A 216,882-nucleotide genomic window follows, 5' to 3' on the forward strand; every position below is an offset into this window, starting at 1 on the left:
AGTAGAGAGCAGTGGCTAGAGGTGGGAAATGTACTAGGCAGAGAAAACAGCATGTGCAAAGGCCCTGAGGTGGAAAACAGAGGGGCCAGTAAAGTTGGAATACATTGAGAAAGGAACCATGAACGAAGGGCCATGTCATGCAGGCTTCACATGCCAAGTTGGCATTTTTAATTTCATTTGAAAAGCAATTGGAACCAAGAAAGGGGCTCCCAATCCAACAGGAAAAATGCAGACACATTCAGCTAATTAATTATATGGCTTTTTATAAGATATTTCATTGGTGTAGCACTTTATGCTTTACAAAATACTTTCATGTCATTATCTTATGTCTTCCTTGGAGCAGCCCTCTGAAGGAGATAGTCCAACTATTAGTATAGATGGGAAATGTGAGGCTCAGAGAAGTAAGTAGCTTACCTAAGGACACAGTGACTTAGCCAGGGAACAGGCATCTACTTCTGATCATTTCATTTCTTAGGCCAGTTATGCAGAGAAAGCACTGGTCTGTATGAGCCAGTCCTGGACTGACTTTACTGGCAGGGGTGGAGGGGCTTGATATGAGGACTGTATGGAATAGTGGTTAAGTGCTCAGGCCAAGAGTCTGCCAAACTGAAGTTCAAATCCCAGCTCACCAAGCACTTACTAGCTAGGTGACCTCTTGCAAGTTACTTAACCTCTCTAACTCTTACACTCATTTATAAAATGGGGATAATCATACTAACCTCATAGGGTTGATGTAAAGAGTAAATGAGATGATGCATGTAAAAGTGTTTGACACATAATAGGAGCTCAAAAAATGCCAGTCTGATTTTTAGAAATAACTGGCTCTTTCTTTTAATTGGGAACCTTGGAATGTGCTGAATGTGCAGTTAAGTGAGGCTCAAATCCCTTCATGCCAGGGATCATTGTATATGAGATGGGTTGAATTCTTGTGTGATTTGCAGATATTCAAGATGGTACAGAGAAGGAACAAGTGCTGGGGCCTTTCTCAATAATGCTGATGCTCCAAACAAAGTCTTTACATCTGATACTTCTACCTTCTAGACTGCAGGGGAGTTCTCCAGATGATAATCTCCCTGGGAGTTGAGTGCAGGGGAGTAATTGCCCAGTTGTCCTTCCAGGTGGATATTATATGGCGGCCTTGAGAACTACATTCAAGGAGCTGTCTAGGGTCATGACCCCAGAATAACTGCATGTAAGGGTCTCAAAGGCCAGCTAAACATCAGCTGAAAGGCCTGTCCAGGCTTTTGATAGGAGTAGTGGAGTAAAGTACAGGGACCTGGAACCCAGAGAATATCTGTGATTCATTCACTGGTCACACTGGGTATTCTTGACCACTTGTGGGGCTTCCAGTCCAGGGCAGTGTGGGCCTTTGTGAAACCTGCCCTCTTCGCTGGGGCAGAAGAACTTCATTTGGAAAAGATAGGTCTTGAATTGCCTGGCTTTGCAATTAATTTTTGCTCTTGAAGATAGGCCTGCTAGAAATGGGTGGTAGGTTGAGTGGAGGCTCAGAAAAGTCTAGTCAATGACCCTCAAACATTTTCATCCTGACTTACAGATTAAAATACATTGTGCATGGTGACCCAGTGTGTGTCTATGCATGTGTGCATGTGTGCACACACACATACAAAAGTGAAATAAAGTTTCTATAATCAGTACCTACACTTACATGTGAGGCACCTTGGTAATTTTTTTTCCTATTTTATTGTATTTCATTAAATTGGTTTCTTGACCTACTAATGGATTGCAACCTGCACTTTGAGAAACACTGGTCTAATAGATGATGAATTGTCCTTGAAGGTGATTGAGAAAGATGTTGTTCATGAATAATGAAATTCAAATGAGCAATGCCAAAGGCTGAACAGACTAACTGTATGGTTTGAATGCTCATAGCATATCCAGAACCTGATTTTCCATCACTCCTGAACAGTGAGGTTGGAGATAGTAAAAATAATAAGAAAAATTACAACATTTTCTGAGGACCTAGTCAGTTAAGAGAATTGGGCTATGTACTTGAATAGTATAAAAATATAAATAGTAAATACTCTGACCTTAAAAGAGCCTATAACCTAGTAGAAAAGATGGACTGGATCATAAGCACAAGAATGTAAGGGGATTTCATGTTAATGTCACAGACTGAACTGATATATGAAAATATCTCCTACTAGAAACATAAACTTTATAATTGTATAAATGGTAAACTTTAAAAATATAAAGTAAAATAATTGAAAAGTATATAATCACATTCTAAATCGACAAATGGAAGAGCCTAAATGCCAGGAATGAAAAAGAAAACTCAGAGCCAAAGTGTCCAGGGGGATTTCACAGAGTTCTTAGAGCCAGTAATATGTCATAAGAGCTAGAGTTTAATAGTGATGAGGATAGAATAGCAAGCCCCAAACCTCTGCATTTGGGGGGCTGAAACTGAACTCCCGTCATAAAGTTAAGAACCATGAAGAGCTACTTATCTATGCAGTAGGAACCAGAAAACACCACTCATTGATAAGGATTCAGTAGAGAAGCTTGTCATCTTTGGGGGGCTCAGGGTAGAATAAGAGTCATCTGTGAAAAATTAGAACTCCAAGTCTGTGCCAAACATGGTTCTACACTGCAAACTTTGTACTGCTCACAAGATGTGGGAAACTCAATTCAAAACAATAACAAACTGGTCCATAAATGATAAAACCCATAGAATTCCAATAGAGGCAAAACTTTGACATGACATGATTCCTCCTCCATGGCCAAGGGCAGGTAAGCCTTCTCCAGAAACCAAGTTTTGCTAGAGATGGGTTCATAATCAAAAACTACAAACCGCAAGAATAAATGAACCACTATGAGAATCAGCAAACACAGTACACTGAAGAATTTTAATAACTGTATAGGCAATAAAAACAATACGGAATCTCCACTCTGTTCTCCATAGTGGCTGTTTGCATTACCACCAACAGTGTAAGAGGGTTCCCTTTTCTCCACACCATCTCCAGCATTTATTGCTTGTAAACTTTTGGATAGCAGCCATTCTGACTGGCGTGAAATGGTACCTCATTGTGGTTTTGATTTGCATTTCTCTGATAATGAGTGATGTTGAGCATCTTTTCATGTGTTTGTTAGCCATCTGTATGTCTTCTTTGGAAAAATGTCTGTTTAGTTCTTTGGCCCATTTTTTGATTGGGTCGTTTATTTTTCTGGAATTGAGCTGCAGGAGTTGCTTGTATATTTTTGAGATTAGTTGTTTGTCAGTTGCTTCATTTGCTATTATTTTCTCCCATTCTGAAGGCTGTTTTTCACCATGCTTATAGTTTCCTTTGTTGTGCAGAAGCTTTTAATTTTAATTAGGTCCCATTTGTTTATTTTTGCTTTTATTTCCAATATTCTGGGAGGTGGGTCATAGAGGATCCTGCTGTGATTTATGTCGGAGAGTGTTTTGCCTATGTCCTCCTCTGGGAGTTTTATAGATTCTGGTCTTACATTTAGATCTTTAATACATTTTGAGTTTCTTTTTGTGTATGGTGTTAGAAAGTGTTCTAGTTTCATTCTTTTACAAGTGGTTGACCAGTTTTCCCAGCACCACTTGTTAAAGAGATTGTCTTTTCTCCATTGTATATTCTTGCCTCCTTTGTCAAAGAGAAGGTGTCCATAGGTGCATGAATTTATCTCTGGGCTTTCTATTTTGTTCCATTGATCTATATTTCTGTCTTTGTGCCAGTACCATACTGTCTTGATGACTGTAGCTTTGTAGTAGAGCCTGAAGTCAGGCAGGTTGATTCCTCCAGTTCCATTCTTCTTTCTCAAGATTGCTTTGGCTATTCAAGGTTTTTTGTATTTCCATACAAATTGTGAAATCACACTGTTGGTGGGAATGCAAACTAGTACAGCCACTATGGAGAACAGTGTGGAGATTCCTTAAAAAACTGGAAATAGAACGGCCATACGACCCAGCAATCCCACTGCTGGGCTTACACATGGAGGAAACCAGAATTGAAAGAGACACGTGTACCCCAATGTTCATCGCAGCACTGTTTATAATAGCCAGGACATGGAAACAACCTAGATGTCCATCAGCAGATGAATGGATAAGAAAGCTGTGGTACATATACACAATGGAGTACTACTCAGCCATTAAAAAGAATACATTTGAATCAGTTCTAATGAGGTAGATGAAACTGGAGCCTATTATACAGAGTGAAGCCAGAAAGAAAAACACCAATACAGTATAATAATGCATATATGTGGAATTTAGAAAGATGGTAACGATAACCCTGTATGCGAGACAGCAAAAGAGACACAGATGTATAGAACAGTCTTTTGGACTCTGTGGGAGAGGGCGAGGGTGGGATGATTTGGGAGAATGGCACTGAAACATGTATATTATCATATGTGAAACGAATCACCAGTCCAGGTTCAATGCATGATACAGGGTGCTCAGGGCTGGTGCACTGGGATGACCCAGAGGGATGGGATGGGGAGGGAAGTGGGGGGTTCAGGATGGGGAACACATGTACACCTGTGGCGGATTCATGTCAATGTATGGCAAAACCAACACAATATTGTAAAGTAATTAGCCTCCAATTAAAAGAAATAGATTTATATTTTTAAAAAAAGAAGAAAAAAACCAATATGGAAAATACTTTAAAATATTCCCTCAAAAAAGGAAAGAACAGAATCCAAAAGGCAAGAATAAGACATGCTGGAAAAGAAGAGTCAGAAAAGAACCAAACAGAATTTCTAGAAATAAAATAATATTTACATAAAACCAATTCAATGGAAGGTTTAAACAGTTGATAACGGTGCTCAAAAGAGAGTTAGTGAATTGGAAGACAAATTCAAAAGTACCCAAAATGTGGCTCTTAGAGCTGCATTTGAAGTCAGGGAAAACATGAAGAAGTTGAGACATGAGGAATAGAAGGTACAATAGAAATTTTAGAAATCCCAAAAGAAGAGAGAAGAGAGAGAGAAGCAGTATATGAAGAAGATACAATGGTGGTGAATTGACCAGTCTCGAATGCAAAAATTCCTAGTAAATAGGAATACAACTGAGTTTCTGAGGAGAATAAATAAAAACAAGTTTACACCTAAGCACATTGTTGTGATATTGTAGAATCTTAAAAGCTCAAAAGTCTTAAAAGCTAACAAAATAATGACAAACAGGCTTCTCATTAGGAGCAACAGAAATCAGAAGATAAGTAATTACAGCTGAAGGAAAGTCACCGTCAACATAGAGTACTATAACTCAAATAATTATCATTCAACACAGAAAGGGTGGAAAAAAGACAATTTTAGATACAACTGAAAAAAAAGTTTAGCAATTTACAGACCTTACTGATGAAATTTTTTTAAAGACTTCATTGAGAAGGAAATTGAACCTAAAAGGAAGAACTGGGCTATTAGAAGCAGTAGTGAGCAAAGAAATTGGCAAATATGTAGGTAAATCTAAATAACAGTAACTATTTTGAAATATATTTTTAAAATATAATAAAACTAAAATACTACTTAATCAATTTATAACATGAAAGTATAGAAGAGATTGGTTTGCAGTCTAAGATCCTTCTATCGTTTAAAAGAACAAAAAAATAGATTAGCTTTTGTTAAGTAAAAATGTTAAAATGTAAAAAGGTTTAAAAATTAAGAGTAACTCTGTTTATTTAGAAATAGAATGTTTTTAACTTCCAAACCAGTAGAAAAGAAAAGAAAAAACAGAATGAAGAAAACTTTATCAATGCAATTGGAGGCATGAAAGAGGGAAAAGAGGAAAAGCAAATAAAAAGCAGGGAGAATAGAAACACAAAATGAGACAATAGAAGTAAGTCCAAATGCATTAATCACAATAAAAGTAGACATATCAACTTTGCCCATTAAAAGAGACTTTCCATGTGGATTTTTTAAACATTCAGGAATAGGCTGTTCACAAAAAAACTTGCCTAAAAAAAAGTTACAGAAAGATTGAAAATGGAGATATACAAAGATACGCTAGGCAAATACTATCCAAAAGGAAGCTGGGCTAGCAATATTGACAACAGATCAGAATTTAAAAGCAAAAACATTAATGGAGATAAAACGGGACATTACTTATTGAGAGAAGGAACAACAAGGAAGGAGATTTACTTATCAGCAGCTTGGGCAGCTTGAGTCCAGCCTAGGCCGGCTTCTCCATTGTGGGTGGAGGGCTTCCAGCTCCGACTGCATTGCCTTAGCTTGCACTGGCCTGGGTGGGGAAGGTACACCAAGACAGGGCGCTGCTGGGAAAAAACATGCTGTTTCCTGGGTACAGCGTATACTTGTTGCATGGTCTAGATATATGTTTATCGTAACTTTTAATATTTGGATTTTGCAAAGTCTAGGGGTAAGAGGAAAAGCACTAACCAGAATTCCCCAAAAGTGGGCAGGGGTAACAACCCAGGCTGGGAAAGAACTGAATCCTCCCTGGACAAGGAAATGGCCACCCACTCATATTCCTGCCTGGGAAATCCCACGGACAGAGCAACCTGGTGGACTACGGTTTACAAGTCACAGAGAGTCAGACACAGCTTAGTGACTAAACAGCAATGTGACATCTATTCATCGGTAAACCATTACCTTGAGTTTTCCAGTGCATTTTATTTTCCCTGGAATGAAATTATTTTCTGGTGTTTTTATATTGGCTTAATTTTCTGTGTTCTTAACAGTAATTCAAATCCAAACACGTCCTTAATTATGTAAATCTCTTTTCAACATCTTTAAGTACATTGGGTGCTTTGTTTAAAAAAAAAAAGAACTGAATCTTCCGTGGGGCTCAAAAATATCAAATACCACTGATGTGCCCTTGATGTTTCTCTTAAACTCACTTCTGTGAGTGGAAAGGACCTAAGGGGCTCTAGGATTTGAGCCCAAAGTGGAAGGTTTGATATTTGTCCTTTTGTGGAGCTGGCAACAGCAAAGCAAGGTGTCAGCAAAGTGAGTAAGACTGCCCATCTGGAAGACCCAGAATCCTGAAGCCGGATCGGTATCTGGTATTTCAGCCTCACCCTGACCAGACATTTAGACTCACAGAACTACACCTGCTGGACATACTTCCCTTGTGTACCATGTCCCTCCAGACCTATTACAGTGTGATTGGTCCATGGGACTTGGCAATGTGCTTTTTGGCCCCATCTTTCAATTCTGATCAATATACCCTAGGGCCAAGGCCTTGACCTTTATGATGGAGTTATTCTTCTCCAGAGTTTTTAATCTTTGGAGAGATTTTTTTTTTTTTTAATGACATGCGGCTCTTGGAGTGTCTGCCTAGCATCTTTGGGAACCACTTTTCCCACCCATGGGGTGGATTCCTAGGAGCCACATTTGGTCACAGTTGACTGAGGCAGAGTCAGATACCTTACTCACAGTGAACCAATCAGATTTCTGCTCTTGGGAGTTGGTCATTTGGATCGATGGGGCCAGAGACTGGGATGCTTACAAACAAAGTCATGTTGATGGCAGCATGAAGGAGAAGGCTGATGAGCCTAAGGACTCCAAGATGGTGGCAGATCAGCCCGCTCCAGAACAAGAACTGAGTCTGCCTGTCATCCCTTGAGTAGAACTGCCTTGTCTCATTCCAGGAGCAGTAGCTGGAAGTCTCTGACCTAGGTAAATGCTGAAATCTTTAGGGGTGAAGTGCCATTTATGTCAGCAAGGAACAAACAAGTATTTCAGAAAGAGAAAGGGAGAGATAAACCAAATCTGGACAATAGGCACAAATTTTTCATTTATGTCAGGGTATATATGAGTGTTCATTGCAATGGTTAACTTCTCTGTAGGTTTTAATTTTGTTCAAAATAAAAAGCTGAAGCAAAGAAACAATTTTAAAACAAATATAGCCCCTAATGAAATCATGGATCTAGTCAATGATAGTAAGTGACTGTTAAAATCATTAAGTGAAAAACTGATAGAGGGGGGAAAAAAGCTGAAGGGGAACTTTATAATGGATAGATCCAGCTGACAGCTCTGGAACCCACTGATTAATCTTAATGTCATAAAAAGAAACATGATGAGAAAGTTTGTGGTCCTGATATGATGTGAGAGGAAGTTCACACCACATGTAAAATAGTCTTGCCAAAAAATCAGACCTGAAATCAGGCAGCTCTAGAATCTACCAATTTAAGGGACAGAGAAACAGGTTAAATGATACCACAGGGGTGTTATCAGCAAAATTCAGAGTGGAGGAAATTTCATAGGATAAATGGCCCACAATTTCTTCAATTAATAAATTTCTGGGGGGAAAAAAGGAAAGAAAGTACAACTTTTGGAAGAGCCATATCAACCACACACATCGCATGGACCGTGATTAAAACTTGATTCAGGTGAATTTGAACACTGCATGTGTATTTGATGAGAGTAAGGATTATAGTTAATTTTTATTGAGGTGAGATAATGGTTTTGTGGCTATATTAAAATAGTCCTTAAATGCATTCCATTTATGCATTTTAGAAATGCATATTGAAATATTTATGAGTGAACTGATTTGATGTCTGGTTTGCTTTCAAATAATCCTGGAGAAAAGGGAAATGTGTATAGAAGAAATAAGACCAGCTACGTGCTGGTAGTTGTTGAAACTAGGCACTAAGTTCGTGGATTTTAAAAATATATATATATATATACTTGACATCCTCCAGAATAAAATTTTAACAAATAAGAAGACCCAAGCCACTTCAATATTTTCCTAATATATTCTCCCGAAGGAGGGTCTTCGGTGTGAGAAAGAATGAGCGTCCCCTCATAGTCAGGGCACAAGTGAGGTCAGAGAGAGCTTAGAGGGGAGGGTGAAACCCAGGGTCATCAGGAGAACCTGAGTCCTCTTTCAAGTGGAGTGCTGCTTACTGCAAAAGCCTCTGTCTTGTGTCTTTAAGCCAGACTGTTCCCTGTTGGGTGGGAGAAGAAAATAATATATTTCGGCAGCTTCCTTAGTCAACCCAGGTTAAGGAATAGGGTTTGAAAAGGCTAGTGGGTTGGACCCAGTGCAGAAGGAGGTGGAATTAGATATCTCTTTTTGTGAGGCTTTGTTGAGGTTCAGGTTCGAGATCAAAGAACAGGGATGGGGCTAGAAGGATGGGTGCTTCACTAAGCTGGGTGCGCTCTGCTGAGACCTAACAGGCTTTGAGGTTAAAGTCTCCTGGCCTTCAGAGCTTCATCCTCAGTGCTCCAGTTCTCCTCCAGGATGGAGCCAGAGGTCTCAACCCTTCTCTCCCCACTGTCTTCCTCATGTTGATCCACCCCAAGGCCCATCCCTTCCCCCCATCTGATTCTCTGGCACATCCCCATTCCCTCCCTACTTGAGCCTCCTCCTCATCTCCATTCTCCATTCCCTGTCCTCCACCTACCAGACACCCCAGTTCAGGGTCCAGGAGAAGGACAGCTTTTATGTGGCTTGTAAAATTCTATTATATCTGTATTCAAAACCTAGCAGCTGAGAAACACTGGTAATAAGCGTGTTATTAAGCGTGTTAATACACTTCCACTCCAGGGCCTCCAAGGGGCGGGGGCCAGATTCTCAGCCTGGGTGTCTCCCCTGCATGTGAGTCCTTCCCCACCTGGCCTCCACCCCAGAATTGGACCTTGAGCCAAGGCCCAGGCCTCCTCCTGTCTCCAACCACCATCGTCCTGCAGATCTCAGACTCTTGGAGAAAGGGGGCGGGGGAGAGGGCCGAAGAAAAAAAACATTAGGAAAAAAACTCCCACCCAGAGAGCATTCTTTCTGCAGCACTCAGGAAAAAGGATGTCTCACAGGGGACGGGAAGGCGAAATTTTTTCACATCCAAATGGATTGCAATTTCCCTCCATTTAGCACCTGAAGGTAATTAGCTCGAAGAGACTGCCGAGTGCGAAACACGTTCACGGAACATTAACTCTCACACATTCTCCAGTTGCAGGGAATTAATAGGAAAGATTAAAGTTTAAAGAGAGCAAAATGCCATTACCTCGCCAGCCACCTCTCTCCGCGGCAGTATCCAGCCCCCGAAAACCTTCGGCCAGTGCTCAGGCCGGGGCTCAGGTCTCTGCCTGCAGCCTGGCTGGCTAGGGCATCTGGGTGTGCCCTGTGAAGAGCACTCACATGTGCTGACGTGCACACGTGAGTGCAAACAGGTCAGCTCTGACCCTTCCCGAGGCCGGGCCAACCCCTCCTCCCTTCACAGTGAAGCTTGGGGTGGACCGGGACAGGTGTGTTTTCTTACAGGCTGACATCTGGCGTTGGGGTGCATCGAGTTCCTGGGTTGGGTCGGGGGTCCTTGGAAGGGTCACTGGCATGGGTGTGCCCTGTGATTTTGGCTAAGAGGTGCGATGTGCCAGCTTGGCCATGAGTAGAGAGATGGAAGGTGTCCCTCCTGCCTTGGGTGTGTACAGAAGCACTTGGGTGAGGTGAGGGAGGGAGTTGCCTCCATTCTTGTGAGGCAGCCAAGACCCACACACACACGTGTGCACACACGCAGCCCCCCACTGTCACACACAGGTGTCCTCCGTCACTGATTTTTTCAAAGTTTACATAGGCTTCAAATTCTAAAGCTTTCTATGTGGCTTCAGTGTTTTAGGAAAAGATGAGAGAGAGAGGGAGACAGAGAGAGTGGGAGAGAGTGAGGGAGAGAGTGAGGGAGAGAGAGGGGCAGAGGCAGGCAGGAGAGAGAGAGCGCGCGAGATGAAATTGAGACATGGAAGAATTTATTGCCCAGAAAATTCCATTCTGCTATCTGATTCAAAAAGTCCAGTCCCCCCAGCTTCGGAAAATCTATTTTCCACATTTTAATACCCTGCAGAACAGTCCTCATAACTCATCCGAGTGTGTTAAGCACAGTTTTATTAGATCTGAAACAAATTTTGGTGGGGAGATACTATAGGTCATTAACCATGGAGTAATTTTATCCTTGTTTCCCTAATGATGCCATAATGGCGAGCGAATTTCTTAACTAAAGACCAAAGAACATTTTGAAGGTCAGTTTCATCTGTGAGCTCCTTCAAGCGCTTCTCAGAGAAGATTGGAAAACTCGCCGATTTTTTGAAGAGTCATTAATAATGTGAAAGCTGAAAGCACCCTCCATTTGCGTTCCTGCTTTTTACCTTTTAATTTTATATCGTCCCCGCTCAGAGCCCTGCTCCCACTCCTTCACCCTCCTCTGGACCTCCCGCCCGCCTACCCACCCCGTGCAGGGAGCAAGGCTTCCTGGTCCCAGGTACCCAGCTGGCTGTGAGGGGCAGATGGGGGCATTGCAGCGGGGAGGGAGAAGAGCCAGAGAAGCCTGAGAGCCCCCTCTGGCCAGGGCATCCCGCTGAGATGAGGGTCTTTCCTGTATTCCCAGGGTGTGGTGCACTGTGCAAGGGTATTGCCATAGGCATGGTGTGTGTGCACACGTGTGTGTGCATGTGTGCAAATGTGCGGTGTAGGGGACTGAGGTCTCTGGATTGCACACTGGCTGGGCACGCACATGTTGGGGACCATGGGGTCTGAGTAATCCCTGTACGGGAGTGTCCCCTGTTGGAAGTAGGCTGGGAAGGGGAACTGAAAGACAACACTGGGTTCCGTGGCCCAAGTGGTAGGTCAGCCGGGGACGCTGTGGTCTGTTGACATGGGACGCCATCTCCCAACAGTGATGGACACACGAGAAGTGTTTGCACGTGGGCCTGGAAGTCCTGAGGGTGGTGAGGTCATCAAGGCAAGAGCCTCAAGGCCCCTCCCACTAATAAATCTCTAGATACTAAAGACAGTGACCATTGTGTGAGCCAACCATCCTCAGTCCTCGTCCACTCACCTCCTTGTTCCCTCATTCACTCACTTTACTTGTCTCCTGACTCCCAGTCCCTGGCCCTTTGGACCCCGCTAGTTCCACCATCCCCCCGGAGCCATCCCCTCACCTCCTCACCCAGTGGATGGCTGTTATTGCAGGGTGCCCAGCCAGGAGCTGAGGTGGGACAGCACTTCTGTGTGTGAGAAGGTTTGGGGAGGAGGGGGCGGTGTGGTGACACTCCGTGCTCCCAGATGTGGTGGCAGCGATAATTCCAATTTTATGCCTTTGTTATGGCTTTAATCACTTTCTTTATGCGTTTTGTTCCAGCGATCAGGGAGAGACACCTGATAGGCAAAGAGGATACCAGGGGAACCATTTTTATTTGGAATGTGGTGAGAAGTCTAATTAGAATCTGAATTCTGCTGAGCCTTGAAATGGCCAGCACTTTATCCTGATCGCCTTAGATATTGTTTCGAGTCAATCATCTGTCATGGTGCGGCGGGAGGGCCTCTCCCTGCACACCACGCGCCCTTCTACTGCAGGCCCGGCTGGGGCACGCTGTGGGGAGGGAGGCTGGGGCCCCCACTCTCACAGGGGCAAGTGTCTCCTCCTGGGGGTGCATGGGAGGCTGTTTCCTATGGTTCATTGTCCCCTGGTGAGGTCTGTCTTTGCTGGGATGCTGAGTGCGAGCTGTAGGGAGAAGGGCGGCTGCAGGACAAGGGTGCCGAGCAGCCTGTATCAGAATTCGTAACTACTAGAGTTTCTCTGGTGGCTCAGTGGTAAAGAATCTGCCTGCAATGCAGAAGGCCTGGGTCCGACCCCTGGGTCAGGAAGATCCCCTGGAGAAGGGAATGGCTACCCCCACTCTAGTACTCTGGCCTGGAGAATTCCATGGACAGAAGAGCCTGGTGGGCTACAGTCCATGGAGTCGAAAAGAGTAGGACACAGCTGAGTGACTAACACTTGCAGCAGGTGAGGCCAAGTTGTCTGGGGATACCTCCTAAGTGGTCCCACGTCGCCACCAATGGCTCATGGGAACATCTCCTCACTGTCCCCGGGACATCCAGCATCTCTCCCACCTAGCATTTGCCAGACTCTCAGCTCCATTTCTCTGATTTTCCTCATTCTGGTCCTGCAGCTAGAACGCTGCTCCTGTTTTTTCTTCTTGCTTAGAACATGTGCCACCTGTCACATCCCCAAACTGTTTTCGCCTCCTCCAGAAAGCCTTCCCCAGTCCACAGTGAGTGAGCTTCCTGAGAGGTGGACAGTAACAGCTTGAGCCCCTATCTTGTGATGGCCACACAAACTGTGGACACTCAGTCTGACCAGATCTCTAGTCCACTTATCTTTCTCCTGCCTTTAAATGGCTCCCTATCTCTTTTTCTGTAACTGTTTTTCTGCTTGTGTATGTGTGTCCTAAATCTACTCAAGCCCTCTTTGAACATGGCAAAATGTAAAGAAGAAATAAATATTATTCTTAATGGCACTTTTATCTCTTGAACCACACTATGAGCTCCCCAGACTCTGACCATTTCTTCCTTGTCTCCTGCCTTTTCTACTAACTATGAGCACACAGGACTAGGCACATAGTGGGGAGCTGTATATCAATCACCTCCCAAAGTCCCAGATTCACTGAGGCTTTTTGCCTCCTGCTTCCCCTGGCCCTTCTCCCCCTAGTACCTACCTGCCTACATCCCTACAGTGTGGTAGATGCAGGCATTGCTGTGGTGTGATTAATATCTAAAGTAAGTGCTATTTCTGGCTAGAAGGAGGAGAAGCTGCCCTATGAGTAATGTTTCCGTGGGATACAATCTGGATGGCTGGTGATTCCTTGGAGGGTCAGGAATCCACATATGGTCCCTGTGAGTCCTTTTTAGATGTTTGGGGTACTCAGTGCCCCTCTGGCCAGTTGGTGTGTCCCAAGTGGCAGAGGGTCCTCACTGCTGGGCAGCATCACCATGAGCCTCCTGGATGGTCACTGCCCTCTAGAGACTGTCCTTGCAGTGACGGTGCCTTAGGGGTGGTCCAAGGGGCAGTGTGGCCAGATCCCCTATGGAGAGATACAGACTCAGGGTCCCTGAATACCCTTCTCAACCTGCTTACCCCTGGACCCAACTTTGCATGCAAGCCTGACTCGTTTTGATCCTGATGGTCTCTGCCTGCTTGTACCTCAGTTCTCCCTGATCCCACCTCTGTCCTCCCTGGTCCCTGAGCTCTTTGTGGGGAGTAGAGATGGCACCAGCCATGGTCTAGCAAATCATGGACTCTGGAGTGCGTCACGTGCGTGCTCAGCCACTTCAGTCGTGTCCGATTCTTTGTGACTCTATGGACTGTAACTCTGGACCCGCCAGACTTCTGAATCCATGGCATTCCGCAGGCAAGAGTACTGGAGTTGGGTTGCCATTTCTTTACCAACTGAGCCACAAGGGAAGCCCTTGGAGTGCGTTGTCGGGACTCTAATCCGAGCAGCACTCATTTAGAAGGCATGTCTGTTGGTACCAACTGATGAATGACAGTGGGTAATGCAAGGAAATGCAAGGAGACTGCGGGGAGCCAGTGGGGAGATCCAGAATTGGGAGGTTCTCATTTACAGGAGAAGGCAGGACAGTGGCTGGAGGGACTTAGGAGCAAGTTTCCTAGCGGGAAACTGCACACTACTATTGACATCTAGGTATATATTAATAGATCAGATGGCGTGTGTGTGCGTGTTTGCACGCACGAGCGTGCGTGTATGATGGACGGTTGGTAGGTGAGGGACTGCCGGGGGACCCCGTAGGGAAGAAGCAGGACCCTGGTGCACTCAGTCCGCCCGTGCAGAAGGGTGAGGGTGTGAGGGTGACTCATTCTCCAGCTGCCATTTCCCCATCCACACGTGGGAGGGAGACGGAGCTCCCTGCCCAGGAGCACATGTACTGGGTGGGGGTGGAGGGTGGAAGGACAGAGGTACCCAAGCTGGCAAAGGCCTGGCCTCTTCCTATCTCAGACCCCCTCGAGGCACTGTCTTCTCTCTATCCAGAGCTGGGCTGCAGCGGGGGTAGATGAAAAGCAGGAGAAACTGTTGGATAAAAAGAAATTCGAAAAAAAAAAAAAGTAAGTGAAATATTCAAACTGGAAAGTGATATTATAGAAACTGCAGCCCACGGCTCAGTGCATTCAAATTTATTCAAACTCGGCGCCTGACAGTGATGGATGCGGCAGCTTTTCCCACAATATGGAGAAGGCGCGGGGGCATTTAGGACTGCGGGTCCCCTCCGGGAGGGTGGGAGCCCACACCACCTCCCATGCCTGGCTCTTCCTAAATGGAAAGCAAGGTTTGGGGTCCTGCCCTCTCTACTCTCCTGAACCTCAGCCACCTCCAGTACCCCACAGCCTTGGGGGATCTAGGCATCACCAGCTCAAGTGCTTGGGGTATGGCCCAGGACAGAGGTAGCTCACTGTGGAGCAGGGAAATCTCCAGTGCCAAGCCTGTCGACGGGGTGACTGGACAAGGGGGTCACAGTAGTGTGGATTCACAACTAAATAGATAGCATTAACTCAGCAATCTCTGAGTGTGCTGAGACCGCAGGGTCTCAGGGCTCCTAAGTCAGGGAGCACTTTCCTCTCCAGGCCAATTTGGCAGCTGCTCTGCCCAGGACAAAAGACAGCCTCTGGGGAAACCTCAAGTCTAGAGGCTTGGTCTGCACAGTGGGTAGATGGTAGTGTCCTGGAATGCCATGCCCTGGAATATCCCCTGCTCCCAGGAGCATCCTCCAGCCTCCACTCCACCAACGCTTCTCCCCAGAAGGTTGCTCATGGCCTCCTTCCTATCCAAGGTCCCAACCAACAGACCCCATTGCTAATCCCCAGGCCCCACCCCAGGGAACCCTTGAAATAATGCTCACTCCTGAAAACTCAGTCATCTCTCCACACCTTTGCCCATCTCATTCTCCTGCTTCACCCACGTCTCTAACACACCTTCCCTGTCTCTTTTGCTTTCTACAACCTTCCCCCAATAAGGCTACCATGCAAAACAAACCCTAGCCCTCCACTCTCTCCTACAGTGCCTCAGCAGATCTCAGCCACTCCCTGCAGGTGATGGAAACATTGACCTCTAATTCCAAGCTTCTCTTGAGATCCAAGCCCACAGTCCAACCAATGCAAGGCTAATATGTTGAAAAGCAAATGCCTCTTCTAAAACTCATATGTCTCTCCCAAAGTCAGTGACAACTTGTAACCCCCTTATTTGCTACTAGCCTGTCACACACCCCCACTGACACTCCAGGTACCCTAGAACCTCTAGTTCTTCCCAGACTCATCTCTACCTTCAGTCAGCTTACAAATTCAGAGATACTTCCTGATGTCTTTTGCACCCACATTGCCTCAACATCACAACTGGCCCCAGGAAGGCCCTTATCACAGCTCTTCTGGGTCTCCTCAATTCAACCAATAAACTGCTCTGGAGCACCTTCCCTGCACAGGTGATGCATTTTCTTCTGAACAGGACTGTCTGCCTCTAAGTTCTGCATCTTCAGCGGTTCTACCCACCACTGCCAGATTAACTTTCCTAAAGCACGGCTCTGATCGTGTCACTCCCCTGCTCAAAAACCCTCAATGGCTCCCCACTGCCTACTAAATAAAGTACAAACTCCTTGCTCTGATGTTCACGGCCCTTGTGATCTGGCCCCAACCTACTCCCTCTCCAAACCTTCCCATTACTCTCCTTCACGCTCATATTAGCCAGCCAGATTGGACTCTGAGCAATTCCCCCCGATGCACCCCACCTAGCGAATTCCACCCTTGCGCACTGGTTCATGCTCTTTGCCTGTAATGCTCTCCTTCTAGAACCACATCACCATCCAACACCCCAACTCATCTCTGCCCATCAATATTCTGATCTTCTGTAAAACTGGATTCAAATAAAGCTATTTTGAATATTCCCTGTAAAATACTTAGCAAGGTGCCTACTAGCTGTTATCATTATTATTCCTCATGATGACCAGAGGTGGTTTATCTTTCCTATGAACCTTCTAGTTCTCTCTACAGCTTTCCTAGCTCCTATCATAGCTTTCCTGTTACTGTTATTGCTAGTATGTCTGCCCAACAGCTCTCCTGGACTATAAATTTCTTGAGAGCCAGGACTAAGTAACATTCATTTGTGTCCTCCTCACCTGTAGCCCAGGGGACTCAGTCGACACTTGTTGGAGAAATGAATGAATGAGTGAACAAATGAACCACATACAGCAAGATGTGGCTGTGTGACACAGACTTGGCTCTTCCTAGCCTTCTGTTCTGGACAGTGACCACCTAAGAGTTCCCTGTCATTACTCCCAGCCTTCCTGACATGTGTCCAGGTGAGCTGGGACACGCGTGTGCAGGCTGTATGACAGGTGTGTCATTGCTCCTGAGCGAGAGGGGAGTGTGGCAGAGTTCAACCTTCCCAACTCATCAATCAAAGGGCACTTACTGACAGCTCCTGAGAGCCAGCTCTGGGCTCTGCTGGGTTACAGGGAACAAGTGGGGGATGAGGGCTACCCTCTGGGGGTTCACAGTCCACTTGCCTCTTAGCTCGTCCTGTGACTCTCAGGCTACAGGAGCTTAAAGGACTCTTATCGGTAGCTGCAGGCAGGGGTGGGAACACTGCTGAGTGGGCGAGACTTTTTCTTCAAGTGGCCCAGAAATGCTATGAAATGACCTTTTTCTCTTTTGGTTTAGGTCTTACTACCCTATCTAGATTGGAACTCCCCTGGGAAGTCTGTTGCTTTCTGTAGAATTCTCCAGGACAGAGCCCAGAACCCCACAGATTAAAATACAGAATAGAGGGGTGGACGGATGTTGTGAATAGACAAAATAAATGAGAAAATGAGCAACTCACTAGACATGTGGATGAACAAAGCACTGGGCAGATGGGCACACTCTTGGCATTCACTGAGCACCTACTAAGTACCAGCATGGTGTGCAGTGTGCTCAGTCGTGCCTGACTCTGTGACCCCATGGACTACAGCCCACCAGACTCCTCTGTCCATGGGATTCTCCAGACAAAAAATATTGGAATGGGTTGCCATTTCCTCCTCCAGGGGAACCCCAGAGGAAACCCCAGGTTCAAGGCTTGAAATAACTTGTGTGAGATCACCCACCCAGTTCATCAGTGACAGAGTGACAGAACCGTGGTTCCCTGCCAGAAACTCTACACCTTCCTTGAGTGACCTTCCAGCCAGGGTCATTGACTCCCCCCTCTTCATCCCTCCAGCCCCTTGGGGTGTGGGGGTCAGGGGTCGATTAAGCAGACTCGGGGGCAGGAGGCTCACAGATGAGTGGAGGGTATTGTAAAGTTCCTGTCCTGTCTCTTGCACTGGTGGGAGACCTCTGGGCTTTGGGTTTTCCCTTTTCTTGGGTCCCCGCCCCACCCCACCCCCACCCAGACAAGGCGAAATGAAGACGAGGCACAGCTGAGAAGCCTCTGTTTCCCAAAAGGGGGTCTTTCCAGCCCTCCCTCCACACCGCCTCCGTTTGAGAAGGGAGTGACACCCTCTCCAGAAGGGTCCCTGCGCTGGGGGTGCCTTCCCCGCCCGTCCCCGCCCCTCCCGATCAGATACAAACAAGCGCGCTAAACTCCGGGAGATTTACAGCGGGGCGGCTGGGCGGCGCGGGCCCCCGGCCGCCGGTGAGATATCTCCAAACAGCGCACTAACCACTTTCCATTTTATACCTCACCAGCTTTATAGCATCTTAAGGATTTCTGTGCACGGCTGGCTTCCTGCCCAGGGAAAAAACCCAGCCTTGTAAATAAATACTAAATATATATGAACAGAGACGACAGCGAGAGAAGCGGAGGAGGGGGAAGGGGTGGGGGGCCTATGGGGCGCGGGTGGGGGTAGCCGCCCAGGGCCAGCCATCGAGGAGGAGGAGGGGGCAGGGATATACTGGGGTGTCCGAGACAAAGGCGACTGGGGAAAAAGCAGTTGACAGGAAGAGTGAGGGAAACTGAGACAGCACACCAGGGATGGAGGCAGAGAGAACGGGAGATGGGGGCTGGATGGAACCTGCCTCCTGGGTATGTGGGGGGGTGGGGGGCACTCAGGGAGAACTCCCTTCAAGCTTGGGGAGAAAGTGAAGCCTCTTCCAACCCTGTGTCCCCTTCTCCCCATAATTTCTGAAGGGACTGAGACCCGGAGGGGCTGCCCCTGCTGTGTGTGCGTCAATGCGTATGTTGTGTATGTGTGACAGGAATCTGTCACAACGTGCTTCAAGGAAAGAATTTATGTTTGTGTGTGTGCGCGCATATGTGTGTGCAGGTGTGTTTTGGGGGTATGTGGAGTGGGTGGGACTGTGCCTCGGTGGGCGTGTGGGCAGAGCATCTGGTGTGGTCAGGGTCGGGGGTTAGGATACATTTGGGGGAATGAGGAGGCTGGTGAGTTTTGAGAACGGAGGCCATCATGAAGGGCTGATGGAGGCATAGGTAATGGTAATCGGATGGGTTTGGGTGTCTTGGGGAGGGTGGAGGTCTCGGGAGAAAAGTCATGGGCTCAGGTAAGGCGGGATGGCCCTTGAGTCAGTGTTGGAACGGAAAGCCAGTGTCCAGGCTCGGGTGAATTTTGAGGTGCTACCAGGGGATCACACCACCACCTCCTCCCTAGCCCCATGCCCTGAGTCTTTCTAGAGGCCCTGGGACCTTCTCCACAACGGCCACTTGGGAGAAGGCCCCCTATGCTGATTGAAGCCCCCATGTTACCCCAGCCCCCTGCTCTCAGAACTCGGGACAGGAGCCAGAGTGGAACTCGGGGCCCGGAAGAACCCTCCTCTCCCCTCTCAGGGGACCCAGCCATCCCTTCTCCTTCCCCCCTTGTCTTCGATATTAAGTATTCAAACCTCATTTACATCCTTATTTTTCAATTTGCTGCCACAGTAGTTTAATTTATTCGATATAATTTCTTTTTCTGAGGGGACATTAATCATTGCCCTGTGCTTTTGGGCGCCTGTGGGATCTCTGCGTGTGTATGTGTGTGCGTGTACGCATCTGTATGTGAGTGGGGGGGCGGGCACCGCATGTATCTATGAGTGTGCATCTGTGTCTGTGTGTGTTTGTGCCCATGCATACTTGTGACTGTGTGTAAGTGAGGTGAGAGTTTGATATGTGAGTTCAAGTGTGTGTGTGTGTGAGAGAGAGAGAGAGAGAGACAGTGTGGGTCTTTGTAAGAGGGCTTTGTGAGAGAGTTGGAGTGGGTGAATACGTGTGGGAGGGATTGGGTCCTCTTCTTCAGATCCCTGCTGGCCCTTTCCAGGATTCAACAAGGAGGGGAAGCGGGCAGAGTAATTGGGAGACAGGACGTGCGGCTCGCACCAGCTTTTTGGAGCTGAACAACTTCAGAGACATTCCCCATCCTGGGGCACCATCAAGGTGGGGTCATTCCAGTCTCCTCTGCCAGTTTGCCTTTCTTGAGAGTGTGTGCCAGACAGCGGTAGCTGTAATGTTCTAGAATCCATGGTCTCTCAAGAAAGAGAGAGGCCGGGGGCGAGGAGAGGAGGCAAGACCGACACAGAGCAGAGCGAGGCAGGCCATGGCCGGGGAGGCAAGAAAGAGGGAAGAGACATGGAGGGTGATGGAGAGAGGAGCAGGAGAGGGAGCAGTGAGCAAGCCGGCAGCGTCTCAGCCCATAAAGTCCCCGGAATGGGAGGAAGGGGCGAGAGAGACCGCATCAGCTCAGGCCCAGTCATGGCTCAGTGCAGAGTTGAGGGGGGTGCACAGGATGAGGGCTGGTTTTCTTCCAGGAGCTGAGATGAGTGAAGTCACTTGGGGGAGGCTTGTTTGGAGAGAAGAGACAAGGGGAAGGAGAAGGGGGAGGGAGGGAGAGAAAACCCCCTTCCTGGGGATATAATTCAGGGAATGACTGAGGAAAATTTCTGAGGATGTTCAGGGGACTCGAGGGAAGAGGCTCTCCAGTGCTAGCCTCCCTCCCACCTCACAGCGCATCTGGGCAAATCCAAGGCTTCCTGAGACGCTTTTTTGGTCTGCAGCCCCCAAAGCCCTCAGTTTTCCTTCTCTGGCACGTTCTTGGAGTCTCCTTTCTCCCCACTGGTGGGGCCTGGGGGAAAACGAGCCAGGAATTGAGGGGTGGCCCCCCGCCCCGTACCCCAGGCACTATGATAGGAATGCACCTGTGACGTCACTTCAGAGAGGAGGGAGGGAGAGGTCGGGGCTTGTCCAGAGTCAAACGAACATGCAGAGGATTTAGGTCAATCTGCCTGAGTCTAGGTACTGAGATTGCCTCCCTCCTCTCTGTTGCCTTCTCAGGTTGTGTCTACCTTACCCCTCCTGCCTTTGTACACACTCAAGCAGACACAATGCACATTCACGCAGGCATGATACATGCTCACGCAGGCATGGTACACGCTCATGCACGTATAATACACGCACAAAACAAGATCTGGGACCCAGGGCTCAAGTCAGGAGGCTTTGGAGCAGGAGTCAAGAGGTTGGGGAGACCACTGCAGCTGTTCTCCCAGCTACCCCCCACTGTGAGGGTGCCAAGGCCCAGGACCTGAGCACCCCCAGGGCTCTTTTGGACCCTGTCTTCCTTCTCACCCACGGCTCGGAGGCTGCTTAAAAACCTCAGGCTCAAGGACTGTCTGGCTCTGCCCTAGGGCTTGGTTTCTGCTCCCAGGACCCAGATGAGCCTCAAGCCCCGTATCAAACAGTTATAACTTGCCCATGTTGACCTCATTCATCCCAATAGTGGCATGAGGTCTATGGTTTGGGAGGCGGAACTTCTTTCTCTAAAATTTTGAAAATGAAATTCTGAGAAATGGTCTAAAATTGGAACTCATGGAACCTCAATATCTCAGCCTGCAAATACCTGACTCTCTTGAGGTGAACAGGTTTAAATATTCCAATACCAAATACCTGTGTATGTGAAGGTCCCCCAACATCCAAGCATTTGAGTGCACAGGTCCCTGAGCTCCTGGAGGTGATGATGGAGCAGGTAGGGTCGAAGATCTGAAATGGAGGGGAAGGCCTCACCGTGCCAGCATCAGCTCTTCAGGGTCGCCTCTGCCTGTCTTGCTCCCTCCTGAGTGTCTTCAGTTCTTGTGACCTGGAGAGGCCACTCTTCCTTCTCACCCTCCAGAACTTTGCTTCAGTCCTCACACCCAGACTCCCGGCATGGACATGTGACACAGATACCATCGCCCACTCAGGCCAGGAATAACAGGGGGATGGCAACGGGGGTCTTTGGGCATGCGGAGATGGGGCGAGGGGACAGGCCTGGGGCCGAGGAGAAGGTAGTGTGTTCATTTGAATAATGGACAAAATCAAATTAATTCTACATTAAATAGTTGTGAATAAAGGGTTGAAGTCAGCAGTTTCAAACTTGTTTTCCTTAATTACTTTCCGTGTTTAATGTCATTAAGAAGATTAAAAATTCATTAACAAGAGTACTAAAGTGGCAAATCAGGAAAGCGATCACTCCAGGTTGGAAACTCTGCTGAGGCCGCACAGTCTTGTTGGGGGGGGGGGGGGTGGGTCATGGCTGGGGGGTTGGGGCCTGTGAGGGCTGGGGGGCAGATGCACACTCAGACACTGGTACACAGCAACCACATCAACACCCATCCACAATAACAGTCGGCACACACACACACATGTGCTCAGACACTTTCCACTCATCCACACCCAGGACATCTGTGATCATGGAGAGGCCATGTTTTAGGGTCTGTAGCTAATCAGACCCCTAACTTCATAAGAGGGAAGATTAAAGCTCAAACTTCTGTGACAGGCAGAATATGGCCACAGGAATCATTGTCAGGCCAACAGCCTCTGAGTTCACTTTCTGGTCTCTCTGGGTCCTCCCTGTCTCCTTTCTTCTCCCCTCCCACACTAAAGGGCTCTCTCAGGGCCAACCCGATCAGTTTCCTGGGAGGAGTTGCTGTCTTTGAGGCTTAATTATCCTGGAAAAGGATCCCTTTTGTCTCCTTAGTTTGTGTGTGTGTGGTGGGGGGGCGGGGGGGTGGCTGGAGGGTGGGGAGGGGTCAGGTTTCCTCTAAGATGAGGGAGCAAGGGAGCCGGGAGACAAAGGGTAACCCAGTCCATGGGGTAAGACAGAAACAGCTGGGGAAATGGGAACCAAGTGTCCTGATGTTCAGACCAGATCCTAACCCCAAGCGCCCCTCCCTACCACTTCAGCCTCTCCTTCTGCCTTTTTTCTCCATCTTGTCGGCTGGCCTCCTTCCTCCCAAATTTCAGACTTTCTCTCCCTTCACCATGAAAGACCCTCCCTGTGGCTCTCACAGTCTCTCTGATTGCATTTCTATCTTATCCTCTAGGTCCCAAACTCAGGGACAGGTCCCTATGGGGCTGGGTCACCTTGTATGCACCTACCTGTGCCTTTGTGACTGTGTGTCTGGGTGGCCGTGTTGGTGACTCTGTGTGTGTGTGTGTGTATCTGAGTGGCTGTGTGAGAAAACCGTGATCTCGGCTGGGAAATGGCATGTTAGTCATAAACAAATGCAACTAGATTAGCCTTCGTGATTTCATTAGAACGAAACCTCTCATTTTATAGATGGGAAAACCAAACTCTAAGATGATGAAGTTCCACTCCTAGAAATAAACTCAACAGAGGTGAGAACATCGGTCCACAGCAAACCAAGAATGTTCATAGTAGTATTATTCATAACAGCCGAAAAGTAGAAAGAATGCAAATTTCCAACTGATGAATGCATAAATAAATGGGGTACTACAGCCATTCACTGGAATATTTGTCCTTAAAAAGAAATGAAGTTCGGATTCATGTGACAACATGAGTGACTAACGAAAACATGTTACGTGAAAGAAGCGAGTCACAAAAAGCTGGGCACCGTATGATTCTTTTTATAGAAAATGTCCAGAATAAGCAAATATACTGAGAAAGGAAAAAGACGAGGGGTTGTTTAGAGCTGGGGGGAGGGGTATTGGGGGAGAAGTGGGTGTGGGAGGAAAGAGGAGTGACTGACTGCTAGTGGGTATAGGATCTGGGGGGATTATTCAAATGTTCTAAAACATCTTACGGTGATAGTTGCACAACCTTGTGAATATACTAAAAATAGCGACTTGCATACTTTAAATAGATGAATTATATCTTGATAATGCTCTTATTTTTTTCTTTTCACAAAGATATTGTATCTTGTTCAAGGTCTCCCAGCAAGTGAGTGGTGGTACTGGTACAAGAGCTCGACCCCTTGACTCTAAGCTCAGTGCTCTTCCCACGAGCCTTCCAAAGCCTCAGAAGTCTATGGAGACCTGAAGGCCAAGTCCCACTTGCACGGCCGAGGTGGGAAGGGGGTGGTGCACACAGCATCCTGGCTTCTCTGTAGGGTCGTGCAGTTTCTGTCTGTAATGGTGTGTCCTGTTCTACAACAAGACAGAAACTGTCTCCCAGCTCTGTGTGGGCAAGCGTGGCTCTGCACAGCTGTGTCGAGGCTCAGAAACCTCTCTGTGGTGCTTGCTATCTGTGCCCATGCACCCCTTCTCGCAGGCTGTGTTTCCACGTTCATCAGCATGTGTGGGCGTATCTGGGTGTGCCCATGTCTCCACATGTCAGCTTACTTGTCCGGGTCCAAGAGGCCTTGGGACTTCACGGGAGTCAGAGTTCACATGTTTCTGCCTGTTCAGTGTGCCTCAGTGGATTCCCATGGTTTTCTTAATGTGTCAGCTTGTAGGTCTAGGTTCATGCACCTTCACCTCTGAGTCTCCGCCTGGGATTTGTGTTGGAGGGTCTCTGCACGTGCCAATCTGTGTGTTGGTATTCTGGTGTCCACACTGGTCCATCTTGGGAGCCGGCACCCATGTAGCAGGGCCCGTAGGCCTGTCCATCTGAGTCTGTATGTCTGAACTGCCTCCTCCAGGCACCGGCCACAGAAGGCGCCTGCCTCCCCACCCCCGCCTCTGACAGCCGTGGAGAGAGCGTCACAATAAATTCATGGCCGCCCGGCTGGGAAACAGGCGGCTGCAATGGAAAGGAAGCGTGGATTTGCATATTGAATTAAAATTAAGAGCTAATTATGCAAATAAATTATGACATTTGGCAGGAGAATTTGCTTCAAGATCATTTATTACGTTCTTTTTATAACAGTGTGAGCATTTAACGGTCAAAGACAATATTTTAAGGGGAAATTAACGCAAGATTATTAACCTAAAAACAATTCCACGTTAATGAGATGGTGAGCTGGTCCCCCCCACACACCTGGGCAGGTCTATGCCTAGGCTGGAAAGGCCTTATTCTCCTCCTCTCCTTCCTTCATCCGGTCTGCAATGGGGCAGACCAGGAGGGCACCTGGGATGGGAGAGGGAACCTTGTGGTTGGCCTTCCTTAGGGTCTGCTGAGCTGATGATGCTCTCATCTGAGATCAGGGCCCTGGGCTGAATTTAGGAGGCCACTGAGGATGAGCTAAACTCCACTCCCGGAGACCCATACTCTGATGATGAAACACATAGTTCTAGCCTTGGGCAGCCCCATTTTAAGGAGGAAGACAGATCCTCCCCCACATACACACAACCTTAGAAATGACTCTGTAAATACCAGTGGGGATGGGTCCTGGAAAATAGAGTTTAAATAGCCTAGTCTGACAACTTCTGTCTTCTCCTTCTTCCATGCTGTAGAACCTCAGATTCCTTGGTATCCCCCACATCCTGGATCCTCCAGAACTTGACAGAGCTCTTTTTTGTTTTGTTTTGTTTTTAAAGATACTGTCTCTTGTTCAAAGTCTCCCAGCAAGTGAGAGGTAGAGCTGATACAAGAACTTGATCCCTTGACTCCAAGCCCTGTGCTCTGCCCACAAGCCCTGGGAGGCCTTAAAAGTCTAAGCTCTACATCCTTCTGGATGCCACTCTCTCTAGTTTCTCTAGGACCTTAACCTGTCAGCCTAGCTTTTCTTCTGGGAGGATGGCAAAGAAAGGGGGTCTCTACTGTGGGTTTCACTGAGATACTCCAACCCATCCTATATCAAGTGGGGAGTGAACCCCAGAGGAGTGGTGAATGGTGTCCTCTATGAGCCCCACTTTTCTCTGTGTATGTGGGATTGGGGGCGGGCAGGAGGCCATCTGTTCAATTTGATCCCTGTGCCAGCTCTGTATTGTGCAGACTTGTAGGGCTAAACTTTGTTGGCAAGTGGGCCTCTGAAAGGAGCCCAGGGACTCCACACAATTTACTTGGCTGGGTGAATGCCATGGGTTCCCAGAAAGTCCCTGCTCTGATACATACCTGCTCCCTGGGAAGCGAGACACTGTCACCTGTCACTGCTCCATGCCAGCGTTTGGTCCCTCCTGGAGTGACTATAGGGAGGGACAGCCTTTCCCCATGCTAAGCTACACCTCCAGACCCAAGACTGCATTCGAGTTGTGCAGAACTCCGGGAGCCAGGGTCAGATGGCGTGGGGACAGACAGGATGACAGAAAAGACTATGGGTCTGGACTTAGGAGACCCTGTAGGCTCAGGAGTCCTGAGGGCACATTCCCGCTCTGCCATTTACTGGCAGGTTGCTGTCCTGCACGTCTGCCCTCCAGATCCTTTGCCACCCTCCTCCTCCCCGCTGTGTGCCTGGGAGCCTGGCCTGCACAGTCTGCGTGCACGGGCCACCTTGGGTTCCACTAGAAGGAGAGGAGAGGGGAGTCGGGGTATTTCCTTCCTTGGCTCCCTCGCACCCGGGTTGGCTGCACCTCCCTACCAGAGGCCACAGTTCTCCCCACCTCTCCACTCAGCTCTCTCTCTCTCTTGATTCTGGTCACATTTCTCCATCTTTGTCCCTTTTAGACCTGGGTTGGTCATGGCTTTCCAGCATTACCAGCCCCAGGGTACTGCACCATCGCTGGCACCTTTCCCAATCCCTGTCTATACCTTTGTAAGTAGTTGTTTTATTAAGCTCTCTTCAGATGACCCAATAGAATATGCCATACATTTCCTGTCAAAACTCTGGCTGGCACATTTCCAGAGCATCTCATTTCCCTCACTGTAAACAAGGATAATAATACACGGCTGCCAAGTTATTAGTACACATCCAGTGAGATCATACATATCAAGGTGCTTTGTAGTTTATAGATCACAAGTCCAAATGCTTGTTTCCAGGTATAAATTAGACCAGAAATTAGGTAGATATCAAAACCATCTCTGCTATGAAGATTCTGTATGACCTTAGATAAGTCACTTCCCTTCTCTGAGCCTGGTTTCTCACTGACAATGTGCAAGGGCTAAACTCCAATCTTTAAGGTCCAGTTGTAGAAACTGGTGAGGCTATGTTCATTTTGCTATTGAGGAAAGAGAGGTCAAGAGACTTGCCCAAGGTCACACCAGCAGGTTCATGGCCACCTGCCTGGGGCCCTGCTGTTGGACCTCAGATACCTGGTGAGCAGACAAGCCTGGGGCCAGGGGTACCTGGGGCTGGGCATCTGCTCCCAAATCCAAGTAGCTCACTGTGCCTCCTGGGACAGAGTGAACCACCCCCTGGAGAGAAAGGGTGAGATTATTAATAACAATGCTAATAAGAGAGAGAAAACAAGGCCAGCAGGGCCTGAGCATTTTTTAAATAAAGAAATTCCCCTCATCTCTTGGTTAATTTAAAAGGTTTATTTCTTGAAATGAATCCTCTTCATCAAACCCCCGATCCTTGAAGATCGGAGGCGACTGCGAGTGCCGGTAATGAATTGATTTGTAACATGAGCGACACGGCGCCCTCCCGCCCGTGCCCACCACGGGCCCTTCATCTGTGGTGTTTAAGGGGAAATGAGCTTCTCCATCTCTCAGCCCAAAGCCCAGCACCAGGCACTGGAGTCAGAAGCGAGGCCCAGGCCCAGCAGATGTACCCAGCCGGGAGGGTCTGTCCGGCAGGTCACCCCCTCGGGGCTCCCAGCACCCCTCTCCCTTCCTTTAAGGGAAGAATCAAAGAGTCACTCAATCCAACACAACCCAGCGGCCAACCTGAGCCCACAACAGCCACTCAGATGGACAAGCATCTGAGCAGACACCCCCACACCCCCGCACACACAGTCACACTGACCCTTTACCAGAGCACGGCCGCACTTAGCCACCTCACCACACAAAGTCACATGAAACAGTCTCCCTTCAGGCATAAGATGCAGAAATATAGTTACACACATCTTCTATGCTACTAGTATAAGGTACCCAGTCACAGAGATGCATCCAGGTCCGGTTGTCCAAACACACAGGAGCACACATCCTGGACATGAGACCCATGCTTCTATAGGCATGGCAATTAATCTGCCAGTATTTGGCAATGTAGGCATGGTGTGGTAGAAATAGCACGGGCTTTAGCTACAGAGCCAGGTTTGAATCTAAACCCCATTATCTCCAATCTGCTTGACCTTCCTCAGTCTCGATTTCCTTCTCTGTAGAGATGGAGCTGCATTTGTCACCTGGGTTTCATCGGTATATAATGTATTCATTTATTTATGGCCGGACTTCGTTAGTCATATGTCTTTGTTGCTGACACGGGCTTTCTCTAGTTGTGGAGCAGGGGCTACTCTTCAAGGTGGTGCCTGGGCTTCTCATTGCAATGGCTTCCCTTGTGGATCATGGCCTCCAGGCTCATGAGCTTCAGCAGTTGCTGCGTAAGGGCTCAGTAGTTACAGAACACGGCCTTAGCTGCTCCAGGGCATGTGGAATCTTCTGGGACCAGGGATTGAACCCATGTCCCCTGCACTGGCAGGCAGATTCTTATCATCTGTGCCATCAGGGAAGTCCTGCCTCACAAAATAAAATAAAATAAAAAACTTTTAAACTGTTAGCTCCGTGAAGGCAAGGACCTTTGTGAATGAGGTCATGTATGTTGAGTAGAGTTTGGCATAAGCAGATGATTAATAAATGCTGCATAATATCACAATAGGCACCCACTGCTTTATCCTCAATGCTTTGTATAGGGCTTGATGTGCATTTTAAAGTACCTGTATGTTAAATTATGCCTAGTACATAGTCAATAGTGAAAGTTGCTCAGTCATGTCTGACTCTTTTCAACCCCATGGACTATACTGTCCATGGAATTCTCCAGGCCAGAATACTGGAGAATACTGGGTAGCCATTCCCTTCTCCAGTTAGAAAGAGGGAAGAAGAGAAATGATGATAACTTAGTGCTTGCAATGTGCCGAGCACTGTGCTAAACAGATACAGGTTATTTCATAGACTCTTCTCAGCAAGCTTCTGAGAATGGGCTAATCATGTCCATTTGTAAATGAAGTAGTCACAGAGAGAAGTGGCTTGTCCAAGGTCACATAGCCAGTAAGTGGACAGGAGGCACTGAACCCAGGTTGTCTGACTCCAGAGCCTGTTCAGTTTGTGGGTGATGCTGAAAAAAGTGCGGGAACGGCCTTACTCTTCAGGAGAAGCCATGTGTCTTTGGGGCTGAGCCACTTGTGCCTTGAGGCTGCCTCCTTGAAGTCAGCTCCTTAAAGGTCCCACTAATTCTACCCAAGTCATAGGCTAGAGTCTTGATGGCATGTCTGGTGGCAGGTCTGTGCCAGGTAAGTGGGCAGTGCTGGCTCGGGGACTCTCAGAACTGTCACCCACTGTGGGCAAAACCTCCAGACTTGGCTGAGACCACTCTGTGCTTCCAGCTTCACCATCTCATCAGCCTCAAACTGATCTTTGGTGCCAACTAGACTCCTAGTTTTAAGGGGGATGAACCCAAACCCAAATACCCCAGGCACATGCACACGGCAAGACACTGCCTCCTACCTTCCACCTTCCTGCTTTGGCTGCTGTGGTTTTTACTGCCACCTCGTGAAGGCCAGGACACCGCAGCCCTTCTCCGCATGGTCCTCTCCTTGCTGGGAAGCAGGTCAGCTGAGACAGTGGCTTGGTCATAGGCTGGATCCAGGTGGAAGAGCCGCATGAACCCCAATCCTCTGCACAACCTCGAGGCCAGTCTTAGTCTGGGCCTGACTCTCCTGGGTTTCTCATGGGCTTATCCCCTCTTCCTCATGTCCATGGTCCCCTCCCCATCCCAGTCCTAGGGTCAGTGAGAGCTCATGAACCTTCCTGAATGGCCCTCCAGGCCTCAGTTCAGCCAGTGTCCCAAGGCAACCTTTGAGAAGTGAGACGCTCCATCTCCAAACCAGGAAGAAAGGGGCACCCACAGGCCTCTTCCCACTCCTCAGGGTGCTCTGAACACCCCATCTTCCCTCGCTTAGAAGTACAGTGCTGAGTGGGCACAGGGCGGGGGCGAGGGGTACACGTTTCCCTCCTGCAACTTCCAAGAAGAAAATCATTTTTTATAACTGTTGGAATCCTGATTGAGCTGTCAAAAGTACATGAAACCAGCTCCATGAATGGTAAACTATCCATCAGTCACAGGCCTATTTGTCCTGAGACAGTATAAACATCACACATTTTTCTTCAAGATAGAAAATAATACTTACCCCATTACATCCAGGTGATTTGGCCCCCAAGCCCCAAAGTAACATATTAGTCATACTGGTCAGTTTCCTTCTGGTCTCCCAAATCTTTTTATTCTTTTGCCCACCAGACTCACTTTCCTTCGGTTCTGCCTATCAGCATTACTTCGGTTCTGCCTATCAGCTTTCTATCTGTTTAAAGCCAGATTTAGCACCCGTGCCAGAAGTTAATAAGGGCTAAGAAGAAACATGAAGGAAATCACTCTTGAAGATATGAACTAATTTGGATTCCAGTGGTAGCTCGGTGGTAAAGACTCTGCCTGCCAGTGCAGAAGACACAGGAGACATGGGTTTGATCCCTGGGTTGAGAAGATCCCCTAGAGGAGGAAATGGCAACGTGCTACAGTATTCTAGCCTGGAAAATTTCACGGACAGAGGAGCCTGGTGGGCTACAGTCCATAGGGTCGTAAATAGTTAAACATGACTTAGTGACCCAGCACGCATGCTCTAGTTGTATGACCTCGGATAAGTTAGCACTCAGCATTTTTCAAAGGAAAATGAGAGTAATAATAGGATATACCTTGTGGGACTGTGAGGATTCAGTGATAGCCACAATGCAGTTCCTGGCACACAGTAATTACTATTACTAATACCATCATATTATATACACTTTATGTAAGCACTTAAGCAAATCAGAACTTCTAAGGTTGAATAATGTACACACTGGTACAGACATGCACAGACTGACGGAAATCTAAGCTGACATGTGGAGGTGGCGTGGAGCAGTGGCTAGGAGTACACTCAGGAGCCAGACAGTTCAAATCCAAGCTCTACCTTTTAAAGGCTGTGTGATTTGGAGCAAGTTACTTCATTTCCGCTTTCTCACCTATAAGATGGGAATAATAATAATAGTTCCTCTTTTATAGGATTATTGTGAAGATTAAATTAGTTACTATTTATGAAACACTGTGTGTTTGATAAACAGAAATAAATCTGACAATCTTCTAAAAGTTAATAACTGTCTAGCTCCGAGAATTTGCAGAGCGCTGTCACATGTATACTCTTGTAGATCTTCTCAATACACTTTAAGGCAGGATTGTTATCACCCCGTTTCCAGATGAGGAAACTTAGGCTAAAAGAGATTAATGGTTTGTACTAGCCCAGCAGCAAGTGAGCAAGTGAGCGGGAGATAAGTGAAGTCTCTTTGCTTTAAGTTCCATATTCTTTTCACTAAGCAACATACACCTGGACAGAGTGTGTGTGTAGGTAAGCTAAGGAGGCTTCCTCTACCTTTGGATTGGACTCTCCAACCCTCCTTCATCTCTCTCATCTCCCCTTAAAGTGTCCCTGTCCCTAGGGATTGGTCAAAGCAGTTCTCAAAGTGTGGTGCCCACCTGCAGCATCAGCATCATCTGGGAACTGGTTAAAAATGCCTTTTCTTAGCCCCCCTTCAGCTGATGAATTGAAAACTGTGGGTATGGACTCAGCACTAAGTGCTATGGCAGTTCAGGGGAACAGGGTGGGTTGAGGGAAGCGTCTTGAAGAGGAGAGGCTGGACCTGGGTCTTGAACGAGAGGCAGAATAGAGAGCTATGACGAGATCGAGATGAATACCATCTGGTGAGAGTAGCTGAGGAGTCTGGCCCGTTGCAGTGAAAGTGCTGAGACTAAAGCCATTCGGTATGTGGCTTTTGGCCTCTCCCGGACACCGTATCCTATTATATGATCGGTCCTTGACTATCTAGAGAGAGGCTTTGTGGGAGTTTGTCTTCTTGGTCAGCCTCGGTCAGCCCCAGTCAGCCCCAGGTCAGAACATCACCAGAATGGGGGATGCCCTCCTACCACTACGCTCCCTAGATTTGTCCTGAAAGTGGCAGCCCTCAGCCTTGAATGACTGTAGGGGTTGGTGGGGGGTAGGGGGGGGAGGGCCCAGCCTCATTCCCATCAGGCTCATATTAACAATGTGAGGGGATATTTTGCATCAAGGATGGGGGGCAACTGTGGCCTTCTCCTCCCCACTTCCCTGGGGCCTGAGCCAGGGCCAGCAGAGTCATCCAAGCCAGGGCCAGCAGCGTGCAGCCAGCGGCCCTGCCCAGCACGGCACTTCCTCCATGTCCACCCCACGTGTGCACCCTGAGGCTGAGACACTGGGCTGGGAAGAGTCCAGGGTGAGCGGGCCAAGGTCTCCAGGGCTGGGGAAGAGCAAGCCCAGTCCCAGCTCCCTTCCCCACCACCCAGCCCCTCTCCCCCCACCCATCCCCCCTCCCCATGTCCTGCCCGGGGCTGCCACTAGGAGGCTAATGGAAAGGGAAGAGCAGGCCAGGCTCGGGCCAGCAGGAGGCAGCAGGGGCCAATGTGCGGCAGGAGGGGGTGACCCTCAGGCGGGGACAGACAACGTCCCCATATGGGAAGCAGACGGAGCTGCCCCTCCTCACTCGGTCCTGGGGCCTCTGCGGCGGCAGCACCGTCAGCTAAATGTTGGAGCCAGAGCCGGAGCCAGAGCCCTCCGAGCTGCTGCGGCAGGAAAGGAGCAGAATGAGGAGAGCTCTCAACTCAGCAAGTATCCCGCTGAGGACTCCATGGGGGGCGTGAACCAGCAGCACACCCACAGCCCTCACATGTTCACAGGCATCATCAAGTCACTATCTGGGTTTTCCAAATATTTTTCAGTTTCACCATAGTACATGCCAAAAGTAAAGGAGTAAACCACACAGAAGTATGCAGAGCAAAATATGAAAATTCCCCTGTAGCCCGCAGCACCCCCCAACTTCCTTTTTCAGAAGCATTTATTTTTAACACTGGCCTGGAGCAAAGACCAGTTTCTATTGTAAATCCAAGGTGGACCAGCTGTCGGTCTTGGTCTTGTCAAGCTGGTCTCAAGCCCGGCTTTCCCTGGAGCCCAGCGAGACTCACACACAGTTCTCCTCCGCCCATGGGCCCAGGCTGTGAATCCTCTGGAAAGGTCCCCTTTCTACCCACCTTTACCATTTCTCAAGTATCAAGAAAAAAACCTTCTGTCTTTATTAAAACTAAGCCCCATTTTTAGTTTTATAAGTTTTTGTCTTTAAACTTTAGTTCAGCTTGTTTTTTCTCACTCACATTATTTTTGCTAGGAATTGAAAGGTATGAATAAACTTTTAGGAATTTCATAGTGACATGAGGCCTGGAACGTTTTCAGCATCCAGTCCATTAGAAGTAAACACCTGGAAATCAAGTGGAGCTTCTACTTACCTCTGGGACATCCCCAAGAGACACCTCTCTGGGACTTAGGATTATACTAGTCTCTTCTCTAGGGGAGGGAATTAGCAATTATTAGGCCCCTACTATGGGTCAGAGCCCTTGTATGTTGTGTCGGTCAGGGCTCACTTAGTCACAAGTGATAAGAACCGATCTGAACCAGTTTAGCAAAGAGGAAAATCTACTGGGATGGACACGGTCATCTGTGTAGTCAAAGCATGGTTCAACTAATCAGAGAGCTAGGAGAGAGTTGGTGCAGAGCTTCAGGAACATTCAGAACCTGACCCGGATGGACACAGGATGCTCTGACTCTAGTGTCACCTGCAGTTCCTACTAAAAAGGAAGGACCAACTCTCCTCTCAGTTCCAGTGTGAAGGAACCCAGAGAAGGACCCAGATTGGTCCCCACAGGTCTAGGACCAGGTGACTCTGGTCAGAGGTGGGATAGGGTCAGGAGACTCTCTCTGAGACCTTATGTTAGTTTCCTAAAGAAGAGACTGCCACTCCCAGAGGGGCTTAACCAACAATACAATACCAGCTGTCTACTATAATACATCTTTAAATTTTCACAAGTCTGTGAGGTAAGAATTGTAATTATCCCCGTTTACAAGTGGGTAAACTGAGACTCGGGACGTAGACTAATCAGCCTAGAGCCAAGATTCAAAGCCAAGTCTGTTTAACTCCAAAGCCAATGCTCTTGATATGTGTAACACTGATTTTCTTGCGAGATGGAAAAAACTGGTGGCTTAAAACAACAGAAATTTATTATCTTACAGATCTGGGGGCTCAAAGACGAAAATCAAGGTGAGAGCAGGGCTAGTCTTGCTCCAAAGCCTTTAGAGGAAGAGCCTTCCTTGCCTTTTCCAGCTCCTGGAAGCCCCAGTTATTTCTTGACTTGTAGCAGCATCACTCACATCTTTGCTTCAATATTCACATGGCCGTCTTCCCTCTGTGTCGGTATCTTCACCCGGCAGATCAATCTATGCTTATAAGGCCATCAATCCTTCTGAATTAGGGGCCTGGTCTACTCTAGTGTGACCTGATCTTTTTTGTTTTTTCTTTTTTTAGCTGTGCCATGCAGCTTGCAACTTCCCTCATAGCTCAGTTGGTAAAGAATCTGCCTGTAATGCAGGAGACCCCAGTTCGATTCCTGGGTCAGGAAGATCTGCTGGAGAAGGGAAAGGCTACCCACTCCAGTATTCTGGCCTGGAGAATTCCATGGACTATACAGTCCACAGGGTTGCAAAGAGTCGCACACAACTGAGCGACTATCACTTTCATGTAGCTTGCAGTATTGAACCTGGGCCTCAGCAATGAAAGCAGCAAGTCCTAACCACTGGACTACCAGGAAATTTCACAGCATGACCTGATCTTAATTTACATCTTAATTACATCCACAAAGATCCTACTTCCAAATAAGTTCACATTCACAGGTTTCAGGGGTTAGGACCTACTTGGACAACCATCAGTCGAGAAGATCTCCTGGAAAAGGGAATGGCAACCCACTCCAGCCAGTATTCAGGTTCAGTTCAGTTCAGTTGCTCAGTTGTGTCGGCTCTTTGTGACCCCATGGACTGCAGCACGCCAGGCCTCCCTGTCCATCACCAACTCCCAGAGTTTACTCAAGCTCATGTCCACTGAGTCAGTGATGTCATCCAACCATCTCATCTCCTGTCATCCCCTTCTCCTCCCACCTTCAGTCTTTCCCAGCATCAGGGTCTTTTCAAATGAATCAGCTCTTCACAGCAGGTGGCCAAAATATTGGAGCTTCAGCTTCAACATCAGTCCTTCCAATGAATATTCAGGACTGATTTCCTTTAGGATTGACTGGTTGGATCTCCTTGTAGTCCAAGGGACTCTCAAGAGTCTTCTCCAACATCACAGTTCAAAAGCAACAATTCTTTGGCACTCAGCTTTTTTTATAGTCCAACTCTCAATTCCATACATGACTATTGTATGCTTGCCTGAAAATTCCAAAAATGGACAGAGGAGCCTGGCGGGCTACAGTCCATGGGGTTGCAAAGAGTCGGACATGACAGGGTAGCTGAACACATACACACACACACACACAACTCAACCCAAAACAGACATGGTCAGAGTTGTGCTTTGATAGATTAATTTAGTAGGGGTGAGTGGGACAAAATACATCCTTGAGGGACAAGTGGCAAGGAGACTGCTCAGGAAGTAAGAAATGAAAGGATCTACTTTGGACCAGTGGCAATGGGGATAAAGACTTTATAGAAATCTTTATAGTTGACAGTTAGGAAGAGGAAGTGGGGAGAAGGGAGTGTCCAGAGGTTTTATAAAGGAAAGAATGAAGGGATGAGGAGAGGGAGCAGAAGGAGGAGAGCACAGTAGACTCTAAGCTCTTGGAGGGCAAGGACTCTGTCCTTCACGGGGTGTCCTCCCTTGGTGCCTGGCACAGCAGCTGCATATCATAAGCCCTTGAGAAATGTTTGCCAAAGAAACAAATGCTTTCAGTTTTGCACATGGAGAATTTGACATACCAGTGGAAACAAGCAAGTAACAATTCAAACGTGGCTTTTGGTAGAAAGCGTTTGGGATTAGAAATCTCAGTTGGGTGCTCATTTCTAGAGGGATTACAGGTCAAGCTAGAATTGATAGGGCTTATGAAAATGAAGAGAGGGGAGTGAAGAGATTTGAGGGCAGAATCCCAGGGCACCCTTACATTACATTTAAGGGATGGGAGATGGCAGAGTGGCTGGTAGGAGACCAGGTAAGGACCTTCAGAGATGGAGGAGGGGAAGGAGGGAGGTGCAATGTCAAGGAAATCAAGAAAGGAGACCGTTTCAAGGAGGAGGGGCGGAGCTGCTGCCAAATGCTGCAGAGGTCGAAGAGAAGAGATACTGAGAGGCCTGTGGATTTGCTAATTAGGAAACCAGTGGCGGAGTCCCCTCCTGGTCAGGGCAGGAGGAGGCGAGGGGAGCCTACTCTGGGCAAAGAATTTAAGAGGCTGTGCGCCTACACACATGCGCCTGTGCACACACTTGCCCACTTCACCTCTGCGTGGGTCAGTATATGAGAAATAGAGCAAAACAAAACAAAAGCATGCTGGGGCAGGGGTTGGTGCATGGGTCGGGACTCAGGGTCTGCAAGTGGGCTAGACACGGGGCTGGAAAAAAGCTGGCTCAGGAAAAGGGAGAGTAATTTTTAGTCTCAGATGAACCGTCTCTGGTGGATGGTTGTGAGCAGTGATGCCCCAAGCAGATGAGACGCTCTGGGATCCCAGAGGCCCCTTGTCTGTGGAGGTTTCTGTCATGCCTGCCCCTCAGTGGGGGAAGGAGATCTGGCCCTGGTCCTCAATCCTTTAGTCCATGTGGAGCCCCCACTACTGTCAGTCTTGTTTATCACTGTATCCCCAAGGCCTGAATCAGTGTCTGGTACATAGGAGGTGCTCAGTCAATACTTACAATGGAAATAACAATGAGTACATCACCACCAAAAGCTAAGATCAGCTAAGCACTTACTATATGCTGGGCATTTCATGTTTATTGGGCTTCCCAGGTGGCTCAGATGGTGAAGAATCCGCCTGCAAAGAAGGAGACCCGGGTTCAATCCCTAGGTTGAGATGGTCCCCTGGAGAAGGGCATTACAACCCACTCCAGTATTCTTGCCTGGAGAATTCCATGGACAGAGGAGCCTGGAGGGCTACAGTCTACCAAGTCTCTAAGAGTCAGACACACTGAATGACTATCACTTTCATTTTTCATGTTTATTATCTTATGTAATACAGTAGCTCCATAGGTAGATAGTATTATTATCCCCACTTAACAGATGAGAAAGTAAGAGTTCCAAGTCCTTTAGTGAGTTTCCAAAGGTGGTTCAATCAGGAAATGGTAGAAGCAAGATTTGAACTGAGATCTGTGAGCCTCTAGGATTCTTATCCTTGACCATTAGGATCATTAAACTCCAAGAAGGTAGGAGTTGAGGGTGGAGGGAACCTGTGTCTGTGTACTGTACTATTCTGCATGTATTTGCGAGTGTCCACAGCTGCATGCATTTGCAGTTGTGTGTGTGTGCATGCACACATGTATGAAGAGTGCACCTGTGTTCAACTGTGCAGTCTTGTGGGTTTCAGCCTAAGATGGTGTTCCACGCGCGGTCCCCAGGTTTGAGCGCCCAGTTTCTCTCTGCTGGCGCTCAGGTGTGTTCAGAGCTCAGTCCTGAGCCCCCTCCCCTTCAGAAGGCCCACGAGGGGTCCCTGCCCCCCACAGTTCTGCCCATAATTCTCCTTCCTTGTTTAAAGGGGCCAGTGGGTTTAATGATTAGTTACCGCCTTGTCGATATTCTCACCCGGGGAGAGGATGAATGGCCAGGCGCTGCCCCCGCCCCTGACACACACACACATTCTGTGGCAGATTAAGGATGAGGGAAGGGACCCTTCAGCAAGAGAGTTTAGGGGCGGGTGGCTCCGGAGAGGCTCAGCATGGATCTTGGAAGGTCCTTCTCCTGTGATTCTCCAGCTACCCTCACATAGGTGGCGGCAGAACAAGTCCCTCCTCCCCCTCGCCCTAGTCCTCTCTCCTCCAACTCCCCCAGGTTCTAGGAGGCAGTGGGAAGACGTCCTGGTGAGGGGAGGCCTTCCCTTAGGTAGGAAAGCAGGCCTGTCTCAGTTCTCATTGTCGTGTGTTTCAGTGTGCATAGATCCATAAAGTTTTGTGTCTTTGTGAGTTTCCATTTTCATGCACTTTGGTGGCCAACCATCCATGTATCTGCATGTGTAACCCAGTCCATAAATATTATTTGGGCCTTCTGTCCCTCCACGTTCAAATGTAGCTGCATGTCCATGACCATGTGTGTACACACACATGTATCCCTGGGGGAACATCAGTGTCTGTATGTACGGGCGTGCATACATAGATATGTGTATGTGTGTGGGGTGTCTGTGTATGTGTGTGTACTTCTGTGTCCTTGCCCTTTACAATTGTCAAGGGCAGCTCTCTTCCCACCCTGTTCTGGGTCCTGAACACACTTCTTGATATTGAGGAGGTGCTGAATGAAGCTTCCTCCCCTCCCCTTCCCTCTGAGCCTTGAAGACTGGTCATGGTATTCAGGCACCAAGCTCTGGATCCTTGACCCCATCTCCAGACTTGGCTCACTCAGGCCCTCCCAACTAGGCTTCTGGATCCTCATGGTCTTGAACCTGGGTCTCCTCATTGCCCAGGGATGCCCTCAAGCCCGGAGCTTTGGAAATGAGGTCCATTCGTGTTCTGCCCACTCAGACCAGAAGCCACCCACGTCCATGTAGTGACTCACTCTGTGACATGGATGTCTTTGGGGGCAAATTCCAAAGTGCCCTCACACTTTGTAGCTTTTGACCCCTAACTACTTACCCATTAACCCCACAGCTTTTGACACTCTCTCCTTTGACTTATAGCATCTGCCCCTCACTTCACTGAATTCAGCCCTGGAAGAAAGGGAAAGAAAAGGGGAACTACGTGGCCAGTTGTTCCCCTTATGCTGGGACTCAGAACCTGGCGAAGGGAGATTAGGGGCACTGAGGGCAGCTGAGGGGAGGGAAAGGAAGGAGCAGGCAGAGAGAGGCTGAGCTTGGCAGAAAAGAAACACTAGGGCTCAGGTCCATCCTCCCGCAATCCCCCTGCCCCTGCCGTACACACACTCACACACACACTCACCCACACTCACCCTGTTGGAAGGTGACATTTGCTATTAACCTTATATTGGGCCATTTTGTAAATCAATGTCACTTACATTTAATAACAAGTGTAATCAAAGGAATTATGCAAATTTAATTTGATGCTTCTTGAATTATGCAAATCCACGGTGCACATAATGTTCTCTGACATGTGCCCGTTGGAGAGAGAGCAAGGGAGAAAGTGGGGAGGGGCAGGGAGAGGGGGGCTAGGACTGGGACTCAGGGGAGGGGAGAACGGGAGTGGGCTGGGACTTGGGACAGGGCGAGGGGAAGGCAGGGTGGTGGAGGGCAGCGGAGCAGCTGTGGCCCAGGTGCTCACCGCCATGGGTGGGAAGGGTGGTCCGGTCTGCACCTCCGCCTTCTCCCTGTGCCTCTCTCTGGCTCAGATTTCACTCCCTCTCCACTGCCCACACAGCATGACCTTGCTGGCCACACGTCCTCAATGTCTCCTTAGGTGAAACAGGAGTGACCCAAAGGTGCTGACCACTTTGGGGACCAAGACTCCTGGTACAGCACAGTCCTCTGAGAGGACCACAACCCCCATGGCAAGGTGACCTGTTGTGGCACCTGTTTTATCCTTAATGGTCTCTAGGACCTGGCAGAAGAAATTTCACCACCCACCAGGTGACAATAAAAACCTGCTGACCCAATCCCAGGCACAATGCTACCATGATAAGGATGGATATTGACACGTGCGTTTATATCAGAGATGACGCAGTCACACACACACTGTTAGAACAGTCTAAACTGTGACGTCTAAACAGCCTACCTAGTGACGATTAAACATGGACCCAGTTACTCTCAGGGGCCCATAAAGGCTACATAAATACAAACACTAGGTGTGCACATGAACATGAGAACATTTAAAGTGTAATCTGGACACACCTGGGCTCAAGGGACATTGATTCCTAGTGGTATACACCTCCCAACCCGTGCTACGCTTCAAGTCGAACACACCCTAACACTGACATGTGAACACACAAGTTACATTTCCTGACGCACACCCTCACTGACTCTTGAAGCAAACTTGGTGATCCAAGAAGCTCCTAGCCGAAATGGTGCCCCTGTTTACTGGCCACATCCTGGCTGATGTTAATTTGGCCTTGCCCTCAACATTGTCTGGAGCAGGACAAAGATCCTGGTGCTTGGAGTAAAAGTGATTCTACAGCTTGAAAAGATGGGCCAGTGTGAGGGGGAAAGACCACCTTTGCCATGAAACTGTTCCCCAAACTCTCAGGAGGTATATAGACCGGCTCCCCCCAAACCCTCCCCTCCTCCACAGCCCCCACCTACCACTAAGGCCACCGCAGAGTGGCCCCGGGGCTCTATCTGTGTGAATGGAACAGAGCAATAGGGTGGGCCCCTCTTCCATGGTAGTCAGGGCAGAGAAGAGGTCTGTGCTTCTCTTGAGATGTCAACGTGAATCCTCAAGGGTGCTTGTGAAGAGTACAGGAGAAGCATCCTTATCATTTTCCTTCTGTGTAAGTCTTGTCTGGACTTTACACTCTGTTTCAGCATCCCCCTCATACTTGGAGTCCAGAGGTCTATTCCTCTGTATTGTTGACTAGATAGTGACCAGGAGTTTAGTAGGGCTTGGGCGGGGGCGGGGGTGTCAGGAGTCATAGTCAGTGAGGGTGTGGCAGTGTACTTGTGCATAAATGCTACTATGCATTTATTATGAGTGTCATTATGGCTCAAAGTGTTTCTCTTTGTCATTCACGTGTTGTTGGCTCATTTGTCTGTCCATGGATTAGGGTATGTTTGTGTCTGCTGTTTCAGTTTATCATTTCTGTATCAATACGCCATATATTTTTCTTTTTTTTTCAGCTATTTTATTTCAATGTTGCCTTCATGTGAGTGGTATTCTGGGAATGTGACATTCTGTATGACATGCTCTGTGTCCCTATGCTCTATTTCATATATGTGAATAAGTGAACACCTGATATCATCATGTTGGAATTTTTAAATATATTCTGTGTGTTACTATGTCTGAGTTGTCAAAATGTGTGTGCTATCACACTGGAGCCATCATGATGTCTGAGTTGACATAATCTGTGCCTAAATCTATCTCACCGTTTGAATAGCCCAATGTGTGTCTCTATGCTTGAGTTGTCATTGTGTGTTCTCATGAGCAAGCCTGTTTCAGCAGGCCAAGTGTCAGTCATTATGCTTAAATTGTCACCATGACTATACCATTGTATTTATAAAGTATGTGTTGCTAGTTTGGATTATCAGGGATATTACTGTATCTCCTGTATTGTTGTATGCAATCAGTTTTGAGTTGATACAGTGTGTGTAATTCTGTCACTTTTCTTTCAGTTGTCCCCAAGTTGTGAGGGTCTCACCAAGTTTGAATGTTCACAGTGTATCTCTGAGTATGACTCTAAGTTTGAGGTGTCATGGGTTATTTGTATGTGACAATGTATGTGCATTTTAACAACACAGTACGTATCTCTCTGAGTTGGCACAATCTATATGCCATCATGTTTGAGCATGTGTTACCAAATGTTAATGTTGTTACAATGTGTGTCTGTGTGAATTATTGTTTCAGTTGTCACAGTGTATGGTTGTATGTCGCCAGGTATGAATTATGCATCTGTATTTATATGGCAGTGTTACAATAGGTGTCTGTGAATATCATGTTTACATTGTCACGATGTGTATTGCCATGCTTAAGGTGTTACAAAGCCCGTTTGTCACAAAGCCTATTTGTCACAATTGAGTGTATTAACACATTTGAGTTGTCAAAATGTTTGTGTGTTGCCATGCCTGAGGCACCAGCGTGTTTCACCCTGTGGGTGTGCACATTTGTGCCCATGTGTATCTGAGCATGTTCAAGGTATTTCAATACCTGTGTGTCACCACGTTTGAGGTGTCCCTTAAAATGTGTGTGACAACCGACTTCTCAGCATGGGTTCAAAAGGAAAACTCTAGGAATGAGAGGGAAAGAGGGGGAGCTGGAGGAGCGAGGAGGCTGAGCCATAATCTAGATGGGTGGGATGGGGGCTGGTGGGGGTTAGGGTCAGAGTGAGCTCTAATTGGCCCGCGGTGAATTATTCACATGTATAATCCGCACAGAATTTCAGCGCGGGCAGTGCCAGTAAATGCTGTGCATGTTTAAAAGTCATTTCCATAAGTAAGTGCAATTTCTCTACTGTTTGCCCCTGTTTAATGAAGTGAAATCTTGTTTGCATTCCTCCCAATTTCCCAACGAAAGGCGCCCAACCGTTCGCACCAAAATTACACCGCCCAAATTAAAACTCGGGCTCCAAGGGAGGTGAGGGGACGGCAGCATTGGGCCCTTCTGCGAGGGCCTCTGGAGAGGTGGGGGGCAGGAGGAGCCAGGCCTGGGTTTTTCAGCTCATTGCTCCCCTGTAGTTCTTGCAGTTTCAAGTCCTGCCCCCGCCATGTTCCCCACCCCCACTTGCCCCATCATGTTCTTGCTCCCCTTTGCCTCCCCCTTCTTTAGCTGAATCCCTGGGGCATGGGAACTGGGCATGATGCATTTGTTCATGCGTATGTATACGCGCCCCTATATGACTTATATGCACAGTCATGTGTGTACTGTGAAACTGCGGGCATACAGTCATACACTGTGACAGCTGAAACCCAGAGATTCACACAAACACATAGTGTAACCACATACACACAAATGGGAATGTGTGCGTGATTAGGTTTGCACCCCTGCCTTTGTATGTATGTGGATTTGTGTATTACATATCTAGCTTTATGTGTTGGGTGTATTGTATGTGTCTAAGATAGATAGTTACATAGACTATAGATAAAGAGAGACCGTAGCGGGGAGATTATGGGTATTTGTGTAGTTTCTCCATCGTCCAGAGTGGTGCACTTGGCTCTATTGCTAGGATCTACTCCTTTCTGAGAGGTGCGTGGCTGACCCTTTACCCCCTCAAAAGCTGATGGAACTGGGGCCTCAGGATTAAAGGAATCACCTCCTACTGCTCCATACCCAACAGTGCCCTCTGGCCCTGTAAGGACCGGTCACAGGACTGACCTTTCAGCTCCAGCTCTATGTCTGGCCCTTGAACAAAGGCACTCCTGATGACAGGGGACTCTCAAGCCTCCAATCCCTCAAAGCTCCACCCCCTTCTACTGCCAAATGGCACCTGCCTGAGGGTCACTTTGCGGTGGAGCCTAAAACTGAATTGCACATTACCCTCACTGGGCTCGAGTTTCCCAGGTGGCGTTAGTGGTAAAGAATTCGCCTGCCAATGTAGGAGACATAGAAGACACAGATTGGATCCCTGGGTCAGGAAGATCCCCTGGAGGAGGGCATGGCAACCAATTCCAGTATTCTTGCCTGGAGAATTCCATGGACAGAGGAGCCTGGTGGGCCACAGTCCACTGGGTTGCAAAGAGACCAACACAACTGAAGCAACTTAGCACCCACACATGTGCTCACTTGGATTAGCTGGGAAAGTTGGGAATGGGGTGAAGTAGGGTTGAGGAGCGGAGAAGGCAATGGCAACCCACTCCAGTACTCTTGCCTGGAAAATCCCATGGATGGAGGAGCCTGGTAGGCTACAGTCCATAGGGCCGCGAAGTCGGGCACGACTGAGCGACTTCACTTTCACTTTTCACTTTCATGCATTGGAGAAGGAAATGGCAACCCACTCCAGTGTTCTTGCCTGGAGAATCCCAGGGACGGGGGAGCCTGGTGGGCTACAGTCTATGGTGTCTCACAGAGTCGGACACGACTGAAGCAACTTAGCAGCAGCAGCAGCAGGGTTGAGGAGAGGAACAAATGCATCATGCCCAGTTCCCTTGATGGCCCCGCCAAGGCCTCCCAGCGACTCCTCGGATCTGGGATTTCCACTAAGCGTTCTTGAAGCTTTAGAATTCTGAAAACCTGGGCTCTGGAGGCAAAAGACTGAGTGGCATCATGTCCTGGTAGGAGGTTGTATGGTAGGAGGTCTTTGTGGATATAACACCTTCACAATCTAATCATCTGCTGCTCACCTTGTTCTAGTTCACCTCCAGCCTGGATGGGACAAAACCAACCTATCATGTAACTACCATGATACCATCCTCTTATCCACAGACTTAAGACCACCACCCTTTCCTCAACACATTGCTCGCTGCAGGACATTGGTGGAAGAGCTGGAAGAGATTCAGAATGTTTGCTGAAGGTCTGGTAGAGAACATTATTCATTATTATTCTGGTAGGTGAACTCCAGAAAGAAAGGAATTTAGGAGGGGTGAGAGATGAATCAATCAATTAAGAGTGAAGGCTCTCCTCGGGAGGGCTGATTTTCTCACACCTCTGATATCTTGGGGGAAGTGAGACATACAGGCACGGGGCAAAGTACCATCCTGGTCACAACTTCCCCATCTTGTCTCTTTCCCATATCTGTCCTCCTATCCATGGAATCAGCCCCAAAGCACAGCTCTGACTTCTGCTTCTACAGCTCAGAAAGGATCTATGGCTCCCTCCTGCCCAAAGAAAAAGGCCATATTCCTTTTGTTATCAGACAAAGAAGCCCTTTGCAACAGGACACTCCTTTCCCCTTCAATTTGCTTTTCTAGCCTTGCCTCCTAGGGATGCTCCCTGATCCCATCGATATACCTCCTAAGCCCGATCCAAGCAAATAGGGAAACTAGATATTTCTGCAACCTCCTCCAGTTTCCCCTCTTCCCCACCTCTGTTCGTTCTACTTCAAATGCCACCGTTAGCCTCACCCCCATTCCAATTTCTGCCTGGTGGGGCCCTAAGGATCCTCCAGTGGATGCCACTTTCTCTGAGATTTTTATGCTGGTCCTCGTTGTGCCTACCATCCACAGCACCACTGACTCCTGCAGAATGGTTTATCTGTCTCTCTGATATGAAGTTCTTGTCCCTTCTCTTTCCCTGCTGGGGACCAGACCTACAGGGCCCCAGTCTCTTTGGGCACCAGGCTTTGAACACCCCTGAGTGAGGGTAGGGAGCATATCACAAAGGTTTTGTGGATAAGATACCAATTGACTGCAGAAGAGATGTGGAGAGTTAGGGTGGGTTTAGGCACATGTTTCAAGGGGGCGGGCAGGGTGGGAAGCTCATGTCTGGAGCGCTTCTCCCTGTTCCAATCCAGCAGATTTAAGCCCCAGCCCCAGTTCTCCAGGGCATCCATCTTTATCCTGTTTCTTTCTCAGTGGCACCAGGAAATGTCTACTCCAAGCCCTTGGCAGGAGGGGCTAGAGGCTTTCTACCAGCTGAGAGGTCCCTATCCTCCGGGGAAGACTCTGGATAGAACTGATTCTCCTCCATGCTGCCCTGGTTGGGGTGGCAGTGATGGGGGGGTGGGTCTCATCTTGCCTCCTGGGAACTCTGTCAGTGTTATCCAGGCTGCTACTTTCACTAGTGAGGTCCTTCCCTCTCAATAGGGGGAGACTCTGTAGTTAATGTGTGACAGTCCCACTTCTCGTCCCGGGCCTGCCTTGCATAGTAGCTACACCACTCATCCCACCAGAATCTAAGAGCCCATTTGCAGACCCTCCACTATATTCCCTTGGCCTTAAGATCCTCCCAATGATTTCCCCCATAAACCACCCCTGATCTTTCTGTAACTGCCCCCCATATCCATCCCATCCTTCCCCTCGCTGACTCTCATGGAAGAGGAACCATCAATCTCCACTAACCCTTCTTGCCTGTTGTTTTCCTCTAATTCTCTCACGGAACCCCCTACCCTCCCGCCTTTTCTCCCATCACCACAGCCATCCACTGGCCAGTCTGAGGCACCTTGTGGTCAAGATCCTCAGGAAGAGGACTCCAGCTACATTTCTAGGTACGCCCGCAGGTCCCACATCTTCCCAACCAGAGCCGACATCCCTGCCAGATGCCTGGGGCGGGGGCTGTGGGGTCTGGTGGGTTCCAGACAGGAAGGAGGCGTGGACCTCAATCTGGAAGGTCTCTGTGGGCCCTTCCCCCTCCCCTTGGCAAGTCTGGGAACTCGGCCCGAGCTTGGTCCTCGCTCCCCCGCCCTCGCCTCTCAGCGCTTTCATCAGAATTCAATTTCCGCCCGTAAGTGACTCCGCGGGCCCCTGATCCTTCTCTTGATGAATGAGCCGCCCGGCCCGGCCCCGTCCGTCACCGTCACCCTCGCCTCGGCCCGGGCCGCTGCCGCCCACTCTCCCCCCCTCCCACCAGCCTCGGCCCCTCCATCAGGCGCCGGCCCCTACCCCCCACAGCTCCCACCCGGGGACCCCCGCGGCCTTCATCCCATCGGGTACCTCCCCCACATCCTGCAGCCCGCCCCACCCCCATACCCGCGTGTCTTTCTCAGCCCAGGTCTCTGCCTCTCTCGGTGTGACTCTATCTCTCTGTCTCTGCACGCTCTCTCTCGCTCTCCCTCCCTCCCCTCCCTCCCTCCCTCCTTCCTCCTTCTCTCCCTCTCTCCCTCTAACACCTCTATTCATCTCTGGGAGCAACATCATTTATTTTGCACTTCCCAGATAATTTACTTTTTTTCCCTTCTACAGGAATTCTCCATTTCCCTATAAAATGAAAATTCATCTAGAATTACATCTTATGTCATCATTATGTTTATTAAGCGTGGATGATGTATATGAACAGGACGGGCTTGCTGCTGAGTGCTTAATGGTGCATAAGATTAAGCCGAGGCTCTCAGCTGCGCAGCGACTCCCCTCCGGTTCCCATGTTGTCGAGGCATGCTGGGAGTACAAGTTCCGAGCGCACGGCCAGGTGAACGCGCCGCCGCCGCGCGCCCCCGCCCCCTCTCCCCCTCCCCCGGGACCCGCCAGGCCCATCCCCGCCCGACTGGGGGCGCCCGCGCCTCCGGATTCCCAAACACATCCGCGGGATGGGGGCAGCCCAGCCCCGGGGTCACTATCATCCCCCACCCCCGCCCCTCCCAAGGCTGGGCGCCTGGACCGCACGCCCCCAGGGACCGCGTCCTCCCCGCTGAGTCGCTCCTCTCAGTCCCGGGAGCGGGCAGCACCCCTCCCTCCCTCTCTCCTTCTTTTCTCCGGGTTTCTGCCCCTGCTCTTCCTCTCCATCCTGCCTCGCCTTCCCTCTGCCGTATTTCCTGGGGCTCTCGTCTTTCTGTCACTCTGCGTCTCCTTCTCTCTCGACTCCGTCCCTGACTCGCCCTGCTTCCCCGTGTCTCTGTGTGTCCCTCCGTAATTCCCTCGCTTTCCCAGGTTTGTCCGTCTGTCTGTCTGCCTCTCGCGGTCTCCCCGGCTCCCCCTCTCCCCCTCTCTTCCCCTCTCCCGGCGCTGGCGGCCACCGCACTGCAGCGCGGCACCAGCAGTCTATGACAAAAACATTATCCTTCTGCTGCTAAACAATCCAATAAACCTCTCCACAGGGAGAAAGTTAACCTCTTGTCTCTTCGGCTGATGCCTTCCCGCCCACGTGACTGCTGCCACAGTAAATTCAAATCATTAGTCTCCTCACCCCATCAAAAAACTTCTATTAGTAATGGAGACCTCGCCGGAGACCTTCCGCGGAGAGCGCTGCCTTCCCAATTCCCAGTGGAAAAATTCTGCGCGAAAAACTAATTCTACTTTTAATAATCTGTCATCAGGACCAGAGGCAGTCATAAATTATATGGGAGCGCGTGCGAGAGCGCGCCACAAGAGGGAAATCAGGGCGAAAAATCAAAGCCCAAGTTTGACAAACTTTCCTGAAGATAAATAATAACTTACAAACAGGATTAGTTGTAAAGTCACGCTCCGGCGCGCAGCCACGGCGGCAATCACGTCTGCCGAGGGCCGCCACCGCCGAGGCACCTGTCACCGGCCGCCGCCGCAGCCAGCAGCCTTCCTCCCCATTGTCCTCCTCCTCGCATTGCTCCCTTCACCCTCCTCCCCCCGCTCCTCTTCCTCACCCTCCAACCTTCCTCTTCCCTCCTTTTCATCATCCCCCTGTTCTTCTTCCTCCTCCTCTCCCTCCTTCTCAGCCTTCTCTCCCCTCCTCCCCGGGCCTGGGGTAGGGCCCAGGATCTGATCCCCATCCTCCCCCATCCCACCGTCGAGGGTCCCCAGCTGCCAGGACCGAGGTCAGAAGAGGGTGAGAGAGGATTCGCGGAAGCACTGTCCGTCCGTGCGATGACCTCGAGTAGGAGCTCAGCGTGTAAAGGGGAGTTTGTGTGCGGCCTGAGGCCCTCGGTCCCCGTTTCGACGGCCTCCCCTTCCTCCTTCCCCCAACCCAAATCTTCCTGCTCCCCGCCCCTGCTAACCCAGGGGAGCCGGGCGCGGGCAGTGTGTGGTTGGGGGCGCAGTCAGACCCCTAAGTTGGTTTGTCTGTGTTAGTGTAGGGGGGCCGCGGGTCTGCTGCGCCAGCCTAAGGGCCGCCCCTGCACCCGACCCAGCGCGACCCTCCCCCACCCACCCCGCCCTCGCCCCGCACAATCTCGGCTCTGACAGCCGAGCGGGTGATAAATGCCGGCGACGCGGGGAAGGAATTGCGCAAAATAAAGAAGCATGTTCCAACAAGTCCTGTCAGGATTGTATTGATTTAATCATCTGCAGAAATACACATTCTGGATTACTGTAGCGTGCCGGGGCCGGGGAAGGGGCGGGCCGGACAGCGAGGGCCGGGAAGGGGAGGGGCGGAGCCGTGGAGGGAGGGGCTGGCAGAGCCGGGATTGGCTCCGCCCCTCGCCCAGGCCCCGCCCCTTAGGCCCCTAGGCTGGGTCTGAAACTTGCCGGGGACCCGGGGGTCGTTTTGCACCACTGGGCACTTCTTCCTCACCAGCCTGGGGAGGTGGGCTCGCCGACCTCCGATCCTTGGAACCCTTGCATCCAGCAGTCGAGGACCCTCTGAAGCTGGACGCGCTCCCCGGACAGGGAGTTGGGGGAAAGGGGGTTGGAAGACCGGAAAAAGAGTCAAGGTCCCGGATTGGGGCTCTCTGGCCTTGAGAATGTTTTAGAATGGTTCCCTGCCTAGGCAAGTTCTTGGCTACCAGGTTTAGGGGTACGTGGAGGGACGCAGGGCACTCCAAAACTACCACTTCATGGAGCTAACCTATACTCAGCAGCTATCTCCGCGACAGGGATAAACAAGAGCCGCCTCAGTCAGCCCTCAGGAAGTGGAGCTGGGATCTTCATAGTAGGTCCTCAATAAAGGTTAAATAAACCAACAAACATTACAGCTTCTGACTTCTATCCGGTCATCCGGGTTCAGAGGCCACGTGAGTACTTGGAACAGGACTGGATTTTCTTTCCATTGAAAACCTGGCCCTTTGGAAGAAACATTCCTCCTAATAGGGGTTGAAGCAGCAAAGGAATGGGGAGATGAAGGAGCTCTCAGAGTGGGTGGTGGTGGCCCAAAGGTAAAGAGGAGGAAAGAAAGTCAATTATTTACTTATTGGTTGATTTTAACATGTTTATTTCAGAAGATCCATCCAATAACCTAAGGAGGTTATTACTATTAATATCCCCCACTTTACAGATGGGAAAATTGAGGTTCCAGGGGTTAAGTGATAAACTCAAGGTCACTGTATTGTTAGGCTGGGAAGCCCAACTTTGAGGCTGTGTCTGTCATACTTCAAACCTCTCTCATTGGTCTTGGCGAGACACTGCAGTGGTTTCAGAAACTGCACAGTGGTGGTGGGGAGACATTGTGAGGAATGCAAGGGAATCAGACCTAGTAAGCAGCAAACCTTGTCTGTTCCAAAGGGTGGGCCTGGTGCTTAAGCCTTCCCCAGGGGTCCAGTGTGTGTGTTGGGTGCAGGCACCAGAGAATAAACTTATCACAGTGATTTTGATAGGTGCCATCAGGACATTTGTCCTGGCTTGGAGGAGAGGAAGGGACTTTAGGAAAAGGACAAATGGCGGTGAAACATGTAGACCAGAGTAGTTTTATCTCAAATCAGAGACTAGGCATTAAGTTACCAAAGGTGTGGGAGTGAGGTCATTTGTGGTGGGAGAGAAAGACTTCAATAGAGTAGCTTCATCAGTGACAAGCACAGCTCCTCCCTAAGTGACCCCTCACCCAATTGAAAGCTCAAAGGAATGAGCACATCTGAAGGCACGAGTATGAAAGGAGATCCTACAAGAAAGACCCTGAAGACCCAATGGATGACAAGCAGAAAATGATATGTGAACAGAACTAGGCTTGAGAAATGAAGATGTACTTTATTTGTGTGCATGAAGGGAGAAGGAAGACCAGGGAAATGGGGTGATAGAGGAGATGAAGAGATGAGAGAAGGGAGCAGAGGACTGCCCTTTGAGAGGGATGAGGTATCCATCCCAACTCCACTGTAAGAGGAGTCCTAGCTCACTCATTTCTCCCCATCTGCACCCATGCTGCCTCAACAGGAGCTTCCCTCTGTGCTTCCCTCTTCCATCTCTCATCAGCCCAGGAAGGAGAGAAACACACATTTATCAATACTTAATCAACAAATGATTTTATAGAGTTTACTCCTTGAAAGGCGCTGTTCCAAACACTTTATGCATATTAACTCAGTCCTCCATCACAAAGCTATGGGGTAGATAATAGCATATCTCCATTGTACAGAACAGGAAACTGAGGCACATAGAGCTTTATTAATTTGCTCAAGGCTATCCAGTTAGCAGTGGTGAAACGGGCTGAACCCAGGCATACTCTCACTCACTATGCTCAGAACCCTCAGCGTTAACACCGGACTGGGAATCAAGGCACCGGGTCCCAGCTGTATGACCTTGGCCAAGCCCCTTCCCGTCCTGGGCCTCAGTTTCCGCATCTGTAAAGTGAAAGGATTGGGCCGAGGCTCCCCTAAATCCCTTCCAGACCCCAAGCGCTACCATCTATGATTCCTTCCCCACGGACCCCCGCTCCCTGACCCCTCTCATATCCTCTTCTGTGGTCAACCCTCAGCCCCAGCCACCCCCCACCCCCCGGCCCCCTGTCTCCTGCCCCGCCCGTTCCCCGCGGGCTCTCGCGTGACTTTAGCGCGCGAGGCTCGGCCCAGAAGGTCACCTCCTTCATCACGGATTCTATTTGCATCCGGAATCGCATGTACATGAAAAATGTGTCCGCGTGCGGCCCCGACTGCAGACGCAGATGAAATTCTGTGCCGAGCCTGATGCGCGGTAACCTTTGCAGATGGCGCCGCTATTGCTGAGAAATGGATTGCTTAATAAAGCGTATCATCCGGCATATTTGCTGCTTGGCTAGCCAAATAGAAGTTGTTTTTTGCACAAATTTCCTTGTCAAATTTGTCAATGTTCATGTCATTTTTGCTTTAGGTCACAGAGCAAGGTGCAAATTCCTGGCATCTTTACTAGTTGCAGCCAATTTCGGCGATTTCGGCGGTGACGGGGATTCTCTGAGGAGTCGCGTGCCTGCGCGCGCGCGCCCGCCGGTTGCCCCAGCCGAGCGCGGCTCTGACACCTCTTCCCGGAAGCCAGCGGGCAGAAGGATTGAGAAGAGAGGCTCAGGGGGGCCGGGGGTGGGGTCGGGTGCGGAGGGTATCTTCCTCTGCTAAGCACCCACAGCTAACCGCAGCGCCCGCCCCCCACCAAGGAAGCTGGCGGGGAGGGGTGGGAAGGGGTTGGGGGGTGGCGCTCCAGATCCGCCTCTCCCGGTACCACCTCCACTCCCCAAAGCAGTGGCTCTTTTCCCTTCTTCTTTTGCCTCCTCTGGCCTTACAGAGAAACTGAGAAATGAATGGGAAGGAGAATCCTCTTCTCCTTTCATAGGGAACTTTGCCTCCCAGGGTCCCACAAAAGTCCACCCCCACCCTCAGACTGACCTCTCCTGCCCTACCAGAGATTGACTGAAAGGGGAGAGTGAGAAGAGTAGTGCCCTGTGCCCTCCTCCCACAAGCCCCATTATCCACTTTGGGGGATGCTAGGCCTCTCCATTCCCCCCCGGGGAACTACGGATAAACAGGTTCGTGTGGAACAGGTAAGGATGCAAAGGAGCACCCCTTCCTGGGGAGGTGTGAAAAGCTGGTCGCTGCCTAGGTTGTCACCACTTGTGCTTCAGCCATTGGATTAGGTCAGGCCCACTCCGGGCTAATCTGGTAAAAGCAGATTATCCTAAAAGGTCACTTGGGAGCTGGGGCAGTCCAAGCTCATTGTGGGGCAGTTTATCAGATTATCTCCTCCCTGCAAGAGTCACTAACCACCACTGGAGAGTGCTCCCAGGTGCCCTCTGCCTGGGTTATCTCATGAAATAGTCACTTCAACAATCCCATGAGGGACTGACTAATACTATCCCCATTTTACTGATGCAGAAACGGCTCTAGGAGATGGGACCCCTTGGAAAGTTCTGGTTGAGGTTTGTGGGCCTGGGAGGAAGGGAGGAATGGCGGGAGGGTGCGGAAGAGATAAGTGGCAAGGAGAGGGTACCAGTGAAGCAGTCACGCCAGAGTTACTGGTGTGAGAGGAGAGGAGCAGATGTGTGGGAGAGGGTGTGTGTGGACAGAGTTCTTGAGTATGAAGATAATCGGGAGATTTGGGGACATATATGGGGGAATAGATGCTGGGGACTGGACTATAGTAAAGGCTGTATTGTAGATATGTGTCTGAATAAGACATAAAAGGGATAGGTATGGGAAAAGGGCACGAGGACAGGTGTAAGGGGCAGGCAAGTGGGGAAGGTGTGTGAGGGCTAGAGTCAAGCATGGGGGTGGGGGTGTGGGCTCTGGTATGAGGGTCAGGCTCATGTAAAGGGTGTGAGAAGACAAGTGAACGATGACTCTAAGCTCCAAGAGGTTGATTTTGGTCTGCAGTAGCTGCTGTGTTCCCAGTGCCTGGCACATGATAGGAGTTCAGGATATATTGATCTAATGACTGAATTGGGGAAAGGGATTGATGGGAGACAGGTGCCAACCAAGGTATGCAGGAGAGGTGGACAGGATGATGACGAGATAGTTTAGGGGAAAGTGGGTTCTCCCTTCAGCCTCTCTAGCGCCGGAGCAGGCTGGGGATGGTCAGATCTGCTTCCCCCTGAACAGGAGGCCAGCCTGGGACGGGAGCCCAGTGTGCCCAGTGGGGGCTGCAGGGCATTGGATGATGGCGGGTGGGGGTGGGGTGAGGGTGGGGGAGGACTGCCGTCAGATTATTAATAGCCATGCGTTGACTCAATTAAATCCAGCCTGCTTTTGTTGGCAGGCCTCCGCAATTATGCATCTCATTACGGGCGGCCGCCCAAATGCATCCTGGGAAGAGACCAGAACTCCAAATTAACTTTTCTTGGCGCTGCGGGGGCTGGTTGGCCGGCACTGCTTTCATGGCAGCCAATCAGTGTTGGCTCCAAGGGGGCGGGGTCAAAAGAAGGGCGAAAGTAGGGGGAGGGTAGGCGGTCTGGTCTGGGGTGGGTCCGGACGATAGGCTGAGGACCTGTGCGTCCATCTAGAATTTAACTCCCAAGCGCACCTCACCCTCATCTTTAACATGGTGCCTGCCTGGGTGTTTGAATTCAGTCTTGGAGGGAGTCTCAGCCTTGTCTGTACTCCCTATGTGGTGAGGTCACCTCAACGCTGAGCAGAAAGAACTAGGGATTCCAGATCGTGATAGTTCCCTCACCTCTCTATCCATGCATGACCTGGACTAAATCAATGTAACTGCAGGACTGCACCAAACCCACAAGAAAGTCAGGGGTGAAGGTGCAGAGAGGGTATCCTTCTGGATTCCGGAAGATCACTCTGGAGATTGTCCAGTCTGGCTTCTGCCCTGCTGGGTGTTGCTCACGTATCAGGGTGTGTATGTTTGTGTGTGTGTGTGTGTGTGTGTGTGTGCCCGCTCACAGCCTGCCTCTGCAGTTATACCACCAGTATAAAGCGCTTCATTAACCTGTCAATCAAAGCTCTCTCTCCAGCTCTTGTGTTCTGCCCTCCAATAACCCGTATGTACGTGTGCTCCTGCACATTTTGCCATCCTCGGACCACTTGGCATTGCCCAGTCTCTCCCTACACAAACATGGCTCCTGTTGCCTCCCTCAGAACCCCTAAACACATACCCCTTACCCGGAAGAGTCCCAGTGTTACCTATGTGTGATATGTGTGTGTGTAGAACATTATCTTATTGTTTGAGTGGCCTTGCTCCAAGCCATGCATTCATGAGCGATGGATGCTTTAAAATCTAGAGCACCCTGGACTAGTATGAGATCTAGCTCTGAGCTGTGTGACTTTGGAATTGTCACCTTCCTTCTCTGGGCCTCAAGGGGCATCATCTGTGTTAGGGCAGCTGGTTTGGGTCAGATGATCTCTGATGTCCTTCCTCCTTCTGGCCTTCTGAGTTCAGATGGGTGTGGTTGACTCTCGACCTTCAGAGTTGTACACATGTGTACGTGGTGCCTGTCCTTTCTCATCTGTTTTCCCTCCCTGGGAGCCAAAAGGTGGGGGTGGGGCAGGAGGCTGGCTTCAGGAGGACCACCAAAGCCCACAGGCTGCTCTTGACCTCATGTCCCTTTCTGAGATTTCACCTTCCACCATCCACCAGAGTCCACTCGTAGGAAAGACACTTACTTTGATTAAATGCCTACAGGGCTGCAGACATGCCTTTCTAAGGCAGGCACTCACGTGTACCCAAGCAGGTGTGGGCCCAGACAGTGCCCACCCTTGTAGACAGGTGCCCTCAACAATGAGGGTCACCTGATGGTCCCAAGTTTTTCAGTTATGGGATCCTGGTCTTGGTCCCACCTGCCAGCCCCATCCATGGGGGAAGGGAAAGAGGGGTTGTCTTCCATGAAGGGGGGGGCCTCTGTTCACCCCACTTGTGGTTTCTTTATTGTGTGTTAATGAAACCCTGTTTCTTCTGGGTGTTTAATTCTTTCCATCTATTATGTTTAGACAACTCATTAACAATCATTCGTTATAATTAGACTTCAATTTTAGGCTCCTTTCTCAGGGGAGACAATGCAAAGCTTTTACACATATTTGCATCATAAACAGCCTCCAAATCTCTGGGTGCCACCCCTGCCCTGTCCCACTCCAGCACCTGACCCTCCTTTTCTTTCCTTCCTTCCCTCCCTTCTGCCCGCCCCCTGCTCCAAATATCTGCTTGAGGGTGGAGAAAGGAGAATGAAGTTTGCTGGGAAGGCCCTCAGATCCTGCCTGGCCTTTGTTGAATGACACTAATGTGCCAATATGAGGGATGAGTTTCCCTGGACCCAGATCCCTCCCTCAGACTGGCAAAGCATGGCACTGGGCTTTCGTGCCCTCCAGTTATCCCCAAGACCCCTGTGGCTGCTGGTTCTTTGTGTGTTCCCAGGTGGTTTCATATACACAGATATGCCTGCCCACACCAGACACATACAGCCACTTAGGGGATGGCGGAGGGAATCTCTGTCGAGGATTTTTCTTTTTCTGTTTCTAAACTGAGGCATTGGTTCCCACCAACCCCAAATTCCTTTAAGTTTGGTCCCTTTAAAACTCTGATCCCTTTCAATCTTTATTTGCTAAATCAGAGGTTCTCTATTTGATGAATGAATGTTTGTTGAGAGAATGAATGAAAGAGTTTTAGTGGAAATTGTATGAGTATGAAGATAAGACACACTTGATTCAAATCCTTGCTCTGTAACTGACTGGCCATGTGGCCCTGGCTCCTCCTGCTTTGACCTCTCTGAGCCTCAGTTTATTCATCTGCAAAATGAGGATAACAATGTCTACTTTACAGGTAGATGTTTGTAAGGATGAATGGAGATGGATAAAATGTAAAGTACCTGCGTTTTATAGGCACTTGACCTATGGTGGCTATAATAATTAGTACTGGTGAATAATTGTATTAATAATTTATAAGTAATTATAATAATAATCCCAGGAAGAGGTCTCATGGGTCCTTCTGTGCAACTTCCCTTCCCATGGATCGTATTCTCTACAGCATCCTCAGTGAGTGCTATTGAATACTTCAGCAATGGGGAGCTCAGCAGGGTCCTCTTCCATTATTGGGCAGATCTCATTACCAGAAAGGTTTTCCTCAGGTCCAGTTACAATGAGCATCCTTGCAACCTTTCCCTAGAGCTGACCTTTGGAGCCTTTGGAACTCTGTCTCCTATTCAGTGGATACCTTGGGAGGACCCCATCAGGGAGGAGAGAGAAGAAAGCAGGAGAGAGGGCAAATGCTGTGATAGGGTAGGACCTTCAGGAGGAAGCAGAGAGGCTAATGGGAGAATCAGGGTTGGGGTGTGGCTGGACCTCTTGGAGGCTGTAGGGACCAGAGGGAGCCACAGGAGGGGAGACAGAGACAGAGAGGGGACACTGGGGGAGAAGGATTTTCTATCAACAAAACAGCAGGACAGCTTCTGGCTGGTCTCTGGAAACATCTTCATCCGGTGCCTGAGGCCAGCTCTGAGCTCCTTTCAGCTCATTACTAGCAATTAGTCCTTTGGGCCCAGCCTGAGGGAGGGGGACACTATTAGCTCTCACTCCCCTGGACACACACACACACCATGAATCAAGCTGACAACTCTGCCCGAGCCTGGCCTCCTGGCCCTGCTATGTGTGTGAAGTGGGATGCACACATCTACAAGGATGCGGTGTGTGAATGCATGTGTGTCCATGTGAAGCTGTCACATGGCAGAAAGTGTAAGAACATGTGCACAGCAGTGCGAATGTGAGTGTGCAGATGAGCAAGGAATGTGTGTGTACTTGTGAGAGAGATGGACATATGCATGCCCTGTGGGAGAACGAGTTAATGCCCCAATGAGCGCGTGAACACAGAACGTATGCATGTGCGGAACATACGTGTGTACATGTCGAGGACGGGCATTGAGAAGGGATGAAATGGACGTGGGAACTGGTGACTACATGGGTTTCTGTTTCCTTGGGAATCCTGAACCAAATGGCTGATTTAGGGGGTTAGGTTTCAGAAAGGAAAAGGAAAAGATTCCTGCCTTGATCCATCTCAGAAGTTCTGTTCCATAGGAGGCCCTGTCCTCTAGGGAAAAAGGGGCCCTTTTGAAGTGAATACCAGGGAGGGTCCCCCAGAATTGCTCCCCTCCAAAACCCCTTTCCTTCCCAGGAACTTTAGCTTAACACCGTCCAACAGAAATATCAATAAAATGTGTGTGGGCCACATACACAATTTAAATTTTTCTAGTGGCTATATTTTTAAAAAACATTAAAGGAAACAGATGAAATTAATTCATTTCTTTTTATCATTTTAAATTAATATTTAGTTACAATTTAAATATTTAAAATATAGCTCAAATAAGACCATCTTAGCATGCAGCCAATATTTTTAAAGTGAAAATGAGACATTTTACCTTTTTTTAAATCAATATTAACTCTTTAAAAATCAGTGTGCATTTTTTGCTTGCTGCACATCTCCATCGGGATTAGCCACGTTTCAAGCACTCAGTGGCCACATGTGGCGCATGGCTGCCATACTGGGCAGGACTGGCTTGGCTGGTTCCCCCTGTCAGTGAAGGGTGCTGTGTGTGCCAGTGAGGAGATAAAGGAGAATTCAGGGCTGCACTCTTCATTCTAACTCTATCTCAGAGCCTGCCCTTGCAGGGTCTTCCGGCTCCTTTCTCCACTGACTGATTCCCAGGTCACAGAGGAGACACATGGATTCAGTCTCAGAGTCTTACTCTAGGAGGTTCTTCCATTAATCTCACTTCTGTGCTTCCTACTGCAGGGGACTAAGACTCATGACTTTCAGTTTTGAATGTCTTGTACAACTCATTCTCAAGAGGCCCCCTACACCCACCTCCCATTCTACTCTATCTAAGAGATTTGGTGTGGGAGGAAAGAACCAGTAGAAACTGCAGTGGGCAGGGAAGGGCAGATGGGAGAAGGGAAAGCCTAGAAAAGCCCTAAGTCTAAGAGAGGTGGATGGACTAGAAAGTGACCACAGAATAAAAGCAAAATTTCTAGAAGGTGACTCTTCAGCATCTTAGTCCCCTTACCCTTTCAGATTTTCAATCTCAGCCTCTTAGATTTCTTGGGCCTATTTAGGCCACCCCCATCCCTTTATTTCCCTCACTTCTCAGCCTCTTATCAGCTGCACCTCTTGGCCTCTGTAGCTCTCCATCAGCTTCTCAGTCCTTCACCCTTCAGCTCACTACCTGCTCCCACTCAGTATTTTCCATTCGACCCCCAGCCTAGAGTGCTGGGACTGGGGAAAATTTGAGGAGTAGAGACCTGGAATGGGGTGTGAGGGCCTAAGCCAGCAGCATCTCCAAGAGAGAGATGCTCCCAGTCCCTCCCAGTCCCCTCCCATCCTCTTACCCCTCCTCCCAACCCCTCCCCCACGGGGCTGCAGTGATTCCACAGTCTCAGGGCTTGAGGGTCTCGGGGCCCCTCGCTAATGTAAGGTTATTGTAATTGATATGAAGGTAATTGATAATGTGTTACGGTGAATAATGTCTTCAATTTTCTGCTAAATCCCATTTTTGTAGCCATCTGGGCTCCTCCAACTGCCCCCCTGGGACGCTGGGTAATAGAGAGTAATTATTCTCAAGTCATTTACTTTTTCAAAGTGTTTAGTGCTTATCTGTTTTACAATTAAAATGGAAACGACCCTGATTCACTTCCTTTCTTTTTTATTTAAATAGCACTCACCCCCCCACATACCCCCCACCACACACTTTCAGTCACACACAACCACAGGGGCACACAACACTCCAAGAGACACATAAACATAGTCACAATATCCTTGTACGAAGCAAACATGTCCACGTTCAAAGCAAAGAAATATATGTAAATTTTCTTTGCCATTCACACATAGGCACACATACACAACCTTACATTCAGACAAAGAACACAGGCTCTGTGACCCGGACATACTACCCTTTTGCCATTTTCCTTTGGAGTAAGAAGACTGGAGATGGGCGTTGTCAGGGTAAAGGGCAGGGAGATGGAGCCACCTTGAATGTATGTCTGAGTGTGCAAGGTTACGTTTGAACATGAAAGGTGATCATCTGTGTACCCACATGAATGTGCTCTGCGTGTGTATCTCAAAGTTGGGTTCATATGAGGCTAAAAATGTCCACGTTTAAAGCAGTAGTGGGAGAGCAAATTCATAGCCCCACTTCTGTGTGTATGGAGCTAGTGTTCACACCCAGTTACACACTAACCAAGAGCCCTGGCGTGCAGTCTCAGCTTGGACACATGTCCCCAGGAGAGCAGGGAAACCAGAATCCAGAGGCGTCTGGCCATGCTGAGCCGGCCCAGGGTGAGAGCCCTCACCTGGCACTGAAATGAAACTTGACCCATTTGCTGCAACTGAAAATGTCACAAGAACACAGTCCATGGGGGGCCAGGAGATGTAAGAGTAGGGGGGAGCTGGGAGGTGAAAAGACACCCCCTCAGACACCCCCACCTCCCTCGCCCCCCTCAACCCCACTAACACTTCCAACTGTTGGAGAACCTCCCACTGGCCTTCCTGCTGCCTGGCCCTTCACCCTCTTACTAGCCTCTCACTGAGCCCTGATTCTGGGTGGAGGTGTGGGGAAACGAGTGGTCCTCAATGACTGGAGCTTCTTGGCCCTCCCTTGGGCTCCTCCCCACAGTGGGTGCTCTGTGAACACATCACCCGTGGTGAGGCACTGACCTTGGGGAACCAAAAAACAAGATCATACATACCCCAGATCCTTCCACGGTACCAGGTATGACATCTTTCAGATGTCACAGGCCCAGGGGAGGGCAACGGAGACACTGTACTCAGGACAATCCGGCCCTCAGGTGACTGTGGAGTGGAGGTCCAGAGGTCTGCTTCTCATTATACAGAGTGGGACACTGAGTCACAGGGGCAGCCAGGATGGCCATTGGCCCCAGGCCATGGACCCTGACGCTTGCCTATCTGCTTCATCCCACACCTGCTGTCCCCTGAGTCTCCAGCTGCAGGCACTCCAGACCTCTCACACACACACCCCCACCCGCCCGCCGCTGGACACATGAGGGGCATGGAGGGCAGAGCCGTCCCCCACTTCAATGCAAGCCCAGGCCAGCGCCTGCAAGGCCCAAAGGACACCAGGTTGCAGGGTAAGGCCTAAGAGAGTACTATTCCCAGAATATGCCCCAGCTCACTCCAGCACTCCCCTGGGAAATTCAGCCACCCCCACCCCCCACCCTGCCCCCCTCCCCCCTCCCCGTTCTGTTTTTCATTTCGTTGTTTAAACTGGGAGGGTGGCAGCATTATGAGCGGGAAACGTTTCTTTTTGCTTTTTCTCATGTTTCATTTTGTGGGCCTCCTTCTTGGCCCTCCTTGCTCCTCTCTTGGGAGTCTGTCTGTCTCTCTCTCTTTTTTTTTTTTTTTTTTGGTCTCAAATCTCTGTTCTGTCTCTCTCTGCGTTTTTGGCCCTTCCTCCCCACGTCGCTCCCCCCCGCCATTCCCTGGGTCCCCGGCTGTCTGTCTGTCTTTCAGTCTGTCCTGCTCCAGCTTCCTCGGCTCCTGGCACTCCCGGGTTTCTCGGCTCCTCGGTCTGTCTCGGGTTTCCGTCCCTGTCTCTGCCTCGGCCCCTCCCTGACTCCGGCCCCTCACACCTTCGCGGAAAAGTAAACATTTAATTTTTTTTGCTGTTAATAGATTTAATGTTCATTTGTTGGTAGCCCAGGGGCAGAAACGCGTGACATTTCAAATAATTGTTGTTTCGGGGGTATCCTCTGGAGGGGAATGCGGCAAAAGTGTGGAGAAGATTTAAGCAAATGACTGTGTCAGCTTCTATTTACTCCTGACAGGATCGCCGGGGGCACGGCTGCGAGATAACCATTAGCGCGGCCGCCGATAAAGCGGGGAGGCTGCACTTCTAAAGGCTCCGTGGCCATTACGGGAAAGTTAGTGTGAAACATGTTAAATTATCCCCAAAGTGGAGGGAGCGGGGGAGGCGGCGGGGGCAGCGGGCGCCACGAGAGCCGACGCGCCTCCGCCGGGCCGGAAGCGAGGACGCGCCACGGTCGGGCCAGGCCCCGCTGTCCGCCCGCCCGGCCGCCACCAGGGGGCGGCCGCCCGCCGCCAGAGCCTCAGTCTTCCCGCCCAGAAAGTGGGCGGGTGGCCCCGCTAGCGCCTTCCTCGCGCTCGCGGGCGCCAGTCAGGTCCGCGTGGCTCTTCTCCCCGGCTCCCCGGCCCTCACTCAGCCGTCCCGCAGCCAAACCAGCCCAGGGCGCGAGGTCCTCCAAGAAAGGGACTAATTGTAAGACTCGAGACAGTTGGGTCTCCATCCTTTTAGGGCTGCTGCCAGGTCCTAAAGAGCTCCTCCAGGTATACGCCTGCAACAAACCTACAGTTGCAGAAGCCCAAATGTCAATATGACCACAAATTTGCAGGGCCCCGACTTCGCCTCTCAGATCTACTTCTAAGCAGTGGGGTGGCTCTCTGCAAGTCCTCTTGGCCTCAGTTTCCCAATCTGTGAAATGGGAATATCTGTCCCACATACCTCACTCTCTAGACTAGTGGGAACAGTGAGGGCATGTAAACGTGACCTGAGAGGTTATTAAATGCAGTACAGGTGGGGAGTATTGTTATTATCGTGCATTAGTTATTATGAATATCCTGCTGTGTCCACAGGAAATACCTGTGTGCAAGGCCACAAACCCGATGCACCAGTGTGTGGAAAATAAGACCTCAATCACAGCTCTCTCTGAGTTTGGGATGCATTTCTCCCAGCCCTCCTCATTCTGCCACTGTTAAGCTCACTTGGCGTAAATAAACACTTATGGGCTAGTGGAGGGAGTGCATCAGGACAGCCTCTTCAAAAGCGTAGTTACAGCATACCTGCACCAGAGCAGGAACAAAACTGAGAGCCCTGTGCTATGAGGGGAGAAGAAAGCAAAGAGGAACAGCTTCCTCCTTTGTGGTAATGTTATCTCTCAGACTATGTTTCTTCCCTTCCTTCTTAAAAAAAATTCTATAAATATATTGAGATTGTACCATCATCTGCATTAAATATTTTAGGCCTTGGAACTCAAATCTATGGAGCAGTGGCAACTCAGTGCCTTGAGTCATCATTAATACTGCATATTCACTGGTTTCCAGTACGCGTTCGCGTTTTCAGGAACTTGGAAGTTCCCCCAGCTCACCCAGCACTTTTGAATTCTCCCACGTGTCAGAGCTGCTGAGGGCAAAGGAAAGCCAAGACTACCTTAGCTTTCCTGGGGTTCACCATCAAGCAGGGGGACAGATTTCTACAAACATCACAATGCCCTATGAACACTGAAATGGAAGCACACAGGAAGTGCTGCACTTTCAAGGGGGCAGGACTTCCTGAGGGCATCTGGGAAGGTTTCTTAAAGGAGGTGGCATTTGATCTGGGGCCTTGAGGGAAGGGGCAGAGTTTTCCAGGGGAGAGAAATAGGCTGTTACATAGTAACAATAATAATCCCTGTGATCACTGCAAATAATGACAATTACAAGGATGATAATAGCACTTCTGTGGCAGGTGCTATATTAGGCACTTCACACTACAGTGCTACTTTCGACTTGTCATAACAACTCTTGGGGGAAAATACTATTATGTACCCCCTCCACCTGACTGATAAGGAAGCTAAGGCGCAAAGAAATCCAGTAATTTGCCCATGGCCACACAACCATCCTAGTATTGACACTAGATGAAGTAGAATGCCTTGCCCTCTCTCCCTGTCATTCCAAGAGCAATTTTGAAAAGAGGCTGAATTTGCCTCCGATAAAGGTCATGATCCCCTTCTCAACATCTCTTCATTCATTCAACTGTTTTCTGCTTGTTTACTAGGTGTTAGGCATTGGGTTGGCAGTGGGGGTACAAAAAATGAGATGTAGACCCTGCCCTCGGAGAAATCACAGTTCTAATGAGGGAGGAAGACTTACAAGTCAATCAACCACAAAGCAATGAGCATGATGCAGGTTGGAGCAGCCCAAGATGCCCTGGGCCAACAGGAAGGGGTCAAATGCAGGGATAGCAGGGTTCAGCAGGAATTGAGTTTGGGCAAAAGGAGTTTACAAACCAAGGCAGAGGGCACAATAAATGCAGAAGAGCAGAGATGAGGAAGAATGTGACCCTCTGGTATGTGGTGTTTGAGGAAGGCAGGGGGGTGGAGAAGGGAGGAGGTTGCATCATGTCCATCATATCCAGGAAAGGGGCTTGAACTTGATCCTTGGCGTATTATTTTCATGGAGTAAAATCAGGTCAAATAAAGGACTCCTCCTTCCTTCATATAGGATCTCAAATTTAAAAGGGATTTTTCAAACCTTATAAATATTAGAAAGTTCTGTGTTTTTTTAATATGGGCCACCAGCCCAAGAGGTGACCAGCCCAAAGAGGGACCAGCCCAATGTCATCTTACTTTAATAAGTGATCATTGGAATTTGGCACCATTTGCTTTCCCTGTCATAATGTCTGTCTCCCCAACAATGCTAGGATGTGGTTAGCTTTTTTCCCACAATGGAAATCCCTGAGCCCGCATGTTGATCCACATGTTGGCATGATGACAACTGGGGGTACAATGGCAGTGACTGAGTTGGTTCCCACTCGTTTCCTTGCACTGTCCTGGCTCACATCTCCCTTTGACCTCAGGACTCTCAGCAGACACTACTTTACCTTCTACCATCTTTGAAGAATATCTCCTTACTGGGAATGGAGGATAAACACCTTCCAGGAGGTAGATATGGGTTACTGCATTTCTTTAAGAAAGAATTTTCTAATCATCAGAGCTGCCTGAAACCAAAAAGCCTATCTCAGGCAGAAGCAAGTCTCCTACCCTGAAGGAGTTCAAGCAGAAGATCCTCAAAATGAGACTACTATGGGAGCAGTGAAATCCTTGGCCTCTAGTATGATTTGCAGGCCCAAGGCCCTAAGAAGTTTCTCCCCAGAGGAGGATGATTTCAGGCACTTTCAAGAGGGTTATCTTGACTGAGGAAGTTAAAAAATGATTGAGGTTGGACTCAGTGATCTCTTATTATGGGAAGGGGCATTGAGGACAGAGACTTCCCTCCCCAAAGGGTGTCTCCACAGCGATTCCAGCCTTATCCAAGGATCTCCTTTCCCCTACTGCCAAGGCCAAGGACTCTCCAGGGGATACACATCTTCTCACTGTCTTCTCAAAGATGAACATGGATCCAGCAAGGAGCAGGCAAAGGGAGGAAGATGACACAGTTTGTAGGTATAGAACATTTGATGATATTCAAGCTATATCAAGTTATACCACATTTGATGATATATTGTCAGCCCCAACACCTTTGATGTGGAGGTTTAATCCTGGGTGGTCCCTAAGGGGATTGGCACCTCACTCATTTCTATGCCCCCTGTGTTGAGTGCAGAGACTGGTGAACAGAAGGCACATAGGAAGCATCTTTTTCTTTTTCTTCTTTCACCTTTCCTTCCTACACAGGAAATACAGAGAAGAAAGACAAAAATAATGCCCACATAAGTTAGACAACCCCAGTTGCTATTTTAATGACCATTTACCAGACAACTCTTTCTGCCTGTAAATAAACATAGACACAGGTACATAATATGACACAAACAGGATCAAATTCTATGTTCTGGTCTGTAATCTTCTCTTACATAAAAATATATGATAGATGTCATACTGTTCCAATGACTATAGAGCTATGTGATTGTTGTAATAACTGAAGCATATTCTACTGTGTGATGTATTGAGTCAGTCTTCTGTTGATACACACTTAGGATATTTCTAGTTTTGCACTGTTTTAAACACACTGAGATGAATATATTTGTGGACAGATCTTTTCACATTTGTACGATTATCCCCTTAGGGCAAGTTCTTAGAAATGAAAGTATTGGATCGAAAAAATACACATTTTACATTTGGGTATATATTATCAAACCACCTTCTCAAAAGGTTGTACCACTCCATATTCTTACCATAAGAGGGTATCATCAGTCCTTTACCGTTTGCTTAAATAAAAGGGCTCTTTCTTCAAAGGCAAAACAACAAAACCCCTAATTCTTCAGACCACTTTGTATGTGTGTGTGTGTGATTCAGAAGGTTTAAGTAAACCTTCTATACAAATGTGGTTGTGTATCTGTATGTGTTCTGTATACAGTCACTACCTCATAAGCTGAAGTCCTACATGAAAAGTTCTCTGCCAAATCTTTCTCTGCCCCCTCAGTGCAGGGGACTCAATACATCATACAGGACTTCCCTGGTGGCTCAGACGGTAAAGCATCTGTCTACAATGCAGGAGACCCAGGTTCAGTCCCTGAATTGGGAAGATCCCCTGGAGAAGGAAATGGCAATCCACTCCAGTACTATTGCCTGGAAAATCCCATGGACAGAGGAGCCTGGTAGGCTACAGTCCTTGGGGTCGCAGAGTCGGACACAACTGAGCAACTTCACTTTACCTACTTCAGTGCAAGGATGAGGTCTGTTGCAGCCTTCCTGGCCCCAAGAATGTGCATCCACTGTCAGTCTTGCTGCTGTTCTTGTAGTCCCCTGGCCAAGGTTGTTAGGGAGAGAGTAGAAGGGATGCTCGACTGGGTTTGCTCATGGTGGGACTTCAAGTGTTAATTCAGACTCTCCTTAGAAGGTGTCTGACACCACAGCTGTGAAGCATAAAACTGGGTCTCCAGCTCTGTGTGGGGGAAACAGTGAACAGATTATCCCAAATCAATACATCTGAGTCAGTTGTGGATCATTCCACAGGTTAGGAAAAGGGGAGGATGACGCGGTTCAGGGTCTTCCTCCTTGTGGTGCCTACTTTACAGATCTCTCCACCATCCCTCTCTCCATATCAGCCCATGGTCAGTCTCCATCTCATATATATCACCCCTACACTCGCATATTCACATATAGTCCACAACCCATATACTTCCCTTAGAATTGTGCTCACATTCTCACAAAATTTGACTATAATAATTTTCACACCATTACACCCACATCCTTGCATACAATACATTCATAAAACTTGATGCTTATACACACCCACTTACATAAACACACCCAGTCACCCAATATTCATTCCCCCACAGTCTCACACTGTCATGCTTTGTCCTAAGGAAACCTAGTCACATGTCCCTCCTAGTTATTGTCATTTATATTATTGCAACCACAACTCTATACCCTACATCTCCACCCAACACTCCCCTTTCACACTCAGAGTCCCACAAAATTCACAGTCATACTCTCAGATCTTACTCAAAGTCTCTTGAACACATCCAGTTACCAGTCTTAGAATGTCTTAGCTCATCCAGTCTACCCATCTTATTTTACAGATGGGTTAACTGAAACCCTGAGAAAAAAAACTTGACTAAGGTCACACAATTAGTTAATGGAAAATCTGGGTGTGTCAATTCCGATCTCATGACCCCCACCCTAGTGCTCTTTCTCCAATGCCAGTGCCCCTCCCAGGTAGTCTCCCTTCCAATCCCCATGTCAGTCCCCAACACTGACTCTCAGCTCAGTTCAGTTCAGTCGCTCATTTGTCTCCAACTATTTGTGACCCCATGGACTGCAGCACGCCAGGCCTCCCTGTCCATCACCAACCCCTGGAGTTTACTCAAACTCATGTCCATTGAGTTGGTGATGCCATCCAACCATGTCATCCTCTGTCATCCCCTTCTCCTGCCTTCAATCTTTCCCAGCATCAGGGTATTTTCAAATGAGTCAGTTCTTCACATCAGGTGGCCAAAGTATTGGAGTTTCAGCTTCAGCATCAGTCCTTCCAATGAGTATTCAGGACTGATTTCCTTTAGGATGGACTGGTTGGATCTCCTTGCAGTCCAAGGGACTCTCAAGGGTCTTTGCCAAAACCACAGTTCAAAAGCATCAATTCTTAGGCACTCAGCTTTCTTTATAGTCCAACTCTCACATCCATACATGACTACTGGAAAAACCATAGCTTTGACTAGACGGGCCAACATTCAAATAAAACAGACAGCTCTTAAAGAGGCAGGCAGCCAGGTGAATGGAACAAGTATGAATCTGGAATACAAAGAAGCCTGAATTGGAATATCAAATACCTTATGGGGTGATGACAGGGTTCAGAGAGAATGTATATAAAGCACCTAGCACAGAGTAATAACTACTAACATTTATTGGACACTTACTATGTGCTAGGCACTATGCCAAGCACTTTATGCATTATCTCATTTAATTTTTACAGTCTCTTTAAGTGTGATTATCTCTTTATCACAGAAAAGGGAAGTGAGGCCTGGAGAGGTTAAATTGCTTGCCCAAGGTCACCCAACTAGTGGGTTTTGAGATTATCCCTCTCTGACTCCAAGTCTGGCTTCCATGAATGATATTGTGCTTTTTTCTTTGATAACAAAGGTCTTTTTTAAAAAAAAAACTGAATTCTTATTCTGTCCCAGATGCTGTGCTATATATACATAGTTTCTAGGTATCTTTATAGGTGAGAGAGACTGGGGCCTGGCAGATGCTCAATATGACTTTATCATTATAGAGAGAAAGATTCCAGCTTCCAAATAAAATTTAGATCTGTTTTGTCACCAGATAAATTCTTCAGATCATATCATCTTTAGTGGATTTGATCATCTCCATTGATTAGTTCATTTCAAACCAACTCTCTTTTCTTGCTAATCTGTAATTCCTTGCATCTTCCACCCCAGGGCATCAAAGGAAGAGGGGTGCTGCTGTGACTACACACACAGTTCCTTACTTCCACCCACTAGATGAAGTCATACTCAGGTCTTGCATACACTATTAAGGCCACTGTGGTTTAAGCAATTACCAAGAACATTAGGGAGTAGAGTGAAAATACCTGGGTTCCAGTTCCATCCCTTAGTATAAGACCACAAGAAAATTACTTTCTCTGCCTCAGTTCCTTGCATCTGCGATACTGGAATAGCAAGTCTTCCCTCCCAGGATTGTTCTGAGTTTAAAGTGCTGTAATATATTATTATAGAAAATCTGGCATACAGTTGGCACTTAAAATTTGCCACACAGAGATCTCACACACAAAGAAACAACACCACCACTTATGTCAACCCAAGCAGAGATGGCCACACAAACTTGTAGACAGACTTGTATAACACACCAAGCTGTAGATCTGCTCAGATCTGCTAATGGTGAGCTGCCAGAGTGGTTGAGAGAAGGGACTCTTAAGTAATCTTGGGCAGGTCACTTAACAGCTCTTTTTAACCAAAAATTTAACAGTTAAAGAGGTTTTCTTGCCTTTCCTTCCCAGAAAGAGTTAACACACACACACATACACACACAATGTCATTATCATATCTAAGAAAATTGTCAATAATTCCATAAATTATCAAATACTCAGTCTATATTCAAATATTTTTTTTTACATTTTGCTTGTTCAGTAAGGAACTAAACAAGGTCCACCCACAATGTATTTTATTATTATCTCTCTCTTTCCCTTCTCTTTGAAGAACCTCAGTCATTTGCCCAGAAGAACATCTTAAGGAAAATTTTTCAAAATTTTCAAGCTTATTTTTAATGCACAAGTATTACATGAACATATTTTGAGTTATTAAAAGAAAAAATAATGGAAGAAATCAGACATGACAGATGGAGTGAAATTCTCCCCTAACCATCCCCAACTCCAGCTCTTTAACCTGTAGAAGTCTCAGTTTTCTCATCTTTAAAATGGGAAAATATTTCATTTTAAAGTTGCTGTGAGTATTAAATTATACAGAGTTTGGAAGCCCTTAGCTCAGTGCCTGGCTCCTGGTAATCTTTCTGTAACAGTCGCCTATAATGATTTTTAGTCATTGTTAACATCCCGGCAAACGCAGGAGAGACACCCAGCACTGCTTGCGATCAGCACCCTGGACAGAGGTGGCGGCGGCCAGCGCCCTCCCAGCCCAGCCTCTACCACCGCCTGCTAGAGGATCTGTAAATAAAGCCGCCTGGCTTCCGGCCCGCCTGGCACGCCGCTGAAGGGGAAAGAAATCCGGGATTTTCCAAGCCGCCTGCTTCGGCAATGCGTCTGGCAGAGACAATTACCCGGATACGCTCCGGCTGGCCTCCTCGAGGCCCCGGGTCATTTCAGACTGGGCCCCTGTCCTTGATCTATGGAAGCAGGACCAGGCGGGAGTTAGAACCGATGACTCAGTCTCCAGAGTTGCAGAATAGCCACAAGGGGAGGATCACGGAAATCGCCACGGGAGGCCCTAGGAGATCTTTGCCCGCCACACGGCCCCAGCAGGCGCCCACCACAGCCCCTGTTGTCCTCGGGAGTTGTTGGGGGCGGGTACTGGGATGGGGAGAGCGACCTCCGGAAGCCGGCCCAGGGCACAATTAGCAGGGAGCGGAGACGCCCGCGAAGGCTGATTTAATTAGGTGACAGGGTGCCAGGCAGGGATGCGGGGGAAGAGGGGGCGGTAGGGGAGAGCAGGGTCAAAACATTTTGTAAAAATCTGTTTCACAAACGCTGCTGCTCCCCTCGGGGCAGAGAGAGATTACAGAGTCTTTGGTGTCGATCAAGGCTGGAAAGAGGCGGCCAGGAGCGTGGGGGGATTGCCTCCTCCTCAGACTCTCCCTTTTGTCCAGCCCCCAAAACAGTCCCAGAAGGCAACAATTCTGCTGGGTTGTGGGCCACCGAAGGTGAGGGGTGACTTGAGAAGAAGGTCCCTATAAGAAGGAATGAAGTGCTATGGGTCTAATGCACCCTCCCCTCCAATGCTCACATGAACATCAGCAGTCGTTTCAGGAAGCATCTACTATCCAAATAAAGCTATCATTCGCTGAGCAGGTACTCTGCCTTTCCTAGCTGTCTGATCTTGGTTATTTATACTCTGTGCCTCAGTTTACTCATCTCCAAAAGAGTAAGAACACTTCTAGAATTGCTGTGAGAAGTAAAGGATTACATATGTAATAGTAAGCACTTAATAACTTCTTATTATTACTACCACTGCTACTGCTACTACTGTTTTATTACTCTTGGGTGCCAGGGTAGTTGTATGACATCCTGTGTCCCTAATCCTGCAGTGACTATATGCCATAGCTATGATTATCCCCATTTTACAGATGTGGAAAGTGAGACTCAGTTTAAGTAACTTGCTATGCCACTGACCTGATCAGGGACAGATCTAGGAACTGAATTCAGGACTGTGGTATTAAAGCCTGTACCTTTCCACCATCCCATTGCGGAGCTACCCCAGTCCCCTACCTGTGACCTTTTATCTCAGTTGACCTCACTGGACCCACCAACATAACCATGCATGCCTTGCCTCACCCTCCCTGGCACAACCAAGCCCATATCCAATAACCACATCTTTGTGTGGTGATGAGTAAAAGGAAGCATACAGCACACTCACACAGACATATATGCACATGTTGCCAGAGACAGTCATACATGATCACCCTCCCAGGCGGTGATCAGAAAGATCCTCCCATACTCACATCACTCAGAAGTGAAGCAACACTCACAGAGGTACCTACCTGGCTCTGATCACATACAGAGTACCCCAGCACAAGAGAAAAGGAATTACTGCCTAGAGAAAAAGTTACATCCAGCATCACAGGAGAGATACAGTAATGTACAAAATAAACAAAGTATGTAGATTTTCACATACAAATAAACCAAAATAGAAAGACATGAACAATTACATACATCATCACCTACACAGGAAGATAGTTTTTTGCAAGACACCATTTATACAAATATACACAAAAATACATGGTTACAATATATCTACCACCACACAGTCACACCATCAATAGAGCTGTATAGCTACACACCCACTATAACATACACAATACACTCATACCTGAGAGACTTAGCCAGACAGTATGACACAGAAAGAAAATCAATCATAACCCAGTTCATATAGACACACTCCTCAAACACACCTACACAGATCAGTGATGACACTAATCTCACAGGCACATGCACACACTTGGCTCACAAGCATACACACACTGAGTCTCTTCCCAAATCCTCTGGCCAGCTGGCTTCAAGCCAAGACTTTCCTGCCTCCTAAAGTCTTCGGGGCTTGGGGGTCAGTTGATTCCCTTTCTTTCCCTTCTCCCAGCTGAGCCCAGGACAGCAGGGACAAAGTCCTCCAGCATATAAGGGGAGGGTGTTTCTGGACAGCCAGTCTTGGGGATACATTGTCCAACACCATATCCATTCCAAGCAGGGGACAATCACTGGGTCTTGGGGGCAGTTCTCCCGTCTCCAAAATTCACTCCTACCACCATCCCAGCCTCAGGCCCCCAGCATCAGCTTTAGGGAAAGGGTAAATGGATTAATCAGTGACCTCCTTCCCTGGGGAAAAAGGACTCACTCCTCAAGTCTGTCCCCCACCTGTTGTCACCTACCTGTGCCAGGTGTTCAGTCTCAGCAGCTCAGAGCTCCAGCCCGGGCAAGGTCCCGGAGGCAAGTGGGTGGAGCCTGGTTCCATCCTCTGCACGCCCCCCCACCACCCCCACCCCGGTCCGGTTCCCTCTGCAGCTGCCCCCTCCAGCTCTAGGCCCCCTGGGCAGGCCCCTCCTTCCCGCCGCCTGCTCACCCAGTGCTGCATCTCTCCTCTGAAAACCAGACTAGGGACTGGGGGGAGGGGGAAACATCCCAGGAGAGGAAGTGGCATCTGATGGCCCCAGCACCAAACCTGGGGGGCTGCAGAGGGGAGGGAGGAGCAGGGAGGCTTCTCATTGTGTGAGGGAAATTTTATTTTTAACAGATGCTAAGGCAGATGGCGCAGAATTAACAGAAAATGGGAGAGGAAAGAGAGGAAGAACATTACTGACTCCGGAGAGAGTGGACATTAAAAAAATAAAGAATAAGGGAATGAAAACAAGTTTAAGTGCTCTCTCCGGGGGGGTGGGGGGAGGGGAGGGGAGTTGAGAGGCAGAGAGGGACGGAGCAGCGTGGTGATAACCAGAGGCGTGAAATTACAAAAGTAAAATTTGTGGGACTCGGGAGGGGCTGAGAAGGCCCCAGTTTCATTGCAAAACTCACTCAGAAATTACTGATGTGATGTTTGAGCTTTTATCATTAATAATAATCGAGAGGGGAGAAGAAGACAAAAGGACTCATGGGCTTGTTGGGGGTAGTTTTGAGGCACCAGGAGAGAAGGTGCTTGAGCCATGGGGGAGGGGTGAGAGAAGAGTCATCTCTGTGACAGAAAAACTCTGGGAAATACAGCAGAGACAGACAAATGGAGAGACAGAGGCAGAATTTTAAAAAAAGGAAGGAGAGGAAGCAAGAGGGAAAGGGAGAAAGAAGGGAAGCTGTAGGGGCTGGGGAGGAAGTGATTGACAGGAGATGCAGAGATAGCGATTGAGACAAAGAGACAATAAAGAACAGAGACAGAGATGGGCAGAGGGAACCAGAAAGAAACAGTGTCAGAAACACAAACACACTCGTGGGTGAGGAAAGTAGCTTCAAAGATGAGAGAGTGGTGGTCCAAGTGCCAAAAGCAGGAGACCAAAGGAAGCAGGAGGGAGAGACAGAGGCAAAAGAGCAGAGGCCCAGACAGAGACAGGCAGGAAGAAAGAGGGAGAGGCTGGAAGAGGCAAAAGGAAGCCGAGAAAGAGCAGAAACTGAGACAGACTATGAGAGACACAAAGAAGAGTCGGAGAGACAGAAGCAGGTTCACAGCATCAGGATGAGGAAAAGGTGAGATGGAGAAAGGGAGAAAGAAAGACTGGGCGAGAGGCAGAGAGGGACAGAGACACAGAGAGGCTGTGGGGGAGATGACAGAGAGGGCAGGAAGGGAGGAAGGGATGGGAGACAAAGAGGAATGGCCGTTTATCTCTCCTCCCAAATTAATTGAGGCTACATCAGCCTGAGCCACTAAAACGGAGCGATTATGAATGGGTTAGTCACAGGTGGAGTTAAAGGCCTTCAGAGGGATATTAGCCAAAATTGAGTGGCTTTTAATTTCTTTCTAACGAGAGACTGTGGCTGGGGAACCAGGCACCGCCTCCACTCAGCTCCACTGCTAAACACGGTGTGGGGGTGGCCGGGGCCACTCACCACCTGACCTGTGTGGCACAGGCAGCCAAGTGGAAATGGCCATGCCTGAAACATGCCTGAACACGCTTGCAACATGCCTACAACATTGCTGTGATGTGGGACACAATGGTGGGTAGCCCAGTGGAGGGCTGGTAGAGAGGGGAGGAGGGGTCAGAGTCCCTGAAAGTGGCCAGGCCAGGGGGCATGGGGCAGGGTTGAGCAGTCTGGGATCAGAGGAGGGTGGGAGGGGCAGGTAGATACCACACTGAAAAGACTTGCCATTGCCACAGGATCTCCAGTGATCCCTAACCCCGCTTTAGGAAGATACATGCTCCAGGACTGCTTTTCTCCACTGTGGAGAAACCAAGGCTCCGAGATAAAAAGAACTATTGCATTAAAAACAAAAAACAAAAAACTATTGCCAGTTTACACTTGAGTGACAGTGATGACCTGAACCTTAGAAGATGAATGGTGAGGTGGAGAGAGCACTGAAACCTGAGTCCGGAGACCTGGATATGAGTCCCAACTCCCTTCCTGACTCCTGGCAGAACCCTGAGCATTGCGTCTCTTGCTGGGCCTCAGTTACCTCATCAACAAAATGAGAGAGCTAAAGTCTCATAATCGCTTCCAGCTCCAGTATACTATGACGTCTGAGGTTTTATCCCAGGTTCTCTGCTGTGTGCTTGGGGTTCAGGGGATAAGGTGTGTAACTCAGCGAGCATCTATGACCATAAGCTACGCAAACTGAATTTAGGGTCCCTGGCCCAGCAGGGTATAAATCAGTACGTATAGTGAGTTTCAGGTAGTGGGTGAGCAGATGGATGAATGTCTGGATGGTGAGGCCAGAGAAGAGGGTAAACTGGTGTGGCCTAGGGAGGTCCAGCAAGTAGGTGGATTGAGGGGGGGCTCATGAATGGTGGATAGAGTGGAAGGGTAGAGGGTGCTCCTAGGGAGGACACCAGGAACAAACGTGCCACCCTGGTTTGAGTTATATACATGAGTATATGGTGGGCAAGAGGGAGGGGGAACAGAGGGGAAATGGTGGGCCATGCTCACTCAGGGCTATGAGACTTGAGTGAGAAGTTGGACCTCAATCCTGTAGGCATAGGGTGGAGGGCATATGGGGGTTTCTGAACAAGGGCAGATGAGTGTTTGGAAATCTGGGGTATCTGGGGAAGGTCACTATGGAACAGGACTGGGAAATGAACATGGAAACAAGTGAGTAGGGAGGGGCTGATGTGATAGGGTGGGTGAACCCCAGGGAAGAGGAGAGAAAGGATCAGATAGGAAAGTGATGGCAGAATGTGACATGGTTTGGGGGCTGAGGGTAAGACAGGAGTTAAACGATGACCTTGGGGTGTTGAGGCCAGCTCTTTGTAGAACACTGGTGCCAATAACAAGGTGGGCAACGTTGGATGGGCGCTGAGACAGACACGGAGATGTTGGTTTCCATCCAACAGAGCAGAAAGAGGTGGCCGCGAGACAGTGCGGTCCAGTGGAAAGAGCATGCATCTGTGATAGCCAATGTTTTGTCTGTCTTAGCCACTAATTAATTATAAGACCTTGGGCAAGACACTCCCCATGTCGGGGCCTCAGTTTGTCCATCCCTAAAATGGATGTGGGGGTTGGTCTGGATTTTTTTAAGTTTCCCTCTGTGTGGAGAGTTCCGAACCTCAGAGACAAAGCTGGGACAGAGACTGGTAGGGAAACAGAGACAGGGATTGGAAAAGGAACTGGCCATAATCCTCCCTGCCCTCGCGTCCCCACAGCCAACAGCTGCGCCCCCTCCCCCTTGAAACTCCATTAACACTCAATTAGAGGGCCTAATGGGCTCAAGCCAGGGAGCCCCACCCCACCTCCTACACACAGTCCCCATTCCAGGGTTCCTCTGATGGGCCCCTGGGGAGAAGACTTCACTCAAATTTATGACTAACTCCAGCGGCTGCCTTGCCAGCCTCTCCTGCCTTCTCTCTCTTCTTTCTCCCAGGGTGGAGCCCAGAGGGTTGGGTGAGGCTGGGTGAGGGGGGCAGAGCCCACGATGGAGGCTCCAAGATGAAAGGGAGCAGGCCCTGGAGCAGAGGAAGTGGGAGGGGAGAAGTGAGGAAGCGCCGTGAGAGTGTATGAGAGAGAAAAATGACAGGCCCTGAATATTGGGCGCCCTCACTTTAAATCAAGATAAAAGACTGAAGTGGAAAATGAGAGTCCAGAGAAACCCCGGACGGCTCGAGGCGCTAATGGAAACACATGGCTGCCGGCTGCGGGCTTGTCAGCTTCCCCCGGCGCTGCCATTCCCGTCTGATAATCCGGCCTGCCATAAAATTAGACTAGCAAATACCTCCTGACAAAGATGCATGTTTCTCTCTATTGTGCCATCATAAAAAAAACTCCGCTGGTGACTCGGGGAGCCGCAAACTTCAATTTAAATTTACAGTGCTGCGGAAGGAAAGTGATATGCACTCAAAAATTTTAATAACCTATTAAGTTACGACTTCAATTTCATTTTATGAATATTTTCCTTGGGGAGCACGGCTATCACAGAGAAAGATAGAAATTTAAAAAAGATAAATAGTGCCATTAATCTCCAACATTTCTCTTCCATTATCCTTGAAAATTAGGAGTTATTTTTGTTCAGATCTTCATGTAATTAGCTCCCTCCACTTGATTCACTAGCCAGAAAATGACCATGTTCAGAAAATTAAAAATTTGTCATTAAGTGGAATTTAACATAATATCATTTATCTTTATCTATTCCCCAGCTGACAGCAGGAAGCCTTGGCTGCCGTACCGGCTGGTGTGTCAGAGCGGGGAGGGACTGCTCAGAGAGAGATACTGGGGGAGACAGAGATAGAGGCGGACGGAGGGAGAGAAGGCCATCCCAGAGGTGGCCAGAACTAGAGTGAGAAGGGACGGGAAGGCCTTGGGAGCTGAGTGTCAACCACCATGGGGAGGCAGAGGTGGCTGAGGGTGGGTGAGGAGGAAGGGAGGCTGAGGTGTGGGCAGGGACTTGGGTGTGGGCCCAGGACCAGGGCAGATGGAGAAGCTAGGGGTACGAGAGGAAAGCCTGAGGGGGACGCCAGTGGCAGTAGTCAAAAGTAGGAGGTGGCTGGTCGGTGGAGCTGTGGTAAGGACGTGACCTGCGAGGACAGAAGCCCAGCAGAATTTAAGGAACTTCTGGAAAAGAGGGGACTGGAGGTGGAGTGGGAAAGTCCAGGGATCACTGCCCTCCTCATGGCAGGGATAACTAGATGCCATCACCCTAACCACCATCTGGCTTCAAGAGAAGACAGAGTGACAAAAAGAGACGGTCAGAGAGGAAGTGAGAAAGTGATGAGAGCCAAGAGGTGGAGATGGAGCAAGGCCCCAAGTCAGAGAGACTGAGATGGAGAAGATGGGAAGCAGCCAACAGACTGAGAGCAGGGCCACGAAGCCTCCGGGTTAGAAGCCCCCAGACAAGCCCTTGGACTTCTCTCAAGGGCCGCTCTGTCCTCCCCCTCCCCCGAATAGCCCCCACCCTAGTCCCCTCAAGTCAGAAATCATCCAATAAACCATTCAAACCTAGTCCTGGGTGGAGAGAGCTGTGGCCGAGCCTGAGAGACTGAGAATTGGATAAAGGGATTAAACAGCAGCACATTAGTGAGAGATTTAGAGTGTAATAAACCCATTTCATAATAATATGTGCGTTGGGGCCAGCGATCCATCATCGCAGGAGCCTGTCCGTGGCGGGGGGAGCACTGACCTGCAGGGAGGGGACCCGGATGGATGGCTAAGGAATTTTCTCAGGGTCTCAGGATATGGGCAAGGGGTGCAGACTGGCCCGTGGGACCAGGAGGGAGGCACCAGGATTCTGAAGCCACCTTTGGCTCAAAAAGCCATAGAGATCATTGATGGGGGTACAGCAGGGGAAGCTGGGAAGAGGCCTGGGGCCTGACAGCCTGTCCTGTCCTCCCAGCCCAGAACCCTGGCAGTAGGGTAGAAGGATTCTCATGGAGGGCTTGGGGTGGGGCCGGGGGCGTGCATCCACAAACTGCAGAGTCCACAGCTCACAGCCAGGACTCAGCCAGCAAAAGATTCCCAAATAAGCCACTCCTTCCATTCTGGTTTTGTCACTTATTGGCTATCTGACCTTGGCAAGTGACTTCACCTCTCTGAACCTCAGTTTCCCATCTGCCCAATGCAGATAATTGGGACAGGAGTGTTATGAGAGTCACCTGAGATAATGGGTTGGCAATTGTTCTATAAAGTAGAAACTCTTGAGGAAACATTTTATTATTCCTGTGACTCCCCCACATGTGGCTGCCTACCCACATGCTTCCTTGGGATGTCTTTCAGCTTGCTTATTGTCAAGGAGAGCTTCATCTCGCAGATGGGACTCTGAGCTTATTCGAGGACCAGTAAGAAATGCTGTGCTTATTATATGATTGACTCTTTAATCTGACATATTAATAGGCAAAGGAAAACAGTTTCCTGCTGTTTATCTCCATTGAGGAAACCTGTATTGGCAACTGGAAAACGAACTTTTCCTTGGAAAAGGGATTGAGCAATAGGAATGGACCCATTAGATCTCAGTTGTCAGTCAAAATATTGCGAGGTCAGTAGGGACTAGTAGTAGGAAGACCTGGAGATGCTTAGCACAAACAAGGATGCCTTCCTAAGGAGAGAAATGCCTGGGAGCGTGCCTGCCACCTTGTCTTCCTTCCCTGACCCCTCAGCTCCCACTCACCAGGGCACTGATGATCTCCCGATTAAAGAAAGAAGTTCCAATGGCTTCTTTTTTTTTTTTTTTGACATTACATTTTTATTTTTTTATTTTTTATTTTTTTTTAATTTTAGTTTTTTATTTTTTTAAATTTTAAAATCTTTAATTCTTACATGCATTCCCAAACATGAACCCCCCTCCCACCTCCCTCCCCATAACAACTTTCTGGGTCATCCCCATGCACCCGCCCCAAGCGTGCTGCATCCTGCGTCAGACATAGACTGGCGATTCAATTCACATGATAGTATACATGTTAGAATGTCATTCTCCCAAATCATCCCACCCTCTCCCTCTCCCTCTGAGTCCAAAAGTCCGTTATACACATCTGTGTCTCTTTCCCTGTCTTGCATACAGGGTCGTCATTGCCATCTTCCTAAATTCCATATATATGTGTTAGTATACTGTATTGGTGTTTTTCTTTCTGGCTTACTTCACTCTGTATAATCGGCTCCAGTTTCATCCATCTCATCAGAACTGATTCAAATGAATTCTTTTTAACGGCTGAGTAATACTCCATTGTGTATATGTACCACAGCTTTCTTATCCATTCATCTGCTGATGGACATCTAGGTTGTTTCCATGTCCTGGCTATTATAAACAGTGCTGCAATGAACATTGGGGTACATGTGTCTCTTTCAATTCTGGTTTCCTCGGTGTGTATGCCCAGCAGTGGGATTGCTGGGTCATAAGGTAGTTCTATTTGCAATTTTTTAAGGAATCTCCACACTGTTCTCCATAGTGGCTGTACTAGTTTGCATTCCCACCAACAGTGTAGGAGGGTTCCCTTTTCTCCACACCCTCTCCAGCATTTATTGCTTGCAGATTTTTGGATCACAGCCATTCTGACTGGTGTGAAGTGGTACCTCATTGTGGTTTTGATTTGCATTTCTCTAATAATGAGTGATGTTGAGCATCTTTTCATGTGTTTGTTAGCCATCCGTATGTCTTCTTTGGAGAAATCCACCAGAAATTTACTAGAGCTAATCAATGAATATAGTAAAGTTGCAGGATATAAAATCAACACACAGAAATCCCTTGCATTCCTATACACGAATAATGAGAAAGTAGAAAAAGAAATTAAGGAAACAATTCCATTCACCATTGCAACGAAAAGAATAAAATACTTAGGAATATATCTACCTAAAGAAACTAAAGACCTGTATATAGAAAACTATAAAACACTGATGAAAGAAATCAAAGAGGACACTAATAGATGGAGAAATATACCATGTTCATGGATTGGAAGATTCAATATAGTGAAAATGAGTATACTACCCAAAGCAATTTACAAATTCAATGCAATCCCTATCAAGCTACCAGCCACATTTTTCACAGAACTAGAACAAATAATTTCAAGATTTGTATGGAAATACCAAAAACCTCGAATAGCCAAAGCAATCTTGAGAAAGAAGAATGGAACTGGAGGAATCAACTTGCCTGACTTCAGGCTCTACTACAAAGCCACAGTCATCAAGACAGTATGGTACTGGCACAAAGACAGACATATAGATCAATGGAACAAAATAGAAAGCCCAGAGATAAATCCACACACATATGGACACCTTATCTTTGACAAAGGAGGCAAGAATATACAATGGAGTAAAGACAATCTGTTTAACAAGTGGTGCTGGGAAAACTGGTCAACCACTTGTAAAAGAATGAAACTAGATCACTTTCTAACACCGCACACAAAAATAAACTCAAAATGGATTAAAGATCTAAATGTAAGATCAGAAACTATAAAACTCCTAGAGGAGAACATAGGCAAAACACTCTCAGACATAAATCACAGCAGGATCCTCTATGATCCACCTCCCAGAATTCTGGAAATAAAAGCAAAAATAAACAAATGGGATCTAATTAAAATTAAAAGCTTCTGCACAACAAAGGAAACTATAAGCAAGGTGAAAAGACAGCCTTCTGAATGGGAGAAAATAATAGCAAATGAAGCAACTGACAAACAACTAATCTCAAAAATATACAAGCAACTTATGCAGCTCAATTCCAGAAAAATAAACGACCCAATCAAAAAATGGGCCAATGGCTTCTTATAGGTTTGCAATCCAGCTCCATTATTTAATAGCTTGGTAAATTACTTATTCAGTCTGAGCTTCAGTTTCATCATCTGTCAAACAGAAACGATAAAAGGACGTGCCGCATAGCACCGTCACAAGTCAACGAGATGAAACGAGCCAAGAGTGTAGCACACGGTACACAGTAGGCCTTTGATAAATAATGGCGTGATTGTTTGCTCCTGCTTTTCTTCTTCTTGATCACAAATCCTCAAAAATCCAATAAATAATGGATTACAAGACATTAAGTGATACAATACTGCTTACAAAATGACTCGAAGCTCCTTTGTCAGGTTCTTGAGACCCCTGTTGCTAGAACCCAGATGCTCCATCTACCCTTCCTCATGTGGAAGAATGTCATCTGATGGAGGCGTTTTCAATCTGGGGTCCACGGAAACGTAAGTTCCTTTGAGGTATTTAGAGGGTCCACAGAGTTTTGATTTCAGTTTTGTTTAAGAATAAACTCTTTGAAACTTCAATTACAGATCACACGTTCACAGAAGTGTTATGAGTTGAATTTTAGCACATTAGAGAATGTGCGTGCTAACTGACATGTTTTCCCTCCAATGTCTAAAGAGCTAAAACGCGAGCCTTCATAACATGTGCTGGGAAAATACTCTCTTTCCCAGTTTTATCGATTGAGTTTGTTTGAAAAGGAGGACAGGAGGCACTCTACTAAAAAGAAATTTTTGAAATCATTAGTAAGTGATTAGTAAAGTAGAAAGAGTTACAAAAACCTAGGTTCCAGTCCCAAGTTTCTGAAGTACTTTGGGCCTGTTTCCTCATATATGTATGTGTGTGCATATATGTGTGTGTGTGTGTGTGTGTGTATACATGGACACATAGGATTGACATTAGGCTTAAGTAAAAAACATATATATATATTTTTTATATATAAATATAAGGGACTTCCCTGGTGGTCCAGTGGTTAAGACTCCACACTTTCAATGCAGGGGTCAAGGATTCAATCCCTGGTTGGGGAAGTAAGATTTCACAGGCCATGCAGTGCAGAAAAAAAAAAAAAACCTCATATTGTACTTGACAGAACTTTGGTAATATCAAGTGAATGCTTATTAACTATACACTAGGCCCTGAACTGAGAGTTTGCACTTATCACTGCATTTCCTCCTTGTACCAACACTGGAAAAGAATCTTTACCATTAATCTCATTTACAGATGAGGACCCTGAGGCTTAAGTAATTTGCCAAAGGTCACAAAACCATAAGCTGTGGAATTAGGTTTTAAACCTAGGCAGCTGAACACTAGATCCTTCCTTTTTAAAAACAGTGAGCAATTACTAAGTACCAGCCAAAGTTCTAAGTCCTTTTACATGTTTTATTCATACAATCCTCACAGTTACCATGGCAAACGGTATATCTCACAAGTCTTGTGCAATGTGACTTTCACATGAAGTGAAGTCTATTTCCCCTCCCGTTGAATCTGGGCTGGCCATGTGATTTATTTGACCAATAGGCTTTGACAGAAGTGACACTTTGTGACCACTGGGCTGAGGTCTTGAAAAATCTTGCAGTTCCATAATCACTCTTTGGAAGTCAGCTACCATGTAAAAAAAGTCTGAACTATCCTGCTGGAGAGGCCAGTGAAGGGACGGAGGCCCTGTGGGATGAGAGGCCCCCTATTGTTCAGTTGCTCAGTCGTGTCTGACTCTTTGTGACCCCATGGACTACAGCACTCCAGCCTTCCCTGTCCTTCACTATCTCCCGGAGTTTGTTCAGACTCATGTCCATTGAGTCAGTGACACTATCTAACCATCTCATCCTCTGTGCCCCTCTTCTCCTCTTGCCCTTAATCTTTCCCAGTCTTAGAGTCCTTTCCGGTGAGTCAGCTCTTGACATCAGGGAGCCAAAGTATTGGAGCTACAGCTTCAGCATCAATCCTTCCAATGAATATTCAGGGTTGATTTCCTTTAGGATTGACTGGTTTGATCTCCTTGCGGTCCAGAGGACTCTCAAGAGTCTTCTCCAGTACCACAGTTTGAAAGGCCCCTGGAGGAGAACTCAGGCCTTCCAACCAATTACCAACATCAAGCATCAGATGTGTTAGTGAGGCCAACTTAGATGCTGTGATCCCAGCAGAGTTTCCAGATAAATGAAGCTACAAGAGTGAACTCAGCAGCACCACGGAGAGCAGAACCTTCCATCATGAAAAAAAATTTTTTTAATCATTTCTGTTTACAGCCACTAAGATCTGGTGTGGTTTGTCATATGGCAGTAGATAGCTGAAACAAATAAGGTGTATACTACTGTTTCCTTATTTTACAAATGAGAAAAATGAGGCAGAGCGGGGTTAAATAAATGACATAGGATTAAGCCACTAATGAGTGACAAAGCCAAAGCTTGAACTGAGGCACTCTGAGTCCAGAGACCACAGGAATAACCACTATGGTGTGAGAAGCTGGAAAAGGGCCCCTCAGATGAGTCCTCACCCTAATCCCCAGAACCCACGAACATGGTAAAAGGGCCTTTGCAGATGTGATTATGTTAACAGTCGTGCAATCAGGAGATTATCCTGGATTATTTGAGTGGGCCCAGTGTAATCACAAGGACCCTCATAAGAGGGAAACATTGGGGTCAAAGTCAGAGAAAATGGTGAGGGGAGGCAGGCCCATGAACCAAGGAATGAGGACAGCCTTTAGAAGCTGGAAAAGACAAGGAAAGAGATTCTCCCCCAGAGCATACAGGAGGAACCGGCTCCATCAACACCTTGAATTTAGCCCAGTGAGACTTGTTTTGGACTTTTGATCTCTGGAGCTGTAAGATAATAAAAGGGTGTTATTTTAAGCCACTAAACACTAGAAAAGTAATACAGAGGGCCTCTCCCATTTTAAAGAAGCTGGATCCTTCCCATAGACAACAGCTAGACCAGTCTCCTTGTGATCTCCCATCATGCTTCATGCCTTTGTGCTTCTCTGGTTCATCAGAAAAATCTCGTTTCTCCTCATCTATTTAAGTAATTTCTACCCACTTCTTCCAGGAAGTCTTCTCTGATCATCCTGGATCACACTGCTCTGTCTTATCTCTACAGCACTTGATGTTTTGCACCTTCTCATTCAGCACTAATATCGGTGCTAATGTGTTGGCAGGCAGCCCAGTGACATTTTTATGAGTGTGAATCATCGAATCCGAGGACATAAGGCTGTAAAGGCCCTTAGAGAGTCTATCCCTTCATTTTATGGATGATGAAACTGAGACCTGAGGAAGGGAAAAAAGTCACTTATCCAAAGTCACATAGCTAGGGCTTAAAGACAGTCTTCTGACTTCAAATTCATAAGCTCATTCATTCAGTAAATACTTATCGAGCCCTCATGATGGGCCCAGCATTGAGGCAGGTGCTGGGAATCATTGACAATCATAAGGAGATAAGGTCTCTGCTCTCACAGGGGGGGTCTGATTTGGAGAAAAACAAACATTTATACAATAACCACACAGATATATCATCACTCACCATGATAAGTGCTAGGAAAGAAAGTTCCATAAAATGAGTTGTGGAAATGCAAAACACAGGGAACTATTCTAAACTGGAAAACCAGGGAAGCCTTCTCTGAAGAGGCAACCATCGAGCAGAGATGTGAATAATGGTGAGTAGAATTAACTAGATCTTTCTAGAGGTAGAGCAAAGGAGAAAAGTGTTTTAGGCTGCAGAATGGTGTGTACAAAGGCCCTGGGGCAGTGAGGAGCAGAAGAAGAGGAAAAAAGAAGGCCAGGATGCCAGGAGAGTCAGAGTGACAGGAAGAGAAAGCTGAGGTTGGAGGAGTCCACTGAGTCAGATCACCAGAGCCCAGGAGGCCATGGTGAGGTTTTGATCTTAATCTCAATGGCAGTGAGAAGCCAAAGGAAGATTTTAGGCAGGGCAGTGACATGATCATATTGGAATTTTATGGTGTTTTCCCCCGCCAGGGCCTTCCCTTCTCTCTATAGACATGTTAGAGATCATTATTACAAGGAGTTTTATGCCACCCTCCATTCCACTCCATGCCTAGCCTTGTACGAAGCAGGTGCTCCATAAATATGTGTTGATTAACCTCTCAGCAGCATGTGACACTGTGGATCATTCCCTCCTTGTTCTCAGGCTTCTGCGCGGCTGCTTGCTCAGGCTTCTCTCAATCCTCTGACCACTCCACCCTCCCACCACCCCATTTTAAATATTTCTCGTTGTTTTGTCTTCATCCTCTTTCTTCTTTGCCTGCACTCTCCCCCTTGGTCATCCTGTTGCCTCCCGCAGTACTGATCTCTCCCTTCTGAGCAGAATTTAAGTTCCACGACGGTTGGGATTTTGTCTGTCTCATCACTGTTGCATCCCCAGGGCTTGGCACAGTGCCTGGCACCCAGCAGGCACCCAGTAAATTATTTGGTGGTGGGATATACTGTAAGATTCTGTTAATATGAAGCTCAAGAGCACACAGAATGACACTACAGAGATCAATGTCACAAGAGTGGCTGCCTATGGGGAGAGAGTGACTGAATAGGAGCGCAAGGGAATGCATAGGGACTAGAAATCTTGATCTGAGGGAGGCAGCACATGGATTTGCATATGTAAAAGCTCACTGAGCTCTAAGCCTAAGCTTTATTGTATGTCTGGTATAACTCAACAAAAAGGAGAAACAACTGCAATACCACCTTCTCCTGAGAGGGAACCCCTAATTTCTAACTGCTCTGTCTGCACACCTGGATGTCTACCTCATGGTCTTTCCCAGCCTCCCACATCAGCTCTCCTCCTGTTCCCCTTCCCAGTGTTGTCACCACTGTGCTCCCAATCATTTAGTTTCCAAACCTTAGCACCATCTTGTTCCCATACCACCCCTTTGTCTATCCGGCCTCACCTAGCTTTCCAAAGCATGTAAACACAAGGGGTTCCATGGTTACACAACATTTTAAGATGGCCCCATGACTTTCACTCACTAATGTTACTCCTGTGTTGCTGTTATAGGGCAAAAGGGAGACTAAGTGTTTAGGGGATGCTAATCTAGTCATAGAACTCTTTAACGTCAAAGAACTTTCTGAGTTTAAAATTTTGCTGCTAGCTGGAGAGGAAGTCAGAGGTATTAAAAGCACAAGAACGATGCACTGTTGCTGCCTCTGAAGATGTAGTGGCTTCATGCAAGGTGAGTGCTTCAGGAACTAAGAGTGAATCTCAGCTAACAGCCAGTAAGAAAACAGGAAGTCTTACAACCACAAGGAACTGAATTCTGCCAACATGAGTGTGCATGGAAACAGATTCTTTCCCAGAGCCTACAGATAAGAACCTAGACTAGCTGACACATTGATTTCAGCTTTCTCACTCTAAAAAAGAAACCAATCCAACTCACTTGGACTTTGATCTATACGACTGTGAGATCTTAAAGTGGAGGTTGTTTTAAATCACTAAGTGTACAGTAAATTGTTTCAGCAGCAATAGGGAATAATACCTACTTAAATCCCAACTGTTCACAGCAGCCTTTGTTGCCATTCCTTCCCTTCCAGCATTTTGATCTTACTATGGCTCAGACTCTCTGACCTCAACTGAAATACTGCTACTCAACTGAAATACTAACCTCTGGGCCCCTCTCCTCAACCCATCTGTCCAACTCACTGCCACCAGATTAATTTTCCAAAGTTACAACCCTGATTACATCCTTCTTTTGCTCAAAAAGCTTCCATGACAGTAGAGCCTGTTCATTACACTCTGAAAACTAGAACGTAGGGTATAAGGCCCAGTTCCACCTCTAAGTAGCAGGTGCATGGGTGTGTGTGTGTGTGTGTGTGTGCATGCACGCTAAGTCGCTTCAGTCGTGTCCTACTCTTTCCAACCCTATGGACTGCAGCCTACCAGGCTCCTCTGTCCGTGGGATCTTCCAGGCAAGAATACTAGAGTGGGTTGCCGTGCCTTCCTTTAGGGGATCTTCCTGACCCAGGGGCTGAACTTGCATCTCCTGTGAGTCCTGCATTGCAGGTGGATTCTTTACCATTGAGCCACCAGGGAAGTCTGTCAGGCAGCAGGTAACCCAGATCAAATTGCTTAACTTCAAGGCTTCCCTGACAGCTCAGTGGTGAAGAATCTGCCAGGCAATACAGGAGACACAGATTCATACCCTGGTCTAGGAAGATCCCACAAACCTCAGAGCAACTAAGCCGGTGAGCAACAACTACTGACCCCATGTGCCTAGAGCCCATGTTCTGCAACAAGAGAAGCTATCACAATAAGAAGACCACGCACTGGAACTAGAGTAGTCCCCGCCTGCCATAACTAGAGAAAAGCTGCTGCAGCAATGAAGACTCAGCAGAGCCAAAATAAAATTTTTTTAAAAAACTTTAAAAATCGCTTAACTTTGTCCATAACTTGGGCATAAGAGCACCATCCTCATAGGGTAGCTGCAAGGATTAAATGAGACATGCATGTGAAAACTACTTCACTCTATGGATCAAAGACTACCGAAAACTCCAGGTGGCCAAGTGATTAAACTTTTCATCTTGGCCTTGCATTCACATCTCACAGGCTATGCACACACACACATATACACATGATCTCTCCAGCCTTTTCTCCCACTCCTATTCTGTTAGCCCCACCCTTTTCCTTCCATCTTCATCATCACTCCCCTCTGATACATTATCACCTTCTATTCTGAGTGGTCTCCTCATATTCACTGACCTCCATTTCTCTGCAGCCAGCAGGGACTGCTGAAAACACAAGCCTGACCCTGTCACTTGTAGGTTTAAATCCTTCCATGGCTCCTCATTGCTTTTAATATATAAATCCAAAATTCTTCCCACAACTGGGAAGGCCCTGGACAGCCTGGCATACCAACATCTCCAGCCCCCTTCCCTTGCTTTCTGCCCTTGTCTTTCATACTCACTAGGCTCCTGCTGACACTGGGTAACCCACCATGCTGTTCCCTCTTCCTGGAACACTACTCTCTTTCCTCTTTGCCTACCTGACACCTATTTGTCCTTCCAATCTGTAATTTAGTAGGCACTTCCTCTACAAAGCCTTCCCTGACCTCCCTGGTAAGGCCAAACCTCTCTATTAGAAGCTGCAAAGGCCTGCTTCTTTGTAGGTTTTCTCGTAAAAAAAAAAAAAAAAGGTAACTTGGACTTCCCTGCCAGTCCAGGGGTTAAGACTTCTCCTTCCAATGTACAAGGTACAGGTTCAATCCCTGGTCAAGGAGCTAAGATCCCACATACCTCCTGGCCAAAAACAGAAAACAGAAGCAATATTGTAACAAATTCAAAAAAGACTTTAAAAATGATCCACATCAAAAAATCTTAAAAAAAATAAAAAAAAGAGGTAAGACTTCCCTGGTGGTACAGTGGGTGAGAATCTGCCTGTCGACGCAGGGGACATGGGTTCGATCCCTGGTCCGGGAAGATCACACATACCGTAGAACAACAAAGCCCGGGCACCACAATACTAAGCCTGTGTGCTGCAACTACTGAAGCCCATGTGCCTACAACCCGAGAGAAGCCACCGCAATGAGAACTCAGCACACTGCAACAAACAGTAGCCCCTGCTGTCTGCAACTAGCAAAAGCCCACGCACAGCAACAAAGACTCAGTGGAACCAAAAATAATACTAATAAAAAGGTAACTCATACCTCTTCCTTGTGGTGTGGGACTGTTTCTGTTTCTGATCACCATCATGCCCAAAGGGCAGAGCTGTGCCTGGCCCAGAATCTGACCTCAATAAATGCATGTCAAAAGAGTGAGTGAAAGAATCAAGTATAATCTGCACAACGGGGTTGATTTTCCCACAGATGCTTTCTCGTCCACACCTTTACTCACTCATGTCCCTCCACTTGATATACTTTCTTGCCAGCTCTGCTTCCTGAGAATCCAACCCACCCCTGGAAAGTTCTCCCAAGTAATCTTGCCCAATACATGAGCCTGCAGAGGCTTCCACCCCCATCCCTTCCCCATCCCCATCATAAGCATCTAAGTTTGTATGACTCCTTTCTGATTGTGAAAATAATGTGTGCACATTGTAGACATTTTAGATAACATAGATAATGCAGAAAATATAAAAGAAAAAATAAAAACTTTTCAAATACTACTCCCCAGTGGTAGTTGCTACTTTTATTGTAGAGTATATCCACTCTTCTTCTCATATATAATCATGGAAAATATTTAAACTTCACACAAAATCTCATTTTAAAAAAAGAAATCAGATAAATTCAACAGCTTGCTCAAGATCACACAGAACCAGTTAAAAAAAAAAAAAAAGACCAAGATGGAGAGACAAGCCTCCAGCTTCCCCAGCTCAGGGCCCCTCACTCTCACCGTCCTTCCTGGCCCTTTTCCCTCTCCCTCTCCTCCTATTCCTCTTACATCAGAGCTTTCTCCCTTCACTTGTTGGGACTGACATGTACACACTGCTGTATTTAAAACAGATAACCAACAAGGACCAACTGTTTAGCACAGGGAACACTGCTCAGTATTTTGCAAAAATATAAATGAGAAAAAGAATCTGAAAAATAGAAAAAAATAATTTTTTTAATTTAAAAAATGTAAAAAAAAATGTGACAGTACATCTTCACAATGGGATGCTGCTGCTACTGCTGCTAAGTCGCTTCAGTCATGTCCGACTCTGTGCGACCCCATAGACAGCAGCCCACTAGGCTCCTCTGTCCCTGGGATTCTCCAGGCAAGAATACTGGAGTGGATTGCCATTTCCTTCTCCAATGCATGAAAGTGAAAAGTGAAAGTGAAGTCACTCAGTTGTGTCCAACTCTTAGCAACCCCATGGACTGCAGCCCACCAGGCTCCTCTGTCCATGGGATTTTCCAGGCAAGAGTACTGGAGTGGGTTGCCATTGCCTTCTCCCACAATGGGATACTATCCTGCTTTTCTAAAGAATAAGGGGGATCTTCATGTATTGTTCTGGAATAACCTCTAAAATAATGTGTTAAATTAAAAAAAACTAAGCTGTGGAACAATGTGTATAGTTTGCCATCATTTGTGACAGTAGGTAATATTTCTACAATACATGTGTACAATATTTTTGCACACAAAATAGTACCAGTAGCCTCTTCTAGAAAGGAGAATCTAGGAATTGAAAGTGAAGGGTAAAAAGGGATGTAATTTTCACTGTATATCCATGTATAATATTTAAATTTTTACCATACCCACACCTTTAACAAGTAAAAAAAAAAACAAAAACGAAATTTTCTGGACTTTCTCTGATCATCTCCCTGAGCCCATCTTCATTGTATTAAGCGAGAGTGTGTTTGTGCCTAGTAGTACACAAGTGTGTGCCCTGTTCCCCTCTTCTGATAGGGACCTCTCAAATAAGCCTAACCCATGGACCATTTTAAAAGACAGAAGACCTAGTCTCTTTCACCAGAATAGCAGATTCTGCAGTCACTTGAAGACCAAGGACTTTCATTCTAGCCCTGGCTCCACCATTTGCTGCTAGTGTATAACCCTGGACAAGTCATTGGACCTCTCTGCAGGTAAGTTCTGTCTCCTCTATCAGGTAGGTAAAGAGTTTTCCATCAGCCTCCTAACTTCCAGATCTTCAAACAGTCTGACCCTTCTGCCTATAAAATTCTGTTCCCTCCCCTGACTTGCTAACTCCCAGCCATTCTTCAAGACTCAGTTTTCATGTCACCCTTGGAGGAAAACCTCCCTAATCTCTTAGTCAAGGAGATTAAACATTGTCACAAGCCCCATCACACTTGGTTGGCATGACTTGTTCAGTGTTTCCCTTCCCAGTTAGACTACAAGCTCCCTGAGGACAGGAACCCTACAGGGCTTTTCACACCTAGCACAGTGCTTGCCACATGGTTCAAGCTCAGCAAATACTCTCTGAGAGTAAAAGGACATGCCCTTTTGCAGAAAACACACCCCTCAGCCCTCCCCACCCCATCCCATGCCACTACCCCTACGCGGGGAATCCTATGTCCTGTAACGATTTTAGCAGCCTTGTTGGCCACTCTAGGAAGAGGGATGTCACTGGGAATTAGCCGCCCCACCGCCACCCCCTTCTTATTCTTTCCCTAAACCTAAAGTCTCTCCTTTAGGTTCCAAGCTCCTGTAGGTTCCAGCCTGTTTAGGCCTCTCCTCCAGGACAGGACCCCACCCAGGCCAAGGCCAGGGCCCAGACCCATTCCCTGCCCCCAGACCAGTCAGAGAACGCGGTGGCCCGGCCCAGCCTGGCGGCCCGGCCCATCAATCGTGCTCCCAGGGGTACAAACCAATTTCTCTTGCTTTCCAGAGCCCGGCTCCCTGGCGGAGCCTGGAGGAGCCTTCAATCGCATTAATCCCAGCCTGGCGGCAGTGACGAAGACGGATTTCTCCACCAAACGATCCATTTGTATCTCTCGTGCCCTCACTTGGTTTTTTTCTGTGCGGATGTTCAAAATATCATGAAAAAGGCGTTAGCCGGCTAGCCGTGGCGCAGCGAAATAATAGAGTGATCCGGCAATGCGCTCCTGACCTTGCAGGACAGCTAATCCATCCGCACATCTATCTTAATTATTCCTGGTTACAAAAGAGAAACTCCACCATCCATTCATTCCAGGCTGGCAATTCCATTTTCCACCCCCACTCACGCCCCATCCTTTCTCCACCCTTCCCCTAGCCAGAGAGGCCCATTCACCAGTGCTCCATCAGACTCTCCACACGGCAGCCAGCCCCGTCTGGCCAGGCCTGAGCCCTCAGCCCGCTGCTCCATGAGATCACAAGAGAGGCACTCTGGCTCCCTTCCCCAGAACTCTGACACACTCCCATTGGAGGAAGGCTGGCTACCCATAGCCAGGACACACATATACACACAGACACACACACACAGATACCCTCACAAAGGCAGCCATAGACTCAATTCCGTCCAGACTCTGATATTCAGGCCAATTCTCACACAGACACTAGCAGACAGGCCCACCCTCTCCCTCCCCCAAACCAGGGCATTTTAACTCTCCTGCTGCCCTGGCACCGATGCGGGGACAGATGCTAGGAGGGGCATCTGACTAGGGGCGAGCTCCACAGGGGATGTCTTGGTCTGTCTGTCTCCCACCCTCAAAGCCAAACACCCCACTCACTGTATCCTCTCATCTAACTCACTGCAATGCATACAAAGTAGGCAGCTGAAGAAGCAACGTGGCGTTTGAGAGAGGAAAGCGAACGAGGAGTGAGGAGAGAGTTTGAGATCCTGCAGGTGGAACAGAAAGAAAGAGGGGAAGGGAGTTTGAGATGGTGTCCTGAGAAGGTCATTGAGGTAGTACATGGAAGTATGTGAGTTAATTGTACCAGATTCACTTTGGGGATGCCTGTGCCAGTCTCTAAAGCCCTTTCTAATTCTACCCCTTAACGTACAATTGTCAGATCCCTCATTCTAATGATTTTAATGCAATCAGCAAAACTAGCCATGTAATTGTCTTGGCTATGTGCTTGGCAGTGTTGGCTCCTAGGAACCCTGGCTCCCAGTTTCCAAGCCTCCCTTGATCAGTCCTTCCCTCCCTTCCCTTTTACCCCTCTCTTCAGCCTCAGTCAACAAGTCTGTACTGAGACTTCTTCAGCTCTGGGGGCTGTGACAGAAACAGAAAGAGGAGTTTCAGTCCTTAACAGCATGGAGCCCATATCTGTCTGAGGAAAGGCCACAGGGTGTCTAGGCCAGAACTGGGCGGTGGGGACCCAACTACCAGCCCAGCCAGATTAGAACGGTCGGGTTAGAGAAGGAGGAAGGCTTCCCAGAAGAGCTCTGTGGGCATTCCCTCCCCTTCCCAGGAGCAGCAGGCAGCCTGGGCTGGGCCTGAGGGGCGGTGTGCAGAGGAAAGGCCATTTGTCCCGAGACAATGGCAGAGAAGGGGTCTCTGAGCGGCTGTTGAGAGCCAATTTGTAGTGGTGACGGCCGAGGTTGCTCCAAAGGCTGGGAACAGCTGGAGCTCTGGGTGACTGATGGGTGGGCCCGGGAGAGGGGCCATTGGTCTGGCAGACACAAAGGCCCGGATGGTACGCGGGTGGGGCCCGTCAAAATCATTAAGTGCTGAAGATGGGAGCTGCAGACTTCAGATGGGACCCGTGAGTGGGGGGAAGAGGTCACGAGCCTGCCCCTCTCTCCCTGCAGCCCCTCCTCCATCCCTCCACCCGCCATCCGCCATCCCCGCTTGGGAAACTCGGCCACCCACACCCCCATTATCATCTTATTTGCATTGATGCCCCACCCCAGCCTTCCCGGTCCCTGGTCTCATTCCACAGAGTCCAGGTTCCAGTTCTATTTGAGCAGCTCTGGCTCTGGGGCCAACCTGGGATTGACTGGGCCTCCTCGCTCCTGTCGGAGGGCCTTGCTCACCCTCAGGCACTCCATTCTCTAGCCAGTGGCCTCATCCACTTCTCAGGGAACAACAGGACACCCTTAATTCTAGGAGACTAGGAGAGACCTCCCCTCCATTCCAAAAGGAAGACACGGAGACCCTGCGTGGTGACTTCTCCCGATGCTCCCTCCACGTGGGAAATGCTTCTCCCACTCGACCTTCCCCAAGGGAGAGGGAGGGGCAGTGACACTGGGAGAAACCCGCCCCCGCCCCATCCTTCAGCCCCGCCCCCACTCGGCGGCGCTCCGGGCTGGAGAGGGAAGCAGTGACCCGGCCAGGTGGTGATGATGCGGCCGGCCGCCCTGGTCACTCTTGGCCGCTCCCCGCGCGCAGCCCGACCCCCCTCGCATGGGTCACGGCGCCGGCAAAACTCCCTGACACAGAAACGCCGCGGGGCTTGCGCGTGTCGGGAACAATCCTCCGCCTGATGGGAAGCGACAGCCCCGCTCCGCCTCCCTCCGCTCCCTTCCCTCCCTCGGCTCCTCCCCTGCGCCTCGCTCACCGGCCAGCTGCAGGCCCAACACTGCCCGGCCGGGCGCCCAGCAGGTGCCCCCGACCCCCTCACCCCAGCCCGACAAGGACAAGTCGTCACCCAGCCCTCCCGTGCGTTCTGGGGTTCTGGGGTCGGGGGCAGGGGGGAGCAGCGTCGCCCTCGCTGCAGCCTCAGAGCTGGGATGAGGGGACTGGGGCCGAGAGGGGCCCCAGAGAGGCACAGAAGCAGAGCCACGATGGCAGGGGGCAAGCAGGCAACTGAACAGTTTGCGTTGCACGACCCCACTTCTGCTTTCACCTTATTCACGTAGAAAAAAGGTCAGCAAGAAATACACCAACTTGTAGAGTGGGTTTCCCTAAGTTGACAGGTGGGTTTTTCCTTCTTTTCGTTTATCTGTATCTCCTGAGTTTCGTCTTTGTCTTTGTGTGTTTGCAATAAACATATCATGTGTGACGACCCCCTCCCCCAGAGGTATAAAAGCCACAGAAGGACTGAGGGGCTGTTGGAGGGACGCTCTGGCCCAGACCCCAGGCTCTGACACTGATTCAGCCACAGGGAGGGAGGCCAGTGCACTATGGAAGGGGCCTGGGTGAGAGACCCCTCCCTGGGGGACCCTGCCCTCCTCGCACTTTACCTGCAGAGGCTGAGGGTGCATGGGGATGGGAGGTGGTGTAGGAGAAAGGCCCAGATGTACAAAAGGAGCCTCTCACATCTCTTCAAACGTGAACACTCAGGGACAGTCAGGGGCATGCTGACATGCTGGCGCACAGTCACACTCACTCACACATACATTCACACACCTGTAAACGTATCCTTGCAGCCACGGCCACACACCCAAGAACGCACTCATGCACAGGTATGCGCTCACAGGAGCACTGACACACTCAGCCTGCCCTCACAGCCCCCACCACATACCACCAGTCATGGCCTCCTGCTCACATCCTTCCTCCAGCCCTGGCCCTTCAGGGAGTGAAGGCCTTATTCTCCTCAAACACACTCATTCATCCTTCTCCAGTTCTTTAGCGGCTTACCTCAACCCCTCCCTCTCCCACCAATGGCATCTCCTTTCCCTCTCCCTTAAACTCTTATGTCATGTCATGGTGCTGAGATACAAGAGACATTTTGCTCACTTTACAACCCGATCTCAGCTCTTTATTTGGTACAGAAGGAGCAGGGCCTAAGGCGGGAAATGAGGGATCCCCCTACTGTGCTTCCCCAAATAAGAGGCCTATGTGGAATCTCTGTGGGCTCTGGGCTGGCAGGCCTTCTTCCTATGAACTGATGACCTGCCCAGCCCCACTACAGAGCCTTCCTCCTCCTCCACTCCTCCTCCTCCCACCTCCTTCCTACCTATCCTCTGTGGCCTATCTTGGAGCCCAGATTCTCCAGAAGCCTCCCCTCCTGGAGCCTGGCTGCCCCCAGGACTCCTATCTGCTGACCTTACCCCTCACTCTGGTGACATTCCTATTGTGCCTTCACTTTTGAGTCTCTCTTCATGGTTGTGAATCTTATGAGCTCCTACAAAACAGGGGCAAATCCTGGCTGCATCTTGCATCCCTTCACCCCACATACCTGCCTAGCAGTCCCTCAGCCAATATCTTAATGAACAAATAGATGAGTTAAAGGATGTGGGTGAACATGTGTTGAGAGTGTGAGCACGTGTGAATGAAGAGGAAGTGGGAGCAGAGGCAGCTACATGGAGTAAGCACCACTTCCCAATCCCTCTCTACTAACAACTACCCAAACTGGGTGGTGTCCGTTTTATAAGACTCAGAGGCTCAGGGACATTACATTATTTCCAAAAGGTCACAAGGCTGGGAGTGGCAGACTCTAAGACCAGGATGCTAGCTGCACCTGCCTCCTTCCTCATGGCCCAGGATAGTGCAGTGGTGGGGGTAGGGGGTGAGGGGATAGAGTCAATTTTTGATAACCAGGCTGCCTGGCCCAACCTAGTGGGGGGCTCTGGTCCCCTCTCCACCATGGTCTTAAGTCTGTCTCTTTCTTCCCAAGCCCTTTCTTCAGTCTTAATCTCCCTTTCTGCCCTCTGTTCTATCATCTCTACCCAAAATCACCATCTCCTCAGTGTTCCATGAACATATTTCTAAGAGCGAGAAAACAAGGACTACAGCCTTAGCTCCATCACTAACTAGCTGGTGGCCTTGAGCAAATCACTAGTCAGAAATTCACTCTGGCCTGGGTTTCCCTGAGTGTGTAGACTGGCCGAGATGCTGTCTCAGATTCCCTCCAGTGTCAGCAATCAGGGCTCCAATCCCTGGTGAGAGGAGGACAAGAACAAGCCAGTATCTTACCCACCCCAGTCCACTCCCAGACCCCCAAGAGGGGTCTGGGCTCAAAGAGGGCTGGAAAATGCTGTGAATTAATTACCATCAGACCTCTGGCCGCTGTTCATCTCTGTAAACAAACATTTTAATATGCAGTAATTAATTACATCTGCCACACCGACCCTCCTCTCGTTCATCCTTCTTCAGCATCTCTTCTGTTCACTCTGAACCAACCTCCTCCTCCCAGTTGAGTCCTGAGAACCTAGGCAGGGCTCCCTCCCACCATCTCCCCAGCCTTCTCCTCCCACCACCAGATGCACCTGCTTACATCTGCCATCCTACTCTGCAGCTTTTTGTTCCTTTTTCTGTTTCTTTAACACCTGTCTGTCTTTTTAACAGCCCTTTGCCTCTAGTTCTCTCTGCCTGGATTTACCTCCAAGACAAAGTTTAATCCAGAGACACTTTCTGGGAGAGAGAAGGAAATGAGGAAGCCAGTGGATCTGCCCCCGGTGTGGCGAACACCAGCATGCATTTCAACTCCTCTGTGGTCCAGAACCAGGCTGATTTACAGGGATTATTCTAAAATCAAAATAGACCCCGTTCTAGGAGTAGCCCTCCCGACCCTAAGAGCTCCTATGAGTCGTCCTGTCCCTGTCTATTCTATCTCCCAGCCTCCACAGCAGCTCAGTGTGAAAAACAGAGGGGACACATCCACGCTGGTGAGCCCACCTGGCCACATCGCAATCAAGTTTCACCATTTCCAAGGGCCAGGAGTACCACCATTGGATCCACTTTCCAGACACCAGCCCTCCTCGGCCTGCGTACCTCTCCCAGGGATAGGCAGCCAGGTACGGTGGCTGTGTGGGCGGTGCCCCCATGTGGAAGGGAGGCAACCTCCTTTCTGGGGAAAGTTCATTCTGCCCTGCCTGGAGTCTCCGGTGGGAGCCGGGGAACCAACACTGGATCAGAGATGAGAACTCCAAAGGAGAATGAGACGAGGGGTGCAGGCGCCTAGGGTTAGGAGCGACAGGGACGGTGGGAATAGGACCAATGGTCTGAGAGGTCCGGGCCAGGCGGGCGGCGCAGGGGTAACCGGGAGCGGAGTGGGCGGGGTGGGGCGGCCGCCACCAGGCGTGGCGCAGGGAACCGAGCAGAATGAAATGCAGATGCAAAACGTGCTCGTAAGAGTTTCCTCTCTCTCCCCATCTGCCAAAGCCGAGATTTTAATCTTTAATCCATGAGCAATCAGCGAGCAGCGGCGAATGGCACATTACAGATGTTTTACTGTCGCGGGCGCTCGCAGCTTCCACGCTCCGCACAGGCGCGCGGGGCGCCCCCACCCCGCTTCACCACGCCCGCCCCACCCCTCCCCCTCCGGTCCCTCTTCTTCTCCCCGCATCCCCCGGTCGTGGTTTAAAGATATTCCCTCACCTGCATGCTCCTGGTCCGACGTGGAGCTAGGAGTGGGGCGTTGGGCCGTTAACCCTTGCTAGGGACCTGGGGTTCCGCCAGTGACGGTACACGCGGGGACACTGGCGGGGAGGGGGAGGTCCTCAGCATTGCGTTCAGGCGCATTCCCGGCCAGGTACACATTGGAGGAGGCGAGGAGCTGGGCATCGAATGACCCACTTGCTGAGTTATCCCACCTCCCGTCCCATTCCCCAGCCCCACCTCCGGGGCCGATCGCGGCTCCTGTGATTAGCGCTCCAGATGTTCGGCGGTTGCTGGGGCTGAGATTTCCAGATGTTGGGCATCTATGTTCTCATGTGTGGGGCAGTACTCCCCTCTGCATTATGAGGAAGGAGAGTACCTTAGTGGTCAGATCTGAGAGTCTCTAGGGAAATCTGATGGGGTGACTTCTTGAAGCCCAGCTGATAAAACTCACATGAGCTGGGGGAGTAGTGCCCTCTGTAAAGTAGGAGCAGGCGTGGGAGGAGGAAGATGAGAGGCTCTGAAGCTCTTATCAAGCCCTGTGGTCAGTTTGCTCCCCCTAGCCTCTGAAGGATCTCTGAAAGCCACAGGGATGTACTCTGCCTCCAGCTCAGAAATTCTTAGCAGTGATTCTAGTTTGCAAGTTGTGTGATTAACTATCTGTCACTTCCATTAACCCATAAGTTCCAAGAGGCCAAGGACTATGTTTTTATTTACTTTTGTGTTCTCTGGGTCGAGCACTGGGCCTCAGTTGGTGCTCAAAGCAGATGCTCAATAAATATTTGTTGACTGAATGAAGAAATCTGTGTGATCTTCTACAATCTTATCGTTGAGTTGCTAAGTCGTGTCCAACTCTTTGCAACCCCATGGACTACAGCACACAAGGCTTCCCTGTCCTTATTTCCCGGAGTTTACTCAAATCCATGTCCATTGAGTCAGTGATGCTATCCAACTACCTCTATGCTATAGTCTTAGATCATATTTTCTTCTACCATTATCATTAAAGACCGGCCTTTCACTCCATGCATCTAAACACGCACACACAATCCCCCTCCATGGAGACTATTCCCAAACGGCAAGCCTTGTCTTCCTGGGAAACAGCCCATTCTCCTCCTACCTCCATGGTGGGTCTCTCCCATCACGTAGAAGAGTACCTCAGGGCAAGAGAATGTCTGACATTCAGCCAGGGCTGCTTTGGCCAGCTGCCTTCTCTCCCCAGACCCCAGCAGCTAGGACCCTCTGAGCCTTCCCCTGACTCTTGGACATCCTCTCCCCCCCGCCCCCCAACTGTCCCCAACTGCCTGCATGGCCACAAACACCATAACTCTCTCTGATACTCCTGTTGCCTGGTGTGTTCAGTGTGCTATATATGCTTAGTCCAAAGGCAGCCCTAATCCCAACCCAGCCCCAACCTAGTTCAAAACCCCATTTCACTAGGACCAGAAGCCCTTTGGGGATGTAGAGTGGGGAGTTTTGGCAATGGTCTGAAAAGAAAAAAGCAAAAGAAGTGGAGACTGGAGATGTGGAGGAAAAAGAAGTGGAAAAGAGAAAAGCCTGAAAGAAAACCGAAATGACTGGAAGAAGAGGGGAAGAGAAGAATCCACAAAGAAGAGCGCTTTAGAGGACAGAGGCAGAAAGACAGAAGAGGCAGAAACAGCGACTGGCAGAGACAGACAGCCAAAGAGGCCCAGACGGACAGACACAGGCAGAGGGATGGAAAACAGGGAGTGTGCCCCGGATCCTGGAGAGTGGAGCCTCGGATTCCGGGAGAGCGGGAGCAGCAGCGTCGGGGAGGGAGACGCCAAGGGGCGAGGGTCTGGAAATGCGGGAAGCGCCCGGGAGCCTGGGGCTGCCCTAGCCGGGCACCGGATGTCGGCTCTCTCTCGGAGCCGCCCCAGGCCTAGGCCGCAGGGCCCACAGGAGGCCCGGAGAGGCGGCCGCGGCGGCGAGGGAAGCCAGAGTGAGAGGCAGCCGAGCCGCGTGTGTGTTTTTATTATTATTATTTCTGATTAAAGAGGAATTCATCTCGTATCTGCCTCCTGCCAGGGGCCGAGGCGCCGCCATTGGGGTTAACGGTGCGGAAGAATACAAAAAAATTTCATTGAGGAGGATTATAAAAGTTACTAGCTGGAACATTAACAGAAGAGTAACTTGTAAAAAATGCAATATTACAATATTCACAAGGACGGCAGAGCGTGGTAAAGCTATAAAATTCAACATTAAAATCTTCCACAGCCTAGATAACCTAGTTAACAAACATGGTATTGGAACTACTTTCCTGTTGGGGCTGAGGGATACGAGCCGGGGGCTGATCACACCTCGGCGAAGGTGGGAGGGGGGCGGGGCCGCCCTTGGGCTAGCCCCGCCCTTTCCTAGCCTCAGCCTCCCCTCCAGGAAAATGGGGATGACAGTCCCCCTCAAGTGTTGGGAAATGCCTAAGGAAGCTCTCTGATCTGGCTGTACACTTGTGAGGTTATTTTTGTGTGTGAAGTGCTACTTAAAGCAGACAATTCACTGTGGATTCAGTCCTGATGGATAGGATGTACATTTCTGTAGCTGCAAGATGTGCATATGAAGTGTATTAAGAAAGAATTGTATGTATGCACGAATGTATGCATTCTAGGTGGGCTGTGTGTGCGTGTGCAGGATGTGTGTCCCCAGGGCCACTCTTATCTGTGTGTGTATGGTGGTCCTTGATAATATATGTATTGTATGTAAATAGATATGTAGGTAGGGTGTGCAGAGTACAGAACTTTGGGGTTCAGGGTGTGTATGTTCAAATATGTATATATGTCAGGTGAGACTCTAATAAGGTATAAATGCATGGAGTCTATGTGTAGGTTACATATGTGTCTAGACAGGATAGGTATTTGCTGAGTATCCTGCATGCGCATGGTGTATTCATGTATGGGGTATGTATGCTCTCACAGGCACATTATGTGTCTTTTTGAAAGATATGTTTTAAAGAAGATTTATGCTTGCTTGGCTCAGTGTGCATGCATGTGCAAGATGTATGTATCATAGGGCATTATGTGGTTGTGAAAGGATGTTTGTGTATGCACATAGCATAGAAAGTATAGTACATTTGCTCTATATGCAGAATATGTATTTATGCATAGTATCTGTATGGGATAGTGTGCATAATGTGTGTGTATGTATTTAGGGCATGTGTATATGCATGCAGTATGAGTACACGTGAGCAGAGGGGATGTTTTTGAAGGCATGCGTCCGGGTCTTTTGTGTATATTTCAAGTATCTATGGAGTGTGTGTATGTGAGCAGAGTGCATATATGTGAAGGGCAAATGCAAGTGTATGTTATAGGTTTGTGAATAACGCATAGACATTCTGTGAGATGTCTGAGTGTATGGAGTGTCTGTGGATGTCACACAGCATGTGCTTTTATCAAGCCCCCAAATACTTGTAGTATGGTGGTTAAGAGCACAGGCTTTACAGACAAGCTGCTTAGGATTGAATTATGGCTTTGTCATGTACTTAGTGTATGACGCTGGGCAAATGTAACCTCTGGTTGCCTTAGCTTCCCCATCTGCAAAATGGTAATAGTAATATCATGCACTTCACAGAGTTGTCATTGGGATTCGATGAGTGAATACTTGCTGTAGTAGGCAGAATAATGGTTGCCTCACAAACCTCAACCCCCCAAATCTATGATTATCTTACCTTACCTGGCAAAAGAGATTTAGAAGCTAGGATCATGTTAAGGGTCTTTACATGAGAAGATCACCCTGGATTTTTGGAGCATGCCCAATGTCATCGCAAGGGTTTTTATAAGAGGGAAGCAGGAATAGCAGTCAAAGAAAATGTGAGGACAGAAGGCAAGATGAGAGTGAGGTGGCCATGAGCCAAGGGACGTGGGTGACTTCTAGAAACTGGAAAAGGTAAGGAAACGAATTCTCCCCTAGAGTCTCCAGAAGAAACATAGCCTGCTGGCCTGTTTTAGACCTTGAACTCAAGAAAGGTAAGCTAATAAATGTGTTGTTTTAAGCTAATAAATGTGTGGTAATTTATTACAGCAACCAGAGGAAACTAACCCTTGTAAAAGTAGGTGCAAGAGTGCCAATCAAGTACACCGCATATGCATTATAAGTATTTGTCATTTGTTTTTTTTGTTTTGGCTGTATCACACACGTATGGGATCTTAGTTCCTTGACTAAGGATTGAACCCCAGCTGGCAATGAAAGCTCCAAGTCCTAACCCTGGACCATGAGGGAATTCCTTATAAGTATTTGTTAAATAAATTCTGAGGAGGCAGGACTTCCCAGGTGGTCCAGTGGCTAAGAGTCAGAGCTGCCAATGCAGGGGGCCAGGCCAGGTCAGGGAACTAGATTCTACGTGCTGCAACCAAGAGTTACATTCTGGTGTGGCACAGCTAAGACCTGGCACTGCCAAATAAATAAATATTTTTTAAAAATCCCTCACAGGAGATTACTGAGGCCCGAGGAAAGGCCTAGTTTATCAGTCGCCAGATTTGCCATCTACATGTAAGCCTGCCTCTGGCTACCCTGGACCCTCCAAGATTCTGGATGCTGCCAGAGCCTGTGTTTTGCCATCATAGACATGGACACAGCTCAGAGGGTGGAGGGGATGCTCCTTCAATGTCTGCCTGCTTCTTCTTCCTGAATCATGCACTGGGCTTGGGGCTAGCACATGCATTTAGGCCTGTGGCTGAGGGGTTTCAGGGGGCAGGTTGAGAATCTTCAGATCCTCCCATTCACTAGTTCTTTGGATCAGACTAGGCAGGAGGACAGAGTTGCCGTGGGGGAAGGAAAACTGGGAAGCAAGTGCCTTAAGAGCCAGTGGAGTGAGTATACACACATCCGTGGGCACAGAGAGCTACACCAGATTGTCAGTTGCACTTGACCACGATTTTAACCATAGAACTCAAGCCACCAATGGGGGAATTTCTTGCTCAAAGGCCGTGGCTTGTCCTTAGCTCTTTGCTTCTTTTTCTGTCTTCTTTCATCTCCAGCTTGGGCCTGCCTGGAGAATGCTCCTTGCATGTTTCCCAGATGGGGGCAGGGACTTTGGAGACTTTGCCATGAGATAATGGAGTAAGTGGATTCATTTGCACCACAATATAGTTTTCATTCTTACCAGTATGTGCAGGTATGTGTGTATCTGTGAGCCTCAGTTTCCTCATCCACACAATGGGAATAAATACTCCTTTCCTGCCTTCCTCAATGGATGTTAAGAGACTCGAAAGAAAACCTGCTCTACAATCACTTAGTATTGGCAATGCCTGGGCCCTGGAGCCAGACACGCGTTTACTTGGAGAGAAGAGGCAACTCTGGCCACTCTGAGGAAAAGGGCAGTGCAAAGGTATAGGTAGGAAGGGCAAGTCACCAGGAATCCGAAGAACCGTTGCTAACAGATATCCATTTCTTCTCACTATGAAAGATAACATTAGAAGTCTGTCCCCTGAGGACATCTGCTTCAGGACAGATGTGTTTGAGCAAATGTGTTCACAGGTCCACACTATAGGAGACAGTGTACACTCATGGCAGGCCCCAGGGAGGTGTGATAGAGTATTTTGGGGATGAGCGGCTGCCAGGATACAAAACTTTCTGCATTGAGGTGATTAAGAACCAAATTCTGGAGTTTGAATACCCAGGCAGGGAACTCAGCTCCCCCACTTCTGGCCAGTGTAACTCTGAGAGCAAAGTTAACCTCTCAGTCTTAGCTTCCCCGTCTATAAAATGGAATGATAATGATGTCTAATTCATAAGGTTGTTGTGAAAATTAAATGAGACATGAAATATTTATCACAGCACCTGGCATATAACAAGTTTCCAATAAACACTATTGTTGACAGTGATGATGTTGCTGACATCAGCATTCCTCCCCACTTCTGGGAGGAGGCCATGTGGTGCTAGTGAGCCAGAGGGACCTGGTTAGAATCGAAGTTCCACCACTAACCAGTTACATACACTTGACCAACTTTAATCCAAATGAACCTCAGCTTCCTCATCTATATAATAGGGTCAGTAACATCTGCTTCAAACAGACACACCATGAGTGGTTAAGACTTTGCCTTCCAATGCAGAGGGTGTGGGTTCGATCCCTGAGCAGGGAGCTAGGATCCCACATGTCTCACAGGCAAAACAAAAAACAGAAGCAAGATTGTAACAGATTTAACAGACTTTAACAAAGTGACCCCAAAGCCACAGCTGGCCTTTAGCTAGGTTTTCTCAGCCTACACTGTAAACACATAATCATGCAGTTAGTGCCAAAGGGTATACAGAGGAAAATAAGTCTTCCTCACACCCCTGCCCTCTTCCTTGAGGCAACCACTATTTCCAGTTTCTTGTATATCTTTCCAGAGCTAACCTGTGCAGGCACATATGTGTGTGTATATGTGTATGTGGCTTCCGTGGTGGCTCTGATGGTAAAGAATCTGCCTGGAGTGCAGAAGACCCAGGTTCAATCCCTGAGTTAAGAAGATCCCCTGGAGAAGGGAATGGCTACCCACTCCAGTATTCTTGCCTGGAGAATTCCATGGACAGAAGAGCCTGGCAGGCTAGAGTCTGCGGGGTCAAAAAGAGTTGGACATGACTGAGCAGCTAACACTTTCGTATATATATATGTATGCCTCTTCTTCTTTCAATAAATCGTCCCAGCTCCTCCCTGGTGGTCCAGTGGTTAAGACTCCATGATTCCAATGCAGGGGGCATGCTTTGATCCCTGGTTGGGGAATTAAGATTCCACACGCTGTGTGGCAATAAAAAAGCACTTATCAATAAATGGTACCTAACCACATAAAAAATAAATAAATGGTCCCTTACACATTGTTCTATGCCTTACCTTTTTCAGTTAGTTCACCTTGGAGATCTTTCCTCACCTACGTACAAAGTTCACTTGATTCTTGGTTATGGCTGCCTAGTATTCCATTGAATAAATATTTCATGTCATTCAAGCAGACTCTTAATAGTGGATATTAAGATTACTTCTAACCTTCAAGCAAAGCCACAGTGACTGTCCGTACACATCCATCATTTGGTCATCTGCCTGTTCACATTTTTAAAAAATTTTTTAAATAGTTTCTAAATGAATTTCAAAGAAAAACTAAGATTCCTCATTACTCTTAAAAAAATTAGACAGCTAGCCATCACTGGCCCCCACTTCAGCATGACAATCCCATCCTTTAGAGAGAATTTTTCCTGCTCCCTGTTGTCTTCCCAGCCATTTCTGCCCCTACAGGCATCTGTGTTTATGAACCCCCAGTAAGACTTATGAAATTGCATGTGCAAATAGTGTCTGCTAGCCAAAAAATGCTATTTTTACTCTCTCGTGGGGAATTACTCATCTACAGTTTTTCAAATGGGCCTGTCTTAGGGGCACAGGTTCTTATGTTCACACATGTGGGGCTGGGGTGCCTTCTTGTTGCATATGGGAAACTGGTGGTCCACACAGGAAGAGGAGTCATGCTCAGAGGCCCCTTGCTCACAAACCTTCCACAGCTCTGGAAGAGGAAGGAAATTCCTTTATATATACACTGCTCCATTGAAAGAAATTAAGACTAAGCTGCCTGTGAGACTTATGCTGGCAAATATAGTAGCCATTTTCCACATTTAAATTAAATAAATTCAATGAAAGTTAATTTAAATAAATAAATAGAATTTAAAATCTGTTCCTCAGATTTTCAAGTGTTCAACTGCCACATATGGTTAGTGGCCACCATCTTGAAGTGCAGATACAGAATATTTGCACTATCACAGAAAATCCCATTGGACAGCATTGTTCTAGAATGTAAGCTCCATGGAGGCAGGGGCTGTGTATCTCCTGTATCACCATGACCCCATGCCAACCACAGAGCTGGCACAGAGAAGGCATTCTGTAATGGTTGTTGAACTAATAGCTGAGGAATGAATAAATCAACCAACCAAGGGCCCAAAGGAGGTACAGCCAGAGGTTCCTCCACAGCACCCCACTGAAGCAGGTTTTTGAGGGGAAATAGGATGGGCTGGGTCATGGAGGACCTCAATATAATACTGGAGCCTCAATGTCCCCAGAGAGGCCAGCAGGGTCACCCCCCAAGACTGAGGTCTGGAAAGGAAGTAATCACCCACAGATGGTTTTTTGAGTCAGAAACCTGTGTTCTCAACCTTCCTGCTGTTACTTTTTGTGAGGTCTCCCTCCATAGAATCTGAATAAAAGCCCCTTCTGAAATGCCCCCAGTGTCTGTGGGTCTGGACTGGGGAGGCCTCATTAACCCCTGGGGGTCAGTGCAGAGCATCTTCAGTAGCTGTTTGAGGGAGCTAAGTTCTTGCTGGTTACTTCCCCACCCAAGCCAGAAGGTGTTTCCAGAGGCTGTAGTGCCTGATCTGTTCCTGCCTAAACCACGGGTAACAGAAGGTAGAGGACAGGGCCTGAGAATCTAGGTAAGAGGACAAGAGTAGATAGTGAGCACACTTAGATTTTTAGAAGGTGTGATTTTCTGCCCTTACGTTTGTAGGTATTGGTGGCCAGGTGTGTGGTAGGGAGCTGTGTATGTATTGGGGGCTGTGTGTGGTATGAGAGGGGCTTTATGTGTAGTGAGATCAGTTACATGATTACAGTTAGGAGGTGTGTGTGGAGTGCATATTGAGGGCTGTGGGTTGGAGGCTGCGTGTGTTGGTTGACAGGGGCTGTGTGTGTAAGAGGCTGTATATGTGTGGTGGGTCTGTGGTGAGGGGATGAGTGTATTGGGGGCTATGCGCGTGCATGTGTGTAGTGTGTGTATGTGTGGTGGGTTGTGTATGTGTTTGTAGTGTGTGATGGCTGTGTCTTTCCTGCGGCCTTGCTTCACTTCCTCATGCTTCCTGATGTGGGCCAGAGTAGACCCCTGGAATAAACCTGGGGGGTCCCCCTGTGGAACACCTCCTCCACCCAGGAGGGGAGGCATGAGCTGTGGTCACAAACGGCCCTTCCTGCTGCTTGGCTCTGGCAGGGCAATGGGGATGCTGGGTGGGGTGAAAGCAAAGACCCAGAGAGACAGACCGAAATGGAGACAGAGAAGAGAGATAGGAAGGGAAGAAAGACCTGACCAGGCCCTTGAGACCAGGTGGGAGCCACGGGGTGGACTGGGGGGCCAGGGGTGGGTGGTGCAAGGAAGAGAGTGTGAGTAAGTGTTCTAGGAGGTGAGGGGAAAGCAGAGAGACAATGGATCGGATCGAAGGCCAGAGGGCGAGATGAGAGGGAGAAGAGAGCGAGAGAGGGATGAGAGAAAGAGAGATTGATGGGAAGTGGGGAGAAAAGAGCGGTGGGGAACGCAGAGACAGTGGATCAAAGGCCAGAGACGAGACCCGAGAAGGGGGAGGGGGAAGAAAGGGCGAAGGGAGGGGGCTCGGCGGGGGAATTGCCGGGCGGGCGCTCCGAGCCGCGCGGCTCCCCGGGGAGACGGCAGACACTTTGCGGAGATGTTACTCCGGAGTTGGAGACGATGATAAATATGATAATTTGTATAAAATCTGAATGGGTCTTGTTTTCAGGGAGAATGCCTCGGATGATGAATGGGCCCGGCTCTCAGATAGATGGCTGATAAAAAGTGTATTGGATTGTTGAGAGCGATTTTAATTCTCATTCTCTACCTGCAGATGCCGCGGCCGCCGCGCTGGGCCTCGTTCTACCTCTCGGCCAAGCGCGGGTCGGCCAGCGGCCGGGCAGGCCTCGGCGGCTCAGGAGGCTTCTGAAATGACTCTAATTACAGAGTTATTAATTTTAAGAGGAGGGTGAGCGGGGGGTTTATGATTATTAATTGAGTGCGGGCTCTCGGCGAGCGAGGCGGAGCCGGCGGCGGGCAAGCGCGGAAGATGCGCTGGGCTCCGGGCAGCTCCAAGCCTGGAGGGCTCCGCGGCGGCGGCCGCCGAGCCGTTTTGCAGACTGGCTGAGGATGCAGAGGCTTCCGCGTGCAGTCCGCATCCCTCATCTCCATCCCGCATCCGACCTGCGGTCCATCCTCTAGCCCTGGTCCTCGCGCCTGCGCAGCCGAACGTCCAGCTTTGCGCCAGGGGAACGAGTCGCGTCCGCAGCCCCAGGTCCAGGAGGCGCGGCTTTGCGGCAGGAAGCGCACCCTCAGGGCTCCCAGCTCCCACCCGTGAACCCCAAGTCTGTGACTGATGCAGTGCGGGGCTCCTTTAGAGACAAACGAAAAGAACAATAGCATTTATGCGAGCCCCTACGTGTGCCAGGAGCTGTGCTGGGGGCTTTAATTCTTTAATTTCCCTGGGCAGAATGGATGAGCCTCCCCACTCCTCAGAGGAGGAAACTAAGAGAATAATTTGTTCTTGGGAGGGGATATGTTTACTTTAAGGATGCTGCAGGCAGCCTTTCTCTCCGCGCCCCCGCCCCGCCCCGCCCCGCGGCCCCCCAGACAGCTTCCCTTGACCAAGTGCTGTGGAGGGCAGAGGAGGGAACAACAGAGAAAACTCCTCTCTCTAATTCACATCCACGCAGTCACTGTCATTCCTAGTGTCTGTTCTGGGTGACCCAGCATATTGCCTAACACATTGTCCATCTTGAAGAAAGATTTTCAAAAGACTGGGCTGCAAACTGGGAAGGCAAACACCCAAAAGTTCATAAATGGTTTTGCTCCACAGCACTGGCACTTTGGGTATAGTATCTACCTGGCCACAGTGAGTATTTTAAAGAACTCACAAATCGTTGAGAAAAGGCCATTCGGTGTAATAGGTGGGGAACTGGTTAAATTCCAGTAAAAGAAAATGAGACCCCTCAAACCCAAAGGCCCAAACCCCTCCTCCTGCCGCACATTCATTTCTGTCTCACTCTTACTGGAAGGGTTCAAGATAGTTTCCACAGTCCTGGATTATTCCAGAACTTCTTCAATTTCTGCCTTGGGCGAAGATAAAGCCTACTCGGAAAAAGACAGACCTCTGCAGGCTTAGGGAAAAGAGCGACTATAGGGTTATTCTAGCATATAGGGAAAAGGTACCTGTCACAGTGCCTGTTCTGTGGACCCAGAAGAGCCAGTAATGAGGATGGGCTCATGAGTAGGCTCCTCCATGCTCCTCTGCAGTTCCCAGGGCGCTTTGGCCCAGCTCACGGGGATTCAAATGGGACAGCCCAGGTCAGGCTTGTAGGGGGAGGGCATCAGGTTCAATCCACTGAATTCTCGCTATGGCTGGTGTTCAGGATCAGGATCCACAAGGCCTGATCAGAGGCTGAGCCCAGCTGGAGGGAGGCATGGCAGGGAGCCCCACCCCCCCCCCACCCCATCCCATCCCATACTGAGGCTTCAGACCTGGAAGCTGGAAAAGCCTGAGGTCTCATGGGAAGGGACAAGGCCTGGCTGGAAAACTATTAGGATGGGGCTCCCAGCTTCCTGCAAGGCTGGGTGAGGGCTGCTGGCCCTGCAGCCTCACAGAATTGGCTGGCCAGGTCACAGGAGCTAACTCTGGGTTTCCAGATTCAAAGGCTCTGAGGAGAGAGAGAGAAGAGAGGAGAGAGAAGAGCATAGAGATGGTGAAAGGCATGAGGATTTGGAAGAAGAGGGGAGAAGGGTTCCTGGGTTTCACCAACTGGATGTACTGAAGGAATCCTCTCAGACCCAACCAACCTCTGAACCACAGCCTGTGCCTCTTTTCTCTCTGACTCTGCAGTGGGCCCTAGGAATACTTGGCATAGCGTGTGCTTAGGAGCATAGGTTATGGAGGCAGTATCTGGGCACAGATCCTACCTTTGCCACCTATTCGCTGCGTGATTGTGGACAAGTTACTGAAACTCTCTGTGCCTCAGTTTTGTCGTCTTTAAAATAGGAATAAACAGTAGGCAGAAGGAATGGAATTAGTGTATGCAAACCATGTCTGACATGCAGTAAGCTCTCAGACATGTTGTTTTTATTATTAACTTTGTTACAATCGGGCACCTGATCTTCCCTCTGGATCAACAGCTTCCCCAAATATCTTTATATTACTGCTCTTTATACTCCCTGACACCCTGTGCCTGTGCAGGAGACAATGCTCAATCAGTGTTTGCTGAGAGGTCTGGGCATGGGGTGGGCTTCTGTATGTCCGTGGTTACTATACCCCATGTTTAACACCACCCAATAATTCCCCAAGTCAAATATCCTTGTCCTCACTTTATAGATGTGAGCACTTAGGCACAAGGAGTTCAAGGGATGTGCCCAAGACCAGAAAACTGGTATGCTTTGGAACTGAAAGAAGGGAGGGGTCTATCCTGGCCCCATCTTTCACTCTTAGGTGCTGCTTTCTCTGTCTTAGAGTTAATGAGAATTTCTTCTTCTGTGATGCACATGGGACTGCCTGGTAAGGGTGCATGAGAAGAGGAGAAAAGAGTTGCCTCCAGATATGATACATGGGGTTTCCACTTATATAACCACTGAAAGGGAAGGGTTTGCAAGGGGATGGGTGGAGGAGGAGGGGACAAGAGGGGAGAGGGAGGCAAGAGATCAGAGTTGAGACTTAAGTTACCCAGAGACCCAGACAGACCTTAATTTATCATCTCACCCCACAATATACACACACATCCAGTCTGTGCCTGAGTCCTGACCATCCTGCCTTCATCTCTCACATCTACCCTCTCTTCTTTATCTCCCTCAGACATTTTTGTTCCAAGACCTCTTATCTTCTTCTGCTGAGACTGTTTTCCCAGTCTCTGCTGCTTTCTCTACCTCCAGCCCACCATCTACATTTGCAGTGGTCTTTCCTCTCCAGATCAGATCTTTTCTCTTCCCTGTATAAAATCCTCCAATGACACTCCATGGCCTAAATGAGAAATCAAAACTCCTTCGCAAAAGTGCTCCTTGATCTAGGCCCTGCCTATCTCCCAACCTTGTTCCCCTTGACTCAATTCTCACATCCATATTGGCCTCACAGAATCCTTTGCAATTTCCCAGCTAGGTGGGTTGCTGCCCCCTCCCCATGCTTTTGCTCCTGATCTCCTTCTGCCTGGGAATATTTCAGCTAGGTATCCCCAGCATTTGGTGTACATTTCATCATCTTGCAAGACCTCATCTATTTACAAAGCATTCTCTGACACTCCCGTGTTTTAGTCACCCTTCCAGTCCATATCGTGACACTTTCTGGAGTTTCTTGGCAAAACTTTCTTTTTGTCACCAGGTGATATCCTCCTTAAAAGCAGAGCCAGTGTCTGATCTACTTAAATATAATAGTCATATATGGATGTGAGAGTTGAACTATAAAGAAAGCTGAGCACCAAAGAATTGATGCTTTTGAACTGTGGTGTTGGGGAAGACTCTTGAGAGTCCCTTGGACAGCAAGGAGAATCCAACCAGTCAATCCAAAAGGAAATCAGTGCTGAATATTCATTGGAAGGACTGATGCTGAAGCTGTAGCTCCAATACTTTGGCCACCTGATGCAAAACACTGACTCATTGGAAAAGACCCTGATGCTGGGAAAGATTGAAGGCAGGAGGAGAAGGGGACGACAGAGGATGAGATAGTTGGATGCCATCACCAACTCGAAGGACATGAGTTTGAGCAAGCTCCAGAAGTTGGTGATGGACAGGGAAGCCTGGCATGCTGCAGGCCATGGGGTGGCAAAGAATCAGACTGAGCGACTGAACTGAACTGAATAACAGGGAAGAGAAAACTCTGACTCCACATTAGATGTTTATTTTACTTCAATCTTTGTATTCTATTGCTTTTGCTTTGAGTTAAAAATGTTGCCTGTAGCCTGAAATATACAGGATAGCCCATTCTCAAGGCTCTGGTCTTTAAAGGTACAACACTTTACCATTCATACAGAAATACAAAGTTGCAGAACAAAGAATAACATTTGCCTTGTTGAAGATTTATAGGGACCTGACCTACATGGACAGCTGCAAGAACAAAGGATTCTACCACCAGAAAGTTTGCAACAACCAACCACGCCCCTTCTTCACCTTGCCTTTAAAAATGCTTTGCTGAAACCTTTCAGAGTTCAGGGTTTTGACGGGGTCATAAGCCACCCTTTCTCCTTGTATGGCCCTGCAATAAACCTTTTTCTGCTCCGAATTCCCAACGTTTTGGTGTTGTTCGGCCTCGCTGTGCCTCAGGCATACGAACTTGGGGTACAGTACCATAAACCCAGTGTCCATCACAGAGCAACCCCATGGCGTACTGACTGACTGACCAGTGCTTTCCCGCTTAAGTCAGCTTGGTCACGGCCTCCTCCCCAGCCCAAAGTGTTCTAGTCTAGATATCAGTTTTTCCTGTCCCTGTGCAAAAGTTGGAATTGACTGAATTACCGGTTTTCTTCTTGGAAGTATTTAACCCCCGCCCCTCCCCCCCAAACTCCTCTAGTCAGCTCGGCGGCTGAGCAGGCTAGAGGAACAAGACAGGAGGGAGGGGTAGAAGCCCGCAGGAGGGGCGAAGTGGGCGGGACCACATTGACCCGGAAGTCCCAGAGGTTGGAAATGTTGGGAATGCTTGTCGTCCTAGGGTCCGCCCGGCTGGCAGGGAAGCCTCTCTCGCCTCACCCTCTGTTCACATGCGCACAGTGGCCTGTCCGGGCCTCAGTCTCCTGCCTGGAGTCCTGAGGAGGGGCCAGAGGACAGGGGCTCGAAATGACTGCGGCCTGGGAGGGAGCACTCCCTCGAGGGTCAGACCGAAGGGGAGGCGCTCCCTAACACCCTTGCTCTGCCTTTCCCTCCAGCCCGCATTTCCACTTTTCAATTCTCTCTGCTTCTCTTCTGCACGTTCCCTACCCCCCTCCCCCGCTTCTTTCTCTTCTTTCCCTTTTCTCCTCCCCAACTTCTGGCCTGGGCAGCCCAATGCCGTGCCAGGCCCCTAGAGCCAGCTGAACCTGCGCCGCGCCTCTCTAGCCGCGGGAAGGCGGGTCAGGAAATGCGCCCTCCGCTGGTGCGGGTCGCGGTTCTCGACGCGTTACTTTTTTCTCGTAGCTGTGCCCCTGCGAGCCCGCCTGGGCGCTAGGAATCTGTAAGGGGGGTTGGGGTGGGGGAGCGGGTGGGGGAGCAGGTGGACCCTGCTAAATAGTATGTGTGGTAGTGGGAGGGGGGGTTCTAGCTACGGGAAAGCTGGGCTCTGAGCTAAGCATCAGAAGCCTCTCCTCTCCCAGTCCTTGCCTCCCTTGGCGCTGGGACAGAAAGTTCCTGGTGCCCAGTGCGCGCCCAAGAAAGAGCCGTGAGCCTTTTATTTACTCATCCCCTCCCGGCCATCTATCCAGGATGACATCCCACACTCAAACTTCATTGCTTCCAAGGGCAGATACTCCTGTGCGCCCCATGCCCTGGAACTTCAAACGAGAGTCGGGTTCTACGCCGACCCGGCCTAGAGCGCCCAGGGCGCAAACTGCGCTCCCGGGTCTTCGGCCCTTGGGCAGGGAGCACTGGCCGCCGCGGGGCGCGCTTCCACTGCTAAGCCTCGCAGGGGAGTTTTTTTTTTTTTTTTCTTTTCTTTTTAAAATATAACAACAAAAGCATTTGATCTTTTGGATTTCTTTTATTTCCTTTATTCTTTTGTTTCGACTTCTTCCCTAACCTCCCCCTTTCCCTTTCTTTTCCTTCGCTTTTTCTTTCTCACTCTCTGTCTTTGCATCTCTTCTCTCCGTCCTTTTCTGTACCTCCCTCTTCTATTTTGGTCCCGACTCTGCCTCTGAGTCCCTGTCTTTCTTTGGATCTCCCCTCCCGGACCCTTCCCTTTCCCTGCGTGAGGGCTGCACCATCTCCCTAAATCGTTTTTCCTGACTTGGCCGCCTCTTTCTCACTTTTTCGTTTTCCCGGCGACCCCAGACTGGCGGGCTCGGGTCGGGCTCTCCCGCCGCCGCCGCCGCCGGCGCGTGATTTATTCGCCTCACTCGGAGGAATCAGGTGCTGAACGAGGGAACAGATTTCTCCCAGGAAGGGTTTTGTGAACTAAACGATGCTAATTACGGGGTGGGGGACGCGCCGCCCCGAGGAGGGGAGGCGCGCCGGGCGAGGGGAGAGGCCGGAGCCGGGCCGCAGCCCTCCCAGGCCGCCTCCCCTGCGCCACTCGCCCCAGCATTCGCCTTTCCCTGGGAACTTTCCCGTCTGAGTTAACTATTAACCGCTGGCGAGAGGCAATTTTCTTCGGAATTTCAGCGATTTCCTTTTCTCGGTGGAGGCAGATTAACATGCAAATGGTGAGATGCTCGGCTTGAATCTGCGTGCGGGTGAGGATGCCTCGGCCCCTCCAAATAGTGTCCCTCGCGAGGGCGGAAAACTACAGCCCGAGCCACCCCCCTTCCCCGTCCGTGCCGGGTCACCAAGCCGTGACCGAGCCAGTGCCCGGCCGGTGCCCGGGGTGAAGGTGGAAAAAGCCGAACAGCTAGTGCTTGGGGGCGGGGTTGAGAAGGGAGCTTAACTGGGCAAGGCCACCCGAGGAGCCCGCGACCGACACAGCCTGGTCTCTACTTGGGAGTCCAGCACGCGGGGATGCTCTTGGAGGGGTTGGCCAACTTGGGAGGAAAACCCTTTCCCGCCTGCAGAATCGCCAGACAGTAGCTTGCTTCCTTCCCCTTTGCCACCACCGAGCACCCCAACACACACCCACACACATCCTGCTCTGGGTTGCGATCGCAACAAACTTTGTCAGACTTAAGCCGCTGGCTCAAGGCACAGGCTCCTCGCCTTTCCCTGCTTTACTCCTTGCCGGCCCGCTCTTCCTGGAGTAGGACAGGAGGGCGTTCTGGGCTTCGGAGAGGACCGTTTGGGGAAGTCTGGGCCTCGCCTGGCTGGGACGTTACCCTCTGACCACCCTCCAGACCGCAGGACACCCAAAGCACTGCATGGCGGAAGGCTGCTGGTGGTCATGGCCCGGCTTGGCAGGGCCCCCAGCTCATGGCCCCGCCGCTCCTGGGACCGGGCATTCCGGGGGACGCTGAGCCCCTTACTATTGCCTCCCGCAATGCTGGGCCTGGGGCTCAGTTCTGGACTGCCAGCCACTTGCCAAGCAGTCATCTCTGTATTCTCCACCTTTCCAGCTTACTTCTCTCCTGCCCTCCCGGCCGGATTAGCTCTCTCCCCTGCCGCCTAGCAGCCTCCATTTCTGGCGAGGCTGCCTCTGTCTCTCTGTCTCTCCCTGTCTCTTTGTCTCTGTCTCTCTTGTTTGTTTCAACTCCCGGACACTGATTGCGCCTTATGAAGTTCTAACTGGTTTTGTGTCAGGAAGATCTTTCTCGCTGCTACCCAGCCTGGCGTGACGGATTAAACATCAACTAGTTAAATAAAAATTAATATCAACTGCCTCCTAACTTCTAATGTCATGTTGTTTATAACTAATGAACTGATTAGGGGATAAACACATCACGGAGACATTCGGCTCTCCTGCCTGGGCTCTGCAGCCGCCCTGTGCCCACACCCCAGTACAGCCTCTGGCTGCCAGTCCAGGAAGAAGGCGGGGCTGGAGGGGCTGCCAGCTCCCCGGGGCTTGCTCCTCTGCCTACCTTTCTCGCTTTCTTTCCCTTCCTCTATACATTTCCTTTTCTCAGTCCCTCTTTTTCCCCTTCTTCTTTCTTTCTTCCCCCCTTGCATTCTTCTTTATCCTCTGCTTCTCTGCAAGGAATAGTCCATCAGACTGACTCTGGGTTGGATATGTCTGTCTCTCTCTGATAGTCTTGTCCCCCAACCTCCCTTCTCTGTGGGAGTCCCTACCTCTTTCTTCCCTCTTCTCTACCCTCATTTGGATTCATTCCTCCCCCAGCACAAAGTGTAATGATTAAAAGCATCCTTGTGACTGGGCCTCTGCCCCACGACAAAGCAGAAGTCTGCAACCTCGCCCTCAGCACTTTGTGAAATACTGACACCCCCTCTCCAGTTATTTAGGGGAAAGGGCAGGGAGCTAGAATAAATGAGGTTGTGTTTTCTGTTTCTCCTGTATTCAATCTGAAAGGAGATAGAGAAAATAAAAGTGATTTCTAAAACTTTCACCTTTCCTCTTGTCCCAGAAGCAATTAATACAGGTTCAAGTGCTAAGTTTAATTTTCAAAGAAAGAAAAACTACTCTTGTGTCCTTCCTCCAGGGGCTTCAGAGCCCTCTCCACACACATCCACCCCCTCACACCCCTAGCCAGCCCTAGTCTGACAAGAGTGGCCTCCTGCAGGGCTCTTTTCCTAAAGATACTTAAAGCAAATCACAACTGTCATCATGACAACAATAAGGCAGGAAAGCAAGTAATCACAGACCTGGCCCCGGTGATTTTTTTTTTTCTCTAAGAAGCCACAACATTTTAACTTGGTTTGCCCTGGACCGCAGGGTCTGACAAGACAATAACAACAGAAGAAGCTTTTAAAACCAGTTTAGCACACGTGAAAATGTAATTCTAATGAAGAATCAATAGGCTGGCGGATCATTTTTCCTGGGACTCCTTGGAGAACCTGAGAGAGACTTTCAATCAATGGGGCGGGCAGTGAGCAGGAGGGCCCTGAGAGACTGTGGGACAGGGGTGAGGCCTGGGAGACAAAGAGAAGGCTGGAGGGAGGCTAAGGTACAGGGCCTGCCCTTTGACTGGCATCACTTTGCAGGTCTCCAGAGTTCCCAAGGCTCCAAAAGTATCAGAGCGAGAGCTAAGAAAACTCCTTCCTCCTCTTGGTCCCCCTGGTATGCGACAGGCTGCTTAACACAATGGCTTCAGCTGCCTTCCCCTGGGCCTAGGCCCCAGTCCTGGCACTGCCCCAACCTTGGGCCCTGTGTTCAGGTAACTGTGACAAGCTGGCTCAGGAGCAGGCAAGGACACTAAAGCTATGTGTGTGAGTGTCCCCAGTTCAAAACACCTGATTCCCCACTGGGTGCCTCCCTGCTTGTGTGTGTGTGTGTAATGCTGGGTCTAAATTCCTGCTTCTGAAAACGCAGGAATAAGAGCAATGAATATGTCTGTGGTCACACTTCACATTCTATCAATCACTTTCACCCAAGTTTCTCAAGAGAAATCTGGGAGAAAGGCAAGGATTATAATCACTATTTTAGAAGTGGTAACAAAGGCACAAAGAGCCTTGCAGTGGAGGTGTGACTCAGCAGGTCATGGCCCATGAGAGTGGGTGACAGAGAGTCTATGTGTGTGAACATCTCACTTGTGTGTAATGGAATAACAGCATGAGAATGCATGGTGGGGGGAAAAGGAGAGAGACTAGGGTTACATTTATACACATTGCTTTCTCATCCTTGTCCTTGGGAATGTCTTCTGTGTATAACAAAAAGCAAAAACCTTTCTTTTTTCACTTTTAAGTTTATTTCTAACATATGCTTATGTTGGGAAATCATTGTTTGATTTTTTTAAAAAAGAAGTTAAGAAAAGAAACCCCAGCAAAGTCTGATGTTTTAAATCACACATTTGTGGTAAGATGGTAACTCGGTCATGATTTGCCTGAAACAGTAGAGATTCATGGTCCTGGAGGATGATTTTTTTAAAATTTAAGTTGGGGAAGGGAATTTCCTGGTGGTGCAGTGGTTAGGACTCCAAGCTTTCATTGTCAAGGGCCCTAATTCAACCCCTGGGCAGGGAAATAAGATCTCAAACCTGTGCATGACAAAAAAAAATTTTCTTTTTAAGTTGGGGAGCCATTATATGGGTTTGGCCTCTGGGTGCCTGTGCCTCCTCAGTCCTGAGTTGCACAATCTTTTTGAAGGAACTTCAGCTGAAGTATCTGGGACTCTTGCTAAAGAGCATCCATTGCTAAGTGGTCCCAGTAGGCCTTTCGGACGTGGGCCTCAGTCCTTGCTTTGGTGCCTTCTGCCTGGAGCCTGGAGGTGTTTGTGCAGGAGACAGGACCAGCTACAGACCTCTGCCTGCACACTGGGGCTCACCCAGCACTTACCTTGCCTGCTTCTCAGTGTTACTCAGCATGTGTGTGCAAAGGCTGAATGAGAGTGGGAGGCCCAGAGCAAGTGAGTGGGAGTGTGAAATGGGGGCAGATGAGAAAAGGGGACCTGGGGAGTAGAAGTGGGAGTAGTGGTGCTTGAGAAGTGTGTGAGTGTGTAAGGAGTTTAAGAGGGTGTGTGTGGACAAAGTGGTGTAGAAGTTTGAGGGAGAACTTGTGACCAAGGTGTGAGAGGTGTAAATTCCAGGTTGGGAGGGCCTGAGGTGGGACAAAGCTCAAGTGAGCCTTTGATCAGGGATGGAAAGCTTGAGTGTGCTTGGAGGGGTGTGAATCTGAGGGTCCAAGAAACTTGGAGTGAGAAGACCAGAATAATGCGGAAGGGGGTGGTTCAGACGGGTGGGCCTCTGAGCACAGCCAGAGCCGTGGAGGGTTCTGGGCTTTCTCCCTTTCTTCTGAGCCTGCCTCATCTCCTGAAGGCAGGGAAGCCAGAACTTTCCCCTTGTATTCTGATTTTTTTTTTTTTTAATGAAGAATGGAAAGAAAATTTGGAGCAGGAGAGGCTTGTAAGGGATTTAGCGAGCAGTTTCACAATGTATTGGCGACAAGGAGTGATTATGTCGCCCAAGAAAGTTGGGGTGCGTGTGTAGGAATCTTGGAAACATGTATTAAGACTAAGCCGTGTGTGGCAGGCGGCGGAGTAAGTGCTAGTGGAGAAAGTGGCAGGGGGCGAGCGCTGAGCGTCGTGGAGAAAGGGAACGCACAAAGTTGGGGAACGCATGAGAGTGAAGACGCCCCTGCGTGTAAGGCTGGCGACTGACGGGAGCGAGTGACAGCGAAGAAGAGGGGGGTGGGGTGAGAGGGTGTGCCGGCGTCTAGGCTGGGGATTCGGTCTCTGGGTGCCTGCGGCAGCGCGGCGGCGGCTTGCCTGCGGCGGGCTCGGGGCCGGGGTGCGTGTGCGCGCGTGTGCGCGGGACGGAGAGGCTGGGGCTCCCGGGCGCGTGGCTGTGCCTCGGCGCGGCCGGCTGGGTGAGCGCGGGCGCGAGCGGAACGCATAACCGAGGCGGCGAGCAGCCCAGGTTATCTGAGCCGCTCGGTCTTGGGTGACTGCGCCCAGATTTCAGGGCGGCGGCGGCAAAGGCGAGACGCGCTGTCGGGCCGCAGAGAAGCCGAGAAGCGAGACCCAGGCCCAGACGGCAGCGGCGGGGAGCAGAGCATGGAACAGCGCGCGGGCCGGGCAGGTAAGAGCGAGGAGGACCCTGAGGCGCCACAGGCAAGGGGGTGACTGAAACGCACGGGGGCGGCCAACTGAGGGACTCCACTTCTATTTCTGGTGCTTGCCCGGCGGCATGGCTGGGGACTGGAGCCCTGGGGCCTCTTTCCCACCGCTGAGGCCTCCCGCCTTCCGTCCCAGTGTCCTCTAAACCGACGAAAAACTTTCCACCCAGAAAACGTGAGTTTTACAACTTCTCTTGGTCTCTTTGCAGAATCTGGCCTTGGCTCTCTTGCTGTGCCTTTACGACTTGATCTTTCCGCTTTGCTGTCCTTCAGTGTAGAAATATTTTACCCGACTTCCCCCAAGTTGGGAGCACTGGGAAGGCCTTAGTTTCTAGTGGGGATGGAGTGTGGGTGCATGTGTGCTAGTGGGTGAGGACAGGCTGTGTGCACAAGTCTCTGTGCACATGTGTGAGGGTCTTGTGTATTTGAGTATGAGCGAGAGTGTAAGCACTGGTGTAGATAATATGTGTGGAGAGAAGGTTGCTCCCAAAATAAAAAACTCCAGGGAGGCCTGGGACAAGAAGAGGGATGTCAGGCCCCGGGGGACCTGAGTAGGGAGGAGAATCCGAAGCTGCATACCCAACGGGCTAAGGCAGTGGAAGGCTGTTCCTCTCTCTTTTCCCTCCCCCAGGCCGGCCACCTCCACTCTGTCTGCCCACTAGTTTTCCTGATGTAGCACAGGGATGGGAAGCCAGGGACCCAAGTTTAGTTTCAGATTGTCAAGGAGGGAGAGGGTTGGATCAGGTTTCCAAGAGTTTTTCAAATAATACCACAGAGGTCAAGGACTAACTCCAGACCTTTTTGCCTCACTCCTCTCCTTCTCCAAATCACCTTCTTCCTCTCCCTCCTCCCCACATCTACCAGCTCAGGCTCTAGTTCTTTCAATTGCTTATCCACCCTCAGCACTGCCCTTCCTGTAGCTTCTTGGCCTAGTCCCTCAGCTACCTCCATTCCCTCTCGGAGGCCTTGTCCTCACTGGGGGAACTTGGGCCCCCAAGAGTGTCAACTGGGGCCTCTTGGGCTTTTAGGGATCTGGGCCACCCCTCCGCACCAGAGGTTTAAGTAGGGAGATCAATAGCAAACAGTTGTAATGATCTAATTAATTATGGCAAAATTAAAAGCGAGTACAAAATCAATCTCTGATGGTGTTGAAGATGGAATTCAATTGAGAGCCCATCTGTGCACCCCCTCGACCGTATAAATATGCAGCCCAAGGACAGACCTAATGGCTGGGCCTTCCTGGGAACCTCTCTCCCCCTTTCTTCCCCTCCTGCACAGAGCTTCTCTCTCCCTCTGTCTGAATCTATTTATTTTGCCTCCTACTGCCTCCTGCCCCCACCCCTCCTTCCTTCCCGGTCCTGTCTGCTCAGGCTCACGACACTCCCACTTTGCCATTTTCCCTCGTGGAAGGAGGCTCTCACTGCCTCGCAGGCCTGGGGTGTGTGGACCTGGCTCCCAGTCCCTGCAAGTCTCCCGGAAGACACAGCCCGACCCAATCCCCAGCGCCTCGGGAAGAAGGCAGAGCGGTGGGGGCATCCTTGGGCACCTCTCCGGGCCCTCACCTCAAGCTTCCTGGCGTTGGGGATACTTCACAAGAGGCGAGGGCGCTTACCCAGGGCCGCCTGCGCCTACCGGCATGTGCCCGACGATCCGCTCTCCCGGCGCGGTCGGCCCAGCGGCCAGGAAGACCAGCTGCGCACAGCACTCCAATTTTCCCTTCCCTCCTTTCCCCGCTTTGGCCGACGCGGGGATCACATTCCCGCCAGCCCAGCCAGGCCTTGGGGAAGGGTAGGGAGGAGCTGCGGAACAGGGCAGGAGGCAAGGCTGGGTCTGAGCAAGGAAATGTTTCCCTTCCAAGGCGCCTTCACTCTTTTTTCACTGCCTTCTTCCGGTCCCTCGGCCCTCCCCTCATTTTTGAACACCTCTGGCCGAGGCACAGAACAAACCAGGACTCTGCGTGCCCTAGAGGGCCCCGGGTCCCCTCTTAGACCCATACGGCTGGTTCAAAATGACGCGCAGGAGAGAGCGTGCCCGGCGGACGCCCTGGCGCAACCGGCGCAGACGGGTTTGCGAAGGATGCGGGTTATATTTAGTATCGCTGAGCCTGTCCGGAAACAGCGAAGACCACCAGGATAAAGCCAGAGAAGGGGTAACTGGAAAGGATCGGCTATCAGGTCAATTGCGGTTTTTGGCCATCGATGCCTCTACTCTCAGAACCATAAAAATAAGTCCTTTATTTAACGACCTTCCTTTTACTCCACTGGCCTGACCCAGCAAGTTCTCTGCCTCCCTGTCGCTGGTCCTCTCTCTCCCTCCTGTGGCTCTGGGCCCACGCTGATTTCTCAGGTGTCTTTATGCCCCCCTCCAGACCCCTCCTACTCCCTACTCCTGCAGCCGGGCCCTCGGGGCCTGGGGGAGACACAGCCTGATGCCTCCTACCCTCTTTTGCCAGGCCTCCTCACCCCGTTATTAATTGCTGTGTTGACCTGCAGGATTGATTGGCGGCCCCGCTGGAAGAGGCTGCGGAGGCCTTGGCCTCGGTGCAGCCTCGGCTGAGGGCAGAGAGGGGAGGGGGAGGTGCTGGGTATGGGCCCTGAGCGCCTATCTCAGCCCCGCCTGGGACACAGCTGTTTGCCTAGACACTTACTCCACCTGCCTCACAGATCTTTCACACCCTCACAACACTCACACACTCACAGGATCCCTTCACCGAGAGGCGTTCAGCCCTCAAGGAGACACATCAGAAATTCTCCATAGATTTAGAAATTGAAAGAGGCTTCCTCTCTCCATCAGTTTCTTCTCTACCTTCGTTATCCGCAGGTCTTAGACTTCCCGACCAGCCTGTTCGGAGATAGCCGGAGTGACCTACTGAGACCTGGGCTGTTTTTCTGTCCGATATTTACTTTGCATCTCCCCCAACCTCCCCGCCCCTCCTCCCAGGAACAGTTGCAGAAAGTTAAGAAACAATCCTGGATGCAGGTAACCCTTAAAGTCTCAGACCAAAGCACTTCTCTAGAAAGACTCCGTGCCCCTACTCCAGAGGGATTTGGTTAAGCCCTTTTGTTTCAAGTTCGGTGGATGGACCGCTCTGGATCGCACAGGATAGAGGGCAGAGGCTTGCGGCAGCTAGGGATAGGGGTCTGACCCAAAGGCGAAGGCCCTCCCCTCTCCACCCCTCCCCCTTCCCTAAACCTTGGCGCGCGCGCGCACACGCGCGCACACACACACACAAACACACGACCCCACAGACACAGCAACACCTCGCTGCCCGATTCCAGGCCACAGGCCCTCCGGCTTGGAATCCAAGCGATAGTGAACCCCGGGACGACCCACTTCCAGGCTGGGGTGGGCAGAGGCGGGAGGGGCAGACGACCCTCGGCCAGTCCCCAGAGAGACCCCTTTTCCTTGGTACTCTCCCAGTCTCATCAGCCCTTCTCTCTCCACCGAGGTACCCTCTCCCCTCCGCTCCGGTCCTTTGTCTCCGGCCACTTAGCGGCGCCGGGCAGCCTGGCCCCTGCCTGGGCGGCCCTGCCCCTGGCTTCCCTGTTTGTCTGGCGGGGCTCCCCCTGCCTTCCTTACCCGCTCTCGGCTCTGGCGCGTTCTCCGCCTGCTCCTCACGTCCGCACAGCTGCTGGGAGAGGAGGCAGGGAGGGCGGGAGCGCCGCGGACGGATCCAGGAGAGTAGATTTGGTGCTTGCTGCAACTCGGGGAAAACTCAGCCCGCCCCTCTTCAACTATTCCTCAGCGCCTCGGAGCCGCGCGCCCTCACCCGCGTTTGGCCCCTTCCTTTCCTTGTACGTTGGCGGTGGCTATTTCACTTCCCTGGTCTGCCCAGCATCTGAAGTTGCGTTCCCCCTGCCCTATACTCCGTTGCCTTTTGGCTTCCCGCATGCTACCTTCTGTCCCCTTCCTCCGCAGCCCCCTTCTTGGCGGTGGCTTGGAAGGTGTCGCTGGGGACGTCCGAGGTCCGCCGGCACAATCGCCCTTCACCAGCCGGGTCAGGCTCAGGGCTCAGGGCCTGGCTGAGAAGAGGGTTAATCATTACTCGCCACAGACCCTCAGCCTCACTGGGACTCTCTCACCCTGGGGGAGGAAGTGAGGAGGGCAGATGGCCAGGTGGGCACCCCGGCTTGACCCCAGCCAGCCTCCTCGGCCCTTCCAGAGACACGTGCCTTCTCTGGTCCCTCAGCACCTTTCACATCCCTTTCTTTTCCTCCTCTCTCCCTTCTTCCACTCCTCCCCTTGGTCAGGCCTCTCCCCGCCAGCTTATCTCCGCTCTGGCTTTGGCAGGTTGACTGCAGGTCCTGGGAGGAACAACTTTCTTTGTTTGGAACCGAACTGGATGGGATTTCCTTACCCATCTCCACCAGCAAGCCACTTCCTCCCAACCATTTTGCCCAAAGGGGACCACGCCTGAGGCCACACTTAACCTGGGCTGTTGGCCAGGGCGTGGTATTTAACTGATCCTCTAGCAGTTGCAGTGGGGAGAGGGGCGCAGGAAGAAGTGGGAATGGAAGAAAGGCAGGGAAAAAAAAGTAGAGTGATGAACATGGACAAGGGTGCATTGCGACAACAGAAAGAAAAACATCCGAAAGGGAGGAACACAGAAAGGAAAGCAGTGAGGAGTCCTCTTTACCTTTATAGGGTAGACGTTGGATGAGAAACATCACCCCCTGCCCTGAGTGCCTAGATCCCTCTCTTCCCTCTTTGTGAAAGGTTAAGTGTTCAGAAAGTCTACTGTAGGCATATTTGGTTTCTAAAATGCTTTCCTATTGGCTAGCTCCATGGAGAAGCAAGACAGGTGGAATTATCCCTATTTTACAGGCAAGAAAACTGAGGCTCAAAGAGGCAAAGGGACTGTGCACGTGGAAGCTATTGCTCCTTCCCTGGGTGAGTGGCCCTTTAGCTGTGCAGAGGTCTAGAAGCAGAGGGGGAGGGCAGGCTGTGTCCTGGAGCACTAGAGCCTCACTGGGCCTCTTGTGCCCCCCTCACCGCCTTCCAGCTTGTTCTCTGTTGGACAGAGAATTCATTACCTTACCTCCTACCCTATAGCCTTGCTGGCCCAGTTTCTCCTGGCTTGACAGTTTTTGTTTTGTTTTGTTTTGTTTTGTTTTCCCTGCTCCCCAGTCTGGTGGCCCACTGGCGGCAGCCACCTGGCAGGCCCGTGCCGCTAAGAGGCCGCTTTGGTGGCCAAGTGGCTTGCATTGTCGTTTCTCGTCAAAGGGACTGTGAAGGGCCGGCAGGTCGCTAGGACCTCTTGTGAGGAAAAGCCGGGTTAAAGGAGGAGGGGCCGGGGAGGATAAAGGCGCAGCACGTGCGCTCGGCCTCCTCAGGACCAACAGACAGAGCGGGCGGGGCCAGCCGGGAGTCAGGCCCCCCGGGCTTCACGCAGGGAGCCCAAATATTGGGAACAAAAGCGGGGAAAGAAGAGTGAGCGCAGGAGGGTGGGAGGGAGCAAGGGAGGGAGCGAGGAAGCAGAAATTAGGGGGTCTTAGATGAAAAAAAAGAAAGTAGCTTTAGGGGGAATGTGCCGTGGAGTGTGAAATTGCAGCCCATGGTGCTCCATATTGTACCAGAAGCTCTTCCAAAAAAAAAAAAAACACCATCCTCCAACGTGACCAGAGGGCTAGGAAGGGGGAGGGGCGGGGAGAGAAGCGGGAGGAGGAGGAGAAAGGGTCGGGCCGGAGCTGGTCAGGGCGAGCTGAAGTGGGGCCCCAGTGCATGAAGCGGCCGCTTGGGACCTGGTCCCAGAGAGGATGCGCCCCAGGGGCACCCCGGGACCCTGGGGGCCAGTGGGCCTTGGCTGTCCAAGACTTAGATTGTCAGTCGAACTTTTTTCTCTTTTCTTGTATTTTTTTTTTTTCTGGTGGTGGTGACTTCCAAAACTAAGAATAATTCTGAAAAGGAGCTTGGCTGTGGAGCTGATGCTCTGCTCCACCCTCCTCTCTTCCCTCCTCTGTTTTCGCTTTTCTTCCCTTTGGACTAGTTGTGTGTTTTTTTTTTTTCCCCCTTGGTACTAAACAGCTTTCCCCGCCTTGAACTTTAATGCATTTAATTTGGTCCGCACCGTGGGGAGCATTTCCTAGGGAGATACATTTAATTTCGGAATTTCTAATCCCCTCACTCAGAGCCCCAGCCCTGGCTCCCCTTGCCGCTCCCCGGGAGGTGGAAGGAGCGGAAGGAGGAAGGCTGGCCGACGTGTCCAGGAGGGGCATGACTGAGATGCTCCCTGGGCCCCCACCAAGCCCTCCCCTCAGAGGCAAGCCACCTTCCCCAACTGCTCCAGGTCAGGCATCCAGGCCCTGGGTCAGGGCCCTGCCTGCATTGGGTAGGCAGCCAAGCCTCAGCCTTTCTTCGCCAGGGCAGAAAGCACTGGGGCAGACTAGGGAATTCAGTCCAAGAAATTACATGGGAAACGTGAAAAGGAGCTGAAGGATTGTGCAGGGAGAGCATGCAATTAGGGGTTGCAGACAGGGTTTTGACCACTTGAGTTCAAGCACAGTCTGCCCAGAAATGCATCTGGGAGCTCTGGGTGCTAGTTGCTCTTGGCTTGGGGCGTCTTTGCCTGTGTATGCTGTGGGGGAGGAGAGAGAAGCTCAGTGGAGACCTTAGCCTCGGACACCTACACCCGGCAGAGCAAGCAGGAGACAGCCAGAGAGTCAGGCAGCCAGTGCTCATCAGTGAGGAAGGAGGCAGAGGCGGGGGCGCTAGGCGCCGGGTGAGCCTGGCAGGGAAGGGAGCGGAGAAGGTGAAGGAGCGGAGATCCACACGGAAGATTTATTGGGCAGATCAGATGCACAGAGGCGGCTAATGAAGCAAATCCCGAGATGGGTATCAGAGCAACTCCCCAAAAGTTTATTTGCCTTTAAATTTCCGCAGGGAGGCGGGCGCCTTGTTTGAAGTGTAAATGCCCCTAGGTTGGGGGGTGGAAGGGCCGCTTTGAAAACACCAGAGAGAAAAGGTTCATTTAGAGGCAGACGGGAAAAGCAACCAACCCTGACAGGTCGGAGCCCGGGTTGTGTTTGGGGTTGGGTTGTTTTCTTTCTCTTTCTTTTCCTCTTCTTTCCTTTTTTTCCTTTCTGGCTTTTTTTCCCCCCCTCCTCTACTGACTATAGAAGAAGAAAGGGAAGAACAGGAAAGAGAACATCAGAGGGAGAGACCAGCGCCTCTGGAGAGAAATCTGTGCCAGCCCTTCAGCCTGGAGCCCTGGGAGAAGGCCGGGGCTTGACTAAAAGGGTTTCTAATCATCATGGAATATTGCTCTTTGATTTTCTAGGTCCTTGAATGGGCTGGAGCCAAAAAGGAAGGTGCCAGGGGCTGGCTTGGTGGGAGGGTGGATGTCCAGCTGGCGTGGTACAGGGAAAAGTGTCTCAGGAGCAGGGTGGTGGGGTTCTGGAGTCCCAGGGACTACCTGGGAACTGGACTGTCAGGGAAGGGTCTTCACTTCTCAGGGGTCATGTCAAGTAGAGGTGTGTGAGCGCAACTTCCAGCACACTTTGTGTACCGTCTCCTTCTTTACAAGAGAAGAAAATCCCTCTTCGTTGGTATGTAAAAAAAGCCTGTTGTCTGCACCCAGGCTTCTTCATAGTCTGTGTAACCTAAGGATATGTCTGGCTGATTCTAGAAAAATCTGAGTCTCTGTGCAGACAGGGGTGCTGTCCACTGTCTAGTTTTTCCAAGAGTTCAGACTCCCTAAGACAACTTCCTAGACCAACATAAGGAGACCTGGGGCAAAGGGCTCCTTTAGTATTGAGCTCCTTCTCAGTAAAGAAGACCCTTCCTCCATGCAGGGGGGGCCCCCCTCATCTCAATTGTGACTTAATTACCTCCCTGAAAGAAGCCCGAGGCTGTACCAGCTAATATCACCCGAGAGCCCCTTACTCCCAGGCCCGAGAGCCATTCCCTTTAGGCTGCCGGGGACGGTTTTCCCTTCTCGCTCCCCACACCAAGTTAGTGCGTGTTCGTGGGGCTGTGAGGCCAAAGGAAACCCAGGAGCGCCATCTGCAGGTCTCGAGAGGAAGAGACTGACCTTCGGGGCTGGACCCTGCGTCTTTCATCTCCCGCCCGAGGGAGCCAGCTGGGCCGCGCAAGGGATGTGGGGCTGAGGGCTGGGAAGGAGGGGGCAGGTGGGGAGGGGACTTTTCCTTCCAGAAGTTACTCCGCAAGTGGATTAAACGAACTGGGCTCCGGAGGATCCAGGAAGGAGAGGAAATGCCAGGATCCCAGCAGATCCTACCTCCTAAAGAGTGGGGAGCTTGAAACCCTGTCGGTCTGAACCTGGCCCGAACCGGGCCGAGGATGAAGGGAGTTCTGAAAACCAACGTGCGAGAGGCCCTATAGGAGTTTCCTCCTACCTGAGTCGGAGCGGGGGGTGAGTGGGGGCCGCCGCCTTCGACCCCCAACCTAGCTGCAGCCTAGGTTCCGGACAGAGAGACAGCGGCGCGAGTCCGCGGCTCTTCTGCAGGCGCCGGGGTCAACAGGCAGGGGCCAGAGTTGCCTCGAGTACCGGCTGCAAGAGCGCATCGCGGGCTTCCCTGAGCCGCCCTTTCGCAGACCCAGGAAGCTGGGGGGGGGGGGGGGTGCGGAGCGAGCGAAGGAGGGAGAGAGTTAAAACATCAGCTGAAGTGCCAAGATGATTTATGAGAGGAGGGAAAATATTTCATAAAGATCTCCCGGATATTCTGTACTTAACCAGTTAGGAGACAAAGGGCTTCTCCTGCCTGGTGCTTGCGCGAGCTAACCTGAGCGAGCGAGCGAGCGAGGGAGCGAGTGCGGACGAGGGCTGCGGCGGCTGGGCCGGGTCGAGCGCGCAGCGCCTCCTGCGCTGGCTCTGGATCCGCCGAGCAGGCAGCGGGCGGCGCTCAGCCTCGTTCGCAGCCTCTTCTCCCCAGCCGGGGAGAGCGAGGCGAGCCTCGATCTCCCGCCTCCTCTGCCGCCAGCGACCGGTCTTTCTGCACTGTCTCCCCAAGCCCCCTCCCCGGCCACCTGAGGGTCCAGGAGCAAAGTCCCCGGGTTCTCGCACCGTCCGTTGGGTCCCACTGAGGCAGGTGGGTCCCCGCCGGAGGTCTCCAGCTCGCTTCTACACCGAGCGTTCTGGACTGTCCAGACCCTTTTAGGCAAGGGGACGAGGGAAGCCTTGCACGCAGCCGCGCGTGGGACGGGAGAGGACAAATTGCCGGACACTTTGCCCCGGAATGAGAATTGGGGGTGTGTGGGTGGGGAGGTACCTCAGGAGGGACAGGCGAAAGGGAAGGACCAGAGAGAGGAAGGAAGAACCAGGAGGAACGGAAGGGAACTCAGCTGAGAGTAGCGGGGGGAACAGGACTACGGATGCGGACCGAGCTGGGGGCTCCGTGGCTCATGCGGGCACTGGCCGGTGGATGGCAGGGCTGGGTGAGTTGGGACTTCGAGCCGGATTCGGAGCGTGGCGCGCTCTGCGGTCCTCTGTCGTTGCCTGAATATTCATTAGACTGGCCCTTCTTTATCCTTATCTAACGTTTATCTTATCGGCGAGTTTCGTTTCTCAGTGTAGTTTTAATCCCAGGCTCCCCTTCCCCCTCCCCCTGGCCCACTCCCCTCCCTCCCTCTTCCTTCGCCCGCTGCTCGCTCCCTCCCTCCCGTTTCCCCCTCCCCTGCCCTCCCCTCGCCGGCACCGGAGTGACAGGCGCGGGGCCCTCCTCGCCGAAGCTCCGGGCTCCGGCGCTGGCGAATCACAGAGTGGTGGAATCTATTGCCTTTGTCTGACAAGTCATCCATCTCCCAGCGCTGGGAGGGGGAGGGGGTCTGGAGGGGGCTTTGCAGCTTTTAGAGAGAGACACACCGGGAGCCCAGGCTCCAGTCTGCGGCCGAGTCTTCTCGCAAACGCAACCCACCTGGGGCCAGTCCAGTGCTGCCGGCGTTGTTCGGCTCCCTCCCTCCCTCCCGGCCCTTCGGCCGCGGCGGCGCGCGCCAGCCTTTTCCGGGGGCGGGGGCCCGGCTCGCGCTCTCCCCTTCCGAAGGCGCCGGCTCGGACATCCCGAGGATTGCTACTTCTTTGCCAACTTCTTCAACTCACCGGCACTTGGAGCGGCCCGGCTCCCCGCCTGGCGCCCTCGGGCCGCCCCTTCTCCTGGCCCACTCCCGACTGCCGCCTCTGGATGACCGGGTTCCAGGGGAGCTGAGCGAGCCGTCTCCCCGCCCAGCCTCAGCCCTGGCCGCAGCTGCCGCGCGCGCCATGCGCCCCCAGGTCCCCCCGGTTCGACCTGCCGCCCCGGGGCCGTTCTGCTGACCGCCCAGCCCCGCGCCCCGACGGTGGGAAGTTGCGGCCGCTGCGGTTGCGAGCTCCGATCGGCCCGGGAGGAGTCCCCGCGGGGAGCGCAGCGCCCCCCGCTCTCGAGCGCCGGGTCGCAGACGGGCGCCCACTCACCCTCCCTCCCCCACCCCGTCCCTCCCTTTTCTCCTCAAGTCCTGAAGTTGAGTTTGAGAGGCGACACGGCGGCGGCGGCCGCGCTGCTCCCGCTCCTCTGCCTCCCCATGGATATGCACTGCAAAGCAGACCCCTTCTCCGCGATGCACCGTGAGTACCGGCGCCCGGCTCCTGTCCCAGCACGGGGCTCCCCGTCCCACCCTAGCCTTTCCCGTCCTGTCCTGTCCTGTACTGTCCTGAGGCGGCTCTGGCCTCTTATGCTCAGGTCCCATCTTGGAGGCCACCCTGGCTTCTCCTGGTCCCCCCTTTTCGTTCTTCCTCTTTCTCCCATTTCTCGATCTAAAGACCCTTCTCTTCCTTCTGCCTTATGTCTCTCATATTTATCCTACTACCTGCCTTCCTACCTCCCGGGTGCCCATCCTTTCTTCCTTACTTCCACCTGCTTCTTCTTAAATAGTGGATCCACAGCCCCTGACCCTGGCTCCAGCCACCGTTCCCCTGGCCACCCTCTTGCCTGGGGCTGGGAGACTAATGGGCAGGCAGTTTTTAGGGTTTTGTGTTATGCTTACTTTGTTTTCTCTCTGTTTGGCTCCCCATCCTTCCTCCTCTCATCTGTACCTTTCTCGAACTTAGAGTGTGGCTGTCCAGGAGAAGACTCCCCGCACAGGCAGTCTCAGTGTCAGGACAATCAGGCAGAAGAGCGTGGGGGTGGGGTGCCCCCTTCTGACCCTCAGCTCCCAGCTTCTCCTGGCCCTACCAGCCCAGGCAAGGCTTCATGTGGGCTGGTTTGAAATACTTCCTTCCTCTTCTTTTCTTGGCTGCCGTCCATCCTACTTCCCCTCTGGTGTCCCTGGAGTTGGGAGTCTGAGATTGGCCAGACATGGTGGTCATCTTTCTCTGCCTTTCCTGGGGAGATGCTCTAAAAACAAAGAGGGGTTCCAAGGAGAAATCGAAGTCAGCGAGATATCACATAGAAAAGCCTTCCAAGCAGTCCCAAAGCTTTGCTCTGCTTCTAGTTCTGAAGGCTCCTTGCCAGTCTCCCACTCCCTGGTAAGGATGATCCAACCAGTAACCTGGCCAGGAGATCAGAAAAGAGGGAGAAAAGGAGGTGGGAAGAACAAAAGGAAGGCAAATACCAAAGCTGGGGAGAAAGAAAAGAGAAACCAAAACCAGGGCTAAGAAAGAGCAAGAAAACAGAAAAAAAAATGTTACAGTAAAAAAGAGAAGGGGAGAAAATAAATTTAAAATAGGAAAGGAGGACTATTTAAATTAAATTTGAATTTATCTAATTCTTGTCCTATGTCTTTAGCTTGGAAACAATTCAGAGATTTTTTTTTTTGCAGGCTTTTTTCCCCCCAAAAGGTAAATAGATTCTAAATAGAAAACTTCTCTGTAGATTAATAAACAAGGATGATTTGTAACTTTTCACAAGGAAACTTTTTAGAGCTGGCTTGGATCTGTGCTTTGGACAAGAGAGCCCAGGAGGGAGGGAGAGCTGCATTTTTCTCTAAGCATTTATTTAGCATATATATGTATATATATGCTTTTAAAAGTACTCCTGGGATAAAATATATTTCCCTAAATAATTTCCAAGCATACACAGGAAATCCGAGCCAGAGACCTCCGGCTACCGCCGGTTTGTGCCAGCCGAGCCTGAAATCCTGTCTCCTTTTCGGAGGGAGTGGAACCGGGTACCACACCGTCTTCGCCCAGCCAGCCGGCCTCCTGGCCCTGCTGCCTCTGCTCTTTCTCTCCTCTCTCGCCGATTCCGCGTGGGATCTGCCGAGTCCTGGCCGCCCACTGGGTACCACTTTGAAGCCCAAGGCGAGCCGAAGGTGGTCGAAGGAAGGGAGAGACCGCGGCGCGGGCTAGCCGGCCAGCAGCGGCAGCCGGAGTCGGCGCCGGCGGCGGCGGTGGCGCAGTCTAGGCCCGACTCAGCACCGGCCCTCGGCCCCAGCCCTGGACTCCCGCGGTACCCCCTTTCTTTCCCCACCCCTTAGATTGGGGTCGAGGGGCCGGGCCCGGAGCCCGGGGAGGCTGAATTATTCATCTTTAATCTGCCCGCAGCTGCCGCCTTTTCATACCGGTAACGCGAGTTCTCCCGGGGCCTAAATTATTGATGGTCGGCTTTGGAGGGAGGGGAGGGGTGAGGAGTGGGGCTAGACGTAGGGAACCTAGCATGGGTGAGGGGTAGGATAAGAGGCTTCGGCCTCCCCCAGCCTGGAGATCAGAGGCCTCTCCCTAGAGGTTTAGCCGGCCCCTATTCTCGGTCCCCCCAGAAGGGGACGGGAGAGCAGCAAGCTGGGTGCAGGTGTCCCCGCTTTCTCCGAAAGTCTCCAGAGGCTAGCAGGACAGGGCTGCAGGTTGTTGGTCCGGTCAGGTTGGACTCTGCCGCTAGAACTCTGTGCTTGGATTGCTCAGTAACTGCGACTGCGTGTTGATGGCTCTGGGTGCAGGATTTCTAGACTGCTGTGAGTCAGGGAGAATGGGGCACCAGGCAGCACCTTCAGGCCTGGCATCCGGCGACCACTACGGCTCCGAGGTTGGGCGCCTGCAGCAGGAGTCAGGTTGGAGACCCAGCACCCTCCTCTTGCCCAGGAGAGCAAACGCCCTTGCTGTCCCCTTTCCTGAGTGGCAGCGGAGGTCTAAAAGGTCAGAGGAACGTGATCTGGCTGAGGCTGGCTGCACAGGGTGCCCTGTGAACCTTGAGCCCACCTAGGCAACCTGTACCATGTGTCCTGGGCGAGGCGGTGGGTCCCCAGCCTGGCGCAGTGGGGCAGGCGAATGAACCCAAGCAGTCTGCATTCTGTGGTTGCTAGCGGGCACCTCACCGCTCTCCACTGCATCCCTGTCACCGAGCGCAGCAGACTCTGGGCCCCTGCCTCTTCAGCCTAGCCCCTTCCCTCCTTCAGTTGGCTTTCTTTGAACTTTAAACACTAGGCGGGGTGGGGGGGAAGTATGGCTCCCCAAATACCTAAAGATAGAAAACATAAAGGAAAGAAAAACTCCCTGTTCCCCCCCTCCCAAAAAAATCACAATAAAAACACGGGGAAAGATGTAGGAAGACTCCAATTCCAAATAAATACAAGGAAAGAGGTAGGGAGCAGAGGGGAGAATGTCAGGGACTTAGCTCCTCTCCTACCCAACACCCCAGAATCATCCACTTCCAAGCACGCTCCGACAACTCCCTCTCGCCTGCGGCTCAGGCGGGATTGCGCACCGTCCTCCGCCGGCCCTCTCTTGGCTACATTCTTTCCTGCCGGTATTAATTCCCACTTGGCTCTTTTTCTCCCCTTCTTCCCCCTTTACCCCCTCTCGCCCCGCTGCCCATCCCTTCCTCATTTTCTCCCTGGCGTCGTACAGGTTTTCGAGTCGCGCGTCCTTTCCCAGCCCTCCGCCCAGCCTCTGCACTTCCGCGTCTCTACGGCCCCGCGGCTCCCTGTCCCTAATCCCCTGCGTTGTGGTCGGCCTCCGCCGTTCGCCCGCGAGCCCAGGAACATGCCCTTCCGCCCTGCCTGCTCCCTTCTCCCATCCTGGGCCGCGCGCGGACCCTGACTAATGGCCGGTCCCTGCTGTGTGTGGGGTGTTGTGTCTTTTTCTTGTCTCTCCCCAGCAGGGCACGGGGGTGTGAACCAGCTCGGGGGGGTGTTTGTGAACGGCAGGCCCCTGCCCGACGTGGTGAGGCAGCGCATCGTGGAGCTGGCCCACCAGGGCGTGCGGCCCTGCGACATCTCCCGGCAGCTGCGGGTCAGCCACGGCTGTGTCAGCAAAATCCTGGGCAGGTGAGGGTCGCGGAGCCGCCCCTGAGAGATGCCCCCGTCTCCTTCGCGGGCTGGACGGCCCTGGGTCTCCAGCCGAGGGCTTGGCTAAAAGTGTAGGTCGCTAGCGGGCGTGGGCGATCCCTGACTGCGGCTATCTGGAGAGCGGCTCCTTTTGGCAAGGGCACGCAGGTGGTGACTGCGGCCCCAGAAGCGCCGTCCAGCGCACTTGCTAGGCTCCAGATTCCTCCCTGGGAGAGAGCCGGATTCCTGTCTTCAGAAACGGAAGGACAGCTCTTCTCTTTGGAAGGGAGGGTTGGAGGAATAGGGTGAAGGTAAAGATGGGTGCCCCGAGAAAAGAATCAGCTTGAGAGGTGCAAGGTTAGTCCTGGTTCCCATAGGGGCCCTGTGCTCAGCGGGAATGGGCGGGAGGCCTCCAAGTGCTGTTCCTCCCGCTCTTCTCAAATGAAAGGCCAGGCTTCCCTGTTCGCCTATTGCAGCTGTTGTGTGTGCAGCCTTTGGTACGACCACCTTCTGGGAGAGAGCGTCCCTGTTGTCCCTGCCCTCATCCTCCGACGTATCCCTGCCTTAGCCGAGTGGCTTTGGAAGCCCACTCAGACATGCTAGGTCTTTTCCCTCCGCACCACTGCCTCCAGCGGGAGAGTGGCTTAGCGGCTCCAGAGCCTGCAGCCTCACTCTCTGCCACCGCCTGCTTCTCACTGACCCTGCTGCCTTTCCCCGCGCAGGTACTACGAGACCGGCAGCATCAAACCCGGAGTGATCGGCGGCTCCAAGCCAAAAGTGGCAACACCCAAAGTTGTAGACAAGATTGCTGAATACAAGCGACAGAACCCAACTATGTTTGCCTGGGAGATCCGGGACCGGCTTCTGGCGGAGGGCATCTGTGACAACGACACGGTGCCCAGCGTCTCTTCCATCAACAGGTGAGTAAGCCACGCTGGGCTGCAGGGCGGGGCTCCAGCTCCCAGCTCCCGCGCACCAGAGTTTCTCCCAGCTCCAGCTCCGTTCTTTCTCCAGCCTCCGCCTGCCCTTGCTCCTAGGCTCCCAGGTCCTTTGGGCAGGGAGAGGGGACCTGGGAGGCAGAGAGACAGACAGACAGACAGGGCTGTCTCCAGCTCAGGACTGGGTATTTCCTGCCAGGCTTCTCCCGCTGGCGTCCTAGAAATGAATCCAAGTGTTTGTGGTAATTAAGACTCCAAGATTACGCGCCTCGGTATCTAGAGACAATCACAGCCCACAGCTGAAGCCTTTAAAATGACCAGTGTCCTATTCATCACCTCTAAACAGACTTTCCTTTCTAAAGGCATGCTCCCTTCCCCAGGGGCAGCCACCTGTCCTGGCTCCCCGCCTCCCCCCACCCATCATCTCTGCTGACTCCTATAAAGGTGGCCTTCCTGGGAGCCCAGGCCTTGCTAGCCAGTTCCACACAAATTTCTGGCCTATTAGCACCAGTATCCAGGCCTGTAGAGCAAACATCAACGACCAGCAAACTGCTGGCAGGGAGCAGAGAAGCTAGACAAGGAGTGGGATGCCAAGTCAGGAGGGAGAACTCTGGACCCTGAAGCTGAACCTCAGGAGATGCCTCCAACCACCTAGCGTACCTGTGTCCAGGCCTGAGGCTGCACTGATGACAGGTTCAGGCACAGGGTGACAACTCAGGCTGGAGTCAGCTCGACATATAGTAGCACAAGTTAGTCTCCCAATCTTCGAGCCACTCCAGTGTGCTCTCCAAGATACATGCACACTCCACATATGTACCACCCCACCCAGGCCAGCGTATACATGTGGCAGGTATAGCACATAACAGGAGCACTTGGAGATGGGGACCCAGGATGGCTTTCCCATCACAGAACTGCGCAACCTGACATCAGCAGAGACCCTGTGCAAATTCCAGACAGCCTTGGCCAGCTTTTCAACCCCGGCCCCTTGCATTTTAAGGCAAATCCCCAAATGAGAAGAAGACTGAGGGTTTCATACCCGTGTTTTTCTTTACACTCTTCATAGGCTCATTATCAGAGCAACTAATAATTCAGCTGGTGCCTTTTTCTGAAACTGGCATCACGTATCAAGGTTCTTTTTTTTTTTAATATTTTGCAAATGGTATGGAATTATCCCAAATCATCCTGAAAACAGCAGGTAAAATTAGCTGGTAGAATGTACCTTGGCTAAAGAAGATTCCCTCTGCCACACTCGTGCTGTAACGTACTGCGAGGCGACCCCAGAAATTATCCCACTGTGTGCCATCTGTATTAAAATGGTTATTCAGTTATGAACAGGGTAACATAATACTGATCAGCTAATTATACACCCTCCGAAAACCCTCCAGCTCCCTGGGCCTGGCTCAGCTAGGTATTGAGAGCATAGCGGTTTGACATTCAGACACTTTCCAAAGGAGCTGGAGAAAGACTGGGCCCTCCCCCCCTCCCCCACACACACAACCTGCATTGGGAGAGGAATGAGTCCCTGGGCCTGGCTCAGCTAGGTATTGAGAGCATAGCGGTTTGACATTCAGACACTTTCCAAAGGAGCTGGAGAAAGACTGGGCCCTCCCCCCACACACACACACAACCTGCATTGGGAGAGGAATGAGTCTTTTGCATTTAAAAGCCAGTGGAGGAGGCTGGGGAAGCTCTGGGGCTGGGGCAGGAGCGGGAAGGGTACAAAGCAATGTCTCCTCTCAACCTCTAGGCTGGCTACTGGTCTAGGGAGTGGGTTTGAACTGGGGTCTTGGGAAGAGAGAAGCCCTGCTGAGGAGCAGTGTTGATGGGACTGGGTGCTGGTATTCTGAAGCAATCTTGTTGCGATAGGATTTGCAAGCCTTTGAAGGAGCCCAAGATATGTTTGGTTAAAGCAATGTGCTTCGCTCTGGGGGCGTGGAAGATTGGGGCAGTCAGTGCAGGTGTGGTGGCAGCACCCCTTGCCTAGCACCCTTTCTTCCCCCCTCTCCCCACTATATACCCCTCACTGGCTAAGATGTTTTGGGAAGCTGGCTTATGCAAAAGTTTGAGAATGCTCTCATCCTGAAAAGCCACGGAGAGCAGGGGATGGATGACCCCAGGCCCAAGCTCCAGAGGCCTTGAGGTGCACTCACCAGAACTGGGAGAAAGTAGAAGAGTGAGCTGCTAGTGGGATGAGAGTGGGAGAATGACCTCGGTTTAACAGCTCTGACAGCAGCAGGATTTGCTCAACACAGAGCGTGATCCCCCGAGGGACACAGAGGCTACCTTTGGGTGTGGAACTATAGCCATCTGTGGGCAGGTGTTGCCGGAGATGGCCAGGGTGTGGGAAGAAAACGGGGAAGCTGCTGGCAGCATGGGCAGCCAGCCCTGGGTCTGCAGTGAGGCTTCCTGGCTGGCTTTGTCAACAAGGCTTGGTCAGAGTTTTCTTGACTTTGCATTGTGATTCATATGTGGGAAAGAATTCTGGGGGCTTCCTGGTATGCTGCTGAATTGGGTCTGGGGGGATGCATCTGGGCCTGATGCCCTTAGCATTATGCCTCCAGATGCTTTGGTCTGAAGGGGAAGGTTTGTCTGAGATGCATTGCTTCACCCTAAAGGCTGCTAAAAGTGGGATTTCTGCTGGTACTGCTGATGCCAGGAACTTTGTGAATTCTCACTCCTTGTAGGAAGAACCTGGAGATGTTCTTCTGTGTCGAAAGTATGGTGTGTTGGGGACTGGGTGGTTCTCGAGTTTAGACCTTTACTGTGGGTGAGGTGCCGCTTGTGTTGGGCACTTTATAATACTCACAATCAAGGATGTGTCTGTACTGGCTGTTGGCAAGAAAGGAAGTCCACACGTGCTTATCCACCTGAGCCAAATCGCAAGGGTTTTCATCTTCTCCTCCCCCAAACAGATGCTGTCGCCGCACTTGAAATATGCTATTATGGTTATAAACTGAATTGCTTTTCCTGCTTTAAAAATGGTTTTGGCTATTTCTGATCCTGTCGTGATAAAGGCTTGGACATCCAACTCCCCTTCTCCATTGGCAAATCCTCATAGCAGTACCTCTCTGAGCCAATGGAGTAGGTAAGGGAGGCCTCCCAATCTCACCCTCACTCCCAGAAACCACCATCAAAAATCCGGAGGCTGGACTGGATTGTTTAGCATGCGGAATTTATCTGAATGGCTCTCAACTTTGGGTTACTGGTCGTTGAGTGTGGAGTTGCCAGCTCTTCAGCTTGTGCTTAAACACTGCTGCTGTGTGTGTGTGGGGTAGGGGGTGTGTTTATAAACAGGTGACTTGAGACTGAAAGCTCATGTGGGAAATGGCCTAGAGTGGGGAGGAGATGGAGGGGGACCCACCCTGCTAACAGTCACCTGCCTAGTTACGTCGCTGAGCAATTGGCTAGGCAGGAAGGATTTTCCTGATTATATGCCAACGTCTTCAGGTTTGGCTGTTGCTCTGGGAAGGGAATATAGCTCCTTTGAAGGCACAGGTGCAGACTCTAGCGAGAGTCAAGTGTTCCTGAAGATCCCCTGAGGGTACTGTCTTGGACTGAGCTGACAAGGAGGCCATCCATCTTTTAGCTTTCTCAGCCGACACTATACTGTGTGGGACCAGGGCACTCCCAGCTCCTAGATCTTTCAAGTGAACCCTCCCAGAGTTAATTTCCCACCAATCACCTGCTACCCACACCCTTCCTTAGCCTATTTGGATTATAAGTGAGCATATGTACTCTCCTAGCGGTGGCAACACTGGCTTCAAGAAGGCACCAGCCCCAGGGCTGTTAAACAGTTCCATCTTGTGTTATCTGCAAGTCTTCGTCAGAATCTGGCACTGGGGTGACAGGTGGTCTAGCTGTTCATTCAGAGGTCTTTCCAAAGAAGCTGGGAGCCACTCATCCCAGCCAAGGGAATGCTGAAGACACATTCGGGGCTGGGGTCTGTGTCTCTTTCTGAGACTCAGGTTCTAGAACATAGCATATTTGACTCTTGGACAGACCTGGTTTGGCACAAAGCTGGACCAGAGAGGCTGCGTTGCCCACCACATTTCTGTACCCTTGCACTTGTTTGGTGGTCAGGTCTGTTGGTCTTGTGGCCAAGAGCCAAGGCAAAGAAGAAGGCTTCTCCCCACAGAGGAAAGGGAAAAATAAGGATAAAGGACTTGCTTTGTGTGCCCCTTGGTTTTCTGGATCAGGCCACCTCTAGTGGACAGATGTGCCAGTTTCTGTCGGAAGACCCTTGCCTACCTGTCCTTCCCTAGAGAATGTCTCCTGCTTCTAACGAGGCTTCCCCTCATTAGAATAACACGTGAAATAGTCACGACTGCTGGCACTCTTATTTCTTTAAATGAGCTGGAGTTGTCCCCCTGAAAAGCCACCTTTGTTCACTTAGTTATTTTAGATGTCTTGGCCAGCAGTTGTATTGGTCTAACTGTTTCCCTGTGGGCAGGCTTCGAGTGGGAAGTCAGGCCACAAGATGGCTTTCAGGTGAGAGTGATGGCTGGTTGCCCTGAGTTCTTACCTCCACTGGCAACTCTAGGAAAGAGGAGGACAGGAGGGGTTGTCCATAACGAAAGCTCCAGGTGCATTTTGGAGGGTGATTCGAAGAGGAAACTAGAGGGGGGAACCCTAAATAAATAAAGTGTGTCCCAACTATTCCGAGAACTCAATAAAACAATCACACCAAATATGAAGAGGCATAAATCTTGTGTCTGCACAGGTAACCTACTCAATTGCTTTTATTATCGCTCAGGCTGCCTCCATTTATTACCGTCCACAGTCTGGGCAAAGGAGCTTGCGTGGAGGGTGGTCTCCAGTGCAATTCTACACCCCGAGAGGCAACAATCAGCCCATACAGCCAGGGATTTCGATGGGAGCTCGGAAGGGCCCATCTGTCTGCATGAAAACCAATCAATAACTCTGTAACCAGAGCCCTTGTCACAGGGAAATGGACAACACAACAGTTCAATACAGGGGCCACGGGGGGAATTAGCCAAGTGGAGATGGACCAGACAGGAGGAGCCCCTGGAGAAGGGAGACAGGGTGCCTAGTGAAGGGAATATTCGGGAGGGAGTGAGATGGAGCAATGGCTTTGTGTGCATATTGGAGGGAATTATTGTGCAAAGTAGACCCAGGGGACTGGAGGCACCGTTGGAAGCTGGGGCGCTAGGGAACAGTTGGGAAGTGGGCTTGTTCCAGTATGTGAGACAGTGTGGTTGTATATGTGATGGTGTGTTTGTGGACTAGAACGTTATGCTTGCATAGAAAGAATAGCTATAGTAGTAACTGATGTGGAAGATGAACCAACCTCCCTGCTCCCCACCCTCCCCAGCCTGCACTCTCTCCCTCTGAGTCCACAAAGGAGTGCCTTAAACCAGGGGCTTCATTTTCTGTCCCCAGCTCCCTAGATCTCCAACTCCAACTGCTCTGAAACTTCATCTCTTAAAGTTCAGGTCCGTTCTTAGCCCTTCCTTATTGCTACCTGGAGTTGAAGTTCTTTAAGAGGAAACTGTACACTGGAAAGAATTTCTCTCTCACTTCCTGTTCTTTAAAAGAATGTAGTATAGGGTGTGAGCCTGGCTGCCACTTCCCTGAATCCCTGCTGTTTCACCTCACCCCCCACTCCCTCCACTGGCCCTCCCTAGGTCAGATTCTCCAAGGGAGAGTTTCTTGCATTCATGCTGGGGAAACAGGTACAGGTGCAGCCATGTCGAGTACCACTCATCCAGCCACGCGGGTGAGCCTAGAGAAGAGAGAAGGGCCTCTGATAGATCTCGGGTGTGGGACAGTGTCTCACAACCAGTGCCCAGGAACAGGTAAAATATTGAATGGGCTTAAAATTAAATCACTGTGGGTTTATCTGTCTACCACTGAACTACTGGGTTGAAATGTTTTTCTCCCATTGAGCAGGTTGTTGAAATGTTTTTCTTCCCGTTGTTTCGGTGCTCTGAAGGTGCAGCTTGAATACATTCATGATGGTTTATGGGCAACAGAGGTTGCTATCTTCAGGGTGTGTGGATGTGTGTTTGTTTGTGCCTACTTGTGTCTGTTCCTTAGTGAATGGGCTCTGAGGTCAAGAGCAGAAAACAGAGGATGGCCCATGCAGTATGGCCTGGAGTCACAGACAGACTGGACACCCTGTCCCTGGGACCATCAGGCCAGTCGTTGAGGCGGTTATCGGGCCACTGGGCAACAGTAATAGGGCTGAGTTGAGAAGTCCTCATTCCATAATTTGGAAAAACTGGGACCAAGTTTTTCTTCCATCTTTATTTGTACTGTAGCACTCTCTTTAGCCCGCAATACGAGGGGCTTTGCTACAGTGACGCTCCTTTATGATAGAGAGCTTTGTGATCCGCTGTCCATTTTCACTTTGACACTTGAGTCCCAGTCCTGTCAGCAGAACTAGTTAAGGACCAATTGCAAAAGCAGCTAAGAAGATGCCCTTCCTGGTGCACCCCCTTGCTGCAGAGTTACAGTGCAGTGGCCCATCAAGGCACACCATGCCCCCAGCAGGAAGCATGGCAGCAGCACTGAGACACAGTCATGGGCATAGCTCCTAAGAGCCAGGCCTTAGTTACAGCCTCCAAATCCTGCCCCAGGAATCCAGGTGCCAGGGAAATAAGGAAGAACCTGAGGTAGGACAGGGCAGGGCCAGGGAGGGGAGGGCAGAAACAGAGCTGGGAACCAGAGAGGGCTTGGACACCAAACCCCGTGGGGCATGATGGCAGAGGCAGATGCTTGGGGTCTGGGTGCAGGGGAGCTATGGAGGGTGTGGAAAACCAGAGGAGGATGACCTGGGACAGGGGAAGAAGAAGCAAGGCCCTGTATATACCTGGGAGCTCTCTGCTAGGAGGATAAGGCATGTAGGAGGGAGATGGGCGAGGCTGCGGAGCCAGGCTCCTCTGTGGCTCATTCTCAACAACCATAAAAAGAACTGGACTCTTGTGGGTTTTGAGTGATAATATGATAAGAAGGTATTTAAGTTTTTCATGAGAGAGAAACAGAGTTATTGGCATTCTGAAGAGGCTGGGGTCTATTGTGGGGCTGTGTGGGAAGGAAAGCAGTGCCCTGAAGTCCAGACTGGTAAGAAACACGTTAGTGGAGATGCCGTATGGCTGCAAAGGGCATGAGGACAGGTGCCTCCAGGACCTCGCAAGGAAGGTCGGTGGGAGAGCCGAGGAGGCTGGGACAGAGGTGGTGAGAGCCACAGAATCAGGAGCTGGATTGCACAGGCCCAGCCTAGAGGCACTGAGATTTCGCTTTTAAAAACTCTGTGTTGGTCAAATAAAATACATCTCCGGGCCTGATTCAGTTCATGGGCCACTGGTTTGCAGCCCCTGGTCTGCGTAACTGGACATAACTTACCTCTCAGCTTCAGACCAGAGCTGTCATCTCGGGGCGGGTATCGGGGATGTGACATTTCCAGAGCCTCTGAGTCCTGGAGCCCCTGAGGAAGGGAACGAGTTCTAAGTCCTCATAGCTAGAGGAGGAGAGGGGGTGATGCACATGGAAAGGGAAGAACAAAAGTAAGAATGAGGAGGAAGAGTGAGGAAGGAGGTGATGAGGCTGAGAGGTGAAAGGCAGAGGCCTGGGACCTGGGTTTGCTGGGCTGGGCTTGCCTGGCCTGAACGTGTCAGAAGGTTGCAGGGAGCCAGAGCTCTGAGCGGCTGGTAGAGCAGGCTGCTGGGGTGGCCTCCAGGAGAGGCTTGGAAGGTTGTTAAGGAGAAAAGGGGAGGCCAGCCTGGGAGGAGAAAGGTGGCAGAGCAAAGGATGTGGTGTGGGAGCTAAAGTCTTAAAACCTGGAGCCCACGGTTGCCTGTACCAGGGAGCATACCGCAAGGCAGGCAGGCAGCGGCTGCGGGGCTGCTGCAGTGCGGTCACTCCAGCCTGGTCCCTGGCAGAAGAGATAGTGGGAGGGAAGCCAAGAGGAAGGAAGGGAGGGCTGGCTTCCTGGGTGTTCCAGCTTAGAGCCCCCTCCACTTGGGAGCCCTGGCCACTTGGCTCTGGACTCCTCTGCCTGCTTTCAGCCCGGCATGAACTCCCCTGCAGTGAACCCCTCCCGAAGCCATCCAGGAACAGAGGCAGCCAAAGGATGAGCTGGGTGGCTCCTGGCAGCAGGAGGAGAAGGGGCTGTGAGGCAGCAGGCTGCAAGGGGAGCTGTGCCCACTGTAGGCAGAGTCAGTTGGGGAAATGGAGAGGAGGACTCAGGAGACTGGAGGAGGGCAGAAGGGAGAGCGCAGGGGCCCCCGGGCATGAACACATGGGAGTGAGCACTAGGGCAGCTGCCCCTGGGCCTCATGTGCCCTCGTGGCCCCAGGGTCTCTGCTGGGTCGGTGAAGGAAGCCTAGGGTGACCAGGAGCCTGTGGGCAGCCCCCAGCCCGACAGGCCCCAGAGATGGTTATGGAAGAGGCCCTCATTCTGCCCTGTATCCCATGACCCTTCATCCTAATTCTAGAGGACAAGATGGTGCCCGCCTAGCGTGTGGTTCTGAGAGGGGTTGGTGCGTCTGTGTTGGGGGTCTCTGTGTGGCTCTGTTTTGGAAAGAGTGGGTGGGCTCATGGCATCTGGCCAAGTCTTGCATTCATGCCCTGGGAAGCTGTCTCAAAGAGCCTGGCATTACCAGGAGCTCTTAAAAGGCTTTAGCTGCCCATCTTGTCCAGTGGACAACGGCAGACTGGTTTGCCTTTCAGAGAGTTTCCAGCTGAAGGCATTTTTGGGTTCCAGGACAAAAGTCTCCGCCTTCACCAGGATGGCCTGCCTGTTTGGGTTGTTGTCTGAAAATCATGGGGTTGATGAGATGGTCAGCGTCGCAGTGGGTGGATGAGGGGCCCCCTATCGGGTGCACAGAGGGTCCCAACACAGTTTAGTCTGTGTGCAGGCACGTGTGCATTTGCTCTGTTGGAGGTGAGGGTGTGGAGCTGTGTGCGATGCGGGACTGGTGTGTGTGTGTGTGGCACACTACTGGCAATACTAGCAGCAGCTACTTGGTTCGTGTCTGCTGAGGTCCTCACAGGGAGTGTACATTTAGATAGGGACAAAGGTCAAGCTATTTATCTCCTTTTATCATCTGTGGAGTGGGTACCTCCCCTCCCTCCCCGCATCCCTCGTCCTCTCCTTTCTCTCTCTCTTCCTCAACATTACTCAGGTTAGCTGCTTTGAGTTAGGCGGCGAATCTCAGTAGACTCTAAGGGAAGAGTGAAGAGAATTTGATAAGATCAGGAAGGCCATCCTTCCTCTAGGGACCAAAAGAGGTTTCGTGTTCCGCACGCTCTGCTCTGCCTCTCTTGAGGAGCTGACACACCAGGACAGTCGCCTTCCTGTGGACTGTGACTGGGAGAGCCGGAGAAGAGGATGTATTCCTGGGCTTGAGACTGGGGCTGCCTTTCCTGCTCACCACGAGCCTGGGGAGGAAAGTCTAAGAGAGCCCAGGATGAGGGAGAAAAAGGGTAGAAGAGAGATGGCCGAGATGGAGAGAAGCGGGAGCCAAAGCCTGGCTTTTGACTGAGTATGTGTGTTGGGAAGGGAGTCGGGGGAGTGTCTTTTTTGGGGGGTGGGGGTGGGGGTAGAGACTCTCAGATCTTTTAGCCAGTCTTCTGGGCTGATCACTGAGCTCACTGCAGAGGGTACAGCCCTCCTAGAAACTGTGTTCATGCTCACCCTCCTGCCCTCTGCCCTCCCAATCCAGCACACGTATGCCTCTTTCCCTACCCTCATCTCCCTTTAACTTGGCTTTGAAGACAGTAATTCCTGACCCCAGGGAGACAGCTTGGAGGGCAGTGCAGACTCCTTAAGAGATGGCTTCCCAGGTTGGATACAAAAAAAAGTTGAGAGAAATTCATTTCATGGCCAGTGGCTGCTTAAAAAAGGCGATTCCAGCATACGAATGTGATAAATGTTAACTGAGCATTAATCGCATTAAAGAGCGCCCTATAAACTTTTCATTTCTAATTAAATTCGTCCAGTGATGCTGCCCAAGCGAGTACTCTGGGCCTTTGTTTATGTGGAAAATTAAAATGCAAATACAATGGAATTTATTTCTAGGAGTGGAGTGACGGGCTGGCCCCTCTGGCTACTGGTCTCCCGGCCTGTCAAGCCAGGTAACTGCTCCTTTGGAGGTTCTGTCACCCTTGGGACACATTCTGGTATGAAGGGAGAGGCCAGAGTTCAAGGTCAAATAGAGTTAGAAATAGAGGGGAAGGTGTGGAAAGAATTGAAAAGGAGAAAAAGACAATAGATAGTCCAGAAATAGAGAGAGAGGCACTGTCCCCATTTCCCACCTTCCCCCTCCAACACCCACCTCTAGGAGAAGGGACCCCAGGCGTTGCTTGTGAGTAATGTCCTGACAAGCCTTCCCTGCAGTTCAGCGAAGAAGGACGGATATGGGAGGGAGAGTTTGGAGAAGCAGCCTTGCCAGCAGATGTGGGCTTGCTCCTCAAAGAACCAAGTGGTCATCAGCAGACAAGGGCCCAGGGCTTGGATTTATCTCCAGCAGTTTGAGGGCCGGCTGCTGTCCACATAATGGTTCCACTGGGCTCTTCCTGCCAGTGCCAAGCGGCATTGACACAGGGCAGTGGAGCATAGAGGCTCTAACCGAGGACGCTGTGCATGCACGCCCGCACGCACGCAGCCTTCTCGAACGTAGGGAGAGCTGATCACTCATGAGAATAAACAAATGTCCCGTGCAGGGAGTCCTTTAGTGCCCTGATCCCTCTGATAAAAGTGGTAGCTGCAAATGCTATTGAATGGAACGACCTAAAGTTCCTATTTACCAAAACACAAATTAAGTCGAATAGAGAGAAAACCCGGGCAAGAAACATCATTTGGGTTTATCAGTAGAGACACTGAAAGATTGCTGTGCTGCACTATGGCTAAGGAAGTTGTAAATAGCATTAAAAAGTAGAGAGGGAAAGAAAATGGAGGTAGGAGAGATGATAAAAGGCAGAGTGCTAAATCACAGATGGGGACATGGACAAAGGCACAAACCAGATTTACGACAAGCTTTGTGTAAGTCGATGGCTTGGACTGACAGTGCGTAGACATACTATGTACACTGGCATGAGGTGTCCAGAGAGTGGCTGAGGCTGGGTTGGTATGAAGGTGGATTGACCACAACATGAGCTTTCTGTGCCGATGCTGGTCTAGGTCCATCAGCCCTGCCACACGGCATTCTGGTGGGGTAGGGTTAGGTAGACAGTGAAGGATACAGTCTTATGAGGTTTTGGAAGGTCTTTGAGCACATGAGTCTCTGGTGAGCTGGATCCACATTCTAACGGATCTCCAGGGCAGCAACCCATTCCCGGAACAGAGTCTGCTTGACTAGTTTCATCGAATGGCTGCTACTCCGGTCCTCTTTAGTCTGTTTTATTCTGGGTTATTTTTTCCCTCTTTAGTGTTCACTTATGTCTCTTAGAAATGCATGAGCACTGGCTGACAAACAGGTTAATGACTGTGGCAACCCCCAAACATCTGGAGGAAAACTCAAACCTTCAGTCAATCATCTATAAACATTGTCAATATGATGCCAAATATCTGGGGATTTAGAGATGTTGGCATGATTGATTGAATTTCTTAGTTTTTATCCAGACACAGCACCAACACCCATTTTCATTTCACTGGTGTTTCATTGCATTGGGAAACACAAATAGTCTAAGAAACAAAATGTTAGAAAGCATCTTTGATGTATTTCGGTCTCATATCTGGTTTGAAGGGAGTCTGGATTTGGCTTGAAAGTCAAGTGGCGAGCTGGTGGTCAGGAACATTTAATATCTGAGCAAGCATGGCTGCTGGACACTTTCCCCGGAAAATTGCTTGGGAGGGCAAATTACTTTGTCCAGACAAAGCTTAAGCTATTGATAGGCCTGGCTTCATAAGGGAGCCCACTGCACCATCTTAGGGGCATGTCAAGGTTCTTAAGATATGATCCATCCTTCACTTGTTCTTTCATTCATCCATTCCGAAAGTGTTTGCTAAGCAAAGACTTATGTGCCAGACATAAACATGTGCGGTACAGAAAACACAAGAAAGGGGGCTCTGGGAAGTGATTGCCAGAGTTTGAATCTAGCTTCCCTTGTTGTGTTGTTCAGTTGCTAAGTCTTATCCAACTCTTTGCAACCCCATGGACTCTAGTGTGCCAGGCTTCTTGTCCTTCACTATCTCCCAGAGCTTGCTCAAACTCATGTCCATTGTGTTGATGATCTAGCTTCCCTATGCCTTGGCTCTGTGGTTGTGGGAATGTCCTCTCTGGACCTCAGTTTCCTTACTCTGATCTAATATGGAAAGTAATCATGTAGCTATAGCACTGTCATAGGTTGTTGTGAAGGTTGAATGCATTGTTCCACATAAACCTGCTTAGAATTGCGCCTGGCAGACACCAAGTACTCCATAAATGTTAGTTATTATTACAGCAACAGTAATCATCAAGTTACGTGTCTGTCAGTGTACATGAGTTCTGGCTTGTGCATGCATAAACACCGAAATCTTTGAAATAAAAAAGCTTGAGGAGCCAAAAGGATATTCCGTGAACAGAATTGTGTATCATGAATGCCAGCGAGAATTATGGTTCACTGCAAGCCCAGCTGGATTTAAGAAGGGGACCTGCTCTGTGTACTTCCAGAAAAATAGAAACCCTTATGACTGTTATCTGACCATTGAACAGAATTAGTCAGATAATTTCCCCCTTCATCCACTTAGTTTGAGAGCCCAGCCTGTGTGTGTGTGTGCATGTGTACTTAGTGACTGCACACTCCTCTGGAACGAGCCTACGATTGCTCGAGGAGCTGAAGGTTGGCATTTTCTGGGTTTCATGGCATTTTCATGGGTTGTGGTGCTTTGCATTTTGTAGTTTTTTTTAAAAGACAAAATGAAATGGTTATGGGGGAAAAATCCTTATTTGATGGGTTTGAAGGGTTCCTCCGATTCTTAAATGTCATAGAGGGGAGAGGACAGGGAGATAAATAGAAGGAGGAGGAGAAAAGAGGAGAGAAAATGAAGATAAGGTAAAGGATGAAGAAAGAGGAGAGGAAGAACTGAGCAAACATCTGACAAATTCAAACCAAATCTATCTCCTGTGGCCCTGCATACCTGGATATTCCAGGGAAGCATGGGAGGTTGATAATTATTGCAGTTATTCCACCACTAAGGGGTAAAATAATTCTTAAAAATCAGGAGAAAAAAAATCACTTTGGGCTTAAATTCCTCAGTGTAATGGCTCAAAGTAACTGGACTCTGTGACTTCTCCTACTTAATCTGTGCCCACGAGCAAAAATGAAAACTGACATTTCCTAAAGTCATGATATAGTCTGGCTTGCTATCTTTATGGGAAAGCCTGTGGAATAAGTCTGAGGCCCCAAGTTCTCCCTGCCCCTTGGGCCTAGTTAGGTAAACAAGTCCAGCTCAATGGACTTCTGTAAAATCCATACCAAATGCGTTAATATTCACTCATCTGATTCTTTTCTTATCTCTTCCTTAGTTCCCAATTTAGTGCCTAGATTCCATTATTCTTCACTGACACCTATTAGCTGTTAGTCCTGATTTTTAAAATTAGAAAGTAAATATTTTTAATGAGTTAATAATATTTTAACATGTAAATATTTTTAATCTTGAAAGAGCTCAATCATCCTGAAAATTTTTTTTACAATTACAAATGTATAAGGGCTACCGTCTTTCTTTCTACCTATTCATCACCTGGGTACAGCCCTCAGTATGGAGATGGGGAGTGGTGAGCTCTTATCAACCCCCAACCCCTGCCACTCTCTGCAAGGACAGAAAGCCAAGTGCCTTCACACTGCAATTTTTGCACTTCTCTGCTTAAATCACACACACACACACACACACACACACACACACACACACCTTGACTTATCTTGGATTTCATTCACATTAACATATGTGGTTATACACATGATTAGGACAATCTTATGGCCACTTTACTTGGTAAGTCCTATGTTCTCAATAATAATAGCTAACAAGTGCTTACTACAGTAGGAACTGTTATAAGCATGTTGCATATATTAACTTATTTAAACCTCATAAACAACCCCATAGGGGCTTTCCTGGTGGCTCAGGATGTAAAGAATCTGCCTGCAATGCAGGAGACCCAGGTTCAATTCCTGGGTTGGGAAGACCCCCTGGAGAAGGGAAGGGCAACCCACTGCAGTATTCTTGCCTGGAGAATCCCATGGACAGAAGAGCCTAGTGGGCTACAGTCCATGAAGTTGCAAATAGTTGGACACAGCTGAGCAACTAACGCTTTCACTTTCAAACAACCCCATAGGGCTTTATAGGATTGTCTATAGATAATGTAACTGGAGTCCAGAGAAGCTGAGTAACTAATTCAGGTTACATGCTAAATACCACAACTAGGATTTGAACTCCTACAATACTGGCTCTGAAACCTATGTGCTTTTTCACTACCCCATACTTCGTATCAGCTTTGGATCAAAGGAAGTACAGGCATTCCTTGGGCAGCTCTGTATATTTTGCAGTCTCATGCCCAGGGATGTATTTATACTTCTACTTACAAGCTCAGAACAAAGGCTCTGCACCTAATAGAAAGTCATGCCTAGTATGAGTTTCTGTATTCTTCCCTGGTGTGTGTGTGTGTCCCTGTAAATGTAAGCCACGGCTGAGCCACATCATCTGGGGATGCTGGGAAGGAAGAAGATGCTTATGGCCAGAGTCACAGAGTGGAGTGGACCGGGAGTTCTCCGAACTAGAGTTCGTGTTGTTATTCCCATCGGGATTGGGGAGTTTAGTCCCATCCATCCTCCTCTAGTTCTACCAGGGATCTAAATTTTAGACAGGCATAGGGTTTGGCCCTGAGGTTTAACTCTCCAAATTAGACAGATACAGGGAAGATGGCACCAGAACCTGTGTCACCATGGTAAGATCATATCTGTTTCACTGAGCAGAGAGAGCATGCTTCCAAGAATAATAGAAGTGTAGAAATGGTCATCAAGAAGAGACTTGTCCTGCGTCTCTAGAATCCTCCTTCTGGAAAGGAGCAGGGCAGATGACCAAGCCAGAGTGAACTAAAAAAGCTAAAGGATAGGTCTTCTCACCCACAGCTCCACCAAGAAAGTAATTACCGAATCATACACCACCACCCAGATCCAACATTGTTACTCAACCCACATCACCTAAGGTGACACCCATTAGCCTAAGCCCTGAGACATACATTATGAAAGAGAAAGATGCTGATACGATCAACAAATGCGATAACTCAAAGCAGAAATACAGACATTGCCACCAAACAATAATCAAATTCCTCCAACTCAGTGTTACACAAAGTGCAGTCACCTTAATACAATAACACAAAACATCCAGTAACAAACCTTAAGCCAACTGCCAGAATGTGTCAGCAATACATGGTAACACACACAATTCAAGCACTCCATCCCACCGGCACGCCCGCGCACAAAGGCTGCAATCCTGTGGCCACCTGAGTGATAGTAAACACTGGTCGGGCACACACAGAGATGGAGCCAGCAGTGCAACACCCAGCCCTCCTGCACACCCAGCAGAGATCATCACCACCGCCTCCCCAGACCCGGCGTGCTCAGTCCCCAGCACAGTGCAGCCTGCCAGACAGCAGCTGCGCCCTCCCATCTCTCCAGCAGGTGAATGTGTCCAGACCATCACCTCCAATAAAGCCTCTGGGCTCTCGTTGCTAGTAAGAGAGTAAACTGTCCCCTGAGCCTGCTTCCCGAGACAGGACAAATCAGCGGTCTACTGGTTGGGGTTTAATAAGACTTGGCCGTTACTGAAAATGACAGAGCTCCAGGGATGGAGGGCAAGCGAGGTGGCTTGGAAGGGGGCTCTCCAGGCTGGGTGCGGGAATTCCCCTTCCTCCACCAAGCCCTGCCTCCTGTGGCCATTCCAGAGCCGAAGCCCTCTTGCTGGGTGTTCACTGAGTATCGATTCAGTCTGCAAGCAATTTTAATATTTCTTCAGGGACTTTCCAGCAACAGCACAAGTCATTAATTCACCCTCCCAAATTGCTTATTCAATAGCAGGAACATGGCTCCTGAATAAAGTCCCAGAATTTATGTGACTTGCACGAGTCAGGAGGTCAAACAACTGTTATGGAGCGAAGTTAAAAATCCAAATAAAATATTGACACTTTTTTGGGGAGGGGGAGAGGGAAGTAAAGGTATTTAAAATAGGTTTTTGTTGTAATGCCCCCAGGATAAAGAATGGAAGGAGACTGAAGACAAGTAGGAGTTTATAAAATCAATGGAATTTATTGCACATCTACTTGGCATTTAATAATTCTCTCATTTCCACAGTCCCCCACCCCCACCCCATCCTGGCCATAGACAGAAAGATACACAGGTATACAAATGCGCATTTATGCACATCAATATCGGTGCACAGACCAATATAAAAACGCAGTTGCGATGTGAGCATCTGAAACACCTTGGGAAGAGAACAGTGATATGTGTGGAGTCATGTATGACTGTGGCTTACAGATCTGACAGAAAGGCATAACTGGTCAGAATTCATGAGGGGAGTTTTGATAAATATATCCAGTATTATAAATCTTGGATCAATGCATTAGAGCGGACATGAATATAAAGATACAGTAATCATAGAAATAGTTTCTAGAAACTGACAAAACACATTTGTATTCAGCATCGCCACAGAATTGTGTACATGATTGGGAAAGTAGACAGATAAGAGATAGACAGATACAAAGAATTTAGAAAATCTATCCCTCCAACCTACCAATGTATTCATGTATAAAATACAGTGAAACCATAACCACTTAACCTGAAATTGAGGCTAACACAGGATGCTTATCAAACACAACCATGGCGCGTGCCCAGGAGAGGGTAGGTGTGTTTAGAGTTACAGCCACCTTCAGTTTCTGTTAATTGTCTACACATGCATTTGCTCAACTGTCCAGACCATGGATTTGAAAAGACTGAAGGAAAAAAATTTGCTTATGCCCAAACAGCTAATAAAAAGAAATATTAGTAATAGAAATTTCCAGAAGAGGTGATATGGTTCAGCCTATAGACATTGGAGTCACAGACCCAAAGTCTGGCTCCAGTGCTGTGAAGCACATGACCTTGGGCTAGGTGCTTAGCCCCTCTGTTGTCTCCTCAGGAAAATAGAAAACTTCTCCATCTGATAGAGTTATAGTTAGGATTTGGATAAGAAAATGCACGTGTTATACTGCTTGTCATAGAATGAGTATGAAATAAATGATACTTATTGCTTTTACTATTTTTATATGCAACTCTTCTATCCAGGCCCAGTTTCTCATAGACTTTACCATATGTTCTTGATCTGACTGACTTATTCTACCTAGTGTTTAGCAACATGGGTTTTGGAGTCAGGGTCCCAAGTTCAAATATCCTGGCTCTGGTACTTAACAGCTGTGTGACCTTTAGCAAGTTACACAACCTCTCTGAGCCTCAGCTTCCATTTCTGCAGAACAGGATAATAGTCTTCATAAGGAGTTGCAAAAAACAAAGAATCCATTTACTTAGCAGAGTGCCTTGGCACATAGTGAACATATATTAGTTCACTATGTCCCTTAAGATTATGTTATTGTTATTTTTGATAGTAATAACATTCACTTGCTATTCAACAAGTAGTTTTTAAGTACTTATATCATGCCAAGCACTGTTGCTAAGTGCGGGAAATACAATGGTGAGAAAAATAGGCGTCACATGTGACCTTACAGAGCTCGGAGTCCAGAGGAGGACTCACTGTGGATTGAGTAAACAAAAGAACAGGTTTCAACTCCGTGCTGGACCCTACGTGGAAGAGGGGATGAGAGAGAAACAGGTTGGGAAACCAGAGCAGAGCCAGATTGGGAAACATTCTGAAGGCCAGGCTGAGGAATTTTAAATTTATCCTGTAGGTAATAGGAAGCAATAGTTGGGTTTAGCCACATTGCAGTCTTTCAGGAGCAGGCACAGAGAGACCAATGGATTGTTTTTGAATATGGGGTAAGAAGGTAAGCAGTGGGAGGGGCCAGAGGCAGGCCAGACAGCAACTAGCAGGTCCCACCCCGGCTGCTGCTGCTGAAGACCTCTCCTCTCCAGGCTCCCTTCTGCTTGCCTATGGAAGGCTAGGAAGGATGGATAGGGACGTCTTGTCCCTGCAATGAGTCTATAGGGACCCCTTTCACCATCACATTAGTCAGTCTTGTAGCCGCTGGACTGTGCGGTGGACAGCTGGTAGACCAGAACTCTAGCCCAGGGCAGCCCTGACAGATGAGGGCATGGCCGGTGGTGAGAGGAGCTAGTCTGGTCACGCTCTGAGCTTGGCATGCACTGCAGACTGGTTTCCAAATGGTTAGTTAATCACATTGCCCCTTAATTTTTAAACCTATGCATATCTTGAAGTTAAATCAATCCATATGCTTACCATTCATCATATAAACCGTCACTATTGCCCCCTTGGGCCAGCCCCATGGCCCATCTAGCCTGGTAAATTGTATCTGGCCTGGGCTCCCAGGGACACGTGGTAGAAGGGCAGTGCCAGTCTTAGGAAGCTAAACTGATGCAGAAAGTATCCCTGGCATCTAAGCAACCCACTGGGAACCCATCAGCCTAGGAAGGTACCAAAAACTATTTTGAAATTATATTTATTTGTGGCTTATTGTTTGTTTCCACAGAGGAACTGATAGCCTCTTGAGTTTTGTTTACTCTGTCGGATGGAGTCAGGATTAGCTGATGAGGGAAACGCGCATTGATAGAATATGAGTGAAAAACCTTCAACTCACTAAGATGTTCTCTCAGCTCTCTCGAGAATGGTTTCCTTACCCCTTGGCTTAAGCTAGGTTTCTCAAATATCAGAGAATTTAAGAGTAATCTGGAGAATTTCTTAAATACAGATTCCTGAGCCCACTCCCATCAGAAATTCTGAATGCATAAGGTCTGAAGGAGGTTCCAGGGATGTGCCTGTTAGCATGCACCCCAGGGGATTCTAATGCCAGTGGCTCAAGGACGGTAGTTTGGGGACAACTTTCTGTAAGCATTTAGGCAGGACTGTCATCTCTTGGAGCTCAGCTGTGACCTCTGAGAAGTAGTAAAAGAGGCAGAAACTCTTGACACATTTAGGGGAAACCTGTGTATTCTAATTATATCCTACTGCAGCCAGAATGGAAGGGCCTGCCCTTAGGTTCCACTCATCAGGGGCCATTCTCATGCACAGAACCCTGCCTGCCATATGGTCAGTTGTCCAAACTGAAACCCAAGGGGCGTGCGAGTGGGTGTGGGCAAACAACTCTAAACTCTGCACCAAAAGAGAGTTCATGTGAAGGACTTCCGGGCTACCCATGGGGAGGGCTGGGTGGCTACTGTCTGCTTTTGGTGCCTGTGGGGAGGAGGGGATGAATTTCAGTTCTTCAGTTCCTGGGATGTACAGCGTGGAGAATGTCAGTTTCTTAGAGTTCTCAGGAGTAGGGAGAAGTAGGAACTGTTCTGGGGAAGGGCAAAATTTTCCTGAATGATCTATGAGATCTCAGTTGAAGTTCTGCCATGAAAAGTGTCCAGCTGTTTTTGTAGCTCTGATTTGCCTCAGGGCAGAGCCAGGGACTCCAGCCTGCTGAAGGTAGCTCTCAAAGGCCTGAGTTAAAGCAATTACCTGCATTCGGTGTGCAAAATACCCTTTGCTGAAGCAAATATTTTGTCCTCTTGAATGATCCAGCCTGTAATACCCAGGCAGCTCAAAGTCACTGGTAGAGGCCCCTCCCACCATCATTTTCTTAATAATCAGTGGGGCCAGCTAGTCTGAAACATTCTCTACCTTGGAGTTCCTTTGATTTACTCAATCAGGAAAGACTTTCCCCATACCAGAGATGAAACGTTTTCTGCAAACCTCTAGAAGCAGGCAACTGAAACTGATTTATATATGTACACAACACATGTATGTTAATACTTGACTTGTTGCCCCAAAGACTCTTTCAGCAAATCAGCAATATGACCAGGCCCTGGGCCAACCTGTGGTTCTACTAAGAAGTACTTCCAAAGTGGAGAAAGCAGTCTGTTCTGGGTAGCTGGGCAGGATTTTGTGGGGACGCGCTTGGAGGTCCCATGTGTGTATCATGCTGTCAGCAGCTGGCTCCCGCAGGTGTTATACTCCCATTTCATAGAAAGGAATGCTGAATCCCAGGGAGTCCCTTATCCTTTGTTTCTCAAAACACAATAGAACAAGAGAACAGAACCGTAGAATCCTGGAGTTTGAATTCTGGGCTTTGGGGTATCTCTTTCCTGGAGGCAGTATGGTTTCACGGTTAAGGGTAGGGGCCTTGGGGCTAGTCTGCCTGAATTAAAACCCCAGATTTTCCATTTCTTAAATAGATAACTTTAGGCAAGTTATAATATGCCTTATATGCAAAATGTGTTCTTGTGAGGATTAAATGAACTGTTTGTTTTAAACACTTAGAACATTGTTTTCTGTTGTTTAGTTGCTCATTCATGTCCGACTCTTTGTGACCGCATGGACCGTAGCTCTCTAGCTTTCTCCATCCGTGGGATTTTCCAGGGAAGAATACTGGAGTGGGTCGCCATTTCCTTATCCAGGGGAACTTCCCGACCTAGGGAATGAACCCACATCTCCTGCATTGGCAGGCGGGTTCTTTACTCCTGAGCCACCTGGGTTTAGCTCATAGTAAATACTCAGTAAACAATATGTTTTTATTACTGGAGTCTCTGCTAAGGAAGCACTGCTCCCAGAAATCCTGAGCAGCCCAGCCCTGGAAATGCTGCCACCTGACTCACTCCAAGGTGAGCTGTCTGAGGTCACCTCAATGCTAATAGGGCCTCTTCTTGTCTCCACCTCAGGGGGAGTTTTTGCACACCATTTATTATCATATAATATAATGCAATATAATATCATACATAACATAACATAATATGATGGGTAGGTTAACTTGGAAACCCTGAGGCGGACCGTGGATGGATGGATAGATGAATAGATACATTTGTACTAAGTATACATACATTATATCATTCTATTGATTTGTAAAAAGTTCCCGGTCTGCCTGGCTGTAATGAGATTTTTGAACTTTGCGTGGCGATCAATGAGAGGAATATTATTGGCCTGGAGAATTGATATACCTGCTCTCAGTGGCTTGTTCTGCTCCCAGGCTGCCCCGGCCCCCCAGGTGTACGATTCCAGCAGACACTTAACCTTTTTTACAGTGTCATCAGGCTAAAAGGAATCTAATAGTGACACAGGACTTGTGCTCAGCACTCTGCCACTATTGCTTTCCTGTCACAAATAATTTATAGCCTTCCATTTCCATCCCCGAGCCTGCACCCCAGCCCTGCCTCCCGCTTTCCCCCAGCTCCCAGGAATCAATAAGCTCACACGGCCACAGTGGGACTTCAGGGTGCCGAGAGACAGACGGACAGGCATAGGGAAGGGAGACAGAGAAGGGGCAGAGACAGACACGAAGGGGAGAGAGAGAATGAGGTGCAGAGGAAGGAGGAGGAAGAAAATCAGAACAGGAGTGAAGAATCCCCCCCCACCCCCAGCGCTTTCTTAGAGTTGAGAGTGTCTTTCTTTCTTCATGAGTTTAACAAACTGTTAATGGGAGCCTCATTACCTGATTTCAGGCTAACTCACAGAGCAGTTGAGATTGGGTTTGTTTTTTTTTTTAATTTGGTGTGGTTTGGTTTTAAATTTGTTTATTTATTTAGGCCATAACTGCAGGGTATGCAGGACCTTAGTTCCCCAACCAGGCATTGAACCCGTGCTCCCAGCAGTGGCAGAGTCCTAATCACTGAGCCACCAGGAAACTCCCCCCTCATGAGACTCTTTGGATGTCCAGCATGGCCGGGGGTGGAGACCTCCTGGGAATTTAACCAAAGAGGGAGTGACTTCACCTGCCTTGTCCTCCGTTACTTCAAAGCTCTACCACAGCCCCCTGGCGTCTTTGGGTCCTGAGGGAACTGCTGCTCCTACTGTGTATAGACCCTTCCCAGTGCTGCCAGACAGGGCCCCCAGTCTGTCTTGCCAAGAGTCTCTGATGCGTCTCTTGTGGGTCAGGCTTGACACCTGCTGCTCCTGTTTCCTGTCTCAGTGTGCCTCCCAGGGTCCTGGAAGCAGCTGCGTTGACCAGGCAGGGGCAGGTGGGCCTGAGTGGCCTCCTCGCCTGTACCTGGTTTAGCCCCTCCATAGAGAGCAGCCTGGCCTGGGGGTCACCCACAGGAATAATAGTAGTAGTAGTTATAGTTAGCATTTATTGAGCCAAGCATCACACTAATCATTTTACATGAATCATCCTGTTTAACCCCCACAGCAGTCCTATGAGGTGGATAGTGTCATCTTGTTTTACAGATGAGAGAATGAGAAACACCTGGGATTCATTCCACGGACAATAAGTAACAGAACTGGGACTCAGGCTCAGGCAGCCTGAGCCCAGAGCCCACCCTCTACTCCCCTTTGCTCTGCTCACAGCCTCATGAGTGTGAGTTGCTGAATATCTGCAGGCCCTGTGCTGAGCCAAGGCAAAGTCCCTGGAAGGTGGACGAGAAAGAGCATCCCTGTCAAGGAAAGTGTGCCTGGAGGAGAAGTGGGGAGCACATACCCTGGCAGGGCAGGCTTTCTGTGCAAACAGGAAATGGCACCTCCCAGCCCCCAGTAAATGTGCTCAAAGCTCCTGTCTCCTCCAAGGATGCATGTGTGGGAACTTGACTTTCCAGGCCAAGTCTGCCTGGAGCTGTGGGGGCTACAGATGTATTTGGCTGTCTTATGGGGCCAAGAATGAGAAAGAATTGAAGAAGCAACAGGAGGAGAAATGGGGAAATAGTATCAGGCAGTCACGCAAAGCAACCTCTATCCATTTAACCGTTAGGGATATTCCCATGAGTCATTGGGTTGTGTATGGGACGCAGGAGGGTGATGGATGGCCATCAGGTTTCCACAGTCCTGGTTCTCAAATTCTGAGATCTAGCTTTGGGGACTGGTGAGTGTCCACCACCTGGGGGGCATGGATGGACACCAAGAGCATTAGTAAGTCACAGCAGGCATCCTGCCCAGCTCCTCTCCTGTGCACCAGCAAGCCGCTGTCAGGAAGTAGTGATTTTCCATCATTTGCTGCCTCAGCTAAATCTGCACCAGCGCCCCAGGGGTCAGAGGCTCTGGGTAACAAAGACAGCAGCTGCATGAGGCCACCCAGTTGTCTGTCTCACCCAGCCTCAGTCTGGGGGCTCCCTCTGTCCAGAGCTCATCAGCCCTCAAATCAGAGCCACTCACCTGTAGACCAGACTACACTGCCCTTAGCGACTGTCGGGTCTTTGCCATCGTGATCATGCTCCAAACCCAGGAACTCTGGGCCACGTCAGCACATGCTGTTTCTCACTGCCTGCCCCCTGTGCCCGCCATTCTGTTCTCTCCTTCTTCTACCTTGTCTCGCGGTCATCCACATTCTCTCCAGCAACTTCAGCCTCTCCTTCTTCATCAGTTCTTTCTTCTTGGCCTACAAACATGTCCAGGTCCTTCCTGCCCTGAACAGGCTTCCCTCCACTCACCTGCCTTCTTCAGCTTGCACACATCTCTCTCCTTTTCTACAAACTTCTGAAGCAATGATCTGTTTCACTGTCTCCCTCTCCTCCTGTCCACTCGCTAACCTCTTTCTGTCTGGCTTTTGCCTCAGTTGCTTTGTTGACTCTCACAAGGTCATTAGTGGTCACCCAAATCCCCAAATCTGTGCCTCTTCTTATTTCCAGTTCCCTTCAAACTTTATGTCACCATGGATGGTGTCATCATGGAGGCTGTGGGTTATGTTCTCCTTCTGGAAATGTTCTTCTCTGTTGACTTGGCTAACACCACCTGATCCTGGTTCTGCCATTTCCTGTATGACCAATTGTGAGCGCTGTGCAAGGTCAGGTTCTTTTCCTTAGCCTCTGTTAGGAGATGTCCTCCAGGGTCTCCTCCTTAGGCCTTTCATCCCAACCAACACGCCCTTCTTTGACAGTCTCCTAAATCTGTGTCTGCTATGCTGGCTGGTGAACAGTCTTCTACCTGGGCACTCATCTGCCTCCTCAAATGATGCATGTCAAGGACCAGCCAGTCACCATGCTGCATTCCTTTTCCTGAGAGTTGGACAAACCACCAGCCTTCCAGTTACCCACCACTGTGGTTTCAGAGCTGCAGACTAGTGGAGTCATGGTTGATTCCAGTTAGTTGCCAAATCCTGGCCATTCTGCCTTTACTGTGTCTTGCAAATTCTTCTTTCTCCCTCTTTTTTTTTTGGGAGCGCACCCTGAGTGGCTTGTGGGATCTTAGTTCCTCGACCAGGGATTGAACCTGGGCCCACAGCAGTGGAAGCACCGAGTCCTAACCACCAGACCGCCAGGGAGTTCCCTTTTTCCCCCCTTTCCTTCTCTTTTCTGAGACCAGCCCCTTAGGGCCTTGTGCCTGTCCGTTGCTTTTCCTGCATCGGTTTGTACCTGTCTCCTTTAGTTTAGAAATCACTCATGGCTTAAGACCCTGTAAACCTGGTTCCTATATACTGAGGGAAGTCTGACAACGTAATGAAAAGTGCACATTTTAGAGACTGAATTCCACCTCTGCCCTAGCTGACAGTGTAATCTTCAGTAAGCTCCTTAACCTCTTTGAGTTTTGACTTTAAGTCTGCAAAATGAGGATAATAGTATTGCTTTGAAGATTGTTATGAGAATTAAAAATTTTATATGTACAGTAATAAAGGCACATAGTAGACACTCAATAAGTAGAAAAATCACTAGTGTCATCATTGCTTCCAGCTTTTCAGCTCTGTTTCCTCTTAGTCCCTTACATCCCTCCAGCGTTCCTGGATAGGCATTACCCCCTCACCCCCTGCTCCCTCCCTTGCTTTTCTTTCACCCTCCTCCAGCATCTGCTTATAACGTCCTCTTTCCCACTTCTTTGTTCATGTCAAGAGCATGCTATTTTTTACTGGGGAAAGAGACCTTAGAGAGCCTGTCATCCATCCTCTTTACTTTATAATTGAAGAAACTGAGGCCTAGAAGGAGAACGATGAGGCCAAGGCTCTGTGGCCAATTAATGGCAGAATCAAGACGTTAGACATGCGGCCCAGTGACTTTTCCACTATCCTCTGTGCCTTTGGCTCGTGTGTGTGTGTGTGTGTGTGTGTGTGTGTGTATTCAGCCTTACACTGCTTGGAGGCTCTACATCAAATTCCAGATTCCACCTCCTCAATGTCTTTTTTTCCCATTCCCCTTCCTCTGCCCCATGCACAGCAGGTGACTCCTCTCTTGCATCTTCCTGGTACTTACTGCCTGCTCCCTCCCTTGGGGTGACTTAGGTTTCTCAGGGTGTGACCTCCCTACCCAATTTCATTACCAGTCCTGGGAGGCAGAGACCTTATCTTGGCCACCTGCGAGTGTTCCGGTCCATGCACAGCTTGTGACTCACCTGGCTGGTTGAGATGAACTTGGCTCACACACCTCTCTGCGGGGAGCAGGCCTTGCCTTCAGAAAAGGGCACCTGATGGACCAGTGGGTGGAGGGAAATGTTCCTCGATGCTGGCCCTAGGGTTGGTCTTTTGCGTCCCTGAGCCCTGGGCCCTTGGATCACTGACGGGCCTCAGCCCTGCAGTGCTTGATCTGGAGCCCTCCTCCCCACCCTCACCTGGAGTGCATGGGGAAGGCACCAGTCTCTTCACCCAGGGTAAAGAAGCTGAGATTCAAGTAAGGCCTCTGGGAAGGAGGCCAGTGTGCCAGCGAACTGGGTAGCAACAGGGCTTTGCGGGGTGTGAGAGCACTAAGTAGTTCAAGGAGTTGCTCAGGGCCTGACAGAGGGACTGTGTGCTGTGTTGGAACCCTGGAGACGAAAGGGTTACTGTGACCCAGCCCTTCCCTGACTCTGTCTTTAGCTCAGGAAATGGGGAGATCTCACCCCCTCCCTGACTCTGGAGGACTGTGATACAGTCCCAATAGGAAAGCCAGCTCCAAAATGATCTCCGGACGGGAAGGGTGGACAGTGAGTCACCAGGGCAGCCCCAGCTCCCAGAAAAGGGAAGGATGCCGTGGTCTGCTCGCTCCACTACCCTGATCCTTGCTGCTGCTGCTGCTGCTAAGTTGCTTCAGTCGTGTCCAACTCTGTACAATCCCATAGAGGGCAGCCCACCAGGCTCCCCCGTCCCTGGGATTCTCCAGGCAAAAACACTGAAGTGGGTTACCATTTCCTTCTCCAATACATGAAAGTGAAAAGTGAAAGTGAAGTCGCTCAGTCGTGTCCGACCCTCAGCGACTCCATGGACTGCAGCCTTCGAGGCTCCTCCACCCGTGGGATTTTCCAGGCAAGAGTACTGGAGTAGGGTGCCATTGCCTTCTCTGCTTATCGTTGCTGCTGCTGCTAAGTCACTTCAGTCGTGTCCGACTCTGTGTGACCCCATAGACGGCAGCCCACCAGGCTCCCTCATCCCTGGGATTCTCCAGGCAAGAACACTGGAGTGGGTTGCCATTACCAGACGTCAAACGACAATTTGGTCGATGCACGGCAGGACAGAATGCAGACTGCCTTGGCCCAGAGATGCATTGAACTTGGATCACAGAGCCAACAGGAGGGCAAGCTCCTGCCTTGCAGCAGTCAGGGAGGGCAGGGGTGCAGAGAGCAGCTGAGGGAGGAGGGAGCTAGGCAGCTTGGGGGAGCCACCTCCGTAGGGCTTGGCTGGGCAGGGCATCAGAGGGCATGTGACATGTAATGCTATTGGTGATGCTGTTGCAGGATCATCCGGACCAAAGTTCAGCAGCCTTTCCACCCAGCGCCGGATGGAGCTGGGACCGGAGTGACTGCCCCTGGCCACACCATTGGTAAGAGGACTTAGGGAAGGGGGGATGCTGGGCCCCCTGAGAGCTGGGCAGTGCAGCTCCAGCCCTGGGAAATACACAGTGTCTGAGGTCCAAGGCCTGCGCTCTCCCTGGGTTCCTAGAGGTGCAGGATCTGCCTGAGAGACCAGCTCACAAGGACCGCTCTGCTTCCTGCCCGCATCTCCTTGCCCTTATCAGTCTGTGCGTCTGTCGCTCTCCCTCCCTTTCCTCTAGCTTTCCTTCTCCTTCCCATCCTCCTCCTGCTCCATCTCTTGTTCTCTGTCCTCTCTTTCATATCTACTTGCTTACTCCGTTTTTGTTTTGTTAATTTTTAAGATTCTCCTCTTCTCTTCTCTCTCCCTCTGTCTTCTCTCCTCTTCCTCCCCCTTCTGCCTTTCCCTCTCCTCTCCTCTCTGTCCAGGTGGCCCCAGACCTCCTCCTCTGTCTGTCCCCCTCCTTCCTCACAGCCTCTCTCAGTTCATCTCGCTTGATGCCTTTGTCTCTCTCTCTCATCTGCCATACCTCTCTGCCCTCTCCAGCCCCCTCATTTATTGACCCTCGCTCACAGCCTTGCAGAGACATGACCCACCAGAACACCTGCCAGCACGCCCCCTCCCGCCCACTCACTGTCTCTTTGACCCAAGGGCACTCAGTGCTGCCGAAGCCATAGGTGAGATCTTAAGGGACTGGGATGTGGTTAAACTTCTCCTGCTGTTCCTCTTGGCAGCTGTGCCCTCTCTCTGGACCAGCAGAAAGTAGAAAGGGCTGGTCCCAGCCCTCCAGGAGTTGGCAGGAGCCCTGTTTGCTAGGCCCAGGTTGCAGCGTGTGCTGGGGCGGGGGGAGAGTTGGATCGAGCTGTACCTGAGTTGATCACTGCTGAGTGAATGTGTTCACTACTCTGTGCCCTGAAGGGGAAATTAGGGACTTCTCAGGTGATTTCAAGACCAGAAGCAACAGGTGGCGTGAAGAGCTTCATACCCTTGGGGAATATCAGGCCCATTCATGTGTCTCTAAGAGAATCAGAGAGATCTTAGAAAGCCACAGACTCTAAATCAGGACTGGGAAAGACTCTACCTAGGAGACTAGAAACAATGGGCTGGGACTTGTTTAAATGGATTTGCCCAGCCCCAGGGATCCAGGGATGAGCTTTGCAAGAAGGTGCTGTGCTCTCTCAGGGCCCCTGAACCACTTTCTAGGTTGAGTCCGCTTTGCCTTTTCCATCCATCCTCAAGAGTGGGTTCAACCTGTAGTGAGTGAGGGAAATCTCCAGGTCTGCAGAGAAGGCCTGGGTTGACTGGTCCCCACTAAGCCCAGGGTGGACAGCAGTGAAGAGCCTGAATTGTATGCGGCAACTCGTTCCCCCTTAAGTCTTAGAGAAAGGAGACTATGGGCTCCCCATCCCCTCTCATTCCCTCTGCCTCTCTCTGCCCCCAGCCTTGGGGCTTTGGCCTGCGATCACAACCAGTATCCTGATGGCCTTTCCTCCTTCCTCCCATCCAGTTCCCAGTACGGCCTCCCCTCCTGTTTCCAGCGCCTCCAATGATCCAGTGGGATCCTACTCCATCAACGGGATCCTGGGGATCCCTCGCTCCAATGGCGAGAAGAGGAAACGTGATGAAGGTAGGGAGGAGGGAAGAGGCTTGGCTTCCCCTGTGCATGCTTTGTCCCTGGACTCAGAGCTCCGGTTTCGGCCCAGCTTCGCAGCTGCTTTGCTGGGAGATCACTTTTAGTAGCAAAGCCCAGGTCCGTCCACTACCCTGCTGGCTCCTGGAGAGAGGGAGGCAGGCTGCTGGTGGGGCCGTCAGCTTCACCATCTGCTCAGCAGCCCCAACTGCTTTACCTTCCGGTGGGACTCACCCCAAACATCCCTGTGGGATGCCAGGAGGAAAAGCAGAAACCATGGACCATGGGAAGGTTTTGGAGGTTAGGGGACAGCTGGTTTCTGACCTGGGGATGAAAAGCTAAACTGAGTTGTCCTCCCCTGATCTCAACCCATCAGGAAATGGGGGAGTGATGTCACGTGCAGCTGACCCTACTGCCCTTTCTCTGTAACACGTTGACTCTGTGCCCATTCAAACCACTAGGGGAGCTGGGCATGGGCCTTCTCTGCTCTTTGCTATGGGAGAAGACACCCCCAAGGCTCCTCTCTGGCCCTTCCCCTCATCCCCTGTAATCCCTTGGGGGCAGCTAGCTGTTGGGCAGGGAGTTATAGAGTGAGAGGGATGAAGAGGAGGAGAAGCAGGGAAAGAAAATCAGAGGAGAAAGTGGTGGCGATGAGCTTGGGAGAAGGTGTTTTTCAAATGTTGTGACATTAAGGGTCCCTTGGTGACCATCTGGTTCTCTTGATGCATGAGGCCAGGGCACAGGGCTGGCAGGCCCAGACAAAGGAAGACCCCAGTGTCTGGAGCCTGCTTCCTGCCCTGATCTTACCGTCCCTGCTGGGGAAGCAGTAACTTCCTGGTCTAGAGAAGGTATACTTTTAAGGGTATCTCCCATGAAATAGAACCCTCTAAATATGAACATAGGTGGGGGACCATATATCGCGTTCATCCAGACAGTCCCAATTTATGCCTTTGTCTCTGCATCTTGGCCAGTCAGCATCTCCTTTTTCTCTCAAAAATGTCCTATTTGGACAGTAAATCTTGTGGTCATCCCAAGCACAGACAAGCCCTTGATTGGGACAGCTCTAGAGGGTGAGGAACAGAGAAGAGAGACAAAGCTGAGATTCCCTAGGCCCAGGCTGAGGGAAAAGAGAGTGTGAGAGCCCCGGACTCCAGCAGAAAGGGACAGCGTGTAGGCGAGGCCTGGGTCTGGCAAGACAGTGATGACCCAGGTCTGGCCTCCTTCCAGAAACCCTAATGGCCTCGTTTCACAGGAAAACAGCTTGTCTGGCTCTATTTCTCCTTCTTCCAAAATATCCAAACACATTTGGCTGCCACGGCCTTTGCCACCCACTAAATTTCATTGTGGTTGTTTTGGCAATAGCCACTGATGGGCAGGGGGCGGCTGTGTGAAAGGGCCTGCGTCTCAGTTCTCCCTGGGGGTTCCCCATACTCAGGCCTTCGCCAGGCTCCCCAGCACCCTGAGTAATCTGGAAGATTCTGCCTCAGACCCTGAGGATTTCTCCTTTGAACCTCTAGCACTTGTGAGACAACCAGGGGGCTGGGGGAGGCCACAGGACCCCCTCGGACTCTTCCCCACTGGTCTGAAGTTGGGGTCAAGCATGTCCACTGCGTCCTGGACTCCTGTGGGTCAAGGAAGGAGTCTGGAGATAGAGAAGCACTGGCCTGAGGCTGTGGCCACTGCAGGTGGGCAGAACAGAATGCTCTCCTCTTTGAGCAGTTGATCACATTCATTGTTTCAAGTCAATTCAATTCAGTGAACCTTTTCTGGGCATCACTCATAAGAAAGGCTTGGTGCTCTAGGTTCCCAGAGCAGAACAAGATGTGATTCTTGTCCTTAAGGAGCTTATAGTCTAGTGGGGCATATAAAACATGAGCCCAGAGAGCAGAAAGGCCCATCAGATATCTGGATATCTGTGTTGTGACGGAGGTCTGGGCTGCAGGCTGTGGGAACTCAGACAGAGGAAGGAGTGAACCCCCAGGAAGGGCTGCTCTCTGAGGGGCCTAAGGGATGGCGAGCGGCATGGTTCAAAGACAATGGTAGTTGAGATTCTATGGGACAGACTGAGTCTAGTGGCCAGAAGGTACTGTGCGGAGAAAACAGGGGTGCTTCAGCTCAGATGAAAGGGCCTGAGGGGAAGTTGTGGAGGTAGGGCTAAATGGAGGGGTTAGGGGTATGGGAGAGCAGGCCAGGATGGGACTTTTGCCTGAAGACATGAGAAGCCACCAAAAGTGTCTGATCAGGAAGGGCACAAGAGCAGGGCTGGGTTTGGGGAGGCCCTCCTCCAGCATGGTGGTAGCGATGGCAGTGGGGAGACACCTCAGGAAGCAGTTGAATTCTAGGTGAGAGGTAATGGCAGTCTCTAAATTTACTCTTACTGCATAAATACTTAGCCCGAGGCCTAGCTCAGTGGCAAGAAGGATCAGAGACCCTGCTTCTCTTTTGGGGAGGTGGGGAGGTTCTTTTGCCTTGACTCACCCTTCCTTCTGATCAACCCCAGCTGTCCTTTCCCTAGTGGAGGCCAGAACCTATGAGGAAAGCCAGTTCTCCCTGACCACCCTGTGCCAACACACACACACACACACACACACACCACCACCACCACCACCACCACCACCACCACCACCACCACCACCACACACACACCACACCACACATGATCCATGCACTTGATCCATCAGGCCAGGTGGGAAGGGAGAGGACAGGAAGGGCAGACCCTCCACAGCCACCCCCTCCCTCGACTCCGGGCACCTCCAAACAGCCAGGCCCAGTTTGCATTAGGGAGCAGCTCAGATGATTAAGAACAGGGGAGATAATTAAGTGTCAAGATGATGTAGCCCAACTCTGCAGTCAGGCCAAGGTAGCACAGCGGCTGGCAGGCCGGGCGCAGGAGGCAGCCTCAGGCATGGGCCGCACAGACACCCAGGTGTGTCCTTCAGCTCCCGGCACTGCGGGCAAAAGAGAGAGCTGGCCCAGGGACCTGAGGGGGGCTGGGGTGGGAACAAGGGTGCTCATCAAGGCACTAGGCCTTGAGGGAGTGAGGGGGCAGGTCTCCTTCTGGAGGGCCCTATGCCCCTGCCAGGCCAGCTTGATTTTGGCCCCACACATGGGGGGCATCTCCCTGGCAGTGTCATAGCCCAGGGGCCAGCTGTGAGCATCTCTGTCCTCAAGGAAGCCACTCCTACTCCTGCCTATGGGTACAGGGCGGCCTGTTCTTTAGCTCTAACAATGTCACGGTGGTGGGCATTAGCGAGGACAATTGCTGCTGCGTGTGCTGGCATTATTGGAGACAATCTCAGCAGTAGTTACTGGTGTTCACAGTGATAATACCCAGAGCATTATTGGCGTTGGCACTCAGAATATGGACAGTGTTATTAGTATCTGCAGCAAGCAGATCTGTGGGGACATTAGTAAAGGACCGATCAGCTGTGACTCTGGGGAGAAAGGAAACCGACAGTAACTGTGAGCCTGCTTGAGACGCCCTCTCATGCCCTGGCCTTTGGAAGGATGGAAAAATCCCCAGACTTCTCCTTTGAGAAAGGTGCTAGTCAAGAAGCTTTGACCCTCCCCCTTCTCCCCAAGAGTCCAGAAGATCCTGGAATGAGACAGGTAGACAGACCAGGGATAGATGGGGAAGTTATGTCATAAAGCACCTGGCAGACAGGCCATCCATCAGTCTGAGAAGGTAGATTCCCATTCAGTGCCCTCCTGAAATCTGTCCCTCTTCTTGGCTCTAATTGTGGGTGGGTATGTTAGAGTCCTTTTTAGGGACACTGTATCACCGAATATTGCATGAGCTGGCTGATGTGACTGCAGAATAGGGACTTTTGTATTTTTTCAGGACCAAAGTCCTTTGCCTTCACCCAGTTGCTTTTGGCCATGGTTTAAAGCATTGCCGTCCATCAGTGGTGGTGAAGCCCAAAACAATTACATAACTTGTCCAAAAATCCAAATGAAGTCATATGGTGTGAGTCTTTAGATCTGCGCAAGGGGAGGTGTGTCGGTATCATCCTTTGATGCATGGGATTGCAGGGGGCCGTGATTCTGCCTTCCATTAATTAGGTGCACAATGAATTGTGCAGTTGAGTGGTGCCAAGGCAGTGCAGTTGTGCATTTGCAGGCAGAGCCGGTTGCATGGCTGTGAACAGCCAAGCCCTGCCACTGCCTTTAATAGCTCCCTTCTGCTTTGGCCGAAGCCATAACTGTGAGAAGTGATTTCCTTAGTTCCCCTGCTTGAAGTCCGTCGTGTGTTGCTAGGGTTTGACTTGGGGCAGATGAGGGGATTATGCTGTAGGAAGGAGCGGCTCCTGCCCCATCTAGGATCCCAGGCTTCAAGCAAGAGAAGGCTGTAAAGGGCCCCACGTAGAAGGAGGATTCGATGGAGTGGCCAGCAGGCAGTCCCGGACTGGGCAATGTGACTCAGTGGGGAAGGGCTCTGGAGGGAGGCGCAGCTGGGTTTGCATCGTAGTGCCTTGGGCAAGCCTCTTAACCTTCATCAGCTCAGTCTTCCCCTCTGTAAAATGGAGATAGTGACGGCACTGACTTCACGGGGACCATGGAGAGGACTACACAAAATCACGGACATGGAGCTGAGCCAACTCCATCATCGAAGATGGCTCACTGTGTGTCTGGGGAGGAAGGCGTCATTGCCAGGTTTATGTTTCAAGGGGAAATGAAGTTGTGTCAGAAGGAAACTTTGTGGGCACCAGCACCCTCATCTTGGTGTGGTTCCTTTTAAACAGAGCAGCCTAGGGAAGCTGATGCTGGATAAACCAACCTGGATGGAACCAGGGCAGCCAAGGAAAGATGTCAGCCTCCCTGTGTAACCGGGAAGACCTCTGTCCATCTCTTTTTCACATTTGCTCTGTGGCCATCCGCTTGGGCCACGTGTCATCTCTTATTAGCCTCCAAAGGCATTTCAGATGTGTGTAAATAAACCCAGGACCTCCTCTTCTCCAACACGGAGTCTTCCCTCCCTCCATCCATTGCTGTGTATTTCTGCCCCCACATACACATTTATTTATTTACCTTGGGAAGTGTGTGCTTGATTTGTGGACACACAGGTGCTTTCTCACGTGGTTTATGCAAATACGGGTATTGTGTGTTTTCTGCCTTTCTGATACCTTTGGGTGAAAGGGGACGTGGAATGCCATGCCTTGGGCAGGCACACAGTTTTCTGGATAGTGCATACAGGCAGAGAGATGGTCAAATGTGAGCAGGTGCACAATCGTGCCCCTGTCACCAGCACCAGGGGATGGGGAGAGTCCTGAGCCAGGCCTGGGTGCGCTCAGGCTGCCTGGTCTTGAGACACAGATGTGCATGTCGAGTTTTGCCCAAAGGCCCATGTCAGCATTACCCCGTTGGCAAAACAATGATCTGTTCTGGTCCTGCCTCCAGGGGGTCCTGGGCCCTACCACAAGGGAGACTGAGGCTGGGGACCCTCACAGAGGAGCCTGGTCTTCCAGTCTCTGGATTTACCTCTGGTCTTTGACCTGCCTGCCTTTCGCGATCTCTCAGTGTCTGTCTGTCTCTTATTTGCTCTAGTCGAGGTATACACTGATCCTGCCCACATTAGAGGAGGTGGAGGTTTGCATCTGGTCTGGACTTTAAGAGGTATGGGGGCCAGAGGGAACCTGGTGCGGGGGCCAGGGGAGAGAGCTGGGGAGGTGGTTAGAGACTCTTCAGTGAGTGGGTTCCTAAGGGTCAGAGAGCAGACTAGGAGGAGGTGGCCCAGGCTTCCACTGGAAACCAAAGGCGAACGGAGTCTCAGGGCCTGGCTCACTTCCGCCTTGGGCCCTGCTGGATTGGGGGGCTGAGGCCCTGGTGGCCTGGAGGGTCAGGCCCTCAGTGGATGGGGGCACTTTTTCCAGCCCTTGGAAAAACAAAGAGCAGATCGGGTAGTAAAACAAAAGCAAAGGAGACCTGGAAGCACCTGACAGCCCTAATTCATCACGGCCCAAGTTTTTTCCTGTGTTCCCATTATATTTGTTTGTAAAAGTGGAAATCAATTTTGAAGGTAATTTTCTGGAAAGAATGGAAGGGAGGTGGGAGGGCCGGATAAGGCAGAGATGGTAAAAGGAAAAATTTAGGCCAGGCACAGCCCAGGGGCAGCTCTTGGCAAGGTGAAAGAAAATTGCATATTCAATCTCCATCCATGAATCTCCCTCTCTGCTGCCCGCCTCCTGCTTGAAAACAATGAAGGCTTTTTCCCAACGCTGGGCAGGGCCTCGGTATCAGCCTCACTTTAACTTCAGGGTCATTAATTCCCTGATTATTGAAGGAGAAGAGAGGGTTGCAGCATCGTCAATTCCAAAGGCACACCCCTCCATGTGATCAGGGCCTGGGTGGGGTGGGGTTAGGGTGGTGAGCCAGGGTGAGGTGAGGTGTTGTTTCAGAAGAGCACAGGGGTGGGAGGGAGGCAGTGGGGAGCCAACTGGACTGGGGGGGTACAAGAAGCCAGGAGGAGGGGAGAAGAAGGCAGTCATTACTGCATACCTCTGTTGTGTTGTTATTGCAAATTAAAAGTAGCATGTTCCACTCCGCAGCTATCTTTGGGGAGGGAGGGGCACCGAGGGAGGTGGGGGATCTTATCATTGCTTCTTCAGCAGACCAGCCGTGGTGTCACCGTGTGAGGTGACATTTGAATTTACAATTCCGCTGAGAAAAGCCATTAATTCACAAATTAACATTTCTCCCTCTCCCTCTCTCTTTAACACTCTCTCCCTCTCTCACATGGATGTGCAAGCAATTGAAAAGACAAAGGAAATAGCCTTAAGGAAGAGACTTTACTGCTAGTCTGTCTGTGCTGAGATTGCTCCCCCTGCTTCCAGATAGATAAACCAATTACCTGAGCCACTCTGCTCCTGGCCGCCCGCGATCACCTCCTTTTGTAGGCCGCCTCCATGGCTGGATTACCCTCGGTGTATCTCATTAATGTAAACCAGGCATGCCCTGGTCACCGGCTCCCTTCCCCGCTGTCTTTCTGGAGGGGCAGTGGGAGGAGTGCTGGTGTCAGAAAAGGCAGGCGAGGAGGACCCCAGGAGAGAGGAGAGACTGCCCCTGGCCAGATGCCAGGCTCTGGTTCTTTGGGTGTCCATGGCCTGGACCTGCAGTCCTGTTGAGGGGGTCAGCAGGTGAGTTCTCTGTGGCAGGTTTGCATGGGTGGACATTTAGAGGCAGAGGCAGGAATCAGTTCTCTGGGGCCCACAGGGCCAGTTCTCTCTGACCTTTTGGTCCAGAGGCCAGGGGCTGGCGAAAGCAGAGAGGGATCTGAGTGCTCCCTTCATGAAAAGATCTTAGGATGTTTTGCGGAGTCTGCAGAGCTGAGAGGGCCTAGACAGCAAGGTGAGGTTGCACTATGTTGGGTAAACAAAAGGAGGTTGCACTGATTCCTTAACCTAAACTCGGTACTTGGGCGCAGTTATGTCTTTTTGCCATGAAACCCTTAAAATCACAGCCAAACCCAGCCATCCAGCTCCTTCTTAGAGAAGACCCCCCAGGAGCATGGACCCACGGGTTGTGGGCTCTCACACCTCTGAAGTGAGCTTACATCGTGGGCGTGGCAGGGCCTTTTTGGCTTTTCCTCTCCTCCAGGCCCCGACAAGGCAGTGCAGGAAGACACTAGATTGGCAGAGGGAAGTCAAGCAGAGCTTGAGTTTCTGTAAGGAAAATGCTTCTGTGGATCATTGCTGGAATGATAGGATTTCACACACACTGCCTGCTACCTAGCACAGGTCACAGACTCTGAGCCCCCAGGAGCCAGGTCCTCTGAAAGTTCAGAAACCAGATCTCCATAGAGGGAATCACCCGTCCAGACAGGTACCTGACCTTACCTTGCGTGAACAAAGCTCAGCCTATGTTCATTTTCCAACAAATATTCAAAACCTGGCTGCTGTCCATCCAGCCCAAGAGCGAACTAAGGTCCAAAGGTCAGCATTCGCTAAGACACACCCCCCCCCCAAAATCCACTTCTGAACACACATTCATTGTTATGATTATATCTTGCTAGTAACCTTGGAGATTAGACCGTTCATACCTGAGGGGGGAATTTTTCTATAGTAGTTGGATCACATATTTTAGCTAAACTCTCAGGGCAATGTTGGCTACGAGCCTGTTGAACACCAACCACGTCATTATACAGGGGTAGGTTTAAAGGTTTTATTAAGACCTTTGCCTTGGGCCCTGTGTACACCTGAACATACCTTTTTCAGTAGGGAGGAACCAGGGTTTAGCCATGACTGTGTGTAGCTGACGTAGGTGCATGAATTTGTACATAAATACCTGCGATTATACCAGCGAATGCAGCTGAGTCATTAACCACCTTAGTTTCCCAGCCAGTTCATGCTGCTGTGGATGAAGAGTTACATTTCGTTGTTTGAGGAAGTATGTTAAGGTTTAGCACAAAAGCATGTATTTTTTTTCGGTAGAGTGCCAAAAAAGTCAGAATGGATGGGTTGACCCCACTCCCCAGGAGAGAATGCACAGACTCGCATTGGAGGGGCTGTGTGCAACCCTCCACCACTGGAAACTGGGGTGGCAGGAGTGCAGTACGGGCACTGGGCAGAGGCCTTGGGTCCTCCCACCCCCACGTCTGTGTATGCACACCCACCTTGTCAGAATGTCTTCACCCCCTTGTCTTCACTCGGCAACTCCCTTCAAGCCCTGCAGGTAGGCATTGTCCTCCTTCCCCCATGGGCAAGGGCACCAAGCAAGAATTCCGCTGCCTCAGCTCTGCCCTTCTCCCTCAGGCAGGGCCATGGAGGGAAGAGCTGGGCACTGAGGCTGCTCCTCAGGCCCTTCTGCAGGAAGGCTTGCCTCCTCCAGGCACCATCTCCTCTGCAGGCCCACGGGCAGATGAGAAGGGAAGGGTCCTAGAGGATCGTTCAGAAAAAGGGTCAGGGAAAAGGCATCCTGGGAGACCCAGCCCTGCCGCCTGCAAGAGGAATGGGTCCCAGTAAACTCCCAACCATGGGTGTCTGCACCAGAGGGGCGCTGGGGCCCAGGGAAGCCTCCCCCCCACCTCCACCCTGCCATCACTTGCCTTCCTCAGGGCCCTGGTGGCCAGTAGGGGTCTCCGGGACCCTCCCCATTCTGCCAGGAGGGTTGGGGGAGGGCTGAGAGACTGATCACGAGCCTCAGAGCAGAGTTGCTGCAGAGCCAGTAATTCAAACCATCCTGACCCTTCGGTGAACCCAAACCTGCTGACCTTGACAGCCCTAGACAAGGGAGGCCTCACAGACCTCAACCTGCGTGGAGGCCTCGCCTTCTCTCCCTCCCTGCCTCGGAGCCTGTGGCCCAGCCTTCAGGTGGCTCCTCATTTGGCCGTCCCAGCGAAATGTCAGCATCCCTTCCTCCCCTGGGGTGCCTGCCCGCTTGCCTCAAAGCACCCTTTGTGCTCATTTCCACTGGAGACAGGCGTGTGGGCATCTCACAGGGACTCTCTGGGGCTAGGCTGAGGCTTTCTCCTTCAGAGAGAGCTTTTACAACATGCATGCTTGTCCTCCTGCCCAGACTTCAGCTTTTTCAGGAGCATTAGCCACATTGTGTGTGTGTGTGCGCGCGCGTGTGTGTGTGGTCTGGGTGCACACAGAGGTAGAGGAAAAATGTGATCGAGACAGAACAGACAAGGGGAGGAAAGAAAAGCTGGAGGAAAGCAGCCCCAGGAACCTGCATTAAAGTAAATGCAGTTTATGAAGTTTATGCTTTCCTCCTGGGGAGAGCTGGAGTTTGTCCAACAGCCTCTCCAAGTCTGCCAGACAGCTCCCAAAGCAGAAAGTGCAGGCAGGAGTGCGAGCAAGCCAGCGACAGAGGCAAGATGCACAGACTCTATTCTCCCTCTCTCTCTCTGGCTCTCACAGATCCCTCTCAGCCCCAGCAGACGGCAGAGCCTGCGATGAGGGATGCGGATAAGTGTTTGGTAGGAGGGTCCCTGGGAGCTTCCCTGCCCTCTTACTTCCCCACCCCCATCTCCATCACTTATACAGTGTGGACCACTGGGGCAACCAGCTTATGGAAGCAGCTCTGGGAGAAGGGCAGTGTGGGTGATCTTGAGGTCCTGGGAAGAAAAGGGACCAAAAAGTGGTCTCCCAGGAACCTGCCTGTATTTTGGATACTGGCGATCCATTTTTCTTTGGCAACTTGGTCTAGACCAATGCAATACCTTGCGGCTACTGAAGACAGCTCTGAAGGAGAAACTTAAGAATCTCTTAAGGAGAAACAATCAGAGACAGTATTTTTTCTGGGAATTCAAAGGAAATAAATGGTTGACCAGGTAGGCTATAAGAGTGCTCAGAGGGACTTACAAGCAAGCTGGAATCACTTTCTAGACTCTTCATCATGTGCACAAGCACATGGGTTCATGTGTGTGTTCACTAATAATATGTAAGTAGGCCAGAATCCTTAGCTTTAGAGGAAAGGGGAGTGTGAAGAAAAATGACTGGAAAGGGAACTATATAGCAAAGGCCTTAGCTCTGGCTGGGGAGAGGTGGAGGGGACAGAGGGCAACCTCCAGTCTCTTGTCCCTGTGCTTCCTTGACATGCCTGGGCTGAGAATGGGCAGGAGGAGAAGCCTACTTCCTGGGAGCTCCATGTCCCTACTCAAGTTCTTCCAGGAGCTGGGACAGAGAAAGACAACAGAGATGGGGTCATCTGAAGGCAGGAAGTCAAGGAGGAGGGGGTACAAGGGAAGGGGAAGGGTGGCTAGAAATCGCTGATTGAGGAGGATGCTCTGGGAAGCCAGGAGACCTGCCCAGGGATGGCTTTTGCCCTTTCTCTCCTCTTTTCTCCCCTTCTCCCTCCCTTCCCATCCTCATCCCTCCCCTCTTGCCTCCGCACATCTTTATTGGTTCTGGTAATAGCGTTGATTTGCATGTCAGGCAAAGCCTTGCTACACACACAAAAAGAAAACCCCAGCCGTGGCGGTGTGGCAGTGTCAGCTCTCGTTGTTGTTCGACAGTGTAAAATTAAATTAATAAAGCCCCCAACACAGGAAAACATAACAGGAAATTAATGGCCTTTACTGTCGCTCTGATGCAGTCATTTGCAACCCTGCTTTCCGCACCAAAGACTTCATAAATGCAAGCAGTTTCTCTAAACAAGCATACTTAGAGCGGCCTGGTATGTAATTTTTCGCCTTGCTTGTGTCCTTTGAGCTAACAAAGCCCCCTTCCCTTCTGGCTCCAGAGAGGTTTCTAACTGATTCTGGCCGCAGCTGGAGCCCGGCCCCAGGCAGAAGGCCCCAGCCCTCCAGAGAGCCCAAACAGGACTGAAGGAGGCCTCAGGTCCCACCCAGACAGAACCCCAGCCAGCCCTCCTTCCCTGCCAGCGGCCAGTGAGCCCAGAGCCCCAGCCTCTGCCCACAGCCAGCAGGAAGGCACAGCACATACTCTTGGCCAGGAACGTTGATCACTCTGGGGAATTCACCCAAATCCACCCAAAACTCACCCCTCCTCTTCCTCTCTGCAGCTGTTCTCTCTTCCACTACCTGTTTGCTCCCCTTCTCCCACCTGCTCACCCTCCTGCTTCTTCACTGGAGGTCACACACACCATGCTGGCAGTGTGTTGGCAGCGGGAGCCTGTGCACTTCTTTTCTCCAAACTGGAGGCTAACTTCTTCAAAACAGGAAAAGTAACTGTACCGGTATCATTCTCTGGGGTTCTAGGTCTCCTCCATATATCCCCGTACTCCCTAAATGATCATTCAGTCCATCCCTCTGTCCACAGACATATTTCCCACAAACAGTTTCAGAGAACGGAGAGTCTGTGGGATACTGAGAAAGCTTTCACTGACCTCTTTGGGGATTTCTATGGGCAGAAGTTCCCACTGTGTTGGGATGTTTAAGAGAAGCAAATATCCAAGATGTGTACCTCATAGCACTCACAGTCTTTGGGGAGGCAAGGCTTGCCTAGATCAGACGATAAGCTGTTAATTCAATGCTGAGCCACGCGGCTGAGCTTTCAGTAGGAATCCAGGCAAGTGGCTAGAAGAGCAGGCAGGAAATGGAACTTGAAGCTGGAAATGGCTGAAATATGGAGAGGCTGTCCCTAGGGCTGTCTCCACCATGGAGGGAGGCCAGTGGCTGGGCTGAGAGTGGTGACAAGGAGGAGTCAGATTCTTAAAGGTCATCTGGTCTTATCTGCCGTGCACATAAAACTCTCCACAGCAGCAGTTCTTCCTGACAGGTCACGGCCCCTGCCTGGACCCAAGACCCAGATGGACAGTTGTCACTGGTAGCGACATGGCCTTTGTACTGAGTCAGTGTGGTGGTAAGGGGAGAGCATGGGACTTGGATCTTGATGTCTGGATGTGGGCTTCATCTCTGCTTCTTGCTTGCTCTGGGACCTTTGGCTGGTTACATAATCTCTCTGCATCTGTTTCTTCATTTTTAGAACAGATAATAGAATGGAGGACAAGATCTCCATGCGACAGTCCTTCTCTCTCCCCCTCCTCTCTCCCTTCCATTCATTCCATCTGGTTTAATGAGCATCTGAAAAGACACTGGGCTGAGCCCTGGGTGGATTTCAATTTCTCACGTGGTGTGGTCCCTGCGCTTAAGGGAGGTCCTTCACCATCCTGGTTACCCATCTCTGAATTCATTCTTGACCGTTAAAGTCCCTCTTAAATGAACACTGAACTCTAGAGACAGTCTAGCCAAAGCCAAGTACAGTAGAACCCTTGCCATTGTCCATCTGGAGAGTCTACATCCATAATGTAGCCTAAGATTACATTCGATTTTTTAGCAGCCGTGTCAGACTGAAGCTCATATTGAGTTCGTGGTCAACTAAAACCTCGAGATCTTTTTCACATCAATTGCTATCAAGCCAGGTCTACCCCATTCTGCACTTGTGTAATTGATTTTTTAAAAACCTAAACATAGGGCATTCCATTTATCCCTGTTGAATTTCATCTTGTTGGTTTGGGCTCTTAATTTCACCCGAATAAGATCTTAAGGATGTCTTCTATGTCATCATCCAAGTAGCTTTTTTTTTTAAGTTATTTTCCTTTAAAATAAAGGAAAGCCACAAAGCACACCAGTGGAGCTGTCCCTCCTGGCTGCTTTAGGAACTATTGAGCCCAACAACCGTCAGCCATTTCGCTGTTCTTCATCTTGTTCATAAAGTTAGAAAGATTTTCTGTGAAATGTTAACATTTACTATATCTGCAGTGTTTTCTCAATCAGTTAAAAAAATCCAGTATAAGTTGATGAGCAGATTGAATGTCTGCTATGGATAAAGCATAACAGAACTGACTTAACAAAGGTAAACAGGAAGGATGCTGTCCTTGACCTAAAAAACCTTCTAGCCTAGTAGGTAGATAGATAGATAGTGCACACCATTATACAAGCAGATTGTGATAGATCTATGATCAAAGTATAAAGTGCGAATGATAAATGTCAAGAAAGAGGGAGTCAGTAGCGTCTCACCAGGGCAATGGAGGAAGTCTTGGTTGGGCTGGCATTTGACCTAAATAATGATAACTAGTTAGGGTGCTACAACCTACTCTTGGTGAGTGTATGCAGTCTCCATGGTATCCCTCTTTTCTAATGCCCACAGATTAACTGCATGATATGCTGTGTGTGCTGTGCTAAGTCGCTTCAGTCATGTCTGACTTCTTGATACCCTATGGACCTTAGCCCACCAGGCTCCTCTGTCCATGGGATTCTCCAGGCAAGAATACTGGGAGTAGGTTGCCGTGCCCTCCTCCAGGGGATCTTCCCAACCCAGGGATTGAACCCGTGACTCTTACGTCTCCTGCATCGGTAGGCAGGTTCTTTACCACTAGTGCCACCTGGGAAGCCCCTGCATGATAATTTATTCTAAAGATTTCCAGACCCTAATGGTAAATGTGTTAGAGTGTTGTTTGCATAAGCTTACCTTTCCCCCTTTTTTGCTATGGCATTGATATTGTCACTGCCTTGCCCTTTCATTGTGGCTGCTCAAGGATTTTCAACAAAAAATTTAGGATCCTGTCCACCTCACCCCACCACCCTGCCCCACCTGAGGTCCTGATATTTGAGTTATTTGAGCCTGGGAGAGGTAACCCAGTTGAAATGGTTACGAGTTACCCACCTGGCTCCCACCTGACTAGGCGTCTCCTGCTGGTCTCATTTTGAGGATTCTTTTCTTTGATGGAGAAGACAAAGTCAAGCCAGGGGTTGAGAAGTTCTGCCTTCTCTTTCATTTCTCTCAGAATTACCTCCTTTCCTGAGCACTGAGCCTAAGCCTGCCTTCCTTTTTGTTCTTTCTCCAAACATGGTTGCCTAGGCCCTTTTTGTTGTTTCAGCTTGTTCTGAGCTTTTATCTTCCTGACAGGCTCCTGCTACTCTCCTATCTGTCCCTGGTTAGGGTCCCCTCCTCCCTCCTGTCCTTTATAAGAAAAAAAAAAAAAACTTGTCTGATACTAAGTATAATGTATGCTCATTGTAAAAATATTCAGAAGATACAGTAATTTTTTAAAAAAATTACCCATAATCACATCACCAAGAGATAACAACTGTTAGAATTTTGGCATATTCTTTACAGTCTTTTTGTCTCCTGTGTGTATATAATTCGTTATATTACATATAATTATATATATTAATATATATGTATACTTTTTATCAAAATTGGAATGATCCTGTATATACAGCTTACAACTCACTTTTTTTACTTAACATTATATAGGACCATTTTCACATATCATTAAATATTCTTTGAAAACATGATTTTTTTAATGGTTGCATAATCTTCCACTGTTCCGTGTACATGTCCTTTTAAAATCTAGGCTCATCATATTTTAAAGGTCATTCGTGTGCAGCAACAATGATTTCCCTTAAACGCCCTCTCTTCCCACCCCTCCCCCACTCCCACTGTCTTTACTTTGTCAGGTTGATTATTTGAGCTTGTGGCAGTGGAATTTCATTTTTAGAGCATCCTGTCCTCATGGAATTATATTCCCCTCTAGAATCTCTTGCTGTGGGTGCACACAGCCATTCTTTCCCGCAAGGCGTAGCAGTTTGCTCTCCTCGAGTTGGATTCTGCCCGAGTCCTCTTCTTTTGCCACTGTCAACTCTAGACATGGTTCTTTTCTTCCCAAATCCCCAGTGCTTCCCTTTTATCAGTTTCCTCTTTCTTGATCAGAATTAAGCAGCCTGGAATACTGGGAAAGGGCATAAGACTAAGAGCTTTCGTTTCTATCCTAAGGATAACTAGCTGTGTGACATGCGGAAATCACTCAACCTTTCTGAGCCTCTTTTTTTTTTTTTTTAATCTATAAGAAGCCATCAGATTAAATTATCTCCATGATACTTTCTAGCTATAAAATGTGATAACACTGAATTCAGAGTAACAAAGTCCTATGCTCCTTCTAAAGGTAAACTGTAAGGCAAGTAAAGAAAGAATCAATCTTTGCTTTTGGAATTCTATACTACAAAGCAGCCAACATTCTTTTATCAGCTACTATGTGTCAGGCTCTGGGCTAGATTTACAAAAATGAAAAAAGATGGGTTCCTGGCTTTAAAATAGTCACAGTTTAGTGAAGAAAACAAACATCAAAAAAAAAAAAAAACCTTAAGTACATATGGATTCTAAATTTGACTCTGCCACTTACTGTCTGGAACGAGTGCTTTGGAGCAAGTTACCCAACCTCGCTAGCTCTCAGTTTCTCCAGGTTATGAGCTCAGCTGCCAGAGGCATGTCGCCTGGGTTGCTTCTGCCTCCTCCTTCACTAGTTAGCTGTGTAACCTTAGGAAAGTTCCTGAACCTCTGCATTTCCATTTCCTTACCTACAAAATGGAGATAATAATAGAAGCTTCCTGCTTAAGTTCTGGTGAAAATGAAATGAGTTAATATATGTAAACTTCTTAGATGAGTGCCCAATATATAGTAAGCACTTAATGTTAGCTGCTGTTATTGTAAGGATTAAATCATTGGACTATGTTAGGCTTAGTGTCTGGTACCATAATAGGAATTGGATCGATTTTAGTTATTATTATTTCTACAATAGAGGTTTGGATAGATGTTTGTTGGAGAAGTGAATCCTTCTGAGGTAGGTGTTAGCAACCCTCTGGTGTTCATCTGAGGAAACAGTCTAGAAAAGCTCGAGAGACTTGGCCAAGGACATATAGCAGGTAAGGGACAAAACTAGAATTTCAGCCCAGGAGATGTTACTTCTAGTCCAGAATTATGTTAGGACCACAAATGTAGTTCGTGTCCCCAGAGACACATGGGTGTAAATTGGCACAGTAAGACTGAGGTCAGGCAGGCAGGTAGCCACCCCCATCTTCCACCCTGTCCTGAACACATGGAGTGTTGAGAAGCAGAGCCTGGTCACAATTAGCAGGTTTGCCAGGGCTGGAAGGCTGGGCAGAAGCTGGTGTTGCTCAGAGCCAAAGCTTCGGGCCAGGTTTCCAAGGGCTTCTTTATGCTTTCCCCTTGAACTTGGCTTGGGGGGCCTGGCCAGGGCAGTCCCACGGATTGTCTAGTATTAATATAAGGATGAGAGGCCGTGATTCCGGAATGTCATCCCACCTCCCTGGACAGTGTTTATTTACGTCAGCCCCTTCCCAGCATGTGGCGCTCCGCTCTCCTGCTTTCTCCTTCCTTTCTGGTCTCCTGCCCTTCTCTCCTCACCCCCTCATCCCCTTCCTTTTCCTTCCTCCTTCCACTTGCCTCTCCATTCTCTGAATCCCCACTCTTCTCCCAGTCTGGAGAGCAGCCTGGTTCTTCGGCATCTCTGACTTCTCTCCGGGCCCTCCATCAGAGGGGAGGCCAGGGTGGCAGCCCAGACCTCTGGTCCTGGCCGCCGTGGGGGTGGGGCCGGGGCTGCACAGGCGGGCTGCCCTGAATGACAAGCGGGGATATTGATCGCGTTCTGAACTCAGCCCAGCCGATAGAAGGTAATTAATGACTCCATTTGCCTCAGTACCGAGGAGAACAATTGAGTTTGAAACTGCAACAACTGGCAGCTGGGGAGACTGGGGGAGGCCTGGGGGTGAACCCCGCCGAGGAAGAAGGTGGTGTGAGAGGAGCTAAGGCAGAGAGAGTGGGGTAGAGGCCACCAGTCAGAATGGGATGCAGCAAAGAGCCCCCACCTGGACCCAGTACCCCTGATCGCTCCTGCTCCCCAAAGCCCCTAGAGGCCGGGTCCATCACTTAGTGTCCCCACTTCCTCCACATTTTCCTCTTTTCTCCCTGCATCACTTTTCCGGGTCATTTTTAGTCTGCAGGTGAAGTAAGGCTTATTTTCCCTGAGCTTGCTTCTTGTTAGCTGTGTGATCACACACATGTTTTTTACTCTCCTTTAGCTTATTTCTCCATTTGTAACATTGGACTAATGGTATCTCTTCTGCAAGTGTTCTGTGGGGGATTAGGGATAATGTGTGGAAAGCACCTGAAGCCTGCCTCATACACGGTTAGTGCTCAATAAATGGCTGCAATGATGATCTTTGACAAGGAAAGCAAATCTGATAGAGTGGGGAGAGCCTTAGAGTCAGACTTTCCTGAGTTCAAATCCAGCCTTTGGCTACTTTCTAGTTGGGAGATGTTGAACAAATAATTTTTGCCTCTCATCTGAAAAAAATGAGAATAGTGATAGTAAATACTTCATAAAATTGAATGGATTAATCCGTGTATGTGGAAGCCCTGATGTTGTCAGTTTCCCTATAGATGGGTAGACAGGTATATTTGGGTTAATTTGAAATTAATATACTTCTTTGCTATACTTTAAAAGAATTCCTCTCAAATGCCTGATTCCTACTTCCTTGGGTTCAGTGGACAGCCCCTGTTCATTCCACATTGACTTTGATGAACCTTGGTGCTTTCTAACCAAGGAAATGGCATAATTTTATTCTGTGATCAGTGCCTGCCCTCCTCCCGAAGATTCTGAGACCTCACTGGCTAGCCCTATTCATGGTTGGCCAGTCAGAGGGATCTGGCCTGGGACCAGAGGGGCGGGAGGTAGGGCTGTACTCCCAGGCAGCCCAGGAATGGATGGGGAGTGACAAGGCTAAGTGAATGAGATAACACCTTTTTTGTTGAGGAGTAAAAGTCATTTTTATTAATGATTCTCCAAGTGGTATGTGCTTCTTGTACAAAGCCTGGATCATATGGAAAAACTTAGATGAGAGGTGAAGCATTTGCTCATGATCAGGGAGTAATCACTGTTACCCTGTGGGTGGCTCTCCTGGTCAAGGTGATCTTTGGTCTTACAATTCTCTTCTTTTGCATGGAGTTCAGGGCCCCACTGCTGGAGCCCTGCTTGTGGGCTGGACCGGCAGATACTGCTACTCGTTGCTGCTCAGGCCACAACTGTCCACAGGGGCTTTCCGTGTGCCAGGCTCCCTGGTAGAGCCTGGTAGATATGCCCTTGATCTAGCCATTTACCCTCGTTTAACCTGCACTTCAGTTACTTTGAACCTTAGTTTCCTCACCAGTAAAAAGTGAAAGTTGCTCAGTCGTGTCCAACTCTTTGCGACCCCATGGAGTAGCCCACCAGGCTCCTCCTTCCATGGAATTCTCCAGGCAAGAATGCTGGAGTGGATAGACTTTCCCTTCTCCAGAGGATCTTCCAAACCCAGGTCTTCCACATTGCAGGCAGATTCTCTACCATCTGAGCCACCAGTTATAAGGGGCTTATAATCCCTAGCTATCTTAGAGAGTAGTTGCTGCTGCTGCTGCTAAGTCGCTTCAGTCTTGTCCGACCCTGTGCGACCCCATAGACGGCAGCCCACCAGGCTCCCCCGTCCCTGGGATTCTCCAGGCAAGAACACTGGAGTGGGTTACTGTTGCCTTCTCCTAGAGAGTAGTTAGGAAGCCCAAATAACATAAGGTCTACGAAAGCTTTTTGTTAACTGCTAGGCAAATATGAAGCGGTCAGAGAAGACAATACAAGCCTTTGTTCCCTTTGAAAGAATAATCTGCGTCAAAGTTTTAACTCAGCAGTTTGTTTAATTAATTTATTTATATGCTGCCTCATTCTGGAAACGACTTACGGGAGCTCACTCTCCTTCAGATATGCTATGGCTCATGCCAGAGTGGACACGGCACTTGAAATGGGCTCCAGTTCTGAGAGTCCTGCTGCCTCATAGTGTGACCTTGGACTGGTCACCTCCCCTCCCCCACTTCACCGCCCACCCTGCTGGTTTTTATTACCTTAAAATGAGGAGTTTGGACCAAGTGTCCCCTCATCATTCTTCGTACAGTCTGGGCTCAGCAGCTCATAGGCTGTAGCTTCAGTGTAGGGAGGGTGCAAATCAGGAAAGGGGGGATCCTGGGAGGGACACAGCAGCCTGGATGGGGTCAGGGGCCCCTCAGCTGAGTCTCCTGGGTTTGGAACCCGGGCAGCAGAATGAAATGATGTGGAGGGCAGGCTCTGGGTTCAAACAGACCCGAATTCAAATCCCAGCTCATTTACCAGCTGCATGGCCTTGGATAAGCCACTTAACCTCTCTGCCTCGGTTTCCTTTTTTAAAAAGTGTTTTTATTTTTGGCTCTGCTGGGTCTTTGTTGCTGCTGCTTGCAAGCTTTCTCTGATTGTGGTGCATGGGCTTCTCATTGAGCTGGCTTCTCTTGTTGCTGAGCACCAACTCTAGAGTGCAGGCTCAGTAGTTGTGGCTCACAGGCTTAGTCTCCCTGCGGCAAGTGGCATCTTCCTGGACCAGGGATCGAACTCGTGTCCTCTGCATTGGCAGATAGATTCTTCACCACTGGACTACCAGAGAAGTCCCATCCTTATCTTTAAAAGAGGTATCGCAGCATCTACCTTGCAGGTTGTTGGGAGGATTAGATGGTGGGTTGAATGGAACAAGCTCTCGGTGCTGTGAGCTGCTAATGGATGGTGGCTGAGCAGGGACAGCAGAACAGGGCTGAACCCTCCACATACTGAGACCAACAAGTGCAGGGTGTCCCCTCAGGGGAGGGGGCATGGTTACTAAACCTTCAGCAACCACATTTTCCAACTTCAGTCTGAAAGTGGGGCCTAAGAGTGGAAAAGGATATTGGAAATCAGAATTGCTCCAGAAAGCCCAGAACGTGTGGCATCATACTCCTGCCCTCTTCTTGGAGCCCTGGCAAGGCTTGGGCTGGTTTTCCCATCAAGATGAAGGCTGAGGGCCCACTGTGTCACTTAGGGAAGGACTTCTCTGGAACCAGAAATGAGCAGGTAGACCTGCTTTATCCCACACCTTGTGACCAAAGCCGTGGTGTGGGGAGTCCAACGTAAGGGCCATCTCTGGGCCCTGTTCTCAAGCAGCCTCTGCCGGCTGCCTTAGATGACATCTGCAGCTCTGAGGTCAAGTTTCGCTCTTAACTGGGAGCACGGCATGCTCTGTTTCTTGGACAGAGGTACTGTAGGTGGGCAGGAAGGTGTTGGTGTGAGTGGGAAAGGCCTCCATGGACCAGAGTTGATGCTGTTGGAAGTTAACAAGCAGTGGAGCGGGTGAAGAACGTGTGTGTCAGTGCAGGGGCCTGCTGTGGGCTTCTCACATCCTCTGACACCTGGGGCTGCATGGGACTTGCCTGACAAGTGACTGGATGTCCTGGGATGCCAAGTCAACCAGGTGGCTGGTTCAGAGACCTTCTGCCAGGGGTCTGGCTTTGAATGCTACTCAGGAGAGCCTCATTCATTCATTCATTCATTGAGTACCAACTCTGTGCCCAGCGCCGTGCCTGGCACTGTAGCTATAGAGATGCACTAGTCATGGTTCCTGCCCATGGGGAACTCCCAGCCTGGCTCCTTGGTGAGGTGGATGCTAATTACTTTCCTTCTTGCTCACTCTTCAGCCCAGATTAAGACTTGCTTCTGCCTCTTCCTCCATGTTCGCCCCAGAGAGCTGTCCAGTGCCTGGGCCTGGCAGTGTCTCCTAGCCCAGCCCCACCCTTCCCCCGATGGCACCTCTGAGACTCCACCCTTGGGAAGGCCCACCCAGGCCCTCTTTCTCCACATCCTGAGGATGCATCCCCGCCAGCTGGAGGCACTGGCAACGGCTTCATGTTCTCTTCCTTTTCAATTCTCTTCTTCCATGGTCTCTGTTCTTCCTCTACGCTCTTCTTCTTTCCTCCTCTGCCCTCTACCCTCCAGCCCCACCCCCACCCGGGTCCTGGACTGTGCTCCTCATCTGGATCCCCGGGCTTCCAGGAAAGCAGAGCCCGCTGGGCTCATTCCTACGGCAAGTGGGCAAATGCCCTCAGCACAGCCTGTGCTTCTCTAGGCATCTGCTGCGGGAAGCTTCTTCCCTTTCTTCCTCTCTTTCTTTCTGCCCTGTCTCTGCCTCTGGCTTTCCTCCTTCACTGAGCTTCCTCCTCCTTGGACCTCTGAGTCCAGGCCTCCTTGCCTGCCTCCCTTCTCCACCCTTCCTCCTGCCTTTGCTCCAGCCTCCCTTCCCTAGCCGAGGGAAGGGTACCACCCTGGTCTCTGAAGAGAGCCTGTGGGCCCACGGGCTGACCCGGGGGGCACTGCCTCCCTGTCTCCCACCAGTGATGCCACTGTCCTCTCCCTGCCCCTGTGACTTCCCACCCTGTTCCCCACAAGTGTCTTTGTGCTCCTCCACCATTCATCCCGACTGCTGCCTTTCCCACTCCCTGTCACCTTCCTTCTCCTTTGGGGGGTCTCCTCAAGCCTTTGGCAGCCTCATGCCTCCATCACCCTGGTTTGCTTTTCTGCCCTTCTGGCACCTTCTGTCTCTTCCCCACCCCACCCCCCTTCCCTCTCCCCTTCTCCTTCCCAGTCTCCCCGCCACGTCTTCCAGGAGCAGCCTTCCTTTCACCTTTCTTTCCTCCCTCCCCTTTCTGTGGCTGCCTCTGTAACCTGTCTTATCACCAGGGCCTGAGTATACGAAAAAAAATAAATAAATAAAAAGGTCAGTGAGTGGAGGGAGCAGCAATAACCCCTAAAACAGTACTATCAGTGGAACATGATTGATCAATTGAATTCCATAGCGGCTGAAAAATGTGGGATTAAGTAGTGTATTATACGCACAATGAGTTGAGGCATGATGTTCATTTCAAGTTCATTTCGCCGGCCTCTGCCACCAGATCAGGCAATCAATAGGGGCAGCAGATATCATATATCACCTCTCTGCGGGCTGGGGAGAGAGCACCATAATCTCTCGCAAATTTAGAGTGACAGATTTGTCAAGATCTGAAGGGCCCCTGAATAAATGAAGGAAAAGAGACTCCTCCAGCCAGTGACCTAAGGACAAAGCTTCAGTTTAGCCCCTACATACACACACACACATACACACACACACACGGGCTGAGCCAAGCCACACACAGGCATATACACAAATCTACAGAGAGGCATAGTAAGAGTCTCACTGCACATAGCACACACCTATGCATATAGCATGTGAGGCTGTGTTCACAGACAAATGCACGTGACTCCCCAGGACCCATTGGTGACCCTGGAGTAACCACACACAAAGACACTCACTGTCTCCCTGTGCCCTGACAGAAAGGCTTCCCACAAAGGTAGGACTCCAGCAACAGAGGATTAGACACAATGAAACGTGCAAATATTGATAGCTCCAAGGGATGGCCTTAGGATGATGGCACATCCTTGAAAGAGAAGATGCACAGGAGAAACATAGGGATGTGGGCTCACGCTCCCTGTGCAGTCACACCCGTACACACACACCTGTTCAGAAAGGTTCTTGTGTGTATATGTGTACAAATGCATGCATATACACAGAAGATACACAAAAGGGGAAAATAAATACGTCACCATCTAACTCAGATAGAGAGAAGCACACACTCCCTCTAAGACAGAAAAGCATTCCAGAGGCTTACACAGAAAAAACACAACAAGTTTTGTGGCCTTAGGAACATAGGGAACATAGAAAATATCATTCATGCTGTCCCTGTGTCTGTCTGTCCACCTCAGACATCATCCTGGTCTCCATTTCTCTCTCTTTCACACACACACACACACACACACAACCACAACACACTTTCTTTGCTTTCCCACCCCCTCCAGGATGGAGTGAAGACAGGAGGTCCCATTAGGAAAGCAGATCCCCTTGCTACATCTGGGAGACCAGCAAGAGACGATGGTTGCAGGTTGAGGTTAATCAATATGTAATATTTTCTATGGTCTCCTGAATGATACTGTATGGTGTTACTGTATATAATGCAATATTGATTATATCATATTGTATAATCACCTATAAACTGATATATATAACAGTCCCAGAGGAACACCTTGGGGCCTCCAGCATGGCTGGCCCCAGGCCCAAGACTCCCCAGCTGGTTTCAGGGTGAGGGAAGCAAAGGAGAGGCCAAGCGGTGGCTGCAACGACCCAGCTTTGGGCCCGGGGAGTGGCGGGGCAGGGGTTCGGGGAATGCGGGCAGAGCAGGTGCTTGGCCCACTGTGCACTCTGAAAACCCCCGCGGGTCAGATGGAGAGGGCAGGGCCAGGGAGGCAGGGGTAGCCGAGTGGTGGGAGGCGCCGGGAGTGGGCGCTCTGTGGTGCTGTCCTGGTGTTTCAGACCTGGGGTGGGTCTCAGCTCTCTGTGGAGATGGCAGGAGGAACCAAATGGCCAAGGAGCAGGCCTCTGACAGAGTTTAGCCAGAGCCCAGGTCAAGGACAGAAGCTGAGAGGGGGTTGCCTCAGAGCACAGCAGCATCTGCAAGGACCCGGGCTTCAGTCTCTGCCTGAGTCGCAGTTCCTGGCTCCCTGCCACCTGCCTTCCTCCTGCTCCAGTCTCAGGCCTGGCCCAACGCAAGAAGAGCGCCCCCGCTGGGCCCCGAGCCCCTCCCCCCTCGGTGGTGAAGTTAATTGCTTCACCCAGTCTCTGCGTTACACTCAGCCTCGGAGATTTGGTGATTTTCCACCCTTGGAGCCAGTGGAACTGACATTCATCTCAGAGCCAAGTTCAGTTCTCCACAGGCTCAGTAATGCTGGCCTGAGACAACCAGCTCCTCCTCCCAGGCTGACCAAGGGCTGAGGCACAGGAGGGGTTTAGGGGAGACAGGTCCTGAGGAGACGGTGCCCAGGAGCCCCTCTGGCTCCCCCACCTCTACCTAGTCCTTCCCACCCCCACCCCCAGCTGTGACAACTTCCCTTTGTCTTCCCAGGTCGTTCTGGGGCGCTGGCTCCCTCAGTCAGGACTCTGACGCATGGCCAGCCCCTGGGTCAGCCCCTCAAGCCTCAAAACTGGGCGTAGGAGTCCTAGAAGCGGTGCAGAGCCCCAGGGGCCCAGCCAAGTGCCCACCCCTTTGCCCACTGCTTTGCTCTGTGCCTCTGCTCACCTGCGCTCACGCCCCGAGTATCCCTGTGTCCTCCAGATGTGTCCGAGGGCTCAGTCCCCAATGGAGACTCCCAGAGTGGCGTGGACAGTTTGCGGAAGCACTTGCGGGCCGACACCTTTACCCAGCAGCAGCTGGAAGCTTTGGATCGGGTCTTTGAGCGTCCTTCCTACCCTGACGTCTTCCAGGCATCAGAGCACATCAAATCAGAGCAGGTGAGGAAGGAGCTCTCCACTTGGAGAAGAGAGAGGGACTGGGCAGAGCAAGGCTTCTGGAGCACATGCTCGCAGGTCGGCCAGGTGCACGCCCAGCATCACATGTGCTGCCTGTAGGTGTGCCGTGTGTGCGCCCTGTAAGCACCCTCACACGAGGACATTATGACAAAGCTGAGAAAATCATCGTGGTATGTGGCAGATAGAAGGCGTGAGTTCTGGGTGCAAGCATCGCCGTAGGCGAGTCTTACCCCCTCTCAGTTTCAGCCCCATCCTCAGGTTCCCTGTCTCTAGACAGAAAACCTGACAGGTCGCTTCCAGCCCTGCATTCCAGCCCTGCTCCTGGCATAGGGGATTCAGGAACACCCCTTGCCTAAATGCCCCTAGAGTCCTACAGAAAGTCTGAGGAAGCCTGGATGCTATTCTTGCCCCAGGAGGTGTCAGGAAGAGAGCTCAGTGCCTGCCTCCTACTCCCTCACCCGGCTGTCCATCGTGACCCCAGACAGGCTGACAGCCCACCCCTCAGACCCAGTACTTCCCACAGATGCAGAACAACCCAGAACAACCCAGAACACCCCAGCACAATACACAAAACACATCTCCTAACTCCTGACATTTACCCGTGTGCATGTGTTCACAGACGATTCACCACCCACCTGCTCCCTCCCCACCCCTTCCCCCACAGCCCATCAGCCAGTTGCTGTGCCCTCCCCAAGATCACCAAGTCAGCACCCCTCCATGCCCGCCTTCATCCAGAAGATAGGATAGCCCCCCGCCCCCTGCCGCGCGTGCATGCTCCGACACGGGAGCACACACGCATTCTCCCCACACTACGGCCCGGGCCAGGCCCACAGTGAGCACAACACAGCCTGCCATGTTTGCACACTCAGCACACACCCGCACACAATGCACACGCACAGCCCCACAGACTCTGCACGGCACAGTTCTACTTGGGACTCCAACAGCTCTCAGCCATTCGCCTTTCTCCCCGCCCGTCCTTTTATCCCATAAGCTGTTTGTCTTCATAAAACAAAAATCAAAAGTCTTTTTAAGGTGCCCTGAGCCATAAACCAACAAAGGAGGAGCCGGCCGAGGCGGGCGGCTTGGTGCACCCTCCCCGAGTCCCCGGCTGTATTACAATGAATAACCTTTATTTACTTTCATTAGACTATTAAACACCAGCACAGTCATTTTTCCCCCTGAAACTCGGAGCAGGGCCCATAAAGCAAATCCGAAGCCTAATTGAGTTCATTTTAATTTCTCTCCGATCACAGCGAATTACTCTGGTGATAAATCAGGGGGCAGCTTCACCCCCAGTAGAAGGCCTAATTTGCAGCTAATTACAAAACTGATTTCTACAGGAAGATCAATACGAGAAGGAATTGGAAATGACGAGGCAATCCTGTCCAGCCAAGGAGGGGAGGGGGTCCTCTGGGGGGGGCCAGGAAGCGGAAGAGAAAAAAACGGACCCGAAAGCGCAGAAAATCAGTTTTAATTTAACGTAATATTAATCAGAGCAACTTTTCCTGCTTTGTGCGGGCTCCTGGTCGGCCCAGCTCTGGGGTCTGGCTTGGCGGTAGCTGCAATAAAAAGGCAATTACCGGAGTGTTTCAGGCAGGACACCCTTTCAGAGTCAATGACTGGCCCCCTCCCACCCTTCTGTTAGCCATGTGGACTCTCCCCCTCCCCAATTTCATACCCCAGTGCACAGGCAGAGAGCGAGGGGCCCGTGAGGCTGTCTTTGTTTGTTTTTAAAAAGGGGCGCCAGCACCCGATCAGCGGCTCAGCAGTGCCAGGCTGGAGGCCCCACTAGGCCCTTCCCCCCAGCTCCTGCCTCTGCCATCACATCAGGGTTCATCTCCCCTCCCTGAGACGCCCTACCCCCAGGCACCTGAAAATAGCCCTGGCCTCTTACCAGGGGGTTTCCCACTGCTACCCCTCGCCCTTGGGGGCTTCTTAAGCAGGAGAGGCTACAGAGAGGTCAAGGGTGCTTGGATACCCACCAAGAATGGATGGGCTGCCCCTCAACTTCCCAGAGTCAGGTCTGCCTCCCCCCACACACAACTCTGCATCATCCCTTGAGCCCACCCCTCCCACCCTCCCCGCCCTCTGCCTGGCCAGCTCCTTCCACCCCATCTGGGAGGGCTCCCCGTCCCTCCTCCCCATCTGCACACCGAGGCCTCTCTCCGCATGTGTGCGTCAATAGCGAGCTGTCTCTTTTCTCTCTCCTCCCAGGGGAATGAGTACTCCCTCCCAGCCCTGACCCCTGGGCTTGATGAAGTCAAGTCGAGTCTATCTGCATCCACCAACCCCGAGCTGGGCAGCAACGTGTCAGGCACGCAGACATACCCTGTTGTGACCGGTAAGGGGGCTTCTAGGAGGGTGGGGAAACTGCTTTCAGTGGGGGCACCTCAGCCTATGCCATCTGGGGCCCAGTGTGACAAGTGGGCTCCCTGCCATGATCTCTGTAGAAAGAGCGAGTCTCCAAAAGCCAGGGCACTTCCTCAACAGATGTGTACAGATGTGGGAGAAAACACCATGGGCAGGCTCTCTGTGTGCTGCAGCCTGGAAAGGTCAAAGCCAGGAGGGGTTATAGCTGGTTCTGCCCATCCTTTTGCCTCTTTCTGTGCCTTTTTTTCTTGCCTCTACCAAGGTGGTGAGAATTATGAGCCTCTAGCTAGGATGTGCATGGGAGAAGGAGGGTAAATAAGCTAGGCCAGCAAGAATGGAGCCTGAGTGCCTATTCAGTGTTGAGCCTCCACACTCCCGTGTCCCCAAGTCCCCTGGAGGACCTGTGTCCCTCTCCTCTGGGAGGCCCGGGAGTGCCAAAATTGTGGCTTTGGGCTTCAGGGCATGGCATCCGGTTCTGTGGTAATAGATAAGCTCAATTAGTTCAGCCTTCTCCAGCTTCTCAGAGACATCACTGAGACCAAGGCTTGATTTCAAGGCCAGACAGGGTCCCGTCCCTCCATCCAGGGGGCAGGGCACCTAATCCAGGTGGATGAAGAGCAGCAGAGGCAGCTAGAGGGGAAGAAGGCTGAGGTGCGGCGCAGTGGAAGGCCCAGCTGATGACACTCCTGGCCTCCGAGCTGCGGGCTGGCACTGCAGAAAAGGGTTTCCGGGCCAGGAAAGTGCCCAAGTGGGAGAGACACACATCGAGGTGTTATTAAAATTCACCTAATTATTCTGGAGACAATAAAGCCAATGTGCCGTTTGCTCCTTGGGAGAGAGAATGACTGAGAAGGGTCTCGGTGGGGATTGGGAGACGCTGAGGCATCACTCGCCGAGCAAGGCGAGCGGAGGTGGCATGGGGACCTGGCAGCCCAGCTGTAAGCAGCCAGCAGCAGAGATAGGGGGCGGGCTTGGCCCCACTGGAGGACAGGTTCCAACTTGGAGCTGTTCTGAACGCGCCTCCGGTCTGAGACGGGCTGCAAGCGGCCACCATCCTCCACCTCGGGGCTTGGGAGATCCCTGTTGCTTGCTGTTCCATAGTCTCCCTAAGGGGTGTCCCAGTCCCACTGTTCCTGGCCTGGAGAGAGTTGAGCTCTTAGGCTAGGCAGTCAGAGTTTGAGTTCTGGACAGGCTTTTGGGCGTGACAACCAAAATCTGGGTCAGGACACAGCACAGGACCCACTGGCCCTCAGCAGGAGACAGTCCATCGTCCAGTACAGAAGCTCTCTGAGCTGTGGGCGTTCCGACCCAAGGAAGAGTGATGGCCTAGGATGGGTCACGTTTCTTCTGATCTGCTGAGAGTTACAGTGGTCACTTCTTAAAGGTGGCCCACCCTAAGGCAGCAGCAAATCAGAGCCCAGGAGACTTCTCTAACCCCAGCTATGCTTCCCTGGGCCCAGGGCCACCATCCAGAAGGTAGAGGCTTCCTGGAGTAGAGAGAAGGCTCTCTGGGGCAGGGTTCCTACCAGAACTCAGGCTGGTGCAGAAAAGTGCCTCCACCTTGAGCATCCCCCCGCCCCCCTCCCCCCCATGGCCCTGGAACGGTCCCAGCTCAGCCTGGGAACATCTCCGGCTGATCCATCTGGATCCAAGTGTGAGAAAAGTTCATTTCAGACCCAGCTTGACATTCCCAGGTGGCAAGTTAGCACTAACATCTCAATCTGTATGCGACATTTCAATCAAGCGAGGAGTAACAAAAGCAGAACCATTAACATTCGGAGCTGTTCACCAGTGGTAATGACGGGGAAACTCGCTCAGAAACTGGAAATTACCAAAAAGAGAGAAGTGTGTAGAGAAGTGGGGGAGGGGCAATGGGAGGAGGTAAGGGGGCAGGGAATGATTTTTCTACACTTAGGCCAAGATCCAAGGTTTGGATTAATGGTGCCATTACCCAAGAAAGGGCTACAGATTATGCTCATTCTTAAAATGTTTTTGCTGGCAATTAAATGGCTGCAGTTATTGATCTTTGTTGATTTTATGTCCTCCTAATTTGCATAATCTATTAAAGATGAATGATTCATGATGTGTTTATTATGGGGACGAACAGAATTTGCTGGAGGTACTGTCAAGGTGAGAAACAGGGCAGTGCCCAGAGGTTTCCTGGACCATCTCAGGAGTTGGGTCCACCAGGTTGGCCTTCAGGCCAGGAGTTTGTGGGTAGTAGTGAGCAGTGATGTAAAGAGAGCGGACATCAGAGAGGTAGATTTCAGGTGAGTTTTTCTAGAAGGATGTTGGTATCTAGAACTGCGTTCCAAGCACAGCTTGGATACAGGAATGGCTTTTGGTGTATTTGAAAAAATTCCTCCCTAAGATTCTTTATGATTTTATTTGGTTGGAGAGTATGAGGGGCTTTGGTGGGGGCGGAAGGGGCTGGAGCTTTCCAGCAGGTGATTCTGGCCAGGTGTGTGCTCTGGGTGAGAGAGGGCATCCTGTGGCCACAGTCTGGCTTGAATGTGCTCAGGTGTTTGAGGAGCCCTCTTCACCTCCCATATCCTAAACTAAACTCCCAGCTCCTCTTCCTCCCAGGGGACAGGCAGCTGAGGCTGTAAACCTCTGCAAGTGAGTCCTAAGGAAACAGCTCAGGAAGCCCTAGCCCAACCCGACAAGCCAACCTTATTGATATTCCTGCCACCTCCTGGCACTAGAGGCTGATTTCAAACTTCACCAGCCACTTGATGCAGCTGTTCCACAAGGTCAGGACTGAGAAGCGAGAGGAACCTGGACTATTGTTTGGAGGGGAGAGTGGAGCCCAGTGGGCCAGGACACAGCTAATCACATTGCAAGCAAGGGTGGCTGCTGGAGGCTGGGGCTTGGCCCGAATGCCTCCCCTCCCCACCTTCCATCACGGAACCAGAGAGGGAGACGGATTTTTCTGGGTAGTGTTTGCAAGTTCTGCCGAGATTTTAATTTCACTGCATCACAACTCAGCAAGCTGCCAAGTCAAGCTGGTTATTTAAATTTATCACCCACTTTCCCTTCCGCCGCTGGGCCGCTCCAGCTCAGCAGCATCTCTTCTCTCCAGCCCACTGCTCTAGGCTGCTGGTCTGGAACAGAGCCGAGTCTCTCCTAAGTGATAAGGAAAAGGGGGCCAACAGGATGAGAGAGTGGGTGGGAGGCACTCTAGCCCCAGGCTTCCTCAGGTTGCCTGGCTGTGGCAACCCTCTACCACCTTCTTACCCTTTCAAAGGACCTCAGAGCAGGGCTGCCATCAACCCCTCAGTGGTCCCAAGGGCCTTTGAGTCAGGGCCTTTTCAGTGGGGACTCTGGTTCTGACTGTGTGCTGATGCCTCCAAGTCTCCCATCGCTGGTAGAAAAGAGCCTCTCTTTCCCATGCCCTCCTCACTGTGACTCCTCTTGTGTGCCTGGCCAGGTCTGCAGCTGCAGAAGAGTGTGAAGGGACCTTGGCAGTGATGTTGATCTGCGAGAGTAAGATGAATACTAGTTTCAGGATTCCCAAAGTCACTTGGAGATGCTTCTGAGCATTTAGAGAGTCCCTTTGCCTGGTGAAGATCCACCCTGATAATGAGAGCAGGTTCCCTGCACGGGAGCGCCAGTGGAGCAAGGTGGTGTCGGGGGAAGTCAGGGCTTGTGCAGCGGTTCTCCATGTTCACTCTATAACCTGAGGGATACACTGGGCCCCAGAGCTGCTGCCCTGAGTGAGTGAGCTTCACAGCCTCTGGTGAGGCTCACTGCTGAGCACTAGGGAGCTTTATGCAAGTGAAGTTCTCCCCACCCTCTTGTAAGTCCCAGGAGGTAACAGATGAATGAGATAGATGTCCAGAAACAAGGCAGGCTAAACTCACCAAAACACAGCTGGATAAATAACAATGAGAGTTGCTAGTACACAACCAAACCTCACCCTCTGGTATCAGAAACAGAGGGAGATTCAAACCCAGAGCAAAGTGTGAGAGGCCACACTGGAGGCCGACCCTAACTGGAGGAGGCTGGGGTTGTAACACACCAGGCAGAAAACATGATCTTGGGCCCCAGAGAAGCAGCAACTAGAACTGAGTATTCCCCTGAATAAATCAGGAACAAAGCAGGACAACACTGTCTATGAAAGGGAAACCACAGAGTCCTCCCAGGGCCCATGGAAACAAGTGAGGGCAAAGTAATGTCTCTACGAGAAGTGGAGACCCCAAGCCTAACCTGGAGTCCAAATTTACACCATGGGGATGTGGCAGAAACTCCCAGCTAAGAACTTACATACAAGTTTGTCCAGGATAGTAACCCACTCAGAAACCCCAGCAGGACAGGGGCAAATCTTCTTTGCAGAGACATTGTACAATCCAGAGGACATGGGACTCCCACAGAAACAAGTTCACCACTAAAGATGAGCTCGCTACAACAAATAACAGACCTCATATGAATATACAGACTATTATGAGGGAGAGTTAGTAGAAGCAATAAGCAGAACAATTAATACCCCCCAAGAATTAGAGATAATAACAATCCAGAACAATCCAAAAGCAACTATATAGTAAGCGTGTTTAAAATTCTAAAAATTATTTCTAAAAGTATGGGTGGGTGTGCTTAGTAACTCAGTCGTGTCCAACTCTTGAGACCCCATGGACTGCAGCTCTCCAGGCTCCTCTGTCCATGGGGATTCTCCAGGCAAGAATACTGGAGTGGGTTGCCATTTATTCCTCCATCTAAAAGTACGTTTTGTGTTAATCACAGATCTTGATCTCACATCCCCTTCCTCACCACAGCTCAGCAACTAGTCAGGTAATAGTGACCTTAAAAAGGCAAAGAAGACACCTAGATCGTGTTCTCTGCAGACTCGGGGGCATGGAAAGAGAGGACCCCCAGGCACCCCTGAAAGTAGAGCCTGTTGCCTTCTTATCCAAGCTCCCATACTGCTCAGTCTCAGCAGAGAATCTTCCCTTTCAGAAAAATGTCTGAACATTGGACAGCTGTAGCAGGGACGGTCCATTCCTCCTTATGGGGAAATTTCTAAAAAGCCTTGTTAGCTTCCCCACCCTGGTGGGGATAAGCTGGTTTTATTCAAGAGCTCAGGGAAATATCTCTTGATGCCTAGAGACTGCAGCTCTGCAGGAACCTGTAGCTGAGATCTGGGAGGAGATGTGGATGCTGCCTAAGCAGGAAAACTGCCAGGGCAGGGGAGGGAGCAGAAGATGGGGTTCTTCTAGAAGCTGGTAAATTTGAGCAGAGGTGGAGGAAACCAGTAAGGCAAAGTTCAAAGAAAATCAGGGGCTGGCCCCTGGGGCCTAGAGAGAGTTGTGTGGGCTCAGCTTCTGAGAAAAGGTTGCAGACTATTAGAAGTTCAGCCTCCTTACCCACAGCTGGGATGGTGAGAGAAAGTGGCCTTTTAGCAGATAGAGGTGTGGACCCTGGGAAACCCTCCTCTTGCTCCAGGAGTCCTGAGGACCTCTAGGAAATGCCTCTTTCCTGTAGTTAACAACCCCCTTCCAATGCGACTGCATTTCCCTCCATAAAACAAACAGCTTAGCCCTTGGCCAGCCCCTTGGGGGAGGAGAGGGCAATAAAGGCTGAGAAATGTTTCTGAAGGAGGCTGGGAGTCTCCTAGCCTTGTCTGTCAGCTCAAAGCCCCTGATTAGCTAGAGGAATTTAGGGCACAGACATCAGAGTTTCTCTCCAACCTTGAAAGGAGAGGGCTAGGGCAACTTCAGACACAGAGCATGTCATAGAGCCCACTGCTATGGCGGCTGGATGAAGCCAAGAGGGCTTCTCCTCAGCTGAGAAGGCCCACTGATAAGAGGCTAGCCTCCTCCAAACATCCCTGAGGCCTCCAGACACATCCCCAAGGACCACCAGCCCCCAGACATCAACTCTGATTTAATTATGGGGGCATTTCCATAGCAATGAGACATTGACAGATAACGTGGGTGCTGTGGGTCTGCAGCCTAGGGAGTCATTGGATCAGGGCTCCTTCCCTTCCTCCTTCATCCAGTCCACCTCTAGAGGGAAAAAATATTTTCAATAAAAGTCATTAATTTACTCTAGGACTGAGAGAGTCAGGTCAAATTTGAACACAGTAAAAGCTATACCACCCTAATCTCCAGCCCCAGTTCTACACCCATGACTGTGCTCACCAGCTATCCCAGCAGTGATGGGCTGCCCTCTCCAGCAGGGTGCTTGGACAAAAGCACCCAGGGCTGCTAATGGAGCCACTGAGGGAAGGGAGGCATGGGGAAGAGGAAGAAGTTATAAAAGGCTCTCTGGCATCTTAGCAAAGATGTATTTCTATGGGCTTCTAAGTTGAGCTCAAATTTGGCCCATTACCTTGGACTTCTCCTCTTGACTCGTCCCTTCATCTCCTCCTTCCATCTATGAGACCCAAAGGCTGAGCATGCCAAATGGACTGTATTTGGCCCTCCACAGCATGGTCTCACTGATTTATTTAGAGATCAAGGAGAGAGGACAGTTTGAATCTAAATCAAAATATTTTTGAGGGAGCAACAATCTTTATTTCAAATGCACATAGTAGCCAACTACAAAAAAAAAAAAAGTGTTGCCTAGTAGAAAACTTCCCTGGGGACCTTCTGGGTGGTCCAGTGGTTTAAGACCCCATGCTTCTAGTGCAGGGGGCGAGAGTTAGGGCTCTGGTCAGGAAACTAGGGTCCTTCTGTATGCTGCATGACCTAGCCGAAAAAAGAGAGAGAAAAAACACTGTTTTCATGGTTAGCTGGGTTATAGGGAACCTTTCCACTGCTGTAGATATTTAGAGACGCTTGAAGTGTCCCAAAGGAGAGTTCTCCAAAGGTGGGAAGAGGGACCCCCCAGCACTAAACCTATTTATTCCATTATTCGGTACTAAGAAGAAAAGGTTGGCTAAGTAAAAGTGAAGTCAGTCAACCCAGCCTTTCCTAAAGGACCAGAAACCCTAAATATTGGTGTCCCAGTGAATGTTATAGGTATGTATTGGCACCAAGGACTCAGAAATGTCCCTGGTGGTCTTGGAGTCACCTAAGTAAAAAGCCATTTCCCCTATAGAGCCAGTCACCCCAACAAGGTGACAGGAAGGCCCCCACCCCAGGGTAATCAGAACCCTTCCTTCCCAGGTTCTGAGCTGTAGCCTCGGGACAAACAAACCAGCACCTTTTCAGCCCTGAGCTTTGGGAGGCAAGCCCTGCCACTGTTGTTACTTCAGAAAGGCTTTGCACACCTTCAGCCTGAAATCCTCCCCTCTCCTCCTGCAGTCCGTGGAGTGCGGGAGTGGCTGGGGAGGGAGGAAATCTTGCAGTAGGCTGAGAGAGCAGCCTAATGCTCTGGCAGCTTAAGTGGCCGTTTTCCTTGGGATTAGGGTCTCACTTACACAGAGTGCCTGAAAAACACTGTGCTTTCAGGAAGGATTAGAGCTGACAATTCAGCGCTCTCAGAGAACAAAATAAAGCCAGAGAGGAACTGGGAGACCTGGAGCATCGAGAGACTGTGCAAACAGGCTTAACCTCTGCCCACCCAGCACGAGGGGCTGAGAGCCCATCAGCGAGCCTAGGCCCAGCCTCCAGAGTGCCAGCACCTAAAGACTCCATTCTTCATTTGTGACTTGCTAGTGGAGCCAGAGAAGGTAGTAGCCTGGGGAAGTGAAAGAGGAGAGGACAGGGAAGTTGTCCCCTCTCTCTGAGCCTCACTTTCCTCCTCTGTAGAATGAGGGACTTACACTAGAGGATAGTGAATTTCCCTTTCAGTCCTTTGAGAATGCGATTCTTGCCAGCACTCCCTGTCCTCCCAGGACCCTAAGGCTGCAGCTCCATCCATGGTCCAGCTGAGTTATAGGAGCACCTCTTGTGGGGCCCTGGGCCAGCAGGCTAGCGTGGCCCAGTCAGGGGCTGTGTGCTGGAAGAAGGGCAGTAACAGCACAACTGACTGTGCCCAGCAGGTTGGCTGTCAAAGTGCAGGCCTCATTCTCCCCACATAGCTGTGAGTGGCATCTCTGCCCAGGACACCCCAGGGAACAGAGGTCCAGCTATGGGTGGGAAGCCAGATTGGCTGGGAGAGCAACCGCCCTGAGCTGCAGAAACAGCCCCCTCTGCTGGAGCCCAGGGCAGGCCAACCTCCGGATGAGGAGCTACGGGGCCAAGGCAGAGCCTGGGGCTGGGTGCTCTTACACAGGCACCTCTGACCCCCAGGAGAAACCTTCTGGAGAATCTGGAAACCTGGGAAATCAAGAACAAAATGAAATAGGTAGAAATTTCTTCCCCTCTCCTATTAAAACATCTTTTACAGATTTAAAGTTGTTGCTTTGGTGTATTCTCTATAACTGGGATTGGTCCTAAAGTGATCATAATTGATGCAGTAAATGTAAATGTACAGTATATTTAGACAGTAATTACAAATTTAATAACTGTGTATTCTTGAAAGTATTATAAACGCTTGTGTCAAATGCAGGCACAGACTGCCAACCTTGAAGCAATCTAATGCCTTCATTTTCACTACCATATGAGAAGCAAACAAAACTTGAGGTTAGGATAGTAAAACAAGAGTTATGTTTTCTCCCCTTAGGGTCCTCCGTAGTGTCAAGTGGATAGCAAAAGTGCTCATTTTCAGAGAAAGATGCTGAGGGAAGGCATCTCTAAGCTCATTGAATATAACTTTTACTATATAAATCTGTGTCTAATAAGTCTTGTTGTCTTGCCATCACTAAATGGAAGCATCTGTGCTGCTTTGGTGGCTTCCTTTTTATTATTTCCTTGGTCTTCTGGATGCTGACATTTGTCTTACTTGAGATAAGCCTTCCTGTCTCTTCACATGTTATTCTACTGTTCTTTGTATGATCTGGTTTATCGCTACCATTCAAATAGTTTCAAACAAACCAGTGTCTTTCTTACTAACCAGTGTCTTTGGTCTTTTTTTTTATAAACACTGCCTACTAATCTTTGAGTCATGAATACTTTTGAGAACATGATAAAAAGCCTTCTAAGTATGGCATAAGTATAACTGTGACATCTTATATATAGCTTTATATGGCCTCCCTAAAGCACATCAGTGATACCCTACAGGATCGGTGATCCCCAGTTTAAAACACTTGCTGTAGAAAATGGAAGAACTTGAAATATGCAAGAAACAAGAAGTGATGCAATGTTCTATTGTAGGAAGGATTTGCTTAGCATAATCCCAGATTACTTTCCTGGACCAAATACCTATTTTCTGGGTCTACAGTAGTTGAGAATGTCATTCTGGAACCCATTTCCAAGGATACTGCTTGTTCTGTAGTCTAGGTTCTGTCATCTATGAGCTGTGAAATCTTGAACATAATACTTATCCCCTCTGAGGTTCAGTTTCTCATCTATAAAATGTGGATTTAAAAAACCAGATCAACACCATAGGTTGATATTGGGATTAAATGAGATAATATATAGAAAATATTTAGGACAACGCCTAGCATAATTAGTAGGTACTCAGTGAATGCTAGCTAGTCTAGGTGCAAGTAGAAACACAGCTCTGCCCTTGGATCTTAGAGCTGACAACGTAGCATAAATTAACCAGGGACTGAAATTTTCTTAATAAAGCCTCACTTTGCTTTTCTCTGTACTTGTAAGAGGAAGTGCGCTTAGTTTCTCCCAAACAGTTGATTTGATCTGGCCCATTTGGTAAGGAATGTCTGACAAAAGTGCACTGTCTGATTCAGATGTAGTGATTGCTGCAGAAATTGGCTTTAGAATCTTCAGGGACTTCTGCAGTTGAACTGAGAAGACATCCTCATCAAGTACAGTGCTTCTAACACTTCTGGGTACTTTAGATTCTCAACTACTCCTGTTTCTGGAAGAGCTTCTTTGTTTTTCAGAAAACTCTCAAAGGAGATTAATACCCAACCCCATGGAGTTTTACTGCAGACTTTCAGTGTCAATATTTTGTTCTTTGTGTCCTGTTTTTCTTGCCTTATCCTAATAACAGTGGTGACAATATGAGATCCTGCTTGTCAGAGGACTTCTTTTTCCTTTTCTTTGGTGCATTTGGGGAGGATCTCGCCTCATGTTACCATTGAAAGGCAGCGTGGTACAGACAGAGCTTCACGCTTTGTCATTTACCAGCTCTGCAGCAATAGGAAAGTCACAATGCTTCTCTGTGCCCCCATTTTCTTAACTTTAAAACAAGGAAGTGAGGCCCAACATCTCAAAGGCTCTTCCATCTTTAAAACTTTGTCATCTTAGGAAACAATTATCCAAAGAGAAATGCCCATCCTCTTATAATATGTGGGGTTTTATTCATGTATGATGCTTGGCACTGCTTTCATGTCTGTGGCATCATCAGAGAGCAAAGCAAATGCTTGACTGCTTCCTAAGTCTGTCAAATAATACATATTTTATAGCCACATATTCTTCTCGGAAGCTGTTTCCTCCTCTTTCTGCACTTTCGCCTGTTTGTTTGAAGAAGGTGGTTATGCTGTCATACAGTTTTAGAGTCCGTCTCCACTCCCGCTTGTCCATTCATCTGTAGTAATGCAAGGCCCCGTCCTCTGTTGATTCTTCCTTGCACAGATTCCATTACCCATTCATATTCACTCACTGAAAGAGGCTTGCTCACAGAATGCTGCTGGGCAAACGGTACGATGGTCTTAGTAATTTGAAAACTTCCTGCAGTATGTGTTTTCCATTATTGACAATGGTGTTCCAGAAGGATATATGGCTCTGGCAAGAGTTTGGTCAATTTGCTCCTGCTCTTCAGGTGTCACCTGTGTGCTAATGAAGCCATTGAGAGTACTTTGTATGCAGTGGCTTATACCTTTGTTGGCTCAGGGGTCCTGAACAGGCACTTCTTGGTGGTAATACTGATGTTACAGAATCCAGGAGAGGAGAAGCACAGCTGTGTGCAGAACATCAGGAAGCTTTCTATGCTTTTTCCTCATCGTGGGTCTCTTATCTCACACTTCGAAAATATTTGCATAGCACTTCCCAGATTCAGTTTTTCAAAAATAGTATTTAGAAATGTGTCTCTCAATCAATAGTTCTGTGGCTGGAAGCTGGATCATTTGCAAGAGAAAAACCCAGTGGAAATAAACATTGCATAGAGGTGCCTCCAGGTAGCTGGAAACACCTTTCTGGTTATCCCACATTTCCTCTTCTCTCCTGAAGCTAGGTAAGGTATTGTGTGACACAACCTTAGAGTACAAGGAATTTGTGTGTAACAAGCTGTGAGAACCATGCAGCTGAAAATCAAATTTCAAATGCATTTAAATTCCTGTTTATTGAGAAGAAGCGTCCTTTTCCTGGCTGTTTTGTGGCCATTAGGGTTGGAAGACCAAGAATTGGTCTTCTATATTCTTGTAATTCAAAACCTCTGAAAGTGAACGTGAAGTCGCTCAGTCCTCTCTGACTCTTTGCGACCCCATGAACTGTAGCCTAGCAGGCTCCTCCGTCAATGGAGTTTTTCCAGGCAAGAGTACTGGAGCGGGTTGCCATTTCCTTCTCCAGGGGATCTTCCCGACTCAGGGATTGAACCCAGGTCTCCTGCATTGTAGGCAGATGCTTTTACCGTCTGAGCCACGAAAGCCTCTACATCCTCCCTAACTCTCCTCTATCTTGGGACTTTTTTGACCACAAAATGCCATATCACTAATCTCCCTAGGAATTGATAGATGTTGCTGACTTGTCTACTTCTGGTCCTCTCCACTGAGAGACAGTCAAGGAGGGTCATACATTTAGTTGACAATAGAAGTCAATGAAAGAAAACCCACAACAAAGCAAATATAGATTCTTCTATCTCTCTGGGAGTCCAAAGTGATCTCTGTTTGACAGTCCTACTCTTCAGTTTTGAAATGTAAGAGATTAGCTATGTTAGATAGGTAGAGAGCCTGTCATTCCATGGCATGATAAAGCTGACTCACAACGTATGAGTCTCTCATTTTCATCATCCTACATAAATCTTTCATCATCTTATAAAAATTCATAATCTATTATTTAAACTATTTGTACAGAAAAAGCAGATTTAAAATTTACATTTTGCTCAGCTTTTCCTGTCCAAAGGACACCAACGTATATGAAACAGAAAACAATATAACCCACCTGGAATTAAGTCCATTAATTAAGTCTATTAAATCCAATAGACTGGTAGAGAATTAATCAGTAAATTTTTATTGAGCATCTACCATATTTTCAACTGCAAGATAGATCAGAAGACAGGGTTTCATTATGATCTGTTTGAGGAAGCAAACAATAGGGCTGATGCTTTGTGAACTATAGTGACTGGTAAACCATGGAGGACAGAAATTATAGAAAAGTTCAGAAGAGAGAAAACTTCTCTGATAGAACAGTGGGGGTTTTAAGGCTTGAGCTGGAAAGAGAGGGAAATGATAGTAAGAAGAAAATAACATGGCAAAAGCAGAGATTTCGCAGCACCCAAGCCAGTGACAGCAGTCAAACTAAACCAGGAGGGGTGAGAATCAGAGCTGAGAGAGCTGAGTGGGAAGAGTACAAGAGAGGCTTTGAAAGCCTGGTAGGCTTTAGACTGCCAGAGAGACGCTCAAACTATAGACTACAGAGAATCTGCAGTGGTTTTGCAAGGGAAGTGATGTGATGAAAGCAATGTTTCATGAGGGCTAACCGAGCAGCCACATGTGGGATAGACTGAAGAAGAATGTGGAGGCAAGGAACACAAATGCAGGGAATCGAAACAGGATGGATGTAATAGCCATTGCTAAGGAAAACCGATGGCACTTAGTGACTGACTTCATATGGCGAGGGGGTGGGAGCTATGTCAAGAACAGCTCCAGAGGTTTTGGTCTGATGGTCTTCAAGTGGGTCAGTAGAACTGACTGTGGGGAAGATGATCACTTTTTTTCCTGTCAGGTTTGAGGTTACAGTGGGACAGCTAAGGAAAAGGTTCACAGGCAGCTGGGAATGCAAAGGCCTGACCTGTGTCTTTGTCTATTTAAGGAAGGATGAATCACTCAGATGTGTTAAGGTAGCAGTGAGGAAACTCACACATTTCAGGGAAGTTGGGGGTGAGGTCAACTTTAAGGGGAGAGTGTCAAGGAGAGAGAGAGAAGCGCTTTGGAATAGCCATCAGGAGGATGAGGTCTAGTGCCATCAATGAGAAGAAAGTGGGCCAGAGATGCATAGTTCTGTGATTTCTTCCAGCCACACCTCTTCCCAGGGTTGGACAGAGGCAATGGAGTGGGAGAGTGGCACTGGCTGAAGAGGAGACTAAGGGGAATATGGAGAGGAGAGATGGGACCTGGGACCCAGGAGACCATGAATGAGTCTCTAGGGCATGAAAGTATGGGAGTGGGCAAATTATTGTTAGAGACTGGAGCATGCTAAATTGCAAAGGAGGCAGTGACTGCTTATGGCAATGGAGGGGGTCTGCAAGGAAGGAAAGCCATTCAGGAACAGCTGTGTTCCAGAGATGTCTGTGGCCCATGGGTATCTCCCTCCGACTGGCATGCTTCGCCTTCACTCCTGGACAGTAGGAAAGCCCTTCCTCCCACTCTCCAGACTCTTAGCAACAGACACCTCCAGGGACAGACGTCTAGCAGCTAGTGGGCAAAGCAGATTTTGCTCATTGAAACTTGGTCTAATCTTCTTGTACTGCTGGCTCAAAGCTCCTGATTTGCTTCGGAGATGGTTTTCTATCACTTAAATGTCAAAAACACTAACAGGAAAATAGCCCACTGGCCAGCCCCTGCTCTTCACACCCGCCAGGCCCAGCACCTGCAGCTTCACTTGGAGAGGACAGGGAATAACCCTGAGCACCAGAGAGGGAAGAGCTGAGCAAGATGATAGAGGTTGTTTTTCCTACTGGAGAGATATAACTGAGTATCTCACTGGGAAGAAGGAGTAAAGCCAGGTCATCTCCCTCCCTTCTCCAACTGGGCTTGAGCTAGAAAGAGACACAAGCAAAGGCAAACACACATACATGCACTGCCGCTGCTGCTGCTGCTAAGTCGCTTCAGTCACGTCCGACTCTGTGACCCCATAGACGGCAGCCCACCAGGCTCCCCTGTCCCTGAGATTCTCCAGACAAGAGTACTGGCGTGGGTTGCTATTGCCTTCTCCAACACACATGCACAGAGACACACAAAGAGCTACACTGAGCAAGGTACATACACACAACTGATCATGGGACATTCAGGTGACAAACTAGATACACGTAAGAGCTCACCTGGACCTTCTCATTCAGCTCTGCTCCCACGTGTCTGCACTCAATACTTCTTTTCCACAGAGTACCCTGGTGTGAGCAGAGGCAGGCCGCTCTCTTCCAGGCCTCACCCCTTCCCCTTTTGTGTTTTTCCAGGTCGTGACATGGCGAGCACCACTCTGCCTGGTTACCCCCCTCACGTGCCCCCCACTGGCCAGGGAAGCTACCCCACCTCCACCCTGGCAGGAATGGTGCCTGGTATGTGACCCAGCTGCAGCTGCCTGACTTAGGTGGGGGTAGCTGAACTGTGGGTGAACTGCTGCATGGTCTGTAGTCTGAGACTGGGGGTGGGGGGAGACCCAATATCTCCTCTCCCACAAACTACTGCTGTTCTAGCCCTCTGTCTCCCTAGAGGCCACAGCGGGGGTCCCTCACCTTCCCTCTTGGGCACCCCACGGAGGGAGCCTGCAGAAGTACCCCCTGTGTGCAGTCTCCTGTATGTCCTGGCCCCTCTGCAGTACCCACCCACCCCAGCCTGTGCCCGGGGAGCACTCGGCCTCAGCTCCACCCTCAGTGCCCTAGCCCACCCCCAGCCAGCTGACACTGCTCGAAAGAGCCTGCCCTGGTTTCCATGGAAACTTGGAGCTAAGAACCATTTCCAGGGGCATGTCAGTCACTCAGACAAAGCCACCCTGGTCCACACCAACCCACTGGGAAGACCAGGAGCCAACCCCACCCCAGGGAGAGAAGGCAGTCAGTCCCTAAGGAGAGAAGAACAGAAGACAGGCTGTGGCAGGAACCAGAGATGCTGGCTTCAGAGAGACAACCTAGAGCACCCCCACGTCTCAGAGGAGCCCTGGGCCTTCACTGCTCCTAGGGCTCTTACCTGTCCCCCTCTGAGAGGAGCTGGGTTCGTGCTGTGTGGATCAGAGAGAAAGGGGCCCTATGTAGGATCTGGTAACTACACCTGGAGGCTGTGCTCTCCCCAACCCCTCACCCCAGATTGGGAGCTGGGCTTGAAGCCAGAGAGTTGAAGTTCCTATTCACATCAACACCAAAAAACTCTTGTCTTAAAGAGGATGAGAGTCACTGGCCCTGCATCCTGTCCTGCTGGGCACCCTCTGTGTGCCCATTCCCTGAAGCTCAGCTCTCATGGAAGGCGGGGGTGGTGGATACAGTACGGTGACTGGCCCCATTCCTGGATGGGCCTTTCAGGGACAACCCTTGGTCAGCAGAGCTGGGGGAGGGGGATTGCAGAGGGGGAGATTGCTGCCTGGTGTTGCAGAACAGGGGGCTGAGGAACTGGGTAAAGAGAGTTGAGGGTGTGAGTAGGGGGATTCTTGCCCAGATTTAAAGTAGGGGAACAGGAGTGTTGGGTGCAAGGAGATTCTTCTGGGAAGGTCCCAGGCAAGAGCAGGTAGAGACTGGAGAAGGTCTCAGAGAGATGGGGGTGCGGGGGCGGGAGGGTGGTAGTCTGCAAGGAGATGGGGGTGAGGGGAGCCGCAGAGAGCTCATGGTGGCAAGGGGGGAGTCGTTAAACAGAATCTAGTGCTGATGAGGAAATTACACTTGTTTCATTAGCGATGGGGAAGGAGATAGCTCAGTTCCTCTTGGTCACAGTTGAGCTCAGAAGCTCATTATCCTGCTGCACGCATGCTTTCCCTCCTCGTCAATAAACAGGCTTTCCAGTGGCTGCATCCCCCACCCCCACCCCAGCTCCCTCTCCGAGAGGGGCCCCTTCTCCTCTACTTAACCCCCGGTTAGGGATCACTGTAAACAGTCTGGGGTCATCACACAGGAGAAAGGGCGAGGGGGAAACCCGGGGGCCTGGCCTTTCTCGCACGGAGGGAGGGAAGCCGCTTCCGACGGCTCCCAGCCCACGGGGCCCTCCGTTCATCCCTTGTGAACCCGTGGGCAGTCCACCTGCCTCCTCCCGCCGCCTCCTTCCCCTGCTGCGTGGCCCACGTATCAAATCTCTAGAGGGAAAGGTGGGAGAGGAGTGTTTCCCAGCAGAGCCCCCACCCCTCTCATTGGCACCGTGCTGAGATGCCATTCCCAGGACTTTCTGGGACAAAGCGTCCCGAGAGCCTGTCTTCACTATCCTCCCCCGCTTCCACGCTGTGGGGCTGTGGTTCTTCGAACCAGAGTCTCCACTAAAAAGGCTTTGGTCCCCAACGAAGGGCGTAGGTGCCCCTGGACTGAGAACAAGCCCTTCCTGGGTGACTCGGTGCGCTTCCGCGGGAGCGCCCCGAAACTACCTCCGCGGTGCTGTGGGAGGCGCGTCGGTGCTTCTGCAGACACACACACCCCACCACCACCACCACCACCACGGGCTCTCCCCCTGCGGACCAGGTGGATTGTTCTGTCTCCGCCCGTCCGCCTGGCGAAGCATCTGCACCTCGGACCCGGGGGAGGCCCCTGGCCGGGCACGTCGGGTGCGCCTTGGCCTTGCGCCTGTCTGATCCCCACTCCCCCGCCCTCCCGCAGGGAGCGAGTTCTCCGGCAACCCGTACAGCCACCCCCAGTACACGGCCTACAACGAGGCTTGGAGATTCAGCAACCCCGCCTTACTAAGTGAGTACCGCCACCTGGCTGGCCGGCGGCTCAGCGTGTCGGTCCGCCAGCCCGCCAGCTCGGCCGTGCGGCTTCCGGACGCGGGTTCGACTGCCCGCCACCGGACCTTTGGGTGCCCAGCAGGGCAGGCTCGTTAGCGCAGCTCTGAGGCCACGGGATCCCTAGAGGAAGCCCGCGCCTCTCGCCCCTCCCTCCGCTCCGCTCTGTTCCCGGCGGCTGCAAGGCTCTGCGCCGCCCCACCCTGGGCCCCCTTCGAGGTCCGCAGTCGGGCGGCGGCGGTCACCGATCGGGTCCCTCTCCCACCCGGTGAATGCAGTTCTCCTGGGGGCAGCCGGCCCCGCAGCTCAGCCAAGGCCTCCCTGCACGGATCCTGCTAGACCCCAGCACGAGGAGGTCTCTGCTTTGCTTTTCTTTCCTTTTTTGTTCTCCTGTTTGTCCTCTCACCCAGCCCATTCTTCTCCTGTGTTAACTTCCAGGTTCCCCTTATTATTATAGTGCCGCCCCCCGGGGCTCCGCCCCTGCCGCTGCTGCCGCTGCCTATGACCGCCACTAGTTACCGCGGGGACCACATCAAGCTTCAGGCCGACAGCTTCGGCCTCCACATCGTCCCTGTCTGACCGCCCGCCCCGGAGGGAGGGAGGATCGACGCGACCCGAAGCCTCCCGGCCACCGCCCCAGACCCAACCCCCCTGCCAGGACCCCTCCAGCCCTTCACTTCACCCCGTCCGAGGCGGGACAGGACGAGTGAAGCCGCGGGCGGGACCCTCAGGCCCGGGCCCGCCGCCCCCAACCCCGCCCGTCGCCCCTTCCCGCCTGCTGGACTGCGCCGCGTCGCGAGGAGGGCCCGACCCAGTTCGTCCCCGCCTCGCCGGAGCTGGCCCGGAGCCCACCAGCCGCACCGCCGGACTCTGGCCGGGCCCGCCGCTGCGCGGGGGGACACGCTTCTGTGACACACAATCAGCGCGGACTGCAGCCTGGCCCAGCCCGGGAGCAGCCCGCCTCGGACGCTCCGGCGAGCGCCGGGAGGCTTCGCTGGAGGGACTGGGCAAAGGAAATGAAGAACAAAACGATTTTCTGCAGAAGGAGGAAGAGCCTCCTGCCGAGACCTCGGGAAAATGTCCGAATCCCGGCTTCAGCCAGATAGCCCCCTACCTTCTGAGTGTTCCCTGCCAGGTGGAATGGAATGGGGGCGTGGGGGCCGGGCTTCAGGGATGCCCTTGGGGGATCGTCAGGCGTTTGCAAGGTTGGGACCCAAGGCACACAGGCCCCAGCAGCCCGCACCCACCGAGTCCGACCCTTGGCTCTTCCCAACTCCACCTGAACTGCCCAGTTCGCAACAGCCCAGGCAGCTCCTACTAGTGACCAGACTCTCAGCCCCCGCCTCGCCCCTACCTTGGCGTCTCTTCCGTCTCCCCACCTCACAGCTCCTCCTCCTCCCCGTCCTTTTCCGATCCCACGTCGCTCTGCATCTCCCCTCCCTAACTCGCCGCCCTCACCTGAGTCTGCCCCCGTGCCTGCCTCAGGACCAGTTTCTGCAGGCCGCGGCACTGGTCCCCCCAGGCAGTTACCCGATGACCCCCGCCCCCCGCCCCGACACAGACTCAATCCGCCGGTGGTAGGAGCAGGGTGTGAGCTGGCGTCTGAGCTGCGCGGAGTGGAAGGTGGGGGGCTGCCCACTCCACCCACCTCCATCCTCTTCCTCTGGCAGGAACTGAACAGAACCGCAAAAAGTCAATTCTACATTTATTTAATATGATGGTCTTTGCAAAAAGGAAAACAAAAACACCCAACAGGCTGCTGCTTTGTAGAAAGACGGTGTGTGTCTTGTGAAGGCGAACCCACGTGTATATAACCCCGCCCCTCCCGCCCCGCCCCTCCCGGTAGAGTCCCAGGTGCCCGCCCGCCTTGCCTGTAGATAACGCCCCGCTGTCTGTGCTGTGAGAGTCGCCGCTCGCTGGGGGGGAGGGGGGAACACAGCTACACGCCCACTAAAGCACAGCACGTCCTGGGGGAGGGGGGGGCTTTTTTTATGTTACAAAAAATGACGAAAGAAAAGAAATCTCTATGCAAAATGACGAACATGGTCCTGTGGACTCCTCTCGCCTCTGTTTTGTTGGCTATTTCTCTGTAATTCCGTGTTTTCGCTCTCTCCTCCTCATCTCTCTGCATCGCTCCCCTTTCCAGCTCTCGTCTCTGCTTCTCTCCGTCTCTGTCTCGGTCTCTCTCAGTCTTCGTCTCTCTTGTCTCTCTGTCTCTGTCCTTCCCTCGGCCTCTCTCCCCAGCCCTGCCCCGGCTGCCTTGCCCCCTGAAGCTAGATCAGAGGTGGCAACTCCAGCCCCTTGGTTCGCCCCTCGCGGCCGTGCCCCGTGGGCTCTGGGCCGCCGGCGGCCGAGCCGCCCCGCCCCGTAGTTGCTCTCTCGGTAGCGGCGATGCGCCCTGCATGTCTCCTCACCCGTGGATCGTGACGACTCGAAATAACAGAAACAAAGTCAATAAAAGTGAAAAATAAATAAAAATCCTTGAACAAATCCGTAAAGGCTTGGAGTCCTCGCCCAGATCTCTCTCTCCTTCGAGCCTTTTTATTTGAAAAGGAAAACGAGAAAAGAGAATAGTTAAGGGAACTGCCGGTGCCCAGCCAGGCTCCTGCGGCCCAAGCGGGGCGGCGAGGGAGCCGAGGTTCAAACGTCGAGGCCCGGCCCATTCCAGTCCCTGTAGGGCTGGCGCGACAGGGGCCCAAACCCAGGACCCAGCCGAACCCTCGAAAGTTTCCCGGATGGCTCTGGTCTCCTTGGCCACCTTCAGCGCGTCGGTTCGTTTTGATTCTTTTTCTTTTCTTTTCTGTGCACATGACAAATAAATAATAATAATAAATAATAATTAATAAATAATAATAATAAAATTTTGTATGTCACTCCCCATGGCTCCAAGTTTGTCTCTACCTGTCTCTGGAACAGGCCTTCCCTCATACTAGTCGATCTCAAATAAACCCTCAATAATCCTCTCAGCTGCATTCCCTTTGCGACCCCTCTCCCACCCCGTAGCCCAGACCTATCGGCGGCGCATCAGAAGCCACCCTCCCCCGCCCTCATCCCCACCCCCACCCGACCCCCACCCCGCCCTTGGAGCAAGGAGTTTTCGCTTTGCAAAACTTCAGAATAACTTCGAGTGCTTTGGTCGCTCTACCTCTCCACTCACACCCAAACTCAGGGTGCAGTCTCTCAGAACTCGCCGTCGGAGACCCTCTCTGCGTGGTAGGGAGATTCTTTGCGGTCCTGTCTCCTTCCACCCTCCTCCGCGCAGCCGCAGTTTTCATCCCCAGACCGCCCAGAGACGACAAACGCTTGCCACCGGTTTTCTCGCTGCGCATTTATTTCTTGGCCAGAACAGCATCCAGTCCCACAGAGAGCCCGGGGAACCTGCGGGCTCAAGCGACCTCGCGCGCCCCCTGGATCTTGCGGGGTCTCCGCCTGGGCAAGCAGCCGCTAGGATCGGAGCGGTCTGGGTGTATCTTGAGGGCGCATATTATGCAGTCGGTCGCCGGCTCCCATTTCTGTTGTTCTGCGTGAGTCTGCATGTTCCTGTGTGAGTCTAGGGGTAGGGAAGTGGGAGAACTGGTAGTTTTTTCAGACACCTTGACTGTTCTTGTGCCCAGGTGTCCAGTGAAGGCTGACTGTGTCTGTCCCTATGTCTCTCTGTCCTGTTTAGGGAAGGGATGGAGTGACTGTCGAGCCTACTTCTGTTATACTTGGAAGGGGTCTGCCCTCCATCCCTTCAGCAACCTCCTGAGGCAGTCCTCCCACAAAGGCCGCAGCCTCCACCTGGTCTCTGCCCTGGGATACTTTCCTTCTCTACCCCTGGGAAACCTTCCCAGCTGAACGTCCATCTCTGCCTCCTCCCGCTTGAAATACTCTGGAAGTTCTGAGCTGCCAGGGGTGGCTGGGCAGCTGCAAGCAGGACCTGGAGACAAACTAAGGAGTGACCTTTCCCATTGGTTGGGGACACTGTCTCCTAGACCCCTGCCTCCGATCAGGATTCCAGCAGGCCTGTCTTTCCTAGCCTACTCACATCATGATGCTGCAGGGCCCCCAACAAATCAAACCAGCCCCAAAGCAGTCAAGTCCATCCGCTTCCTTCTGCATCACCATTTGTGTCTCCTCCCTAATCCCATATTAATAAATGACAGCCCCACCTTCCACTTGCCCCTACTGCTCCTTTTCATCACCAGTCTCTTAGAAGAATGGTCTTTAAACTACTTTGATCATGCATCCTAGCAGTAAAAAGAATTCTGAATTTGTACTCCTAATATATTTGTTCATACGTGCTCAGTCGCTTCAGCAGTGCCTGTTTGTGAACTTGTGGACTGTAAGCAAGGCTCCTCTGTCCATGGGATTCTCCAGGCAAGAATACTGGAGTAGGTTGCCATGCCCTCTCCTCCAGGGGATCTTCCCAACCCAGGGCTCAAACCAGTGTCTCTTATGTCTCCTGCATTGGCAGGTGGGTTCTTTACCACTAGTGCCACCTGGGAAGCCCATAAGTATATTTACTTACTCACAAATTCCATAAAAAACTCAACTAACATATTAAAAATCTTATAAGACATAAAATAGAAAAAGGATGAGACTGGAATACAAAGAAATTCCAGTGTTCTCATGCCTAAATGGATTATTTTGCACCCTCTGGAAAATGTTTACCCCACTTTAGAGAGCCTGCTCAGAACCCAAATCCAGTGTGGCAGAACTCCTGATTTTATTGCCTAAAGTCAAGCAAGTGGATTCTGGATGTTGCCAGGCACTGGGTTGGCCCAGGCAATGCCACACGCATCACGTGGAGTGGTTCTCTGGCCCCCAATGCCTGGCTTTGCCTTCAGGTGCCCCAGAATGGGAGCCCTGTCCTGCTCAGTTCATCAGATTGGGAGCCAGCGCCTCTCACCTGGATCCCACCAGAACTTCTTACCTTCTGCTCTCTTTCTGGTCTCCTTCATACTAAATTGGGTTTTGAGGGCCTGCTGTCAACAGTGACCACCTCTACCCAAAAAAACTTTTATTCTGTGTCCCTCCTGGGGAATATTCCCTCCTAGAATCAGCCTGAGGGGCCCAAAACATGCTCTACAATCCTTGAGCAGTTGCCTGTTCTAAATGCAGTCCCAAACACAAACAGGGCCTGTTCCCCAGCTCTGTTGCTCCTCAGAACTCACCTAATTCTGATTCTGCTAGCCCTGTTCCCACCCTGCTCCCACAGAGTTCCTAGCTGAGGTTCACCAAATATGACAGTTAGAAATTGTCCTGGGTCGAGGAAACAACAGTAGCAAAGACATGAAAGTGAAAGTTAAGTCGTTCAGTCATGTCCGACTGTTTGCGACCCCGTGGACTGTAGCCCACCAGGCACCTCCGCCCATGGGATTCTCCAGGCAAGAATACTGGAGTGGGGTGCCATTTCCTTCTCCAGGGGATCTTCCCGACCCAGGGATCGAACCCAGGTCTCCCTCATTGCAGGCAAACGCTTTAACCTCTGAGCCACCAGGGAAGCATGGAGGCATGCAAATATACAGATGAAATAGGCTGGGGTATCAGCTGCCTGGGGAAAGATAGAAGGGGTTGGGAGAGGAGGCAAGAGATAAAACTTAAAAGTGATTGAAAGTCAGGACAGTAGAAATGGCCAAATGGTATCCATCACCCATGGCTTCTTTAAGGAAGCTGTCCCACTCACAGCCCATCCTGACCATGTATCCACCAACGACTGTACTAGAATTGGCCTCATACACAAAACTGAACTAAGCCAATCAATCCACTCTCTCAGGACACAAAACTAGGAGGAACAGAGAGAATAAGGCCATTTGACCGTGATATATAGTCAAAGCCCAGTGGAGACTGGGGGATTCCGCAGTCCTTTATTTTATTTATTTATTTCTGGCTGTGCTGGGTCTTCAGTGCTGCACGGGCTCTTCTCTAGTTGCAAAGAGCACGGACTACTTTCCAGTTGTGGTGCTCGAGCTTCTCATAAAGTGGCTTCTCCAGTTGAGGAGCATGGGCTCCAGGGCTCATGGGTTTCAGATGTTGTGTCATGCGGGCTCACTAGTTGCAGTTCCAGAGTCCTAGAGCCCAGGGTAAATAGTTATGGCCCACGGGTTTAGTTGCTCCTCGGCACGTGGGATCTTCCCCAGCCAGGGATTGAATCCATGCCTCCCACATTGGCAGGAAGATTCTTTTACCACTGGCCGTCAGGGAAGCCCTCTCCAGTCCTTTTCATCTCAATCAAGGACAACTCCATTCTACCAGTCACTCAAGCCAAAACCTCAAACTAGTATTTGAGGTTTTCAGTCTTCCCTGACTACTCCTGTCTCTCCCATCCCCTATCTGATCCACCAGCAAAATCAGACAGCTCTACCTTTAAAATGGATCCAGGGACTTCCCTGGCAGTCCAGTGGTTAAAACTAACCACTTCCACTGCAGGGAGCTCAGGTTTGATCCCTGGTCAGAGAACTAAGGTCACATGCAGCACAGTGCAGCCAAAGCGGGGGGAAAAAAAAACCAGTTAACAGAATTTGACCATTTCTGATGATCTGCACTGTACCATTCTGGTCTAAGCCAGTATGACCCTTCATCTTGAATTGCAAAAAAAAAAATTAGCTTTCTTGTTTCCATCTTCGCCTCACCCACCCCAGTCTATTCTCCCATCAGCAGAGTGATCCCCGAAGTGTAGAGCAGAGCATGCTCCTTCTCTGCTCAGAGCCCCCCAGTAATTCCCCTTCTCCCTCTGAGCCAAAGTCAGAATCTTAAATCTGATCTATAAGGCCCTACATGTTCTGGCTGTCCACCCTGTACCCATCACCACCACCCCCAGCTCACTGTGCTCTGAGCTTGCTGGCCTCCTTGCTGTGCTTCATTTACATCAAGCATGAGCCTTCTCAAGACATCAAGACATTTGCTCTCAATGTGCCCCAAGCAGTCCCATGACTAGCTCCCCACTTCTTTAAGGTGTCTGCACCCCCCATTCCATTTGAAACTGTCCCTCCCCCATCCTGTGTAGTTCTTATGGGACTGTCAGTCAAAATGCCCCATGAGCTCCTGACCATAGATGTGGGCCTGAGACCTATGTCTGTCCAATGGGGACCCCCATGTCCCTGTTCAAAGCACCTCAAGGTAGGAAGAGTCCTCTCAGAAGTCTTGTTATTGGGGCTGGAAGACAGAGGATCCCTTCTTTCTTTGGGCTATGAGCTGCAATGATGAGGGCTCTGGATCTCTAGGGACAGTTCCCCACCGTGTGGAGAATCCCTGCCTGAGAGCACTGTGCAGACACACTCAGAGTCAGGCTGGGACACTCAGAGCTGAGAGGCAGACTGAAGGAGAGCTGTGCTTGTGTCTTTCGAGCCTCTGGAGCCAGCTAGGCCTGAAGCAAGGCCACTTTGGCACTTCCAGAGTCCTAAGCCAGCACCTTCTCCTTTTAATCACTTGAGCAAATGTGTTGAGTGTCTGCCAGTTGTAACCCAAAAGTTCTGAGTTAAATAGTTCTAGGGGGCACTAATGTCCTGTTAAGAACCTTGGACTTTTTTGCTGTAGGCATTGAGAGTCATGGAAGGTTTTTGAGCAAGAGAATATGGTGTCATAGACCTGCATTTTAGGAGGCACTCTCTGTCCATGACATGAGCAGTGGGATACAAAGAGAGACAGTGGGCACAGGGAGGCCTGTACAAGGCCACCACAGTGGTCCAGGCAGGAGATGATGGAGGCCACACCAAGGATTAGCCCCATGAGGACACCAACATGGAGATGTACAAGATTAGAGTTTTAAGTAAAAGAAGAAAAGTGCTGAATAATGGACACACTGTGTAAGAAAGAAGAAAAATAAAGATTTTATCACATTTGCTTATATATATATGAAAACACTGGAAAGATAAATAGTAATCTAATAAAAATGGTTGTCTCTGAGCAGGGAACCAGTGTGGATGGGTATATGTAAGGGTGAGATTTCTGTGAGTATGCTTTTCTAAATGTAATTTTGAGTTTTAAAAAGTTAAATTAAAACAAAAGTAAAGAGACTACCATATCCTTGATGCATATAAGCATAATTGTCCAATGAATAAACTAGACTTTGCTTTTTTGTTGTATAATTGAGGGAAAGGCCATTGGATTTGGTGAATAGGGGCCACCTGGTGACCAGGAAGCTAGTGCTTTCTGAAGGTGGAGGGAGGGCTGCTGGGGGAGGGGTAGCTAAGAACTGAGGAGGCAGATGGAGGCAGAGGGTAAACAATTCTTTTGAAAAGTTTGGAAGGGAAGGGGGCACAAGAAGGGCCAGGAGATGCTGCGGTCAGTGAGCTTGAGGGAGAGTCCTTTCAAGCTAAGGGCTGTGTGAACCGGCCTGGGGGCCGAGGCAGAGGGTGGAGACTGAGTGGGGAAGGAGGGGCTGTTGAGAGATGGACTGAGGGGCTTATGGCAACAGGCCTGAAAGAATGGGGTGCAGCTTGAGGAGTAGGGATGAATCAGAGAATTCTGCTGGGAAAAAGCTGATCGTGAGGGGATAGGGCTGAGAAGCTGCTTAGAAAGCTTGCAAGAGACACAGTTGCTATCTGCTGAGAGTGAGGGGAGCAGGACTAGATCCCGCCTTGTGGAGGGTAGAGAGCTTTGGAAGAACCATCCTGGGAGATTTCGAAGGTGGTCTGTGAGACCACGTCGTCTCCTGAGCACGTCGCCGGCCTGCAGCAGGAGAGCACACGAGGGAGGGAGCTCATTGCCTTGATCCAGGGCTCCCCTTACCCTGGCTGGCTCCATCTCTCAGAACCCAGGGTTCGGGGCCCCCAGATTACACTGCTCTCCCCTCCCGCATCTGATCCACATCCTCGTCAGTGGGGCCTCCCTACTTGATTGAACCCCAGCAGCATCTCAGTATGTTCCCATGGCCTGATCTTTGTGACTGTCCATCCTCAAGTGCCCAGGCTCAGCCTCAATTTCCTGGTTGAAGAGGCCTATAGAAGAGCCACCCCTTCCCTAAAGAATCCTCAGACCAGAAATGCATCCTCTAGGCAGAACGAAAAGCTTGTGTGTACAGAGGCATCTCCAAGCTAAGAGCAGGAGGAACCCAGAAATTGGCTCCCATGATCACCGTGTGACCTTCAACAAGCCCCTCGGGTCTCTGTCCTTGCCTCCTGTGTAAAACCAGATGGCCTTTAGGATGCTTTCCCACTTTGACATTCTAAGCTTCTGCAGTTATACGTGGTAGGTAGACTTCACTCTCTATGATCAGGAGGAGTTCAAGAAAGCTCTGTGGAAGAAGATTGGATACATTCAGATGGGGAAGGGGATGGGGGACTTTTTAAGCTAGGAAAGGAGGCATGGATTTATTTATTTGTTGCCATCTCTCCCACCTGGGAGTCATTACTGCCTTTCCCTCTCTCTCTCCCCAGTGTCTGCCCAGAGATCTCTAGAATGGTGGAGACCACTGAGGGCGTAGGATAAGGTACATGGGAGGGAGACAAAGAAAGAAGCTATTGGGGGCCAACCACATGTCCTGCCCCCCACAACACTCCCCCAGCCCAGAGCATCCCAATACTCTAATTAGCCAGTCCCTTAGGCCCCTGTTAGCCAGGCCGGCTGAGCGCCCAACTCCCTGGGGACCAGCCCCCTTACCCCCCAGACTAATCAGTCCCTTTGCTCCTTGAGTGCATGAGCATGCATGCGCATGTGCACACACACACACACACACACACACACACTCGCACTCTCTTATTCTATCCCAGAACCCCAGCACCATTCTAGCCTTCAGAGGATTAACGTAGCATGGTGCTGAATTCTCCCAATGAAGACACCCCACTTGAGATGATTGAAGGGTAGGGGAGAAGTCAGATAAAGTTTGGAGGTCCTCTTCAATTTAGGGTTTTCTCTCAAACTTGTGGGATCAAGGATGTGTAGCAAAGCATGCAGCTATGATTGGGGGTGCTCTATGGCACCCCAAACCCTGGGTCTGGCACCTCCCAGGTCCCTATCTACGGTCAATACTCACCCCAACCCAGACCCCCTCCTCCCCTTCATCTCAGCACCCCCATTCATTTCCCCACCCCCCTACCCCCCGACACCCGCACTGTCAGCCCAAACACATGATAAATTGCCCTGTCAACAGAATTCATTCAGGGACCAATTAATTCCACAGAAATGAACCAGGAGCCATCAGTTGCTGAAAAACTCAGAGTGCAGGGAGCGGAGGGAGGGGGTGTGGGCGGGGGGTGGGCGGCAGAGGAGGGGACGGGGAGGCTGGGGAAGTTAGTCTGACAGAAATTGGTCATTTAATGCTTAAGTGCACGCTAGACAGCCCTGTCATCGCCCGCGGCCCCCGTGCGGGATTAATTATCGGTGGAGGAGAGGGCAGCCCAGCCCAGCCCAGCCGTCTGCCACGACCAAGGCTAGAATCACCCAGGACTTGGCCACCCTAAGTCCACTTCCAAGTCTCCAGGCCGCCTCCCCTCTCAACTTCCTGGTGTCCCCAGATCCCAACTCTAGGCCCAACCTCATATCCTGGACCCTCAGCCACATTTAGTCAAGGCCTTGCCATCAGCTGTCTAAACTAGGAAGGCTTCTCTGGCCCCTTGGCTGGGTTAGGCCCCATATGTGCCCCCATCATTACCCTCAACCATCCTGAGTCACTTTCTGTGCAGAGTCCAAGACATGACTGTCCCAACCATTGATCCCAATCTGAGAGCATGGCACCATCTTCCACTCAACTGCTTATGTCAGATCCCTACCAGTTCTCCTTGACTCCTCCCTCTCCCTCATCCACTCAGCCAATCAGAATCCAAGTCCTGTCAGTTCAGCCTCCTGGAAACAGCAAATCTGGGCCACCTGCTTCTAGCTCCCCATCACCACGTTCAGCAACTCTGCCTGCTCTCTCTTGCTTGTAGCTAATGTTATCTTTAAAAATGCAAATAATATTCTGGTGTACTCCCCCACCATCACACACATACACACTAACTTTCAGTTTAACACTCTTTGGTGGACCACCATGGGCCTGCAGGAGGTGAAGTCCAAACTCTTGACACAAGCCACAAAGCCCCAACCTCTGCCACCAGCCCAGCCTCACCTCCAGCACACTTCCCCCGTGCTTCCTCTACTCCAGCCCCAACAACCTTCCCTTCCTGCCTTTGCAGACACTTTTCCTCTTGCAGCCTGAAAAGTTCTTTCTACCCTGCAACCCCCACCACTTGACTGACTCCTATTCATCCTTGAGATTTAAAATTAAATGTCACTCCCTCCAGGAAGCTTTCCCTGAACCCATGGTTAGATTTCACAGCTCCCAAACTTACCTATCCATCAACATGTCACCCTACTTCTGCACTCTCTTTCCACCAAATGTTAAGTTTCATGAGAATGGACTCCATGTCTTTATCCTTTGAGCCTGGCACTTAATGGAAACCAGAAAATACTTGTTGAACAAATAAATGAAAGAATAAAAGCCTCACCTTGTCTTGGCCCTAAGCCTGGCCTGACTCTGAGGCCATGTTCCCCAGAGCCAGACCTCTCTTGGGAGACCAAGATAGGTTGGGGTGGCTGGAAAGATGAGAAACCCTCAGAGAACATTCAGTCAATCTGTGAGCCCATCAGACTAACTTAAGTCAGTTGTGCTGAGTGGGTTCCAAGGAGGCTGCAGATAGTTGGAGGTTAGAATGTTAGAGAAGATAGCCAGGACTTGCTAAAAGAGCAAAACCCAGGATCTGAAGAAGCATGCTCTGTGCAGCAACGTGGATGCATGTGAAACACGGGGCTGATCTGAGGAGGAGAAGGAAAAACTGTTGGCAAAGTGCTGTCTCCACTTTTTAATATGCCGCCTAGGTTTGTCACAGTTTTCCTTCCAAGGAGCAAGCATCTTTTAATTTCATGACTGCAGTCACCATTCACAGTGATTTTGGAGCCTAAGGAAATAAAATCACTGTTTTCAATTTTTCCCCATCTATTTACCATGAAGTGATGGTACCAGACGCCATGATCTTAGTTTCCTGAATGTTGAGTTTTAAGCCAGCTTTTTCACTCTCCTCTTTAATTCCTCTTCACTTTCTGCCACTAGCGGGGCATTATCTGCATGCCTGAGTTTGTTGGTATTTCTCCTGGCAATCTTGATTCCAGCTTGTGATTCATCCAGCCCAACATTTCGTATGAGGTACTCTGCATAGAAGTTAAGTAAGCAGGGTGACAATATACAGCCTTGACATATTCCTTTCCCAATTTTAAACCAGTCCATTGTTCCATGTCTGTTTCTAACTGTTGCTTCTTATCCTGCATATAGGTTTCTCAGGAGACAGGTAAGGTGGTCTGGTATTCCCATTTCTTGAAGAGTTTTCCACAGTTTATTGTGATCCACACTGTCAAAGGCTTTAGCGTAGGCAGTGAAGCAGAAAAAGCCTCTTGCTTTTTCTATAATCCAACAGATGTTGGCAATTTGATCTCTGGTTCTGTTAGAAGAAGCATGCTGATTGAAACTGCCCACCCTGGCCAGGCACCATAGTAACCATTTGCATGAGTTATTTTCTGACAGGAGGTCCTGGTAAGGAACACAGAACTAATAAGCCTCCACCAACCGGAAGAGTTCAGGAAAGATCAAAGGAGACACGACATGTCCGACCACCTCCCAGAATCATTCTCTCTGGCATCCATCTTGGCTGAACAAGGCATGCACCACCAGGAAGGACTCTGAGTCAGAATGATTGGCTAAAGACAACCCATAAACTAATCCCATCACCATAAAACCTGAGACTGCAAGCCATGTGACAGAGCTGTTCTCCTGGGTTCCCTTA

At 50.2% G+C, this 216,882-nt stretch overlaps 1 protein-coding gene and 1 long non-coding RNA gene across 16 annotated transcripts; one reads left to right on the forward strand and one right to left on the reverse strand.

Annotated features, from left to right (window-relative positions):
* Nucleotides 1–60,113: 60,113 nt before the first annotated feature.
* On the reverse strand, nt 60,114–121,056 carry LOC138427872 (uncharacterized). The gene is made up of 3 exons (XR_011252208.1): nt 120,645–121,056; nt 65,153–65,378; nt 60,114–64,163 (listed from the first exon to the last, which is right to left on the reverse strand). It is a non-coding gene; the product is annotated as an uncharacterized lncRNA (long non-coding RNA).
* PAX2 (paired box 2) lies at nt 116,704–206,646 on the forward strand. 15 transcript variants are annotated; one of them, XM_069567996.1, is made up of 13 exons: nt 116,839–117,028; nt 121,890–121,955; nt 127,510–127,620; nt 131,084–131,252; nt 131,975–132,172; nt 158,889–158,974; nt 160,472–160,591; nt 166,139–166,207; nt 184,852–185,027; nt 187,260–187,386; nt 201,693–201,794; nt 204,024–204,110; nt 204,606–206,646. In XM_069567996.1, exons 1-13 carry the CDS (start codon nt 117,004–117,006, stop codon nt 204,725–204,727), a joined length of 1,458 nt encoding a protein of 485 aa, XP_069424097.1. In that variant the 5' UTR covers nt 116,839–117,003; the 3' UTR covers nt 204,728–206,646. The 15 variants fall into 15 exon arrangements, with proteins under 15 accessions (XP_069424095.1, XP_069424097.1, XP_069424093.1 ...); XM_069567994.1 differs by lacking the exons at nt 121,890–121,955; nt 166,139–166,207 and adding an exon at nt 116,704–116,737 and having other exon boundaries at nt 116,905–117,028; nt 204,587–206,646; XM_069567992.1 differs by lacking the exon at nt 121,890–121,955 and having other exon boundaries at nt 116,850–117,028; nt 131,087–131,252; nt 204,587–206,646.
* The last annotated feature ends 10,236 nt before the right edge of the window (nt 206,647–216,882 follow it).

This window comes from Ovis canadensis, chromosome 22 (genome assembly GCF_042477335.2).
Source record: "Ovis canadensis isolate MfBH-ARS-UI-01 breed Bighorn chromosome 22, ARS-UI_OviCan_v2, whole genome shotgun sequence".
Taxonomy (NCBI): domain Eukaryota; kingdom Metazoa; phylum Chordata; class Mammalia; order Artiodactyla; family Bovidae; genus Ovis; species Ovis canadensis.

Excerpts from the sequence above, each read along its gene's own strand:
- PAX2 (XM_069567981.1), top strand. The coding sequence starts at position 126,260 with ATGAGAATTGGGGGTGTGTGGGTGGGGAGGTACCTCAGGAGGGACAGG. Across the intron at positions 131,253-131,974 it reads GTCAGCAAAATCCTGGGCAG|GTACTACGAGACCGGCAGCA; the intron begins GTGAGGGTCGCG and ends TTCCCCGCGCAG. Across the intron at positions 160,592-166,138 it reads GAAGAGGAAACGTGATGAAG|TCGAGGTATACACTGATCCT; the intron begins GTAGGGAGGAGG and ends TATTTGCTCTAG.